The sequence below is a fragment of the Pantherophis guttatus genome, chromosome 7 (assembly GCF_059756535.1).
Source record: "Pantherophis guttatus breed Tessera chromosome 7, ASM5975653v1, whole genome shotgun sequence".
Classification (NCBI taxonomy): domain Eukaryota; kingdom Metazoa; phylum Chordata; class Lepidosauria; order Squamata; family Colubridae; genus Pantherophis; species Pantherophis guttatus.
The window spans coordinates 28,539,198-28,785,478 of NC_142069.1; the positions used below are offsets into that span (position 1 = coordinate 28,539,198).

A 246,281-nucleotide genomic window follows, 5' to 3' on the forward strand; every position below is an offset into this window, starting at 1 on the left:
CCAAATTGATGACATTCATAAGTAACAAACACAGAGCCAAGAAATAATTAGTACAATTAGTACAATTGGACTATTGTAATGCTCTCTACATGGGGCTCCCCTTGAAGAGCACTCGGAGGCTCCAACTGGTCCAGAATGCGGCCGTGCGGGTGGTTATGGGCGCAACTCGTTGTGCCCATGTGACATCCCTCCTGCGCGAGCTGCACTGGCTCCCAGTGGTCTTCCGGGTGCGATTCAAGGTGTTGGTTACCACCTTTAAAGTGCTCCATGGCATAGGACCGGGTACCTCCGAGACCATCTCCTGCCACCAATAGCCTCCCACCGACCAGTTCGCTCCCACAGAGAGGGTCTCCTCAGGGTGCCATCGGCCAAGTTATGTCGGCTGGCAACACCCAGGGGGAGGGCCTTCTCTGTGGGAGCCCCAGCCCTGTGGAACGAACTGCCCACGGAAATACGTAAGATCTCCGACCTCCGGGTGTTTCGCTGCGCACTGAAGACCCTGTTGTTCTGCCAGGCCGGACTATCAACAAAATAGTTTTAAATTGGGGTATTTAAATTTTTTGGGGTTTTAAATCTGAGCCAATTTATTTAATTATTTTAAATTTTAAATTGTTGTTTGTCTGTGTTTTTAAATAGGCTGTACACCGCCCTGAGTCCTTCGGGAGAATGGCGGTATAGAAATAAAATTATTATTATTATTATTATTAATTTCTGCTTGGCGAAGAAAAATAGGTTTATAGAAAGTAGCCTGTAAGTCTTCTTTAACTATGTGCTCTCTATCCCTTCTCTTCTGCTAGCTGTCACTTCTGTTTAGCCATTTTTCCTATCCGTAAGGAATGAAAGCCACACCATGTAGTGTAGTATGAAGATAATGTTAAAGGAGCATTGCAAGAATGATTACATAAACATCACGGGGGGGGGGGAAGGGAAAATAAATAAATTCAAGAATATGTCATTTTGATTCTCTTTGATGCAAGAGGGAGCAATATTCAGTTATTATATGCTAAAAAAACGAAGGGTTAGGGATTACAATTTTAATCTTAAAAATTGTCAGGGTTACCGCTGTATTCTATTCAGGACTAGCCTGAATTTGAGCAGTATCAACTATCAACAGCAGTAGAAGCTGTTGTGGTTCAATTCTTGCCTAAGAAAACTGTTCTTAGATCTTCAACCATGATAATATAGAGAATAGAAAGAGCTTTGTTTAGAGACCAAGCTTTTGCATGTAACTCTCCCACAAAAGCAGAATTTAATTTGCCCCTTTGACACAATCATACATTTGTTTATATTTAAGAGCTATGCATCTCTCTCACAGAGGAAGTCTGTACAATAAAATATTAAAATCAGTATACAAAATTTAAGAGGCAAGAAATGCTAGAAATTAATCAAAAAGTGGGAGGGCTTATTAGCCATAAATGAAATTTGGAATACCAATGTAGATTATTATTGCTGCATCATTTACTTGTTAATTGTCCCTACAAAATACAGACGTTTTAAAGAAAAATATTTTTAAAAGAATGATGGCTAAAAAAATATGTTCACATATTGATGTGAATCTTGGTAAAGAGTCTAGATTACATACAAATGTTATATTTCAAGCTACAAATGTTTGTTTTTCCAATATTAGATTATGGATTTGCTTTTCTTAATGTTAATCCAGAACCAAGTATGAAGTTGGACTGGGCTATCTCCATTATGACTTATGAAATAAGCCATTTCAGGTGTAGATTGCTCTGCCAATCATATTGTGCTATTTCTGCCATCAACTATATGCAATGCTCCATGTGGCCTCTGAGCTCATTATGCAATCACAATCAATGGTTATCAATGGCTTGGATTCAATTCATGTACATTTTACTATACAAGTTGCCATAACAGATCAATTCTAAGAAATGATCTGCTTTTTAAAAAAACTTGCATGGATTTTTAAAAGCACAAATTCATCAAATCCACCCAAGATTCCATGTCTGCCTGCTTGCTTGCTGACCTGAACTTGACTATGTTCAAGTATCGTCAAATGAACCTCACATGTAATCACACCTTTTTTCATTCATGCTGCCATCTGACAAGTACAAATAGGACAATAGCTCAGAAAGGTTAAGAAAACTTCATATCTGAATATCCCAAATATAAATCTTCCTTCAGGATCATGTTAACAAAACCATGAATGGAAAAACTTCAGATGATTCTAACGTCCAGTACAGGACTAGAAATATGGTAGTTGCCAAACTGCCCAACATTCTCAATTTGCAATTTTCTCTACCAATTATTTCATCTTAACAAAGTACACTTAGAACATGAAAGTAAACAATGGTAGTAATAAGAGGAATGCAATATCCTCTTGGACTTACCCAAACATATTTAACTGTATATACTGAAATAATGTATTTACCTGTTGATCTCTTCTAAGTATCCAGCAACATGTAGCAACATTAATATTAATAAGTGTGTGTGGGATATAGCAAGGTACAGCTGGGCTGTGCAAAGCACTTTGTGAAATAACCAAAGCGTGCCATCAAACCTACTGCTCAAGCGTCAAAGCTGTATCTCTCAAAGGTTTTGTGCAGCAATTTCAAGGGTAATTTAAAATTGCTTTGTGTCTAAACATACAGATTCAGGTGGCCAGGAAAGGTGCACAGCCCTAGGGTACAGTTACCAGATTTAAATCTGAAAGATACATTTAATTAAATATTGATACACTCAGAATAGTGTAGCTTGTGACCTAACTATTCAACTCAAACTTGTTGAAAAACATTTGATATGGTCTTTAAATTGCAGATTTTGCTTTCTTAATGAGCCAGATGACCTTTTGCAAAGAGCACTGAGCTCTTTTTCTTTCCACACAAGAAAAAAAGAAAGAAAGAAAGCTAGTCCAAGAAGAGCAACAGTTTCGGAAAGCAACTCAAGTAAATTAGAAGCAAGTAGACTTAGGTAGAACTATCCATTTCTTGCAACAGGAATAAAATGTTTTCTCTTCTGGTAGCATTGAAGGGCTGATAGTTTGAAATCCTACCCTTTTCATATTATTCAAATTTACCCAAGCATTGCACCAACATCATTTTTGGTTCACTCATTTTGTATGTAGTAAGATATACCAGATTCAATATCTGTGGATTTCTATCATTTTTGTTTGAAATTAAATTTATGATGGATTTCTGTCCCATTTCTAGCTGGCAGAATCATTATTGAAAGGCTTTTTAAAAACAACAACAATAGGAACTTTTGGAACTATGTGCAATGACCTGCTCTGAGCCCCCAGCTCATTATGACAAGTCTTTTCAGTATAATTTTTATAATAATTTCAGTTTAAAATAAATTATAAAATAAATTATAAAATAAATAATATAAATATATATAATATAATAAATATATAAAAATTTATATAATTTCAGTTTAAAATAAACACATTCTTTATTATTCCCAGCAGATTCTTTGTATACCATTATAGTGATGTTAAAAAGTCCACCAGTTAGTTTCATGATATGAACAATAATAGTAAGATATGAAAAAACCCTGGAAAATTGATCTACTAACCTGCAATGTTTTTAGAATATAGTACTATAAATGACATTGTACAAAGTGGTGTCTCAACCTTTTTCCTGCATTAAAATAATTGGTACCCCTGCAGTTAGAAAAGGCAACAAAAAGGTTTTAGTTACTAACATTCAAATAGAACTCCACCAAATGACATTTTGAGATGGCAGAAAAAAAGTTAAAGAAAAGCTTTTTAAGGATTAAGAATTTTGACCTTTAGAAAACTAAAGTTGAAATATATCTTTTATATTGATTTCTGAATAACAATTACCTGATATAACTCAACTGTAAGAAACAGATTGTCCGGGTTGTTGAAATGTCCAGAGTAATGGTATGTTTGTTAATTTTTGATAGATTTCTCCTTATGAAATTTGTCAAATATTTCACAGTATTTAAACTCTGAATTCATGCAAAAATGATAACCAAAAACAATGTTTCTTGTAAAAAGGTCCATCACAGGAAAAACAGTAAGCAGATGAGATCTGAAATAATAGTTGAAGAATTATAATTCTCTATGATGGAAAGCAAATGACCATACAACAAAAACCTACTTTCCATGTTCAAATGATTTTGCCTATTAGTGTGTTTTCTTTTTAATTCACCATATTGTACTTAAGGACACCTCATACCAATGAATGAAAAATTTCTATTTTCTCTTTGTACAATTGGTGGAAAGAATTTGCCACAATGTGAAAAGGAGCTTCAAAATTTTCCATCTCTTTCTGTAAAGAAAAAAAGAAACAATTACAAATGGATGTATAGAGTTATTTCATCAAGCTACTGCATAAATCAACCAAAGTAATCCAGCCTTTCTTCAAAATGAAAATAAATGCATTAAGATATATCCAGTAAAGTAAGGCTACTCACTACTGATATTTCACAGTATTCCAAGCCATTTGCTTCTGCCCACTGTTGTGCTTGTTTGCGCTCTACAACTCTCCTATCACTTAAATCAATCTTATTGCCCACCAGGACACCTAAAAAAAAAAGAAAAAGAAAAGGGAATATTGGATTGTTACAGATAAGCAAGCTAACAAGTTAAAAAGAATTGTCTGACATTTATCAAGAGAAAAGGATAACAAAGGAATAAGCTAGAATATAAATTTTACAATTCTGTAATGCATGGTTGAGTAAACTGAAGAAAGCAATTGTTTGGAATTAAGCTTCTGATTTCCAGCATATTTGAGGAGTATGAGATATAGAAACAAAATATATATGCAAAGACATTTAAAATTTCCTACCTGGAGTATGAATGCCTGATGTTTGGATTCTCAGCTTTTCCAGCCATTTAGCAGAGTTATTGAAAGATTGCTCATTGGTGACATCGTACACAAGGCACAGGGCATTGGGCTGTTCCCACTATATAGTAAAAGGAAAACACCATAATTTATGCTGAAATAAATCACCCATATAATCCTACAGCCTCTAAAAGGAAAATGACAACATGTTGTTGTAGAACATAATAAAATACAGTTTAAAATGGTCCCCCCCCCCCAAATCCAGAATCCATTCCATTTGGAAATATCATTTATTTATAAAAGGAGACATGTTTTTTTAATTTTTAAATATATATCTATCCAAAAATGTATGAATGAACAAAACATTTAATAAGAGTATATTTGTTTTGAAGTCTGGAATATCAGCCATATCCAAGGAAACAAAGCGATTTGATTCAAGACAGAAATAAATTAGAGGAAGAAAAAACATTGCCTTTAATTGCAATTAAACTTCCTACTTTTTAAAAAAATTAGAGACATTGTTAAGTAAATGTGGGCTACCTTTACTCTTTGAATTATCAATTAAAAAAGCAAATTAAAAGTTACCACTACTTCTGTGTTTTAAACTTGCAAAACAAGAATACATATTCAAGATCTCTGAACAATTAAGCTATAGAAAATAACACAACTGTACTTTCTAGCACAAGTATCAGACCAGCTACCATTGCATGAAGACATATAGCATGTTTTCTTCTAAACGGGCATATTTGATCTCTGGGACACCTCCTAAATGATAGGTTATGTCAGTGGTGGGTTGCTACAGGTTTGCCCCGGTTCATGCGAACTGGTAGCAGTGGCGGCGGGAGGCTCCTCCCACCCGCCTGGATGTCATCAAATACGATCTGCGCAAGCGCAGAAGCGAACTGGTAGCAAAGGTAAGTGAAACCCACCCCTGGTTATGGTTTTCTTTCACAAAGCTGCACCCCTTAAAACAATCCATCTCTTCACTTTTTTTTTCTATGCAGACACAGGAAAGGAGTGAAATATACTCAGTTAAGAAACTCAGCAAATAAGGCAGTTCTAAACAGCCAATTTCATTCTTTGACATTTTTATACTGGGAAAAGTAACAAATTAACAAAGGCTTGGGGGCTGCCCTAGTGAGGAACTGGTAGTGCTTTCCATTGGGAAAGAGGACTTCAAGGAGGGAATGGCCTTGGTTTCATAGGCCAGCTGGGAGTCCTGTTGGGCCAAAAAACCCTGAGAGACAGAATTTCTTAGAGTTTATCTCATTTCTTTGGTAATGGACTTAAACTTTGGTCATCTTGCATTTGAGCCATTGCAGTGTGCTCTATCTGGGGTTGTTCTTAAAGACCATTTGGAAGCTGCAGCTGATCTAGAATGCAGCAGCAAAGGCAGTTCCTGGCATACTTAATACGGCCATGTAAAACTAATGCTTCATGGCTCCCAGCTGGCTTCCAGGTACAATTGAAGGTGATGGTTATCACCTATAAGGACCTTCATGGCATAGAGGCTAGATATTTTAGGGACTATTTGCTGATCTGGCATACTCAGAGTCTACTAAGCAATTCCACCCTAATGGAACTCTGGAAATAGAGCCTCTTTGTGACAGAAGCTGTGCTCTGAAATGACATTGCCCCTAGAGAGTCGTATGTCTGTTTAACTAACCTTGTTTAGACAAGCCCTTAAGATCTAGCTTTTTCCCCTTGGCCTTGGGGTAGAGTGGGTGCACCTCCTGCTAGATTGTCTGATTTGTGAGATGGTATTTATTTTCTCTGGACATTTTTCTATTTTGTGAAAAAAATTGTTCTACATCTTCTATATTGTACAGTCTTACAAATTAAGACTGTGCAGTCTTAAAAATTAGGCGATATATCCTATAACTGAAATAAAACAAAAACATTTTAAATAAGAATCATAGCAGCCAAACAAACAGCAGATCTTTCAGGAAAAAAGACAGGTGAATGAAGATTTTTACACTTGCCAATTTATCTAGTATTTCAGAAAAGAGTTCTTTGCCTGCTGAATCAAAGAGGAAAAGTTCCTGAAAAGAGAACAAAGGTATTGCTTAATTAAAAAATATTCCATAGTTCAGAACAGCTTTTGAATTTTAGAACTTTCAGACATAGCTGGGGGGGAAACGTCTCTTTCTGCAAGTGGCTAATCAGCTTGCAGAATAAAAGATAAATGTAATTTATTGAGTTAAGATCATAAATTCACACTCCATAGACAGAATAGCTCCAGGCCATGCCTAAGTTGCGAGGATGCCATTCTCTCATGCCCCCTCTTCCCTCAAGAACTAGCCTGTGGTCCTGAGTCACCACAATACACAGTGCAATGGAGTGAGTTCAAGGAATGGTTCATAGATCTTGAACTACTTTTCTTTACATAAACCAATAGGTCCAATTATCATTCCCAGTTAACTTAATGCATACTGTAATGAAACTAGCAATTTAACTAGCAAGTTACATATTTCTGATGCAAAAATGCAAGACTTTCAATGACCATCGGAGCTTAAAATAAATTCGACACAAAAGATGTAAAATAAATTTCACAGAGGTTGTGTTCTCCTCTTACTGGGTTTTCTGATGACACAAATACCTTCAAAACATTTGGCTCAAACAAAAATATACAAAAGCCAAAATACTTCTACGAAAAATACTAATTCCATGCAAATAAGAGATAGCTATAATATTTATTAAGCTTACATAATGCAATTTGTATTTAAAGAAGGCTGGATAAGGCAGATACAGGTAGTCCTTGATTTACGGCCACAAATGAGCCCAAAATTTATGTTAAGTGAGAAATTTGTTAAGTGAGTTTTGCCCCATTTTATGACTTTTCTTGCCACTTTTGTTAAGTGAATCACTACAATTGTTAAATTAACACGGTTGTTAAGTGAATCTGACTTCCCCACTGACTCTGCTTGTCAGAAGGTTGCAAAAGGGAATCACGTGACCTTGGGATACTACAACCATCATAAATATGAGTCAGTTGCTAAGCATCCCTATTTTATTCACGTGACCATGGGGATGCTGTAACGGTCATAAGTGTGAAAAATGGTCATAAACCCCTTTTTTTCAGTGCCATTGTAACTTCAAACGATCATTAAACAAACTGTTGTAAGGCAGGACTACCTGTATAGTATCAAAAAACAAAGTAAGTAATTTGCACACCTGGATTATTGTAATTGTAATAATAATTGTATTGCGCTGTACATGGAGTTGCCCCTGAAGACCATCTGGAAGCTAGAGTTGGTACAAAATCCAGAAGTCCAAGCATTAATGGATACCCACCAGCATTGCTGCTATGGTGATTGGTTGCCAATAGATTTCAGGCGCAATTTAATATGCTGGTTATTACCTATAAAGTCCTTTATAGCTTAGGGCCTGGATACCTTAGGGTCCGCCTATCTCCAATCTTTATGGACCACCAATTCTGGTAGAGTGGGTGTGCTCCAGATCTCTATTAAATGTTGTCATTTTATGGGACTAAGAAGAGGGCCTTCTTTGTTATGGGCTCTACAGCATCTTTCCAGAGGTATGGACAGCTCCCTCTCTCCTGGGGTTATGAAACACCTTTAAGACTTGGCTTTGGCTTTAGGCTTGGGATGATGTGTTTGTGAGCCTGTTTTGGTTTGGTATTGTTACAACTTTATGGTCCCCATGGTGCTATGTATTTTTAACTGATTTTATTGTTTGGTATTTATAAGTCACCCAGAGTTCATGGGAGTAGGTGGCTATAATAAATCTGAAATAATAATAGTGCAACTAATTATAAGTTTCTATTTTTTTAATCTGGGAGAAATTCAGATTAAAAGATTCCCAGACAATGAAGTGCCATCCCTATTTCTACTCAGCCAATATTAAAGTTCCGCACGTAGCTGAACACAAATAGTTAAACTTAACAAAACACAAATAATATTTCTGAGAAAACTGTCTGGTCAAGGAGTTTTTTAAAAATATAAATCTAAATCATAGCCAATCTTACCACGCTATCATTTGTTCCTGGAATAGGTACTGTCTTCACCAATAGTTCCACTCCTACTGTCTATTGATCAGAACATGGAAAAATATATCAAATAATAATAAAATCAGTTTATTTTATAACTTGTTAGGTCTCTCAAATGACCCTTCACAATACCCAGTGCTAGATATTTTTCAGTCAGAGAAACTCAAATTTAATTCTAAGATCTTAGCTGAAAAAACAAAATTAGGCTGAAAAATGATTTATTCATTTACTGTGATTTAAATATCTTTTTTTTACTAAAAGCCTTTAAAGTTTATTCTATATTATTTGAGGATGGGTTCATACATATATTTAGCCAACAATCTAAAATATACAGGTCAGATCGGCATTATATTTGCCAGTTCCAATTGAGCTTCTATATGAACAGGCCACTGTAGGGCTGCCGATTCCCTTTGTGTGTGTGTATGTATATAGTAGAAAATGGAATTTAATAGTTTTCCCACCTGAAAATAACTGGGTATAAACTGACTCTAGTGTTTTTTAAAAAATGTTTTAATATTGATCTTAAGGATCATAATTAATACTTAGTTCCTCAGTATTTCAGTCTATCATAAGGCTCACCAGGGTATAGTTTTTCTGAAAATGAGCCCCATCATTGCAGAACATCTGGACCAAAGCAGTCTTCCCCACAGTTGAATCACCTGCATCACAAATGGATGAAAAAGCTCTTTGATTAAGCCATTTCTACTTAAGAAATCATGAGTTTTCTCCCATTTTATTATTATTGACTATGTTAAACAAGCCTATATTTATACTAGGCTTTCCACAGAAAAGGAAACCCAAGGGTGTTTCAAGGGTGAATCAAGAAATTCAAGGGTGAATCCAGGGTATGCAAATAGTACCCTCCAGGTTTCCTGGCTGATTTGAATTTAATTTAGTTTTTTTTTAAAAAAAAATGCTTGAAGTTAAATAGTTAGCAGGCATGCTACAGAATGAAGCACCAACCTCCAGTATCCTCTTTAATATCAGTATGTGGGACAAATTCCATGCTTGGAATAATTAGGAACAAAATTAAACAATAAAGCTCCCATTAGAATACTATTTTAATCTATGAAGATTTGACAGTAGACATTTCCCATGCAGTTCTAATCATCAAACACCTCAGAACTGATAGCTGAAAATGGGCAAAAAAAGGCCACAAATAATAAAAAAGGTGCTTAGCACGGTGTTTTTTAGGGTGGCAGTTCTTTCCAGTCATGATTTTTTTTTTAAAAAAAATGCCAATGGCCCACCTGGTGGCCTGGATGTGGTACAGACCTTATTTAGAACAGCCCACAATTTGAGGTTGAGGTATTTCTTATACAATTGTCTATGTCATACTACAGGCATTTACCCAGCTACCCTTACCACCTTTCTCCACCATTAACACACCCTACGTCTGTCTTAATTTACTGTTCTAATCCACCCTGATTCTCATCACCCACTGCAGTGCAGACCCTGTGCCAATGCAGTGTAGATCTTGGCAATGTAGATATTTTGATAGGTTTTGAGAGAGACTAATAGAAATCAGGGAAAAAAGTCTTTATTGGGGGTTCTGGGAATTATTTTTCCTCTAACATGTCCTGCAGCCTTAAGTTTGAAAACCCCTGGATTTAGAGACACTAAAAGACACCCAAGTTGACAGACATGTAGGGAAAGAACACTGTCCTACAAAGGTAAGAAAATTATGTGTGCTACCTCAAAATTGCCTTGGAAGTAATCCTCACTGGCTAAAAATTTTAGCACAACAGTAGAACACTGTTGTTGTGGAAGAGCCTTGGTGGCACAGCGGACTAAAGTGCTGTTAAGTAGCACTTAGCTGCCAGCTGCCTGCAATTATTGCGAGTTCAATTCTCACCAGGCTCAAGGTTGACTCAGCCTTCCATCCTTCCGAGGTAGGTAAAATGAGGACCCGGTTTGTGGGGGCAATAAGCTGACTTTGTATAAAATAGAACACTGCTCAGGGGGGCCCAAAAAGCCCTACTAAGCAGGTATATACAAAAGTATGAAGACTATTGCTTAAGGCATTGTAAGCCGCCCTGAGTCTCCGGAGAAGGGCGGCGTATATAAATCGAACTAATAAATAAATAAATAAACACATGATGAAGGGAATCTCAAAAGTTTCAGATTGCTGGCATCCTTAAGGTTTCAGTCAGGAAAAAAACTCCAGCTTGAACTGTTGCAAAAGCAGCAACTAGCAAGTGATTGGGTTCACAATTCCCCTAAAAGCCTAAGCACAGTGTTAATAGTTTACTGAATATACCAGCACTGACCAAGCCAAAGAAGCCACCTTATAGATTTGGCTGTTCAATTTAAGGTTAGGAGGAATCTCTTGCCTACTGGGAATCAAGCAGATTCCTCGTCCTTATTTCCAAATTACCTAACTCATTTTAAGTGCCATTTTTGGATAGGGGACCGCTGGAAGTTTCCTGACCCAAGTCTTGATTTAGGATTATCCAGGCCCTATTTTTTTATTTTTATTTTTTTTAAAAGAAGAAGATACAACTGAAAACCGTGGTGGCCAGTTTAGGGACTCACCCGCCACGATGCATTTGGCAGCCAGTTTCACCATGGCCTGTATTGATCTTCACCATAAAAATGGGCCTTCGGGGAAGCTGGAGGAAGAGACGTGCATTTATGAGGTCTGAAATTTTAAAAATTAAAAGGAGCCCAGAGACATCACGCACTCATGGAAGCCGGGGGTGGGGGGGTTGATGTAGGGAAGACACAGAGAGAGAGAGAGAGAGAAAGAGAGTGAGTGAGTCCCTCTGGAGACCCTGCTAGGAAAAAAAAGGCTGTTATGAGTTCTACTGTGGAGGACACAATAGCCGCCTTTTCTTCTCAGTCGCAGGGAAACACAAGCCGAAGCTCTCTTAGCAACAGTACACGAAGAACCCCGCTACCCTTCCATTCATTCGCCGATGCCTCCATCGGAGGATTCCAAATAGGAAAAGCCGATTGGATAAAGCGCTTCGCCAGACCGTTCCCATTGGCTGTCACTTTCATGTTTTCCCGCCTTTGGGCCCAGGGCACCGCCCATGGCTTCGGTGCATTGGTTTTCAGCATATGCCGCTCAAAAGGAAATCAGTTTGTGATTGATACGGTCGACGGTCAATCTCTTCTCCATCGGCCTGACGCCGTCCTGCCCCCTCCAACTCTCAGGCAAAGGGTGATGTCATTCGAAGCTACAATTTTAGCGTGCGTTGGCCTTAGCGTTTTAGTTCTACCCGGTAATTTATGATACCCCTAAGAGAGTATTTTATGATTGGTTAAAATGCAAATGGATTGTACCATTTGGACAAAAAGAGTCGTTTTGTTTGTTTATCAATCTTCAAAGAAAAGTTTGTTCTGATGGATGAGAGAATCCTTTGCATATTTAGTTGTGCTTTCTCTGGAGTCTCCATGTAGGCCCCAAAGCGATGGAGTATAGAATGAACCGTCGCTTTCATCCCCGCCCCCCGCCGTTCTAAATAATGGACTTTCTCACACCGCTCTTTAACTCTCATGTACTTTCTCGCGTCTGGCTCGCTCCACGCAAGGTTAACTGAGTTTTTGACGCCTGCGTACTCTGCTGCAGCCGCTCCCTTCCCCCCATCCCGCTTTAGGAAAGGGCAGCGAGGGGTTGAGGCTGCTCCGCGTTCGAGGCATTTCTCCAACGACCGTTGGCCTCAACCACTCCTACCTTCCCCCTTTCGTTGTGATTGACTGACAGTCGTATTTAAGGCTTGTGCAAGCCACTGTCCTCAAATCTGTGAGAAGCAGAAACGGCTTCTGGTTGACTTATCTGCTGAGTAGCCTCTGCTATCAGCCCACACAGGGCTCCCTTCATGGCTTCCCAAGCAAAAGCCGAAATGAAATCACCATCCTCACCATTATTATTCGCATTATTTTACCAGAATTTTTTCCTTTCCTTGAAGGAGTTCAAAATGGAATAGCTGATCTTGATTTCACAAAACACACTAAAGGCCAACATATCCGTTTGCAGGAATATTTTCTCCTAACTTCCTTACCCTATTCCAGCTTCTGTAAAGCTGCCCTTATTGTTAAGATCCTTTGTTGGGGCACAGAATGGAAGATGATTTAAGTCTGCCTCAAAGCCTGAATCCAGGGTTGATCTCAATCAGACCATAGCAGCAAGCTGGATCTCTTATGTAAACCAAATGCTGTAAAACGTAATGCATTTTGGATGGTGAAATTAAATCAGAACAGCTGAATTAAGAAAATGAGTCTCTTGAATTGTAAAATGGATGCTTCCCACCCCCCCATCACAGGTTGACAGGTTGTTTATTTTTTTCCAAATTGGAAACAATTCTGCAGTAGCAAAACCTTTTAAGATGCATTGATTCTCTGACTGACAGGGTCAAGGTAGCAGCTCTCAAGGAAGTTTGGGAAAAGCTTGGCATAACAGAAAAGTTGCCTATGATATTCCCTTGGAACCTCCAACAAACAGTTCAATTCCCTCTTGCACTCATTTCTTAAAATTCAATTCACACTATACTTCACCTTCTTTTTTGAAGAAGTTAACAGTTTTGTTTTTATTTTACAAAATGGTGTGGCAGTGTGAGACACAAACCTAGCAAAAAGAAAAGGTATAATTACAGTGCCAATATAACTTATTCTCTGAGTATGCTCTAAAATCAGTGTCTTCAAAAACCTGTCAGTCCATCCTGAGAAGCAGTCAGTCAGTGCTAAAAAATGACACTGGAAAAAAAAAAGAAATTCCAAAAGAAGGACAATAGCCAAACAAAAAAATGAAAATCGTTGATGATGAAACCATTACTCAAGGTTTAGAACTTTTGTTATTACCAAAATTTATATTAAGAATTTTATTTGCAGGGATTATACATCTAAGAAAGGCAAACTTGTGAGTTTGAATATGATACAAGAGAAACTACAAAGGCATATACTTGTGGGTAAATTAATCATAGTTTATTCAGCTATTCAGCTCTGGATTTTGGGTTTACATGACATAATGTCCATAGTGTTGATATTTGATATCCATTTGCTCCATCTCTTTGTTGCCTGAATTGAATTGATCTGAGCAACAGTTCACCTATATTTTTATGGTCATAATATCATTGAGACTCTAAGCCATCTTGTCTTGTATTCTTGCCTTGATTTTTCTATTTTCTATTGCCTTCAATTTTTCCAGGTTCATAATACTTTAGATTAAATGTGGTTAGCAGTTTTCAAATAATTAAAAGGCTGTCATATAAAAAATGAACAGTTTGTAATTAGTAAAAAAGAAAAAGCAGGAGACAAAGCAGCTGCAGAGCAGGGGTAGGTTCTACTTACCTTTACTACCGGTTCGCAATGGGAGCATGCACGCGCGCAAGTGCAGATCGTCAATTATGACATCCGGGTGGGTGGGCGGAGCCTCCCGCCGCTTTTACTACCAGTTCTAAAAAACCGGACAGAACCGGGAGCAACCCACCACTGCTGCAGAGAAGACTTAAACTAAACAGACACTTCAGTCTAAGCCATGGCTTGTTTATCTATGGTTTGTTAAACCACAGTTATACTTTCTTCTGATTTATTCAATTTATATCCTAAATGTACTGTATATTGAGGAATTGGAAAAAGATGACCATCATTTTTAAAACTGGAGGAAGAAACATCAACAAGCTAAGCTGTACTGATGATACTACTCTGATAGCTGAAAATATGAATGATTTCCAATCTTAGTAATGAAAGTCAAGGAGCACATTGAAAAGGGATCTAAGATCTAAGAAGACTGGGAATTCACAGTAAAATTATGTTGAACAGCTCTGCCTTTAGGATTAACAATAAAGGAACAAAAAGTCAAGGGATATACCCTAGACTAGCACTTGATGGTGTAGCAATGAAAGTCTTGAAAAAGATATTCAAATGCTGTGATGTGTCTGCCTACAAAGATGAAAATTGTGTAGGCAATGTTTTTCCCTGTTACTTTATGGAAGAGAAAGCTGGACTAAATAAGCAGAATAGAAAGAGAATTTATCCTTTTAGTATTGGAGAAGACTCCTGAGCATACCACGGATAGCCAAAGAAGCAAAAAAATGAATCATAGAACAAATCATTCAGACTTCTCACTTGATACTCAAATGGCCAGGTTCAAATCATCATATTTCGGATACCTAGATCTCTTGATGGTCGATAATGCTGGGAAAGGTGGAATGAAAGAAAAGAGGGCTCTTTTCAAGATTTTAGAATAGGAAATTTAGTACTATTTTTAAATTAGAGTTAAAATAGATAATCATGACCCACAACCTCTAATATCTATTTCTCCCTGTGAGGGAGATGGGCAGTTTCTAAAGGTGATAAATAAAATATATGCTGGGACTGCAGAAAGCATAGTCTTGATTGCATCTAAGCAACTAAGGAGAACTTAAGCATATTGAATTAAACAATCTACTCGGTACTAGTTTGTAATATCTGCATAAACATTATCAGTATAATATCAGTATAAACATTTTTGTAAGAATAGATAATCATTGCTCTCCTTAATCTCTTACTAATGGCCATATTGGAGCTGATAGAAATTTTACTTCAAGCTATCTGAAGAGCAGATACATTTGAAGGTTGCAAATACATTATCCCTGCATTTGCATATGTAGACTGATGAAGTCTACATCATCATCATCATCATCATCATCATCATCATCATCATCATCATCAATTTAATGATGAATTATATTTTAATAGCATAGAAGCGTTGGGTAGAGGAAGCAAGAGTTAATATCACTGTAACGCTTGGGAGCTGTTTAATAAAATATAAAGAGGATAGCATTTACTAATAATCTTTTCTTGATTATCATTGAAGATTAAAGGGCAAGGGCAGAAGGACAGTTCTGATACAGCAAAAAACACTACGTATCATCTAAACAGCTACATGTCCAGAATTTGAGATGTATTTTCATGAGCCAAAAGAATAAAAACCCTATGTAAATTCTGATCACATTTCTGCCCAGAATGTTCTCTAATGAGAAAGCCATCCAATGTGAATTCTAAAGTTAGTGAGTATGAATTGAAGCTGGAGTAAATCACAAATGTTAAGACAAGCAGCCAAATGTAAAAGTATCAGCAAAGCAAAATACTCGGATGACAATAGCACAAATTTTTCTTTATTTTCATTTACTTGTAATTCATGTTTTGGTTTAGATAGGTACAAGGAAATAGATGTGTTGAAACATATCTTAGCAGCCAAATGAAGTAATGCTATTCAGTGTTTCTCTAAAGTGTCTTCATTCCTTGTTTGAGATATGAAATTTAGAACACAACAATAGGAGAGATTTCTGCAGGGGAGCAGAAACCACCAAGCGTACAAATGTATGGCACAATCTCTTATTTCTGTGGAGTTCATTGGTGCTACAGATCTCTGCAGAGCAGATCTCTGTTCTACTAGTCCACCCCAAATGCCTAATAGGGTTTATTGGATTCCAAAGGGCATTTGGATCTGATTATAAAGATATAAATTTTTATTTAGTTTAACTTTTTAGATTCGTTTTTTCAATGCTACAATCATTCATCTGTATGCCTGGAAAAGGGTATCTGCATCTTGAAAGAATCAAGATGCAGCCAGACTCTGCTTCTTTTTTATGTGCGTTGCACAGTGTTAAGATATGTGTCAATATTATCCGAAAGCTAGTGGGATAGCAATAAATTGCTACCTCAGTAAAATTATGAGGTATCTGATTCACTGGATACATTTTCTTATTCTTTTCCCTCTATGACTCTATTATATTAGATCTGATTCTCACAGCTGGAAAATATTGAAAATAGTATTCAAGGTAAAGTTCCAGGTTCCACACTCCCCATTATTTGCAACTTCTGAGTTTAGGTTGCTAGGCCAAGCGTAACTCTTGTTCTTGCATAATCACACATCAATAGATTATTTCAATAAATACTGTGCCTAATTTATGTGCCTAACAGTCAGAATATAGTTTAGTCCCCGTGTGAGCAAGATTGACCTACATTTATTTTAGAACTGCCTGCATCTTCCAAAGAAATTGATTACCAATTCTACAATAGCAGGTTGTAATTACTGAATATAATACTAAATGATGCCTCCAAATATAATTTCTCCTTTTTTGTAAACATTTCATGAAAATGTATGAGGGCTTGGGAGACCGTTAGCAGGCAGACGATAATTTTGCTACTTATAAAGAAGCAAGCTGATTATCTTGAAAGTGTGGAGATAACCTGGATGTATGATCTAAAGTAGGTGTATAAGGTGGATTTTCTATTTTTTATCTCATAATGAACACTGTGTTGCACCTTTCTGCTTAATCATCTGGACATGTTATTTTTTTCTATTGCTTTTTTTCCACTAGAAGATAAGCATGGTTTTTCTTGACTGTGTTTCAAGGACTATCTGCTTAGCTTTTCAATGTAGTGTGCCAGATGGATCATATACATGACAGGTAAGGCAGGTGTCTTGCTATGTGGGTGGCAGTGGCAAGGGAGCATTTATCTGAAACAATGCTGTCCTTAAATAATCTCATAGACAAGCCATGTGGTATGTGTATGCTCAGTAGGGTCTAGGAAATGCATTGTACCATAGTCCCAGGCTTATACTCTAGTTAATGCTCTCTGTAATGTCTTTTCTATCAGGTTAATTTCAAGAATATTGATTATAAATTGACTTTTAAAAACGACAAATCAACCTGTTATTGACCAGTGTGGAACACATAATAACACCACAATTTAGAGCCATTGAAAAAAAATCAAATGAAAGTTGTATGGAGCTAATTCATACATTTATAGGCATAACTTGATTAATGAATAATTATTATCCCATAAACTTAGCTGCAGGTGTGAATCAATCCTACTTAAGAAGTTTGTGCAAAGTCATGTGGAAGTCAGTCCTGCTATAGTTCTTTATTACTTTCAGTAGAAGTATATGTAGTATCCCTAATCTGCAGAGAAATGGTCTAGGGCAGGGCTGTCAAACTCGCGGCCTGCGGACCGGATGCATCACGCACTGGCCACACCCATGCCCAGTTTAATGAAGGGGAAAAAAATCACGATACGTCATGTGATGCCGCCATGACGCCGCAAATTTGACACCCCTGGTCTAGGGTACTAAGGAAGGATCAGCAGCCAAACAATAGGAGTATATGTTTAAGGCTTCAGACTGCTGTTACTGTATGAAACCAGATTATCCATAAAACAGCAGGACAGCAGAGAAGAACAGTTCTCTCACCACTATTGCATGAGTGCCCTGTCTCACTTCCAGATATGGAGACAGCCTTCAGAAAGGATGAACCTCCTCTCTTAACAATACTTGTGTGCACTATTGTCTCCTGCTATGTGTTGTGGCCCGCCAGCTGCCAGTGGAGCTGGCGGCAGACTTGGAAGATGAGGAGGTTGGGGAAGAACTTGGGCCAGTTCTGGAGCCTGAGGAAGGCTCTGATGGATGCTCAGTGTCGGACACAGAGATATAGCCAGGGCCGTCTGGCATTTCCCAGCCACTGGAGAGGCAGCTGCCTTTGGAGTCAGAGATGAGTGAGGAGGAGGAACAGCTGGGGCCTGTTCCAGATGCGTGTATGTGCAGAGCAGATAGAAGAGGTGAACAACGGGGGACAAGGAATCGGCTTGGGAAGCAAAACAAATGTGGATGCTGAATGGCCCTTCCCTGGCTGGGGAATAAATAGGAGAAAAAGGGAGGGGGGGTTTGTAGCAGACAACCATTTGCATTTCTAGAATGTTTGCTCCTTGTATGTTTGGTGGGACAAAGACTGCCTTGCCAGAACTGAGGTTTGTCTATTTCTTTGACTTAATTTGCAGCCTTCCTGGCTGGGAGCTCACAGCCTTGCATTTATCTTAACGCGCTGATAAGGACTATTGCTTCAGTTAACTCCTTGCAGGACTCTTGCCTGGACTTTCTATTGGTGAATGCAGTTAATTCCCAAGGTGTAAATAAAGAGAAGTTTTTCTTTGCAAGGAATCTATTTCTTGCTTCTGCAAAGGCCGGGTCAGAACACATGTCCTATCAAACAATTAGGCAATATTGCAATTCAGATCGGGCATATGTGCAAAGGAGACTTACTGTAGATTTTCTGCTAGTTTTCCTACCTGCCCCCATTAATGCTGGTAGCTACTGTAAAAAGTAACAATCTGATCCATACTGAATATTAATAAAGAATCCAGTATTGATACAAATTGACACTACCTGATTTCTATAGTATTAGTTTTCTTTTCTCATTATTTTAATCATTATGGTGCATGTAGGATTTTTATATTGTCACTATTGCATTTTGTTTCTGTTGTAGTTGTTATATTTCACCAATAAAATTTGAATAAAAGCTGGTCTTTCTTATATTTTATATATATATATAAAAAATATTTTCTAAAATATAAGAAAGACCAGCTTTTATTCAAATTTTCTCCATCACATTAGGAGGTCTTTAAAGAAACCAGAATGAGCTTGTGAGGGACTGATTTTTCTCCCTTGCATTTGATTACAAAAATGTAAAATCATGCTTTATCACTAACCTATCCCATTGCCATGATTTTAAAGGGAAGGAATACAAATAATGCTGGGTTTGGCATAACACTGCTTCACCTAATTATTACCTTAACATTAATTAACAAGAATTATCTTAAAAAACACTCCACAACTCAATACCCACTCCTACTATATGTTCAACTTTATGCCAGTTCTGATCTCAGATAGCAGGATGGGAAAATGCCTTAACCTCACTGGCTCCCTTGAAATTGCTGCTAGTCATGATTGATGGTGCTGGACTTAGAACAAACATCAGTATGACTCAGGAAAAATCAGCTGTTTTCAATACCTCAGGCAAAGTAAGAAAGATAAAGGTAATCTCTGTGTTTGTTATTATTGCAAATGTTCTATTCAGTTGGACTGCACTCAGGCAGAACCTATTTATTACTATGGGAGAAAGATGACTCTGTATAGAATTGTCCATAGGGAATGGGAATAAAAACGCCAACTGCATTAACAATTTAACCTAGGTATGTTGATTACAAGCATTTTATATTGTACTGTAATTATTGCCAAAGGCCAATAATTTGACTTAAAGATAATGCAATGCCACCTTTTGGCCATGGGAGGTCAGTGGTTGCTGAAAAAAAAGATGCTTTAAGACTCCTTTTTTGAATTCACAATCCTGTATTGAGAAAATGAGATTTGGTTTTCAAAACCTGAGATGTCAGTCTTGATCACAGGAGAGACAAGAAAGCTGCTGGTATGTGTCAGCCTAAAGAACTGAGGGATGATCATCTTGGATTTTGGAGGCAGTGTGTGGATTAGATGTTAAAGTGGCCCAACAGGGCCGCAGCGTTGCACGAACCTGTCCAAGATAGCTGTACGCTGATCTGTGAGAGCATTTGGGCTTATGAGTAGCATCTGCATCTGTGATGTAGATACCCTCTTAGGTAGAAGCCAGCCGAACCAATCCTAAAAAGGGGTGTGTGCGTGCAGCATATACGACTGCTGCACATACTCACTGAAGCGAAGGGTTTCTAATTGCACGAGGAACAATTTGGCTGTGATCTGCATTAGCCCAATGATATATTGGTATTTCCTTTCTTCTAAGGCAAAATATTAGGACATTCAGTGGCTTATACTGCATCAGGAAGACATCGCTTTTTGTAAGCCTTTCTCTGGAGTCGTCTGTTTCTGAACTGAATAAGGCCATAAAAAGGACTTCTCAGAGGAGTTGGACTTGTGGAAGACTGTTTTCATGGAGATTTACCTGACATGGAGTTCTTTCCCCCCCCCCAATCAAATATCTTATTTTTAAAAAAGTCTCCTTTACATTTTCCAAGTGAATTCTTTTGCTTTAGTCTGCTTTTTATGTGCCACAACGAAAAGAAAGTTCAATGCTTTTAATGGTCCCTTTCCTCATGGTTTGAAATTGTGGCAAGAGAACATCTAGGTTTCCATGCCACATCATCTCTCATGTGTCCTATGGTGAACATCTGCAACAGAGAGTCTAGATATTAACCTATATTTCTCTCTCATTTTAGAATTATGCATGGTCACAGAATGAAGTTAGATGTAGACTCTTCAGAAATAGAATAGACTCCAGAAAAGGAGGAGTAGAGCAGACCTCCCTTCCTGGAGAGATCCATCCGAGGTGTCAAGTATCAAACTTCAAAAGGTGTTGCTGTTGCAACTATTATTGCTTCTCAGCTTGCCAATGAACTATGGGGGGAGGGAAAGGGGAGATAGAACTTAGGTTCCAGACATCAAGATGTCAGCCGTGAGAACCAAGGACGTTTCGGCAGGTGTTTACCAAAGCCAAAACTCACAACAATACCAGGGGACTCCATTGGACAATGTGACCTGATTTAATAGTGGGGAGGGAAGACCTGAATTTTAACCTTAATAGGGTTTGTGCAGGAAAAGGTTAGATCTGGTTTTGCCCTCATCTTTACCGATATGATGTACTCAATAAAGTTTTTGCAGAAAGAAATTGGATCGTCTCAGCCATGCTTGCTTTGGTTGGGTTCGTCAGTTGGAACGTTGACATCAAGAACCAATGAACCAATCCAGAGGAGGGTGGAACCAACTAAAATTCTTCCCATCTCCCTTTCCTATGATTCCTATGACATGTAGAACTTGAAATGGCATGAATCCCAGAAAGACTTTGCTTTGTGTTCTGTTGGTTTATTTATAAACTAGAAATACATTTTTAGGAATGATTGATACGTTCATGTTTGTCATAGCCTACTATTCAGTGACAGCCCAATCCTAAATGGAGAAATATAATTTACAGAACATCTTTTAGTGTGCTTTTGATGCCATTGCTTAGATAAGCCATTTCACAAATGACTGTGAAAGTGTTATCATGTTGAATTTTTACCATATTTGTACTTGTTATTCTTTCATGGAGTTCAAGGCAATGTGCATTGATTTGAACTTATTTGATCCCATGGTAATCTACTGAGGTTAGACAGAAGGAAAGTGATCTGGGCTTTTGAATATGTAGCATATAAATCAAAATATTCATCAACTCTGTTTCCATGATAGATTTCATCCTAGTTCAGGGAATGATTTCTGAATAGTATTAGTATTATATATCACTGCTAATATTCAAGTAACTCTTCTATATTGTGCATATACTGCATCGTAGATATGGTGGCAGATAAATGAATTGGCTGGACAATGCAATTAATTCTTGGCAGACAATGCAATGGAATTCTATATGTCTTTTGTCCCCTATTGATTCATGGTAACCCTTTATCCATAGCCATTATTTTAAACTGGAGGATATATTATGGTCCTAGTACTATGTTTATTTGTGCCATGGAGTCCAGAAACTATTTCCTAATACTTTCCCATTCTGTCCCAGAATTACATAGAAGAGAACTGAAATGAAAAATAAAATCCCACTAATTGCTGAAAATTAATGGAAAGTGAACTATAGTATTCAGTAAAATACATGCTAATATGTGCAGTATTTCTCAAAAGTGAGACAGCAGAAAGCATTGAGAAAGAACATTGTGGTGGTAGGTGACATTAATGTTAATATTTACATCTTCCATTTTTGGATGAATGTATTTATATGTAAATACGATGTTATTTAATCTGAAAAAAAACATGAAATTTCTTTCTTAATTTAATTTTTTTCTCCCCCCTTCCCCAAACTGATAGATGGGTATGCAGACAGCAAGAGAGATTCCTTTATTCTTATCCACTCCATTCATCTTAATTTGTTCTGCAAAATTTGCAGTGACCAGCTCTTCTCAATGGCCACTTTCCCAGTTACCTAAACTATTACAAGGTTGTAGCTTGATTTTTTCCCCAGTATCTTGTGATAGAAAAACAGCAATAATTTTCTGAATGTCTAGAACTATTGTAGAAAAGAGTTACAGTGAAAAAATTCTATGTACCCCTGTTAAAATGCCAATTTTTGAGGTGTAAAAAACATCAAGATCAAGAGAAATCACTTCAAATTTTTCCCCACATAAGCTTTCCCTATTCAGACCTCTGCAGAAACCTGCACCATGTCTATCTAGTTGTCCAGCAATCTGATAGCTCCTTGGTTTTGCATACAGCCCCTTAAAACAGCTTTTCTCAATTTTTTTTTGCCATAAAGGAAACTGTGAAATAATGTCCAACTCTCAGGGAACCTCTGCATACAAATTGCAGAAAATACGAAAAGTCTGGAATCATTGGTGCTCTCTGAGCTTAGTTATTTGCTTGCAGATGTTTCATTACCCTATGGTAACTGGAACTGGATATGTCTAGTCTGATGAAAAGAAGGACCAGGGATGACATGATAGCAGTGTTCCAATATCTCAGGGGCTGCCGCAAAGAAGAGGGAGTCAAGCTATTCTCCAAAGCACCTGAGGGCAGGACAAGAAGCAATGGGTGGAAACTAAACAAGGAGAGAAGCAACTTAGAACTAAGGAGAAATTTCCTGACAGACCAATTAATCAGAAGTTGCCTCCAGAAGTTATAAATGCTCCAGCGCTGGAAGTTTTTAAGAAAAGATTGGATAACCATTTGTCTGAAGTGGTGTAGGGTTTCCTGCTTAAGCAGTGAGTTAGACTAGAAGACCTCCAAGGTCCCTTGTGTTATTCTATTTCTATTTCTACTAAGTAACATAAGCAGTGGTACTGATCATCAGATGTTATCTAATTGGCTAATAAAATGTCTGCAAGCAAACAACCAAGCTCAGAGAGCACCAAGGTTTCCCTAGTTCAACCCTGAGCTCATATATTCTCTTCTATTGGAATGTGAAAATGTCACAACACAATTAATTTCTAACCTGGACATTAATAATTCTAACATTATTAAATCCACATTTAATAATGTTTACAGCAATAGAAAAGTGACAGATTGGCAGCTGAATCATGACATGTAAAATTCCCACCACTGCAAGAGATTGCCAGCATTGTGTGGCATGCAAAGTTTGTGCAAAGTGAAAAACGTTTATTTTTTAAAAAAATCAAAGTTTCTTGGTATTCCCAGCAACCTCTTGAAAAACCCAATTAGAAAAGGCTGTAAGAAAATCACAATCACAGCTGTGAAGCTCTGCTATAATTTAAGTAGAAGGACCCAAGTAGTTGCAGACTTCTGTTTTCATTGAGTTGAATGCCCTAGGTCTAATAATGTGCTAAAATGCACAGATGAGGTGCATACAGTTTTGATGGTATCCATAGTATCCATAATTTGCTACATTTAAACTTTGCTTTATTCCATACTCTAACATAGGTGTATCCAACTTGCAATCCATGGGCTGCATCAGGGCCCTGCAGAGCTAATAATGTGGGCCCACACGATAATAAAAAATATAAAAAAATAAAGGAAATGTGTTAATTATATACATTAACTATATTATATATTTGATATGTGACCCAAGACAATTCCTCTTCACTCAATGCAGCCCAGGCAAGCCAAAAGGTTGGACAACCATGCTGTAACACAACCTCAGCTCCATTCTTTTTTAATCAAGATATATGCAAGCTGCCTGGAGCAAAGGTAGAAGGGAAGGACTGAAGTTGTATAGAAGGACTGCAAACAGGCTGCACTACCTAGGAAGCAGGACTTCATTGTACAAGGAGTACAATCCACCCTAACGAAAGAAGCTGTTTTGACAAGGTCCAAAGTTGCTACATTCATGTCCTCTTCCTTGGCAAGAGTTAAAAAAATGGATTGCCTTTTATATTATCTGGGTAAATACAACTTTCATATGTATTCACCCATTTCTGAGTGAGGGTTTGAAGGAAATTTCTTGCTTGCTTGCTTTTTTTATTAATTAGATTTATGTAGCCACCAACCTCATGACTATGACTCTGGGCAGCATACAGTAAAAAAACAAAACAATAAAAATACATCAAAACAATAAAACGTGCATACAGGAGAGTTTTAAAAACTCATATACAAAGTCATCTTGCCAGCTTCCTGTTCTCAAGGCATCACTGGTCCTGGTGATAAAACCAAGGGCCTTCTAGCAGATCAGTAGGCATGAGCCCAATCTCAGGTCAGGGTAAGTGCTACAGCAGAGAAGGCAGAAAAGTCTCACTTCCTGAATCCCATCAGATAAAACTCCTTAGCAGACAGGACCCATAACTTGCCTTTTCTACCTGGCTAATGGAACAGGTAAATGTGATAGGGAAGAGTCAATCCCTCAGATACTCTGGTCCCATGCCATGTAGTGCTTAAAGGTCAGAATCAGTATCATCCTGGAAGCAAACTAACAACCATAGCAGGTCTCATAACGTGCCTTTTGGGGGGGCGGCATTCGTGACTGCACTGTCACATTTTGTACCACATTTTGAAGCTTCAAAATACTTCCCAATATTTTTCAAGGGCAGCCCCATATAGAGTGCATTACAGTAGTCCCAAAAGTGTTTTTTCGAGAGGCAACTGGACTTTCTGGTTTTTCTTTAAAGATATTTCACTTCTCACCGAAAAAGATTTTTCAGCTGAAGAGCTGAAGAAACTTCCTGGATGAGAAGCTAAACGTTTTCAAAGAAAAACCAGGAAGTCCAGTTGCCTCTTGAAAAAACACCTTTGGGACAACCATGTCCTGGATGACTGAGAATCTCCATAGACATTACAGAGTAGTCCATTCAGGAGGTGACCAGGACACAAGCAACTGTGAGCAGAAATATCTAGAGAAAATAACACGTACTTCTCAGTTCCTGATAATAGTTCACAGTGTCAGAAATTTCCTGCAGAGAATAGCAAAGATTCAGGAGGAAGAAAAATGTTTGGTTTCACATGAAAACTTCTCTTGCAATGGATAAAATCGAGAATAAAATTCTGTTGCTTTGGGAGGATAAACTCTGCAGCATTTTTCCCCTAAGGCAGGAATGGTATTAGCTGCACAAAAATCTCAGTAAAGCTATTTCTTTTCTATTCATCTGAATTTTTGGGAAATGGTATGAATCGTTTTGTTTCCCATACAAGCTACTTACTGGCACTGCTGCTATTGTCCATTCTAGAAGTGATCGTCTGACTGCCTTTGGTTGAAATAGTTGCAAAGGCTGTGCATAAGGTATCTTCCAGACATGCATAATTTCCTGAGTATATGACTAGGGAAATAGTCACCTATCATTTTTATAAATAAGCAAAATCCAAGGCAGGTAAGAAATATTGTAAAGTATTGTGACAATTTCACTTAAAGGAATTGGCTGTCAAATGAAGTTTTTTAACTGCTATCACTGTAGATTTGTAAAGTTCCTACGAACACGTGTATGCGTGCATGTGCAGGAACGTTTCTGGAAGAAGAAATCAGTCTTGCCAGAAAGCAATAACAAGATACGATGAGATTAAATTAGGCACACTTGCAATATACCTGTATTGAAATAATGTCTTCCCAATCCTCTCATAGTGTCCCTTCCCCTTCATGCCAAAATAACATAAGAGAAGCAGTGAGAACAGAGTCCAGATTGACGTGACCTTTATTATTTTAAGAGCATTTCCAGCACAATTACAGTGTTACAGGACTGCAGCGGACAGTTGAAGTATAGAACAAGATAGATGAACAGGTGGAGCACAAAAGAGGCCCATACAAACAAGTGGAATCAGGTGGTAAATGATAGATAAGGATTCAGATGATTCCAAACCTTTATGATTGATTCACCAGGATAATAAATTCTGGAGGAACGATAAAAATGAGAAGGTAATAAATGGTTAATATACAGAAGAGATAGCTATGACAGACGCAACTAACTTCGTGGCTATCCCTGTCTTACAGCAATCAAGGGGTAAGACAGGGGTGGGTTCCACTTACCTTTGCTACCGGTTTGCAATGGCAGAGCGCGTGTGCATGCGTTTGCTTTGCTTGCACGTGGCACTTCTGCGCATGCAGAATGGCGTCCGGGTGGGTGGGCAGAACCTCCCACTGCCACTACTACTTGTTCGCAAGATCCAGAGCAAACCGGTAGGAACCCACCACTGGGGTAAGGGATAGATCACACATCTCCTGTGTAGAAGGTTGTCTCATATTCAATTTCTACACTGTCCAGATAGGATTGGGAAAACATCGATCCATCTAGTAACACCAGGTCTGAGTTTGTGTTGACTGTACTAGGTTAGTTGGACCAAGGATGAAATTTACAAAGCAGCTTCTTATGTTCCTATATTTCTAGGTATTATCATTCTCAATCATCTGTGGCTGCCGTTGCTGATTAGGAATTTTGGGAGTTGTAATCCTAACATTTCCGGAGAGCATCAGGTCAGGAAGATTTGTGAGCTGACATGAAGTGCCTCTTTTGAAAGAAATTGTGTTATCTCAGAGGGAATTGCATTGTCTCTGGTACAAAGTGGTTCATCACAAACCAAGCTGTCCTGTCCCTTTGCAGGCCTAATGTTTAGCCTTGAGAAAATGAGATTAGAGCAACACTCTTGACTAAAGTAATTGATAAACTGAACCAGTACATATCTACTGACGCAGAAGCAGCTTGATAGTACAACCATTTCATGGGAGAGGGGTCAAACTTTCACTGCGTCTGTTCAAATACTCTGAAATCTAAATTGTAGTATTTGGGGAATACTATAATTTGGATTTCTGGACTGAGCAAGGGGTAAGACTCGATGGCCTGAACAGCCCCTTCTAGCCTTATGATTTTATCACTGTCTTTGAATGCATAATGATTATTAGTTCAGGTTATTTAATTCTGAACTTTTGGTACAAAAGTTGATTGGTCCAGGACAGCACACTTACCATCAATACCTATTTTGCCATCCTCATCTTTATCTCCAGCACCCATGAATTCCTGGGTTTCTTTATCAGTGAGATGCCTGCTATTGGGGGAAAAAATCTGCAACATCACCCTGTGAATGGAAAGGAAAAGAAGAACTGATTCCAGAGATAATAGTTTTATAAACATTTATATTTGTTATATACATATAGAATTTTATTTTCTTTCAAAAAATGGTAAAAAATAGTTTTGGGGAGAAAACTGAAAAAATATAAAAGTTAATCTCATCTGGATCTTAAGAGTCAGTAACATCCGAATGACTGAACAACAGAAAGAAACAAAATGTATTTTTAAAAAGAAAAATCCACGCAAATTAAAAAGGAACTAAAATGTGTAGTGGAAATTAAATCTTGGCAGAATGAAAAGGATTTTAAATGGACAATGAAAGGGTTCAGTGTAATGTATCTAGTAGACAGGTAGTCTGCTCTAAATGTAGGCTTAGTCATAAAAGGAAATTGATTTTTAAAAGAGATCTTATTTGTATAGTGTAATTTCCAAGAAAAATTATTTCTGTATATCTTAGCTTACTAAGGAGGAAATCATATAAGGAATGAGACAGGTTCTTCAGTGTATGAGACCTAAAGTACAGAGGACTTTAATGATCAATCACCCTGGAACTAATGGTAGCAACTGAACTTCACAGGACAAATGCTTTGTGCTTGCAGAAGTCAGCACTCAATAAAGATCACCCTCCTTCATTTTGGACCACCTCAAATTTCTAAATCATCCTGAAGGTCATCTTCATGAAAAATTGATATTAAAGTGGAATGTCAATGGAGATCATCCAGGTCATGGTTGTCCCAAAAGTGCTTTTCCAAAAGGCAACTGGACTTTTTTGGTTTTTGCTTGAAAATGTTTCACTTCTCATCCATTCAGTTCTTCATGAACTGAAAAAGCTTCTTGGATGAGAAGCAAAACGTCTTCCAGGGAAAAAAAAAAACCAAGGAAGTCCAGTTGTCTTTTAGAAAAGCAACTTCGGTTCTTTAGTGGAATGGATTACAGCAGAATGCAAAGCAGTTTGATGAGAAAGTATACTTCTGATGCATCCACAAACTGAAGAATATTCCTGAACTACTGTATTCTCATGTTTAAGCCATCCACTTACTTCTTAATTCACCCTTAGCATCTTCCTCTCTGACTTGTCTAGATTTATGTGCTTTCTCTTTCGTTTATGTTTGTGCTCTAGTACAAGACTAGAGCAGTGGTGAAATTAAAAAATTTCCCCTACCGGTTCTGTGGGCGTGGCTTGTTGGGGGGAGGTCATGTGACTAGGTGGGCATGGCCAACTCAACATCAGTCACATCGAGGGGCTCCTCACCGGCCCCACCCCTCCCAGCCACTCTTTATTGCGAATGGCAGGAAAATGGGGAGGGGAATATTCCTGCCTACCATCCTTCCCTCAGTCTGTGCTGAGTTTGAGGAATGGATGACAGGCAGGAAAATCCCCTTCCCCATCTTCCTGCCTTTCATGAAAACGGCTCCATTCCAGCTGCTCCCCCATCCCCCTCCCTCCTGGGGACTAAAGGGACAGGCTGCAGCAGCTCCATTCTGAATGGAGGGAGAAAAGTTAGCATTCTCTCTGCTGCATTTAACGTTAAATTCTGCGGAATATCGAGTGGCTGGAAGAGGTGAGCGGCAACTGGCTGGGCGTGGGTGGGGTGATGAGGGGTGATTACTACCGATTCGGTGAACCAATGCCAATAATTCCTAGTGGTTCACCCGATCCGGTCCGAACTGATCAGATTTCACCCCTGGACTAGAGGGGAAAAAAACTTGAATGAATGAATGAATGACCTTAAATTTGTCTGGGAAAGGGCATTGTCACATGTTAGGTACTTAACAAGGAAGAAAATGCAACTAGAAAAAGCACAATTTTCAGATGCTATAGTGGTTATTTCAAGCCATTCTCAGTATCTGTAATTCAAGCTGTGTTGGCTTGAAGCTGTCCTACAGAATTTTTCCACAGAAAAGAGTAGATGGACTCTTAATGGACTTAAAACCAGAATAGATTTAATGGAGTTAAGTTTCAGGAGAACAGATTTTAGTTGAACATCATGAGAAATGTCTGAAAAGTCAACACAAATAAATAATATATTTTACCTGTTTGATGGGCTGGAGGGAAAATTATTATTTTGATTTATTCGATTTTATGTCTGCCCATCTCATGTAAGTAACTAACTCTTGGTGGTTCATAACAGGTAAAAAAAACAAGTTAAAAGCCAATATGCAAACATGTTTAATTAATTTAGTTAATTAGTCTAAGAAATAGAAAATCGTGACCAACAGCAGAATTCATTGTACATCAGTTAGAGTTTGCATTAGGAATAACATTTTCATTCAGTTCAGAATTTTAAATTCAGATTCCGTTCTGATTTTATTTCTTTAATGAGAATATTACATCTGATTTATTAGTATAGATAGCTATACTTTCAGTATGGCTAGAATTGTGGGAGATTATCAACTAGACCTGCGTTTTTCTGCTAGTAGCCAAACAGTGTCAAAAATATCAAACTGTATTCCACATTACTAGCATATAGCACATGTCAATTGGTATATGTTATGAAAGGAATCTTTGCTTACTTTATTTCACCGGTTTCAAGATAGCCATTTTTATCTGTATCCAGAACGCTAAAAAACATTTTCAGTTCTTGGAGGCTTTTATTTTTCAATCCCAACATCTCAAAGAATTTCTTGTAGTCAAAAGAATTGGTAGCTGCAGGAGGATGAACAGAATTCAGTTTGCATGAGCAATTTTTTTTCCTTTTGTAGAAGACATGGTCCATTCATTGTCACAGTGTAGGAGCAATTAATTGATACATGGTTGTTCATTTTGGGAGGGAAGCAAAGTTAGGTGATTTAACTATGCCAATGAGTGCCATCCTAGCTTGAGCAAATAATTGTAAATAGAATACTTCTCAGTGGAGATAGTTCATCCACCAAATGTAAATAACATTGTAACCAAAACTGACCAGCTGTTAGTACCTGCTTATTCTAGTAGGTACTGTCAGCCTTACTTATTCTAGTTTCTTCCAGATATGTTGGGACTGCAGCTTCCCATACAGATTGCAGAAAGCCAATCTATATGCATATATATATATATTTTGCAAGAAGAGATCTCTGTTAATCTATGGTAGCCAAACATTATGTGCTATACCCTTTGCCTTCATTTTGCCCTTGAGCTGTTTGGTTTTCTTTGTTATTGATTGATAGATTGATCTCCTTCTTTTGAGGACATCAATCTTCCGAAAGCAGCTGTCAAACAATGTAAACAGTAGTAAATAAAAATACAGTACACTAAATACTGTTTTAAAACATATTATTTCCACATGACAGATGTTAGTAATGGGCAGTTTAACCAGACTTCTGTGTCACTTGTCTTCCTCCACTTCACTGCATTACTCAAATTATCCCAAGTCTGCAGGCTAGGAGATACCTGCAGAAACCTGGACATCACTATTGCCACGACCGCCAGGTCACCATCAATTCACCATGGCCAACTCACTGCAGGACCACTCACCACCCCCAACTTGTCACAGGGCAATTCAACATTTCAAATTAATTATTTAAAATAATTAAAACATTATTTTAATTTTTGTCATTCACATTTCATTTAATCTCTCCCTTGGCATCCTTTCTTTAATGATTCTATTCCACCATTTTTTATATATTAAGGTAATTGTTGTCCCGTGGCAAGTTGGCCCATGGTGAGTTGGCCATGGTGAGTTGGCTGCGGAGAGTTAGCTGTGGAGAGTTGACGATGGCGATTTGTCCCATTCTGTGACCATAGTGTTTGAAAATGGGATCCAGGCATGTACTTCTTAGGAGAATCAGAAGAGAAACACTGTCTGGCTGATGAGATTTATGTAAATAATAGAGACATTTATATAAATAACATTTATGTAAATAATGTGTTAACTGAGAACAGAACTTTGTGAAGATATGGTATACCTGTACAGGGATCATATAGATCATATACAGCGAACAAGAAATTTAGAATAGAATTAGAATTAGAATTAGGAATAGGATTAGGAATAGGAATAGGAATAGGAATAGGAATAGGAATAGAATAGAATAGAATAGAATAGAATAGAATAGAATAGAATAGAATAGAATAGAATAGCAGAGTTGGAAGGGACCTTGGAGGTCTTCTAGTCCAACCCCCTGCTTAGGCAGGAAACCCTGCACCACTTTAGACAAATGGTTATCCAACATCTTCTTTAAAACTTCCAGTGTTGGAGCATTTACTGGAGGCAAGTTGTTCCACTGATTAATTGTTCTAACTGTCAGGAAATTTCTCCTTAGTTCTAGGTCGCTTCTCTCCTTGATTAGTTTCCACCCATTGTTTCTTGTCCTGCCCTGAGGTGCTTTGGAGAATAGCTTGACTCCCTCTTCTTTGTGGCAGCCCCATTTCTTGCATCTCTGATCTATTGCTTGCACTGCTGAGCGATAGCAACCCTATGGTGCAACATGTATTCAAGAGAAAAGAGAAGGAAGTGATGGCTGATATGACTTTGTTGGTATTGTAAGGATATTACAGCAGAACATAAATCTAGAAAGCCCTATCCGACTGCAAGAAGTGATGATAAGTATATTTGGGGAGTACTGGAAAGTGCAGACTAACCCTCTTCCCTGTAGTCATTATCCAGCATTCTCTCTCTGCTTTTGCCCTACCTCCCTACTTTCGAGGACTGTTTCTCCTTCCTCCCTCCCTCCCTCCCTCCCTGGAAGGTGCCCAACTTGTGCAAAAATGGCAGAAAAGCTAGGCTGGACAAACCTACGCAAAGTCTTGAAGGCAAACTAATCCCATTCCTCTTAGTGTGTCCTGATTGCTGTAACTTTTCCCACTGGCTGAAACAGGAAGCAGGCAAAATAGAGCAAATAACTGTTAACCTTGCCTTTAATGATTGCCATGCTCATAAATAACCAAATAGCATTTGGCAGTGATCTGAAACAGATGCAGTGGAGACAGGATAGGGATTGGCAATGGAAGCAACAAAGTTTATGATTCATGGATGGATGGATGAACGGATGGATGGACAGTACTTTAACTCAATAGTGTGAGACATCACCAAGTCAAGGTCATCTGTTGGCAGGAAGATTGCAAAAATTAGGCCACTGTAATTAGCAAAATTGATGCTGCTGTGTGTAATCTGACACATTAATTAATTAATTAATTAATTAATTAATTAATTAATTCTATTGTTCATTTGTATCCTATTTTTATTATTTTTACAAATATCTCAAGGCAGCAAATACATCCAACACACCTTCCTCCTCCTGTTTCCTCATAACAACAATCCTTTGAGGTAGGGTGGTTGAGAGAGAGTGATTGGCCCAAAGTCACCCAGTTGGCTTTCATGGCTAAGGTGGGACTTGAACTCACCATCTCCTGCTTTCTAGCCTTGTACAAATTCACTTTGTTCCTTGCTTTTCTTCCTTGTTTTATTTTTAGGAGTTCCTAGTACTTTACATAGTGCAAAATGCTTGAATATTTACTTGGAAAGCATCATGGGCTAGATAGATGCCCATATAGATGTGCGTAGATAGATACACACTTGTGACAACTCCAGAAGCAAGACTTCTTATTTAATTGCTTTGAACACAGGCATGGATTGTACCTATTTTATTATGGCAGGACCTTGTCACTTTATATGAAATAAAACTGCTTTTAATTGGGACTGCCAAGGGATGACTGCAAATTGATTACCCTATAAATTAGATGTGGCCAGCATTCTGTGAACAAAAGAGACCATTAGCTTGCAGTTACATCCTCATGCCAATTGAAACTGCAATTGGGAAAATGAACCTATGAATATCAGGGAGTAGTCTTTGGATGTGATTCAAAGAGCTGTATTGGCACAGTGGTTAGAATGCAGTACTGCAGGCTACGACTGCTGGCTGCCTGCAATTTGGCAGTTCGAATCTCACTGGCTCAAGGTTGACTCAGCCTTCCATCCTTCAGAGGTCGGTAAAATGAGGACCCAGATTACAGCCCTCTCTAAGCGGTTTACAGAGTCAGTTTATTGCTCCCAACAATCTGGGTCCTCATTTTACCGACCCTAGAAGGATGGAAGGTTGACTCAACTCTGAGTTGGTGAGAATTGAACTTAGCAAAATTAGCCTGCAATACTACATTCTAACCATTGCACCAACATGGTAATTGTACCATACCATTCGCAGCAAAGATCCCTGCTCCATGGTATTTACAGCCAACATTTTACCTTTTTGTTTTATTTTTTGTTTACTTCTTAAGTACCACAAATGCTTTCCCAGTAGTAATGTTGTTATAAATTTTAATAGATTTATATTCCACCTTTATTTTATAAAACCCAAGGTCTCATAACTAATGCTTTAGTCTCCTATTTTCCCCACTGCAACAATCCTGAGAGTTGGGCTGTGCCAAAAGAGGCTGACTAACCCAAAGTCATCCAGGTTGCCTTATTTGCCTTCAGCTACATTTTAGGACCTGATTAGGAAACCAGCTTAAGATCCTGAAAGATAATCACTTCTCTTCCTCTTTCTCTGTCTCTCATCTCGCTGTCTCTCTCTCTCCTCCCCTTGCACTCTACAGATATGTCCCAGCTGCCTAATAGAGTTATGTGTGAACATTTGCAAATGAGGACTAAACTAGATGTAACACAGGAGATTAATATATTCACAATTGCATGATATTCACACCGTTTCACCCAAAAGATTCAAGACACTTTAGGTTGTAAAGAAAGAAGTACTTTAAACACCAATCCAAGAATTTAAGGTTTTTTTTGGGGGGGGGACGGGACGGATACAGGATCTAGCAGTTCAGTGGCCTGGTTATAGCCCAGAAAACAAGAGAGGGATTTTTCTGAAGTCCACTGGATGTCCAGGGCATTGGCAGAGTTCTACAAGAAAAGAAGTAGTAGTTTCAAGAAAATGAGAAAGTAAGAATATCCTGTTAGATCAGCATATGATGAATCCTAAGAGAAGAGAAGACAAGGCAACAGATATTTTAACCATCATTCTGTAGGAGGGGGGAATCCTGGGAGAATTTCCCATTGTCAATCAAGAGTGCAGAAGACAGTTTCCTTAATTTCCATATTTTAAAATTGCTGTCTACATCCTAAACAGGGTGGAAGGCTAGAATTAAAGGGGCTTGACAAATAGCTATTTGTTTAAGGTTTTCTCCAGTGTATATTTTGTATAAATTATCTCACAGTGTGCATGGAGGAGGTAAGATATTATTTAGGAGACTGCTATAAAACAGGCTTTGTACTATATCACAGCCATGACATGAGCTTCTCTCTGTCTCTCTCTCTCTTACACACACATACCTCACACAACAACAACAGTAAGAACATTAATAATGTTGATGATAATCCTCAAGAGTTTAAATGGTTCAGTTTAAATACTGAAATAATTGTCACCTTGGTTTTTACATCCAGGAGAGGCAATGGGGAAATCTGATATAGTGACTTTAAGAAGTGCTCTGATTGGCAATGTCTTTCATTTGGACAGATTTCTTTTTCTGGCACTGCATGTAAATTTAGAGGAAATCAATGAACAGAAAGAGGAGGAAGATGTGAGTTGGAAATCAGTCCACTCCTGGAGGAATCTGTTCTATGGCACACTTTCCTTGCGCGATTGCTACTGTTTCATTCAGGGCATTTACCCAAGGTCACAGCAAAAAAAAAAAAAAAAAAAATAAAAAATTGCAGTGTTTAACTAAAAAGGGGAAGGACCCAATTTAGCCTATTACTTACATGAAGCAAATATACACAGAGAAGCATATATTAGCCCACGACTGGACAACAGAAGCCCATGTCCCTTTTTTTCTGGTGGAATGATCAGATTTCTGCCTCTCGAAATGAAACAGGCTCCTCTTCCCCAATTTAGGGGATGAAGAAAAACCATCCCATAACTAAAGTGTGAATTCAGCCGTGTTGCTAAAAATAAATTCATGGATTAAGGAATTTTTAAACTGCAAACATCCGTCTAGATGTGAAGCTGCTATGCTTTTATTTGGGGTTGATTCATACATCATTGTTGTTGGGGGGTTTTTTTGACAAAAAAATGAAGTGGATTTTGTAAGTTTGAAGTCTTCTCATTCCTGTCTCAACCATATGATATCAGATGGTTTGAGAGAGTGACAATTCCAGAGAGCTGGTTTGGGACAGTGCTTTAAGGTGCCGGACCAAATCTGTAAGACTCTTAAATTCTAGCCTTGTGGATGGCTTTGGATCAGTCACTCCCTCAACCCAACCTACCTCACAGGATTGTTGTTGTGGGGAAAACAGGAAAAAGGAACATTATGTATACACCCTGATCTGTAAAAAGAAATAAAGGTGGGATATAACTAGAATACAGAGAAAAATAAAATCCCATGGAAGTGAAGAACCCTGAAAACACTTGGGTGAAATAGCAGCGCTTTGCTTGAATGAGACTTCTAATCCAGATTTGTCTTCTAGGGTAAACTAATCCAGATTTTGGAGGAAAAGAAGGCTTTGCCAAACAGACAATGTTGACCATGCAGTCTAATATATTTGGAGGACACCAGACTTCATAATGCTAAACCAAACAGTTCTATGTTCAGCCCAATGACAGGGATACAGCAGCCATCTGCAGTCTGGGCACACTGAAGTTATATGGAATTTCCCAGAGAATTGTGTGACTTAAAAAGTTCATATGACAGAAGCAAACCAAGGAAGAATAATTGTATTACCAAGGTATAGTAAAACGTATAATATCAAAGGAACATATCCACCCAAGGCACGTTCATTAAAGTGAGAAATTGAGAGATTCGTGTGGCCAGATATCGAAGAAGGCAAGCAGACGAGATCTCTTGCATCTTTGATAGAAGGAAATTCAGCAGATCTGGTTTGTATGCTAAGCAACACCTGGAGAAATAATCTTTCTGATGCAGCTGGCAATGTGTGGGAGCTTGCCATTCTTCTTTCTTGCATCAGACCTCTGTGGATTCCTCCCTCCCTCCCCCCCCCGAAAAGTAGAATAAACTGACCCTGGGCCTGGTTGTGTTTTAACCTGACCTTTCTGCCCCTTGAGCTCATGGTCACGATGGAGCATCTATTGTGCCCAGAATCCCCATCTAGGAACAAAAACTAACCACTGGGTGCCAACATCAAATAATTATGGGAAGTTGCAAGGAAATTTGACCATTCATATCTTCCTTCTGCCCTTGTAAGCTTTCAAGAAGAGATGGGACTGCCATTTGTCAGAAATGGTGTAGGGTTTCCTGGTTTTTTAGGGGGTTGGGGTGGGGGGGGTTGGACTAGATGACCTAGGTCCCTTCCAACTCCGTTAATCGACTTAATTGAAAGTAATTGGTTTCCTCCCCCCTCCTTTAAAAAAAAAAAGCTGTCTCCTGGAAAGCAAATAAAAAAAAAACAAACAAACCAACTCTATGACAAGAAACTGAAACTCTTGGAAAGATGGGAAAACAGAGGAGAATATTGCTTAAAATCTGACCAGCTTGCATTCTCCAGGTTTGTGGCAGGGCAACTTTTCTATGCGAGGGGAGGGGGCGTAGAGTCCGGTTTTGCGGAAGCTGCAGTGCAAAAGATCGAGCGTGTCCCTGGCTGAAGGATAAAGCCAGAAACTTCCTTTGGAGTCTCTTCCTCGGGCTCCGCTAGCGCAGCACAGCAGCAGCCTCCCAGCGTCTCCCCTTTGGACAAGCTGTCCTTTCCACTCATCAAGGAAGTTGGCGCAGAGTCTCGTCCCCGGACTCTGCCCGGCTGTGCCTGCTTAGGCTGGGCACCCATCCCTCTCTCCCTTCGCCCCGCGCCTCCGATGCCCTCTTTCGGTGCTTGAGCTCCACTTTTTCAGCAACCCGGACCTTCCCCCTCCCGCCCCGTTGGAAAAAGCTCACCCGCAAAGGCTCTCAACATCTTCTTGATCTCCTCGTCGGCGAACAAGTCAGCCATCGCCATCCTCGCAACTGTTTGGGGGAAAGAGTGGGAGAGAAAGTGCAAGGGAAGACTTCAGGCGGAGGGGGGAGGGGGGAAAGTGCCCTTCTCCTCCGTTTTGCTCATATGACCAGAGCTGCAGTGCTGGGCGGGGATGGCACACCGGGATAAGGCTGGACCCGTGCCAGCCACCACCACTGCCAGCAGCACCACAGCAGCAGCAGCAGAAGCGCGACGAGGCGCGCACCGAGGACAGTCCTGCGGGTCGCTCGGCCAGGCGCGCCACTTTGCAAAGGGACCAAAGACCCGATCAAGAAAAAAGACTTGTTTTGTCTGGGAGGGGGAAAGGGCCATTTAGGGCACGGAGAAACGGGGTGTGTGGGTGAGGTGAGGTGAGGTGGGGGGGGGGAAGCAGTACAGCAGAAAAAAAACCAATCCAATGTCCAATGCCAAAACCAGCGCTATTTTTTTTTAAAAAAATCAGGGGGCAGTTGTAAGATCGCTCCTATCTTTCACCCGAGCCCGGAAGATCCTTGCAAAGAGATAGTGAAGTTCTTCCTTCCTTCCTTCCTACCTTCCTTCCTTCCTTCCTTCCTTCCTTCCTTCCTTCCTTCCTTCCTCCCTCCCTTCCTTCCTCCCTTCCTCCCTCCCTTCCTCCTTCCCTCCTCCCTCCCTCCCTCCCTCCCTCTCTCCTTCTTTCCTTCCTTCCTTCCTTTCCTTCCTTCCTTCCTTCCTCCTTCCCTCCCCCCCTCCCTCCCTCCCTCCCTCCCTCCCTCCCTCCCTCCCTCCCTCCCTCCCTCCCTCCTTCCTTCCTTCCTTCCTTCCTTCCTTCCTTCCTTCCTTCCTTCCTTCCTCGCTACTCTCAGCATTCCTCCGCAAGGCAGATTCCCAAGACAGCCGAAGGAATATGCCCAAGGTCACCCAATGAATGAACTCCCGACACCCGCGCTGTAAATAATAAATCCCGCTCTCTCAGTGGTTAGTTCTAAAGAGATAGGTTTTTTCCCCCCCCATTCCCTCATGCAGAGCTCCCATTCACCTTTTTTTTTTTTTTGCATTGTGAATTAAGTACCGTGGGAGTGGGAGGGGGAGGGAGGGCAGCGGGGGGCGGGGCATGTCTTGCATTTTGGTCTTCTTTGCTGCTCCAGAAAAGACTTGCATTGTGCAGCCATCTGGCATTTTTGGATGGGTCAGAAGAGGTTGCCTTCCATATGTAGTAGTAGCTCTTGCTTAATTTCTCCACCATTCAGGTTTTTAGAGGGCAGGCTCCGCCTAGCTCCCCCAACTCTGTCCAAGATACTTGGCCCCATCCCTTCTTCTCCTCCTTAATGGATTGTTTCTAGTAATGGAAGGAAAGTAGATGGAAGGAACTGTAGAAAAATATAGAATGGTGATTTATGGCAGCAAGACTGTGCAAAAGGCTAACTCTTGAAACAATATTCAGCGACATGACAGGTTCAAAAATCTAGATTTATTTTACTAGATCTTATGCTTTTGCTTCTCATTTAATCAAAACATCTATAACCTGGATACAGCATGTATTTTCCCTTCTGTAGTTAATCCTTCATATTCTAAGGCATCTTCCTCCTGGAATTGCCTTCTTTCACATATATTTTGAATGAGCCACTGTAGTATTTTAAAATAAGTTACAAATATCCCTTTCAATTTCATTTTAAGGACAGCTTGAGTTTGTTCAAATTTCTTCTCCTTGAAATTGCTTATGATCTGATTAAATGCTCTCAGCAATTTATCTTTTACACACTGGCTGAAAAACAGCTCTTTTCTAATTGTTTCCAGTCAGTTTGATTCAGAATTTAGTTTAATGGGTTACCTTCCCTTTAGTGGGCTCTGTTCTAAAACTGCAGCTATAGCCATCTATTTCAAAATAAGGCCTCTGCACTCAATATATCTGAATAAATGTTCCTAGTATTCACTCTAAAACATTTTCCAATATATTCTTTTGGAATATATTGATATATATCCTGAATATATATTTTACTTAAAATCATCAGTATTATTTCCTCCTCCTCCTCTTCCTCCTTCCTCAGTAATAATAATTATAACAACAATTCCTGCTTTAGGGACTGTAAAATCAGGAGAAAACAAAAGCTTTAAAAGACTGCATTAAACACAAAGAAAAGATGGAAATGGAAAGAGCAAGAAATTTCAATAAATGTGCTTAACAATAAAAAGGGGGTAAAAACCAGTCAAAGAAAACCTGAGAAAAACATAGATCTTCCAAAGTCATTTAAACAAGGACAAAGAGTATCAGACCAATTTTCAGTAGGAAGAAAATTACAAAAGTAAGGACTTGAGGAAATGTAATACATTATTCCTGCTGATCATTCTTGGAACAAAAGGGACACACTCCAGAATAAAGAAAAGAGCACAGATAGAAGATAAAAGATAAAGAGATCAAAAGTATAATGCTCTGAAATATAATGCTCAAATAGCAGAAGCCAGTGGGGCTTGCAAAGGGAAACTGTATCCAGTCTAAATAGAAAGAACAAAAAGTAAAGTATGCTGCGCCATTTGCAAAATGCTGATCATTTAGAGATCACTCAGGGAAGACATAATTATACCCTCCTGCTTTGTACCTCAAAATTATTCTCAGAAAGTTTGCCAGATGGCTAAAATCTTTTTAGGATTTGTGTGTGTGTGTGTGTGTGTGTGTGTGTGTGTGTGTGTGTGTGTGCGTGTGCGCAGGGAGTGGGTGGAGCACTAGCATTTCTGACTCCAATCTTTCTAATAAAGGAGAATAGTTGTAGCTCAGGGTGGAAATGGGGGGTCCTTCTTGCTCTCTAAGCTTGGTTGTTTTCTTGCAGGTGTTTCATTATCCAAACTGAATCTTCAGTGCTAGTTGTGCTAGTACAGTGTTTCTGTAAAGGTGCTTGTATAATTTTACTGACTTTTGTTGTTGTAAGTAAGTGTTCCTTTAAGTAAGCACCTTTACTTAAAGGAAACCACCTTTTTTGTGTCCTTTGGGTGTCATTTTCTATAGTGAGAGAGGCACTGTACTGATACTTTTAGGGCCAACAGATTATTGACGGTACCAAGTTTTTGCATGCTCCTACCTTGGATCTGTTGCACATGTATCCATGTATGTCAGGAGCAGCAATATATGATACTCTTCTCCCAAATGCTAGATTATATTTTCCAATATTCTTTTACAGTAGTGAAATTGTTGGGACTCATGGGAATTGCAATTCTATGTAGACGCCATGAATTGGGCATGCCCGGTATGCATACAATAATCTTTTTCATGTGAATTCTGCCCTATAATCCTTGGTTGCTTTTATTTATTTGCCAAAAGGTTATATCCTAATCCAGGCCATAGATATTCTGCTTCCCTCCAGACAGGGGTTATTTCCTCATTTTACCCTATCAATGAACCTAAGAAGGCGTTTGATAGAAAAATAGTGACTATTCTAGATTCATATGCTTTATTGAAGTTTTGTATTATATTTGAGATTGAAACTAAATTTTCTCCATCTTGGTCAAATATTCTAACCATTAAATTACACCAGGATCAAAGATGTCCTTAATCTTTATAATTCATCTGTAGTTCACAATGACATTCCTGTTCACATTTCAAATTTGACCCATCTGGGTATAGCTTTACTCAAAATTAATTCATTAATTAATTTTGTAAATTAATTAATTTACTGTGGGCAGCTAATAAGTAATAAAAAAGATAAATATATGGTGACCAAAAATTCCAGTTTAAATGCATAGAGCCAGTTTGTTGTATTGGTTAAGAGAAACCAAGAGATCGTGAGTTCTAGTTTAAGCTTAGATATGAAAGCTGACTGGATGACCTTGGGCCAGTCACTTTCGCTCAACCCAACCCACCTCACTGGAGTGTTGAGGGGGAGGGGAGGGAGAGAGAAGGAGGGAGAGGGAGAGAGAGAAAAAGGGAGGGAGGAAGGGAGGGAGGGAGAGAGAGAGAGATGTCTATGGAGATTCTCAGTCATCCAGGTCATGGTTGTTCCAAAGGTGCTTTTTCAAGAGGCAACTGGATTTTCTGGTTTTTCTTTGAAGACTTTTACTTCTCATCCAAGAAGCATCTTCAGCTCTTCTTCAGAACTGAAGAAGCTTCTTGGATGAGAAGCAAAATGTTTTAAAAATCCCCTCCAGAAAGTCCAGTTACCTCTTGAAAAAGCACATCTAGAGATGGATGCATTGAATACTACCAGGAGAGACAATGCAATAAGTGAACCAAGAATATCTGAAAACTGCATGAATAAATAGTTCCCAGGTATGCTAATAAATTAAAGAAGATCAAGTAAGAAAAGAGAGCCAATTTGTTGTAGTGGTGAAGGCATCAGGCCAGATCTGGGTAACCTTGGGCCAGTCTCTCTCAGCTCAAGGAAGGCAATGGTAAATTAATTCCAAAATCTTGCCAAAAAAGCTGCAGGGACTTTTCCAGGCAGTTGTCACAAGTAAAAAACTGGTTCAAAGGTATGTGCCTGTGCACACTCACGCGCGCGCGCACACACACACACAGACACACAAGTGTTAAAAGTCGCAAAATGGTTTTCCCTGCAGTGTAGATGCTTAATAGAGAGGCAAGTGACTGATGGGAGCCTTAACCTAGTAGGGCTGAGGGGGGTCTCCTAATAAAATGCAATCCCTGGAGAACTCACCTCATTTTTTTATGGTTTCTGAAAAAAACTGCAGCAAGGACGTTGACATTTATCAAGAGTTCAAAAGATATACGGACAGTTGGAGCTCCCAGAAGCAGATGCTTCATAGAAGAGACAGCCAAGTGACAACTTTTGCAAGTTTTCACCCACTAAAGTCAAATGAGGGTCTTTGAAAAATAGCCTTTGTTTTATTGGATTGGCTGGAATAAATCAGAAGAAAAAGCTGATGAAAGGGTCCGGTTGAAATTGAACTGGTATTGTTAATTGGAGGAGGGGATGATTGCCCCTACAGCTGTCCTGCTGTCTTAGTCCAGATGAGTTTTGTACTCAAGGAGAATAATCAATTCAAAGAGATAATCCCAAGAGTTATGCTAGTCTTTGAGTTTTACACACACCTCCAGATTACTGGCTTCAAAAGACAAACAAAAGAAAGAAAGGGGTGGGAAAAAAGCAGTGTGAGTAGTGGGTGAGAGTTTGTGTGTATATATGAGGAATAAGGATGGGCCATGAAGATCTGGTCCCCACCTTCTTCAGAGGTCTGGATGACAGTTCTGGAGTGCATTAGGTTGAAATCTTGAGTGAGCACAGGAGGGTTGGATGCTCTTATCAGCCAGGGATTGAGTGAGGTCCCAGGAAAACAATGGAAAGGGATGATCTATGGCAGAAGTCTTCAAATTTGGCAGCTTTAAGACTTGTGGACTTCAACTCCCAGAATTCTCCAGCCAGCTATGTCCACAAGTCTAAAAGCTGCCAAGTTTGAAGACCTCTGATCTATGGGAATTATAGACTCCCAAACCAAGGTTCTCAATGCTGCAGATTCCCCTCCCTTCCCCCACTCCACTCCTTCCATTTCTATTATCCAGAAATGTGAGAGAGATGCATAAAAAAGCCCGAGGAGGAACAAAAACGGGAGAAGAAAACTTCTTGCGCCCAAAATAGTTTTTCTACAGTCGCCCCGTTGTAATTGGCGCTCCCCCCCCGCCCATTTGGATTGCACCAAATTCTGATATTATAGGACGGATCTGTGTCGGATCACCCTGCTTGGTTAACATCGAATTATCTGCCCTACTGCTGGCAGAAACGCCGGTCTTTCCAAGAAAGAGTCGCCTGCCGGGACTCTTCTCCTCTTCGGGCGACCCAATTGACGCCTCCCTTCGGGGCAGATTCATTCATTAACCCTTGGGATTCGAGATCTGTTCTGGGGCGAGGGATGTCGCCAGCAACGGAGAAGGGCTGTTTGCTGGTGCTTAGGTTCCTGTCCCGCTCCACTTAGAGGAAAGACTTTGTTGGGGAAAGTTCATCTTGGATGGGACGGGGCGGGGCGGGGCAAAGTCCCTCTAGACAACACGCGTTTGCGGGACAGATGTCATCAAAGAAACCCCCCCCAAAAAAAGCTTTCTCATAAATCTGAGCAAACTGTGCAAGTGTGCATTTAAATTGTGTGCTATCTTAGTTCTGAATAGAGAAAAAGGAAGGAAGGAAGGAAGGAAGGAAGGAAGGAAGGAGGGAGGGAGGGAGGGAGGGAGGAAGGAAGGGAGGAAGGAAGGGAAAAAAGAAAGAAAGAAAAGAAGGAGGGAGGGAGGGAGGAAGGAATGGAAGGAGGAAGGAAGGGAAGAGAAAGAAAGAAAAGAAGGAGGAAGGGAGGGAGGGAGAAAGAAAGGAAGGAAGGGAAAAAAGAAAGAAAGAGAAGGAAAGAAAGAAGGAAAAGAAGGAGGGAGGGAGGAAGAAAGGGAAGGAAAGAAAGAAGAAAGAAAAGAAGGATGAAGGGAGGGAGGGAGGGAGGGAGGGAAGAAAGAAAGAAAGAAAAAAAGAAAGAATGAAAAAAAGAAAGAAAGAAAAAAAAAAGAAAATGGATTTGGGATGTGATATTTTCATACCAAAGCCTAGTAGGGGACAAACATTTGAACGAACTCTCTACTCAAGACTTGGTTCTGAGTTTCTGTTCTCCATATGCAAGGCTTTCGTTAAAGGAGCCTCAAGGCAGCCATTCGGTCTAAAGACTGCATCGCTTTACAGTTAAAATGTACCACTGCAAGTAATCCAAACCTTATCTAAAAGTGACAATGGCGGAAGGCCATCGCTTGTGCGCCCATTTCCCAAGGTTTCAAGGAATGAATGTATAAATCGGGGACATTAGAAATTGGGGATGGGGAAATGGGTACAGATGGCGTCTTCAGAGCGAAATTCCAGCAAGAGCAGAATTGATTGCAAGTTAGCTAGGCCATGTTTGGGCTCCGGTTGCTGGTTAAGTGAAGAACAAAAAGCTTGAGTGTTAAATAGGAATCTTCTTCACGGATGAGAGCTTTCTTCCCTCTCCAAGAAACTGGCGCATTGCAAAAAAAAAAAAAAAAAAAAAAAAGAAAAGAAAAGAAAAGAAAGAAAGAAAGAAAAAAAAAAAAAGTGCCGCACGCAATAAGAAAGCGGAGCCCAACCTATTTCGTCCAACGTAGGGAGGCATACAAGAGAAACAAACTTCTTTGAAGTAGGGGGAATTGACAACGTTAAAGGAGAAGCGTGGTTAGGAGGGGTAACGTAGCATCCGTGTTGCAAATCGATCAGCCGCCTCAGCACACATCGCGCTTCCCCCGGCCTCGTCTTGCACGGTCCTTTGGGCCATTTGGAAAACAGGGTTTTGGTTTTTTTTTTTTTTTACCCCTGTGCGGGGGAAAGAAAATCTACTAGGCGGATTTTAGGGAAGCGCGCTTCCAGTGCTGCTCCTTCTCCTCCTCCGCCAACAGAGCTGAACCAAAGGGTGAATGGAAGAAGAGGGACTGGCTGGCATGTACTATCCTCAGCCCTTTTGGCGCTCGCGATAACCAATAGGAAGGCTCCTGCAGAGATCCTAGGCAGAAGCTTTCAAAGTTAAGCCGGACAAACGCGATAGCAAAAAAATTCTAGAGACCGAAGGGGACCGAGCGGTGGGAGGGTTTGCTGGTCTCGTTTTGCCTTTTCTCTTAGAGATGCTGCCTCCCATGGAGAAGTAAAGCATCCCCACCCCCCACCCCCGTTCGATTATAGCCTTCCTTCTCTTTGTTCTGCTCTTTCCAGCTCTTTTCTTTCTTGCTTTTCCTTTCTTTTGCAGGGTCGATCCCAGGCTGTCCTGGTTTCTGGTTCCTCCTTGCTGTGCCCGCCTGGCCTTCTCTTTCCAAGCGCTTTGCACGCCCTCCTGCTTGGGGGAGGGGAAAGACCTCGAATTCTGCTTTTTTGAAGGGTGATGAAGAGATGGTGAACTTTACCCGAACGCCTGGAGGTCAGCAATGGCTGGGGAAGAACTTCGACCACCAAAACATTGGCTGCCCCCCCTAGGGTTGCCAGGTCTGCTTCCAAAAAATAGGGGACAAGGTGTGTGTGTGTGTGTGTTAAGTAGTAAAAAAATAAATTTCTTTTTACAATTAAATTATATATTTTCTTACAAACATTTTAACACGTATTAAAATAATCACTTCAAAACTTTACTTAAAATTCAAAACATCAAATATATTATAATAATATGTAAAATATTAAATTACATTTTAATTTACATTTGCTGTCGTGTGTATCTTTTATTTGACTGCGCAGCTTTGATCAATTCTTTGTGTTTAAGGAATAATTCTTGAAAAAAAAAGACAAAACGCGATTCTCCTATCCTTATTCTCGACTTAGACTGTACAGCTTTAGATTACGTACCATTTCATCATAAAGCTTTTGAATAAAAAAAAATGTCCACTATTTTGTGAAAAAAAATAGTGAACATAATGTGAAAAAAGCGGACTATCCGCTCAAATAGTGGACACCTGGCAACTGTAGCCCCCCCCTCACAAATCTGGAGGTTGTGGCTGGAGGGCAGCCTCTTTTTCCAGGCAGCCCTGTTTTAGTTCTCCAATGTATGCCCACTAGGAATAGTGGTGGGTTTGGGAGATGCTCTTAGGAAAAGTGACACTTCAGAGGCCTCCTTTTGAGCAGGGGTCTGCAACCTTGGCAATTTTAAGCCTGGAGGACTTCAGCTTTGCTGGCTGGGGAATTCTGGGAGTTGAAGTCCTCCAGGCTTAAAGTTGCCAAGGTTGCAGACCAGTGGTGGGTTGCCCATGGTTCCAACCAGTTCGCAAGAACCAGTAGTAAAACTGGCAGGAGGCTCCGCCCACTAATCCAGACGTCATCATAAGTGATCTGCGCATGCATCACACGGGCACGATGCGAACCAGTAGTAAAGGTAAGTAGAACCCACCCCTGTTGCAGACCCCTGCTTTTGAGGGCTCCTGACATTTCTCATTTGGATAGGCCATGTCCCCCGCCCCCCGTCCCTTTTCTCTACACACTTGTGTCAAATGCCCTGGGTCAGTGGTAGTGATATTACATTTACCTTTTCTAAACTAAATCAGTAGCATTATTAATAATATTTGGCTCTTCTCTGTAACTCACTTCATTATCTTGAAAATGAGACCTGTTGACTTTAAACTGTATTATCCAATTTAGGATAAATCACACAGCATTTGCCACATTTATTTAGTGGTCAGATATGAAATGCCTGTCCCCTTCTTTTTGGTCCAAAACAGGATTTAAAATGGAAAATAGTAATAAATTACAGATCTATTTTTTAAAAAAACCCATATACAATGCCAATTATTTGGTCAAGAGATCTTAAAATTCCATCATATGAAAAGTTTCCTCCTTCAGAACCAAAATAAATAATTTTTGAATACTTTTAAAATACTTTTTCCAACAGTATTACCTGATCACCATGACTTGATTTATCTGGACTGACTTGAGGCTTTGGTATATGAGTTTGCCTGTTCTGCCGCAAGCTTAGTTTTGCATCCGGCAACATATATATTATATTCATAGAATAAATCACTTTTAAAAAAAAAAAAATCACTCTAGTAAGGAAACAGAGGTTGGGAATAAACAATCAACTTTAGTCTTTTCTCTACTAAGAGTTCTTCAAGCTCTAAGTGCAACTTTTAACTTAACTATAGCAATCACAATAACAGTGAACAGAGAGAGAGAGATAAAAGAGAGAGACAGAAAGAATGAATAATACTATTTTATTCAACCTTCTCCAAAGTAAGAGGAATGGAATATGGATGTATTCTTTCATCATAGTTGTCACAGTTTTAACCATATGCAGACATCTGATCACTTCTGATAATGGTAGGATCTTCATGGATAAATGGGTTCCATTCAGGGGTGAAATCCAGCAGGTTCTGACAGGTTCTGGAGAACCGGTAGCAAAAATTTTGAGCAGTTCAGAGAATTGGCAAATCTGGCTGGCCCCAGAGTGGGGTGGGAATGGAGATTTTGCAATATCCTTCCCCCAGAAGTGGGGAGGGAATGGAGATTTTGCAATATCCTCCCCCCAGGATTGGGGAAAGAATGGGGATTTTGCAGTATCCTTCCCATGCCCACCAAGCCACACCATGCCCACCAAACCGGTAGTAAAAAAAAATTGGATTTCACCACTGGTTCCATTTGGTTATTCCTGGTTATTCCTGAAGCTTACATTACAGAGAGGATGTCCCTGCAGTGAGAACCAGTAACTTTAATTGAGAATTCAGAATATTTTGAGATAGAAAAGGCAGGGTTCTTACACTCCTTTTTTTTGCTCCAGTTCTGCAGAACTAATCAGAGGAGTTCAATGTAAACTGGGGATTTATACTCTAGTCATGAGACCTAACAGGATAGGAACATAAAATCAGATATCAGGATATCTTTTGTAATAAGGACTATGTTGAAAGATGTGACGATATGTTTGGGCCTCACAACAGTTGTGCTTGTCTGACTTCAATTACTAAAGTAAATACATCAGGCTTATTTCAAGGTCAGCAGTGATTCAGGCTGGGGATTGTGGATTCAAAGGTAGATTCACTGGTTGACTAAGTCCATACAAGCAGCAAGAGGAAAGAAAATACAAACTAAGTCCGAGTTCCAGACAAGTCTGGGCAGCTAAGAATGTTAAGGCAAGAATCAATGTACTTCATAAATTATTTTTTTTCCTGTTTTATGCAAAAAGTCCATAAAGGGTTTCCAGTCAACAATAAATGTAGATGTTGCTGTTTCTCTGATCAAAAAAGTCAATTTAGCCATCTCAGCAAGTTCCATTGTCTTTACTACCCATCATCCATTGTGGGTAGTGCAGCAGAATCTTTCCATCTTTGGGCATGCAATAATGTATGCAATACATTAATCATGTTGCAGTTGTCATGTATAAAAGCAAAGTTCTATGACTTTTTTCCAACTGTTTGTTCATCAATCCTTCCAAATTTTTTTATAATGTCCATCAAACATGATAAAATATCCTTTTCTCGTTCAAATTTTCAATATAAATTTGAAGTATCTTTATACATTCTTCATAACAGATTATAACATAACATAAATTTCAATCCTTTCAGCCAGGTATTTCCCATTGTTTCATCTGTATATTACAACCTAAACCTTTAGTCTACTTTATTAAACATTCTCTTACTTGTATTTCTTCTGTTTCAAATTTCAGTAGAAGCTTATACATTTTAGAAATTACATGTTCATAATCTGTACACAAGTCTATTTCTTTTTATAAAGTTCTCTCCAAATTTGTATCTTCCAAAATCTGGAACAAGAAAGACAAGTTCAAACTGTTAAAAGTCTTCTCTAGATCTATGAAAATCAGTAGGGCTTGTTTTTCATTATGTTGCTCCAAATATTCCAAAATGTTCAACGCATTTCTAAGATTGTCTTTTAACAATCTTTTAGATAAATATCAACAATGATTCTCTGATGATACTATAGTTACAGTGAGCATTACAGTCTGGCTTATATTACCTTTATCTTTTGTTTTGTAAAATCCATCAACAGCCTGTGCTGTTTAATAGTAATAGTAATAGCAATAGCAATAGCTGTTTAATAGAAGATCTGATTTATTTGTCTAATCCAACTCCAATTAATTCAAAATTGAGTCTTCCTCATTGTCTTTTTAAAATCTCCTTTCTATGATTGAGTAAGCTTGCTGGTGTTTGCAGTTTGATAATGAAGAAGTTTACAGGTGGCTATTTATCAAAGTATCTCCTGAATCCTCATCAGACTGAGATATAATAACTAGGTACGATAACTGCAATACTTACCACACAGTAACTTAACTCTGTTGGACTTTCTCTGTTAAGAAAAAAATTCTGCGCTTCTAGTTTGTACCTTTAGATCTCATTTAAAAGCATTTTTCAGAATTTCAAATAGATAAACATATTAACAAAGTAAGATGATATCTAAATTGGTGGTGGGGTTGGGCCCTTCACTCTAGATTTCTTATTTCAGCTGTAGTATGAATCATAGAATTTAAATGGACATTAAAAGTCATATTGTACAATCCTTTGCGATTGAAGGACCCGGCGAGTGTATGGAGTGGAGAAGATGCCACAATTTCTAAAACCATTGAGAAAGAAGTTCCCTGAGGATGGACATCAGCACGGTCCAAAAGCTTGGAAGACTAAATTTCTGGTCCTGGTGACCGAGTCAATTTGGATCCTGCAACATTATCCCGGGACACTCATAACTCCCTTCATTTGTGATTTAATATGTGATCAAAAAGATCATTAAATCTTTTTTAAAAATTAAGTAAATATTCAATTTGATTTTTCCTTCATCTAATACCTCATTGTGGGTTCATGTGTAGAGATTATTTACTTCCTTCACTAATTTTAAATGTCTATTTTCCTTTTAATCTTTCTGTTCATATTTTATATTTCTTTGATTTCTTAACCTGTTTGTTCATTACAGATATGATTTACGATCACAGTTGAGTCCCAAATTTTTGTTGCTAAGTGAGGCATTTGTTTTGCCTCATTTTACAACCTTTCTGTGCCACAGTTGTTGCAATTAAGTTAGTAATGCTGTTGTTAAGTGACTGTGGCTTCCCCGTTGACTTTGCTTGTCCGAAGGTCACAAAAGGTGATCACATGATCTTGGGACACTATGTCATTAATATCATTAATATGAGCCAGTTGCCAAACATCTGGATTTTGTTCATGTGACCATGGGGGTGCTGCAATGGTTGTAAGTGTCAAAAGTGGTCATAAGTCACTTTTTCCAGTGATGTTGTAACTTTGAATGGTCGCCAGATAAACTATTGTAAGTTGAGGACTACCTATATTAATATTCCTAGGCTTCATCAATTGCCAAGCATCAGGCTAATGATGTGACCTTGCAATTGACAGCTTGGAGAGATATCTTATTTTACTAATATATGACATAGCAGTTAGTCAGTCTCTGACATTGCCGAGGGTGAAAATGGTCTGCATATTCAAAGATAAAGGTAAAGGTTCCCCTCACACATATGTGCTCATCGTTATTTATTTATTTATTTATTTTTGAATTTGTATACCGCCCTTCTCCCTGAGGACTCAGGGCGGTGAACAGCCAGATAAAAACACCAGATACAAATATTAAAACACATTTAAAAATATATATAGATTTGGCCCCGTTAATTAAAAACGATCAGCAAAACAGAACAATTAATAAAACCCTTAAAAAGAAATTAAGCCAGCCCGGCTTGTTGAAAAAAGAAAGTTTTAAGGGCACGGCGGAAGGCACTGAGGTCATGGATTCTCCTTATCTCAGGGGGCAACTGATTCCAGAGGGTAGGTGCCCCCACAGAGAAGGCCCTCCCCCTGGGGGTCACCAGCCTGCATTGTTTGGCTGATGGCACCCCGAGGAGGCCCTCTCTGTGGGAGCGCACGGGTCGGTGGGAGGTCGTCGGTGGCAGTAGGCGGTCTCGAAGATAGCTAGGCCCTATGCCATGGAGCGCTTTAAAGGTGATAACCAACACCTTGAAGCGCACCCGGAAGACCACCGGGAGCCAGTGCAGTTCACGCAGGAGCGGTGTTACATGGGAGCGCCACGCTGCTCCCGTCACTACCCGCGCTGCTGCGTTCTGGACCAGTTGGAGCCTCCGGGTGCTCCTCAAAGGGAGCCCCATGTAGAGAGCATTGCAGTAATCAAGGCGAGAGGTCACGAGGGCATGAGTGACTGTGCACAAGGCATCCCGATCAAGAAAGGGCCGCAACTGGCGGATCAGGCGAACCTGATAAAAGGTCCCCCTGGTTACAGCCGTCAGATGTTCCTCCAAGGACAGCTGTGTATCCAGGAGGACTCCCAGATTGCGAGCCCTCTCTGTGGGGGCCAAAGACTCGCCCCCAATAGTCAGTGATGGAGTCAACTGACTATATCGGGATGCCGGGAACCACAGCCACTCAGTCTTGGAAGGGTTGAGCCTGAGCCTGTTCCTCCCCATCCAGATCCGTACAGCCTCCAGGCACTGGGACATCACTTCAAGGGCATCGTTGGGGTGGCCTGGGGTGGAAATGTACAGCTGAGTATCATCAGCGTACTGATGGTATCTCACCCCAAAGCCACGGATGATCTCGCCCAGCGGCTTCACATAAATGTTGAACAGGAGGGGCGAGAGGACCGACCCCTGAGGCACTCCACATATAAGAGGCCTCGAGGTCGACCTCTGCCCCCCTGCCAACACGAACTGCGACCGGTCGGAGAGAAAGGAGGAGAACCACCGTAACACGGTGCCCCCCATCCCCAACTCTTCCAACCGGTGCAGCATGATACCATGGTCGATGGTATCAAAAGCCGCTGAGAGGTCTAACAGGACCAGAACAGAGGAGCAACCCCTGTCCCGAGCCCTCCAGAGATCATCAACCAACGCGACCAATGCCGTTTCCGTGCTGTGCCCAGGCCTGAAACCAGACTGGAACGGATCCAGATAGGATGTTTCCTCCAGGAATTGCGGGAACTGTCGCGCGACCACACTCTCAACAACCTTCGCCAGGAAGCGAAGGTTGGAGACAGGACGGTAGTTGGCCAATATTGCTGGATCCAGGGACGGCTTCTTGAGGAGAGGCCTCACCACCGCCTCCTTCAAGGCCGCGGGGAAGTAACCCTCACTCAACGAAGCGTTGATAATACCCTGGAGCCAGCCTCGTGTAACCTCCCGGGAGGCCAGTACCAACCAGGAGGGACACGGGTCCAGTAAACATGTGGCCGCACTAAGTCTCCCCAAGATCCTGTCCACATCATCGGGAGTCACAGCATCAAACTCCTCCCAGATAACATTCTCAGGACTATTCCTCGTCACCCTGCCCTGATCTACCCAGTCAGAGTCCAAGTCCCCCCGGATCTGAGCGATTTTGTCATGCAGGTATTGTCCGAAATCCTCCGCCCTGCCTTCCAATGGATCCTCCCGCGCTCCCAGATGGAGCAGGGAGCGGGTTACCCTGAACAGGGCGGCCGGACGATTCCCTGATGACGCAATAGAGGCGGAAAAGTAATTAAACTTTGCCGTCTTTATCGCCACTAGGTAGGTCTTAATATGCGACCTTACCAGTGTTCGGTCAGATTCAGCGCGACTGGCCCTCCAACCGCTCTCTAGGCGTCTTTTCCGGCGTTTCATCTCCCTCAGTTCCTCGGTGAACCAAGGAGCCGCGAGGGATCGACACCGGGTCAGAGGCCGCAAAGGCACGACTCGATCCAAGGCCCCACCAGCCGCCCGGTCCCAGGCAGCTACTAGGTCCTCGGCCGAGTCGTGTGCCAGATCATCAGGAATTGGCCCAAGCTCCGTCTGGAACCTATTAGGATCCATCAGGCGCCTGGGGCGGACCCATCTAATTGGGTCCGCCTCCCTGCGGCGGGGTGTAGCGGTACGAAGGTCCAGACGAAGGAGTGAGTGATCTGACCATGACAAGGGTTCCATATCTATATCCCCTATAACAAGATCACTCAACCACTGGCCAGAGACAAAAATCAAGTCTAGAGTGTGTCCCCCCCCGTGAGTGGGGCCATGAACTAACTGGGTCAGGTCCATGGCCGTCATGGAAGCCATGAACTCCCGAGCCATCCCAGACGTTTCACCAACGGATGGCAAGTTGAAATCACCCATGACCATAAGCCTGGGTGTATCAACTGCCACCGCGGCTATCACGTCGAGTAGCTCAGGCAGGGCTGCTGCCACGCGGCAGGGAGCCAGGTACGCAAGCAGCAAGCCCATCTGAACCCCATGACCCCATCTCACGAAGAGGGACTCACATCCGACAATCTGAGGCACAGTGGTCTCCCTCGAACCAAGACCTTCTTTAATAATAACCGCCACCCCCCCGCCCCTCCCCTGGGCTCTCGGTTGATGGTATGCTCTGAAACCTGGTGGGCACATCTCGACCAGAGGGACACCTCCCTCCGGTCCCAACCAGGTCTCCGTAATACCTGCCAGGTCCGCTCCCCCCTCCTGGATAAGATCGTGAATGAGGGGGGCCTTATTTACCACAGACCTAGCGTTGCACAGCATCAATCGCAGGCCCAGGTCCTGAGTATCTAAGCCACCTAGTATCCGAGGGGAGCCTTGGGGGCCGGGGCGCGCAATTGCTCTCAGACAGCGAGTGCGCGTCCCCAACACATGATGTGGCCCCCTGCTCCCGCCATATCTGCCCCTCCCAGCCACCGTGCAGATGGTATTTCCCTCCGCCCCCTCCTCATTCCCTCGTGCAATGTCCTCCAAACCGTTACCCAGTGCCGGGCTCGGCTCTGACCTTGGTGGATTACCCCCCCCATCCCCTTTGGTCGTCCTCCCGGTTCCCCTTAAAAAATTATTAAAAACCCTAATTAAAAAACCCCTTAATCCCCGCTTTGAAACATGCGTTCCTGACTCTAGGGGGCGGTGCTCATCTCTGTTTCAAAGCCAAAGAGCCAGCACTGTCTGAAGACGTCTCCGTGGTCATGTGGCCGGCATGACTAAACGCCAAAGGTGCACAGAACACTGTTACCTTCCCACCAAAGGTGGTCCCTATTTTTCTACTAGCATTTTTTACGTACTTTCAAACTGCTAGGTTGGCAGAAGCTGGGACAAATAATGGGAGCTCACTCTTTTACGCGGCACTAGGGATTCGAACTGCTGAACTGCCAACCTTTTGATCGATAAGCTCATTGTCTTAGCCATTGAGCCACCGCATCCCTGCTTATTCAAAAGCCAGGAAAAAAATCCTTATTGCCATCCATGGGCAGGAAAGCCAATTCAGATAGAGCCTTCCTTTCTTTTTCCTGGAAGTTCCTCAGAGGGGCTTACTGGCAGAGCAATCATATGCAAAGGAAAGGAAATCTATAACTTTCATCGGCCACTGTGAGAGAATGCAAGGACTCTGTCAAATGGTAATTTACCTGGCAATATTTTATGAGCTAGCAAGCACTTTTTCCACCTGACAAGACTGGGAAAGAAATGCAGAGCTTGATATCTCAGGGTCACCCTTACAAATCCAAATCTAGTTAGGAGTTATTGAAAACTGTCACTGACATCTGTGTCCAATTTAATTGGTGGCTTTGAACAGCAGGATGGACATCCTCTAGTGATGATTGGCAGCCTGGTTTTTCTTACTCTGATAAACCTGGGATTCAGATACACAGGATGCATCTTAAATTAGGGCAGAAGGAGGGTTGTAGCACATGCAAATAAGATAGGATCATATTCCCAACTCCAGAAGGTATCTGATCATTGCCTTGGTAGTCTTTTTTTTTTAACTCCTACCCTTCAAGGCCATTTCCTATAGTCTCTACAGGCCCTTGAATACAATCTTAGTAGTTTATGTGAGTAAGTGAACATTTCTATAAGCTGCATAATATTTGCACGCCAAATTTGCATGCCAAAGTGAGTGCTTTAATAATGGAAGACCCCTACTCTTCCTTTTTATCATCTAGTTATGCCAGCCAAGGCCATAATTTTAATATTAGACAAAGATACTCTGAATGCAATTGATCGGACTAAACCTGCTAGCAATCTTGCTGGATTATTTTGCAGAGGAAGAGAAAAGATCTACATCCATCACATGTGCGGTACAGAGAAAACTTTAACCAATCCTGCCTCTCCCAGAAAGAGTTGCTCTCTGCTGATGAAGGCAGATAGTTGACCAAGAGGAACCTCCAGAAGGATGGAAGAGAAAGGGGAGGTTATAAAACCAGAAGATGTAGGGTAGCGAGCCTACCTATCTAGTCTGTGGCTCAGTTTAAAATCATGAGAGAAGAAGGAAGTTGTGGGCAAAAAAAGGCACAGCACCTACTACTCAGGAAGGAAAGGTGCTCAAAGGTGAAAAAAAATGCTTAAAATGGTTGTCCAACCTTGGCGACTTTAAGATTTGTGGACTTCCAACTGCCAGAATTCCTCAGCCAGCATGACCAATTGGGGAATTCTGAGAGTTGAAGTCCACAAGTCTTAAAGTTCCCAAGATTGGATACCTCTGGCTTAAAAGATCACTACTGCTCTATTTTTTTTGACTCCTGATAAGCCTACATGACTTGCTGGCCAGCACCACTGTCATATTCAACAGCACAATCAGCAGTTATATATTCTGTCATCTCAGGATAGCAATTTTACTAGCTTTGGTTTTGAGACAAGTAGACTGTAGGGGAATAGGCACAGGAGGAAAACACATTAATATGGCTATGTGGATGAGCTTCAAGATAGGGGAAAAAAAGAGAAAAAGATAAAGTAACATGTTAGGGAATGTTTATGACCCAAGTTATTTTGAGACTTAGCTGTGATTCAACAGTTGTGAAAAGCAACAATTCCACGACTTGCCTTTCTTGTTAAAGCTATGGGAAAAGAAAAGTGTTGTTCAGTTATTGGGAACAAACCAAAGCCAAAACTAGAAATGTGTAAATGTGCGTGGATAGAAACTCCTACCGGTAGTAACCTTCTCACTGATGTCAGAGAAGAAGAAAGAAGTGCGGTTTAGATGAGAGGAGAAGCTGTAATGTGGATTGGGGATAATGAGGTGGATTAGTTTTATAAACTGAGAGTTGTGTTCAATCAGGCAGTTGGTGTAATTGCTACTGTGGTTTTATTTACATCAGGATAAGATTGCTCATGCAATTAAAGGTGCATATCAGGCTAGCTCTGTAGAAGCTACCACTTTGCTAACCCCTCTTGAGTGAAATATAAGATTTCAGACTGGAGGAGGGGGAAAGGAACACATTTTTTTGGAACAACTATTGGGCAAGTTATGTTAGACATGAGTATTATGAGAAGTTGGAGTAATGAAAATGTGGTAATTAGGATGAGTAAGGTTCCCTCCCTTGAATACCACGTACTCAGATGGAGTAAAGCCTGTCTTAACTAAAGTCCCATATGGGAGCATATACCTTTGCTTTTTGACATTTCAAGCAAATATACTTCCATGTCCTAATTAAATTATCACTGTTACTAAGGCAGCTAAGAGCTGTCATGAAACTCTCAACTTCATTTCTGCAACCAACAATGTCTCCAATGCAGGATTATACTACTAAAATTGAAAGCACCACTCTTTGAATAAGATTTTAATTTTAAGTATTTTAATTTTTTAAAAAATAGTCTTATGTTTTACATGGTTTTATCTTATTAAAAGCACTAAGAGACCTCGATTGCTTGTGAAATAGGATGGAAGATAGGACTTCTTTCTGATTCTTAGCAGATATTTAGCAGGTGTCATGGTAATGGAAATTTCCCACTGTCACTGTATTGTGACTTGATGAAAGTTTGTCATCTGACAAAAACTCACCCATTTCTATTTTCTGTCCACATAAATAAATTCCCATAACAATAGCCCATCTGTTTGTCTCTCCTTTTATTCTTAACCACCCACAATAATATTTCCATGCTATGATCCATAAACGTCTGGGCGGGCATATGTTCTTTTATGGGTAAAGTTCCACATTCATTGCCTTTCTGTAAAGTTTATGCTTTTGAATAACTTGTAGCCTTCCATAACTATTTTCCAATTGTGTATGTCATCCCACCAAGTTTGAGGAATTATTAGGACATCACATTTTTCATCCTGTGTTGAGATTTAAGTTTGTTTCCCTTACTCTATGCATTAGTGTAGAAATATGAGAACATGAGTGTTATGCTATATCGCAGGTGTCAAACTCACTGCATCACATTGCTGTCATGTGACGTTTCATGACTTTTTTCTCATTTGTGGAGCTGGGGTGGATGTGGCTTGCACGTGATGCATTTGGCCCATGGGACACCAGTTTGACACCCCTGCATAGGGTTTCTCAACCTTAGCCATTTAAAGATGTGTAGACTTCAAGTAGACATGCTGGTTGAGGAATTCTGGGAATTGAAGTCCACACATCTTTAAATGGCTGAGGTTGAGAATGTGTCAGCCCTGGAGGCCATCTTCTCTTTGGAACTTCAGGGCTGCCACATTTAGTGCATAGGCCTGCTGTGGGAAACTGGGAGGGGGATTGCTTGGAGTGGGTAGAGATAGATAGCCATAACAACATTCTTTTCTCTGGGGGTCAAGAACGTTCAGCCTGCACCTGGAGAGGTGTGACGGGGGAACATTTCCAGGTGGGACGGTGGATTGATTGGACCATGTGATGGATATATGGGTGCAGGGAAAGGGACTTTGACTTTCATTTGGGTGGGGAAAACCCAGGGGCTTTCAGATTCGGGTTTTTCCAGATGTGACAATATGACATCGCTAATAAAATGGAGCTTTGAGGAATTGCCTGCCTCGGAGTCTTACTTGGTTGGGGGTGTTACTTGGAACTCTGACAGAACGCTGCTCTAGTAACTTTGACTCTCTCCAATACTCTCAGTCCTATTTCCAGCAAAGCCTAGCAGTCTACTAAAGAGCTGCCTCCTCGCCTTGCATACTAGCTGCCCTTCAGAACTGTTATGAGGACAGATTTATCACAGTCATAACCTGTTTTTTGAACATTTAAAACAGCAATGAATTTTGGCTACATAACAAACTGAAAAAATACATTGTTTAAATGAAGACCTGAAGTAGAAGCACTGCTTGTTCCGTTTTTCTTTGTAATTACACTCCCCAATGCCAGCTCTCATTTCTAAAATATGGCAGTCAGTGTCAGTAAAACTAAAGAAGATTTTTTAAAAAATGGGGGAAGAAAAAAAAACCCCTAACTGCCTTCTCAATCACTGTAAAGACTTAAATGTTCACTGATTAAATCATTAAAAACCAGGAATAAGCCTTTCTTACAAACCAGTTAGAAGAATGACTATGAGACTTGCTTTATAAAGGGCCTCGAGTTATCTCCTGTTTTAAAATAGCTTTACTATAATAAAATTCCACTATAGACAATAAACAGGATGATGAAAAAATTATTCTGTGACCTCCACACTAGAAGGCCTCGGAGAAATAGCAGCAAAATAGACATTAGTTCATCTAAACTCACAATTGTAAATTAGCTTTCTTTGCCTACTTAGCTGTCTTTATTGTAATTGCCCTTGGAACATATGTAGCTGACATGCTTTATCCATTCATTCTTGATTTTCTAAGCGTGTACTGGCTCGTGATAGCAAATTGTTACATTTTCTGGAATTTTGTGAATCAGTTGAGACCAGAATCACTATAGCTGGCCCATCAATCAGCTCTTTGGTGGCTAGTGGTATGGCATCATCAACAAAGTTTGCCTGGTTAAGGCTAGTTCAATGACATTAGGTTATGAGGAAAATACATTATATTTAGCTGTGATATGGCTGTTGAGCAACTTAGCCTTGCCTAACTGTATTCCTGGGTTGACATGATCCCCACCCCAACTGCAACTTGATCAACATAAGTGGTTTTTAAAGGATTTTAGCGACTTCACTCACTAGCAAATTATATATTTAGACCCAAGTAGAAATAGAATAGAATAGAATTTTTTATTGGCCAAGTGTGATTGGGCAGTGGGCACCCAAGAAATTTGTCTTGGTGCATATGCTCTCAGTGTACATAGAAGAAAAGATATGTTCATCAAGAAAACAGAACTTGCACTGAAAGCCAGCACATATCTACCCAGACATACTGTTTATGTGAATTTATTGGACAGTTGGGTTTAAGTGGCAGGCTGCATTCCTGGGCTGGCTTTCTGTCATGCTGAGATCACTAAGTTAGAATCAGTTAAAAGACATGAGAAAACGAATTTGATATAAAGGCAGTCTCCTAGCAAGTCTGTTTCTACTTACTGGTTTTCAGTTCCACCTTCCATTAAGTTAGCTGCATCCGATATATATACAATATGGGATTCCAAAATTTAATTTAGCTTAACTGTTGGTTGCAGCCTGCAAATAATGGTTAGTAGAACGAATTTACTTAGAAGAATGTAATGAACCTAAGAAGAAAAAGATGACCACCAGCAAGTTGGATGGACTCAGTTGCTGCGGCGTTGAGTGCACAGCTGGAAGATTTGAAGTGCCAGGTTAGGACCAGATTGTCATGGAGGAAAATCTATCCATGTGATCACTAAGAGTCGATAATGATTTGATGGCACACAAGCAATCAATCAAAAAAGTAAAACAAAGCAAAGGCTAAAAGCTACTCTTTACTGCCATCTATTGATCATTTAGATTTTTACAGCCCAGATTTTGTAGTCCTACTAATAACCTCATGAAAAGAATCTGACAAGAGAGAGAGAGAGAGAGAGAGAGAGAGAGAGAGAGAGAGAGAGAGAGAGAGAGAGAGAGAGAGAGAGCATCAATGATGAATGACAGGAAAGGTAATGGGAGGAATGTGGTACCAGGGAAAATGAGGCCAAGGCGTTTGCACATCAAAACACAGAGAACATTGGAATGGAACAAGCATGATCTAATAAACTGTGTTTCCCCAATACTTCCAGCCAGAATGGTCGGTGGCAGGACTACAGAGGCAATTACAGGAATTTTGTCCAGCATCACTAGAGAACAGCAGTTATGGAAAGCTATAAACTGCTGCTTCATCTCTTAGTCTTCTTTTTGACACCAGAATTGATTTGTGAAGGGTGGGGTATGATGGTGGTAGTGGTAGGTAAGCAAAATTATTAGATATTCTAGCATTTGCCTTCCCTTGATTTTCCCCCTCTAGTCTGGAATTTGAAGCAGCAACCGAGGATTTGGGAGTCGCTTTCATACAGTGCCTCTGAAATAGCTTAGTCTTGGAGCATTTGAGGAACAAGACAGGAATCAGTTGTCCTCACTGCTAAGAATTGACCCTTCTTTTGTTCCTACTAATCTCAATTAGGCTATACACCTTAGGCAAGCCTTTCAAAATTACAGAATAACCTTCATTTTCAGAAGTCTTCCCTCATGCTGGGTGAATTACACTGGAGATGTTCAGAAACTCTGGGCCTGTAATTAGTTGATCTTAGAAGAAAATAATTCTGTATATTAACACTGGGACATTTCAGCTACTTTGATGGAGAATGTAATTGCTCTGGGGTATCCAGATAATGAAAAAATCTAAGCGGAAAATGTAATACCTCTTTGTGGGCCAATTTCTACTGGAGACCTTGAACAAGCAGTTAAGTAAAGCTTAGTGGATGTCTTCATAAACGATCATCCACTGGCTGATAAAAGCATGAAAAATAAAATGAGATTTTTGTGCCATGTTAGTGTCCTTGGTTTCACTCGGGCCAGAAGAGGCAGTCTGTGTAAAGTTGATCATATACCTTATCAAATATTAATACACACAGGCCCAGTCCTAGGGGATGGAGGTTGATTAAAGAGTGAAGTCTCAAGGAAGTTCACACATTGTGCTAAGCTACACTAGTCTAAGTCTAGTAATTGTAGTCTATAACCCATATCATGGTTTAATTTGTTGTCTGAACCTGGCCATTGTGGCTTATTCAGCAAAAAAGCTGCATGGGAAACCATAGCTCCCTCAGGCCTTGTTATCGCTTTACCTTTTGCCCTCACTGTTTGGGCTGGGGCAATGGTAGATTTGAGATCCTGAATCTGATTGCCCACTCCAAAAGATGACATGAAAAAAACAAAATATGTTTGTGTGTGTCTATGTAAAATAGATGAGCAGGGCTGCAGTGACCTTATTATTAAATAATAATATTATTATTATTCCTATACCTAGGAACGTAATGGCACAGAATGATTCTCTGAATTCATTGCAACTGATATCAGGATCTTGGCAGACTTAGCCAAGAAACCTAAGCACCAGCTCATTCCCTCTGATTCAGAATCCATCTTTTACCACAGCTATATATACCTGTCTTTCTTCGTCTCTCTGTCTCCTTCCTACTTTCTTTGCTGACTGGGTTTCTTAGAGGAGCCTTCATTTCAAAGGTTACCTCATTTTAATGCTGTTCCTTTCTGCAGGACAAAAATGGTCATGGCAAGAATGTAAAAATCAATTTATCTTCCACTTTCTCTCTTTCATTAACATTCATGTGTGACAGAAATAGTACAAAACAGATTCACACACTCCCGTTTAATAGATGCAGCTTTATACAGAGCTTGATGCATGCAAACCAGTGGTGGGTTGCCCTCAGTTTGGACCGGTTCTATAGAACCAGTAGTAAAACCGGAGGGAGACTCCACCCACTGACTCTGGTGTCATCAGAACGCTTCTGCGCATGCGCGTGGCCCCATTGTGAACCAGTAGTAAAGGTAAGTAGAACCCACCCCTAATGCAAACCTCTTCATTTACTCTTTAAACTTTATAGTTGACTGAATTTAAGATTTACTTGATAAAGCTAATCTGACAGATTTCAGAGAACGTATTTCCAAATTAGTAGACATGCCATTTCAGCTTCTAACACAGCTTGTCCTAATCAGTCCACCTACATCATAAGAACAAGAGTTGACTGTCGAGATAGTTTTAAATCCAGAATACAGCATTATTGTAGATGTGAGCTCTGTTAATCTACAGTGGCAAAAAGTCAGGAGCCTGGTAGCAGCTTTCCTTTTCATTAAAAGGCATAAGCTTTCTTGAGCTTATCACTTTTAATAACATGTGTTGAACACAGAAAAGATCCTATCAGACTCCTCCTGATTTAGTTCAACAACATGAAATCTACAAATGCCCAAACATTCTTGAATGACCATCCCAAAATTAAATCATGTTTAAAACCAAAACGTTATCACTGCATGATATTGCTAATCCTAATAAATTGTCACAGGATTTCTGCTGGAGGGCAAAATTAATTTTTGGTTCTCTCACATCAGATAAATTGAGCAATGGTGCCTATTAACTGATAAGGTTGCTGGCCCCTTCTGTATAAGAGACCAAACACACCATAAATGTGCCTACAAAGTAGAGCTATTCTTTATTATACCTCTGTAGATGTAACTCTGTGTATGTAATAATGAGGGACACGGTGGCTCAGTGTCTAAGATGCTGAGCTTGTCGATCGAAAGGTCGGCAGTTCAGCGGTTCGAATCCCTAGTGCCACATAACGGGGTGAGCTCCCGTTACTTGTCCCAGCTTCTGCCAATCTAGCAGTTTGAAAGCATGTAAAAAATGCAAGTAGAAAAATAGGGACCACCTTTGGTGGGAAGGTAACAGTGTTCCGTGTGCCTTTGGTGTTTAATCATACTGGCCACATGACCACGGAGATGTCTTTGGACAGCGCTGGCTCTTTGGCTTAGAAACGGAGATGAGCACCGCCCCCTAGAGTCGGGAACAACTAGTACATACGTGCGAGGGGAACCTTTACCTTTACCTTTTAGGTAATAATGGGCTGGATTCTTATTTCACTCATCTTATATCCTTCCCTCTTAGCCAAGATGAATGATTTATGTTGACTGGTTGACCTTGTTGCTTTTCATAAATTAAAAAGCATGAGATATGGATCAAGTTCTGAAGCCATATTTTATGCTGCTGGAGAAAAGTTGGTCTCCATCTGTTATCTCCTGGGTTCCCTTCTGGTTCCTTTTTTGCTTCTCTCCCTTCTATATAATTTGTAATCTGCTCAGAAATTTTCTTCCTTCACGATTCCATCTTTATCTCTGGAATGTTTGTCCTAAAAGGAAACTTGGTGGTTTTTTAAAAAAAAACATGTCAGAATGTGAAAAATCATATCTAACACAAACAATACAACACATTTCTGTCTCATCGTCCTGGGAGTCATAGAAACAAATCTGTCAAAGTACTGAAAAGCATCAGAAAATCCCTACCAATGGATGCAGAGACAAGTGACTGTTAAATAAGCTGCAGGCTGAAGTGTTAACTGAAGTGATGTTCTCTAGTAACCCCACAATTGTCTGACTAATTTGCTGTTGAGACAATCTGGGTCACAAAGAAAAAAGAGTGAAGGAGAAGGGGCATCCTTTTGGGATAGATTTTGTTGGGTAAGGATAGAAATCATCCAACGATCCTGATGCAATCCTAACCATTTATTTCATGTCTCCCTGTGCTTGTCAAAATGCAAGATGATAGATACTGTATATGTGCAAAAATATGTATTATTTCACAATTCCGGTATCTTTTTGCTGTTTAATTCTGGCAGGCTGTCTGAAAGAATCTCAAATGATTTCCCATTAGAACCTGAACATAAAATCAGCACCATTTTTGGAGTTGGATACAGAGGAAAATCCATAAACAGTGGCAGAATAAAACAGTATAGTGTTACCAGAACTGGATTGCAGAAATCCTGATGCAGAGAGAGTGGGGTGGGGAGGGATCTTGAAGAATTATTTCTGACCAGCCATCTTGTGGCTCCCCCATCTTTTCCTTCCCTAGATTCCCATACAGTCCTGTGGGAGCCCAGAATGTATTAGCTTCTTGACACAAAGTGTTTGAAGCTAGATAATTAGTTGCTGTGGCCTTGAAAGCCCCCTTAAAATTGATTTAAGTGTATATTTTGGTTCTCTCTCCTCCCTTTTCATTCAGCAGTATGTGCTTCCAGAATTTACACGCTTAGTTTAGTGAATCACTTATTTCAGGGGTAGGCAGCATTTATTGTAAGGGTGCCTTTTGACCCTTTTTCTACCAGATTCACCTCCCAGTCTGACTCTTCAGAATTAAAACACTGAAATAAAAAGCTGGTATTTGGCAATGCAAAGTGGCACTCTACTCAATTACTGTCTCCTTGTTGTTTATGTTGCTTGCTAGCTTTGAACACTAAGACTGAATTTCCATGCCAATAATTTTCCTTTCTGATTAGTACACTTCTTTTATATCTTCCTTTAAGAGATGGGGAGAGGGAATGCTTTTCTAAATCTTATTTTCTTTCTACTTTAGTTTCTCCCCTGAAAACTCCTGCAGAAAACTCCCTATCTTCCTGAAAGCTTTTTTTTTCATATAGTCTTCCTACTAAAAGCAACTTGATTCAAATTTTCTCTAGCAACACCCTTCTGAAGGTGTTGCATTGTGTACCATACCAATACATGTTACTTTGTGTTTTCTGTATCTCTTTTCTGCCATCTAGTGATTGTCCAGATGTCTGTGGCCTGGATATGATAGTCCTAATGATGTAATAATTTCCTACATAGTTGATTAACTGGGACAGTTATAGTCTTATTGGGTGACCTTATTAGGTGACCTACCTAAATTAACAGCTTTGTGGATTCCTACTTGAGTGTGCAATATGGCACTGTATAAGTGGCATATCCCCAATGGGAGCAGGTATATTAGGTTTTTTGAGATAAAAGTGATAGAGATTATTAAAGATTTAAAATAGCACACATTAATTTGAATATACTACATGATTTATTCAATGCATTATTCCAAAATCACAATGAAAGCCTTCCTTGCACATGATTCTAATTTGGCAATTTATGTTGGTCTTATGCAAATTAAAAGCAACTAAACAGTTAAGGTAAGAGCTGTGGTGGTGCAGTGGTTAGAATGCAGTATTGCAGGCTAATTCTGCTGACTGCCAGCAATTCGATTCTCACCAGGCTCAAAATGGACTCAGCCTTCCATCCTTCCAAGGTTGGTAAAATGGGGACCCAGGTTGTTGGGGGAAATATACTGACTCTGTAAACAGCTCAGAGAGGGCTGTAAAGCACTGTGAAGTGGTATACAATTCTAAGTGCTATTGCTATTGCTATTAGTCCTTGCTCAAATTGATGGAAGGCTAATGAGATATAGAACCCTCCCCACTTTGGGATGGAAGTAGCAATAGCATAAAGTGATGAGTTGTTTGGCCTGATTCTCTTTTTAGCCTTAGTTTATAATCCATAAAATGGGAATATTGTCAGTGTTCATAGGAATGGAAGGAGAATGAGAGCTGTCCCTGGGTATTTATTGGCAAAATTAATTTATTGGTAAATAAGAGTAATAAGTGAAGAGGCAACTCTGTCTCTTTTCTTTTTATTTTGTTATAAGTCTTAGAACATATAAAATATGTATTATTTCTATACATTGATGTCTATATAATCTGTTTTAAATTATTAGCATTCTATTTATTATCTCCTCAATAAAATAACTTTATTGAGGAGAGAAAAGAGAAAGAAAAAATTATTCCATCAATGTTAATTAATATTTAGGATGGCAATATTACAAGTGTAAAATTATTTAGCTTTTCCATCCATTGAAAAATAACCATTAAACATCCAATTAATTTTATACATTAGAGATTTTGCTCTTAAGCTGATTATTTATTAAAGTTTCCTTTGTATACTTACTTAGTGTGCTTCTGTGTTTCCTATTAATAAAAGGAAAAAATAGATAAACAGAGCAAATTTAACAAGAATTAATTACAAAGAGATTGAACTTTATTTAATTATTTTAAATCTATTTCAACTTTTGTGTACGAATGTTTTATTTTGGCTGTTCACTGCCCTGAGTCCGAAAGGAGAAGGGCGGTATAGAAATCTGAAAAATAAATAAATAAATAAAAATCAAAAGGGAAAGGAAATTATAATATAAGAAGAACTATTGGTTTTTTTAAAATTCCCCTTCTTTTTTTATATATCTGCTAATTTGCAATATAGATCTTTCCGCCCTCTTAAAACCAGATTGTAAGTGATTGCATTTGTATTTGCCTGGTACATGATGTGTTGACATATGGGAATTTCTTAAATTGAGTTAAATTTCTTAGTTAAACCACACCTCTCATCAAGAGGAAACTCCCTTGTCAGTGCAGCCATACCAAGTTAGGACATTTTCCTATCACCAATGAATTAAAATAAAATTGACTCATATTTGAATCAGTGTGATACCACTGCAAATCTGTTGCATCTGTTCTGAGTTGCTGCTAAATGGAGTTGTCCTGATTGCAGGGACATTATAGGCAAGGTGACTGGTTTTCTTATGTCATTCCTCATCCCCTGTGAGCAAATCACCAGCTGGGTGTTAAAAATCTACTTATCCAGGTATTGCAGCAGAAAAGGGGTTTCCCCCAAGTACAGCATTGTGCTTGACTTTTTCATTTTTTATCCTCCTGCCACATTCCATTTGGGCATCTCTCAAGTAAAATTGATAAGAAATGAAGGAAGATGTGAAAACAGAGGAGAAATAGCCAAAGAGAGGAAGAAGGTAGATCCTGCCACGATAATGAAATAAACTTGCTATTGTGCTGCAGGAATCTGAATTTGACAGCGGTAGAGTAACCACATCTGCTGCAGTACTATGTAGGTATGTGGCTCTGTGGGACAGGATGGTGGATTTGTGGAAATTGACAAACACAAGACAACTGGAAATAAGCAACAAACACTACTAACATCTTTATTTTTTCTATACCACAATGAGGAAAATGAAGTTTAACTTCAATGTTAAAGGTATCAGATATCAGAAAAAAGTGTTAAAATGATACAATGCAAAATATACTCTCTCTTCTTTCCCCAAAACAATTTTAGAGATCTGCTCTCATCTTCTTGTTGGAAAGCCAGCATTCAGGTAAGCAAATGAAATAAATTCAGGTAACAGAGAGCCAATAGAGAGAGCAAAAGAATGCTGGCTAGTAAGTATAAAGCAGGGGATTGCTCTGCACTTCCAGGTACTCCCCAAATACACTTCTGATTGCTTCTGACAATGGGACAGTTGACAAAACATTCTAGATTTAATCAGTGGTGGGATTCAAATAATTTAACAACCGGTTCTCTGCCCTAATGATTTCTTCCAACAACCAGTTCACCAAACTGCTCAGAAAGTTAACAACCGGTTCTCCTGAAGTGGTGCAAACCGGTTGAATCCCACCAGTGGATTTAATCTACCTTGTAACTGTGGTGGGGACAGCATTGTATTAAAGAGTATCCTTTATGGCATCCTTCAAGGTGTACAACTAATGACAACTTCAGTGTGTTTCACTCATAGCTTGGGATAAGATGAACAAAATAGAACAGTGATGTTCTCACAGCAATATTATGCTGGGGGCAATATTGAACTCTATAGCTTAGAAGAATGCAACACACCACAAGGATGGTGTGTGGCTTTGTTACATTCACAATTTCCACAAAAGTGAATTCCAGTTTCATTGTTTCTCCTCATGCATACATATAACGCAAGTAGATGTTTAAAACAGCCATTAAATCAGTAGAAGGAGATTTTATGCTGTGATGTAACATTCTTACACTATTACCAAAGTAATATTTCCCATCACTTCCTTCTCTTTTTTCTTGAATATTCATGCTCCAGAGCAAGACTGTTTTTGCTTAGCAGTGAGAGCAGTAGATTCAAGATGGGAAAGGTTGCATCATTTCTAGTTCACCCTCTATGATCACTGTTAATGACACATACCTTCACATGATTCTGTTTCTAGTAAATGCATGAATAAACCGCTGGATTATTATTGATATAGATCTCATCAACTGGATAGTGTTTCTTCTCTCTGATTCGCCTATGAAATGCATCCCCTGATCTCATTTTCAAACACAATAGTCATGCACAGGTTTCTCTGGGCATTTCCTAGTCTGCAGTTGTACAAAATTAAGGTTCCCCATGATCTGCAATGATGCTCTATAAATCATACCATTGAATAACTTGCAGAGAAGAGGAGGAAGACAGATGAGGTGAAAACTTGGCTCAGTTGCAGAGCTACCTACCCCCACCCTCTTACCACCCAATCTGTTTTGTAGAAATAACCACGATAGTTTAAGACAGTATTGTCCATTTTTTATTCAGTACTGCTTACATTGCTTGTCAGTTGCCTTGGGAGACTGCAGTTCTGAAAAGCAAAAGATCAATAAACAAATAAGTAAACAAGGAAAACTAAACACTTCAAGGGTGATGTAAGGATTCAGAATGTGGCACATGAACCGGGGTGGAAAACTCATTTCAGCTGTAATTTGCCCTCCTGGGCTTTCTTTTAAGGGAAAGGTATTTTTTGACACAGGCACGTTTGTCATGCCTTCTATTCTGTTTCAAAAGGTTGCTTTCAGTTGCACTTCCTCAAATGGCCAAGGGTGGAGAGAACAAAGAAAAAGTATATTTCCGGAAAGTTAGAAATAAGCTACTAGGCATAGATTGCTGAAGCCTTGCAGTGTAGTTACAGTGCAGTTAACCAAGGTAGAGAGTTTGGGTGGGGTGTTTGACCCCACTTCTCTTGCCCACCTCCACCCCACAGGTTGCTGCTGAGCTGCTTGAAGTGCAGAGGAAATTCTTTAATTTATTGGCTCTTTTGGGGTCTTGCAAGGCAAAGGCCTGGAGGAATGTCTCATCCAAAGCAGCTACGAGATGAGAGGTAAGTCATTTACATTCTTTCTCCAAAGGGCTTCTTAATGTGCCTTTGCCTCAGGCTCAATACCTTTTCAAAGTTGGCTAAATTGTTCAGATTTTTAAAAAATATGTGATGTGCAGCTTCAGTTGCGGTAAGAGAAGAACGTCTGTGTATTGGTGTTCTCTTTGTTCTGATTGTACCCTATTGCTTCTGCTTCTGCTTTTTTCTTTTTCAAATGCACATATGCCAGTCCATCCCAAGATATTTTCCTGTCTGAGATAGAGTTGCAAATAGAAAGTCTCCTGTAAAGTACTGTAGGAAGAAATATCCTTCTGGGTTCAGCTCCAAGTGGGGAAAAAGACACTGGAAACATGGAGACTGCTTGGAAAGATGGTTTATTTATTTTTTTTAATGAAGTTTTATTGAATGAAGAATATATTACATTTCAAACTCTACGGTTCGGCAACGTGTAGTCATCTTGTATATTTACAAATATGGAATCTAATCGATTATCTAAATATTATACAATTTATACGTGAATTTTGTAAAGTTGAATACAACAATAATATATAGATTAATGTCCTAATAAAGGTTAACTTTTGCATTTATTTTTCAACCACCTATACCACAGATCCCAAATCATGTAGAATTCTGAGTCTTCCTCAGATGGTTTAATGGTGGACAGGATCACATGGTTTGAATTCCTGAACAGAAAAGGGGCGAGGCGCAGCGAGTCCCCGGGTTTTATGCTCTCTCTGGCTTTGAACTTCCTGGGGCCCAGATTCTCTTTCTCCTAGGGGGTGACTCCTAGGGGGTGGGGGTCTTAGCTAGCCTTACGGGTTGATGTAATTTTCCCAGGTGCCATGTGGTGAGTTTCTTTTTTCTTTTTTTAAAAAAAATTGATTTATATGCTGCCCTTCTCTGGAGACTCAGGGCGGCTTACAATGCATTAAGCAATAGCCTTCATACTTTTGTATATTTTTACAAAGTCAGCTTATTGCCCCCACAAACTGGGTCCTCAATTTACCTACCTTAGAAAGGATGGAAGGCTGAATCAACCTTAAGCCTGGCAAGATTCAAACTTACTAATTGCAGACAGCTGGAGTTAAATTACAATGTATTAGTCTGCTGAACTATCCAGGCTTCTGTTGTTAGATGGGCCCTGTTGTGTTAGTTTCTGTTTCTAGATGGGTCCTATTGTGTTGCAGATGATGGTCCATTGACAAAGATTGAGTTTCTGCCTCTGGCCCATTAACAAAGGGTGGGGGCAGGAAGATGGGAGCTGCTTCATCTTTAAAACATGCTTCTCCATTTCTCATCCAGGGAAATATAATATTCTGCCTTTTTAATATTTCCCAAAATATTTCATTCCTCTAGGAAAGGGGTGGGTACTTCTTACAGTACCTTTGGCACCTGTATCAGGAAATCCCACAGCCCTGTCTCTTTGCTGTTAAAAGGATAAAAATAATACATTCATAACTCATCGTTGCTACCTTTGGCTGCTTTCTGGCCTCCTTAAATGATACAACCTATCATGCAGAAATGCACACACACACATCACCCAAGAAAAATATTGGCAGGAAGTTGTAAGCAGTCATCCCAACCTAGTGTCTTCCTGATGTGCTAGGCTCCTTTTCCCATAATTTCCAACCAGAGTGGCCAGAAGAGCAATATAACTGAAGGGCCCCTATATTTCAAGAGGGATGAGTTACCTGGGTTTAAATAAAAAATACGCATTTAGAAATGTATGATCATCAACATAGGTTATCACCTGCTGCAATAATCTCTTTAATGTATATTTTAGTGACTTTGACCAGCTTCCAGATGATGTACCTGTTTCTGCAAATATTGCAGATATTGAAGAGAAGAGAGGTTTCTCCAGTTATTATGTAAGAAAATATTTTTCTTGTGTATGTGATCTATGCTATGCCAGGGATGGGGAGAGTGAAAGTAGAGAAAATCCACTATATCATATAAGAGCTCTTCAGGTGAAGTGACTAATTTCATTGGATTTGTTTCACTTGTTTCGCTGGTTTCAACATCAATTACTGATGTTTAGAAACTTTGATATTAGAAACTTTGGAAGATCCAAAAGGTGCTTTTTCAAAAGGCAACTGGACTTTCTTTGTTTTTGCTTGAAGATGTTTCACTTCTCATTCAAGAGGCTTTTCCAGAACTTCTTCAAAACTTTTGAAAAAGCACCTTTGGGATAACCATGACCTGGATGATTGAGAATCTCCATAGAAACTTTAGAGATGTAGAAAACTCTCTTAAATCTGCAATTGGAGGTAATATTAAACCAAAATTCACTATTGCTTAAACAAGCTCATACGTTTCTTCCTCTCCATTGAGATGGGAAAGTTTAGAAATGTTTTCCTTCATTATCAGGACCCAGATTGTTGGGGGCAATACGTTGACTCTGTAAACCGCTTAGAGATGGCTGTAAAGCACTGTGAAGCAGTATATAAGTCTAAGTGCTATTGCTATCAGCATTTTAACCTGAACATTCTGTGATCAATGTTTGCTAAATATGATATAGGAAAAATGGCCCATTTAAACTATGGTGAAGATTGTTCACTTAAATCAGCCTTCTTCAGTGCTATGTTCCAGATACGTTGGATTTCACTTCATTAACTTTCAGCCAACATGTCCAGAGAACACATCTGAAGGATGCTAAGTTAGGGAAGATTTTCCTTAGTCAGAGTTAACATTAATCATAGTGTATTAAAAATGAAAGCAAAAGCTCTGGGTGGATCCATACATCATACTCAACAAAGTTGACCCTTACTACCAAGGCAATCCTTTCGGACTATAAAGAGAAACATCCCCTGGTAATCTTGTTTTGCTTCCTCTACCCTGGTCTGCAAATTATTTCCCGGAAATCAGGAGACATGGTGAAGGTCCAGATTGTCCAGTCATAGGTCACACGACTCACCACATATGCAGATAAATACTTTTAAAAATATCTAAAGTGGAGGCATATAGCTTTGACTGAACCCTGGTAAGACTGAGTGGTTATGGATGTATGGGATTTGGGACCCAGGACTTTAATGCCTTTAGTTCTGGGTTGCACTGTCCCAGACAGATACTGTGCACAATTTTTACGAGGCTCATGACTCCTGTTCAAAGAACAGGTGGCAGTTGTTGCTAGGAGAACCTTTGCACAACTTCATATTGTGCATCAGTTGTGCCCTTTCCTGGACTGTGAGTCCCTGTGTTCAGTCATTCATGCCTTGGTCATCTTGTATTTGGACTACTGCAATGTGCTTTACATGCGGCTGCTCTTGAGGAATACTCATAAGCTATATTTGCTGTAAAATGCAGCTGCATGGACAGTTCCTTAGGATGTGCATGTAACACCGCTAATGTGTGAGCGTTACTGTTTTGCTGGTCTACTTCCGGGTTCAATTCAAGGTGTTTGTTATGACCTTTAAAGCCTTTTATGGTATGGGTCTAGGCTACTTGAGGAACCATCTCACCCCAATGGAATTGTCCCACTCCATTCATTGTGGTGGAAGGGGCATGCTGCAGACTGCATCCAGTTGGGGGAACGGGACTCCAAGAGAAGAACCTTTTCTGCCATGGCCCCCTGCCCTCTGGAATATAATGCTCCTTTGAGGTGAGATCTGCTCCCATCCTCTCGGCCTCCTATAAGAGCCTACAAAACCTGACTCTGTTGACTGGCCTGGTCCCCAATGTGGATGTTCCATATTGGAGGTGGTTAGTGGACTAGGAAGACTATTTCACCTTCACTCCTTACTATTCTGATATTTTAATGTATTTAATCTTTCTTTCTTTAGTATTTATTGTTTTAATGTTTTGTCCCTTTGTTTTTTATGTTTATAAATTGCCCAGATTTGCTTGGCAGTGACATGGGTGGCATACGACCTTAATAAACAAGCAAGCCAGCCAACATGCAGTATAATGTATTGGGCTACACCTGGGTCCATCCTCAGTTTGAAAACTCACTGATAACTTTGGACCAGTCACTCTCAGCTCATCATAAACTCCTAGGATTGCTGCTGTGGGGATAAAAAAAAGGGTCAAATCCTCATGAAAACTGACACTTTGACTTTGTAGATGGGATATAAATCTAAGGAAGAAATTAATAGAAAATTAAATTTCTGGAATATTTGTCTGCCTGTAGCAAGGTTCCAGCAAGTTCCAAGCAATTCTGTTAAGGTGACATGAGTGTCTTTAGGAGCAGATATGGATAGACAATACATAACATTTGCTTTTTTGTGAGATAGCATGAGGAACTCAACTATTGTGAATTGTAAACCACAGTCTATGGCTTAGAATAGTCAATTCCAACCTGGACATCCATGTTAGGTATACAAGACCCAGACTTCCTAGCCAGGGATTAGTATTTGAGAGTTGTAGTCCTCAAAAATTTGAAATGCAATGATAATTTCTAGCCCAAAATATCTGGAAGACTAGAAATCAGCCCATTATGTTTAAAACAAATAGACTTAGTATGATATGTGATTCCAGTTGCAATCAATCTTGGTTTTTTTTCTATCAAGAAAAGATAGGAGAGGAGATGTATGGACAACTAAGGTTTATTCATTCAATTGAACATTATTCCAAACTAAACCAAGCATTAATGGTCATCGTATATAATTAGTATTGCATGAAAACCATCTTGCATGGTGGGAGGACACATATAGAAAATATATTTACATATTTCTATTTTCCTGAATTCCTTTGCTTGTATTAAGGAGTTAGGAGGTTTAGATGAAGACTAGACCACTTCTTCCGCATGTTAGATAGACATTTATTTGTGTTGACTAAAATTCTTTTAACTGGAGATTTCAGGAATTTTGAATTCTTCTTTTCTAGGTATTTGTGATTGAGGTGAAAACAAAAGGCAAGAACAGATACATGATATTTCGGCGCTACAGCCAGTTCTACAGCTTACATGCCAAACTGGAAGAAAGATATGGTGCAGAAAGTAAAAATAGCAGCTTTACCTGCATACTTCCTACCCTTCCAGGTAAACCACAAAACCTTTCTGGTCCTGCATCTAGATTTTCTTCCTTGATCATCTGATAATGGATCGTTCACTTAATGGTCGCATAGTGAAAGATTTATCAATGCAGATGATTTTAAGATTATGATAATACAGTGATTCAAACCATGGATTCCTTTGCCTTTGCAATTTGTTCTGAACTCCCAAATACCTCTTGCCCTCTGGGATGCTCCCCTAATTTGAATATCACTTTTGAAATCATCATTATGGTGCAACTACTGAATTTTGTAATTCTTTTTGGAGTAATATTTGTTGTATTCTTAGTCATTGTTTTTATGTTCTTTTATACTTTGTGAGCTGCCTACAGTCAGTTGGAGTCTGGGATCAAAAATTAAACAAATAAATGAATTAATTAATAAATATATAAAATTTAGGCTAATCCGGGAATGCTTATGTTTGTCATAGGTTATTAAGTGGCTTTTCCAATAGATGTGTCTTATTATTTTTGGTGGCAATTTCCCCTCTTCAATTCTAAATGAAAAGCCATGTTAAAAAAAATCAGACTCAACCTACAATTTTATTTACAGCAGCCAAATTTGTACATTTCCACAGGAGGTCCTCCTCTAAGTAGCACATCTCCAGTCCCCACATACGAGCCCCAAATTATCTCAATCTGGATTAGGTTAACCTCATATGTTTTTAGAAACATAGTTTCTAAGCTGTTTTAGCTAGTTAAGTCTTTTTTTTTTTTGCATATGGGTGCACTCTAGGTACAATCAATTAAATATTGTAATTTTATGGGATTAAGGAAGCAAGCCTTCTTGGGTTGTAGCCAGGAGTGAAATCCAGCAGGTTCTGACAGGTTCTGGAGAACTGGTAGTGGAAATTTTGAGCAGTTCAGAGAACCGGCAGCGGAAATTTTGAGTAGTTTGGAGAACCGGCAAATACCACCTCTGGCTGGCCCCAGAGTGGAGTGGGAATGGAGATTTTGCAATATCCTTCCCCCAGGAGTGGGGTGGAAATGGAGATTTTGCAGTATCCTTCCCCTGCCATGCCCACCAAGCCACACCACATCCACCAAGCCATGCCCACAGAACCAGTAGTAAAAAAAAATTAGATTTCACCATTGGTTGCAGCCCTTGCCCTCTGGAAAAGCATCTCCTTCCCCTAAAAATGGAGGGCTTCCAGGCTCCTTGCTTTCTAGGAACCCCCTGAAACCCAGAGGTTGTGGCATCCCTGTTGAGATTTTGCACATTAGGGAGTGTGTTCAGGTAGCTTTTAATATGTTTTTATTCTATGTATTGATCCTAGCATACACTATCCTGGAGTTGGGTGGGTTTAACAACTCTGTCTGCCTGCCTGCCTTCCAGGGGTGGGTTCTACCTATCTTTACTACTGGTTCGCAACGGGGCCGTGTGCGTGTGTTTGCTTCGCTTGCACATGTGCACTCTTCTGCGCATGTGCAGAAGTGTTCTGATGACGTCGGGGTCGGTGAACAGAACCTCCCACCAGTTTTACTACCGGTTCTATAGAACCGGTCTGAACCGGGGGCAACCCACCACTGCTGCCTTCCTATCTCTCCAGGACAATATTTATCAATATTATCAATATTATGTTAGCTAAAAAACTCAAGGAAGAATCTAACTCTTCACCTCTCCTGTATACCCCATAGTTTAAAATATCTCTTTCCACCATTTATTCTTCAACTTCTGCCTTTGTCTCTCCTGTTACTAAGAAAAATTCTTTCTGCTGCATGACAGAGCCTGTATTGTATTTCACATCATCAGTTCCTGTTCTTTAAAACAGTCCCTCCCTTGTTTTATAAAACACATACAAAGAAGGCATTCTTATGCCAAATAAAGCCTCCCATTCTTTCAGTTATCTCTGTCAAAGGTAAAGACCCTTTGCTGCTCTCTAACCTTAGCTTCTTTTGTTTATAGAAAATGGGTTTTCCTTCACCATGTGTTCCATTTCAAAATACGTGGGTCTTTGCCGTCCTATTAAATTCGTTGTCAATATTGTGAATTTAAAATGGGCATTTTGTAATCCCAGCACCATAGAAATCATTAGTTCCTTTCACAGAATTATTGACCCCAGGGTTCTCAGAAGGAAGAGATTTTGCATTCTCTGTGAACTGCAGGTTGCACGAGACAGAGCATTTAGTGTTGCATTAGTATACAGAAACAATGGAAGTTTATAATGTGATTTGCAACTGGCAAACATCTCCCAAAGGGAGAAAAACAACAACCTACATAGGTAGTCCTCGACTTATGACTACAATTGAGCCCAAAATTGATGTTGCTAAGTGAAACATTTGTTAAGTAAGTTTTGCCCCATTTTATGACTGTTCTTGCCACTGTTGCTAAATGAATTCCTGCAGTTGTTAATTTAGTAACACAGTTGATAAGTGAATCTGGGTCCCTCATTGACTTTGCTTGTCAGTAGGTCGCAAGAGGGGATTGTCAGAGTTTCTTGCAAAAATCAAATCCAGAAGCACACACAGATAACTGAATCAGCTGCATTCATTAACTTCCTTATATTCATAATAACACATAAAATATATTTACAATACAAACAGTTAATTCTTCAGCTCAGATCAGCAGACATGTTCACACACACAGAGTTCGGTAGAGAGACCTTAACACACACACTGGTTTCAGTTTCTCTGCACAGAATCAGAAGCTGCAGACTAACACACGCCCTGGCTCCAGTCTGTCTCAGCTCCCAATTGGCTGATTTAGTTGCTATGCCTATTCATTGGCTGACCTTGTTACCATGTCTTCCCAGTCATGAATATTCTGACAGGGATCCCATGACCCTGGGACACAGCAACCCTCATAAATACGAACCAGTTGCCATTCCTCTGAATTTTGATCATATGACCATGTTGATGCTGCAATTGTTTTAAGTGTGAAAAACGGTCATAAGTCACTTTTTTCTGTGCCGTTGTAACTTTGAATGGTCACTAAACGAACTGTTGCCAGGGACACCTGAACAATCAAACTTTCTAATGTTTTTTTCTCTACACATCCCTTCCATGTGATCTTTATTTACATTTATGCTTTTCAGGAAAAGTTTATGTTGGTGCAAAGAAGGAGATTGCAGATAGCCGAATCCCGATACTCAACATATATATGAAGGTAAGTGTTAATTTTAGGATAGGTTTGCCGCTTTAATCATGGAGCTACTTAGTGTAAAATATTGTTATAGAAAAACCAATTGTCGCTCCATGGTGAGCTGAGAAGTTACTCACACGTGTAATTTAAACCCATTTGCGGTTATATTTATCTAGAATATGAATGTGAAATGTATCCAGGTAGTAAGATTTGATTTTCCATTCATTTTCTAGTCAACTCAAAAGTACATCTAAATTACTGAACTGTTTCTGTTTTATATTAGCTTTTAATTGTTACGGTTGCCTTCAGAGGTTTGTGGGCCTCATTTGGCACGAATCTTTCAACTTTGGGTCAGAGATTATTGCCTTCTTTCACACAATTGTATATGTTATTATTGAGCTTGTAAACCAGGGTAGTGGAGTTTGCTGTGTGATTAACTTTTGTTGCAGTATTAATTTGCCATGTTTAGCATACACACTAATACATCAGATAAACTTTTGGATTAGAAGCTTTAGGATAGCTCATGAGATACTGTCACTTGTTCTATAGAAATTGGGAAACTTTCCAAATTAATAGACTCAGTTTTATATTTCTTTCCTTCATTTGCATCATTCCACTAAACTCAAAAACATTTGAGTCGTTATGGATTTTTGCATTATTTCCTCTTGTATATAACATTAAGTCATTTGCTGCTGGGTTATCTTGATGACTTTAGTCTACTCGCAACCTATAGCATGGCAGGAGAAGAGAAAAAGGTATAGGAAACATTTATTTTTTGTGCCCTCCATTCCTCTTTGTGGTTGGTTGTTTCTCTGAGCCATTTCACAATTTCTTGCAGGTTACTAATCCAGTTAGAAACCAGTTGACTGAATTCTGCAACCGCTAAGAGCAGAAACCACTAGCTAGAATACTTGTAGATCTGTACATTAAATCAGAAACAGTCACCCAATATTTGTGCAGGAGTTGGCATCATAAAGATTGAGGCTGTTAGAGTATCCATTAGCACTCCAAATGATGTTTAGCATCCTCAACAAATTGAAAGTAGTCATTTTGAAAAAAAAGAGTTGAAATGTATTGGTATTGTTTTAGGAGTTTTGGATGCCTGGGACATTATGCAAGATTACACAATTGTCTAGAAATGGTTACACACATCTAGCATCCTATGCAGCCTTTCACAGTCCAAACTTAATTTAATCATAAGAGATTAGAGACACTTCTAAGTCTCACCCCCCAAGATGTCTGGTGACCTGAGACAGGACATTATAACCAAAGTTATTAATCTCACCTACAATGTCAACATAACTATAGACCAGTGATGGCTAACCTTTTCCAGACTGAGTGTCCAAAGCGTGTGCCTGAACCCCCAAAATACAATGCGCCCACATCCCCTTGCATGCACCCCCGTGCATGTGCATGCAGCTCCCTGCATATGCCCTGCCCCCCCATGCATGCATGGCCCCCACACTTACGCTGTGCCCCTGCATATGCATGGCAGAGACCCAAAGACCAGCTGGCTAGCGGGAGGCATGCATGCATGCACAGCAGAGCTGAACTGGGGTGACAGCTTGCATGCCATCAGAGAGGGTGCTGCATGCCACCTTGGCATGTGTGCCATAGGCTCACTATCATGGCTACAGACCATTCCAAACTCCCTAACAATGCTGCTGGATAACTGGAAGATGATGTAAAAATAATAATAATAAAAAAAGGAATGGGGATTTGTAAAAAAAATAAATAAAAAAGGGATGGGGATTTGATTTGAAGGGACAGGGCTTCAATTGCACAATTATGGTTGTCTTTTCAATTTTTTTAAAACCGTTCCAGCAGATGTTCCAAGCTTCTTACAGTATTGATAATAAAGAGCCCTCAACAATGCTGAGCATGTCTCAGGGCTTAAGGAATAGGGATATTGGGCACTTCCCTCTTGCATGGGGTGTAGATGGAACAGGAGGGGAGTGTCTTGACCCCTTCCCCAGAAAGATTTCCTCTACCTGTAAAATGCCAAGGCATTTCTCAATTTGATTTTTTTATTCATTGACACAGAAGCTGCTTAGCTTGCTACCCTGTGTGTTGCTAGATGAAGATATCCGCTTATTTTTCTGTCAGTCAGAGTTTGACAGTGAACAGATACCTCAAGGACTGAGAAGGCTACGCCCTCGCACTCGCCGTGTGTGAGTATGTAACAGACATAGGAGACAGTTCTTACTAACTTCCTAGTCTAGTTAATAAACATTCAGCTGGTTGAAATGCTAATTCTGTATTGATCCCCAGTGGAGCTGGTGAAATACTCTTTCTCTCTTCTTTATGATAGAAAGAGTGTGAGTCCTCAAGAACCAGGGTTTGACAGATTGGCAGCTCCACGAGTGGAGGTGAGTGTCTCATTCGCTATGTTGTCTGACATTATTGTTACAATATATGGTTTTTATGTATTTTGTGCAACAACTATAGCCAACCAGTAGATGGCAGGGTTTATATGTTTGCATCTATACACTCTATGCACTTTATCTGTATAAAAGTTTCTTGTTTCTTGTCACAGTTAAGCAGTAAAGCACATGGTGACTGTGCAGTTTGTTTGTTTGGTAGGGCTATATAAACAGCATTTCTAACAGCTATAAAGATATTTCTCTGAATGTGTCACTATTCATCTGGCTAGAGGATTCTCTTTCAATAATAGAGGTGGAGTTTATGGGCTAGTAGGAAGAACACACACTTCTTCCTTTCTGCTTAACTTAGAAAGAATGGAGAAGGAGGGAGAGAGGAAGAAATGAACGAATTTAATATTATTGTATTAAATAGCATTGGATTAACATTCCCAAAATATTTGTAACAAAATCCACATATAAATAGTTATGTAAACATATTATTGAACATATTTCATCATAAGATATGGATTTTTATAGATAATTTATCTCAAAATTGCAACTTCCCTGAATTTCCTGGAAGAAAGATAAATATAAAAATGACTGATTTAGCTTTCCCCAATTTACTCTTTTGAGATACCATTGGAATTTCAGTTCCCAAAGTTCTCAAACAAGAGTTGCAATTCCACCATATCTGGAAAATGCCAAATTGGTGTTATGCATAAATAGGTGGATAGAGCAGTGATAGATAAGTACAGGCAGATTCTTTTTTCCTCCATCCCTCCCTCCCTTTCTCTCTCTCTCTTTTTTCATTCTGAAACAGTTGAGTGCATATTTCTGCCTTTCTTATGACAACTGAAATGTATTATATAGAAGGTTAGAGTTCTTAAAAATTACTTTTGCTAAAACTGTAATTTAGTGGTCATTTTCTTTTAGAGCCATGGAATCTATCAATCAGTGTTATCATGGTATGGTATAATTCTGCAGTAGGGAAATATTGGCAGAAGCCTGTAAGAGGGCACAGTTGTTACACATAGTGGTATATAACTGGTATAATCCAGTTATAGGCTTTCTAATACAAGATTTTTGCACAAATATCTTCAAGGTCTTTAAACTATTGTGATGCTATGTTTACTTTCTGAGAATAAAGATTATACCCAATTTTTGTAATTTTGTAATCTGATCTCCTACAATTGGAATCTTTCCCATAGGCACTGTATGATTTTACTGCCTCCAATAAACTGGAATTGAGCTTCAAGAAAGGAGACTTGATCTATTTACTCAGCAGGATCAATAAAGATTGGTTTGAGGTAAATATTGTTGGGTCCTCAACAATGTGGCCATAACTTACTGATCTGAATTGATTGGAACTACAGTATCTCCTAGTGCAGTGATGGCTAACATTTTCCGGACCAAGTGCCCAAAGCCTGTGTACCCAAACCCCCGAAATGCAATGTGTGTGCATCTCCTCTGCACGTGCCCTCCCCCTGCACATGCGCGCACAGCCCCTGCACAAGTGTCCCACCCCTGCACATGTATGTGTGGCCCCCCACATGCCCCCACTCCCCTGTGTATGCGCATGCCTCCCTGTGCATGCACGGCAGAGACCCGAAGACCAGCTGGCCAGCGGGAGGTATGCACACATGCGCAGCAGAGCTGAACTGGGGCAATGGCTCACATGCCATCAGAGAGGGCGCTGCATGCCACCTCTGGCACACGTGCCATAGGTTCACCATCATGGTCCTAGTGTGACCATTGTGGAATTCAAATATGATAGAAATTAAGGACTTGCAACAACTCAGGTTCAGTCAGGGATTCTTTAATCCTTCTCATCCTTGCATGATAAATGGAACACAAGGCATTGTGGATTATCTTCCAGGGATTACACTTCCAAAACTCTTTGAGATGTGGCTGGTGGATTAATATAGCTACATTGTCATGCTTAGAGCTAGAACATTGGCCAATTGGCATCATATATGTAAGGCATGTATACTTACTTGCTATCTTTGGGTTCTTCTATTGCTGTTCATTCTTTTAGTGGCTTGCTGACCCATATCAATGTCTTTTGAGTTTAAGTGGGAAGGCTATCCTGGGCGATATCCATGGGCAATAATAACACTCTCCTCTTCTGGTCTCATGCAGTCAATAGGAGGGAGTCATCTTTTTAAAAACTGTCCTCTTTTATTCCAGGGAAGTCTTCGAGATGCTACTGGAATTTTTCCGTGTGACTTTGTATCAGTCATTAAAGATCTCCCTCAAGAAGAGGATCCAATCAACTGGCTGCGCTGCTATTACCATGATGACAATGTTAGCTCTATCAGGTAATGTGACAAAGCACCTTTCTGGGCATTGTACTTTACATAGCTGTCAGTGCTTTGAGGTTCAACATCAGTCCCACTCTGATAATTGTTCTCCTATTCCCAATAGGGAATAGGAGAGCAGGAGATTGTGGAATGATATTTTTGATTTATATTTATTTATGTAGCACTATGGGCCAGCATTACATCTTATAGACTGCAAGATGACATGTCTCTGATTTATAGTGGTTGTGTCATGAACCAAATTCAAATCTTCCCTCCACTAAAATCAGTTATTTCTTTAGGGTAATCTCCGAATTTTGCCCCTTGCTGCCTAGACTGATGATACTATGCTGTCTTGCAGAATAGTTCTTAAGCAATGTATGTGATATAATTTGAACATTTGAAATTATGAATTATAGTTAATCAATATTATCACTGAAACTTCTCTATGTTAGATTGGTTATACTTCATAGGCCTTGGAAGCTGTTTGGTGTAGAGGTACATTTCAACCTTTCCTGTTGGTAAAGGACATACTACATGTTACAAGCTAATATGTATGCCTAAAAGTAAAGGAAAGATGGTTTTTGTGAGGGGGAAACACACACACATTTCCGCCTTATCATTATTTAACTTTGATCAAATAAATCAACTTTATATTCTTTCTTTTTACTTTTAACAATCTTGGTCTTTATTCCTTCAAATAATATCCTAGAATTTGATTTATTTTCATTTTTTATTTATCCCTTTTCACAAAATCTTCAAAGCTTTAAACTTTTGTAAATCCAATATAGTAAAGTTATCCAGATGATAGTTTTGATTTGTTGTTTGTATATCCCTTATGACATAGGTGTCAAATTTTGGCATCACGTGATGTTTTTTAATGTTTTTTCCCTTCATGGAACTGGGGTGGGCATAGCCTGTGCATGACGCATCCAGCCCACAGGCCGCCAGTTTGACACCCCTGCCTTAAGACATCAGACGTTTTCAGTTCTATGTCCAATGTAGCAGGGATTTTTTCCCCCCCATATCTTTCTTTTAACCTGTAATTTTAAAATCAACTTTCAGATCAATCTTAGCCTTGTCTGGTAAAATTTGTTCCTCTTATATAACATAGCAATAGCACTTACATTTATATACCGCTTCATAGTGCTTTATAGCCTTCTCTAAGTGGTTTATAGAGTCAGCATATTGCCTCCAACAATCTGGGTCCTCATTGTACCAACCTCAGAAGGATGGAAGGCTGAGCCATTCAGAATTGAACTCCTGGAGCGAGCAGTGAGTTAGACTGCAGTTAGCCTGCAGTTGTTTAGGAGAACAAACACACCAGGACTAGATTCAGCAGTCCACCTGCATTTAAAAGACAGAGGCCACTCTTTTGAAGATAACTAAAGTCCACATTTTGGACAGAGAGGACCGCTAGTTTGAAAGAGGGGTCAAAGAGGCCATCTATGTCAAAATTGAACAGCCTTCTCTTAACATAGGGGAAGAGATATGACATCATCTATCTCCAATCTACAACACAGTCCCTTCAACAGTTCCAAGAAGGCTCCACACTCATTTGCACCACTCAGGTGATCCTGATGACACAGATAAACTTCCAGGTGACCTTAATGACTCTCTAAAAGAATGCAAATGACCAGCTGTCTGCAAGGAATATAAATCCTTCCATTCCACACCATCCAGTCAGAACTGAAGGAGCTTCTGAGATGAGAAGTGAAACATTTTCAAAGAAAAACCAGAAAATCCAGTTGCCTCTTAAAAAAGTACCTTTGGGACCTGCAGTACTGCATTCTAACCACTGCACCACTATGACTCTTAAATACATCTTTAAATATAGTCTATTTGTAGAGGTGGACATTCTTAAATAGCAATAGCAATAGCACTTAGACTTATATACTGCTTCATAGTGCTTCACAACCCTCCCTAAGCGGTTTACAGAGTCAGCATATTGCCCCCAACAATCTGGGTCCTCATTTTACCCACCTCCGAGGATGGGAGGCTGAGTCAATCTTGAGCCAGTGAGATTCGATCTGCTGAACTGCAGCTAGCAGTCAGCTGAAGTAGCCTGCAGTACTGCACTCTAACCACTGCGCCACCTCGGTTCTAAATGTAATTTCTGTAATTTCCATTGTTCAAAAATATCTTACAGCATGTCTGATATTAAAGTATTTTGTTTCATTCTATATTATTAAGTCAAATTTAAGTGTACTTCTCCTTTAATTGTATTCTTTAGTTCCTTCTGGTCCTATTTAATGTCCAACTTTCAGTGTCTCATTCTATCACATTTTTTTAAAGGGAATTCAAAACAAAACCATTTTCCCACAGGAAGGATTCTTATAAATAATTCCAAAATCTTATTTCAAATTTACCTAGACCCTTAATCCAATTCTAACTTTTCAAAATCAAAGTTCTAATCACGCTTATGCTATTTATTCCAACAGGACTTTTTTTAAAAAGTCCTTAAACTTGTATTTAAAACTTCTTTTACTAAGGATTGAAGATACCAAATCTGGTGCTGTAAAACTTGCCTATCCAAAAAGTTTCTAATAGCTGAAAAGCAGTTAAGAAGAAACTTCTGAAAAATAATTAGGAAGGGAAGTGTCATGCTCCCTTCGGAGCCTGGATCCACGGAGAAGGACAAGCCAATGCTGGAGGTTGAGGGGGCGGCCTCATCGGCTTTGGAGGAATGCAGGGAGGAGCAGGACAAGGCAACCCCAGGCCCCTTGGGCTTGGGATGGCTTGCCAGCCAGGAGGAACGGGGGCAGGAAGACTGAGGGAGGGCAGGCAGTGGAGATGAGGAGCGACGGAGCTCAGACAATGAGCAAAAACCACCCCCTCCTGATCCCCAAGCATGGAGAGTGGAGAGAAAGTGGGAATAGCGCAAGCTGACCCGACAACTCGGGAGGCGAGTGCCCCTCCCCTCTTCACAAATCACACCTGGGAACTGAGATTTAAGGAGACACTGTGGGGAGGGGCGTTTGTCAGGAACAAATGCTGAATTTGTGAAGTTTTATATGTCATTGCTGACATCTGGAGCTCGCTGGACTTCTTGCCTTGTTCTTTTACTTCATGAACTCATTGCCTTCTTCCTTGCCTTGTCCCTTTGCCTCGCTGGACTTCTTGCCTTGAAGCCATTGTGCTAACAGTGTTTTGCTGAACTACTCGCTGTTCTGTGTGTGTGTGTGTGTGTGTGTGTGTGTGTGTGTGTGTGTGTGTGTGTATTTGCTCTGGGACTTGCCATAAATAGGGGAGAAAGTTGGGGGGAAAGTTGGAGCAATAAAGGGGAGCTTGAACTATCAACTGGCTGTGTTGCCTCCATGCCTTGTACCCGGTCATCACAAGAAGTATATGACTATGAGTAATGTCTTTTTGAAATCAATTTGAAGGAAAAGATGGCTGTTCTGTCAACTTCTAGAACTCTAAACCTATGGGAGACCATTGTCTTGTGTCCTTCTCACAACAGTAACTGCAAGGAGCACTTATGGGAGATCTCAAGTCGTTTCCTTGTCTGGAGAGGAAATTCAAAGAGCTGATTTACTCGCTGGCTCTTCGTTCTGCCATGATTCATTGGCTGCACTTTTAGCAGAGCTGTCTTCAGTTCATTACTTCTTACTGAAAAGTTCCCTATTCTTAATCCTTCTTGAAAATGCATTACTTTAAAAAAAACCTGATTTGTAATTTTGGGTCTACTTTATTAGCTGAAAAGTATTGTAGTGATAGGATTTCAGAGCAAAGGGCAGGGAATGTGGACAAATGTATGGACTTTAATTCCTAGAATTATCATAATGGGGCATGTTGGTTGGGAAATTTGGGGAGTCACTATCCACACTTCTAGAAGGTACCCTAGTTGGGGAAGGCTAGTCCCCTTTTCATCTCTTTTTAAATCTCTTGACACACAGCCAAGAACTTCCTCTTTTAAATGCATGCCGGTAAAATCTTTTCACAATTGCACTTCTGGAAACACTGAGTTACCTAGAACGGAAAGAAAAAAAACTTGGTTGCTATTAAACACTATCAGATTAGGGGTATGATGCTGTGCTGATTGTTACTCCTCTCTTAGTTGTTCCCAAATACAGCTGTTTAAATGGGCATGATAATTTTTCCTTAATGGGCACGAGTACTATGTGTATATATTTCATTTTTTACGTTTTTTGTACTTATATTCTAAATGTTGTATGTTTTTTTTACTCTGTATGAAATTATCTGCAAAAAATTATTCCCTTTTCTCCCCTTTAGAGATATATCAGTGGAAGAGGACTTGAGCAGCATCCCATTGTTCCAAGACCTAATGGAGTTAACCAGGTAAAGATATAAGCCAATCAACTTTCAGTCTGAATATCTCCAAATATTTGCATTCATATATATTAAATTTATATGCTGCCCATCTCGCTGTCCAAAACAACCCCAAAATTAGCCAAGAACTCAGGTTTTTACATGAGCATACCTGCCTTATAGACCAGTGGTTCCCAATCTTACGGCTTGGGACCCTGGGGGTGGGGGGAGAGAGGATGGTTCCCAGAGGAGGTATTCAGCTGGTACAGACCGGTTCACCCAAACTGGTAGTGAAAATCGTGGGTGCCCCCCCCCAGCTTTATGCCATCTTATTTAGGCACATTTTTGCGGCTGGGCGCATGTGTGGACAAGTGTGCTCACATTTGCGAACCAGTAAGTAATACCACCCCTGATGATTCCGTGTGAGCAATTGGCGTGCCCACAAGCACTCACAACTCCATTTGCACAAGCAGCAGCCTGTCTTCACCTAGTTCGGTTGGATAAAGGAAGGGCTAAAACGATTCCTCTTTGGGCTGATTCTTTGACTGAGCAGCAGACTTTTAGCTCTAACTTTTTTTAACAATTAAACAATTGTTTTAACAATTGTTAAAAATTAAAAAGATAAGGAGAATTTTGAGAAATATATTTAATAAATGTAAGAAAAGTCGGGGTTGCCTGGACACCATAGTGGAAAATAGAAAACTGAAAATGAATACAGCAATAGAGAAAGACGAAAGAGGAGTAGAGGGATGGAAGGGAGGGAGAAGGAGAGAGAGGAATGGGAAGAAAGGAAAGAGGGGAGGGAGGAAGGGAGGGGAAATAAGAGTAGGAGAGAGGGTTAGAAAGGGAGAAAGAGAGGAGGAGAGGGAGAAAGAAAGGGGAAGTAGAGAAAGAGTAGGAGAGGAAAGAAGAAGAAAGTAGGAAGGAAAGAAAGGAGGGAGATGGAAGAGATTGAGAAGAAAGATTGCTGTACAATAAAAAAAGTTGAAATGGAAGAAAGGCAACCCCAAACATGTGTAAATGCACTAGGATAAAGAATGAATTATTAAAAAATAAAAGAGAATAAATATGAGTAAAAACAGAGAAATTAGAATTTGAGGGCGAATAAAGATGTTGCTTATACAAATAAGCATAAAAATTTTAAGATATGATCAAAAAATGGAAAAAGAAGATTTTGGCAAAAATTGTAACTGAGTAAATTGTATTTGAATAAGATAAATTGTATAAGTTATTGTATGGCCAATGCTCTGTTCATAAAATATGCAGGTGAATGTGGGGGGTGGGGGTGGGAATCAATAAAACTTGATTTAAAAAAAAAGACTTTTAGCTCTAATGTATTTCTCAGCTCTGGTTTTTGGATCTGAGCTTATTCCTCACATCTACCTTAAAGCAGAAAAGTATGTTGGCAATTGCCAATCTCTATTTTGCCTCAAGACTATTGCCATCCTCCTAGTCTTAATGTTGAACAAATAATAAAAGTAATGGTAAAGCACGCTGCATTCATTTGTTCTCCTGCCAAATGTCATCAGCTGATGGGAAATATCTGCCAACTGCTCTCCTAATTGTGGAAAGAAATGCATTTTGTCAAAGAGAGCTTTGGTTTTGTGCAGATTGTTGGTCTTGTTGCGTTCAGCTGAGAGTCAGGCTCCTTTTGGATATGGGTTTAGTATTATTCCAGTGTAGTGTCATTTCAAAATAATTCTAGTCTGGAATAGTGCTAATTTGGAATAATACTATAAGGGAACAGTGCTAAAATTTGTTTTTTAAACTATCCCATACTGGAGAAGACATTGGCTTCCAGCAAGTGGATTGGTTTCTTGCTCCTTTACAACGGGAAGCTAACCCAGTTGAAGATAGCCTTTATACACACATGCATACATAAGCTTTCCTCATAGTGTATTTGTCTGCAAGCTCTTCCCTGATTTGCCTTTTGAAATTGTGAAGTTCTGTGACAGATCCAAATCAACTCAGCAGCTAAACATTTGAAGAGCGTATCTGATAATGTCATTTTCTTGCCTGTCGAACTTGGCATTTTAACATTAACCAAGAAAGCATCTGCAGACAAAAACAGGTTTCTTGAATGATATTGCAGTGGCTAAGCTGATAATTGTTTATCTGTTGCTAATAACTAACAGAGTCTATCTTTGGCACTGACAACAAAAAAACAGGTGAGAGACTGTGTATATGCCAGCATGGGATGGGACACACTTCCTGACCAGAAAGTGGAAATGTGTTTTGGCACATTCTTCTTGGTGTGATTCTGTTCCTATAATGAAATATCTTGTTTTTTTTCTCAGGCGTGAATTTCAGCGGAATGATATCGCTCTGAATTACCGTGACGCTGTGGGGGATCTGATCCGTCTGCTTTCTGATGAGGATGTTGCGCTTATGGTGATGCAGGGCAGAAGTTGGCCTTTTGAGAAACATATCTTCCCATGGAAATTGCATGTTACCAGAGAAGCTGATTACAGCATTTACCACTCAACAAAACCTGTCGTTTCCACATAAAAACCACTAAAAAGCATTCATAAGGGAACTTGATGTTTTGACAGAAAGCAATAATAAACTGATTAGACCAGTGTGAAATCGACCCATTAAAAAAAATATTCTGTACTACTTCACACAATGCTTCCCCCACCCTTAAAATTATGAAGCATGGCTAGGAGTCCTTACAATTTATAGGCATTACTAGATTTCTTTGTACTGGATTACCAGTTTTAGTAGTTTGCATATTAAATGCTTGATTTAGAAAAAAATGTTTATTTTTATTTAATATTGAGCTGTTATAGAACTAACGTATATTATTAGAAATACAGAAATAAAATACTGAAAGACATTCCCTACTATTGTCTTCTATTACTCCTGTTTTGACAAGCTTCTAATAATTTTGTAATGTTTCATTGTAATTGATGTTGGTTTTGTTGTTGTTATTAATATTCAGACCCCATAAATACATTTTCTTACACAAGTATGTTTTAGAAAAAACAACTACCACATTTTTTAGAGTATAAGACACACCTTTTCCCCCCAAAAGAGGGTAAGAATCTGGGTGCGTCTTATACTCTGAATGTAGCCCCGCCCAGCCTCCCAAATGGAGATTTCAGAGGCTGAAAGAAGCCTCTGAAAGAAGCTTCAGAAAAAAAGCCTCTGAAAGGCTTTTATCTAAAACAGCGGTTCTCAACCTGGGGGTCGCGACCCCTTTGGGGGTCGAACGGCGATTTCACAGGGGTCGCCAAAGCCCTCTCTCGCCCCCCCTCCCCACGCCTTCACTCACCCTCACTCTCTGCTCTGTTGGATCGCTGGCCGTTCGTTTACCCCGCCCACTCCCAATCTATTGCTGCCTCCGATGGCTAGAGGAAAAAAAACCTGTTTAAATTCTTGTCGCGGGGCTTCAAAGGGCCGCCCTATAGCCAGTGGTGCAGCCAAACCATTTGTTAAATTGCTGACTTGCCCCGCCCCTCCGCACCACTATTTATTGCCAATAAATAGTGGTGGGCGAGGGGTGGGGGAGCCAGCAATTTAACAAATGGTTCGGTGTTTTTTTGTAATTTTATTGGCCCGCAGAGCTTCAGCATAGGCTAATTAGCCCTTGATTAGATCGGCTCCCGACCCCCAGCTGATTTGCTCTCAGCTGTTTTGCTCAGGGCTCTGCTGCTTGCTTGCAAAGAGTGCAGATTTTTTTCCCCCTATCTATGCTGAAAAACGAAACTGAAACTGAAACTCCTTTGCTGTTGCTGCAACTTGGAAAATTAGGCAGGCAGATTTCTTTTCTTTTTCCTCACCAAAAAAAGTAGGTGCAAACAATAGGAAATTTAGGGAAAAAGAGGAGATTTTAAAACACAAAAGAAAAAAAGCTCTATTTAACTAGGGAATTGTAATAATTGAGATACTATTAATTGTATATTGTGTTGAAAGCAGAAATGGTTAAGTTGTGGTTTGGAGGAATATATGGGGAAAATTATTTGGTGATTTTTATTAAAATGTTGAATTTATATTAAACAACTGTAATATTACATAATTAACCAATGTGAGGATGGATATAAAAATAGATGACAATGGGAAGGGGTATAATATAGAATAGAAGGGAAAAATTGAATTTGATTAAGATTAGAGATGAGGATGAAGGGTAATATTGGTTTTTTACAAAAATAGATGAGGAATAAATATGGCAAAAAGGAAATATAGAAATTGTAAATTTAATTGAAATGACTAAACACTGTTTAAATTTATGAACCGGCCAAATACTCTGTTCAAAGAAAATACATTGTATGTTTGTATGTGTGTTTCTAATTATTGTTATTTATTCATATTTGTTCTCTTTTATTCTTTAAAGTTTAACAATTCATTCTTTATCTTAATATCTTTATATTTGTTTGGGGTTGGCTTTCTTCCCTTTCATCTTTTTTATTGTACAGCAATCTTTCTCCTCAAACCTACCATCTCTCTCTTTTCTTTCCTTCTTACTTTCTCTTCCTCACCCTCTTCTTCTCCTCCCTACTTCCTCTTCCTTTCTCCTTCTCCTCCTCTCTTCCTCCCTCTCTTACCCTCACTCCTACTCTAATTTCCCTTCCCTTCCTTCATCCCTCTCTATTGCTGTATCCTTTTATGGATATGGACTATTCAGAGGGCTGAAAAAGTTATTTCTGACTGGTCCTCGCACTTTTGACCAGTCTTCGAACTTATGACTATCCTCACATTTTACGTTTTTGCCCTATCTTGTCACCATGGTGAAGAGAAGCAGTTATGAAATGAGTGACACATTGTTAAGAATGCTACAATGGGCATAAATGATGACCAGTCATAAGTGCGAAGACCGGTCAAAAGTGCGAGAACCTGTCAGAAATCACTTTTTTCAGCCCTCTGGGTAGTCCTTTTGTGCATATGGACTACTCAGAGGGCTGAAAAAGTTATTTTTGACTGGTCATCGCACTTTTGACCAGTCCTCGAACTTATGACTGTCCTCACATTTTACGTTTTTGCCCTATCTTGTCACCATGGTGAAGAGAAGCAGTTGTGAAATGAGTGACATGGTTGTTAAGAATGCTGCACGGGCATAAATGTGAGGATGGTCATAAGTGTGAGGACCAGTCAAAAGTGCGAGGACCTGTCAGAAATGACTTTTTTCAGCCCTCTGAGTAGTCCCTATAGACATAGCCATGGCCACCCAGCCACATGACCAGCTAGCCATGCCCACCCAGTCACATGACCTCCAAGCCACGCCCACAAAATAAGCCACGCCCACAGAACCGGTAGTTAAAAAATTTAGAACCCACCCCTGGTTGGGGGTCACCACAACCTGAGGAACCGTATTAAAGGGTCGCGGCATTAGGAAGGTTGAGAACCACTGATCTAAAATAATATGGCAAGCAACAAAAGGAGAATCAGTAAAGGTTCTAACCAAACTATGCTAAGAAATCTGGAGAATGACACAATAACCAACAGATTGGAAGAGGTTAATCTACATACCAATACCAAAGAAAGGAGATTGAACAGAGTACAGATAGTCCTTCAGAATAAAAGCCTCTGAAAGAAGCTTCAGAAAAAAAGCCTCCAAACACTTCAGAAAAAAAGCTTTTTTTTCTGAAGCTCTGCTTCAGAGACAGAAAAAAAGTTTTTTCTGAAACAGAGTTTCAGAGGCAGAAAAAAAAGCAAGACACAGAGCTCACAACCAAGGAACCTGTTGCTAAAATTCACCACTGGGAACAGCTGATTGGGGGTATTCCGGGAGGCCAATCCACCTACCAGTCAGCTTTTTTCTTATTTTCCTCCCCAAAAACTAAGGTGCATCTTATACTCCGGTGCGTCTTATACCCCGAAAAATATGGTATATTGAGGCTGTACCATATCTTCCTGAGTTATCTCCATTTTAAAGAAAAAGGACCCAGAGAATACATGACCTTGGCATTTAGACTCAGAGAAAGAAATTGGGGGGTGAATCACTTTCCTTTCCGTTCTTTTCCCCTCACATCTGCATATACTCAGTCAAAGCACGTATTAGTCTATGTCAAGATTTCTTTTTTTAGAAATATGCAAGTGGATATTTCTACATATTTTTCCAACAAACTATGCATTTTAGTGTACTTTAATATCTGTTAAGAACAACTTGTGCTTTGATTACAGATACGAGACTGAATTTCATCAGCTCATATATTGGAGGAGGGTCTATATGATAGCAAACATCTGCAGAAATTTGCACTTTTTATGGAAGATTTTTTTTTAAAAAAGTAGATGCCTTACAGAAAATATATGTAAAGACATGGTATTCAACGATATACAGGTAGTCCTCCACTTACAACAGTTCATTTAGTGATCTTTCAAAGTTACAACGGCACTGAAAAAAGTGACTTATGTCCATTTTTCAGACTTATGACCATCGTCCTGTGATTTACATTCAGATGCTTGACAACTGGTTCATATATTTGAACTTTGCAGTGTCCTGGGATCATGTGATCATCTTTTGCAAACTTCTGACAAGCAAAGTCAGTGGGGAAATCAGATTCACTTAACAACTGTGTTACTAACAATAACTGCAGTGATTCACTTTACAAATTGGCAAGAAAAATCGTAAAATGAGGCAAAACTCACTAACAAATTTCTCACTTAGCAACATAACAGGACTCCCTGTACAAATATGTATTTTTCTGTGCAAATATGTATGCAGTTTTTCCACTCAGTTGCAAATAGAACTTGTGGTTGGTATGTTGAAAAATCAGGGACAAACAGAATTGGCAAAATCATCCCCTTTTTATACTATAAATATATTTCTGAGGTGATCATAAGGAAGGCATTTTTAATTCTAGTTCCTAAACATTCTGACCTACTGTTTCAGTGGTGGGTTCCTCCCGGTTCCACCCGGTTCCGCCGAGCCGGTAGCGGTGACGATATAACGTCACCGAACCAGTTCTCCCCCCGCCCCCTGCTCCCCCGCGTTATTCTTACCTTTTATTTGGCCCCACCCCCAATCTATTGCTGCCTCCTGAGTCCCAGCTGATCAGCTAGAAGGAAAAAAATGTTTAAACTCTTGCCACGGGGTTTCAAAGGGCCGTCCTACAGCTGATCAGTGTTAAAAGGCAGGTGGTGGTAGACCGGTGCCTCCAAAAACAAATGAGTAGACCGGTGCCTGCAAAAATAAATGAGTAGACCAGTGCCTGCAAAAATAAATGAGTAGACCAGTGCCTGCAAAAATAAATGGGTAGACCAGTGCCTGCAAAAACAAATGAGTAGACCGGTACAGCTCTGCAAGCAGTTAAAAGCCTGGTAGACCAGTACCTCTGCTAAAGCCTAAAGACTTGTCACATGACCATCAAGCCACACCCATAAAATAAGCCACGCCCACAGAACCGGTAGTAAAAAAAATTAGAACCCACCCCTGTACTGGTTTCCTTCGAGCTCCAGTTGGTAGATCTTGAAGTTGTTCTTGAATTTCATTCTTGGACTAGAAGGAATGGTTTAATCCCTGTTAAACCATTACTGTGCATAGTTAACCAGGGACATGGCCAGCGGTAGGTTTCACATATTCTTACCACCAGTTTGCCCTGCGTGTGCATGCTTGCTTTGCGCCTGCGCGCCTTCCGTACATGTGCCTCGCCTTTTGTGCATGCGCTTTGCTCACGTGCGCGCCTTCCACACCTTCCGCACATGCACTCGGCCTCGAAAACATAGCTAAATAGGACAGCATTACCCTGGGGTGGGTGGGCAGGCCCAGCAGCAGTTGCTGCTACCAGTTTGCTCGAACCGGTCTGAACCGTCTGAATACCACCTCTGGACAGGGCTATAACTTTTACCATCCCTGATCCTTGACCATACTGCTAGACCCTCTGCCTCTGAGGGAGTGGAAAAGGCTCTTTTCACCCTTCCCAGATGCATAGAGAGGATCTGGAGCCAGGTAAGAAAGAAAAACGGGCCTACCGGCCATCACGTACCAGGAGCGGGGAGGGGGAGGGGGGGTTGCGTGTGCATGCACAGGGCAGGGTGCATAGAATTATTGGTGTGGGCATGCACGTGCATGAACCTTCTCTGCCCCCACTCTCCTGCCACGCGATGGCAAAAAGGTTAGCCATCACTGGCCTAGATCTATTGGAAACCCTGAACCTCTCTGAGATTTCCCCACTTTGAACCAGAGAAGAGGGAAGTAGAAACTAATTGGAAATACCCCAATACTGTATAAAAATCCCATTTCCAAATTCCTCAAAAGTATATTCCAAACAAAAGGAGCTTCCGTTTTCTAGTTCTTCCTCAAGCTGATTTAGAATTTCTTTACAGTTGGGTGGCGGTGGTTAGTTTCTGTGGAAATGTGGTACGTTTCTTCTCCATTGTTGGGGAGGTGCATGGCACAGGAGTCTAATAATATATCCATGCACATATAAATAAATAAATAAATAAAAGTCCCCCTTGGTTACAGCATTTCCTCTTCTAAAAAATCCCCAATGATAAGAATATCTTCTTGATCTTCAGGGACTCAATTAAAGTGTGGTAAACTAGGGAAGTTGCAGACTGCTGTAGTTGTATAAGGGTGGACAAAACCCTTCAACCTGTCTCTTGGCCATCTTGTAAATAAGATACATGCAAAATGAGGATTTCAACTTTCATTCTTTGCTCTCTTTGGAGTAATCGGGATGAGATGGCAGGAGGCAGCATACAAGGAAAAGGGAGGTCATAATTAGCACATAATTGTGGATGGTACAAAATCTTCCCATGCGGATACAAAGCCTCCCAACCTCCTATTTGCTTTAAGGAATGGGAAACCACACAAATGCTTTAGACTCTGGAAGGATTTCATTTTGTAACTTTCAAGTCTGGAACTCTCTACTCCCTATCAGTTATCACATGCAAGGCACAAATCTAACTATTCCATATTTTTTATGAATAACAAGTTAGCTACCTTGGGTGTTTGTCTAATAAATTAGTGCCCCTTAGGAGCCTTTGGGAAAATTTTACCGGCTGGCATGTCTGAATTCCACATTGCTGCTAAAAGCAAAGGAAACCTGTCAGAAATAAGGTATGTATGAAATAACTGGTAATTTTAATTATGTGCCTTTTTTTTTTTTGCATTGATTTTCTTCTGAGCCCATAATTACTTTAAGGTTTTAACCTGCCTTTCTTAGATAGGTTTCAGTGTCTACTTCCTCTCTCATTTCTTCTGCCATACTTCTTTCAATCTCTTAGAAATAACTCTAGCTGTTTTTCCCCCTTGAATGAATAGGGAATGAGCTTCTGTCTGTTGCCTTGCAAATTTTGCAGCTAATTTCTATTCTCTGCTATTTAATGGGGGGGGGGGGAATAGGACCCAATGGTATAAATTATCTTTCCTTAGAAAATAAATTCTTAACCTGTCATTGCTCCTGGGGCATGTTGAGAACTTGCTCCAAACCAAGAGTATGGGATGAAAGAAGAAATGTGAGTTCAGCTACTCTTGGGGAACATATTTCTCTCAAACCACTGGGCAAAGGAAGACACATCAAGCTGTTTGATTGTCAGAAGCACAGGCACAAACTTCTTGAACTTCTTAAACATAGGGCGACTTTGATACTGGGATTAGATCAGTTGGCATTCAACATTACACTGGAGAAAGAATGATAGAAATAATTAAGTAAGGGAATAGTGAGACAGAGCTATGGTTTCTATGAAGGGAAGCAAGACAGCTCCTTCAGAACTGAGAAGACAGATAAATGCTGTCCAGTTTTGAAAGGACATTTTTTCGGTTGGGAAGGAAGGAAGGAAGGAAGGAAGGAAGGAAGGAAGGAAGGGAGGGAGGGAGGGAGGGAGGGAGGGAGGTTTGATGAAGGGGGAGGGGAGTTCTGGTGCAGGGAGGACTAGGATTGTGTGTCATTAATGCAAGCATTGCCCAAAAAATGCTAAAAGAAATTAAGGGTATGCATTAATATAGTAAGATAGATTATAAGAGCTGTAGTGGCACAGTGGTTAGAATGCAGTACTGCAGACTACTTCTGCTAACTACCAGCTGTTCAGCTCTTTGATTCCCACCAGGCTCAAGGTTGATTCAGCCTTCCATTCTTCCTAGGTGGGTAAAAGGAGGACCCAGATTGTTGGGGGCAATAGGCTGACTCTATAAACTGCTTAGAGAGGGCTATAAAGCACAGTGAAGTGGTATATAAATCTAAGTGCTATTGCTATAACTTAATTAAATGCAATCCATCACACTACAGTAGGAAGACTGAGATCCTGCTCCATCTCTATTCAGATGCTCAGCGTTGATGCGCAACCTCTAAGCAACACCACTTCTTACAATTCTTTACTTTTAAATCTGTTAAGAGAGTCATTTAAAGAGTCAAAAAACAAGGACAACTCCTCCACACCATACATCTTGCACACCCCACATTTGGGATTGCAGGGAGGAAAGATATAATTTCAGATAACTGCATCTTTTAAATGAAGCATTCAGGATTTATTTTCTGAATCACATCATGCTCTGCTCAAATTGCAGTATAAGGAGGATAGAGATGAAAAAAAAATCCCTGTTATTACTTTTTGTGCTGGCCCTTTTAGCAACTAGAAAATTACCAGGAGATGTAAGAGTTTTTGGTGTTTTATTTGTTTTTCTTTTAGTTGCATGAATAATCTTTGGCCAGCAACACTGACATTTTGTATTGGCTGAAACTTTTCTCTCTTAATTGCAAAAGCTCTGGAATTTAATGGAATTAAATCCATGCAAATTTAATTCCCCAACCAATTAGCATTTCTTTCTGGCATGGGGATGGATTAGATTTTCTGTTTTCCATTAAACTCTGAGAAAACAGATGTGTTCTTTTATACAATCTAATGCACACAATAGTATAGAAAGATAGGAAACTGGTAGCAACATGCAACAGCTGAATATCATAATGAAATGTCGAATCCACTGTTGTATAAAATAAATCAGAAAGACAATTTCATATGAAACTTTATTCCTGAATATTTGAAGCTGGCTGCCAGTGAGGCAATTGGTCCATCTTGACTAATGCTATTAAATCATATTAGTGTAATTTTTGCGTGATTGATTTCTCAGCATCACTTAGCCTTTGTTGAAGCTGGTCCACATTACTTGTTGAATGTGGTTGGCTGGTGTGTAGTGTAAACTCAGGCTATATTGATAGTTTATTGTTCCATATGAGTTGTGAGATTAAAACAAAATCACATTAGAAAACCATTGTTAACTTGGGGGTAGTGTGCTGAGTTTAAAACAGCCTCAGGTAGCATCATAATGTGTATCTGTCTGTGTGTGGTTTGTATGTAGGTTTTGACTCTATTCTTTCCATCTTGTTCATTTTGACTATCTGCCTCTCCTCTAGATACCTTTGAGCAGAGGGCTATCTAAATAGCTACCATACAAAAGGCTGAAAGATAACAGTTGATAGAATTGAATTTTCTGCATATGAAAGATGGAATCTGCCAAACAGCTCCTTACATAAGTCAAATGATAATGACCCACAATTTAATTTAAGATGATGTCTTAATTTGGGGATCTTAAATATGGTGCTCATGATCACTAATATGCCTAAGAATCTTTCTTTGGCATCTACCCAACAACATTCTTTCTCAGAACTGTTCAAAAATTTATTTCATTTAAAATAAATGAATGAAAAGCCGGCAAGCTAAGATTCAATGTTGCTCTCCCTCACCCCTGCATGTGGAAGTTTGGTGTGTTTGTTTTCCCTAAGGATGTGGGTATGTTTTTCTGTCAACACTTCGCCTTTTGTGAAACTTGAATTTTGATATACTGTATTTTGTGGAAAAGAAAATGTGATTTGGCATTTAGAGTCCATGTTCTACCTCTGGTTTTTGGTCCCCTAGAATAGATTTGAGAGGGGGCTTTTAGGCCATCTAGCCAAATCCCCTATTTAGGACTGGTATCCAAATTAAAGCGTTTAAAACATCTGATTGTGCTATTCTTTTTGGACACATCTGCCCAAAGGCAACACTCAGTGCAGAATAACAAGATTACAGTATGTGTCTCATGGCCATTGTTGAGTCAGGGCCATTAACAAGAGTGTCAGGCGATGGATTTTTTAAGTGAAACTAGCACAGATAATTACACTATTGTACCCTTAGATTAATAACTTGGTAAAAACTGGCAGATTCTGAATGAATATGGGAATGGCAGCTAGGTATACATCCTCACTCTGAAGAAAAACTGGATATTCTAGGTGGATTTTTGTGTGTGTAAAAAACAATATATTTTGAAATCTCATTTTAATGGACAGTGGTGGGAAAGAGCACTGCCCAAAATATCTCTAACCTAAGAATATTTCATTTTAGTGACTCTAATATTGTAACTTGTGTCACTTGAATGTTGATATCATTAAGAAATGGTATAAACTATATAACCTGTGTTATCTATGTAAGGATATTATTATGTAAATATTGCAAATCACATCGCATTTTTGTCCAATCATTTTGTCCAATAAAATTATAGTTTGATTATAATAGATCAGGGGTGTCAAACTCGATTTCATTGAGTGCTGCATCAGGGTGTGTTTGACCTTGGGAGTGTCGGGGTGGGGGGGCATGGCCAGCTCAATGTCGCTCATTGAGGCTTGGTTTTTGGCCACGACGGCCCTCCTGAGCTCCATTTCTGCCATGATGGCCTCCTGCAGTCCTCTGCCAGTGAAAAGGGAGCTCGGGAGGGTTGCGTGCAGCCTCCATGAGTTCTGTTTTTGCTGGCAGAGGGTGACAGGAAGCCGGCGTGGCCCAAAATGGAGCCCGGGAGGGCCGACACAACCCTCCTGAGCTCCCTTTTCGCTGGCAGAGGTATTGTGGGCTGGTCCTTCGCTGTTTCCAGGGCGGGCCTGCGGCCCAGATCTAAGCACCCCCCAGGCTGGATCCGGCCCCCGGGCCTTGAGTTTGACACCCCTGTAATAGATAGTCTAGATCAGGCATGGCCAACCTTTTCGCTTGCCTGGGCCATTTTGAGCGAAGAGGAATATATGCCACCATATAATCAATGTGTATGAAAAACTAACTTCCTTTATTTTTTGAGGTCTTGAGGGGTCACATTACTAGTTGTCCAGGGCTGCATGTGGCCCATGGCCCATTGGTTGGACACCTTGCTGTAGATTATTCAGTGAAATACAATGCTTTCTTTAAAACGTTATGCAATTATTTTAAACATGAAACATTTAGTTTCTCTTCCGTAAGCAAAAGAGATGTTGAAAGACTACTTTGAAAAAAGGAAACTACCAGAAAAGAAAAACAGAAAGGAACAAATGAAACTTTACCAGAAACTGATCAACATGCAAACTGTATGGTTAAACTATCAACGTTTCATTCATTTTTGGAAGATTGTATTTGAAGATTCCTGTAATTATGAAAAGTTTTAATTGGCAATGGTGGCAACATGAAGTAAAAAGCTTAATCCTTCATTACTAATTGTATAGTTTGAAACTATCAGCAAAAAGAAGAGAAAAATTAAATGAGAAGGTGAGTGCTTATTATTTGTTACTACATATTATTAGGTTTTTAAAGTTTTTTTAATCATTTTCCCTCTCTCGAAAATATCAATAAATGCAAACTGCTTTTGTTGCTGTTTTTATTGCTGTTATTGGGTATGTTGCTATACATGTCTTTGAGTCAGCGTTGATTCCTGGCAACTGCCTGGACAAGTCTATGCAGAATTACAGAAGTGGCTTGCCATTTCCCACTTTCTAGGGCTGAGAATGAATGACTGGTCACCCAGTTGGCTTTGTGTTTAAGGTGGAACCTCAACTTATGGTCTCCTTGGACTTGTCTGAAATGATATAGGGTTTCCTGCTTGAGCAGGGGATTGGACTAAAAGAACCCCAAGGTCCCTTCCAACTCTGTTATTCTGAGAGGTGAATAAAAAGGTCAAATTCAATCTAATCATTTAGCTGACTGTGTGACCAATCTAATAATTTTAAATGTATTCACTGCCCATCTCCAGTGAATTCTGGTCACCATTCAAAAGTAAAAGACATATTTAAAAAAAAATTAAATCAATAGAGAGTTCACTTTATTATTTGCTCTAATAACAAAATCCACAAAATAAGAGTCATTAGACAAATAAATATTAACCCCACTGGTGATGAAGTGAACACAAGTACGTTCCTAATTCAGATCTGACAGCTAATGGAGATTGAGGGTCAGCCTCACAGAATCAGGGCCTTTGGTGTCATGTCTAACTGGCCTGATCTGGAATTCTAAGATACATGTATGGAGAATTTCTCTGGGGAAGAGATGTGGTAAGATTCTGTTTCTTCTATCTTTTCTATCTTCGCTCTATAAAATATGATATTGGTCTACAATATAGAGAGAAACCAGAACAGTTCTCTCTGATGGTAGATAATTAACCTCAGAATTGTGATTCTGTCTTTCAACTGTGATGATCTGGTTGGAGGTTTTAATCTTTGAAGAAACCCTGGGAAGTTGATGGGAACTTGGGAGTCCATAGAAGTTTTGTTTTATTTTTGTTTTCTTGTTTCTTTTAATAAATGGATCTAATTGCAAACTTTCTTGGCAAACAGGTAGCTCAATCTCCCAGTCTTGGTGATATAGTGGCAAAAAATGCAATTTGTTAAGAAGCAGCAAGGGAGTGTGGGCAAGCAAAACGAAAATAATAATAATTTGGGAACTAATCAAGTGGAGCATTAATAATTGCACTGAATGTTTTACTCTCATATTCAGCAGGGGAAAGTACCTGAAAAAATTCTATTTTGCCCACAGGTGAGTTCTTCAAGCAACAAAGAGTATTTAATGAACATGAAGCTCTATGGCATTGCTCTGACTTTAAGTCTTACTGTTGTCATCATTGAAGCTCGAGGTAGGCTTTCTATTCATACATTTTACTCTTCACTTCCATCTTTGCTCCTTCTCATCTTTCTTTTCTTGATAAAGAATCAGGAAGCTCTTTGATCAATAGTCAATTGCAAGCCTCCCCATTATTAGTGAAAAGACTATGCCCTTACCTGATAATGGGAAAGCCATTAGGAAAAAAACCAAAGCCATTATGTACATGGGGTAAATTGATGCTAAATACAGTATAATTCAGTCACTGGAATTCTTACAGCTCCATTCCATTCTTCTTAATAAATCTTGCCATAAAGAACTATGTGAGATTCATGCTTGGAAAGATTCTCATTCCGTTTGAAGTCAGACCAATGATGGCCAATACAAATACCCCTTCTTCAGTAGAGACCAAAACTTGTGTTGAATCACAGTCATGAATCACTGGAAGTTAGAGCTAAAAGACCTTCTGAAATCCTAGGAATGTTGTACTATCCTGATCTCTGAGATATTGTTGTTTCAAAAAAGGTGGCTGAATAGAGAAGACTCACCATCATAGTCCCTAATAGCAACATTCCTGAGAATGTTGGTAACTCCCTTCTGAGGTGGCAATTACAGGGGGATCCCCTGCCTGTCCACTGAGACTATTTTATGCAGCTTTTTACTGATAAATTGTCCAGATTAACAAAAATCTTGACTGTTTGTGCGTGGAGGTCAATGTGGTAACTGAAGTCTTGCCATGTCACTGGAATTCTGATTCTGATGCTGCTCTTTGGTATGTCCTCAGCCATTTATGGGCTGGAACCATGCCCCACCTAGCTCTTATGTGGAGCTGGAGAAAGTGTGACAAGCTGAAGCTGGGAGATTTATTTGTTCAACTTGTATTTGTTCAACTTGTATGCCGCCTTTCTCCAAAGACTCAAGATTATCAAAACTTCACTCCAGCAAGGAATGGGTGACCGCAGATTTCAATAGGATTGTAATGTTCCTTTTCCTTAAAAGGCACTCCTTGAATGCGACTGACTATTGCCTAGTGAGGAGGTTTGGAAAAGAATGGAAAGAGGATAGATGTAAACTATCAAGAGAAAAGCATGAGTTGGTTGATAGCTTATCTCATAAATGGCTATTTAGCCCAGTTAGAAATAAACTTGGGAAAAATCTTTTTAAATAATTCAGAAAAATTCCACCTTAATTATCACACTATAAACAAAAGTGGAAGATTTCTTTTATAATTTACAATATTCTTATCTATCTTAACCTAGTATTAAAGATACCTTACTGAAATCTGTGTAATTCTTGCTTCCCTGATCTTGCCCAGCTGTGACGGGGCTTGACACTATGATTGCCACAATAGATGACTTTAGTTGGGATCTGGATAGGAATAATGTGCAGCCTATACCATGAATATAATATTCTTCTGGACCAAATGCAAAGGCTCGAGCTCCTGCTTTAGTGTGTAGTTTTAAATGGTGGTTGTACGGGTCAGAGATTGGCCTAGGTAATCATTACTTTGTGGATACTGTAGGATTTCTCTCCCCCCCACCAACAATCTTCAACATTAATATGAATGTACTTAGAATGTCATCTGGAAGTTCAAGATATGGTACCATTAGTATACCGTTCATGTGTACACATTTGTCCTTGGAAATTGCCAGAATTGAATGGGACAAAACAGGCTAAATCTGGACCCAAATAGGATAGCATTGTTGCTTTGTGCAGTGGTGTGCTTTGCCAATTCCAGTACTGTCTCTTGACAAGGAAGCTGTACCCTTTAAGAAGCTAGACTGTAACTTGAAGGTTCTCCTAAATTTGTGGCTACTATTGGATGGGCAGGTAGACTCTCACAAATATCTTTGTCGAGTTTTGGCTGGTTTACCAGTTGCAGCCCTGCTTGGAGCAAGAGAGACGTTTGATGACAATTCACTCCATTGCAATTACTTGTATAGACTACTGCAAGATTCTCTACATAGGGCTGCCTTTGAAAACTATCCAGAACATTAAATTAGGGCAGAATTTGATGGCGGATTTGTTAGCTGGCACTCCTCACTATGAGCATATTACATCAGTGTTATGAGCTCTGCATTGGATGTCAATTGGTTTCTGGATATAATTCAATATGTAATTTAATAAAGCTTACAAAGTTTGGCACCTGGATACTTCCAGGGCTGTCTTTTTCGATCAGAATCAAACTGATATAATGTTAGTTCTCCACTTCTGTGAAGTAATGGATAAAACTGCAGTAATGTGCTCGAAACATAGCTTCTCAGTAGGAGCACCTGTGCTTTGGAAGAGTCTCCCAATAGTGACTTGAATTGCCTCTGCTATTATATTTTTGGGAAGTTATTGAAATGGACCTCTTGCAAAGGGTGTATGGAAATTTAGACACTCCTGCCTGTGTTCGGTCATTGGAAATTATATTGGTTCACCATATTATATTACATGGTCATTTTGATTCTTAAAGATTCTTTTAATGTATATACTATGGGTGTTTTAGCTGTGTAACATGGATATTTTAATTATATTATTGTATGTGAATGATAATTATTGGGAGCCTGTCTAGATTACAGTGGTATTCAAATATGATAAGTAAATAAAAACACATGCCTTATTTTTATGGAAATAAAAGAATGAAGCAAGTTCTCAGCTTCAGGGGACAAAATATTTTTGACCAGCCTTACCTTACTGGTTTTTCTCCCAGCAGGGCTCCTACCCAAAACATCATACAAGGTAGAAGGACACCCTCTTCTCCAAAGGGCTGTTTTAATATTTACACTGTCCATGAGAAACCTTTTACTGTAACATCTATGCCTACAGTAATGTGCAATCTGTCCAATTTGTGTCCCTTCTTTTGGACGTCTATGTAAACTTATCATGTCCAGTTACTTGTACTGTTCACATTATTTAAGGTCACACTCAAATAAAAGTGTTAACACACATCTATCCAGATATAGGCATTGGCTTTTCAATTTTTGCAGAAAGAAACTCTTAATAATAATAATAATTTGAAAGATGCAAACTCTACCTCCCTGTTGCATTTGTCAAAAAATTATGGCTACACAAGGCTGGAGACGAACAATGAGTTTTACTTCACTGGTGGCTTTTTTTGTTGTGGTTGTCAAAAGATGTATTTGTATGTTCAGAGCTGGAGAAAAGGTTTGCATTCTAGGCATCTTTTATCAGTTAGGAGATTGGTGTCCTTGCCGGTTCGTACAGAGCCCTTGGTCAACAACTGGAAAATATTAAGCAGATGCGGGATGAATTGGATTCTAAAAGTGAATGCTGCACGAGCACTTAGATCATCCTCTAAGGTGCTGCTCCACATGCTCTCTCATGCTTAAATATGGGCAGGGACAGCTAGGAGCAAGCCTTCTCAGTGATGGCCATCCATCTCCTACTGTGGCGTACATGTTTATTTCCCCCAAGTCTTTTGATACATTCAACTTATTCTTCTTATCAGCCTTTATGGTTATATTACCCTGGGTCTTTCTCATTTTTCTTTCTGTTCCATTTGAATTTTAAAGGGCCATTTTAGAATGGAAAGATTTTGTAGGATGGTATAAAATTAAAAAAAAAATCTGTATATGTGTTTGTGTGTATATCTAGACAAGCCATCTAACTTAATAAAACCTTTCTGTCTTTCTCAAAATGGTGCACTTGAAAAAACACAATTTGTATTCCTTAATAATTTAATTTAATTTAATTAATTAAATTTATATGCCGCCCCTCTCCGAAGACTCTATAGTGCTTTAAATTCCCAAGTAAATAAATAACATTAAAAAAAAAACATTTTATACCCATTTCTTGTCATTGCTGTTTTTGCTCTTGCTGAGAAAAACTGGAGACAGCACTTTAATGTCTTTAGGAATATTCTCTTTTGCTTTTAGAGAGCCGGCTGAAGGAATCCTTGAACTGTTCCAATGACTACGAATCATATATGAACTGCACCTGGTCTGAGCCCCGGGAGGGAAATGCCTTTGTCAAGATGCACCTTTTTCACAAGGATAATGATTCGTGAGTGGCTGAGCATTTATTCATTTACAGGCATTTGGGTGCACAAAAAAGAAAAAGAGGGGCAAAAGAGGACTTCTAGAGGGGGTGTAATGTTAAGAGACAGGAGCTCATGGAGTAGATGCAGCTTGCAAAAGGGAAAGTTAGAACTGTATCTCCACTGGTGCTTCACATGTTCTTAATGTTCCAATGTCATTCTTATTTCAAGGAAATAATTCATTCAAGTAAATAATTAACAATAAAAAATTAAACATTCTGTACTTTGAGAGAAAAAAAATAGAAAATAAATGTTAAGAGAAGTACCATTTAAACATAAATTATGTATTTTTAAAAGAAATGTGCCCTTTCAGATAGCATCAACAGGGAATAGATTTACGAGTGAATGCTTAGAAAATTACCACTGTGTCAACTTGGCTTTCTGAAAGTTATTTTTCCCCTGAGAAAGAGGAAAGAACTCCCCTAGGAAGGTTTTTCTTAGTAGTCTTCCTATAGGGTTTAACTGATGCATAAGAAGACTTGAAGACATCAGACTGCAAGCAAAAGAATTAAAAAAGGAAAGATGGGGCATTTATGGACTCACTGGGACATGCTTGTCACACGTTCCAGTTTATCTCTGGAAACTTTGCTGAAATGTTCTTCTCCCCAAACAAGAAACCTCAATATAATTCCTTTTTAAATATGCTGAATGAGAAATATGGAGGGAGGAGGAGGAAGAATAATAATTTTGGCACAGAATTATCGTAAGCAGAAGTGTCGTAAGCACAAATATGGTGGATTGATTTATCTATTTTAGTTTTTTTCCCCTTATGGCTCAATTAAAGTGCTATATATCTCAATATTAGACAATATATACTTTTCTGCCCTCATTGCTGACTTCTGTCCTGCCATAACTCTAATATTGGCAAGTGATCTGTGCTATTTTTTAAAAAGAATTTCAAAAAAGGATTGTTGGATTTGCTCAGTTTAGTTTTTCTCCCTCTAAATGTCACCAGTTGTTCATAAAATATCTACCACCCAATTGCCTTTACCTGGGATGTGGAGGCGAAGTAGGTGAATTTTCAGAGAAGGTTAAACAAATGTGTTTAAGCCATCTGTTAAAATTTGTTCTGGTTTTGAGCAAATGTTTTGCATGGTGCATTCAAAAGGAGTCCAAATGAAACCTGATACAACTTCTGGATTAGCTCTGTTAAACTCATTTTCAAAAGCAGCCCAAATAATAACTGATAGGCATGGTGAGAATTTTTTTATGAAGAAGCAGAGCTCTCTTGCTCTCACTTCACACGCAGATTTGTCCAGCTTCATTGCTAGTAAGCTGTTCTTCAGGTTGATCCAGGATTCCAGACTGAGGGTGGGCTCAGAAATCTGACAGGTAGAGAAAGAAAACCTGTGGGAAACAACTCGATTTTCCTGCTGCCCAAAGACAATGGCCTTGGAAGATTCCATCTATGGATTAGCGAGAAATAGCATGCTATACCAGTAAAAAATTACTACCATAATAATGGCTGATACTATTTCTTGGGTTCACCTGGCTATGCTATCAACAGCGTGGTGAGGAAGGAGCCCTGGTGGCTCAATGGTTAGAACATAGTATTTTTATCAACTCGTTTTTATGCTGTATTACCCCAATAGTATTTTTTTTTATCACAAACATGCCTTGTGGGGGAAAAAATGCTAATTTGTAAACAAATTGGTAATCCTGTAATTGCAGCAATGACTGGAAAACCAGAGTGAAGCATGTGTTGGTAGCGACCCATTGGGATGATGTTTCATCAACTGTTTTTCTCCATTATGTCCAAACCATTTAATACAAAAGAAATACATACAATGTTTTATTCACTGGAGAAAATTCTATGGGGCTGCTGCATAATACACTGAGTGACAACAATACAGGTCCTATGTAATGAATGCTGGATCATGTTAGAAATAAAAATTTCCCCTTAAAAAAAAAAAAAGAACATAGTATTGCAGGCTAACTCTGCCCACAGCTTGATGGGACTCGAGGTTGACTCAGCCTTCTATCCTTCTGAGGTTGGTAAAATGAGGAGCCAGATTGTTGGGGGCAATATGCTAACATTGTAAACCACTCACAGAGTGTTCCAAAGGTGCTTTTTCAGGAGGCAACTGGACTTTCTTGTGATTCACTGAACAGCTGTGGCAAGAAAGGTTGCAAAATGGGGCAAAGCTCACTTAACAAATGTCTCACTTAACAACAGAAATTTTGGGCTCAATTGGCGTCATAAGTCAAGGAGTACCTGCACTGCAAAATGGCACAGTTCAGGATGACTGAAGGCAAGGGCTGGGAGTCGGTTGAAGAGAACACCATGAGGGAAAAAGATTGTTGGGAAATGTTTGTGCTGCAGTGAGATGAAAGTGAAGAAAGCTCTAAGGCTGATTTCAGACAAAGTGCCTCTTTCTCATTGCTCTCCCCTTAATGGGTAATCTATATTGGGAGATATCTTTGAACTAAGGAGTGCTATTGATTTTGAAGGAGCTGATGGTAGGAGTACTTCTCCTATCCCTCCAGTAGCTACCAAAAAGAAGTATGTAAGAACGTGAAATTGAAGAAAATATGACTTCAGCAACAGAGTGGTCCAGTGCTGGCTAATTTTTTTCCCCTTGGGTGCCGAAAGCACATGCGTGTGCCGACACCCATAATACAATGCCCCCCGCAGGCCCCCCCCCACATGCACGTGCAACCCCCCGTGCTCCCCCTGCCCCCTGTGCATGCGCGCGTGACCCCCACATGCTCCCCTGCATCCACGCGTGCACGTGTGCGTGTCCGACCCCTGTTTTGGTGCTAGCAGGCCTCCCTGAAGCCTCCTGGGACACGCTGCAGCCCCACACCCCGTTTTTGTGCTAGCAGGCATCCCTGAAGCCTCCTGGGACAAAAAAAGGCACAGGGGGTGCATGCATGCACAAGCCCCCCAACCCTGCGCATGCATGCCTCCCAGCAGAGACCCAAAAATCAGCTGGCCAGTGGGAGGCATGTGGACATGCGCAGTGGAGCTGAACTGGGCGTCGGCTTGCGTGTCCGCAGAGATGGCTCCGTGTGCCACCTGTGGCATGCGTGACATAGGTTCGCCATCATGGTAGTGGTCAATGCCTGGAATGCACTACCTGACTATGTGGTTTCATCCCCAAACCCCCATAACTTTAACCTTAGATTGTCTATTGTTGATCTCACCCCATTCCTAAGAGGTTTGTAAGAAGCGTGCATAAGAGCACCAGAGTGCCTACCGTCCCTGTCCTAATGTTTCCTGTATTTGTATTTATTTTATATATCCAATTCATGTTTATATTTATTACCTAATACGTTCTTGACAAATAAATAAATAAAATAAAATAAATAAAATCCAGTTTTGCTGACTTAGGTCAGGGTTCATGAACCCAGCTTTTTCTTTCTCTTAATAGTTACTCAGATGTCTCTGGGGTGTTTTCAAGAAGGAAAGGGAGACATAGCTGTCCCCCAAGACTAAGAGCCCTTGATAGAACTTTCTGTCACAAATTTATTAATACCATTTCAAAGCCATTACTGGCTACCATCTCATTTCGTGGTAATGAATTCCATAATTTTATTTATGTGCTGCATAAAGAATCGTTTTTTCTTATTTATTCGAAATCTCTTCACTGGTTAATCCTAGTCATCCCTATTCACTTTCTCTAAATCATGCATCATTTAATAGAGCCCAATAATTCTCCAGCCTAACCATTTTTCCCCTAAGCTAATGAGTCCCAAATGTTTGAACTGTTTTTTTCTTTTTTTAAAAAAATGTTTTTACTAATGTAAAATACAAATAGAAATAAAGGCAATGGGAAAAATGGAAAGTTGGGAAAGGAAAGAGGAGTGAATAAAGTGAGGAAAGAAAAAGAAAAGAAGGAAACAAAAAGCAATGACTTCCAATTTCTTTTGGTGTATTAAGATACATAATACAGTTATAATATCACGTTTTTACTTATCTAAAATAGTAAACACTAGCCATTTCTATAACCAGGACTACTTAGTCATCAAAACCCAAAATCAAAGTTTCATTTTTTTTCTCTTTCAAACAGAAAGTCCAGAAGCAAGAGGAAACAAAACTATTTACATTCTTATCACTAATGAATGCAATTAATGGTGCCATCTCCGCCAGTTCCCCCATCTTTTCAACCCATTCTTCTGTTGTGGGAATCTATGCCTCTTTTCATTTTTGAGCATATAGAGTTCTTGCCGCCTTCAATATATATAACAAAGTTCCATTTTTCCCCATGCCTTTATCTAATAATCCCAAAAAGAAAAACGTCTAGTTTCCATTGTAAATCCATTTTAAGAATTTTAAATCTTCAACAACTTCGCCCTTTCCAATATTTCCTTGAGAGAGAGAGAGACCTCAGAGGAGAGGTTTTACTGTTCTCAATGACTGGCTTGATCCCTTCTCCCTCACCTGAAGACACGATGGGCTAACTCTAGCATGTGAAGAGAAATAAAAGGCTGCACAAGCCCAGTTGCACAAGGAAGAGATAATGTCTGAATGCTGTACAAAAGTTAAAAATGTTTAAAGTTTGGTGGTGGTCAGTGGTGGGTTGCTACTGGTTCACCCCAGTTCGGGCGAACTGGTAGCGGTGGTGGCGGAGGCTCCACCCACCCACCAGGACATCATCAAAAACACTCTGCACATTTGCAGAAGCTTCTGAGCATGCACAGAAGTGCTGCGCATGTGCGCTCCCAATAGCGAACCAGTAGCAAAGAAAATTGAAACCCACTACTGGTGGTGGTAGTAAAACCAACGGTTGTATTGAATACTGTGTTGAATAGATAGATTGTGGTCCAATCAAAGCATTTACCTAAACTGAAATGTTGTGTTTAGTTCTTTCTGCATGATTAGAAATCTTGTTCATCTAGCTCTCTCTACATCACGGGTGTCAAACTCGATCGTGTCACTGGCCAGATCATGATGTATCGTGATGTTTTTTGCCCTTGTGGAGCTGGGGTGGATGTGGCCTGCACGTGACATATCTGGCCTGCGGCAGAGGTGAAATCCAGCAGGTTCTGACAGGTTCTGGAGAACTGGTAGCGAAAATTTTGAACAGTTCAGAGAACCTGTAGCGGAAATTTTGGGTAGTTCGGAGAACTGGAAAATATCACCTCTGGCTGGCCCCGGAGTGGGGTGGGAATGGAGATTTTGCAATATCCTTCCCCTGGAGTGGGGTAGGAATGAAGATTTTGCAGTATCCCTCCCCTGCCACACCCACCAAGCCACACCCACCAAGCCACACCACGCCTTCCAAGCCACAGCCACAGAACCGGTAGTAAAAAAAATTGGATTTCACCACTGGCATGAGGGCCGCCAGTTTGACAGGCCTGCTCTACATGATTGGAAATCATTTTCAACAGTAGCTTGAGAATTCTATTCGGGTTCAGTTATACATGTGTGGGTTTTCCAATGAATATGTACGTGTGATCATGAGAGTGTATGTAATCATGCTTCCTTCACCACATATTATTTATAGTTTGAGGAAATACAAGCTGAAGTTCCCTATTGTGGAGATGACAAAATATAGTTCATTAGCAATGGAGAAGTGGACACCATCTGCCCTTTTGTTCTTTTTCAGAAAATGAAGAAGTGGAGTTTCAACTATTGTCTTCTGCCTCTGTTACTCTGAAAGAGGAACTGTTTTTCAATCTGCCCGGGAAAGGGAAAAAAGCAGGGTGACAAAGAGGAGTGGGTGGTTATGTAACATTTCACATATGAAAACCAGGAGTATCTATGACAGTTTTCCTAGAAGTTGGTAAAAACTAAACTGTAAGGGGTTGATTGTTCCACATCAGTAATTGTTTTCTTGTATAATTGTTTACTTTATTATTACCCGTGTTTCCCTGAAAATAAGACCCAGTCTTATTTTCTTTTGGGCTCCGAAATAAGCACCGGAGCTTATTTTTGAGGATGTCTTATTTTTTCCCCATGTATGGGAGGCACACTTCTTTTGTTTCCTTGTGGTGGGGCAGGAGGCCGTGTGGCATGCCAGTGCTGCCACTGTGAGGTGGGGGTGGAGCTGTCCCACATGCTATGCACCGGTTTACCTCAGGACCACCACAGATAGCCACCCACACCCCAACACTTGCCTTGTCTTGTGGTGGTGGCTCCAGCAGCCCCATCCAGCAGGACCCCATGTGGCTGCCAGCCCACTTCTTTTGCTTGCTTGCGGCCACAATGGAGCAGGAGGCCAAGCGACATGCCTATGCCGAAGCCATGAAGTAGTTGTAGGGTGTGGATAGCCTGGCTGTGGGGGCCCTGAGGTAAGGCAGTGCGGGGCATCTTGGGCATCTCCACATCCCACTCAATGTTGGTGGCACCGTGAGCAAACAGACAGAATAGGCGGGCAACCGGCTGCACATGTGCTTAAGTAGGGCTGATTTTGGGAGTAGGGCTTATATTAGGCGCATGCGTAAAACATTCTAGGGCTTCTTTTTGGGATAGGTCTTATTTAGGGGGAAACAGATGTATATTGCTTATTCCATGGTCTGAACCCCAACTATTTTATACTGTCTGGCTTGATGGAAGAATTTTGGAGAAGTTGAAAGCATGCACATTTCTTTATTAACTTTGTTAGCATAATAAAAGTATTAACTTAATTTTGAATTATTCATATTGTAAGAAACCATTGCTTTTTTCAATAAAACAAAGTTATGTTGCTTACAGAAACCTCACAAAGATGATCTGCAATAGCCAAAAAGTAGACTCTGAGATACATTGGCACTGTAGGAGGAATGAAACCAATTTCAATTCTGCACGGACTAATATGTTCATTTTCAAACCTGATCGGAAGTTGGAAATCCAACTGAATGTTGACCTCTTCAAGAACAGTATGTATCTGCATATTCATGTGAAAATATTCTGCATCCACCTTCCTCTAATCAAGTAGAGAACATCTGACTCAGTGTTCAAGTTGCCTCAAGCAATTTGAAACAATTTAAAAAGGGTACTATCCTGAACAACTGCTGAAAAGGTAGTTTCTGTGACCACTTTGAAGTACAGCAACTTCAGAATGATCACCAACTAAAACATCACACTCAAGGGACTTTTTCTTGCCAGCTTCGTTGTTAGGCAGCACGATGAAAAAATCACAAATAGAACACAAATCTTATATTCCAAGAATTAGGTACAGATAGTTGACTTATGACCACAATTGAACCCAAAATTTCTGTTGCTAAGTGAAACATTTATTAAGTGAGTTTTGTCCCATTCTGTGATCTTTCTTGCCACAGTTATTAAGTTATCATGCCAGTTGTTAAGTTAGTAATACAGTTAAGAAGTGACTCTGACTTCCCCATTGACTTTGCTTGTCAGCAAGATCACAAAAGGGATCATATGACCCCAGGTAATCCTGCAATCATTAGAAATATGAGTCAGCTGCCAAGTATCTGAATTTTGATCACATGACCACGGAGATGCTGCAATGATTGTAAGTGCAAAAAATGATCATGGCTGTTTTCAGTGCCATTGTAACTTCAAACGGTCACTAAATGAATTGTTGTAAGTTGAGAACTACCTGTGTAGACACTTAAAGCTGACTGCTAAGCAAAATGGTGCTCTATCCAGAAGATGAATTGTAGACCAAAGCTTCTGCACTTTGTTCTCTCAGATCTACCTTGGTGTTGTGCAACAAAGTGTTGGGAAATTCCCAGCTAGGCAAGGAGGAGGGATCAAGTGGGAGTTAGCCTTGAGTCACTGGACAGCTACAAGAGACCTAGGACTGCCCTACTCCCTAAATTCCATGGAACCTTAACAGTTTCTAAGGGAAGGCGAGCAGTCTGGAGAGATTCTTCTACTATAGGTACAACACAATGAAAGTCACCTTGAACCTTTCATGCGTGGATCTGGTTGCTTGGGCCTGACATTAATCTCCCGACTCACATCGTGAGGAAAGGAGAAAGTTTATCAGGATAGTCTTGGACTCACAAGTAGCTGCTGGGTTGGCTCCTAATGTGATGGATGCCCTTGCTACAGCCTCAGAAGAGGATGGAGATGAAGTCAGGAACTTAGTGGCCAAGGTGCTTCAGTTGGTTGAGCACCAAGTCCAGAATGTCCCGCTGGTGGCAGCATTGGCTACTCCTCAGCAGTTCCAGCTGTGTAGCCAGTTTTGCTGGGTTACCAAGGAGGCTTGTCAGAGAGATTTGTGGGAGAAGCAGGCAAGATAAGAACCTTCATTGCTCAGTGTGAGTTGCTTATGGGATCCAACCTGCAGTATTCCCTACAGAGCACACAAGAGTGTCTTTTGTGTTAAGCTAGTTAAAGGAATTGGCAGGTAAGCGAGCCCTGCCAATCATGGAATGAAACAACTAAGTCATGGACAATTACCAGAACTTTATGGACAGATTCAGGAGCCATTTTGGAGACCTGTTAAAGAGTTGTAAGAGCCAGATGCAACATTTGGCAGCTCAGAGAAGGCAAAAAAAGGGTCAAAAAATAGCTTCAATACATAGCCAATTTCAGGTTCTTGGCAGCAGATGCAGATTGGAACGAAGAAGCCTTGATAGACCAGTTCAGGCAGGGTCTGCACAACAACATCTGGATTGAGTTGGTTAGACAAGGAATTCCATGGAATCTGGAATAGTTGTACCATCTTTGCTTGCTTCCATTTGGAGGAAATGCAGGTGGAGCTAGGACAATGAAATGAGCCCAGTCCTAGGTCTTATTTTGTGAGGTTTCTCCCCTCATGCCACTCATGGCTAATTTGAAAGAGGGCTATTGTGGGTGGGGAGGAGGGATCAAGCGGGTAGTTAGCCTTGAGTCAAGAGAACTAGGACTGACCCCCTTCTCTTCCCCCTCCTCCCCAATTTCCATGAAACCTTACTGTTTGTTTCAAGAGAAGGTGAGCAGCCTGGGGAAATTTTTGTACTATAGGTGGATCAGCTTCAATCTTTCACATGCAGATCTGGTTGCTAGGGCCTGGCAGTATTTGTGAGAAGCTTACTATCCTCTTTATTTAACTAGATGCTTTCCTACGATCAAATTGGAAACTGACCCCATTCTTTTCATCACTTGATCCGTGGGATTAGATGGCATTCCGAGCATGCATTGCTAGACTCAAAATATCTCTTTTCTTTCTCCAGATTGCTATATGGAACATGCAGAAAAGTTACCAATGATCTGACAATCAAAGATTTTGACTGTTCCGTCTAGCTTCTTATCTCATTTTTCTGGCTATGACAGTGATACTTTTATTGCATTAAATATGTAGGGTAGCCTTCCCTAAGTAATGCCTTCCAGATATATTTAATTGACGCTCCCATAAATACCAGCAACCATAACTATTGGTCATATTGTAATCAGAACTGAAATCAAACACACCTGAGGGGAATCAAATTAGATAAAATTCTCGATTTGCTGTTGTAAATGTACAGAAATTTGATGACAGCATGCTATATTTACAGATAAAAAGTTTTTCCTACTAACATTTAAGGGCAAAAATATTGGCTTTCTATATTTCTGGACAGTATTACTGTGTTTCCCCCAAAATAAGACCCTGTCTTATATTTTTTTTGAACCCTGAAATAAGCACTTGGCCTTATTGCCATGTGCTCAAAAGCCCAATTGGGCTTATAATCAGGGGATGTCTTATTTTTGGGGAAACAGGGTAGAAAATATGTGACTTTCATATGGGCAAGAATTAACCTATGGCTTTCTCTCATTTTTTTCTTTAGTTCAGCTTCTGCCACCTGAGAAATTAAATGTCACTGTCACAGAAGAATGTGATTTCCTACTGGAATGGAGAGCAGGTGGAGGAACAAACAGAAATCACTTGTTGGAAAGCCTTCCCCTGGATTTTGAAATAAGCTATAAAAGAACTTGGGAACTTTGGGAGGTATCTATAGCAATCATTATAATCACATAGTTACAGTGGATCTGTTTATATTTACAATATATTAGGAAACAAGAAGTAAGCAGTGGATGTCTTCCACATCAAAAACAAATTAAGTTTTGAATGGAGTCTAGAGAATGGATGTATCCATCTGTAGCTCAAAAACACATAAACCCTAATCTTATGACATATTCAGCCTTCCTTCCTTCCTTCCTTCCTTCCTTCCTTCCTTCCTTCCTTCCTTCCTTCCTTCCTTCCTTCCTTCCTTCCTGATAGCCCAAAATCCCTAACCTCTTTGAACATTGATCTTTTAAAAGTTTGCCAAATAAATAATCTAGCTGATAAGGCTATGAACAGGGATGAACCCTAAAACAATCTCAAATGAACTTTCACTCCATAGTAGATTAATCAGAAACTGAAGCTGGCTGTATTTATGAAAGTTTATTTTTAATATAGACAACTCACAATCTGGTGTTTGTAGGTAGTATTTGGTTCTCCAACCACATTCTGTAGATCCCGGACCACTAACACTGAGCTATCAGCATTCAATAACTTCAGAATGAACTATAGTGCATAACAATTTATTTTTTTAAAGAAGCCAACAATAAAATAAGTACAGAAAATCTCCAGTTTACTTAAATGCAAGCATTTTATTTTTAAAATAACAACACTGCCCCCATTAGTCCACATTCCCAGAAATAATGGGAGGAGAAAATTAATTTTGTTCATTTATTAAATGTTTATAATTATCCATGATATTATATGATTTTCGGCAGCACATACCCATAAAAATAGTTAAGAAGAGAAACAAATCTTTTCCCCCAATATTATTACACTTTTCCATCAGATAAATTAGATGTTCTGAAATATATAATACTCTCAATATTTAAACAAAGGAACTCATTGCATTAAATAAATAATAGTTTAGACTGTTTCTTTTCCTAGAACACATAAATGTGTTTATTTTTTTTCCATATTTTCATACCAATCTCTCTCCTTATACTTTCTAGGAATCTTCCTCTATATTGGTCTCAAATAAGTCTCATTACTGTCTCCGACACAGTAACTTTGTGCCTGGCAGCAGGTATGTTGCCAGGGTTAGAAGCAAGCCAAGTCCAGATAGTGGATTTGCTGGCCGTTTTAGTGACTGGAGTCCAGTGGTTACTTGGCAAACACCAGAAAGTAAGTTGAAAAACAAGAGAACTTTGTGCAACTACTGACTGAGAGAAAAAATATATATGAAAGTTTGATGTTTGCAGATGTTTTAAATTTCTGGAAAGGATCCCCACCAGCTGGATAAAATTTAGGCAACCACTGCAATATATGATGTTGCAGTCAGGGGTGAAATCTAAAATTTTTCCCTACCGGTTCTGTGGGCATGGCTTGGTGGGGGGGTATCCTGTGACTGAGTGGCTGTGGCTAACTCGATGTCACTCACAGCCACGTCCACTCAGTCACAAGACCCCCTCCCACCAAGCCACGCCCACAGAACCCGGTAGGAAAACTTTTAAAATTTCTATTCTGCCACCCACTCGCCACCCACTCTCTCTTCACTTTGGGTCAGGGGCCAGGGCCCAGGGATGCACCATTCCCTGGGGCCCTGGAGCTGCCGCCTGCTCGCCGCCTGCCTCAACCAGGTTGGGCAATACACCATTCCCTGATACCAGCCTTGCCCTGGAGCCGCTGCCTGCTCTTTCATCATCAAGCGGGAATGCACCATTCCCCGACTCCGGCCTTGCTGCAGAGCCACTGCCTGCTTGCCCTTCGCCACGCGGTGTATCCTACTGCTCACCTTTCTCCCACGGCTGGCTGTCAGGGAAGGCAAGCGCCCGAAAGTTACTGGAGTCGCTCACTCTCCTTGAATGAGCCACTCTGGTCCATGCGCTGGCTGCGCAAGCGCACACCCAACCTGCCACTGATGAGTAAATTAAATAAACGGTGTATGCTTGCACAGCCGGCGCATGGACCAGAGCAGCAATGGTGGCAGCTCATTCAAGAAGGAGAGTGAGCAACTCTGGTAACTTTAGGGCACTTGCCTTCCCTGACAGCGCATGGACCAGAGCTGCCGCTCTGTTTCATTCGCCAGCTGCGCAAGCACACCTTGGTGCATTCCCCGACTCCGGGGAATGGGGCTGGTGGGCAGGTGGGTGGAGCCTCCAGCTGCCATTGCTACCAGTTCTCCAAACTACCAGCCAACATCGCTACCGGATCAGCCGATCCGGTCCGATCCGGTAGCATTTCACCCTTGGTTGCAGTGATTATGATTTGAAAATCTTACAGCATGAGCATCTTTAGTGACTCTTCTCAAAACTGTTTCTGTGTCAACAATAGAATTCATAGTTTCAGGAAAGGAAGTTGTCTAGAAAAATTGACATACAAGAGAATAAGACTTAAGTAATAACTTAAGCAACATAAAACTTTATGTGAAAAAACATTTAATGCAGGAAACTGATGTCACATACCTTTTGTAACACCGGCAATGAGTTACTCCAGCTACATTGGCAATCAAAGGAAGTGGTTGAATACACTAAATGTTGCTACCACAACCTCCCCACCCCACTTATCCTTTTCAACTGGATATCATTAACAAAGAGACAGCCAGACTTCTCTTCCCATTTTTAAAAATCCAATATGAAAAGTTCACAGAGCAAGAAGGGTGGTTAGTTTATCAAGTTTTTACATTATGGTTTTCAAGAGAGCTTCAAGTCAATTTATTTTAGACAAGGAAAAGAGGTAAACAAAATGGTTGACAATAATTTCCTTATTGTTTTGATTTGTAATAATTAATTCTATTACACTTAGAGCTAATCCAAAATGAACTCTTAAGATTTTCCAAGTGAGTAGTGAATCTTGAAAGGCCATTTCAAGATACCTTTTGGAATTTCAAACCTTTCAGCATAGGAAGAAGAATTTACCAATTTATCAACTATTGTCTTCATACTTTCCCATTCTCTTTCACTCTCTTTTAACTAATTGGTACTTCTAATCAATAAAGCTTTCCCTAGCTAGCTTTTTCTTGAAATAGTACTTATTCATTACATGCAGCTGTTCATTCCATTCTTCTCCAGGGCATGATACACAAAGCATCTGTGGATTCTGTCTCACAAATAGTAGTGATAGTTGTTAGTTTTGTATATGTTCAGATGGCTTTAAAAGTTGATTAGGGAAATTTACCAAGACTAAGTTTAGCAGTGACTTTTAAAACACGATGACTACAGAAAGCCAGCTACAGATGCAATAGGCCATTGGAGAGATCTTCCAAAAAGCTTCATTCCACACCAGCGATGCTATGAGGTCCTTTGTGTTAAAGTGACATTGTTACTGGTGGGTTGTCAGTGTAGAATGTTCCAATAATTTTTTATTTTTAACTAATAGTGAATAGCCATTTCAAGTTTGCCTCTCAAATAGCTCTGATGGGTGTTTTGTCTATCCACAGGGGAGGAATTGGCTCCTTTGTCAAGGGGCACTGAAGCAAAATTGCTATTGCATTAGAATCAGATCAGTTGGCAGAGGAGCTTTGCAACCTGAGAAATACAGAAACAACTACAAAAATATTTTCCTTTCTTTTTGTGAAAGGATGAATATTTGTAGGATAAGAAGAGATGGACAATAGGGTAGTGGAATGAAGTTCCTTGGCAACCAATTATAGATTGGCTGACAAATTTGTGTTCAACTATTAACCAGAAACAGCATCCAAATTAAATAATCAAGTATTCTGAGAATAAGGAGGCAAAACAGAAGCCTCGCATACTGAGGAGACAGCCCATGAGAGAGAAATGTTCATTGCTGGCCACTTGAAACAGGCCCATGCTGAGAGAGCACTGAGTCTCAGTTGAACTTTAAGGTGAAGATGCAAGAACCACAAGAAAAAGATTCTCCACTTTGTATTATTAGGCAGCAAGAGCTACCAGTGTGGTTTTGTTCTTGTGTGTCAATGTTATGTTGAAAGCTTGCCGTTTCTCAAAGGGCTGTTTCCTCTGGGCTTCTGTTTTGCCTCCTTATTCTCAGAGTACTCGATTATTTAGTTTGGGAGCTGTTTTTGAGCTTGATTTATGGTTGAAATTGGCAAACATTTCATTGCTGGTATTGTCCATCTTTTTACACATTTCTCTGAATTTCTTTGCCTGTACTGTAAAAGAGTTCCCTCATAGTATCTTCCCTTGGGTTTTGGTTGTGCTCAGCCAAAAACCCTACAGACTGCCAGAGAAAGAAGCACCATTCATATAGACACAGAAATATATTTTATCCACCTTGTAACTAACTAGATGCAAGAACACCAGATACCTCACCTGTGATCATTTCATTGAAATTTTTCTCTTCTTTGAAAAAAAGAAATCCCCGAAAGCAAATTATCTTCCTTTAATCAAGTGAGAATTGCTACAGGATAATTTTTCAACACAACAGGGATTGTGTTTTATACTATATGTCTTACTTACACCATAATAGTCCATCTTAGTTCGAATATTTGCTAGAACTGAAACATCTACTTGTTCATAGGCTTTAAAACATTAATGAGGACTTGATGTTAGTGGGAGTATTGATGTCTTCTGGGACAAAAACATTCTGTTTTTGTCGAAAAGTAAGGACTTTCTTCATTATATACACTGTATACATTATACTGAATACATTCTTTTAAATGTCCTGACATTAATGGATAGTTATTTTCATGTGCCTCAGTGTATAGTCATGCTGGCCACATGACCACAGAAGCCTCTTTGGACAATGTTGGCTCCCTTGGATAGGAAACCAAGGGAGATGAATGCTGCCCCTTGAGTTGGACACAAGTGGACAGGGAAACCTGTACCTTTTTTTTTTCATTTTCATTTTAGCAATGCTCTTTATCAAATTCTTCCTTCTTATTGTTGTCACATTTTGCACAATTTCAATAAATATATTTCTGATTTCTCTGTCAGATGATGCTGTGCACAAGAATCTTCAATGTTATTTTAATGGAATTGATCGACTCAAATGCAGTTGGGAGGTGAGACAAGAAGTCAGCAATTCTATCTTGTTCACCCTCTTCTACAAAGACAAATCTGGATCAGAGTAAGAAATGATCTTTAAATCAAATATTTTCCCAAATGATTTACTTTAAAAAAATTTTAAATTTAATATACATTTTTTATAAGTTCTCTCTGTTATGTTCGTTTATATGCAGAGAGATGGAATGCTCTGAAGTCCATCAAGTACCCCTTATAAGCAATAATGCCACTTATTATGTATTGCAAAGCTGCGAGATCAATGTCACTAACCCTAACAAGCAAAGCCAATATTTTGTTCGTGTGATACCGAAAGAAGAAGCAAAAAAGATCAAGATGCATCTGAACAGTAAGTCCCTTTAGACCCATGTTCAAGCTACCAAGGTTGAGAAACACTGCTTTAGAGAATGTCTATCTATTTCACAGAAACATGTGCTGACTCCTGTGATTCTTGATTCTCTTATTTGGATTATAACCAATACAGAGTATTAAAAAAAGCAAGCATGCAGATAAAATGGATTGTAATCTTCTCTAGGATATGGCTAGCAGATTAAGGAGGATTTAGGTATGGCCTGAAGACACATGATCTCACAATTTCACTGATATTAAACAACCCTGGATTTTATCAGTGCCTAAATGACTATTCTTTAAAAATTTCACATACTTTGAGTTGAACTCCATAATAAAGACGGGCTTTAACGTAATCAAAACAATAATCATCTAACTGACCACTGTGGCATGTATGAAGTAGAGACTAGATTAAGATTGTGAACAATCCATGGTCAAGTTTGTCCTCAGAAGTTTACCTTCTCATGTCACCGTTGCAATGTTTAACACATTCACTTTGTAGGTTCAACTCTAGCAGCCTTTTATAAACCTTGGCTGTAAGATGTTCATCATTAGTACAAAGTACAAAACAAAACCTTTTGATAAAAATACAATGAATAAAGGAATGCAGGCATCCTGATGTTTTTGCTTTCGTGTTTTAACTTCAAAACAATAATAATTCAATGGGTGCACAAAAGAAAGGGTCTATGTGAGTATTAAAAGAGAGAATGCAGGCAAAAGGATGATAACATATTCATGGATACAAACATCTGGGAAGGAAAAGACGAAGGGAACAATTACGAAAAGAAAAGTGTCCCCCAATGGCATTTGTATGGATAGGAGACTTAACCCTATATGGGTAATGTAGGAAGATAGCACCCACCCCTCTCCTTCGAAAATGAGATATTTTGGGAAATATTAAAAGTGCAGAATATTTCCCCTAAAAGGGAGGCAGAAACTCAGCCCCCCCACCTTTGTTAATGGGTCATTAAGGCCTGGGCCAGTCTATTCTACATAACAAAGATCTACCTCCTTCATGCAGAGCCATAATAGGAATTGCCCAAAGCCCCTTCATTATATCATCACCCAGCAAGGCTCACCAAGCTTGGGACTCAAGACACAACCTATAGAATTACTCCTGCATGGCCCCATGGGAGTCTGACAAGCAATCAGAATACAAGCTCAAATTCAAAGCCCAACAGAGGGTATATATCCCCCCCTTTCTCAACCGTGTGCTTTTTTGCCCGGGATCTCAAGCCATGTGATTCTGTCCACCATTAAATCATCTTTCCAAACAGTCTCCATATTTCCAGTGTCTTTTTCCCCACTTGGAACTGAACCCAGATGGACATTTCTCCCAACAGTAAGCCACTGAGACTTGCTTTCTTTCTCTATCATATGGAATTGTCCAAAACAGAATTTCTCAATCTTGCCAACGTGAAGATGGGTAAACTTCAACTTAGCTTAATAAACTTGTCTAAAACTCAGAATCAGTTTCTTTTGCACATGATAGAGGGCAGCAAAGGATGCTTCATCAGTGATTGTTTTTCCAGCTGACTAAGGCTTTTGCTTGGTTTTCTATTGATATGAATTTACTAGTATTTCCATATTTCTGCTAAAAACACAAAGTTATTGATATATATTTTTTCAAATGAAAGAAACTCTTTCTTCTGAGTTTGAATCCTTATATGTTATCCTTATATTTACAATGCTGAATTAAAGTTGCCAGGTTTTTTTCCTGGCAAGTTTCTCTTCGCGGATAATTAAAATTATATACTGGGATGTTATGAAAAACTAATTCTTTGAATCTGACCTAGGCAGATGTAAAAGCATATCATCTGAATCAGATGGTTTTTTAAAATAAGAGCTTACCAATATTAGGAATATTCCTCTTCAACATGAAATTCAGAAAAAAATCTAATGAGGGAAAGAATTAGAGAGGATGTAATGTATTTAGAGCCTGAAAGAGAGTTAGAATCTTATAATAATTAAATTGATGAATCTCTTGATACATTCTTTTGTTTCTTCTAGTTAAGACAGACCCACCTTATAACCTGTCCATGTCAGTAATTGATGGTCCTAAGTACATCCTCCACTGGGACTCCAAAATCATCAATAGTGTGTTTAAATTGCAAAAGACATATGAGATTTCATACTGGGAAACTGGGAAACCTTTAAAGGTAAGAGGGAATAGATTGCTTCCTACAGCAAACAGATTACGTATGTTTCTGTCTGCCCTCATGTAATTTTATTTTTCCCCTCTTGTCTTTTTTTCCTCCCTCTCAGGCCCAAGTAGAGAATGCTACAAACCAGGAATTTATCTTCACTTCAGAGTTCCTAGAACTGGGCAAAAATTACAAAGCAAAGGTGCGAACAATAGTAAGCGAACCTGATTACAAAGGTTATTGGAGCGAATGGAGTGAGGAATTTGGCTGGCAAACTACCAGTGGTAAGTTAAGAGGGCACACTAATCTTCTTTTGGTCTTTATCAGCAAATAGTTTATGTTATCTTCAGAAGACAAAATATAATATATAATGCGTGCATTTGGCTTTGGTTGTGACCCAGAGTCACTCTGATTGTGATGAACCACATATGTAGCAAATTAATTTATTTTTTCCAAACAATATCACAGTGGGATCTTTTGTCGATGGAGTGGTGTGTGCATGTGCACGCACACATCTTATTCATTCATTCATTCATTCATTCATTCATTCATTCATTCATTCATTTAAAAACATCAATTAGATCCTGCTTTTCATCAAAAGTACTGAAATAATTTAGAAATAAATGCTCTGAATTAAGGAACAGAAATAATGAAAACAGTGAAATAAGCTGCAGTTATGCAACTATTTAAAAAATAAATACAAATCTGTGCAAATTATGTGATTGCATGCAAAAGATCACAGGTTCGGTCCCTGAGCTCTCCAGGTAGAGCTGTGAAAATTCCTGCCGAAATTCTTGAGGTAACTTCTCTTTGCCAGGTTGTAGTAGAAGTGGTACAGTATCTTGGACCACATATAGTTTCCCAGGCATCTTCAAAGGCACCCCACTCGGATATAATTCCACACTATGCCGTGGTCTGATCTGATTGTTTTTGTTCTTTTCTTCCTAAAACTTGCTTTAATAGTTCATTTAATTGATTTTCTTCTTCTTTTTTATCCTCTATTCTGCTTTAGGTTTTCCTCTCTGGGGTATGTTGCTAATAACAGTGGTCTGTATCATTCTGATGATGGGAGGAATCTGCTTTTGTCAAAAATATATTCTCAGGTATGCCTGCTGTACATTTTAACACCTTGGCATAAGAGAGGTGGGAAAGTTAAAAGAAAGTATTGAGTTTGAAATCAGACCAGATCATCCAAAGAACACACAGGATAGGTCAGTTGGAGCAGAGACATACTTGATCCAGGAGCTTACAAGAAGTACAGCAAACAAAGGTTGCAACAGAGTTATAGCTGTCAAGTGATTATCTTTCTATCTTGTCCTTTATTCCTCACAGAAGCAGAGTCCATCCGCTAGAAATCATTGTAAACTATGATTAGCTGGATGACCAAAAGAGAGGCTTGGTGGTTAGGCACCCTGCTGATTTTGTGTGGGTTTTCCACTTATTTACCACATCAGCTGGCTTCTTGCTTAATTAACAGTTGCAGCTGGAGGTGGCAAACACAGAAGAAGGGATCTTTTGTCTATCATGAAAGGAATGTCTATCTCCACCACTTTGTCAAGTTCTTTATCTTTTGTTTCAGTGTAATTTCTTGTGTTTTGCCCTGGAAATAGCTGTGAGGTTAGGATTTTAGGAACAAGGGAAGATTGAATGGGAGATTCCTCTCCACAATAGCAGGCAGCTATGCTAAGAGTGCTCTGTTCACCTCTCTTAACTCAAGTCTTATGGTGATCTTCCCCAATTTGTTACAGTCAGATATGTCAAGATGACAAGTTGCAGAATTCTAGCTCGGTATTCCAGACATTGTAGTCACAATGCATCTAGAAGGTTGGAGTTAGCTGTTTCAAATTTTGAAGGCAATTTCAAACATTATATGAAAGCTGCTTTGCTATGTAGCCAAAGATCTCAGAGCTCCTTGGATTGGTGGTTTCAGAAATTTGCAAAATAAACAATTGACTGAATTTTGGGATCATGGTTTGTAACTAAGTATAAGGTTTCAAATAAAATTACTCTATTGCCGTTATCTCATCACTTTCCCCTTGTGTGAACCCAGCAAATTTTGTTTAGAGAAAACCTAAGAATTTCTGCTAGCTCAACAATGTAATGTCTTTTTTTTTATAGAATTATTTTTTTTGAACATGACATAATTGGGTTAAACTGAGCTTTCTTTGCCTCACTGACTTTATCTACAATTGTCTCAAGATGCTGTGAAGTCTTTGCAGACTTCACTTCCATTATACAGCCTCAGGTCTGAATAGTTCTCTGTAGACTTGTTCCAGTAGCTGTACTCTTTGGGAGTAAATACATGTACACTGCTATCTACATCTTTTCCAATGAAAATTCCAAGCAACATAAAGCAAATCATTTTTCAATGTGCCGTATTCTAATCAGTTAATACCAGGCTGGATTTAAACATTACCTTGATTTGCCTCTTTTTTTTTTTTTGCTGGGAATTATTTTAGCACTGGCTATATAAGACTATTTTGCTTAGATTGTGCAATGTCTCTTGGCTCAGGTAACCTATTTGTATAAGTAGATATGTAACATCTTAGGCAATAAGCTATTACATGACGCCCAGGATCCATTTTCTTCATTCCTTTCATCCTCACAAATATCAGATCCACTAGTATTGCACAATTTCTCTGCATAATTTCTCCTCCCAACAAATGCTGGCTTCATTCAACCTGTCTGTCAAAAGTTGTCAGACTTCTGAGAAACTCAGCCAAAATTTAACTGTGGCTGGGAGGCTGCTTGTAAGATTAATCTTAAAATTCTTTACAAGAATATTTTCATTTCATTTCATTTTCATTTTATTAAATTTGTATACCGCCCTACTCCCGAAGGACTCAGGGCGGTGAACAGGCACAAAATAAAACACACGAATACAAAAGTTAAAAAACATAATTAAAACCAAATTAAATAATTTTTGCCCAAGACAATTAAAATTCCCAATGATTTAAACCAAATTAAAATTTCAATTTAAAATTTAAAAGAAGGGGAGAAAATTAGGCCAGGCCGGCCTGCTGGAATAGGAGTGTCTTCAAAGCACAGCGGAAAGTGCGCAGATCCGGGATCCTCCGTATCTTCGGGGGGAGCTCGTTCCAGATAGTAGGTGCCCCCACAGAGAAGGCCCTCCCCCTAGGGGCCGCCAGTCGGTCAAAATTTGTGGTCAAAGTCTTATTTTTGTTGCTTGTGGCTATTTATTTTATTTTATTTTTTTTAAAAAATCTTAAATTTATGATTAAGGACTGAAGGCAAATTTACATGATGATTTCTGCTGTCTTCCAGACATGCTGATCTGAAAGTCTCTAATGGCTTACAAATTAGTTAATAAGCAATTTCTGAAAGTGGTTAGAAAAGGAACTTTGTGAGCTTAGTAGTCTTTAAAAGGTGGTTGCAAGCAAGATGGCTATTCCCATTGTCTCCCAGTGCTAATCCCCCCAAAACATCTGGAACCAAGAAGAAGCAAATATACAGTACAGAGCACATTGGGCAATCTCCCTTTTCTTCCTTATCTGGAGAGGTTCCAGACCTCTCTTCGTTCTTTGCTATAGTTGTCAACTCCAGGTTTCATGGAACCATCTTCAATCCGGCATTTCTACCTCCAAACCAATTCAATCAGTTCTTTGAGCTGTCCTTACCCATTTTTCGGAGGGAGGTCCTCAAAGGTCATGGGTAACTATAAAATGGAAACGGATACAGTACAGGTGCAATGAACTGGAGCCAGATCCTCATTTGAGATTTTGAAGTGAAACTGTCTGATGGGGTTAAGGATTTTAGAGCCTGGGCAAAATATATTGTCTTTTTCCATTTTGCAACTGGTCCTGCTTCTTTGGCTCATATCACTCTTTTCTGCTGTCCTCAATTCCAGGATTTGGAACAGGTCCTAAATCCTTCAGATTTTATTGGATTCATATTTTAGCAGCTCAGTCAATAAGGTGATTTGAAAAAATGATAGGAGATATCTTGTAACATCCAGATTTAAAGCAAAGGAAATTACCTAAGATAAGTAGAATAGCAGCAAACGCTGGACTGGCTATCAGTGATTATGAAGTGGGGACTTGACTGCCCACTCACTATATCCTTTGTGTGGCAGCTGCCAAAGTAAAGGTGAGACTTTGGTGCTGCTTGAACAGAAGCAAGTATAATCTTGGTGAATTCTCTCAATTAAATATATGCTTTTGCTGCAGCAAGAAAAAGAAATGGGAAGCAAACATTCCAAGTCCTCCGAAGACGTTTCTACTCCCCAATTTTTTTCCGGTAAGAAAAGTTTTTCTTAAAAACATGACTTATTAGCATATAATTCACTTTAAAGCCAAAATAACAGAGTCGTAAAAATAAAAATGAAAATGAAAGAAATGATCTAAAACATATTTTTAGCAAACAAACAGAATCTAGGCTTGATGTTAAATCACACCCTGGCCAAGGGCTAGACCCCTGCTAGAGAATGATGTCTTGGGAGCCAAACTTGGGAAAGGCTGTTCTTAGGGCGCATCCAGATAACTGGTGGAACCTGCTGCCCTTCAGTCTACAAGGCTGTGGAATCCAAATCTAGAAGGACATAAGCATATGGCTCATATGGTGATATAAAAGAAGAAACAAACCCAAACTGACAAAAAGTCACATTGAGTCTCCTAAAGCTGCACAATGGGAGTTTGCTCATCGATGAGAAATTCTACTGTACCACGAAATAGGCTGGGTCTTTGCACCATTGCTAGACCTAATTTTGGCCAATCTTGTGTGTTGCCATATAGCGGCTTATAATTTCACAAACAGCCTTCCCTATGTTTTAGACATTGTAATATTTGGCCAGAGATTTAATCTTTTAAAATCACCTCCCTAAAGATCAACACGGTTAACTACTTAAGTCAATAAGGAGACAATATACTAGCATAGCTAATGTTGCACCATCTCGCTTTCTGCCATCTGTACCCTTTGATTGCCGCCTTCTGCAGAATTTCTAGTATTGTAGACCACATGCAGCAGCAAATAGCTGAGGAGAAGAACCGGTGGCCCATATATCCAAAAAAGATAATCTCTTAATTTAGTTAAAGTTTATTTATTCTGTTTGGTTTTTTGGATTACTAAGGATTTTTTTAGGAATTGGGGGAATCAAATGGCATGTTTTACATCCCTGAATATTTTGTTCCTCCCCAAAACATTCACTTATAAAAAATGTAAAATGGCGGATCAGGGGAATCTGGGTAAGAAGGACAAATCAGCCTAGGAAATAGGCAAAAGCATGCCTAAACCTGCTTAGCTTGAAACTGCTGTTGTAGCCACTTTCTATTCGAAATAGCAAGTCTTAGATTTACCCTGTATACCTAAACAAACTATGCTGTGTAGAAGAGAAGAATTCTGTGTGTGTGAAGTCAGTTGCATATGAATACCAAGTCTTTAGATACAGAACTGCTGTAGGACGCTACTAGATATGAAAAACATGTTGAGATGTTTAGGTTTACAGAATACAAAATAACCGAATTGGAAGGGACCTTGGAGGTCTTCTAGTCCAACCCCCTGCTCAAACATGAGACCCTATACCATTCCAAACAAATGGCTGTCTGATTTCTTCTTAAAAACCTCTTGTGATAGAGCCAAGCCACTGATTAATTGTTCTGTCAGGAAATTTCTCCTTAAGTCTAGGTTGGATCTTGCTTTGATAAATTTCTATCTGTCACTTCTTTTCCTGCCTTCAGGTGCTTCAGAGAATGTTGGCTTTTCCATGTGACAGCCCCTCAAATATTGGAAGATTACAATCATATCACCCCCTAATCCTTTTCTTCATCATACCCAGTTCTTGCAAATGTTTGTCATGTGTTTTAGTCTCTAGCCCCCTAATCATCTTAGTTGCTCTTCTCTGCAACCTTTAAAAAGTCTCAACATCTTTTTCGTACTGTGGTGATCAAAACTGGATGCAGTATTACAAATGTGTTGTGTGTACAGGTCTTTTTGAACTTCTCTTTCTTCTAGCATTTTAATCTAGATTGGGCTGCAATCTATTCTTGTTTCATTTTAGAAAGTGCAATTGGCAAACCATTCAGAAGATACCAGTGCTTTAGCAAAGGAAGGAATCCACCATTCCAGTAAACTGGAGAAGTGAGTATACAAAGCTGAGAAACACGCTACTGGAAGTCCAGTTCAAAACATCTTCAGAAAACTATAAAAGAAGTGAACTATTAACTCTGAAATTCCTAGTATTGTATTTGGTGTGGAGCTAATTAATGTTCCACACTGCATAAATCCAAAGAGAGGAAATTAGAGCTCAGATTAATCTATGAAAGCCTATTCAATTATTTAAAGAGTGATAGTGGTGCAGTGGTTAGAATGACGTATTACAGGCTAACTCTGCCCACTGCCAGCAGTTCGATCCTGACCGGCTCAAGGTTGACTTCTATCCTTCTGAGGTTGGTAAAATGAAGACCCAGATTGTTGAGGGCAATATGCTGATTTTATAAGCTTAGAGAGGGCTGTAAAGCACTATTAAGCAGTATATAAATTTAAATGCTATTGCTATTAACAACTAGGATTTAAGCAGGATCTATGCTAGGATCTATGCTAGGCACAATCTATGCCTTGTATGTGGAAGGAACTACACTCACAGTATTTCCTGAAAATTCAATTACCTTTAGAAGACACAATAAATATACGGTACTTCTAATTATTATTGTATATAAAAATCTGAAACTGAGGCAAAACCCAACATATTAGGAATGTATAAGACAGGCCAAATGCTTTTTAATCATATCAGAGCATATCCTTTGTGGATTCTAATTGCTACCATTTTTAAAAACTCCAGTAATTTTCTTTAGTGTTCAGATTTGTGAAAAAGTGAAATTGAAAATTGAAAAGTATAGACAGGCTTATATATGTTTGTATTTGCACATCTCGAGTAACTTTTCAGTAAAAAGTCAATACTTTCCTGCCTGCTGAGGTTTCTGACCAAGTGAATTTTAAGTACTCTGTTTTGTAGATTCAAAGAGCTAGCAATTAACCCTTTTTTGGTCCTCAATAATTGGTAGCTGGTTTGTACTTTACACTTGCAAGCAGGCAGTTGGACTCTGAAACCAATCTATCAAGGAATACTTTAAGACTGACAGTTTACTTAGCAACCCATAGAAGCTGCAGTCCTCTTGAAAAAAAAATTGTAAATGTTTATGGAGCAGCATAAAATATTAAAAGAAAAATATAACCAGGAGAATGAATTAGGCTGTTTGCTTATGGAGGAGCCAGAGATTACAATGATTGCTTTAAACAAAGCAAAAACACTGTAGATTGGATCTTAAATTCAGTCAATGAGAAAGATTATGAAGTTGTAAAAAAAAAAAAGTATTTTGACCATAAATTCATGAAACTGATAAGAAACACTACACAGTAATGCAATGGTTCCATACAGCACAGCAACTTTGTATTTCTCTATGAACAAGTCCCAGAAATTCATGATAACGGTGCATCAGTTTGAGATTTTGGAAAGGCTGGGCAACATCACAAATTTAGGAAGTTTTGGGAGGAAGTTCTAATCCATGAGAAAGAAGTAAAAATCGACTGTTACTGTAGCAATGAATGTTACATAGTCATATACAGGTAGTCCCTAATTTATGACTGGACACTAAATGTCTGTTAGAAATTATGATGGACCCTCCTCCAAAAGTTAGTTGCGACTTAAGTTTGAAGTTATCCCAGCCACACCTGCCTGCAGTCAGGGGTTACTTTTTGGCCACTTGGCAACCTGCTCAACTTCATGGGCATTTGCAGCATCCCAGGGTAGTGTGATTTTTGATGTTTTTTGCTGGTTTCTCTCATTTGCTTTTGTTTTGTGGCAAAAAAATGCCCACTGGATAACATGGATTTGCTTAACTGTAGAGTTTACTTAATGACCGTTGCAAAAAATGTCATAAAATTGGGTCCAATCACATGGTGACCCAGTTAATGACAACTTATGGCTATAATTCTAGGCTCAATTAGAGGTCTAAGTCAATGATGACCTATAGTGATTGTTTTAATGGTTTTAAACACATGCTGATTTGATCTGTGTAACTATTAAACTAGCAGAGCAGGTATTATTTACAAATCATAAAGGTTGCAATAACATTTTTTGCCTTATATCTGGGACCATGAAAAAGTCTTGGTGCAGAACATTTCTTCTGCCATTTGAGAATACTTTAAAAAAAGGAATGTTATGGCTGTTTGTGTTATTTCATTTGCCTCTATCAGTCTGCACAGGTCTGCCTTCACATACTTTAAATTTGAAAAATATTGCTCTAAAGCAGGGGTCTGCAACCTGCGGTCCTGGAGTCGCATGTAGCTCTTTCACCTCTCTGCTGCAGCTCCCTGTCACTCAAAATATGCGTTACAACTGCCAATGTGCGACACCCGCCAGCACGCAATTTATTGAGCTTTTCAACCTCTGGTAGGCCAACCATGGATAAATCCAAGAAAAGTTTCAGAAGAAAACAGAACATTTCATTCAACTACATATGCTAGTTTTGTGGCCGCTCAAAAAATAGTCAGGCACGGGAAGGGTTTTGTGGCTCCCAGGGTTTCTTTGCTGTGGGAAACAGGTCCAAATGGCTGTTTGAGTGTTTAAGGTTGCAGACCCCTGCTCTAAAGCATCCTGTGAATGAGCTTGAAATATAAAATCCTATTTTGCAAAGAAAAAGCAAACTTTCAGGAAACCGGAAGACTTTGATGTAGTTTTAAACACAGGTACTCCTCGATTTACGAAAATTGAGCCCAAAATTTCTGTTGCTAAGTGAGATGTTTGTTAGTTGAGTTTTGTCTCATTTTACTACCTTTCTTGCCACAGTTGTTAAGTGAATTACTGCAGTTATTAAGTTACCAATACCATTGTTAAGTGAATCTGGCTTCCCCATTGCAAAAGATGATCACATGACCCCGGGACACTGCACCTGTCATAAATATGATTCCATTGTCAAGCATCTGAATTGTAATGACGTGACCATGGAGATGCCTCAACGGTTGTAAATGTGAAAAATAGTCACAAGTCACTTTTTTTTGTTGTAACTTCAAATGGTCATTAAACAGTTGTAAGTCGAGGACTACCTGTACAAAGTATCATTTAGTTCTCTCAAAGACATTTTCTATTGTCCCACCTGCCATTTCTTTCTCATCTAAGCCTTGATGTCTTCTATTTGAGGCTCTCTTTATAAATAATAATTGTCCTTTGGTTACTTTCTTCCCTGTTACAGGGAATTACTGATTGGCAGCCCAGCAGCTATTGAAGATGGGTTAAAGAAAACACCACAGTTGCTTTGGTCTCAGAATACGAAAAAGACAGAGCTTCTCAACAAAGCCAACGATGTCCAGATTTGTCCTAATAACAATACACAAATATTTGATTTTAATGGCCCATACATATATTCCTCTGAGGAGTTGGTTGCACATACCGTTCAGCAGGATTTGAAAATTACTCCTTCAGAACTGAAGGAAACCCCAGTATCTTCACAGTCTATGGGATTATTACAGCCTTCGTTATCTCTTCAGCAACAGCCAGGAAAGGGAAAGGAAAATACTTTATTGTCTAATGTACATCAGGAGGTGAAGGAGAAGCTGTCATTTCCTACAGGACAAGAACCAACTCAAACCCAGGAGGCAAGTGGACAGTTGGAGAATGAGAAAACTACAGGGTGTCTTCCCAGTTCAAATAGCCACTGTCAAAATTTGCCACTAGATTACATTACTACAGTTGATATATCAATAAGCAAAGAAAAGGGGTGTTTATGGCCATTATCTGAGTTGGCCTCAGAGGAAGGGATGCTTCCTTGTGCTAATACAGCTATAGTTTCTACACACATGCCCAAAACTAATGAAAATCTCTCAAATTCAGAGTTATGTCAAAATACATCCAAACCAATCCTCCTAGTTATGGATCAAGATATTGGTGATCGCTCAGCAAAATCCCAGGAAGAATCTAATGACTATCTTATGGGCTTTTCTGCTATCTCGGGTTCTGTGTCAAAGGATGAATTAGTTTTTGCCATGGAGGAATCTAAGCAGGACATTCTTATATTCAGTGTTGGAGGCAGAAGCCCTGTTTTCTTATATCAAGAAGGTGAATACTGTTTCTTTCCTGGCTCTAAAACCAAGGGAGACTGTAAGAGTCAAGAAGCACCTGTGGGTCACCAGCCTCCAGAAATCTTTCAAAAAGTCACCAAATCACCTTTGGAGACAAAATTTGCTGACAGTAAGCTACAGGTCATCTCCCAGATCTGCCAAGACATTTGAAAAATGTTCCTCAATAAAAACTCCCTAGCCCTTAAATACATAATAATCACATTCTCTTTTGTGCTATGGAAGGATTATTTTTTGCACAATCAGAAAAAAACAAATTGATGTCAAATATATACTCTGCCAAAGTCGGAGAGAGAAGGAAACTAGGCCTCCTGCCCCAAAGGCAAGGACATCCAATCTACTGCATAGAAGATACAGGAGAAAGAAGTGCAAATATGAATTTTTAACATAGATACAAATATAATAATATGACTTTGCTTTTGATATATAACAGTCACTGGATTTCTTTCATATAATTCTCAACAACACAAACTCTTATTAGAAGGGAAATGCCTGCTGGGAAGAAATCAATAATTATTGTCTTGTGCAATGAATTTTGTTAATAAAAACTTTACCCTGCAAAAACATGCTTCACTATGGAAAACATCCTCATTGCAGAGGCAATATTTTGGGCACTATTGCATTGTTTTCATACTACATCCACTTCTACCAATAAAGGTTGGACTTCCCTATTCAGATATCAGCCTGCAGTTGGACTGATTATTTAGGATATCAATGACCCAGGGGTGAAATCTAGCAGGTTCTGACAGGTTCTGGAGAACCGGCAGCGGAAATTTTGAGCATTTCAGAGAACCAGTAGCGGAAATTTTTAATAGTTCGGAGAACCGGCAAATACCACATTTGACTGGCCCCAGAGTAGGGTGGGAATGGTGATTTTGCAGTATCCTTCCCATGGAGTGAGGTGGGAATGGAGACTTTTCAATATCCTTCCTCTGCCACACCCACCAAGCCACGCCCACAGAACCGGTAGTAAAAAAAATTGGATTTCACCACTGCAACCACCCCAGAACTATCATCATTTTTATGATTTTTTTTTCATGTGCAATTAAAAAGAAGTCTATACCTTCTGTATAACATTTTTGGAAAGCTTTCATCTGTTACATGACTAATGAAGAGTCACCAACTTTTAAACTGGATCCATGAACAGTAACATTTGGTTGCCTCTTGAAATTAGCAAATAGTGATGTAATTCTGACCTTTGAAAACTTTATATGCTGATTTGTGTGATCAAGTGTCTATAAAGTGTCAGTAGTAAGACAAACAGGCTTTCCCTATTCATCTGAATTGAACTTACTTCTAGTGATATCAATATAGATATGTACATTGAAGGACAGAGACTGCAATGAGATTTATTTCACTGCGAGGGAGAGGCAGATAACTTTCACCAAGGGCTCATATGCCTCTTTAATGCCTTTTTAGGATTTGCTGCCTTTGTTCTTTTCCCCATATTTTTGCTCCAAAGCTTTCTGCAGGTTAAGATTGAGGGCATTTTTCTGGAACCATCTCCCTGATGAGATACAAAACAACAACAGCAACAATCATCCTTTGTCATCAAAAGTTATTGGACAAGCTACAAATTCAAGAATTTTCTACATAATTTTTTGATGCTAGAAAAAAAATCCCCCAATGCTGATTCAGAATCATTGCTGGACTGGGTTTTTTTTTTTTTTTTTAATTGAGTTCTACATCCTTAACTTTTTGGAGAAGCTAGAAAAGAGCCACCAGTGAAAAAGCAACAGCAAAACCGCTTTTGTAAACATTGTAGTGAAATTATGTAAGGATCACTGAAAGGGAATACTGTACCAAAATTCATATAAACTATTTTAAATCTGTTCCTGAGCACATAGTTTGAGGTTCATAAACTAGGAAATGGATGAAATCAAAATATTTAGATTATAGTAATACTGAAGATGTATACATAATCTACTCATAACATTGACAGGAAGAGAAGCTAAGCATGTAGTTCTCAGATTTCCTTACCTAGATCATCAGTCTTCCTTCCATGCCAACGTTTGGGATCCCGTACTGCCCTCTTTATTACATCAGGAGTATAAGAATCTTTCATCAAGCTTTTAGTTTCTAATGGTCCGCCTAAAGAAAGAATATTTGGACATTGTTCACTTCTGCTATAATAATTTTTGCCCTGAATCACTGGAATCGACAGAGATCGAGGACAAACAGGAAAAAGTTAATGATACTGTTTTGAATTTTAAACAGTGACAGATTTTTATATCTGATGCTGACTATAATTTGGAGTTGGGTTCAGATCTTTTCTTGGAAGAAATATTGTACTTTTTGATATGAACATTTGCATATTAAGCAAAACAAACAAACAAACAAAAAACCCAAAAGGCAACTTTAGTGTTTTGAATAACAATGCTTAATGCCCCTTGCCACTGAGATAGTGACTGGCACAAGCAGAAGCCTGCAGTTAATAACTCTCAGATTACATTGAAGATGACATTTTGACCCCACAAGCAGAAAAATTAAAAGCAAAACAACTCTTTATTTGTGAAAATGATTCCTCTGAAGGAAGAAGGGGGTCTCTTAAATTACAAGCACCAAATCATGCTATTATTACAGGTAGTCCCCAACCTGCAACCATTCATTTAATGACTGTTCAAAGTTAAAACAGCCTCAGAAAAGTGACTTATGAACTGTAGTCACACTTATGACTGTTGTATCATCCCCACAGTCAGGTGATTGCAATTTGGGTGCTTGGTGTTTACAACTGGTTGCAATGTGTCTTGCAGTCACATAACCATGAACTGCAACCTTTTTGCCAATTTCCAACAAAAAAACACCCATTGTGAAAGTTGGATTTCCTTAGCAGCCACCTGATTTGCTTAATAACCATGTGGTTTTCTTTACAACTACCATAAAAATTGTCCTAAAGTCGGTTCTGACTCAATTTATGATCAAAATGACTTACAATGGGAATTATGGTCCCAGTTGTGGTCGTAAGTCGAGGACTACTTGTAAGACCAAAACAGAAAGCATGGAGATCTGTCTAGCTCACCTTGGAAAATGTTGGATCTCAGATTATAACCCAGTTCATAATAATCAGCATAAGGTGAAGCTGTCATAGGGTTCTCAAGAGTTTTGAATGGCCAGTCACTGAGTCTTTTCTGTCCTTGGATCAGTCCAGCTTCACAAAGAGCACGCCGTGCCTGGAATATATATATATATATATGTGTGTGTATGTGTGATATGATGAAATTTAATCTCCACTTTGCATCCCAAGTTGCTTGCCATTGTCAAACATGTTTTAGCATACTTAGAGGACTAGTGATAATTTCCACTCCCCAGATGGTTAAGCCAGGGGTGAAATACAACAGGTTCTGACAGGTTCTGGAGAACCGGTAGCAGAAATTTTGAGCAGTTCGGAGAACCGGTAGTGGAAATTTTGAGTAGTTTGGAGAACTGGCAAATACCACCTCTGGCTGGCCCACAGAGTAGTTTGGAGATTTTGCAGTATCCTTCCCATGGAGTGAGATGGGAATGAAGACTTTTCAGTATCCTTCCTCTGCCACGCCCACCAAACCATACCACGCCCACCAAGCCACACCCACAGAACTGGTAATAAAAAAAATTAGATTTCACCACTGGGTTAAGCTCATCAAATTTGGCCAAAAGTAGGCTTTTCTTGTTTTGGATTTATGTCAAAAAGAAAAGAAAAAAGAAAAAAAGAAAAAAGAAAAAAACCCAAAACCCTAACTGGACTGCAGTCAATTTTAATGAATTTTTTTCCTTTAAAAATCAAGATTTATAAAATTCAACTTTTCTTAAATGATAAATCAGAGCTGTATGTTTGTCACTTTACTTGATATAAATGGAAGACTTGGAAGACTTGCTCATTAGTGCAAAATGCTTGCATGTTGGTGGCCGAGAAATGTTTCCGTCCTTTTACACTATATTGTGATCACTTTTTAAAAACTATCAATAGATTTTAGAGTACAAAGGTACAGTATTACTTTTTATTTTAAAGCACTACATGACTTGGCTCTAATAGGACCCTCTTCTCCAGAACCAGCTGGGGTTCTTATCTTCAGTGTGAAAATTTAGATTGCTGGATGCCTAGGGCTGGTACTTCTCTGTCATGGCCCTTTCCCTATTGAATAGTCACCCCATGGAAACTAGACTGCCGCAGAATTAGACATTGCTCCATAAAACTATTAAAGCCAACCTCTTAAAGCTCAATTTGAACGACTCTGAAAGCTTTTGAGAGCAAACGCCACTTCATATGGATGGGATAATATGATTGCTGTGATCTGAAATGGATATGTTTTTATTGAACTGTTTTGCCTAGTTGATTGTTGTATGTATTTATTCTTTCTATTTTATTATGTATTTTGTGCTTTTATTGTTGCAAAGGACTGTGAATTGTAAAAAATTGGTGGTATAGTTTTAATAAATATAAATCAATACTGTAAATATATGTGACATTGGCTTTGTGTCTTTTCAGTTATATAACTGAACATTTTCAAAGCATTTCTTATACATTTCTTTAAACTATATATTGCTCTTGATGTAAATGAGGTCCTGCTTTCCAACTCTCTGGTTAATTATTCAGCTAATATTTAGCATTATACTATAGTTACATAAATTCCTTACAATATAATATCTGTTTCCTCAAAAGACAGGGCTATAAATTCAAGAGGTGTTCTTCAGCTAAGCATCACTAAAGTAACCACAATTTTCCAGGTGAAAATAAAAAAGCCTAACACCATTTTTCTCAGCTTGATACCATTATCTATGCTGGTTGGAGGTGATGGACAACAGTATGGATATCGTATCTGGAAAGCACCTGGAAGGCTGCCCTAACTGAAGAATGCGTTTCTAAAAGTAAATTTCTAAGCTGTAGATTAACAAAAAGCATATGTTTTATCTAATATACAAACTACAGTGATATTATTATAAATAGAATGTAATGCATGTGAATCTCAGAATTAGCTTTGCGAAGAAATATAATGCGTAAAACACAGGAACCTATATTGATTTTTCTACAAATACTTTCTAGCCTAACATAACAAATACCATAGGCTAATTTCGTGTGAGTGATTATTGGACTTGTAAAGCCTCAGGAGTATGAATAGACTTTTCTGCACCATGCAGTTCTATGGGTCAGTCTGGGAGTTTCCATAAGTAAATCCTCCAAAGGAAGGTTTTGAACTGCTTTCTGGATGAAACAAGCCAGGAGGTGGTGGAATGGGCTGGATCATGCTCCAAATCCCTTCCAGTTCAGAGTATTTATTTTTAGAAACCTCAAGACCAGCACCAATGCCATTCCCACACAGCATGGTCCAGATCCAGAAGGAAATGGGATGTTCCACAGTTGTGTCAGATTAACACATTTTACATCAGTGGTATTGTAAAATCTCAATTCCCTCCCCACTCCAGGGGAAGGTTACTGCAAAATCCCCATTTCCTCCTGATCAGCTGGGACTCAGATGGAGGCAGGGCCAGTCAGAGGTGGTATTTACCGGTTCTCCGAATTACTCAAAATTTCCGCTACCAGTTCTCCAGAACTGGTCAGAACCTGCTGAAACTCATCTCTGTTTTACATATATTCTAACCATGTTCAGTTGCAAGAATGTCTGTACCACATTTAACTTTCTTAACTTGCTTTCTTTATATCTGCATGTAACTGATAATAGCTACCATAATTCTGACATTTACCTCTCCTTCCACCATTTTCTCCTCTTTTCTCATCCTTGCCAACAACTGTGTGTAAATATATAATACTCCATTATCTGCACTATACAGTTAGTCCTCAACTTACAACAGTTCATTTAATGACTGTTCGAAGTTACAACAAAAAAAATGACTTATGACCATTTTTCACAATTATAACCATTGTCTCATCCCTGTGATCACATGATTTACATTCGGATTCTTGACAACTGGTTCATGTTTATGACAGTTGCAGTGTCCTGGGGTCATGTGATCATCTTTTGTGACCTGCTGACAGGCAAAGTCAATGGGGAAGCCTGATTCACTTAACAACCGTATTACTAAGTTAACAATTGCAGTCATTCCCTTAACAAAGGTGGCAAGAAAAGTCATAAAATGGGGCAAAACTCACTTAACAAATTTAGCAACATAAATTCTGGGCTCAATTGTGGTCGGAAGTCAAGGATTATCTGTATTCAGTGCATCTGATGGCAGCAATGGGCCACGTAAATTTGTGTGATAGTAGAGTTATTATTCTTAACATGACCCAAGATTTGGTTTCTTCACCTGAAGTTTATGCAAGTTGAAGTTCAAAACATCTAAGGCAGGGATGTCAAACTCAAGGCCCAAGGTCTGAATCTGGCCCATGGGGTGTTTAGATCTGGCCCAGGGAGCTGCCCTGGAAACTGCAAAGAACCAGCCTGCAGTGCCTCTGCCAGCGAAAATAGAGGTCATGAGGGCCACAGGCACACCCCACCCCCCCAAGCTTTTTTTCGCTGGGAGAGTGTTGCAGGAGGCCATTGCAACCGAAAACGGAACATGTAAAGGCCGTGGGCAGCCCTCCCTAGCTCCGTTTTTGCTGGCAGAGGGTTGCAGGAGGCTGTCTCAGCCAAAAACGGAGTTCGGGAGCCTGTTTTCACTGGCAGAGTCCTCGGGCCACCACAAGTGCCCCCAACATGAGTGACGTCGAGCTGGCCATGCCCCCCCCGGCCATGCCCCCCAAGGTCAAACACAACCCTGATGCAGCTTTCAATGAAATTAAGTTTGACACCCCTGATCTAAGGGCACCCACTATGAGTGCTATTAATGATCATGCCCTCAATTGAAATTATTTTGTTTACCTGTTCCTCTGATATCAGCTTCTCCACTACTGTGGTGCCATATTTGGCTTTGATATTGGCAGGCACCAGACTGTTTTTCTTTTCCTGAAGGGACTTCCCTTCCGCTTTAACATTTTGTATACCTGAAGCCAAGGAGTCTTTGGCATTCAAAACAGTCTTGACTTCTTCAGTGTCTTCATAGCTGCTCTTTATGTTTTTTGTGGGGGAGCTGAGCAACTCAGTTCGTACAGAATGATGTAATTTGCCTGTTGATTCAGCTGAATTAAAACTGATGGGTTCTGTTTTTTCTTGGACAGACTTGGCATGGTCTTGGGAACCCACAGCCCTTCCCTTCTGGTGATTTCCAAGACAAATCTTGCTGTCAAAGCTATCCTTTCTTCCAACACATATTTTAGGTGATTCGTGGTGAATATATTGGACAGCAGGAGCTTTGGAATTGTGGTTCTGTTTATTGTGGCTTTTTGCTGGAAAGTGCTGTGTGGAAGGAGGTGTCCGGCAGAGGAATTCGTCTCTTGTTTTATCTCCTTCTAGATTCTTGGAGCTGTCCCAAGAGCTTGCACTGGAGGTCCTTGAGGGAAGTGCTTTGCTGGATGGCACCCCAGCTTTGTTGTATGTGACCTGCTCCTTGTTTTTATAGCCAGGATTTTCTGGAATACAGAGAATAAAATATTAGGTAAAGGTTCCCCTCACACATATGTGCTAGTTGTTCCCGACTCTAGCGGGCGATGCTCATCTCAGTTTCAAAGCTGAAGAGCCAGCGCTGTCCGAAGACGTCTCCGTGGTCATGTGGCTGGCATGACTAAATGCCAAAGGCGCACAGAACGCTGTTACCTTCCCACCTATTTTTCTACTTGCATTTTTTTAAGATGCTTTCAAACTGCTAGGTTGGCAGAAGCTGGGACAAGTAACGGGAGCTCACCCCATTACGCGACACTAGGGATTCGAACCACTGAACTGCTAATGTTAAGATTAACATTTATTGATAAATATATTATACAACTTTGAAAGGTATACACACACACAAGCCTAAAACAAAACTGAACAATTGACTGAAATGATGGAGTGAAAAAAAAGTAAAGTATTTAGACTTCTTAGCTTGAAAAAAATGTGGACAAGGCAAGAAATGATGGAGGAATAGTAAAATCATGCATGATTTTGAAAAAGTCAACCGAGTTTCTTCCCCTTTCATATTAGCACTTGAGTTCATCTAAAATGAAATGTTCCACATTGATGAACATTAAGGTTTCAATTGCTTCTCCTAATTTCTTCTGGGACTATTTCTTCTGCACCCTATGGATCTCTTTGGCAGTGAAGTTGACCAGACCCTCAGCTCCCATAGCTATTTCCCCTGTTCTTTAATGAAAAGAAGATTTATCAGACATTGAACGTGCATTCCAGATTCTACTACACTAACATTTATGGAGGTTGTAGCACCATAGATGAAAGAAAAAAACTCCAAGCCTGCAAGATGGTGATTGGTATCTTCACATGGATGGCCTTATCAGTAGATAGCAGTGCACAGCAAATACACACTTGTACTGTAATATCAAGTTATAAGGAGCAAGATCAAGCCTAAAGCTTATAAAAATGTCACAGTTTAAATTGGACTTGAGTCTCTCTACACATCACCATCTAGTCTTGGTGAAATTATGGATTGCTAGGTTTGAACTAATAATTTGAATTCAGACATCCTCCAGATTTATGGGAACATAACTTTCAGAATTCCCGCCTGGCTAGGGAAGAAATTCTGAAAATGACAATCTAGCATGTCTGGAGGTAATGGTTGGGACAATGGTCACGTATTTTGCTTTTCCTTATAGTTTCACAAAAGATTGATCAGACGTTAGCAAACAGCTCATAGAATCTAGGAATCTAAATCAGTCTTCACTAAACAGTAGAGAAAATAGAAACTTCCCATCAATTATATATTTCCTACCTGCTGGACGATAGGTCACTTTGTTTACATGATATGTGTTGGCAGGCATTGGGAAGGCTGTGTCCATGGGCACCTGTTACGCCCCCCCAAAAGAAATAAAGTATGGATTATTTACATGTGAAATACTTGTAAGTTCCAGCACAAATAAGGATCTGAGAATTTGTATGCCTTGTTTAAGCCCAAATAGTAAAACCATTGTTTTAATATTTAGAATCAATTAAATCTGCAATTCCCTCTGAACATATTACCTGATTTTTCTATAGACATTTGAACATCAGCTTTTATTGGATACAACTATTGTGTTTTATAATTATATGTATTGCATTAAATTATGCAGTATTTTATTATACTTTTAAAAGTAGTACTATGTACTAAATACACTGAGTACATTGTATTTTGGATTAAATAAAAAGAAAAAAAAACCCACTTTAGCATTGAATCTCCTTTTAAATCCCAGGTAAACACAGAATAGAAGGGCAGGTCTTGAAAATACATCCCATAACCGCTATGCTTACTGATGCTGAACTGGAAAAAACATTGTCATAAAGTAAGTCTGACAAGCTTTCTGAAGTTGACTACTTTTTCCAAACCGTTATGCCAAGAGTCTGGGGACAAAGGAGGAAATTACTCCTATTATGCTGCTGCTCATATGACCATTGCCAATTTTTTCAACTTATTATTTTTCAGGGGAGGCTAAGAAGGGCCGAACGTTAAAAGAGGTATAATACAGTGGTGGGATTCAAAATTATTTACTACCAGTTCTGTGGGCATGACTTGGTGGGCGAATCTTGCAAATTTCACAGGTAAGAGGCCAATGGTTGACCTTTCCTCTCCTATAACCATTGATTATGGTTTTAAAAGTAACCACCCTTATTCTTCAGCCTAACCAGTTCTTCCCAAATACATCAAGCCTACGGTATTTATTTGTTCCTTCTCCAATAGTTAAAGAAAATCGATGTCTTCCAATTATGGATTTGTAGACAGGCAGTAACAGAAAACTAATCAATCAATCCTGGACCAAATAAACATTGTTCTCTCTGATGTCATAATCAGTAAGCAGAAATCATCCTATAAGCAGATAATGGACTAGAAAAAACAATGAAGTTTAACAAATTTGATGGAACTGGAAGTAGAAGAGAATGAATAAGAATATAAGATCAAATAATTACAGGAATGTCCTGTAAGAGCTGCAAGTTATTATTAGGGACTAGTGATGCTAAGCATTTCTTCATACATTCATGAAGATTCAAGCAAGATTGTGGAAAAAATGCTAACTAGTTCTGTTGGTTGGGATTTGGAAGTAGAAATAAGCCAATTGTCCTGAAAAAGACTAGGAGTATTATTAGGAAGTCAGAGGAATAATGAGTGAGGAAGACGTAAACGTCTTGCAAAGTATCTGCCAGCACATAACATAATAGGAGTGACAGAAATCTGAAGTTGTTCGGCTATTGACTAAAAAGCTTTTCCATAAACCTCTTTTTCAAAATGATATGTATATAGAACTTGAGCTTGTTATAAGATTTTTGAAAATATGAGTAGGATTTAACTTTTTATTTCTACAAAGTTATATCCATCACACCCAAATCAATTTGTCGTTCCCAGAAAGGATAATGTTGTATACTACATAAAATTGTTTTTTATGTTCTAGGGCCAGGCACTGTATAAAGTTAATCAAGTTCCCATTTACACTAAATAGCAAAAATAATCTAAGCATGATACAAAAGGAATTTAGATTTAAAACAAAATATGAAAAGAGAATAGAGGATATTTTCATCTGGAGCATCTAAGAATAAAGTGGTATAACTGCTTGATAAAAATCTACTCAGAAAGGAAGGATTTTAATTCAGGAATAGAAACAGAAGTAGAATGGTGAGAAAACAGAATAGATTTAAAAAATCTTAACCACATTACAAAGGATAGATCTGCCAAATATTTAGAGTTTCATTTACAGAGGGATATAAGTGAGAAATTATAAAGTTAAGAAGATCAGGCAAGCAAGATTTAATAAGATCAAAAGATACAACAATTCCAAATCTAATATGTATGATTTCTATAATTATATTGGTGATTGAAGTGGCATATAAATTCAAAAAATTTAAAAAAAGGAAGACACTTTAGTTAGCTACACAGGAAATGACTTACCACAATTCCTAGCCTAGGTATTACCTTCATAATTATGACAATAATATTGGCAAATTAACTAAACTCAACATCCTGACCATTTTATAATACAGACATGAATATTACCCTTGAATTTCACTTAATATACGTATTAATGTGTGTATATGTATATATACACACACATACACACTGTATATTTACTTTAGACGAGGGGTATCAAACTCGATTTCATTGAGGGCCACATCAGGATTATGTTTGACCTTGTGGGGCCGGAGTGGGTGTGGCCAGGGTGGTCAGCTCAATGTCACTCGTGTTGGAGGCGCCTGTGGTGGCCCAAGCACTCTGCCAGAGAAAACAGGCTCCCGACAGCCTCCTGTAATCCTCTGCCAGCAAAAATAGAGCTCAGGAGGGCTGCCATTTTTGGCTGTGACGGCCTCCTGCAACCCTCTGCCAGCGAAAATGGAGCAAGCGGCCCTCCCAAGCTCTGTTTTCGCTGGCAGAAGCACTGCGGGCCAGTCCTTCACTGTTTCCAGAGCAGCCCCGCGGACTAGATCTAAACATCCCATGGGCCAGATCCGGCCCTCGGGCCTTGAGATCGACACCTCTGCTTTAGACAATGTTTACTGAACTAATGTAACATATTAAACATGAGGTGAAGAACTGCATCATACACAATGTTGAGAAGGATTTTCAGGACCAACAAACTTATCCTTCATTATTTCAGTGCTGAAATTGGTGAATTTCAATTGCACTTGCTTAGATATATTGGCAAGATAAAACTAAGGCCTTTTAAGATTTAACTCATGGATCTTTGCTGAATATAGATCTTTATCTTCCCTTATTTCCTTGCCTCCAAATCAGCACTATAGGTACAATATTTTGTTTGCTTCCCCCTGAAGACCTGAAAAAGTTGCAAAGATAGACTTGGCCAGTCCCCATGTATTTCACCTGAGTCTCCAGTTTGTTGACAATTCTTGGGCAGGAAGATATGTGGCAGCTGTCCCGTTGAAGCAGGTTGCTGCCAATTTCCTCCAGCTGTTGTAGATACTGGAGCACAGGACTGATTTCCTCTGACTGCTGGATTGCAGTATCAATCTCTGCCTCAGACTTTGGTGGTTGTTGATACAAGACAGTAAATTCTTCAGGATGTTGTAGGTATCGGAGCACAGGGCTAATCTCCTCAGGGTCATGTCCATAATGGAGGAAGGGGCTAGCCATCTCTGGTGTCTGCTGGTACTCAAGTAAGGGACTAATTTCCACAAGCCCCTTCTGACCCTGAAACAAGCCACTGGTCTTTTTAGGCTCATACAGATGCCTGGCCAGGTTTACAAAACCTCTGGCTGGGAAAAGCACAATTATGATGATAAATGAGCTATATACATGCCAGGCATGTCCCAGAGTTGCCAACCAAATGTGGCTCCAAAGCAGTTGCCAGAGGTGGCCAAAGAGAGCCCCACATGCCTGCCACATGTGGCCTGGACTGGCAGCAAGAGCACAGCAAGGCTTATTGTTGTGACCTGGGCCTAAAAACCAAGTGTCTTTGTGTAGGTCATAGGGCATCAACACCTTTGTGTGTAACTGCCTGGCTGGGAGGGGTTACTTTTTCTCTAAGATGCACAAAGTTAAGACTTCCTCACAAACATGTATCTCACCTCTGCTGCCATGGTCTCAACTGAGGTGCCAGTGGAGTTCTCATGAATCAAGCAGGTCCTTGCCAAGTCCAGGGAGACAAAGAAGTGGAACTATGTGTAATTACCAAGGATGGTTGCTAAGAAACACATTCCCATCTGTGAGCTAGAGTTGCTATGGGGACTCAAGTAAACAGAGTACTCTTCTTAGAGAGATATTCAGTAGTGAAGTTTGCCTATCAAAAGGGTTGGAGCTTTGGTTTTCCATTTACTGTCATAATATAAGAATGGTCATTTTCAAAAAATAGTGTTTTGAATATTAAATTTTATACCAATATATTTCTCAGACGGAACATTTCACTTGCATAGTTTTGAGGAGAACTTAACTCAATGACTACACAGACATAATTATTGACAGCAATCTAAAAGTGGCTTTCTGAGTTTTTTCTAGCATGTTTCTTTTTATCTCCTGGTATAGTTTACTGTCCTAAAAAGACTGAGATTGGCTATGGCAACAATTTTGAAAGGATTTTTCACAAAGAGCTTTTTTTCTTTATTCATGGTGCTGACTGCCATCTATAGAGCCCTTCATGGCACAGGACTGGCTTATTTGCAAAACAATCTATTTCTGATTTTTTTTCTGATTACATGAGATCCAATAGGATGTTTTGGATCCTTTCTACGAAACTACCAGTTGGTGGGACAAAGGGCAAGCCTACTATATTATGATAATTGGAACAGCATACTCCCAAGATTCAGATAATCCCAATTCTACCAAAGACCTACCAAACTTGGTTCTTTCCCTGTGCATTGGACCCGGATGTTTCCTAAGCCTCTCTTGCAATGATTTGGGACCATGAATGATTGTGGTTTGACCTCAATTATACTATATTTTTCTTGTTTTTAATCTTATTTGTAATTATTCTCTGCTTTAACGTTCTGTTATAAGTATAAGAATGGAAGGCATATTAATACATTTTAAAAAAAATAACCAAGTGACAGTGAGCAAAATTGGTACATGTAGTACAACTTTATGCAAGGCAGGGGGCATATCTCCATTTTTGATCTTCAGCAGGTTACTGAGATATGGTTGAATAGGATGAAAAAGTGAGCAGCTATCTGATATATATATATGTGTGTGTGTGTGTGTGTGCAATTTCTTTATCAGCAAATATAAATTTGGTATAAAATGGTTTGTTGTGAATGTGACTACTTGAGGGCTCCTGGATTGGAGCTGAAAGGTGAAAGGGAAGCAGTATGCTCCCTCCCATATTGGGGTAGACCAGGTGCTGTTTCCCCGAAAATAAGGCATCCCCTGATAATAAGCCCAATCGGGCTTTTGAGCGCATGCACTAAAATAAGCCTCCCCCCAAAAATAAGCCCACCCTGAAAATATTTAAACGCAGAGCTGGAAATCAGCTAAGATGGCAAGAAGAGCCCCGTCTTGCTCCATGCACCCCAAAATAATAAGACCTTCCCCGAAAATAAGGCCAAGTGCTTATTTCGGGGTTAAAAAAATATAAGACAGGGTCTTATTTTCAGGGAAACACAGTATATACACATACATACATACATACATACATACATACATACATGCATACATACATACATATATATATACAGTGTAAATGATGAAAAATTGGAGGGAGATGAATTTGTGTATCTTGACAAAAAATCTATTATATATGGGGTAATGGATGTAAATGCTGGTTGAAAGAGAGATATGGTATGTGGTTTGTTACAAGGGATTAATGTCTAAGGAAGCCCAAATGGATGCAGATAAGAATATGCATTTGTTGATTTTGTTACAGGGAAGTGAAAATTGGATACATGGTGAGAAACAAAGATATCTCTTAATCTCACTTCCAAGATGAGTGACAATGTATTTGGATTTTATACAACTCAAATTTTCCTGGTGGGACAGGAAAAGGGAAAACTATTTTAAAATTGATGTACCTAATGCTGGCTATGTTATCACACTCATGGACCATAGGCCCAGTGAGGATGTCATGTAAACCAAGAAGAAAATTGGGATTGTCAAATATAATAATTCCATAGCAAACTGAAGTGGAGACAGGGCCTATAAAGGATTATATACAAGCACAGCTAACTAACTAGCATTTCAGTAGCCAGTCCTGCAGGTCTTCTTCTAGGGCGCTCCATTTGCACACACTTTTCCTAGTATATGTACTTTAGTATATGTACTTCAGGGGTGGGTTCTACTTACCTTTACTACCAGTTCGCAATGGGGCCACGCGTGCTCGCTTCACGTGCGGGCGCGCAGAAGTATTCTGATGACATCGGGGTCGGTGGGTGAAGCCTCCTGCCGGTTTTACTACCGGTTCTATAGAACCAGTGTGAATCGGGGGCAACCCACCACTGATGTACTTTCAAAACTCTTGTTGTTTCATCAGGAATGTGAAAAGTGCTATTTTGGTGGCAAAGAAGTCATTCTCAAATATTGAAAACTAAAGGAATGATGAATATATGGGAATAACGGTGGCTTTGATTTACAAATATGAAGATTCACATTATAACATTTGATAGCTTGATACAGATTTCTTGCATTGTATGTACACATGGTAGAATCATCAGTGAACTGGTTTTCCTCGGTTTTGTACATTTGAAGACTGAATGTAACTGCTTACATTGTAATAAGATACATACCTGGAGCCTGGCCTCATCATAATCATTAAGTAGTTAAGGCACAATTATTTCTAAAATAATAACTTCTGTGCCAGAGTGCACGGACAAGCTACCTTAACCTATAACATGCAAAGCAACTTTGAAAATGTCTGCCTCAAAACTCCTGGATATATCTTTAAAGCCTAAATGACAGAGCCTAAAATACATCAAGCATCATAGCCTTCTGCCTGAATGTGTCTCTCAGAAGAGGATTCTTTGCACCTTACCATTGTTGTAAATTCAGTGTGTGAATTCACAGGAAACAGCCTTCTTTGAAACAGTACCAAGGTTACTTGGAATTGGAATCCAATTTCATGAAATCTGCTGGTCCTTTCCCTAATACTTCAGCCCATTAAAATGATTTGTTTCAGTGAGTTAATGGTCTTGATTGAGTTTTATATGCAGTTTCTAAAACTATTAAAACATAACATTGTTGTGTTAGAAGAAATATCCTTCTGGGTTCAGCTCCAAGTGGGGAAAAACACTGGAAACATGGAGACTGCTTGGAAAGATGGTTTAATGGTGGACAGGATCACATGGTTTGAGTTCCTGAACAGAAAAGGGCAGAAATGCTGCGACTCCCCGGGTTTTATGCCCGCTCTGGGCTTTGAATTTCCTGGGGCACAGGAAGAGTATCCTGATTGGTTGTCAGACTCCCAGGGGGTGGGGGTCATAGCTAGCTGATGTAATCTTCCCAGGTGCCATGTGGTGAGGTTCTGTTGCTAGATGGGTCCTATTGTGTTGCAGATGATGGTCCATTGACAAAGGGGAGAGGGAATTGGGTTTACAAAGTGGGGGGGGGAGGCAGGAAGGTGTGAGCTGCTTTGTCTTTAAAACATGTTTCTCTATTTCTCATCCAGGGAAATATATTCTGCCTTTTTAATATTTCCTAAAATATTTCATTCTTCTAGGAGAGGGGTGGGTGCTAACTTCTTACAGTTGTTCTGCTTATGTCAACATAAGGTTCAAGTTAGTCTTTAGTTTTTGCTAGCTTTCTACAACTTGGCAACTTCCAGATATGACTAATTCCTATTATTGACCACTATTATGCTGTTAAATAGATAACTAGGGATTGTAATCTGCATGTATTACATTTCAAGGGCAACATCAGGATGCTGAACACAATGGAAATGATATAAATATTAACACTTATAATAACGCTGGATAGTTTCTCTTCTGTTACTAGTTGTGGACAATAAAAAAGGACACAGAATTGAAAAAAGGTAATTGACCCAAGACTGAATTTTATTTAATTACCAGTTTGCAAAAGCAAGCAGCAACCATGGATTAGAAAGTGATAAAATTATAAAAAATAGGAATTTATTTTCCTATCTTTTCATTATGCTTAGCATTAGGAACTATGCTCCACAGAAAATTGAGTTATTATGCCTTATGGCGATTCCATTCAGACATTTTATACTCAGGTGGGGCACGACGAAACCACTCAGACCAGGATCCATCATAGATGGCCACATCTGGTTTACCACAGAGATATGCTCCCAAGGCAATATGGCAGGCTGTAATCCCCTTGCGGCATGTGGCAATCAATGGCTTTGAAAGATCCACTTTCTTCTCCTGGAACATGCTCCGGATTTCTTCTTGAGGTTTCTCAAAACCTTCTTCAGTCAAGAAGTTGAAGAAAGGCATGTTTATGGTACCTGGAATGTGACCTGGTTCTATCCCTGGAATAAGAGAAAAAGTCATAAAAAGTCATAAAGTCATAAAAAATACTTCCCGTAACTATTATGGTTAAATTCAATTCAATTTTATTATAGCCCTAAGGCCAGATGCAAACAAAATATTGAATAAAAGAAGTATTATACCCTTCTACATATATGTATATACGCATATGAGAAATACAATAAGTATAATAGAGTCTAAAATAATTAAAAACATGATTACTAAAATAAATGCAAATAAAATAGTATTATAAGAAGTTCTAATCCTAAGTAATGGTATGGCATATAAATGGTAGTACATAATTGGGGTACAAATGGTAGAACTGGGATTGTGGTCAAATAATTTGAAATTATCAATTATTTCTAATACAAATAGGTTGAATAAAAGGTAAGAGATAATGTTGGTTATATGGGTGATTGTTAAATGTAAAATCAAACAGCTTTACAAACATCTGTTTCTAATAAATCACAACTCCAGAATTTACTGCATTTAAATATAGATCAAAATAACTGCAGATTTTTGGAAAAGATGGCTGAGAACTGCCTTTAAATATATATATATCCAATATATAAAAAAATCCACAAAAGTTAAAAAAAACAAACCACCAGCTCAGTCTTCTGTTTAAAAATGAAATGAAATGCAATATCCCGATTACAATCTCTCTCTCTCTCTCTCTCTCTCTATATATATATATATAAAAGTGAAAACCACTCACACATTAATCACGAAATCTCCAGAACTGTAAAGCCTACAAACTTGAAATTTGCCAAGTATGTTCCACTTGGTTTCTGGGTGCTCACTAAGAAAGGATTTTTCGAAATGACCATCAGAGCATTAGTATTTCCTATATTATTATAACACGTTCTGATGTTAATTCATTAGACGTTCTACTCCCCCTCCCAACTTGAAAATAACTCTGGAGAGAACAGGATAGCATAGGAGAGGCTTCTGGGGGCAAGCCTGAGGAGAGAAGGGGCTAGAAAGCCTGAGAGAGAGAAGGGGATAGGATAGGGGAGGATTCAATACAGCAATAATCTCGCTGGAATTATCATATTAAAAAAATCAATATTCCATGAGTCTCTTCTAATTGGCTATCCATAAGTTTCAATTAAACAAGGTTCTGGTTTCCGCAATTGTCTTCCTTTTCCAATAAAAGAATTTGTCTTCTTTCCACATTCTAATAGTACTGCTATACCAGGGATTAAACAAAATGGTCAGGTAGACAATGAGCTTGCAGATCATCATTTATTGGGAAGCACTTCAAACATGCTATAAGTCAAAATTAAATGGCCAAAGTCTTATCACATGTATATCATAGGTCATAATATTTGGTTAAAAACAACAAAACATTCAAGGTATCAGTTCCTTCAGCAATTCATTTTCTTTATGCCAACCCAACAACGCAATTTGTGACAATCAGATTTCAGAGACAGTTCAGCAAGGTTGAATCTGATTACATACCATCAACTTGGGGTTGACTCTTAGTGCCCGAAGTCACTAGGATGAAACTGATAGCTTTTTAAACAGCAAAGAAATATGCAATGAATAAATACCGTGTTTTCCCGAAAATAAGACCCTGTTTTATATTTTTTGAACTCCAAAATAAGTGCTTGGCCTTATTTTTGGGGAGGTCTTATTATTTTGGCACGCGTGGAGCAAGATGGGGCTCCTCTTGCCATCTTACCTGATTTCCAGCTCTGCATTTAAATATTTTTGGGGAGGGCTTATTTTCGGGGGTGGGGGAGGTTCATTTTAGCGCATGCACTCAAAAGCCCGACTGGGCTTATTTTTTTATTTTTATTTTTATTTTACTTCAAATTTATATACCACCCTTCTCCCTAGGGACTCAGGGCGGTGTACAGCCAAGTAAAAATACATACATAATACATAATAATACATAATAACACATAAATTAAGAACAGATTAAAAGGAAATATCTCAATTTGGCCCAAAATTTAAAAAGACAAACGAATTTAAAATCATTTAAAAGGATTTGTTAGGGCAGCCCGGTTTGTTGGAAAAGGAAAGTTTTAAGGGCACGGCGGAAGGCACGGAGGTCTTGGATTCTCCTTATCTCTGGGGGCAGCTGATTCCAGAGGGTGGGAGCCCCCACAGAGAAGGCACTCCCCCTGGGGGTCACCAGCCTGCATTGCTTGGCTGATGGCACCCAGAGGAGGCCCTCTCTGTGGGAGCGCACGGGTCGATGGGAGGTTGTCGGTGGCAGAAGGCGGTCTCAAAGATAACTAGGTTCTATGCCATGGAGCGCTTTAAAGGTGGTAACCAACACCTTGAAGTGCACCCGGAAGACCACTGGGAGCCAGTGCAGCTCACGCAGAAGTGGTGTTATGCGGGAGCGCCATGCAGCTCCCATAATTACCCCCGCGGCCGCATTCTGGACCAGTTGGAGCCTCCGGGTGCTCCTCAAGGGGAGCCCCATGTAGAGAGCGTTGCAGTAATCCAGGCGAGAGGTGACGAGGGCATGAGTGACTGTGCACATGGAATCCCGATCAAGAAAGGGGCGCAACTGGCGAATCAGGCGAACCTGACAAAAGGTCCCCCTGGCAACAGCCGTCAGATGTTCCTCCAAGGACAGCTGCATATCCAGGAGGACACCCAGATTGCGTGCCCTCTCCACAGGGACCAAAGACTCGCCCCCAATAGTCAGCGATGGAGTCAGCTGACTATATCGGGATGCCGGGAACGACAGCCACTCGGTCTTGGAAGGGTTGAGCTTGAGCCTGTTCCTCCCCATCCAGATCCTACAGCCTCCAGGCACTGGGCCATCACTTCAAGGGCATCGCTGGGGTGGCCTGGGGTGGAGATGTACAGCTGGGTGTCATCAGCGTACTGGTGGTATCTCACCCCAAAGCCACGGATGATCTTGCCCAGCGGCTTCACATAAATGTTGAACAGAAGGGGCGAGAGGATCGACCCTTGCGGCACTCCACAGATGAGAGGCCTCGAGGTCGACCTCTGCCCCCCTGTCAACACAAACTGCAACCAGTCAAAGAGAAAGGAGGAGAACCACTGTAACACGGTGCCTCCCATCCCCAACTCTTCCAACCGGTGCAGCATGATACCATGGTCAATGGTATCAAAAGCTGCTGAGAGATCTAATAGGACCAGAACAGAGGAGCAACCCCTGTCCCAAGCCCTCCAGAGATCATCAACCAATGCGACCAATGCTGTTTCCGTGCTGTGCCCAGGCCTGAAACCCGACTGGAACGGATCTAGATAGGACGTTTCCTCCAGGAATTGTGGGAGCTGTCGTTATTATTAGGGGATGTCTTACTTTCGGGGAAACAGGGTATGTCACAATCTAGCATTTTATGATAGCAATGAAGGGTTTAGGAAAAAAATTATTCAGATGCTGTGACGTGCCTATACCTATAAAAATCATAATTGTATAGGCAGTGGCTTTTCTCTTTGATATTCTATGGAAACAAACATTGGACTCTGAAGAAACAAGACACTCTTGGTGTAGGGGCAGTTTCTTGAGAACATCATGGATAACCAGGAAAAAAATAAATGGATCATATAACAAATTAATCCAGAGTTCTTACCTAAAGTACAAATGATCAGGCTCAAATTACCATATTTTGAACTTATCTATTTATTTATTTATATTCATTGTTTCTAGACCATCCATCTCCCTCAAGGAAATTATGCAAGCATATTATATAAAAGAGCTGGCTCCTTTGAGAAACCAAAATGATGGGAAAAGTAGAAGTAAACACAAGTGAGCAACCAGCAACATAGCAGATAGATCTGATTATAACAGTAAGAGTATGCCATTGGAAGACATAAAGATTAGGTTGTGGACATGACATCTGGAGATATATTTCTAGGGTCACTAAGAGTCAACCCCAAATTGATGACATGTAATCAGATTCAACAGCCATCACTGACTATTGGGGGCAAATCATTGGCCCCCACAGAGAGGGCTCGCAATTTGGGCGTCCTCCTGGATTCACGGCTGTCTTTAGAAGAGCACTTGACGGCCGTGACCGGGAGGATTTTTCATCAGGTTCGCCTGATTTGCCAGTTGCGTCCCTTTCTGGATCGGGACTCGTTACGCACGGTCACTCATGCCCTTGTCACCTCCCGCCTGGACTATTGCAACGCTCTCTACATGGGGCTCCCCTTGAGGAGCACCCGGAGGCTCCAACTGGCGCAGAGTGCGGCCGCGTGGGTGGTAATGGGAGCGACATGGCGTTCCCATGTAACACCCCTCCTGCGTGAGCTGCACTGGCTCCCGGTGGTCTTCCGGGTGCACTTCAAGGTTCTGGTTACCACCTTTAAAGCGCTCCATGGCTTAGGACCCGGGTACTTGCGGGACCGTCTACTACCACCAATAGCCTCCCACCGGCCGGTACGCTCCCATAGAGAGGGGCTCCTCTGGGTGTCGTCAGCCAAACAATGCCGACTGGCAGCCCCCAGGGGGAGAGCCTTCTCTGTGGGGGCACCTACTATCTGGAACGAGCTCCCCCCAGAGATACGGAGGATCCCGGATCTGCGCACCTTCCGCCACGCCTTAAAGACCTTACTATTTCACCAGGCCGGCCTGGCCTAATTTTTCCCCCTCTTTTATAAAAGATTTTTAAAATTTTAAATATCTTTTAGTATTTTATATATTCAATTTTAAATTGGTTTTAAAAGTTTGGGGTTTTAAATTTGTCGGGGCCAAAATTATTTAATTTGATTTTATTCTATTTTTTAAATTTTGTATTGTATGTGTTTTTATTGTTTGGCTGTGCACCGCCCTGAGTCCTTCGGGAGTAGGGCGGTATAGAAATCTAATAAAATAAATAAATAAATAAATAAACCTTGCTGAACTGTCTCTGAAATCATTATCTGATTGTCACAAATTGCGTTGTTGGGTTGGCATAAAGAAAATGAATTGTTGAAGGAACTGATATCTTGAATGTTTTGTTGTTTTTAACCAAATATTATGACCTATGATATACATGTGATAAGACTTTGGCCATTCAAATTTTGACTTACAGCATGTTTGAAGTGCTTCCCAATAAATGATGAGCTGCAAGCTCATTGTCTACCTGACCATTTTGTTTAATCCCTGGTGTAGCAGTACTATTAGAATGTGGAAAGAAGACAAATTCTTTTATTGGAAAAGGAAGACAATTGCGGAAACCAGAACCTTGTTTAATTGGAACTTATGGATAGCCAATTAGAAGAGACTCATGGAATATTGATTTTTTTTTTAATATGGTAATTCCAGCGAGATTATTATATATACAAAGATGGATATTTCTGAAATTCCCACAATGAGAAGTGGCATGAAAAGATTATTGAATTGGCAGAAATGGCAAAATTGACTTATCTGATCAGCGGATAATGCGACAAATGCTTTGATCCAAGAACCTGCAATTTCTTTTGGACTTTTTGCTAAAAATGGAAAAAAATAAACTCCTGATTTATGGATTTGCAGATTGAAATGGTTCAAATATGGGAAGAAGCAAATTAGGATGCTATTTTAATGAGGCAAGAATGAGGAAAAGATTGTAACTGCTATAAGGAAGACTGAAAATCATTTCTTTATATATCTTTCCTTTTTTCCTATTTGTAGATCTCTTTATACTCCTTACTACATTACTCTCATTATTTCACATTTTCTTTTTTTCTTTTCTTCACTCTTTATATTATTCATGCTTATCTTTTATTTGTGTGAGAAATGTTCAATAAAAATTTAATTTAAAACATTAAAAGAAAGACAACTTCAGTGGGATTTTAAAAATTACTGAGCATATTTGAGAAATAATGTTACTTGCCACCAAACTTAACTAAGCCAGCTGGCTGCAACCAAGCATAGGTGGTCACCTTTGCAGATGAAGTTTTGCTTCTGCTATCACAACATGGCACTGTAGCAACCTTGCTCTATGAGTGCATCCTAGTGTGACCCCACAAAAAACAGAAATGCATGTGGCTCTTAAGTACACAAACACCTTTCTCCCCAGAGTGAAAAGGGTTGAGCTCAGGGGTGAAATCCAGCAGATTCTGACAGGTTCTGGAGAACTGGTAGCGGAAATTTTGAGCAGTTCGGAGAACCGGCAGTGAAAATTTTGAGTAGTTCGGAGAACCGGCAAATAAAACCTCTGGCTGGCCCCAGATTGGGGTGGGAATGGAGATTTTGCACTATCCTTCCCCCAGGAGTGGGGAGGGAATGGAGATTTTGCACTATCCTTCCCCTGCTACACCCACCAAGCCACGCCCACGAAGCCATACCATGCCCACCAAGCCACGCCCACAGAACTGAAAGTAAAAAAAATTGGATTTCACCACCAGTTGAGCTAAATGATAAATATGCATACATTTCTTGTGGAAACACAATACACATCTCAATTGATCTCCTGCCATTCCAGATGGACATTTTCATCTCATTAGATTCTGAATTTGTCTTTCTGTGCCCCATAGGAACTGGCTCAAGACTCATTATTTTTCTTAGATACCATTTCAGGATCACAGTGCTAAAAATATTCAATTGAAAATATTTTTTTATTTTAGCTTCTCCCTTTAAAACATTTTATAAATGTTATATACCGTTGCTTTTTGAAGCAAATAAGCAAACCATTATTTAAAGAATAACCACCTTAATTCATTGCCCTTTGTTGGATGGCTTTCTGTATGTTTTATACTGAGTGACTGGATCCTGTCTTGTTTCGACTTGTGTTTTTATCTTTTTCTTTGCTATATTATGAACTGCCCAGATATTTGGATTGGGCAGTGCCCAAACAGAATAATAATAATAAAAAATGCTGACTCCTCTTTATTCTACCTAGCCATTGTATATGTGAGAGATGGCAGCTGTAGTCAGGGACCTGATGAAAATGTGTTATATTGTGTCACCACACCAGTGATTAAACTAAACCATAGTGTTTTTTTCTACGTATCATCATCTGATAACTCACATCAAATAAGGGGTGATTATTATGTTTCTTTGTTTCCCATAAAATCTTGAAATCCCATCAGAGAACTAATCTGATGAAAGAAGAATTTCAGTTTGGAAATACTGGTAATTCTTGATTTACGACCATAATTGAGCCCAACATTTCGGTTGCTAAGCAAGACATTTGTGAAATGATTTTAGCCCCGTTTCAAGACCTTTCTTGACACAGGTGTTAGTGAATCACTATACATGTTAGTAATATGGTTGTTAAGTGAGTCTGGCTTCCCCATTGTTGCCTGTTAGAAGGTCACAAAAGATCACATGACCCTGGGACCATCATAAATACGAGTCAGTTGCCAAGCATCTGAATTTTTATCATACGGCCATGGGGATGTTGCAACAGTCATAAGTGTGAAAAATGGTGATAAGTCATTTTTTACAGTGCTGTTGTAACTTCGGATGGTCACTAAACGAACTGTTGTAACCTGAGGACTACCTGTAGTGAGAGGTATTTGCGCACATACTTTTAGGCAAATCTCTCTATTTTAATGGAAAGAAAGTATTATTTTCAATTTACAAATGTGGGCATCTTACACCTTCTCTACATTCATTGTAAGAATGGACATAAGGGAAAATAACACTTTTTATTGAGATGCAGGAAATAAAAAAGATTATGCAATGGAATAGTTAGCTAAGGCTCTTCTAAGCTGACTTCTTGGAAAAGTTTCTACAAACAGTTTTAAAACTTCCTTCTGCTATTGTGTACTTTCTGTTGGATCTTTCATGAATACAACAAACTAGTTCACTCAAATAAGTGCTATGCAAAGCTTATTGGATTCTTAGCTACTTCACCAGAACTCTCAAGGGCAATTCCTGCCTAACAACAATATCTTGTTGCACTCCTATCAGGCAGGTGAATACACAATCCTCTCAGAGCTATTTTATAGAATGAGGTGAAATTCCTTTCTGCCAGTTTTATGCTAATACATTCCTGAAGGTTCAGTGTCCGCCACTTGTGTGTGTCAGCACTTGTCTTGCTCTAGAAACCAGTGCTGCCAGACAGAGGTTCCCTGGGAAAATCTCAAACTAGAAACAACATTGTGAAGGTTGTCATATTAGACATCAGGTTTGCTTCAACTCAACCATTCCATAATGAGTCTGACTCTGTGACTTAGAGGCCAGTTACTTTCCAAAGAAACTTTGGATCTAGCTTACATTATGGGGATTGGTCTAATTGTGTAATCTATATCACAGTCTTCTGATATTTGGTGTATCCTTCCCAAACTCTCTTTGTCTGAACTCTCTTAATGTCTCCATTTAGGGATCTAGCCGCCCATTTTCCATATATAGTTTTTACTTAAAATACTTATGAGTCCCTTGATCCTAAATACTGAAACAAGGATAACAGAGCAATAATACTGAAATAAGGCACAGAAGCTATTAAGATATAGTACAATTTGCACTCCTCCCCATTTCTTTACAGAAAAAGACTTATTGGAAAAACAGTCCAACAGATGAAAAAGCAATCAATCGGTGAGATTTTTATGCTGACAGATCCTAGACTCGTTGGGCGTGGTGACCTGGAAAATCATTAACTTGGAGTTGATCAATCAGGGTTTTGCTCCAGAAGGCTATAATTCTTCTCTGACAGATGCACGTGTACATATCTTTCAACAATTTCATGGCTGTGACTCCTGCCCTTTGTCCAGGGGCTCAAAGTTTTTAGCTCAACATTCTCTTATACATTATTGGGATGGGCAAGACCATATAATAAAATGAAAAATGTTTTGGATGTTTTGTGTAATTGTTGGGAGGATTGATTTTTAGGCAAAGACTAATCAAACAGACTCCATTTACTCTTAAAAAAAGCATTTTGGAAAGAGAAACAGACATACCAAGTTACTGGAGATCTATTTTGAACAGGGTCCTCAGTTTCTGGGGCAGTGTGTCTGGAAAATTGGAACACCCACAAGTGTTGATAGCAGATCCTACTGGTATGGAATCCCAAACATAAATGGATCCTCTCTGTGTGTGTGTGTTTGTGTATGCATGTGTAGGTATATTTCTTACCACATGAGAAAAAGGAAAAGGCCAGGAAAATAGTAAGAAGTCTCCCAATGGATGAATTCTTAGATACCCCTATTTTTCTACTTTATCTACATGTACCAGTTTTGGAGACCTATGGATTTCTTCTTAGGCACAACAATATCAAACTGTTATGAAAGTGTATTTAGAAAGTGTTCCACTCTGTTTAGTGGAGGTTGCTCACAAATAAGTAAACTTAAAGTATGCAAGAGGGATGTAAAGACTTAAATATCATTAGCAGGTAAAGAATATGGAAAGTGGGCCAATTATCTCAGGATATACTCCTACCTTCCTTTCCTGGTTCAGGTTCTGTTCCTCGGAATCGCCCTTCAGATCTGGCATCTACTACCTGAAACCGCTTGGATTCCATGTTCTCCACCATCTCTTCATAGGTCTTCAGGAGAGACCTGTTAAGACTGGCTTTAAAGGCAGATGGCTCTGGCCGGGTGATCTCTGATGTTACTGGGTGACCTTCCTTCAGCCAGTTTTTAAATCCCCCATTCAGCACTGAAACAGTACGATGCCCAAAGACCCGGAACATCCACCATGCGCGTGGTGCGTAGAAGGTGCCCAGGTTGTCTCCATCATACACAACTACATGTGTATCATTCCCAATGCCCAAGTGGCCAACGTAATCGGCAAAATGTTTCTCACTGGGCAGCATAAGCTCATAAGGTGATGACTTGTCTTTGCATTCTTCAATATCAAAAAAAGAGGCTCCAGGAACGTGCTGTTCTTGGAATTCTTTCTGGGCATTTCTCGTTCCAGGTTCATACCAGGAAGCATCCAGCACCCTCAAATCAGGACCAACCTTTTTGGTTCGGACAGCTTCTGCTAGCCATTTGGTGGAGACCAAACCTCTGTATAAAGCTTGCTGCACCATGTTAAGGAAAGCTTTCTTGATGTCTGAACTCAAAAGTGAAAAATGGTATGCACAGAAAAGGGAGGTACTCCGTCCAGGCTCCGATGTCTTGTTCCCTACCAATCAACTAAGAAAGGGCGGAGAAAGAAGCCCTAGCCAATTCATTTCTATTCAAGTCTGCACTTTGGACTGGCACAGGCATATCCACAATCAGCTGCAAAATAACTCCCTCCCTCTAGTTACTTCTAGACGAGAAACTGAAGTAATTGTTCAGACAAAACTTTCAGGGCTTTTTGTAAGAATTTCCCTCCTGTTCTTGCACAAGAACTAGAGGGTAAAAACATCAGCCAGCTTTTCGGGACCTGATGTAACAAGAAATGGATTAGTGTTCACAGTCAGTGATGGTGCAAAAGTAAACTGACTCGGTCAGAAGTGGGGTAAAGGGCAAACCTGAAAGAGGAAACCAGCACTGAGACACTCAGTAAGGTCAAGAATGTGGGGTCCCAAAGAGCTAAGTGTAGAAGAGGAAACACTGTAAGAAAAGCTGGTATGCTGACCCCAAGCATCCAGCTACTGATTCCTAATATATCCAGCTTTGCAAGTGCAGCAATGTGATTACATAGAAATGGTAGATATAGCAAGCCTGCATTATTCATTATGTACATTTTTCAACAGTTTGTTTGGTTAAGAGGGGCCCAAATGTTCAGAGGAAGAATTAACAAGATACTGTAGAGTCCTAAAGTTTGCAAGTTCTGAAGTAAAAGCTATAATTCCCCTATCCCGAACATGCTCAGGAAGAGGTAGCCGAAGTAGTGGTCTTTATTTTTAAAGACAAATGAGAGATTCACTTGCAGTATAAATCACTGCATTCTAGTTTTGTGAGGTTGTGGGAATACAGCAGCCTGCAATGATCTGGAGTTGGTATGGGTTGAATCACAGTTCCTATTGTCCGGGCATTGTAACAACCCTCTTTTGGACAAGAGATACACCTTGGATAAAAGGCGATTGGTTGGAAGATACACCTTGGATATATTGGATATAAGGTGAGTTGGAAGTTGTGTGAGTGTGTTTGTGTGTTATTAAATGATTCACTCGGAGTCGTGAGAGAATGAAAATTGTAAAGCAAGTAATAAGTATGAAAGTAATTAGGGTCAAGATTATCTCGCCCATCCACAGTTGTCTGCAACATCTGTTCTCCAGTTTCTTCCTCCTACTGAGAGAACGAAAGACTAAACTTTGCAACTGGGGCTAATGCACCAGTGGTGGGTTCCTCCCGGTTCGGCCGAGCCGATAGCAATGATGATATGACGTCACCAAACCAGTTCTGTTTGTTCGGGAGCTGCCACCCCCCCACCCCGTGCGTTATTCTTACCTTTTATTTGGCCCCGCCCCCAATCTATTGCTGCCTCCTGAGTCCCAGCTGATCGGCTAGAAGGAAAAAAACTGTTTAAATTCTTGCCCTGGGGCTTCAAAGGGCTGCCCTACAGCTGATCAGTGTTAAAAGGCAGTGTGGTGGTAGACCGGTGCCTCCAAAAACAAATGAGTAGACCGGTGCCTCCAAAAACAAATGAGTAGACCGGTGCCTCCAAAAACAAATGAGTAGACCGGTGCCTCCAAAAACAAATGAGTAGACAGGTACAACTCTTTAAGCAGTTAAAAGCCTGGTAGACCAGTACCTCTGCTAAACACTAAAGAATTGTCACATGACCATCAAGCCACGCCCACAAAATAAGCCACGCCCACAGAACCGGTAGTAAAAAAAATTAGAACCCATCCCTGAAATGCACCGTTTGGCTTTTCAAACAATCGCTGCTGGCGGAGAAGACAAGGCGGTCTTTTGCTTTTCTTCCCCACGTAACCCACGTTCTCTAGGAAACTCAGGCAAGGCATCCACTGGAAAGCCTTCGAAGAAACGCGCCTCGCCTCTAAATGACCCGCGGGGACCGCGAAATGCTTCTCCACGCCTTCTTCTTCTGCTGGACTCCGCAATCTGCTATTCCAGGAAGCGGCTGGTAAGGGAGGTGGGGGGGGGAAGCAAATCCAATATTAATTTTCTCTCCAAAAATGAGCGGCTCATGGGGCGAGTAGTCAGTCAGATGTCACGAGGATTAAAGAAAAAAGTCGTGAGCGATCCCAGTTAGATGAGGGACCGAGTTCCATGTGCGAGTTCATGGGTTTTCTGCTAATTTTCTCCCCCCCTTTTTTTTGCCCCAGTTGGTTTCGCCCTGACAAGCCTTCCTTTCACTGGATACCAAAGTGGGACGTGGTCCTTTTCTTCGCCCTGGAGGTAGAACAAGGAAGGGGGAATAAACTGGTGGGCGAGAAGCGGTTTAGGGGCAACGCTTTGAAGATTCAGAAGCCAGGGAGCCATCCGAGGTAAGAGAAGAGGAAGTAGAGAGGTGGAGGTAGATTGGACTTGTTGGGGAAAAAAACCCCATGAGAGGAACGCTCGCCCATGTGTTCAAAGGGCACTAACCCTGCTAGTTTTCCTCTGGTGGAGGCAGCATTTCCCTCTCCTCTCTAGCCAACCCTGGAAACCTTTGGACGTTGGATCATAACTCTCAAATCCTTGCTGGCAGAGATGAGGTGCAATAGTCTTCTCTGTTGTTGTTGTTGTTTTTTTTAATTTGATTTATATGCCGCCCTTCTCCGGAGACTCAGGGCGGCTTACAGTGCGTTAAGCAATAGCCTTCATACTTTTGTATATATTTATACAAAGTCAGTTTATTGCCCCCACAATCTGGGTCCTCAATTTATCTACCTTAGAAAGGATGAAAGGCTGAGTCAACCTTGAGCCTGGCAAGATTCGAACTTACTTTAATTGCAGACAGCTGGTGTTAAATTACAGTGCCTTGTCTGCAGAGCTATCCAGGCTCGATATAGTATATAGTATAAGACTGTATATAGTCTTCTCTTGGCTGAGGCGGATGGGAGCTGCACTGCAACACCTGTTGGGGTTGCCAGATTGGGCCAGCTCAGAAAAACTGCCTGTCTTGGAGAAGGAAATAAATTGTTTATTATACACCAGTTCCGTGCTTGGTGCAGTGTTTCTACTGCAAATCTTCAATTGGGGAATTGGAAGCTTTGGCGTTTTTGTGGATGGAGAACTCTTGGGGGAAGAGAGAGATGAAATCTTTCCCCACCTTTAGGAGACATTTTTTTCCCCCTGTTCCTGTCAAAGAAACTGTCTAATTTGAAGTAGCAAAATCCATTGATATGAACCAATCTGCTCTGAACAAAATGGGAGTGCCTCTGAATATTTGCACAGCATCTTCCTGCTTAGCTTTAACAAAGAGACTCCAGTTCTGTAAAGCTGCAGGTGTGATAAAAAGAAAACCGTTTTTCAGACAGGCTCTTGTCCAGGGCTTGTTCAGGGAAACCTCTGTTTGGCTGATTAATCAAGCAAAACAGGAAACCACTGTTTAGCTGATTAATGAAGCAACAGATATTAAAAACAAACAAGCTTCTTTTTAAACTACAAGAATTTACAAAGAAAATGATGGTTAGAAGAATTGAGCTATCCTTTTTTCTGTTGTGCATGGGATGAGAATTATTTTTATTTCCTTATTTCACCTATGAACTCCATATTTCCATATCAGGGTTCAAGGAGGATTGTGTTAAAAAGCAGTTAAATGCAACACAATCCTATAAACAGCATTTAATCATGACAAAATAAAAATGACATATGAGGTGCATTTTTTAAAAAGAATAGATTATAAAGGAGATAAATAATAAATGTTTCAATACTGAGAAAGCCCAGCCTACTCAGCTGCTGTTATAGAAGTTATGATTTAGATTTTAGATCATCATGGAGAATGTGCAGGACTTGACCTCACTTCAAAGTCTACCTTTGTTTTTGTAAATCCTGACAACTCTTCCTTTTTTCTTATTTGCTATTGAATATAGACTTCATGGATGTTTTGGGTGACATAAAGAAGAGAACTTGGGCATTACTGTGATGAAAGGATGGGTTTTAAATAAAATCCTATGCCAATCTAAATAGCCTTTTCAGAGACAATCCAAAAAATGAGAAAGTCAAGCATCTGTAGGGGCCCTTTTCACTTTGCATGGATCATTTAATTGTTTCACCCATGGTGAGGTGGACTGCTGAAGATTCCTGGAGCTTTTCCTAAGAGGATGGCTATTCTATTAGAATTCATTTAGAATAGAATTTTTTATTGGCCAAGTGTGATTGGACACACAAGGAATTTGTCTTGGTGCATACGCTCTCAGTGTACATAAAAGAAAAGATACATTCATCAAGAATCATAAGGTACAACATTTAATGATAGTCATAGGGTACAAATAAGCAATCAGGAAACAATATCAATATAAATCGTAAGGATACAAGCAACAAAGTTACAGTCATACATGATAAGTGGAAGGAGATGGCTGGTGGGAACGGTGAGAAGATTAATAGTAGTGCAGATTTAGTAAATAATTTGACAGTGTTGAGGGAATTATTTGTTTAGCAGAGTGATGGCGTTCAGGAAAAAACTGTTCTTGTATCTAGTTGTTCTGGTGTGCATTGCTCTATAGCGTCGTTTTGAGGGTAGTTTATGTCTAGGATGCGAGGGGTCTGTAAATATTTTCCCAGCCCTCTTTTTGACTCGTGCAGTATACAGGTCCTCAATGGAAGGCAGGTTGGTAGCAATTGTTTTTTCTGCAGTTCTAATTATCTTCTGAAGTCTGTGTCTGTCTTGTTGGGTTGCGGAACCAAACCAGACAGTTATAGAGGTGCAGATGACAGACTCAATAATTCCTCTGTAGAACTGTAGAACTGTATCAGCAGCTCCTTGGGCTGTGCTGAGTTGGCACAGAAAGAACATTCTTTGTTGTGCTTTTTTGATGATGTTTTTGATGTTAGCTGTCCATTTTAGATCTTGCGATATGGTAGAACCTAGAAATTTGAAGGTCTCTATTGTTCATACTGTGTTGTCTAGTATTGTGAGAGGTAGAAGTATGGAAGGGTTTCTCCTAAAGTCTACCACCATTTCTATGGTTTTGACTGTGTTCAGTTCCAGATTGTTCCAGTCACACCACGAGGTTAGTTATTCAACTTCCCATTTGTATGCGGATTCATCAGTCTTGAATGGGACCAATTTTTATTATACGCAGAAATAAGTAGGTTTTTTAGTGAAGAAATGTATGACGGTGATATTTTACCTTCACTAATTAAACTGTGTTGTTATAACAATTCTAATGTTATCTCTGTGTTTGTGCCCAGAACTTTGTTTACACAATCCTGTTGATGCTTGGATTTATAAATGGTTTTATAGTTTGACGGCATAATAGTGTAGAAGCATTATTAGTCTCTCCCTGGAAGAAAAAGCAAAAATGTTGCCACTGCTATACTTTGTCAAGTGACCTTGTTAGCATTGTTTAACCATAGTGTTCTTTGAAATGTAATAAATCATATCCATTTATTATTTATTTGATAGATCTGTATAGCAATAGCAATAGCACTTAAACTGTTTCACAGTGGTTTACAGCCCTGTCTAAGAAGTTTATAGAGTCAGCATATTATCCCCTACAATCTGGGTTTTCATTTTACCAACCTCGGAAGGATGGAAGGCTGAGTCAACTTTGAGCTGGTGAGGATTGAATTCTTAGTAGTCAGCAGAATTAGCCTGCAATACTGCATTCTAACCACTGCGCCACCACAGCATTCTACTTTTCTTCCAGGAGCTCAAGGTAGTGTGCATTGTTCCCCGTCTTCTGAGTTTTTCCCCACAAAAATTGCTCTGTGAAGTCGGGCTGAGCAAGAATGACCAGGCAAAGAACACAGACATACAGACACACACAGACACAGACACAGACACAGACACACACACACACACACACACACACACACACACACACACACAGGACTTTCACAGTTTGGGAACCATCTCAAGGGAGCAAGGGAATTTAAGCATCTATGGTTTTCTATAATGGCCTCCCCGAATGTCTACTTCAAATTACATCACTTGTGAGATACCACCAATGGGGGTGAGGCTTTTTTCAGCATAGATGTAGATTTCACAGTAGATTCCCATCCTCCTGGCAATTTTTTTTCCTTCGACCAACAAAGCAATTTTGTATTGATTATAGCAAGAACATTACATCTTAACTTAGCCACAGAGTTGGCTAGACTTGCTGTTTCGTTCAGGGGTAACTACCTACTTGTTATAATGCCTGGGTGTTTTTTTTCTCTTGTGAGGATGATCCTAATTTGCTGTATTGTCTTCCTTCACCTTCAGTGCCGGAGGAAATTCCAGGTGACATCCAAACCAAAACAGTCTGTGAGTGCCATGTCTCAGCAGCTTCTCTACCGGGCATTGGTGACTGCTAAATGGGTATCAGAAGTTATCAAGTCTCCTCAAACTGGATCGTCTGTGAAGCTCTTGGATGCCTCTTGGTACCTCCCCAAAATGAAACGTAATCCCCACAGAGAGTTTGAAGATCGCCATATTCCAGGAGCCGCTTTCTTCGACATTGATCATTGCAGTGATCGCACATCACCTTATGATCATATGCTTCCCAGTGCAACAGATTTTGCAGAGTACGTGGGCAAACTAGGAGTGAGCAGTGATTGTCATGTTGTGGTGTATGATGCAAGTGACCAGGGCTTGTTCTCGGCTCCCCGAGTCTGGTGGATGTTCCGAGCTTTTGGCCATGATGCGGTTTCCCTTCTAAATGGTGGGCTGAAGAACTGGATGAAAGAGGGGTATCCTGTCAGCTCTGGAAAGAGTCATCCTGCTGCTGCTGAATTTCGTGCTTCTCTGGATAAATCAATGGTGAAGACCTATGAGCAGGTGAAGGAGAACATTGACTCACGCCGGTTCCAAGTAGTCGATGCACGAGCTGCTGGAAGGTACGCTGGGACGGAACCAGAGCCCCGAGAAGGTAATGGTTTCTTTACGTTTGGAGGGTAGATGTGGTGGAATGTAGTCTGGATTCCCAGGAGGAAGGGGCTGCATTCTAGAGGAGCAAGAGACAGTGAAGTTTAGGTAGTTCGGATAGTTTGAAGAGGTAGAGGAAGAGGCTCAAGAAAATTCCTCCCTTGAAGTTCTCGGAGTATATCTTTATTGGTGCAAATAGCTCCTTTAGTATAGCAAGATTTCTGTCTATTTGAGAAACAATAAAGGAGATTGCTTTGGAGTAACTCAGTGTGTCTTTTGATTTTGGAGCCTGACAGAATTGTTGGGCTGGTTTAGCTCTGAGATTAAAAGCTCTGATTTTAAAACTTTATGTTAAAAAGGGAAGTTTTGCAAATTGCCAGCACTTCAAGATAGAAGAGATTAGGAAACCAATGACACGTAGGTCAATACTACTTTTACTGTTGAGCTATAGTAACAGAATCTTGCAAATCTGATTATGCTTCCCCCTTCCTCCCTTTATCTACCTGTTTCCCCAAAAATAAGACCCTGTCTTATATTTTTTTGAACCCTGAAATAAGCGCTTGGCCTTATTGCCATGCGCTCAAAAGCCCGATTGGGCTTATTATCAAGGGATGTCTGATTTTGGGGGAAACAGAGTATATTTTGATTCAAGGTGCTGGTTATTACCTATAAAGCCCTACATGGCCTAGGCCTGGGGTACCTGATGGACCATCTGCGGCCAGCGACAGCTCCCCATCGCCCGGTGCGTTCCCACAGGGAGGGCCTCCTTGGAGTGCTGTTGGCCAGGCAGTGTCGTCTGGTGACTCCTAGGGAACCGGCTTTCTCTGTGGGCGCACCTACCTTATGGAATCAACTCCCCCTGGAGCTCCGGGTGGCCCCTGACCTGCACTCTTTCCGCCATGACCTTAAGACATGGTTATTTTGCCAGGCCGAATTGGACTGTAGGAGTTTTTAAGGGGAGTTTTAATGGTTTTTAACACTTAATATTGATTTTGTCTGTTTTTATTGCTGTGAGCCACCCTGAGTCCTTTCCGGAGAGAGGGCGGCATATAAGCTTAATTAATAAATGATAAATGTGTGAACTAGGGAGGAAGGGCTTGTCTGAGGTGTTCATTTCAGTTTTTGCCCAGATTTGGGCTCCCTTTCATCTGACTGTTAATTTAGTAGCGGCTCTTCCTGCTGTATTTCAAGGCCATTTCCTCTGACCTCTCAAGTCAAGAAGAAATGTCTATATACCAGTAGTTCCTCCTAATAAGGATGTTGTTGAAAGGAGAGGGTGGGGCATTATTTATTTATACAGTATATCAAACGGCAGTAATTTATGCATTACTACTGTGTATAATAAAATGTGTATGGGATTAACAGAACAGGCAGAGGTTGGGCTGTCATTATTCCTAATATCATACTAGCTACATTTGATTTTCATCTTTGCTGCATCTTTCACTCCTTGTAGGAGAAATATGAAGTACAAGGTGATGGGACTGCCAAAAATTGTCAAAAGCCTTCCCAGATCAGAGAAGGAACAGCATGGCTTCAGATTTTTACAACTTTATTAGGTGTCAAATAAAGTTTTTTTCTGCACACTAGAGAACTAGGAACAGTCAGTTATGAGGAACAGAACATGTTCCTCATGTTCTCCAGCAGATGGGTGATATTAGTTAACCTCACCTTATATTATGGTTTACTGGAGCAAATGGGAAGTGGGAATTCATCCTTTACCATTAGTATAAACCAGTATTTTTCAAACGGACAAGTTTCAGATACATGGACTTCAGCTCCCAGAATTTCCCAGCAATCATGCCTACTTAAAAACTTAGTGCTATGTATAGGATTTCAAGGTTTACTACATACAGAATCCATGTGTGTGTGCACACATTATTTCTAAATTGTGTTTCTCATTTTGCAATTTTGTTGAATGAATTTTAATAGTATTTCATTTTTTTCAAACTTTCTCCAGGAATCGAACCTGGGCACATCCCTGGCTCTGTGAACTTTCCTTTCACAGAATTCCTCACTGAGGCAGGCTTGGAGAAAAGCCCAGAAACTATCCAAAGCTTGTTTCAAGAGAAGAAAGTAGACCTCTCCAAACCTCTTGTGGCTACTTGTGGCTCAGGAGTCACCGCTTGCCACGTGGCATTAGGAGCATATCTGTGTGGGAAGTCCGATGTGGCCATTTATGATGGGGCTTGGGTAGAGTGGTTCATGCGCGCACAGCCTGAAGACATCATCTCAGAGAGGATGGGGAAGAGCCTCTGAAGCACAGCTTTCTGCTAAGACAGAAACATTAGAGAAGGGGCTGTCCTTCAAGATGTTCTACCTGTTGAGTGAAATGTTTTGATAATGAATTGTGGGATTTGCCATTCTTTTGCTTGTCTCCATTGCCATGTATAGATATTGCCCATTTTTCATAGCAAAGAAAGCATTAATTATGGGAAGATCAAATTAGAGGTCCAGGTAGAACACACGAACTCTGGAGATTTGCAACCATAAAAAAGAAGTTTGCTTTTTAAGGGGATTAATTTTGCACTGTAACTATGGCAAATTGTGTCATGCTCCTGGCTATTTAGTATTAATTGTTCCTCCACTGAGTCCTGTAATTTGGTTTCTATTCATTTTCATGAAAATGCCATAGTACAAACATTTTTAAATCAAAAGCATTTTGGTGTCCTTAACGATTCATTACTTTATTTTGTGTTCTTATCCTGAAGTGGGTCAAATTCTGAAAACTTCTGTCCGTGCCAGTTTGTGTAGTAAACTGCAGTTTGAATTCAGCTAGTTCTAGACTAGACCAAATGGAAAATGTTTGTTCAGCTACCTAGTTCCTTTAGCCACTCTTCATAGGATTTAGTCACCAGACTCCTTATCATCTTTGATATTATCTGTTGTTGGCCATTTTTTCTCTCATCTCATCCCATAAAAGCTTTATGCCATCAGGAACCAATACCTGAAGGAATACGATGACATATCTTGACATACCCCACCACAAATTAAATTCTCTAACTCTTTCTTCCAAATCTCTACTCTCTAACAAAAAGCACCATCTCATTCTCTGAAATCCAACCTCACAGAAGCTAAAACATCATTTTACTGGCTCCAGAAAATTGCACCCCAATAACACTAATTCTGCCCCACTTTCAGCTCCATTAAGTCTTAGTCCAGACATTCCTGCCAAATCCTAAACCAGGGGTCTGCAACCTTAAACACTCAAAGAGCCATTTGGACCCGTTTCCCACAGCAAAGAAACACCTTGGTCACTCAGAGAGATGCACGACTTGCTCTCCACCCCGGGACACTGGCTTGGCCTGACTGCGGCCAATGCCGCTGTTGTTGCCACCTCCATAGTCTGCCCACTGCTCTCACAGTGCCTTGCACAGCACAGTTAAATTTAGCACGCTTCACAATGTGGGGAGATGGTGTCCCCTCCTCCTCCTGGAGCCCATTACGATGCAGAGCATTAGTTGCAGCCGGGCTGGGCCAGTGTCTTGGGGAAGAGAGCAAGTCGCGCATCTCCCCGAATGATCGAGGTCTGCATGACACCTACAAGGGCTGGAAGAAGCGCCTGCGAGATATGGCGAGTAGAGGGATACTTTGCTCCTGCTCTGGAATATGGAGCGAGTTTCCATCCCCTGCCATCGCCCTTACCTTCTCAGGCCAGGCGAGGAGTGACTGGGAGGGGAAGGCGAGGGGCGGGGCCAGCCAGTGGTGGGTTAAATGGACAGGGAGTCACAGCAGGGGGACGAAAGAGCCGAATGCGGCTCCAGAGCCGCAGGTTGCAGACACCGGTCCTAAACCATGCTACAGAATAACCCCACCATAGAAGTACTGATCTTTCAATACTAACTGCTAACTCCAGCTTTTATTCAGATAGGTCACCTGGTAGTGAACCAAATATAAGTAAATTGAAGAGATAAGCTGTGTGATGTGGCATTTGCTATGAAGGAAAAATGACATATACTGTACTGGGCTCTGAAAATTACCTTAGTACATAGGAGAAAGATTTCAGTCTAGACAATCTGAAAGAGAAATATGAGTCCAAAGCTGGAACCAGCACTGGAGAAAACATATCAGAATTGACCAACCCCCTCCAAGTCTCTGCAACTAAAGGCAGGAGGGGGACTTTCAGACTTGCAAGATTCTATTACTTTAACTTTACAATAGAGGTAATTGGGTTTTGGTTGTCTGGTCTGCATTTGAAAAGCTGACATATTCTTAATTAAGGTCCATGCTTTTGAAAGGAGAAATTAAAGCAGTGGTTTACAGTACAAATCTAGGGAACGGGTTTTTTTAAGGAAAGAAATTACATGTGTTGGACATCCCTGAACTGTAGAAGTTACTAATTTCCAGTTTACTGAATGGGGTTTAGGAAATTATGACATTCTTGTTTTTAGAAATGACCCAATACAGATATCTCTAGAAAGAAAAGAGATACTGAATCTTACAACCTTCTTGGCAAAATAGAATAGTGATGTAATGATGCTATAAATAAGATTTAGCCCTGGATATGTTTGTCCAGTCGACTATCAAAAGATTATTAAAAAATCAATCCACCAGTTCCCTAAATGGCACTCAAGGAGCCTTAACGATTAACTTAAAAATTTGGAATATCATCCTAAAAATTTGGAATATCATCCAATTCCCAGATCTAGTGAAAATTCATTCACCTTGTAGGAAGGTTCTCAGTTCTCAGCCATTAAAATGTGTTTAAAAAAACATTTTTCAACCTTGGCAACTTTAAAATGGGTGGACTTTTATTGAAACATGCTGACTGGGAAAATCTGGGAGTTGAAATCCACTCATCTTTTAAAAAAAAGTTGCCAAGACCGAGAAACACTGCTTTAAATTGTTTCTGCTCTTTCTGCCTAAAAAGATCGTTGAGTTGTCATCCAAAGGAAACTCGGCAAAGTATCCTGTCACTCAAGTATGACAACATCCCGCGTGCTTGATTTTTGGGTCTCCCGCCCTCGAAAGAAACTACAAGCCCCAGCATCCTCCGGGGCTCAACACCTGCAAGCCGCGTCCCGCCTCTTTGTGAAAGTAGGAGGGGAGGCGCCCAGAGAAAAGAGATGAGAATGGAACGAGGGGAGGACGCACCGGCTGCACAGAAGGCTACTTCGTACGCGTGGGATTGCTCGCAACAGCCGCTTCCCCCCAGCAGCCGAGGCAAATGGGTTCGGCTGAATGTCGGGGGCACCGTTTTCTTAACCACCAAGCAGACCTTGTGCCGCGAGCAGAAATCCTTCCTCTGCCGCCTTTGCCAGGGAGAGGAGCTGCAGTCAGATCGGGTAAGCGCCCGCGCTCCACCGACCCTCCAAGGAAGCGCGGTTGGTTTGCGAACACGCGAGCGGGTCTCCCCCTTCGCTTCAATCGCAGGGCGTGGAGAGCGCCCAGGCTCCCGCGGTGGCCAGCAATGAAGTGTGTGTGTGTGTGGGGGGGGTGTCCCTTTGTTTCGGAAGATCGGAGCCCATTTGGGAATAATTTTGCTAAGTGATCGAGCTTTTCCCCCCTCGCTTCACCCACTTTTCGAGTCTTGCCCCCATAAGCAGAAGTCTTTTTTTTTTGCAAAGTCACACTCGCATGTTTATTTCGGGAACGCAAAGTTGGTCAGGAGGCTCGAGTCTCTTTCTCTCCCTTCCCCACCCCACCCCCATTTTTTCTCAGGGTTTTGGAGCTTTACATAGGAACGAGGGTTTCTTCCCGGTACGCTTCGGCTACCCAAGTCTTTTAAAAAGCGAGGCAAGTCTTTATAGAAGCGTCCGTTTTCTGGCGGGGCGTCTCTGCCTGCCTGATGAGCAACGAAAGCGTAAGCGAGGAAACTTGTTTTTAAATGCCCGCAGGCCAATCGCTCCGCTTCTTGAAAAATGCGGACGCCGAGAAAGTCTCCGAGCTTCTGTTTTTTGCACGCGACGTGTGCTGATTTCAATGGCTCGACGGGAGATAATGTTGATCGCCTCTTATCTCCGAAGCGCGCCGATTTCCGCTAAAAGCATCGGTAAAGATCGCGAAAACTCCACTTGTCCACCCCCAAGGGGCTGCTCCGCCTCGAAGAAATCTTGCCCAGTACTCAAAATAACCGCGAATTTAGGAATCGTTTCCTTCCTCTTCCTCACCGTAACATCCCTTGTGTTAATGTGGGTCTTTTAGTCAATTTATCTTGGCGCTCGAGGCAGCTTTTGCTAAGGCTAATGTAGTCTTGGGCAGCCGTTCAAAAACTTCATCCGCAGGATGTTTTTGGGTTGTTGTTGTTTTAAATGGAGTAAAGCATACCCTCAGTCAGGGCGGTTGACTTCAGTGTTTATTCTCCAAGGATATGCATAAAGAATACAGCCTTAAAATAAATATTATGATAGGATCAAAAAGCTGCTGACTTTGGACAACATGTTAGGTTAAAATGTGGGATGGCTGGATTTACACACAACTAAGCTAGGCTAAGAGGGGCTTTAGCATATTGAAGGAATTCAGCCACTGTGATAATGTAATTTGTGAGCCAGATTAACAACTAAAGCCATAATAACTACAGGAGAGTTCATTTAGATGCAGCATGTTAGAACTTGGCAGATATCTTTTAGTCACTTTGATTTACACTTCCATGACAAACTGAATAGAATTTATATAAAATTTAGTTTGTTGGGTGAACCCGGCCAATTTGATTAACTCAGATCACATCTTAATCTGTTTTATGAATACTGTATAGTCTTCGTGACGACATTGTTTCAAATTGGCCAATATTATCTGGAGGAAGTACACAGTTGTGCCTGCGTACACATGCACAAACACACAAAGTATGCCTGCCTTGCCAAATCCCTCTCTTCCTATATTTCTTGGCAACTTTGCTTTTTCTCCCCCTCTGATCCTGCAGATACATGCAATTGGTTTTGACTTCATTTTGCAAACTTAGCCATTGTGTTTTATGTAAATAATAGTTTATGCCATAGCACAAGGCTTGAACGAACTCAGTATATTGATGTAGTGCATTCATCATTTATCTAAGAAATATTTAAATACTTCACAGCTTAAATACCATTATAATTATTTGCCCTGAATCTCCTGCTATTCAACTACATTTAATGACTTAGGGTTCCCATAAATATGACAGAGACAAAAACCTCTTTTGCTGAGTGTGCATAGTTTAAAACAGACTTCCCTTTTTGCCCATTATTCCCTAGTTCCTTCCACCACCACCCACCTCCACCCCCCCACCCCCCACCCCCAAAAAAACCTCCTATCTCTGCAAGATGTTTTCTCTTTGGAAAGTTTTTCCAGATTGATTTTTTTAAAGCAGTTTTGAGAATCAACCATTTTTGAGATACAGCAGTCATAGGTGAACAGTATATCTGTGTAACACATTTAATGTTGGCAGTACAATTTGTTTTATTTTTTTCCTAATGGATGCTATCTTGGGATGTATGTCTTGTGGGTTAAGGCACCAGGCTAGAGATCAGGACATCAAATTTTCCGGCCTTAGGCATGAAAGCTGGCTGGGTGACCTTGGGCCAGTCCCTCTCTCTTGCCTTCAGAAGTTGTGGGAGCTTCATCACTGGAAGCTTTCAAGAAGAGACTGGACTGCATTTGTCAGAAATGGTGTAGGGTCTCCTGCTTGGGGGGGTTGGGGGTTGGACTAGATTACTTATAAGGTCCCTTCCAACTCTGTTAATCTGTTAAAGGTGGCTGTTGTGGAGAAAATAGGAGCAGGAAGGAGAATTGTAGATGTTCATCACCTTGAGTTATTTATAAAAAAATGATGAAGGCAAGATATAAATAATAAATACCTTCCCCCTTTGTAGAGTTGTCAAGATCTGTTTCTGATCAGTCATTGCCACTTTTTTCCCATCAATATGGTATGTATGAATCTGTCTTATTCTCTCTCTCTCTTTCTCTGTGTGTGTGTGTGTGTAAAACGTTTCAAAAAGTTTTGCCCTGTTTTGTATCATTGTATATATAAACTTATATTAATGCCCATTCAACCTTTTTGAGAAGAGTCCTTGAGCTCATTTTCTTTTACCACTCTTCAGTAATGAAGGGTCAGCAAAATTGGTTACACGACTGCTGATTTCTAAATGATTTCTCACTGGTTTAACTTCAAGGCTTATATAAGAAGCACATGTCCCAATTGGTGTTTATAGCTCCTTTATTATGAAAGCTGACCGTTAATTCTTTCTCTCGGCTCTGTTTTTAAGCAGTTAATGAACCATCATAATATTTCATTTGTTATCCCTGAAAACTAAATTTATTCAGAGGTTTGCGTGAAGGATTGTATTCAAAAATCTTTTGAAGATTCAAGTAAATAAAGAACTCAGAAAACATGGCTTGTTTGTTTCTTTGCTTTTGGTTTAGGATGAGACCGGCGCGTATCTCATAGATCGAGATCCAACTTACTTTGGACCTATTCTGAATTTCCTTCGACATGGGAAACTGGTACTGGATAAAGACATGGCTGAGGAAGGTAAGTCTATAGATCTGTATGTTCCGGAACCCAGGTATATAAATGCCAGTACAGGTATTCCTTGACTTAGAACCATTCATTTGGTGACCATTTGAAGCACTGAAAAAAGTGAATTGCGACCGTTTTCACCCTTAACACCATTCCAGCATCCCCAAGGGTGTATGTGATCATTTATGACCATTGCACTATCCTGGGGTCATGTGATCATCATTGGAAACCTTCCCAGCCAGCTTCTAACAAGCAAAGTCAATGGGAAAAGCCAGATTCACTTAACGACCACACGATCCACTTAATAACTGCAGTGATTCGCATAACTGTGGCAAAAAAGGTCATAAAGTGGGGCAAAACTCAACACTTTGCAATAAAATTTTGGGCCCAATTATGGTCATAAATCAAGGACTAGCTGTATTGTTTATGGTAGGCAATGAACATAATTGATTGCTAAGGGCTATTTATTGAAGTGCCTCTGAAATACACTTGAGAATACTCTTGTCTCTGCATCTATTGTCTAAAATTATATTTCATTTATTTATTTATTTATTGGTTTGATTTATATGCCGCCCTTCTCCGGAGACTCAGGGCGGCTTACAATGCGTTAAGCAATAGCCTTCATACTTTTGTATATACCTGCTTAGCAGGGCTTTTGGCCTCCCCTAAGCGGTGTTCTTTTTTACACAAAGTCAGCTTATTGCCCCCACAATCCGGGTCCTCATTTTACCTACCTCAGCCTGGAAGGCTGAGTCAACCTTGAGCCTGGTGAGATTTGAACTTGCAGTAATTGCAGGCAGCTGGCAGCACTTTAACAGCACTTTAGCCGCTGCGCCACCAAGGCTTCATGACAGTAATATTATAGGAGGACCTTAAGAACATATTAAATATTTTCTGGCAATATGATCTTTTTCATGAGATTGAACGCTTCACATATTTTCTCAGGAGATTCCCCATGTTCTATTACAAGAACATAGAATGATGCATTATACCAAATTAGACTATTCGCCTGACACGGTAATATCGTAAATACATATGCAGTTATAGGGTACCCTCAAGCTTCTTTTTACTGACCAAGGACCCATTTTTTCCACTATTGTTTTCTTCTTAAAAATGGGTAAAATGGTTTTCTAAAGTATTGAACATGGAAAATACAAATGTAACATAAATCTTAAAGATAGTTATAGCATAGTTAAAAGACAAACATCCCCTAAATCAGGGGTCCCTAACCCCCGGGCTGCGGCCCACTATTGAGTCATGGCCCATTTGGAAGCGGCTCGTGTACGTGGGGTGGGGGGAGCGTGTATGCGTGTGCAGCTCCACTCATGCAAACGGCAGGCTCGTGCGCGAAGCTCCGCTTGCACAAATGGAGATGTATGCACTTGCGTGTGCCTACCATTCACACAGAACGATCCCCTCTCTCCCTCCTCCCCTGACGTGTCGGGCCGCCAAGTTGGAAAGGTTGGGGACCACTGTCCTAAATTGTCTCCCAATTTATATGAAAAATTCTCCAATATTTGTTTTGCTCACATCTGAGATACGGCCCTATCTACTTTTTACCCTACCTCTGCCCTTTATGGTCCACAGCCACCCTGCATAAAATATTAACTGTAGCTCCGGTTGCTATGAATTTCTTAGCTCTGGTTTATGATGACTTACAGCAAAGAGTCTCTGGGGTTCAGAATAGAATCTGTCTTAGTCTTGACGGAGAGGCAGATGTTAACCCAGGGGACTTCTGGATGAAAAACAAAAGATTTTACTACTGAGTAAATTGCACCTTTATTTCTTAATTGGTTCTTTCTCTTGCCCTTCTTCTATTATATAGAGATATGTTTATTCAAATTATCATTTATATTGGCTGTGTACCTTTTTCTTTCTATATAATAGCTGCTTTTGTTTGATTCATGCATAATTGTTGTTTTATCTTTATTTTTATAATATAAGTAAAGCCATTTTGGTGAAGAAGTCTGGATAACAAAAATTTTAAAAATAGGTACTGCTTAGTTATTTTATCTATCTAGTGGCTTATAACTTGGTATCTCTTTGCTGGGGTGTACTTTCCAAATAGCTCTGCTAAGATGTACATATCTTCAGAAGCTTTTCTCCAGAGAAAACCTGAATTCTGGCATGCTGCCTGAACTCACAAAGTGCCTTTGTTTAAAACTAATACCTGCAGTTGTGTAGAAGGGTGAGCTTATGTTCAAGAAGAAAGAAATATGGCAGATTTATTGAACGATTCCCGTAGACCCAAACCTGTCTTGTCATAACAATTAGCAATCTTTATAATCAATTTCAACAACTCCATATCTAGGTAGTCCTCAAGTTATGACAATTGAGCCCAATATTTCTCTTGCTGAGTAAGATAGTTGTTAGGTGAGTTTTGCCCCATTTTCCAACCTTATTGCTACTGTTGTTAAGTGATTCACTGCAATTGTTAAATTAATCACATGGTTGTTAAGTGAGTCTGGTTTACCCATTAAGTTTGCTTGTCAAAAGGTCGCAAAAGATGACCACATGACTCCAGGACACTGCAACTGTCACAAATACATGCCAGTTGCCAAGCGTCTGAATTTTGATCACAGGCTCATGAGGATGCTGCAGTAGTTGTAAGTGTGAAAAACGGACATAAGTCACTTTTTTCAGTGCTCTTATAATTTCGAACGATCACTAAACGAATGCTTATAAATTGTACTACATTTCCCTTAAAAAAGTTAAATCAGTAGGACATATAAGTGTACTACACTAAACCTATAACTAACATACTTGTTTTGCTGCTAAGATCCAGTTTGATGTAAGGGATTAAGGCACCAGGCTAGAAAACAGGAAACCTCGAGTTCTAATCTCACTTTAGGCATGAAGTGAGTTGGTTGAGCTTGGTCAGTTGTTTACTTGCAGACTGAGGAAGAGGGAACTAGCATGTCACTTCTGAAAAATGCTGCAGGGGGTAGTTGCTGGGAGACAATACTGACTTGAAGGCACATTTTCCCCTCCCATTGCTGCTGTGCCACATCAACCAGCTGACTACTGCGCACCTGCTGCTAGCTGCCTTCTGATTTTCAGCCTTGTTGCTTGCCCCCAAGGTGGATGCCCTCTCTCCCCACTCTCTTTGGTATGCAACTGGACATTAATCTAGCAGCTGAAGTGAGGAGAAGAAAGGAGAGGCAGCCAGGCTAGTTTCTTACAAAATAAACGGGTGGAATAATAGTTGCATACTTTATCTTAATCTGGGTCAGAGATTGACGTCTTTTTATAATGAAAGTTGGCAATTCCTACTACCCCACTTGGGGATGCCCGCATGGATATTGTCCTCACCCACCACAACCATGCTGAGTGGGGTTGAGACTCTGAACTTGAAAATAAAGAGCAGTTGTATTTATTTATTTCTGTACTGTGGTCCTTCCTTTGCTTGAATCTCGGGTCTATTTTTAATTGCCTGCATTCCCTTAGTGCAGTTCTGTGTTGGGAAAATGAGAAAGAGGCCAAACAGTGCATCACAAGGGTGATGGTTTGTACCCTTGTAAATACACTGATGCTTGGTATTCTAAATATTTAGTTTTCGACTTTGTAAGAAGCAGCGTCTTTCCTTCAAAAAAAATAATAATCGTTCTGTTGAATGCTATTTTTTACTTTGTGTTCAGAAATCCTAACAACCAGCTGCCAATGACATATTTTGGTGGCACTCTTGTTTGTGATAACAAACAGCTAATTAAACAGTAGAGCAAACCATCCAAATAGACACAAGCTGTAATTTCCAGTGGTCAAGGAAAAGAATATAAATTCTTAAGTAGTAGTAAGAGATAGAAGACAATGGGAAGGAAAGAGGAAGTCTGATGTTGAAAGCTACATCTTACGTTGTTTTTATGTGTTTCTTTTACTTTGCTTTTAGTATTTCATTCTCTTGTGTCTTTTCTAATTTTTAACATCAGCTTGAAGAGTGTAAAGTGATTTATGCTTATAATAAAGTTTTTTTTCCAATTTAAAAAGAAAGAAGCTGATGAGCTAATTCACAGCGTTACGCCATTTCAGTTTCTCTGTTCTGACAGTTTCCTTTCCTTGTGGGAGTAGTTGGCAGTGGTGAGAGTACTTGTCTGAATTATTCAAAGCATAATTTTCTTACAGCACAAAAAAGGAGTAAGAATAGGGAGAAGAACTCACTGAGTTCAGACAACAGTCCATGAGATTAAAGGTGCACTATGCGTTATAAGAATTCAGCTACATGTTATGGGAACCCATGTCTGGTTTACTTGGGGACATGTTATGTGCAAACAAAAACCATGTCTTGGTAACCTAAGTTTAGAATTTAGCATGTTACAAGAAGCCAACTGATCACTCTTGAAGAATCTGAAATTACAATATTTTATTCTTTTTCTATTCTGGTTCTGGTTCTGGTTCTGGATACTACTCTAATATGGGAGGCGAAGGAAAAGAAGAACAATATCATTGTCGTAATGATGACAGTAATTCTCTGGTGATTGAAAAAGAAACTGCTTCCTCGTTTCCCTTCCCACAACTTTCAGACTCCGAATGGCTGTATTTTTTGCTTTGTTTATTAATATATTCCCCTAGTTTGCTGAGGAAGGAAAGTGACATATTGTGAGGTTCCTAATAAGGCTTCAGGTCCAAATAGATTCTTCTGGTGAATAACAAAATGCTAGTTCCTAAGTGTAACTTTAGTTCCTCAGTGGTTTCATTAAGTGCCTGGATCCCACATGCCTGCTGCTGAAATGCATCACGTGGGTCCCTCTAGGGAAGCGACGTGAGGATGCAAATGATGACAGATGAACAAAATGGAAGACAACATTTTATTTGCTTATGTAGCAATAATTTCATGCCAATTTCCCTTAGGCTAATATTTCTCAACCTCAGAAACTTTAAAATATATGGACCTCAAAACTTCCAGAATTCCCCAGCCATCAGTTGCAACCTGGTCTCTGATATTTTGGGCTAGAAATTCCCAATTCCTTAATATTCCTCTTCTGTCTGGCTAATAATGCTGTTTAGTGGATATTGATATCCACTGTAATAAAAATAAGAGCAAAATAGATCCAACAAGTTTTTATTTGGCCATCATTGGATTAGAGCTAGATAGTGGATATGGCTGAAGATTAAATCTTGAGTGTTTCCTCATGAATCAAATATCTGTATGCTTGGTGATATAATCTGGTTAATTAGTTAAGGCTAACTAGAGCATGTGGGTTGAATCCAAGCAATGATTCATCCTTGAAAGAGGGGGTGGTCCAACCCATGCTTAAGAAGACATTCCTCTCTCAAGAAATCATGCTGGATCTGACTGTGTTAGTTAATTTCTGGACTGCTTCCTTTTTAGGGAAAGTTGTTAAGAAAGTAAGTTGCAGTTTCAAAGCTCTCTAGATGAGGTGGATTTCTGGATCTCTCCCAGTAAGGTTTCAAACCTGGGTGCAGTGTAGATATAGTATTGATTTGATTTGTTGACTTGTGGCAGGACTACTGTAGAGGTGGTATTTCCACTGGTTTCCTTGACAGTATTGATACCATTGATTATTATATCCTTTTGGACTGACTTAAGTGTTGGAAGTTATGGAATTGTTGTGGTTCTCTTTTCTCTTGAGCCATTTCAAATTGGTGATGATGTGGAGATGAGAAGAGAGGTCTAACTCAAGGCTCTTGCTTTGTAGGATAGCTCGAGGCAGGGTGGATAAAAATCAATGATTTTTTAAAAAAAATTTAAAAAAATCAGATTTTTTTTTATTTAAATCGGATTTTTTTGATTTAAATCGGATTTTTTTTATTTTTATCGAATTTATTTTAATAAAAAACTTGGGGTAAAAATCTATCGTAAGATAGTTTTCTCTTTAAGATACATAAATAATTTAGTTTATTCAGCATGAAATGGAGCTTAGTTATGTAGCATGAGGCTGTATATTCTGCAACACTGGGACTATCAACAGTGGGTCAAAGGAGTAGCAGAGATGACAGTTGCTCTTTAAAAATTATGATTTAAATCGAGTTGATTTAAATCAAGCCTTTTTACTAGTGATTTAAATCATGATTTAAATTGTGATTTAAATCATGATTTAAATTGTGATTTAAATCATGATTTAAATTGTGATTTAAATCAACTTGATTTAAATCAAATCCACCCTGGCTCTAGGCTTGATTCTTTTCTGATTCCTGTTTATATAAGATTGCTGGATGGTGTCATCCATAGGCATGGAGTTGGATGTATATCTCAACACTGGGTCTTCCAAATGATACCATCAATATTCTGTCTTGATGTGTGGAGGCTATACAGACCTGGCTGAGGGGGAACAGGCTCACTTAACCCTTGTAATACAAGTAGCTGTGGGTTTGGGGTGCATCTGATCTAGAGACTTTCTTTCTGGATAGAGTAGCATTGCTCCAAATCTACCCAGTGTGCAGTTTGGGAGACATACAGCTCTTGTTCTAAGAGGAACAACACCAGTTGTGCCTATGTCTGAATCAGGAGGCTCTCCTCCTTGTCATTCATGCCTTAGTCACCTCAGAGTTGGATTACTGCAATGGTTCCATATGGGCTGTCCTCAATGACCTCTCAGAAGCTGCTGCTGGCCCAGAATGCAGGGATGCGAATAGGGTACCTCTTTACTTTATGAGCTACATTGATTACCAAAGCTTCTGAGCGTAGTTCAAGATCCTGGTTCACACTATGAAGTTTTTCATGACACAGGGCTGGGTTGTTTGCAAGGCTGAAAAATAATATTTGAATATTTTTGCTCTTCTGGTTAGATCTGGCAGGGCAAAGTTTGATCGGACACGGTTGACAATGTTGTGTCACTTAGACAGTGTCATGGGGCAAGACACAGGAGTTGTGCCTTCTCTGTTACTTTCCTGCCCTTTGGAACACAATTCCTCCTTGGGATTTGGTTGGCCCAACCTTTTCGGCCTTTCAGAGGGCATAAAAATCTGTACCTTTTCCCAAACAGTAGGAAAATTAAGCCAACAGAATAATTCTGTTGGTTTAATTTTTCCCAGTACTGAATGTCCTTATGTTTTGAATTTTGTTTTTATTTTTAAGTCATTTTATATGGACTTAATTGTTGTTTACAAATGATGTACACTGCCCCGAGTTATGTGCTGAGTGGGAGGCTTTATAAATCAAGCTAACTAAATAGATGAAAATTTATTCTTAAACCATCTGTCGAGTTGGTTGAGTTATTTTTCTGATAGGCACAATTTTGTCACATTTCCATATGGGAAATCAGTTGGTTTTAGTGGCTGAAAAGATTTAACTCACTGGATAGATTTATACATCAAACTAAGATATAATTTTTTTTTTTTTAAAAATTATATATATTGAATAAGCCAAAATAGCTTAGTTAGCATATAATGCTTGGGTCTAAACAAGCCATTGGAATGCTCTATTATGGACGACTTAATGACCAACTAGCATTTACTATATTTACCCAAAAAGAATCTAGCTTTCTTCTTGAAGAATTACTTACGGATGTAGTACATTTTATTGAGAGAATTAGAAACTAACACGGTTCCTGTATAACTGCTGAACATGAGCAAATGAATGGGGGTGTAAAGTGTGAATAGATATGCTAATCAAGTTTAGTCTTGATCACCTCTATCTATTTGCTTATTTAGTTTGTTCATTTGTTAGATTTATTTCCCACCTTTCTATCAGGAGGTCAATACATAGTGAAATACATAGCACTTTGACCTCCCATTTTTCTCCAAAACAACTGTGAGATTGTTTAAGCTAAGAGACATAAATACACATATGTGAGAGTCTTACATGAATACCTTTGTTGAAGGAAAAAATACACTTCAGGATTGGTTTCAAGAAGAGTTGGACATGAAAATGCTACATCAATCCAGGGGATGGCTTAGTAGTTTTCAGAAAGTTGATCTTCTGAAACAATATGTTTATGATACACCTGATCATCTTAAATTCAGGTTCATCTTTCTTTTGTGTAAATATGGAGCTTTCTTTTTGCTGGGGAAAAAAAAAATCAGAGTGAAGCCTCTTCAGGTACCTCAAAATTTGCTCTGAATAAGATAAAAAGGAGCATGCTAGCAGCTTGCCTCAGTTCTATTTACTCAGAAGTTCAGCTCATCACGAAGAGATGATTAACAATGGAATGGGTACCTAAGGATATGTCTAGAATTATTATATTTTGCTGGCTTTCTTAATGGGTTGCTGGAAGTATATTTTAAAGCAAATGAAGATATCTGGAATTTTTTTTAATGCTGTTACAATTTTGTGCTGGAGAACTAGGAGTGTGCAGTTAAACCTCTTACTGTGTAAGAATGTTATGAGTAAGTTATCAAGCATCTTTTGTTTCTCTTTTTATTTTTGTTTTCCCTTTCCCAATTGGAGGAAATTAGGAAGAACAAATCCCTTACCTTCTTGTCCTGTCCCTTTCTCATCTACCCTCTCCCTCGCCTCCCCTGTCTTCACGGAAGTAGAAAACTCAGAGAAGCAAACTTTTTATTTAAGCATGCTATTTCTGTAATAAAAATGTCCTTTTGAATCTGAAGCATCTCTTTCTGGATTGTTTTAACAGGCTTGGTTCTATTCACATGCACATTCTCTACTAAATATAGACTCACTGAGCTGGAGAAACTGAAGACTTTCCCCTACACTTCGTTGCATAACAGTAATCATTTATACACTATTAAGTGCGATGCTACTGAGAATGGTTCTGAAAAGACCATTCCAGCATTCTACTTATATGTTTAGATATATTTTTCTCCATGTTTTTTTTTTTTGTCTTATTTCATGCCAAGCCAATAACAAGTTATTGAGATAACTGATCTACTTTCAAATTAGGTAGAAAGAGATCATATAGAAATGGTGATTAATTCATTTTCTCTTTGCAAAATTCATACTAGCTTCTCTATGGAAGAAAATCACCCCTCTTTTATTCAATTCTTTATTCAGAAATAGGGCATATTTATTATAATGAAATGAATCTATTGCATTAGAAAATGAGAAAATCGGATCTTTCAGAATAAATGTATTGAAATATGAATAATATTTATCCAATTTTGAAACGATGAATTTCAATGCAAGTATTTTTGCTTGTTTCCTTTCATTAAGATTCAGTGTGATCTGCAGTGATTTCATAAGTACTATTTCTTTTTTTCTTTTTTTTTTGCATTTGTATGATAATTCTGTTATCCAGGCTGGTATACTAAATGCAAGTTGTGAGGATTTATGCCACCTTTACTAATATGTACCCTGTCTTCCCCAAAATTATACATCCCCTGATAATAAGCCCAATTGGCAATAAGGCCAAGCGCTTATTTCAGGGTTAAAAAAAAAAAAAAAAAGACAGGGTCTTATTTTCGGGGAAACACGGTATCTATTTAGGATGGCCACTTCTTAGTTGAGTATTGGACTCAGTGCTTCTTCTCTTTTATCCTTCTGAAATCTGTACTCTTTCAAGTCTATTAAACATACTGCTGTTCCATTTCTTTCCCCTCTTTTGAGGTCGATTTTGTTTTTGTTTTTTAGGGGGGGCCCTCCATGTTTTATCTGATTACCTTAAACTTCCTTGTCGGTTTGCATGACCTAGTAGGGGAAAAAAAAGAGAGACTCATATTATGTGAATGATCAGTATATTAATTACAAACTGTTCAGTATTTGTCAGATTATTTCTCTCTTCTTCTGCCTTTTCAGAGTCTTTTTTGTCTTCAGCTTTCGTCGTTTGACCTGTGCTTGGATTTGATATTCCCCTAAAATATAATTTGGTCTAGTCCAGTCAAAGCTTTGTTTCAATCAAAAATTAGCATATGGTAATTTTGCATATGCAAAACATAGCATCTGCAAAAAACAGCAAATGCAAATTTGTAGGGAAATATAAGAATTAAGATATAAATGGACTGTCAAGCTATTTTCCTAAAATACAGAATTTGTCATTTTATGAAGATCTTGGTTTTATCAAGCCTGGGGCTTGGCAAAGAGGATAATCTTATGTAAATGGAAAGGAATATATTTTCCTGATGAATTCAGATAAGAGCCTTATCTATTTTTGAAAAGATTTTTGCTCTAAAAATAAGAACATAAAGGAATAGATTTCCATATGATCCAGACTGACTAATAAGATTGAGGATTGAATTTATTCTTTATTGATGCTAAATGAAAATTATATGGATATTTCTTCTTTTTTTCTGTTACTAGTTCTCCCACATTTTCTTTTTATAGTGTTTAATCACCTCCATGTACATTTTTTTTCATTACAAACCGCTATATTTTTATCAGTATTGTAATTGCTTGTATTCTACTGTTAATAATAATTAAAAAATTAAAACACATGAAAGAAAAATAGCTACATGTGCTTATGTGAAACTATGAGAAAAAATGTAATTGTAATAAATCTGATTGAAGGTGGATTAATCTTATTGAGTGGAATGTGGAAAAGTGAAATTAAGTTTAATTATTAATGAAAGGATTAAAGTGCATGTCAGAAAGTATGAATTGGTATCATTAGGTAGTTGTGAATGCCCATGAAAGTAGGTTCAGTATCTGGAGTAATCTTGAACTGAGCGGTATTAAAAATCTAATATATTTTTGATGTGATTTGATTTGGTTAATGTTACACTCAAATGACAAAGGAAGACCCAGGCTTAATTGAATGTGATTCTGGAGAAAAATGACTTGTCAGGTGACTTGAATGAATGATGGGAATCAGATAAACATTGGGACTGTTCAGAGTTGAATGAAAACGATGATTGTTTATCGCATACTTGGTAAGAAATATGTGTTTGTTATGAATTCAGGATTTATGTTTTAATCACATGTACACATGGAAAAGGAAGGAATACAGGTAGTCCTCAACTTACAACCACAATTGAGCCCAAAATTTATGTTGTTAAGTGAGAAATTTGTTAAGTCAGTTTTGCCCTAGTTTACGACTTTTCTTGCCACATTTGTTAAGTGAATCACTGCAGCTGTTATATTAGTAACTTGGTTGTTACATGAATTTGGTTTCCTCATTGACTTCGCCTGTCAAAAGGTCACAAAAGGTGATCACATGACTCCAGGACACTACAATTGTCATAAATGTGAGTCAGTTGTCAAGCATCTGAATGTAAATCACATGACTATGGGGATGCTACAACGATCATAAGTGAAAAATCGTCATGCCACTTTTTTTGAAGCTGTTGTAACTTTGAATGGTGACTAAATGAACTGCTGTTAAGTCGAAGACTACCTGTATAAATCAAAAGCTTTACTGATTTGTTTGTGATGAGAGATTGAAAGAGTTAGTGAACCATATAATGATGATGAGAGATCCTGAATGTGAACAGAACATTCTTGACAGTTTTTGATTGCTTTTTTTGGGGAAAAATCTAGGCATAGAAAGAAGGAAAAATATGAAGGAAATAGAAGTAGAGGAAGTGGAAGTGGAAGAAGAATCAGACCCATAGAGCTGGAAGGAGCATAAGGATCAAATATGATGATCCTGTATGAAAAGTATAGTGTTGTATAAGTAGTGTTGTAACAGAAAGAATGAGAAGTGTTCATAAATAAATTTGATGTGGAAGCTGCTAGGAATGGAATGAAAATAGATATTAACATAATGTACAGATATATGTGGAAGAATTAAAATGGGAAGTATGAATAAGGCTAGTTATTCCTCATATTACATTACTAATTTTTGTATTGATAGGCTTGGGTTGATCTATTGAGGTCTATTTCAGTTGTATGTTTCTATGATAAACTGATTCTCTTAAATCAAAATCTCTTCCTCATTTTGGAGCAGGCAAGATTATGAAAAAGAGATGCACTTGCAAGTTTACTATAATGTTGGTGGATAAAGTTCTGTTTCTGATGTCATATAGTTTCTTCGTTTAAAAGTCTCGATTGTGTGTCTTTGAACATATTTATTTATTTATTTGTATTCCGCCTTTATTATTTTTACAAATAACTCAAGGCGGCGAATATATCCGATATACCTTCCTCCTATTTTCCTCACAACAACAATACTGTGACGTGAGTTGGGATGTCATAGACATTGAGCTATAATATACAGTATATCACAGAAGTGAGTACACCCCCTCACATTTTGTATGTATTTAAGTATATCTTTTCATGTGACAACACTGAAGAAATGACACTTGGCTACAATGTAGTGAGTATACAGCTTGCATAAGAGTGTAAATGTGCTGTCCCCTCAAAATAATGCAACACACAGCCATTAATGTCTAAACTGCTGGTAACAAAAGTGAGTACACCCCTAAGTGATAATGTCAAAATGGGGCCCAAAGTGTCGATATTTTATGTGGCCAGGCCACCATTATTTTCCAGCACTGCCTTAACGCTCTTGGGCATAGAGTTCACCAGAGCTTCACAGATTGCCACTGGAGTCCTCTTCCACTCCTCCATGACGACGTCATGGAACTGATGGATATTAGAGGCCTTGCGCACCTCCACCTTCCGTTTCAGGATGCCCCACAGATGCTCAATGGGGTTTAGGTATGGAGACATGCTTGGCCAGTCCATCACCTTTACCTTCAGCTTCTTTAGCAAGGCAGTAGTCATTTTGGAGGTGTGTTTGGGGTCGTTATCATGTTGGAATACTGCCCTGCAGCCCAGTCTCTGAAGGGAGGGGATCATGCTTTGCTTTAGTATGTCACAGTACATGTTGGCATTCATGGTTCCCTCAATGAACTGTAGCTCCCCAGTACCGGCAGCACTCATGCAGTCCCAGACCATGACATTCCTACCACCATGCTTGACTGTAGGCAAGACAAACTTGTCTTTGTACTCCTCACCTGGTTGCCGCCACACAGGCTTGACACCATTTGAATCAAATAAGTTTATCTTGGTCTCATCGGACCACAGGTCATGGTTCCAGGAATCCATGTCCTAAGTCTGCTTGTCTGCAGCAAACAGTTTGCGGGCTTTCTTGTGCATCATCTTTAGAAGAGGCTTCCTTCTGGGATGACAGCCCTGCAGACCAATTCGATGTAGTGTGCGGCATATGGTCTGAGCATTGACAGGCTGACTCTCCACTCCCTTCAACCTCTGCAGCAATGCTGGCAGCACTCATGTCTATTTCCCAAAGCCAACTTCTAGATATGACCCTGAGCACGGGCACTCAACTTCTTTGGTGGACCATGGCGAGGCCTGTTCTGAGTAGAACCTGTCCTGTTAAACTGCTGTATGGTCTTGGCCACCATGCTGCAGCACAGTTTCAAGGTCTTGGTAATCTTCTTATAACCTAGGCCATCTTTATGTAGAGCAACAATTCATTTTTTCAGATCCTCAGAGTTCATTGCCCTGAGGTGCCATGTTGAACTTCCAGTGACCAATATGAGAGAGTGAAACACCAAATTTAACACACCTGCTCCCCCTTCACACCTGAGACCTTGTAACACTAATGCATCACATGACACCAAGGAGGGAAAATGGCTACTTGGGCCCCATTTGGACATTATCACTTAGGGGTATACTCACTTTTGTTGCCAGCAGTTTAGACATTAATGGCTGTGTTGAGTTATTTTGAGGGGACAGCACATTTACATTGTTATACAAGCTGTACACTGGCTCGTGAGAACTGGTAGCGCTGGTGGTGGGAAGCTCTGCCCACCCACCGGGACGTCATTACGTCCCATTTTTTACCCTCTGCATATGCACAGAAGGCTCTGCGCATGCGCAGAGGAGGCGCAAGCATGCTCAGATTCCCAAACCGGTAGCGAAGGTAAGTCCATTTCACCACTGCTATACATTGTAGCCAAGTGTTATTTCTTCAGTGTTGTCACATGAAAAGATATACTTAAATATTTACAAAATGTGAGGGGGTGTACTCACTTCTGTGATATACTGTACATTTAGTATTAAATGTTTCCCAGTATTAGAAATATTCCCTTACGTGATTTTTCGCTGTAGTCTTGCCTTCCCGCCATAGATTTTGATTGCCTTTCCAAATTTGATCTCTGTGAAAGACATCACACACGTGTCATATTAGCTTATGATTCTGCTGTGAGTTAAGTTTAAGGATTGCCAAACTTTTCTCTTTAATACCTAAATGTTTATATTTTAATTAATATTACTTGATAGTGAGATTGTTCAGTACTTAGTGTTTTATTGTTATGCTCTCTCCTATTATTATTAGGAGTTCTGGAAGAAGCAGAATTCTACAACATTGGGTCTCTAATCAGACTAATAAAAGACAGATTGGAGGAAAAGGATTACACCATAACCCAGGTTGGTTGGGAAATGTCAGAATTATATTTAAGAGAAATTGCAAACAAACGTGCCCAGAATATTAAGTTTCATTTTACAAAAAAAACTGAACAACGATAAATGTTACAAGACTGGGAATAAACAAGCCAGCATTTAATTGTTAAAGCAGGAGCTGTTTTAATTCAGTTAATTTTGGGGTATTTGTTATTCAGTGTTAATTATGCAATTGGAAAGAATGATTCTTGAAAATTCAGTCAATATTTTTGGGGAAAAAAATCATATGTGGGAGCTGTGAAAAGGCAGTACTCCTGGCACTTGGTCTTTGATTGTTGTTATGAGAGAAGTGAGAAGCTGGAAAATGTCCTAGGAATTTGCATATTAAGCTACTTGTCCATATATCTTCCATTTGGATTGGCAGCAATTCTCATACAGTACTGTAACTTTTCCCAACCAGGGGCCTTCCAGATGTGTTGGCACAATTTCAGTTTCAACCATAAATGATCAAAGCAATATGGGCTGGGAATTCTGGGAAATGAAATCCCAACCCATCTGGAGGTTACTGAAATGAGAAAATCTGTGCTTTTAGATCTCTTTTAATTGGAGATAATGACTAAATCTTTTAAGGCAGATTGCGCTTTTTATTCTCATGTGTGGCCTTGCTCTGAATCTCCATGTGAGAATAGTGCAAAACGTTTCATTTCAAGGCATGAAATTTTCAGATATGAAATTTCATGTCTCTCTCCTCCTTCCAAGTTCAGAACCGCTCACTCCTTTTGCCTTATAATAAATCACATCACTCATAAAGCAGCACTACTTATTTTGATTGCCAGAAAACTCTAACTATCGGTTGCTTCTGTCTTTTCTATAGCATAGAGTTCTCTTCACTATGACCCAGAATTGAGGATGGGAAGCAACTGCCTGGCTTTGTTTATTAATAGAAAATCTGGACAGGTAGACAGGAAAGTCCTTGCTGATATGATCTGTTGTTCCTTGTCCTGTTTCTTCTAGGTGCCACCAAAGCATGTCTACAGAGTACTGCAATGTCAGGAGGAAGAGCTCACACAAATGGTTTCTACAATGTCAGATGGGTGGCGCTTTGAACAGGTATACAAGATTATTTAATTCATTTATTAAATTTATTAAAAGATTATGAATATAGGTTTCCCAGTGTAGAATTGGATAGTGATTTCTCTCTTAGCTTTTACAAGTAATTCACGAACCAGATTCAAAGAAGGAAAAAACATGCTATCGACCTAATAAACTTTATTAGTCATCCCTCCTTCCCCCCCACTTCTGACTGCATTCCTGGGAATAGGTTCCACTAAACTGTATGGTGCTTAACTTTTTAATAAACCTGTGTTGTTCTGTAAGCACAGGTAAGATTGCAGACATAAATTGTGACTTGGCAATACTCCCAATTCTTAGACTATATAAGTTTAAGATTTATAGATTTTTCAGATCCTAGAACATTCCAAACTTAATTGGAGATCGAGGGGAAATATTCCTTAGCTCTTTCTATGGCATGATAAAAATCTTTTGGCAGATTGAATCTTTTCTGGCTCTATTGAAAAACACGGTTACATTTCTTTTGTTTCTTGTCATATGAAGACCACTGTGGAGGATAAATGTGCTCACATTAAGTCTTCTGCACTAATCCTAACATTTGCCCTCTTCAGATCTTATGTTCCTTTTCAGACCAGAAGTGTTCCCAAATTTTGCATCATTTGGCCTAACAAGCGTTCATTCATCTCTTTCTACAGTTGGTGAATATTGGGTCATCCTATAACTATGGGAATGAGGATCAATCAGAATTCCTGTGCGTTGTCTCGAAGGAACTGTGCAGCTCACCCAGTGGCCTCTGTTCTGAGTCCAGCCGGAAACTCAAGGTTAGAGCAGTCCTTAAAATCCAGAAATTTAAATGACTTATGTTCTAAACTCTCTTTTCAGCTATCAAATGGCAAATGTGTTAAGACTTGTTCTTTGATGTTCCCTATCATGTCCAATCTAGTTTTAGAAATGTTTATTTCTAAGCCTTTTCTGCCTTTTAAAAATATTATTTCTGGAAGGATAAAAAGAGTGAAGACTCTTTTTATAAGGAGAGATGGAGCAGAATTACATTTTGATACCTATTTTCTTTCATAGATATGATAATCCTAAATTCAAATAAATTTGTAGTTCTTCAGAATTGCAAGCATTTTGCTCACACCTGCATGGTATTGTCCTGCTTGGTTTTCTGTTACCTGATATTCCAGAGTGAGGTACTTTCTGAAGTGAGGTGATTAGTCCCAAGTTCTTCATTGACAAAATATTAATCATATAATGTGTTTATGTATTTACATCCAGATACATGATCTAGTTCAGCAAAGGTAACATGATACCTTTGAGAGATATTGTGTCCACCAGTCTCCCTATTCCACCTCACTTTTTAAAAGGTTTTTTTTTTTAAAGTAAAACAGGAGGAAGATGAAATATTGCAGAACAAAGCACATATATTTTCAGGAATGGGGAACTCATCAGATTTGTAGACGACATAGCCTGCACTCCAGAAGAAAGGGTTAAGATACAGAAGGATCTTGACTTGAACATTGGGTCGTATCTGACAAAATGAAATTCAGTGGTGAAAAAAGTAAGGTTTTACTTTCTAGGCAAGAAATGCCAAATGCACAGGTACAGTATAGGTGGTACCTACCTCAATAGTAGTTACTGTGAGATGGATCTTGGAGTCGTAGTGGACAATCAGTTAAATATGAGCCAGCAGTGTGCTGCAAGTGCCAAAAAAGTCAACATAGTCCTAGGCTGCATTAACAGAGGGATAGAATCAAGATCACATGAAGTGTTGATACCATTTTACAATGACTTGGTAAGGCCACACTTGGAATACTGCACCCAGTTTTGGTTGACACAATGTAAAAAAAAGTTATTGAGACTCTAGAAAGAATGCAGAGAACAGCAACAAAGATGATTAGGGGACTGGAGGCTAAAACATATAAAGAACAGTTCCTGGAATTGGATGTATCTAGCAGTTTGATGAAAAGAAGGACTAGGGATGACATGATAGCAGTGTTTCAATATCTAGGGAGTTGCCACAAAGAAGAGGGAGTCAACCTATTTCCAAAGCACCTGAAGGCACAAGAAGCAAGGGATGGAAACTAATCAAGGAGAGAAGCAATCTAGAACTAAGAAGAATTTTCCTGACAGTTACAACAATTATTCAGTGGAACAACTTGCCTCCAGAAGTTGTGAAGGCACCAACACTGGAAGTTTTAAAGAAGAGATTGGACAACCATTTGTCTGATATAGTATTGCCTGAGCAGGTGGTTGGACTAGAACACCTCCAAGGTCTCTTCCAACTCTATTATTCTGTTATTTCCTAGTCTTAAAATTATTCTCTCAGCCTTTGGGCTATCCCAGTTAACTAAACCCAAAGCTGAAGCTCTGTTCCAGAATCTTTACAAAAGAGGTTGAATCACCAGGCCCTTACTGGTGATATTCCTATTTCTGTTGTTCCTTCCTTAGGTGCCACCTGCTGTAACACAGAATTCTGAGGAAGACCCAGAAAAAGAACAGCAGAATGACGAGGAGCTGCAGCTGCAAGACGTTGAGAGGCAGGAGGAGGCACCAGTGCAAGCCGATGGTGGAGGAGCTTCAAAAGAGGGTGCATGGAATGCCTGTGTGGGCATCAAGCAATATACAGAAGCTTAAGGCTAGTGAGAGGTGGGCGAAAACTGTGCATTTGGCAGCTGTTGCACTTTGGTCTGAACTGTTTATTTTAATACTAAATTTGTAGCAAGCTCCATCAACCCAAGATTCCACCGATTCTTTTTCTTCTTGTGACCTTTTAGAGGCCTTTTACTTTCTGCTCTTTCCATTTTTCACTCCTTCTGCTTTTTTTGTTATTTTTTTTTTCCTTTGATCCTTCTTCCAAGCCTGTCTTTTTCTCCATGAGCCAAGAATCCTGCGTTGTAGACTAGTTTAGACTTTGGGCCTCTCTTTCCTGTTCTGTTTTGTTAAAGACAACACATCATCGTCACACCTTTTATCCATTATTCACCCGGCACCTTCCTTTTTCTTGGATTTTTTTTTTTTTTTTTTGCGCTGAGATGTAGGTATCTGGACTGAGACCATTTTGAATTTGTCTTCCAGCATAAGCCTCATGATTCTGAGAAATGGAGTATCACAGTAGAAGATTAAAGGCAGGAGAAGATGACTTCTCAACATACAAAGCAGCCTTTAAAAAAAAATGAAATGGAGAGTGAGCTTTCTGACTTGGCTGTATCTTTCTTTATGGGTAATACTTTTCCAGGGTCTCATACAAAAGTCTTTTCTACCTCTGTTCTTTGAGATATCATTAACCGGAGAAGCCAGAGATCAAGTTTGGTTCTTCTGCATGCCAATTGTGTGCTACGCTTTTGGCAGCCACGCATCCTCCCATCACCAACAATATATTGTTACTTATATTGAGATCTAAAAGAAAAACCAAAGTTTCGTGTTGCAAAAAAAAAAGTCTGTCTTTGCTGAGGGCAAATTTTGCCATCTGCATTTTCTTACTATCTTCGTTACTCAGCTGTATCAAGGTACCTCCTGTTTCTTGCCAATCTTCCTCTTACCTGGAAACCAGAATGTTCTGTAATGTGATATCTCCTTTTGTGGACAAGGGAGGGCTTTGATGTTGCTTCTGCTGGGAAGACTGTCTCATTTCCTGCTTGAGTCCTGCCTGCTTCAGAGAGTACATTGCCTGTCAGCTCTGTTATGCACTCCCTCTACATTGGCTGCTTTTCAGCTTCAGGTTCCCCCCCCCTTGGTCCCTTTCCTTCTCTTTGTTCCTATAAACTCAACAGACCTTCTGCCATGGACATCAATAGCAGTATATTGTTTGTGGAAGTATCTCCCCAATGGCTGGGGTCAAACGAGGGCTGGTCTTCAGTGGCATGTCAGTGCATCATTTTGTTTCCTCTCCCCAAGATGTCTCCTGAGTCAGTAACCACAAACTATGCATTCCCATACTTGGTTGGACCCCATACATTAACCACATGCCTTGGGGCAAATTGGGGGACAAAAGAGCGAGATACTGCATTTTTGGGTTTCTTGACTGGATCCAAACATGGAAGTAGGCAAAAGGTGTAGCTCCTCTTCTCTTCCCCTTGTAGATCTCAACAGGGAGAAAAGCCAGACAATTAAATGAAAAAGGGGTGCCCAGTTCCCATCCTCCACTGTACAATGTACTCATGTGTCTCCCCTCAGGATTGGGTAGATGGGGAAAGGGATGAGTTATCTCTGGATGAGGAAGAACAACAGTCATTCCCCAAATCCATCAGGTGCTTCCAAAAAAATCAGATTTTCCTGAGTATTTCAGGAAAGGCTGCAAATCTCTTGGGCCCAGGCAGCCAGAATCTGTCACTCATTTTCCAAGACATGTTCTTGAATTAGAACAGGATTGTGAGGGATGGCTCCTCCATGCTCTTGACACCCCATACCTCCCCTCAGACTAGAATGTCTCATACCTCTACTGTGAATGTCCCTGTGGCAGAAATTGCTTTTCATTTCACAAAGATGTGAAAGATGCACCCACAAATCCCCGAAGACAGGAAAATGGAGATCCCCAACGCTGAGCTTGTCAATCGAAAGGTTGGCAGTTCAGCAGTTTGAATCCCTAGTGCTGCGTAACGGGGTGAGCTCCCGTTACTTGTCCCACTTCTGCCAACCTAGCAGTTCGAAAGCACGTAAAAAATGCAAGTAGAAAAATAGGGACCACCTTTGGTGGGAAGGTAACAGCATTCCGTGCGCCTTTGGCATTTAGTCATGCCAGCCACATGACCACGGAGACGTCTTCGGACAGTGCTGGCTCTTCGGCTTTGAAACGGAGATGAGCACCGCCCCCTAGAGTCAGGAACGACTAGTACATATATGTGAGGGGAACCTTTACTTTTACCTTTATAAGAACCACTCTCTTTGTGAGGGGAGAGACAGAATTTACTTCTTCCCCTCTTAGGATATTTATGGGTACAATCACTCCATAAGTCAACAGTATGCAATACAACAAATATGTTAAGTTTATTGAATAAAAGCTTGAATATAATTGTTCATTTAATATATTTCTCAATTCTAACACAGCTAAATAGAAGTACACATTGCTGTTCAATCCAATTTCCCCAAATAATGGAAGCAGAGATATTATCTAAATAAATTATCAATTACTAAAGTTGTTTTGAAGGTCCTTGACTGGATTTTTTAGAGTGGAAAATACAGTGGGAGAAGTAGAGGCAAAAGTATCAAAAAAAATATAATAAGCTCTTAAACGCTACACACACTCTTTGCATTAACTCTTCACTCAGAGTTCTTCTTCATCTCCTGTTTCATAGCATTTATAGCATTAGACCTTGATCAGCTACTTCTCATCAATCCTATTATAAATATTGTTACAATTTCCAAATTGTAGAAAAATATTTGAGCAGTTCTTAATTGTGGAAGATTTTTTTTTTATCCTGGCTTTTATAATTATTATAAATAACTCAAAGAAGCAAATATATCTAATACTCCTTCCTCATTGTTGTTTCCCAACAATAATCTTGGGCTGAGAGAGAGTGACTGGCCCAAAATCACCCAGTCAGCTTTATGTCTAAGGTAGAACTAGAATTTACAGTTTCCTGGTTTCTAGCCTGGGTGCCTTAGCCACTAGACCAAACTGGCTCTCTTGTACTTTACAAGTGGCACTTCTTGGTACTTTTAATCTTTTCATCATTCTTTCTAATTCATTGCTTTAGTGTACTCAGTCATGCTATTGAAATTCTATGCACCTAGGTTTTGGATGGATTTATTTATTAAACTAAATATTTATCATATAGTTTATTAAGCTTATTATCATTATGATTATTGGAAGAGGTTATTTGCTGGTCATATATTCTACAAAATGTATACATTCAACTGCAATATCAATTGTCTATGGATCAGCTAGCTCAAATCACTTTTCCAGTATACTTTTGCTACCTCAGTCATGGCCAAGGCTTCTACTCTAAGATTCAAAGAGAAAACTGGATCCAAATTATGTCAAGAAATCCGACTGGGAAAAGGAGAAGCTCACACAAGTTATGAACAACTAGCTAAGGCTGCTGTTGCTTTCATGATAGATTCTTAACCAGAGGTAAGGCAGTTAGTGTTGCCTCAAGGAAGTAATGGTGGCTGACAAATAGGAAGGTAACTCTAATTTCAAATTGGGCCTAATATTGGGTGTGTATATATGGTAATTTCGGTCAATCGGAGGTAAGGACACACTCTAGCAAGAAAGGTTCTTCATCATCACTCTGTACCTGGACCCTTTGCTTTATGGCCACTTTTTACTGGAACCAAATTGTAATCCTTTTCTTCTGCCCCAATTCCAGGATTTAGTTAAAAAGGATTGCCGCATACTATACATTGGATGACCAGTCAAGATCTACCTGAGCAGAATAGAGGAATTCAAACTCTTTATTTTTCTTGGGATGATTTCTCAGAACTATAAAAACACACTATCCATACTCACCAGGGGGATCAAAGCTTGCATCAGACATTCCCATGAGACCTAGAACAAGGCAGGCAACTCTACAGGGAACTCTAGCCCACTTGCCTAGAAGAATGGCTTCTTTGAGGGTGCCCTCAATGCTAGTGCCCACTTGGGAGACATCTGTGGGGTTTCCACGTAGAACTCTGTGTCTTCCTTTATAAAACAGTGTAAACCTCACTTGCGCCTCTTGGCCAAAAGCATTTTAAAAATTACAGAAGATAACTGATAACAAGAACTAGGATTCTATCTTCAGAGGCAGCCATCACTGTAGGAAAACTATAATGAACTTACTGTGAAAGTTTTTTTTTTTTTTTACAATGGGGACAGAACATTCAACACATCCTGATACATTAAAAAGGAGAAAATATTTGCTCGCAAAGATTTATAGTCTAATGTATATACTGTTCATGCACTTCTTAGGGTTTCTTTTCTTCCTTTGTGATCTGGAATATCAATCCAAAACGGGGAAGGAGGTATACTCTCACAGAAAGCAATGTCAGATATTTTATAGCTTTGCCTATGGAATGAAGGGGAAGGAAAAACTCCCTTTAGAATGTCATGTCTTTGCTGTAAAAAAAACAACAACCCTTCATTGTAAATCTAATTTCCTGTTCCTATTCTCCCACCTAATAACCTTGAAGATTACAAAGAGGGCCTGGTGGCTCAGCAGACTAAAAGCATTGTGATTAACGCCAGCTGTCTGCAATTACCGTAAGTTCGAATCTCACCAGGCTCAAGGTTGACTCAGCCTTCCATCCTTTCTAAGGTAGGTAAAATGAGGACCCAGTTTGTGGGGGCAATAAGCTGACTTTGTATAAATATACAAAAGTATGAAGGCTATTGCTTAGCACATTGTAAGCCGCCCTGAGTCTCCGGAGAAGGGCGGCATATAAATAAAATAAAAATAAAAATAAAATAAAAATAAAGGTTGAATTTGATATTCCCAAGAAAACCAGGTTTTAGATTAGATTACCAGCAGCAATCCAGGACTGATTTAGGTATTCTTAAAACAGTTGATTTAATCTGTAATCAGAATAGAGATTATGGCAATCAGTTTTACCATTTAAGGTTTTCTAATACTGTCTCTATAGCAGGACTATCAAACTCGCAGCCCGTGGGCCAGATGCGTCACACGTTGGCCAAGCCCACGCCCAGTTTAGCAAAGGGGAAACCAGTCCCGATACATCACGTGACACCGCCGTGACGCCATGGGTTTGACACGCCTGTTCTATAGGAAGAATCCTATTGTTGGTCTTTTGTATAGGGGTACCCATATTTACCCTCTTCTCAGTGTATAAATTCTTTTGCTGTTGAGCAACATTGGCCTTTTCCAAGGATTATGGGCTTGACACATAGATGAGCTTTGTCTTTTGTTGTAAAGGAAGGATCAAGGCATCCCTAAGGCTCAACTTGCAAAGCGCTCCTTTCAGTGATCATCTGCAACGGGAGGTTCTAGCAGAAAAGGTTTCTTAATCTTTTGTCTCTGCAGGAATGTCTTGGCTCTCTGCTGTGGCCTGAAGGTCAGATAGTCTTTGAGACCACTGGTGCTTTGTATTCACCTGATTCCCCCCCCCCCGCCTTCCAGCTGCTTTTCTAGATACTACTTTTAGCTTTTCTCATGCATCCTGTTCATTTGTTTTGTCCTCTCTTCTCCTGTTTCCTGCCCTTGTTCCTCCTTGCCATTTTTTTTAAAGCTGTTACAAACCAGATGTCTCAGGATATGATGCTAATGATGATCAATGTCTCTCTCTCTTTTTAAAGTTAACTTTTAAATCTTTATTTTTGTACTGTTATTTAAAAAAAACAAATCACAATGGGGTGGGTTGTTAGAATAAGATGAAATATTGTATTTTCCAGTTTCTAAGCAGCACCCTCTAATTGCTGTATGTTCTGCTATTCTTCAAAACACTGGGTTACTTTTCTTACCCTTGTGTTATTGTTGGGAGACGTGGCATGCACTTTCAGGAACTAATTTCTTCATGGCCTCCAGAATGGACTTTTCATGCTGTCACAGCTTCCCCTGCTGGGGAGAACAAAGTAAAACAGACAGAACTTCCTTCTAGCCTTGCATGTTTCAGGCTTGCTCAGTGTGGGAATAGACGAGGTTCTGGAAAGGACCTCAGGAGCTTCTAACAATGAATGTCCTGCAATCCCTGTTGCCCTTTGTGGACAGCTATCTCCATTACATGAGTTCTAACATTTTGGCATGCAGGAATACCCTTGCAGTGTGAAAGAGAGGAAGCATGAAGAGATGCAGTAGCTCCATCTTTTGCTCTTTGCATTGCATATAGTGTTTTTCGAGAGTTCCGTTTTTAGCTGCAAAGGGCAGCATAAGAAGTTGTGTAAGAAAATACACCCCTTTTTGTAGAAAGAAACCAGCTGGAGTATTTCTCCTTCGATAGATATGCTTCTAGATGGAGAGCTTGGCTCATGTTCAAATAACAATTCTTCCTTGGAAGCAGATCCAATAATAAACCTTATGCCTTTAGACTGAGAAGGAGAGTGTTGTCCTTCTTGAACAAGATTTTATTATTCCTGAAAGTACATCACTAAGCAGATCACATTGGCTTGGTGTGAGCCGCTTTGAGTCTTCGGAGAAAGGCGGCATACAGTTTTAACAAATAAATAAATAAACTGCACCAGATTTTACCAAAAAACAGCAGTGTCTGAGGGGAAAGTTAAGAGAGACGTTGGAGGGTTGGGCAGTGTGTGTGTGTGTATGTGTGCAATCTTTCGATGCAAGCCCCATCACTTTTGTACACATGTTGTGACATCATCATATGTACCAAAGGGTAGACTTTGCAGTGCAGTTTGACTCCCCCCCCGCCAAATTGGATGAAAACAAGCTACGGTTTGTTGCTGCTGAAACGTGCCCCATGAAGATCTAAAGGCAAGCAAACTGCAACATGACAAATATTTCATTTTCCTTCCAAATTCTCCTGTTGCCGAAGCAATTTTTCCAGCCGCTGGTTTCCCAGGCCTGTATTAATTTGTTAGCTTTTCCAGATTTGCCATCTGGTAAGCAGAGCAAGGGAGTGGGTGGCAGGAACTCCAAGAGAACAGCCTAGAGAAGAGGGGCTGGTGTTGTTTTCTTTATACGTGTACCATTCCATGGAAGACCTGCCCAAAAGAAAGCATGTCCATGCGGGCAGCTTTAAAGATATACAAATGTCCTCTAGCATGCAACTAGCCAGACCACGAGAGAGAAGAAAACGGATTTGATTCAGCAATAACGTTGGTTTGATTTTTACCTGGTCGATCAATTTCACTTCTATTTATCTTGCAGTTGCCATCTCTATGGCTGTTTGGAGATACCTTTTTTTTTTAAAAAAAAATCCCTATGGAATAGACATTAGGAGCAAAAAAATATAGTGGGGAGATGGAGTTATGCATTCTCTAATCCTTCCCCTTCCAACCAATTGTATGATTCTGTTAAATTTCTATGATTTTGGGGATGGTTCACAAATTCAGGTTCCCAGATGCACAACTGTAACTGTAATTAGCCAAATACTTTTCTTACTCACATTTTCTCCATCCCAAAAGGTCAGGCTGAAGGGAAGCACATAAATTCTTCCCTATAGCCTTTCTTTCTTGTGATACTTGAGGAGAGTTAGTAACAATACTCTAATGGATGAGCATCTGCCCTTTGATACACTTGAATGCATGTGTTTCTGCATGCACACGCAGCCACCTAAGTACGTGTTTCATTTCAGTGCTCCAGGAAATATCATAGCCATTTATGTAAATCAACAGGACAAATATTACTTCTAATATAAAGCCACGTGTTTACTACAAAGATATCCATAATTCTGTTAATTGAGACAGCAATTTTTAAATTGTGTCCAAGGATGCTGTGTAAAAACTCTTGAATAAATTTCACTATCTCATTACTATGTCTCATGTTCTTGTGCCCTTAGAAAATATATACTCATCAGAATGTACATAGGAAACACATGCTTCCATAATGGCATTTGACTCCATCAACACATTTATTTTGCTGGACAGATAACAGGATTCTAGAGGAAGGAGGAGGAGAACAGCTAAAAGGTTGAAACCCAAGCAAATGGAGATTTGGCCTGCTTCTCCTTGGTGCCAATCGGGCCTTTTCCCAGCAGGAACTACTGCTAGTTGGGGCTGAGGTTGTGGATCTTGAGACCTATTTTATGTTAAGGTGGTCTCAGATTAGGATGCAGCTTTCAGATCTTAACATTTTATTTTCCAGTGCTATAAAGAGCAAGGAGATCTATTTTTCCAGCTTCTTACATTCAAGAGAAAGTATGAATTCATGAAATTTATTTTCCTTGAATGTAACTGTCCATTCATACAGCTCAGAAACCTTAGGTTGTGTTCAGGAAACATACTAAATGAAATGTGTTTTGCAAATATAGTTAATAACTATCTGGAATTTATTTACTAAACCATATTTCATTTAAGGAAAACATGACTTCGTATGGTATGCAATCTCAGCCATAATTTTATTAAGGACTCTGGAATTTAAACGGTTAGCAAAACACGCACAGTTTTAACCTCTCTGAAGTATTTAAAAGTTGTTTTTTAAAAGCATTGCCATTTAGAAAAAAATGTTCCAAGTATGAATTCAGCCTTTTATGTGCAACTATACACTTTTTTGAAAACATGAATTCAATTTTGTGACTGAAGAAGGAACTAGGAACACTTTCAGTATTAGAGAATGCACTCTAAAAGACTATTGATTCAAACCAGGCATGAATGGTCTTATCAGGTTGAAGTAACAGCTTCAGGAACCAGCTATATGTCATGGAAGAATTACAAAATAGTTATTGGTTTTGAGTTTGTGTGTTCTTTCTGCCCTCTGGTGGAAAGCAGAATTTCTTAAAAGATTTGGCCCCCTTCGGTGCCAAAACAATTTGGACTAGTTTAGAATGCAATGAGCCGTTTCTGGTGGCACCATAATTGTATTTATTTATCAAATGTATATAACCACCCATATCACAAGAAGTGTGTTTTTAATTAGTTCTGAAACCAAGTTCATTGCTTTGGAATTCACAGAATAGCAGAGTGGGAAGGGACCCTGGAGGTCTTCTAGTCCAATCCCCTGCACAAGTAGGAGACCCTATGCCATTTCTGACAAATGGTTCTCCAATATATTTTTTTAAAAAACTCCAGTGGTGGAACATCCACAATTTCTTCTTGTTCCACTGATTTATTGTTCTAACTGTCAGGAAATTTCTCCTTAGTTCTATGTTGCTTCTCTTCTTGATTACTTTCCATCCATTCCTTCTTGTTCTGTCTTCAGGGTGCTTTGGAGAACAGGTTGACCTCCTCTTCATTGATTATGAATAAGCATGGGGCAATTGCTAGCAGCTTATCAGCTTAAATCGGGGGTGTCAAACTCAAGGTCCAGGGGCCGGATCCAGCCCAAGAGTGCTTAGATTTGGCCTGCAGGGCCACCCTAGAAACAGTGAAGGACCGGCCCGCAGTGCCTCTGCCAGCGAAAATGGAGGTCAGGAGAGCTGTGTGCGACTTTCTTGAGCTCCGTTTTTGCTGGCAAAAGGTTGCAGGAGACCGTCATAGCTGAAACATAGCTCGGGAGCCCGTTTTTGCTGGCAGAGCACTCAGGCCACCACAGGCGCCCCTCACATGACTGTCGTCGAGCTGGCCATGCCCAACCTGGCCACACAAGGTCAAACACAACCCGAATGTGACCCTCAATGAAATTGAGTTTGACACACTGGCTTAAACAAAACATGGGGAAGTATCATCCTAGGATGATACTTCTAGAATGAGTAAGTTACCAATTTAATAAGGTCCTCTTGTGTTTACCAGCTCTTCTATTTTTTAGGAGGTGATGGTAATTCTACTTCAGAGTGAGTCCAGTAGCTTCAACCCATATAATGCTAGCCTGCCACAGTCCTGCTACATTTAAAGTCATAATATCATTGTAAGGAGTATGTCCAAGTTGATGGGATGTTAAAATAAAAGCTCTACAGTTTTTGCTAAGAACAAATATATCATGATTGTGCAAGTAAACAAAAAAATGTATGTTGTGCAACAAACATCCTCTTGTTGGCAAGAGGCATACTTCAGGGTGCAGGTATTGGAAATCTCTGAAGCATGTTTATATCATTTTCAGAATAGTTTCATTATAATTTCTGTACAAGATCCCTTGCATTTATTGACAGAATTTCTCTTTTGCTGTCAAACGATGCAAGGTGCCTGAAATCTTATTTAAATTTGCAGTAAACATTTTGACTGCAAAACAGCTCTCCTCTTCAGTCCAGATCGATGAAATGATCTCATGCAAGGCAGAGAATCTTAATTTTGCAAAAGGAGTCAATCTACTTGGATGCCTTAAAGTAGAAGGAGGTTGTTTTGCTCTGGCGGCACACTTCTTTCCTGGAGACCTAAAGAAAATGGCTGTCAGATATCGTGCACTGTCAGGACATAATGATGGATCAGTTTGCCAAGGAAAGAGATCACTAAATCGGCCATTTTGTGCAAGCAGGACCATTATGCAAACACATGGGACAATAGTCTCTGTTTTCTGATTTGGCATTTTAAGGATTTTTATTGCCAGTCTTAAATTAAGAGGTGTCTCCTCCTACCTCATCCACACGGTAGTTTGGGGTGAAGCTGCAGTAGGTGGGTGATTACTGTTGGATAAGGATATCACCTTGAAATACATTTGTATTCTGTTCATTGAGGGTTTCTTTCCAGATACGTCCTTTGAAAACTCCAGTAATCTTAGCAGTAGGAAAATCCATGCATAATTTTTTTCAAATAATCAGCACGTAGATAAGGCATGAGTCATGTAAGTAATAATACAAAATTCACCTGATGTTCTTCTCTTAACATTCCACAAACAGCTCCTCCCATTTCTCAGTGTTTTGGTCACTACCATTTGGGAATTGGTTTTTAAATAATACAAGAAAAACTGGATGGACTTCCAATTTCTACTCCCACATTTAACATTGAAGAGAATCAAATTTCCTAATGACTTGGATTTTCCATCCAAACTAATCTAAGGACCAGTCTACAGTCAATACCTTTTGAAGGAGGACACCATACCTCTCTATTGTTTCATTAGAGCAGCATCTCAAATGTTATATTTATTTTGAACAATCTTTCTTCAATTGCCTTCTTAAGCTTCTCCACACACTAAAACATCCTTAAAGACCAGTACTTGAATATCAGGTGCAACAGGAGCCAGGTGTAAGATGGGATGTCTCCCACAGTTTTGGCTATTTGAAACAGTGGGACAAGGACTAAAAGTGTCTCCTTGATAGTGTTTCCTTGTAACAAAAGGAGGGATTTAGAACGATGCTCAATTTGACATAGTTTGTTTCATCCATTCCTTTACACTAGTAATTCTGGTATACACTCCATAGTTATTGGGACGTGCACAGCCCATTCCCCAGCTCACCACACCAGCTAGAAACCATTTGCCACTGACTTCCTGGCAAACAAGAGGTCCTCCAGAATCTCCCTAGAAAAATGAAACCAAAGACCAGTCAGAGCAAAAATAATTCAAATAGCAAGAAAAGAGAAAGCTCTGAGTAATGAGCTTTGCAACACTCAGTGTGTGACATTGCATGCAACTAAGGCAGTTGTCAGGGTTCCAAGCAGCAGCTTCACAGGAGAGGGAAAAGTTCTTTCTAGATCATGGAAATTAATGCTTAAAGTTACCTGACAGGAGTCCTTTTTGCCCTCGTGGTAGCCAGCACAAAGCATCCTGGGAGAGACCTGATAGTGATAAGCTTCACTGCAAATGTCTTGCTGAACTAATTGCACATCCACTTTTTGCAAAATCTTGCTTGTAGGACCTGTGGGAGAGGAGCTGCAGGTCAGCAGAACTGACCAGAGGAAGAAGATATTCCCTGTTCCTATGAAATTCCAATCTCTACATGTTCTATATAGCAAGATTTCCTAACCTTGGCAACTTAATGATGCATGGACTTCAACTTCCAGAATTCCCCAGCCAGCCATGCTGGCTCGGATATTCTGGGAGTTGAAGTCCACAAGTCTTAAAAATTGCCAAGGCTGAGAAACCTTGCTGTAGAATATGTGGAAATTGGAATGAAACCCTGTTCTATAGGGAGGCAACAGTTCTTTCAGGTCAATGTTTACCTGCTTCATGCTTAAAAGTGTGTGACATTATAGTCATATTTCCCTGTTTTAGGAAATCTCCATTGAATAAGAAATGGAAGGTACCGTTTGGCAAATAAGACACCTTATTGGAGCCTAACAGAATGGGTTGAATCCAATGGTATTATTCCTCTGGCAGCTGCTGTTCTGGAATTAGTAGCTTTCATTCCAGATGCTTGGAAGAACCTCTTGAACAAACCTAATGTAATTATGGAGGGGAAAAAGGAAAGGAACAAACCTTGAAGTCAACTCCCTGGCATTCGCAAGTATGCTGTGATATTTGCATGATTTATGCAAGGATCCACTAGAGGGAGCTTGATAGCATCTTGCTGCAAAGTCCTTGCAATGCTTGGCCTGAGTTTAGCACACATGTAGTATTCCTATGAGGCTGAATTTGCTTCCACCAGCCAACTTTTAGTAAGTTTTGCACACTCCTTTTGGCAAAAGCTTAGGATGCCTTTTTGATCCTATGATTATATCTGATACATCCTTATAAATCTAAAAAAAGAGGGAGCCTTAAGGACACACAAACCAAATACTGTACCTCCTTCCTTGGCTGCACCCCAGCCTGTGACCCAACACAAGAGGCCAGGCTCAAAGAGGTGGGAGCTGGCAGGCAAGCAAACGGGCTGGATGAAAGCAGAATAGATGACTGGATGGTCAAGCTGCAACAGAGCCACATCATAGTCGTGGCTGTCTTCTTCATAGTAGGGATGCTGCAGGATGCGGTTCACTTTGAAGGAAACCTCATTGTGGCTACTGACATTCAGAAAGTGCTTGCCCAGGTATACGGTCCAGACTGTGGGGGAAACGTGACTGCAGAAGAAAAGAGTGGGAAATAGCTTAAGCAACTTTGGTTTTTCTCTTGATAACTTCATTTGTCCAGCTTCCAAGTACAGCTCAAAGGACTCTGTGTTTAGGGAAGAAAGGAAACTGTCTGAAGACCTCATCAAACTCTGCCCAAGACCCAAAATTTGTGGAACTGGCTTTATTAATGGGTAAGATTTCATTAGTCACAGGTCATTGCATCTTCTGTAATGTTCTTCCTAAGGGAAAAACATTGCAAGCACATAATTGCTTGCAGGGAGGAAAGGGAAAAGAGGAAGAGAGAAACTAGGAGCAGTTAAAATTTGCTTAGATAGTGGCTATAAATAAAGGAGTAGACATGTTGGTTTTATGCAAGAGTCCTATGGTATCTCAAAAGACCAACACATCTCTTATCACGTGAACCTATCTTGAAAAAGAAACGGTGAGAGGAAAACAATGGGGTGGGGCAGAATAGCAGACAGGATGTTGTGCAGTATACTCCCAGAAGCAACCCTAGAACACTAAACAAGGAGAAACAAAAAGCTAGCAAAAACATTACCCCAAGATTGTGGATTTGCTATGGGCTAAATGTATATATTTAACTATTTGTTCAGTGTTATTAATTTATCTGATTAAGGAAACCCAGTGCATCTGATAGTGTGACCAAAACCCCCCACCAAATTTAAAAAGATGGGTTTTAAGCCACCCACCCCTTTTATTTACCTGTCTTCCTGGAAACAGTGAGCTGCAGTGATCACCCAGCGATCTGCAATCAACGTTCCCCCACAAAGGTGGTGCCCACGCACTTGCAAACTTGCTTGCCAAGGCCACTCCCCTTCCACAGAATGAGCCCCACCAATAATTCTGTGTGTTCCTGCCTCCTGCACTCCACAGTCTGAGAAAAAAGAGAGAAACTTTAGAAAATAGAAAGTATGACAAGAGTGAAGGAAAGTGGTAGAACAGAGTGTGGGAGAGGAGAGGTGTACTTGCAAGACTCTTTATGATCGATTTTGTTTTCCTGTTTTGAAAAATCATGCCTACAGAAAAATCCAGGTTTTCCTTTGTGATTACCACTCATTCATCCACTGCATTTATGCCTCAGGTTTTCCTCTGGGAGGAAGTTTAAGTTGGTGTACTAGGGCAGTGGCGTCTCCCCTCATTTTATCTTCACAACCATTCTTGTGAGGATATATACAGGTTGCCAATGATTGGCAGATCCAAACTTGAGTTTCTCTGGACTCAGTCCAAATCCTTAATTACATTGAATTGGCTCTCGTACATTAATCACTTGGCATATAATGCTGGTGAACAAATTGTTGGGAGTGTGCAGTTTGATGATTGACTCCATTAGGAGCAGCTGATTGGTTTCAGTTTGAATTCTTGGATTGGCATTCCAATTTGAGCATCAAATTAATTCAAAACATTTTCTGAATTTTGATAAAAACCCAACACAATTTGATTGGAATCATTGGTCCAATTCAAAAAGTCAGATCAGACTTCAGAGCCTTGACAGTATTTCCTTCTAACTGAATCTTGAAACCCAAGTATTTTCATAACCGTTCAAATTATATGAGATTTTTACTTGCATCTCTTTATTTCTTGTGAAATCAGAGCAGATTCTGTGAGAACATAGTCCAAGTTGTACATTGTAAATGTGTTTATAATGATCATGTTTATTTTAAATAAAAAGTGGCCCCTAAGACTCTACTTTGGAATGAGTTTCAAATATCAAAGTTTTCTACCCAATTATCAGCTGAAAAATCTACGCTCAGCAGCTATTTGCCCACCAATGTTGATGTTGACCACAGTATGCAGTAATAATAAAAGAAATTGGACTAAGAACAGACATATCAAGTAACATTGTTCACTATCAGCCACCGAAAAACAACAGTCTGATTTGGAGTCTATTGTTTTAAATTGGGGGAATGGAAGAAAGACTATTGTATCTGTCACTTTGACCTCTAAGAGGAAAAGCAAGGTATAAATCTAACAAAATAATACATATAACACATATGGATTTTTAAATTAATTAAATTAAAATTAATATTTCTGCCTCAGGAAACTGTATACCATTTTCATTCACCATATTTTCTTGCCAAAACAGTCACACTCAGCCTTTGGAGCCTTGCAAATGGAAAAATGGATTAATCCATGTGGAGAAATAGTTATTGGAATAGGAAAGGGTAAAATGCAAGTTTTGATGTCAATGAAAAGGAAAATGTATACCTTGGGTATTATTGTTCTTGTGACAAGAATGATTCGATATATACATGATAACACCCATTCACTGAAACTTTTCTTATATCAGGGTTGAAATCCAGCAGGTTCTGACAGGTTCTGGAGAACCGGTAGCGGAAATTTTGAGCAGTTCGGAGAACTGGTAGCAGAAATTTTGAGTAGTTTGGAGAACCGGTAGCGGAAATTTTGAGTAGTTTGGAGAACTGGCAAATATCACCTCTGACTGGCCCCAGGAGTGGTGAGGGAATGGAGATTTTGCAGTATCCTTCCCCTGGAGTGGGGTGGGAATGGAGATTTTGCAGTATTCTTCCCCTGCCACGTCCACCAAGCCACACCACGCCCACCAAGCCACGCCCACAAGAACCGGTAGTAAAAAAAATTAGATTTCACCACTGGCTTATATTATTCCACTCAGAAGGAACATGTTGATACTCTGCATGATAGCCATTTGATACTGAGTCCCTCCAAACTGGATATGTAATCAATCTGCTATAGCATTTCATACCCACCCAGAATTATGAATTCTATCAACACAAATCAGAAAGCATACTAATATCCTCCAGGTAAGTTATGTGCGATCATGCTTGTTGAAAGTTCTGAGAACTGCAGTCCCAACATTTGGAAAAGACTAGTGCGTAGGACTGAAGCCTAGTGCCAACAGCCCTTGACGGAATGAATAGCAGAATAGCTCTGCTATTAGAATCATTCCAAGCAGAAGAAGCTGAGATGGTTTTAGAATATTCCTCTGACTAGGATGGATCTCTTCCACTGAGTTGCTTAGTTGCTTACCACAATGCATTTCATCCGATTGATCCTTGCAATCAGGGACCGAGTCACATTGAGGGTTGGACTTCTTCACACAGTTCCCATCAGCACATTGGTAAGTGTAAAGTCCACAAGGGATTCCTGCAAAGGTATATTATGTGGTGGAAAGAGAATATGGTTTTATTCTTATCATTTGCAGTACTGCAATTTTCTCACAGGGTGGAGAATTGGTGACCTTCCATATGTGCATGAATTACCATGTCCAGAAATGTTAGTAATTAACCACGTTGGCTGGGAGTTATAACTTGGCAGTATCAGTGGGTCCACAAATTACCTAACAGCTGCACTTGATTACAGTCATGAAGCTCAGTCTCAAAGGTATGATAATGGTGAAAAGAAAGTGACAATCACAACATCAGGGCCCATTGCTTTTATATTAAGGAACAATTTGTACTCTGAAAACAAAGCTACAAACAAGGCAAGCTGGGCTGTTTAAGAATGCAGATGGAATCATATGGAAGGAGTCACTTAGGCCATCAAGTCCAACCTTCAAGAATCCACTTAGGTCATCAAGTCCAACCATCAAGATGGTAGAGCCTCTGCTTGAACTTTCAGTAAAAGATAATTGGCTTCACAGCTGAGCTATTTTAACTGTTAGGAAATTCCCCCCCCCTTAACATTTAACTGAAATTTGACTTCCTATGTCTTAAATCATTAATTTCACATCCTGTGTTCTGGAATAAGAAAGAGCAGGTCTTGACCTTCAATCAAGTGGTTTCCTTTCAGGCATTTCAAGAATGTGGTGCACAAAATAGGAAACAACGGGATCTGATCGGTTCAGAATAAGAGTGGAATGATTCCTTCCCTTGATTTGAAAATTATACTTTCCATTGATATAATCTAAATTTACATTTGCTTTTTTTGCAGCAGCATTACATGTCAGCTCACATTAAATTGACTACTATCCCAAGTTCTTTTTCCCAACTGCCATTACCACTCCAGGAATATATCTCCTGTATATCTATGACATATCAGTGGGCACATGAGCTCAGCTCCGGTGTGTATGCATGCACTGGCCAGCTGATTTTCGGGCCTTCTGGGCCCACTGAAAGTTGGCAAGCAGGCCATTTCTGGCCTCTGGAGGGCCTCCGGGGGGGGGGGCATTTTCGCCCTCCCCAGACTCCTAGAAAGGCTCTGGAGCCAGGTGAGAGAGAAAAACTGGCCTACTGGGCCATCATGTGCCAGAAGCGGGGGGAGGTTGTGCGCGCATGTGCAGGGGGCATAGAATTGTGGATGTGGGTATACGTACGTGTGACCCCCCTGCCCCGCTACTGGCACGCAATGGCAAAAAGGTTAGCCATCACTGTCCTATCCTATATATCCTATTTATATGGATATATTAAATGCAATACATTTACATTTCCCCCCAATCTAGTGTCCTCCAAATGTGTAAAATTTCATGTCTCATACTATAGTAATAGCACTTATACACTGCTTCAGAGTGCTTTACAGCCCTCTCTAATATGTTTACAGAGTCAGCATATTACCTCTAACAATCTGGATCCTCATTTTATCAACCTTGTAAGAATAGAAGTCTGAGCCAACCTTGAGCCTGTCAGGATCAAACTGCTGGCAGTCGGCAGTTAGCCTGCAATACTACTTTCTAGCCAGTGCGGCTCCATGGCTCTATCTCAGTTAATGTGATTTCTGAGGATAGCAGATTCTAGAAAGTTTCTTTAATAGATGTTCTTGATTCTATACCTTCATTGCATTGCTCCTCGTCACTTCCATTGATGCAATCTAGATGTTTATCACAGAGCTTGGAGAACTCGATGCACATGCTGTCTTCCTGACACTGAAATTTTGCAGGGCAGACTAGAAAATTGCAAAGCATAAAGAAAAGAAAGAAGAAAAATCAGGAGGCAGAAGAGCAACAGGGATGAAAAAGGGAGACGATACAAATGGTCCCCAACACCCAATGTATTTTTATGCGTCTTTTTGTGTCTGTGATCATTTGAAAGGCCTTTGCCTTTATGTTATTTTTATAGAATAAGTGAATTTTCACTGGCCATCCAGTATAAATCTGCTTTTGAAAATCAGCCAACTGTACTTTATATGAACGTATACTTTACATTTACATTTGCTGTTTTGCAGCAACTACATGTCAGTTCACATTCAATTAACTACTATCCCAAGATCTTTTTCATATCTATACACACAGATGCACAGAGAGAGAGAGAGAGAGAGAGAGAGAGACAAACACACACAGAGAAAACATATAAGTAATAAATGTTTCCTAGAGCATAGTCTCCTTTTTGGATATGTTTTTTTTTTAAAAAAAGAGAATCATAAAGAAAAAGAGGAAGCTAGAATGTGATTTTTAGAAGGAGTTACAGACTTAAATCAACCAGCAGTGATGTTTATCAATTCACATGGTAAGATAATGTGTTTTTTTGAAATTGTATGTTTGATTGTGCGTGAAAATGTATGTCTACTTTCCCATGTTCAGGTTCTGCCAGTGGGGTTCATAGCTAAATGACAGAACAGTTCATGAATGTGGCATCTATTTCTTCATTATAGATCTCCTTTCCCATAGCAACCAACTGTTTCTCACCAATGGGTGCCTCATAGAAACTTCAAGTGATTCTGAAAGTGTAATGTTCAATATGTTTTGAAGAAGCTGACTCATAGATAGGAGAAAAGCACATGTCACCCGCAGAGATCCTCTTGCTCAAAAAGAACAGTTATTTACTAACAAAAATCACGTACAATGTGAAGACGAGGGAAATGATAAAGCATTGCTCACCACAGTTTCTCTCATCTAGCCCATTGGGACAGTCTTCAATTCCATCACAAGCTGGCACACATAAACCATTTACAAGGCAAAGGAACTCTCTGGGGCATGCTTTTTTTTAAAAAAATGGAAAATAAAGTGGAATATTAGTTGGTTTTTAATGCATTTTCAAAATTCAGTTTAAATATTGAAATATTGTGCTGTGCTTCCAATCTACTTCTAATTCTGTATGAAATTGAATCTATAATATAATTTGAAACCTGAGAATGAAAGATTCCCCTGTCCGCAATAAATGATTATTATCAATATAGTGTTAAATCCATAAAAGTCTTTTAATCCATGTAGTAGTAGACGTCTGAGGTGGCTCAGGAGTCCATGGCTTCCATGACAGCTATGGACCTGACCCAGCTAATTCATGGCCTTACTCACACGGGGGGAAACACGCTGGACCTGGTTTTTGTCTCTGGACAGTGGTTGAGTGATCTCGAGATAGGGGACATAGCAATTGAGCCCTTGTCATGGTCGGATCACTCCCTCCTTCGTCTTGACCTTCGAACCGCCACACCTCGCCGCAGGAAGGTGGAACCTATGAGATGGTTCTGCCCCAGGTGCCTGATGGAGCCTGATAGGTTCCAGACGGAGCTTGGGCCATTCCCTGAGGCTCTGGCTCATGCCTCGACTGGAGACCTAGTGGCCACCTGGGATAGGGCGGCTGCTGGAGCTTTGGATCTGGTCATGCCTTTGCGGCCTCTGACCCGGCGCCAGACTCATCTGGCTCCTTGGTTTACTGAGGAGCTGAGGGAGATGAAGCGCCGGAAAAGATGCCTGGAGAGCAGTTGGAGGGCCAGCCTTTCTGAATCCAACCGAACACTGGTAAGATCTCATATTAAGACTTACCTAGTGGCGATAAAAGTGGCAAAATGTAATTATTTTGCCGCTCTTATTGCGTCATCAGATAATCGCCCGGCCGCCCAGTTTAGGGTGACCCACTCTTTGCTTCACCAGGGAGTGTGGGAGGACCCCTTGGAGGGCAGAGCCGAGGATTTTGTACAGTATCTGCATGACAAAATCACTTAGATTCGGGAAGACCTGGACTCCGACTGGGTAGATTCAGGGGGCATGGTGGAGGCAGGTCTTGAGAACGTTATCTGGGAAGAGTTTGACCCTGTGACTCCCAATGACATGGACAGGATTCTGGGTAGACTGAATGCGACCACATGTTTGTTGGACCCGTGCCCCTCCTGGTTGGTGCTGGCTTCTCGGGAGGTGACACGAGGCTGGCTCCAGGGAATTATAAATGCTTCATTGGGTGAGGGTGACTTTCCCGCCGCCTTGAAAGAGGCGGTGGTGAGGCCTCTCCTCAAGAAGCCTTCCCTGGATCTGGCAAAGTTAGCAAATTATCGTCTGGTCTCCAACCTTCGCTTTGTGGCAAAGGTTGTTGAGAGTGTGGTTGCGCGAGAGCTTCCCCAGCACCTGGATGAAACGGTTTATCTGGATCCGTTCCAGTCGGGCTTCAGGCCTGGGTACAGCACGGAAATGGCATTGGTCACATTGGTTGATGATCTCTGGAGGGCTCAGGACAGGGGTTGCTCCTCTGTCCTGGTCCTGTTAGATCTCTCAGCGGCTTTTGATACCATTGACCATGGTATCATGCTGCACCAGTTGGAAGAGTTGGGGGTGGGGGGCACTGTGTTGCGGTGGTTCTCCTCCTTTCTCTCCGACCGGTCACAGTCTGTGTTGGCAGGGGGGCAGAGGTCAATCCCGAGGCGCCTTATATGTGGGGTGCCACAGGGGTCAGTCCTCTCGCCCCTTCTGTTCAACATTTATGTGAAGCCACTGGGTGAGATCATCCGTGGTTTTGGGGTGAAGTACCATCAGTACGCTGATGATACTCAGCTGTACATCCCCACCCTGGACCACCCCAATGATGCCCTTGAAGTGATGTCCCGATGCCTGGAGGCCATGCAGATCTGGATGGGGAGAAACAGACTCAGGCTCAACCCATCCAAGACCGAGTGGCTGTGGTTTCCGGCGTCCCGATATAGTCAGTTGGTGCCATCACTGACTATTGGGAGCGAGTCATTACCCCCCATGGAGAGGGCTCGCAACTTGGGTGTCCTCCTGGATTTACGGCTGTCTTTAGAAGAGCACTTGACGGCTGTGACTGGGAGGACTTTTCATCAGGTTTGCCTGATTCACCAGTTGCGTCCCTTTCTAGATCGGGACTCCTTACGCATGGTCACTCATGCCCTCGTCACTTCCCGCCTGGACTACTGCAATGCTCTCTACATGGGGCTCCCCTTGAGGAGCACCCGGAGGCTCCAACTGGTGCAGAGTGCGGCCGCACGGGTGGTTATGGGAGCAACATGGTGTTCCCATGTAACACCTCTCCTGCGCGAGCTGCACTGGCTTCCAGTGGTCTTCCGGGTGCGCTTCAAGGTTTTGGTTACCACCTTTAGAGCGCTCCATGGCTTAGGACCTGGATATTTACAGGACCGTCTGCTGCCACCAGTAGCCTCTCACCGGCCAGTACGCTCTCATAGAGAGGGGTTCTTCTGGGTGCCGTCGGCCAAACAGTGTCGACTGGCGGCCCCCAGGGGGAGAGCCTTCTCTGTGGGGGCACCTGCTATCTGGAATGAGCTCTCCCCGGAGATACGGAGGATCCCGGATCTACGCACCTTCCGCCGCGCCCTCAAGACTTTTTTATTTCAACAGGCCGGCCTGGCCTAACTTTTCCCCTTTTAACTTTTTAAATTGTAAATTTTAAATTTGCCTTAAATATTGGGGGTGTTTTAATTTGTCCTGGGCCAAATTATCTAATTGGTTTTACACTGTCTTTTAAATTTTGTAATTTATGTGTTTTATCTTTTGGCTGTTCACCGCCCTGAGTCCTTCGGGAGTAGGGCGGTATATAAATTTGATAAAATAAAAATAAATAATAATAATAAATAGTAGTAGCTGTAAAATTAGGAACGAGGAAAATCATTTTTAGAAGACTGAGTGATGGTGTAAGCATTTGAGTGCGTGCATACATGTGTTTTTTTGTGCGTGTGTGTATGGGCCTTCAACGCAGTCTTGTGCATTTCCTAGTGATTACCAAGACTAGTCCCTGCTATTTTCTTCGCAAGAATCTCAGAAACAGTTCCTAGAGCTGAAGCTAAAAGAGCTAGCCAACAATATCTAGCTGGTTCTGTGCTAAGATGGAACTAAAACTCATTGTCTTCTGACTTCTAGCCTGGCACCAGCCTTAACACTATACCAAAACTGGCGGTCACATTTTAGAAGCTGGAGAACAGTGCACCACTATCTACCATATGACACAGGTGTCAAACTTGCCATGTCATGTTGCTTCACGTGATGTTTCATGATTTATGGAGCTGGGGTGGGTGTGGCCTGCACATGACACATCTGGCCCGCAGGCCACCAGTTTGACACCCCTGACTATGAGTTAAAACCATGGGCACATTTAGAATGTCAATGTTTGGTGTTGCATTTAGTTCTGACATTTTAGTGCCGTGATGGTGAACCTATGGCACGCATGACACTGGTGGCGCGCAGAGCCCTCTCTGCGGGCACACGAGCCATCACCCCAGCTCCACTCTGCCAGCCAGCTGGTTTTTGGGTCTCTGCCATGCATGAGCAGTGGGCAAAGCGCATGCGGGAGATGCGTGCGTATACAGGGGCATACATGTGGGTTCACACGTGATTGTGCAGAGGTCATGCACGTGTGCGTGGGGACATGCACACATGTGCATACATGGGGGGCATGCATGGGGGGCATGCATGGGGGAATCACATGGGGGTCACACGTACGTGGGAGGTGGGGCTTGCAGGGGGGTTCATGTGTGCATTGCATTATGGGTGTGGGCACGCACACACATTTATTCGTGCACACACATGTGCTTTGGGCACTTGGTGCTGAAAAAGTTAGCCATCACTGTTTTAGTGGGATCTAAGATGAAGTCTGCCCATCACAGAAGAGAGCAGAATATTATCTGAATTTTTTTCTAATTTCAAGTACCAATTTATATGGTTAAAGTGCTGTGCTTTTAAGAAGCGGAAATTAGTTTGTGTAGATGGTACACAAACAGCAGAAACTCCCCCCTTCCCCTCGTGATAGATCTGGCAGCAAGTTGAGGCAGGAGTCCAGATCTATGGCAGAATATTGAAAACCTGCAAGTGTAGTGCTGATCATGCAAAAGACTGCATTCTAGGCCATTTAGGGAAATGTCCCCTGCAATTAAATAATATTGATGTTCTGCTGTAAAGCATCCAGTTCCCCATTAGTCTGAATCAAGTTTGGCCCTTGATTCATGTTCAGTCACAGTGGCAACATTCATAACAAGGCATGCGTTGAAATTTCCACAAGTTTCCAGTTAGCTGAACGGTATGTTTTAGAGACTACTATATACTCACGGTCTGACTGATTATATAGACTGTAAGCAGCCCACACTCCAGGCCCTGTTAGGGAGATCTGAGAAGTAAAGTTGATGGTGACACCAGCTTTAGACATCACAGGGATTCTTTCGGCATAGGCTTGCAAAATCCGCAGACCACAGAATCTAGATTTTTTTTAAAAAAAGACTAGGGTCATAAATCACAATCAACCATCTTGCCTCTGAAAATACCAAGGGTATAGGAAGAAAGATGTCATGAAATTTAGGGAGCAAGAGAAGGTCAAAATCATCTTCTGGATCCTTCCAACAGCCAGGCTTGCTGGTAATGAAGACTGTGAGACATCTGCCATTATAAAATTAGCGTATTTTTTGGAGTATAAGACACTTTTTTCCCTTCTAAAAAAGGCTGAAAATTTGGGTGCATCTTATACTCTGAATGTAACTCCGCATGGTGCCCAAAATGGCTATCTGGAACAGCTGCTACCTTCTCTTACCCCTTCAACGCTTTGCCTGCTTTAGTCACTGGAGGTCCCTCCAAGGATCAGCTGTGATTTTGAAGCTGTTTTTCAGCCCCAATGCGAAGGTAGCGATCTTCTGTGCTTTGCCTGCTTTTCTAATTGCTGCTCCCTCCGACGATCAGCTGTGCTTTAAGAAGTTGTTTTTTAGCCCCAACCAGCCCCAATTAATGTGCTGAAGCTGACCAGGCTAAGGACTAGCTAGATGTATACCTGGTAGGCAGAATTTTTTCTGCCTATTTTCCTCCCCAAAAACTAAGGTGCGTCTCATACTCCGGTGTGTCTTACACTCCGAAAAATAGGGGTACCTACAATTCCCCCAGTGGATAAAATAAGTTACTGTCTTCCAGGATCAGCTATACAGTATATGCACCCTAATATTGGCATTAGCTGTGGACACAACTCGGACACTAGAACCCAAGTTGCTAAACACCCCCTCCCCCACCCAAAAATAAATTCTGAGACCATCCAGGCCTTGTTTTTAAAAATGAGGAAGAGAGCTATAAACTGTGACCGCAGGAAGAAGGCTCACCTGATGAAAGTATAATGTTAAAAAAGTGGAGGAAATGAATTACAAACCTGAGACCATATTTAAACTTTGATTTCTTTTTAAAATTGAGCCAGTTTAAGTAATGTAATTATATAGCAAAAAAACTATCCAACTGTTAGGGGAGCAGGGGGAATTGGATGTTGTTTTTCAATATCTTTAAGGTAATCACTTTTTCTTTTTAAAAAATGAATTATTACCAGAAATCTAGCAAGAGCAATTTTCCTTAGCATCGAGAATATAGCAAAAATGGAAAATTGTATATTCTGAATATCTTTCCATCATGCAGTTGTTAACTGCACAGAGTCCCAAGAACTCAATGCACGGAAGATACAAAGCAGCAGAAGCAGATAAAGAAATCATTTCTCAAGAGTCACATCCTTGAGTGATGGATAGCAGAGATGAAGGGAAACTCAGTCTGAAATATAATTCCAAGTCATTTAACAATGAGCTGGAGTATTCAGGAAGAGAGCAATTTCATTATAGAATTTAACTTACAGCTAGCAAGAGTCTGATTTTACAAAAGTTATGAAACCATCCAATTTCTTTGTGGAAAAGATGTTTCATGAACTCAGGTGCATTTTGTAAATTTAAGTCCTGCTGAATCTATTGAAGCTTACTCTGATGAAGCATATCTAGGACTGCATTGTTCGTCTTTAATTGCTTGTCTTCCACTACTAATTCTTCTCTTCCACTTCTAAAATATAGCAAAAGAGACTTTTAAATAAAAAAAATTCTCAAACCTGGTCCTTTTTATAATTCCTAAAAAGCAGCAGGCTGGCTAGGTTGGATAGCTAATATTCAGGTAGGAAAGTCAAGTCTTTTTTTTTTTTTAAAGCCTTCCTATTTGTTTTACAATCATAGGTATGGTTTCTTCTAAGTCATTCCTGTAAGATGAACATACCAAGATGTTTGTAGGTTCCTTACTTTCTGTTCTGGATGGTCCATTGGCCTTGAGTACATGGAAGGTCGTACTTCTGCCTCCTGAGAGTGTAAGCATCAAACCAAAGAACAACTCCATATTCCAGAGATGGAACCTACGAAAAAGGAAATGCAGTGGATGGTATAGGCATTTGTGTGAGTATGTGCCTTTGAATCAGTCTGGAAAGTCACTGCCAGGAGTGGGCTGCTGGGGGTTCGCAGGGGTTCGGGAGAACCTCTAGCTAAGATTCTGTGCAGTTCGGAGAACCCCCAAATCCCATTCCTGGCTGGCCCCGCCCACCTCTCCCCTCCCCTCCCCTCCCCGGAGTCCCCATGTGCCCATTTTGGATGCAAGTAAGTACAGGACGCGCACAGAGGCTCAGGGATAGTGAAAAACGGGCCTACCAGAAATTCGGGAAGGGCTCCAGAGGGCTTCCGGAGCCTGAGGAGGCTGTTTTCACCCTCCCGGAGGCTCAAGGAAAGCCTCTGGAGCCCGGGGAGGGCAAAAACGCACCCCCCATGGTGCAGGAGGCCGATTAGGCCATGGCCACCATGGCGACACCCACCCAGCAGCCGGGCAGAGAACCCCTTGCTAAAATTTTTGAAGCCCACCCCTGGTCACTCCTGTTTTCTTGGCAAGGTTTTTAGGAAACCTTGCTACTGCCGCCTTCCCAGGGTTGAGAGAGACTCACCCAGCTGGCTTTAGGTCTAGGAGAGGATTTAGAGAGGGTTGTAAAGCATTATGAAGTGGTATATAAGTCTAAGTGCCACTGCTAAGGCAGGACTAGAATTCATGGCCTCTCAGTTTTTAGCCTGATGCCTTAATCACTACACATAGTTGGCTCTCTTATGACATTGAAAACTGCTGAGAGTTTTATTTACATACATACAGAAACAGAGCTTTGTCCCTAGTTCTTAAATACAAAAATGAGTGTTACAAAGCATGAGGGCTGAGAAAGAGGGGAAGAGGAAAACAGTTTTCCTAAAATACAAAACAAACCATATCAAAATACATCCTTGGTGAGATCAGTAAGGGCTTATAAAATATGACTTTAAGACTTTTCAATACACAGAAATTCAAATCTCCATTCTTTCAACTGAATGGTCTTAACTATCTGTTTATGTGCAGTGCTCAGTACAAGTTTTGGGGAAGTCAAATATAAAGATAATAAGAATTTACAATAACAAAGTAAAGGTATATTGTCTACAGCATTTGGCTTCTCTTATTTAAGTATAAAAGTACACCCAGCTCGGTTTTGCTTAGGAACAGCCAAAATCATACCATCATGTGCCAAGTGCATTGTGTATTTGGTGCATAGTAACTTGGGTAGTAAGGAGTCTTGATATTCCCTTGCCGTCCCCAGCTTTCTTTCAGTGTTAGATTCATCTGGCAGGCTGAAAAGACAGCAGCATTGTCACACTTACTGGGTCCCACAGAAAATATTGCTCATGTTTATTATTTTGACAAAAAAATGAGGATATTTAATACAAATACTAACATAGTAGACCAGCGATGGCTAACCTTTTTGCCATCGCGTGCCAGGAGCGGAGGTGGTGGTGGTGTCGCAGGTGTGTGTGCCCACACCCATAATTTTATGCACCCTGGCACCAAGCATGTGCACGCGACCCCCCGCTTCTCCCGCTCCTGGCACACGATGGCACGGTAGGCCCGTTTTTTGCTGTCCCCAGCCTCCAGAACCTTTCTAGGAGTCTGGGGAGGGCGAAAACAGCCTCCCTGCCCCAGAGGCCCTCCGGAGGCCCGCCGGAGGCTGAAAACGGCCCATTTGCCAACTCCGGAAGGATTCGGAGTCCTTCCTTAGGGGGCAGTCACCAAGATTCTTCTAATAATGCTATTAGCACTTCATTACTAGCACCGTGGACTGGGATATATTTTATAAAACTTAACTGGCAACTTATTCTTCAATCTTTTCTAACTTCCAGTTATTACTTTACTGTGAGGTCCAGATTAATAGGATAAGGTTCAGGGGTGGGCTGCTGGGGGTTCGCAGGGGTTCGGGAGAACCTGTAGCTAAGATTCTGTGCAGTTTGAAGAACCCCCAAATCCCAGTCCTGGCTGGCCCTGCCCACCCCTCCCTTCCCCTCCCAAGTGTCCCCATGCGGCCTGTTTTAGATGCAGGTAAGTGCAGGGCGCTTGCAGAGCCTCGGGGAGGGCAAAAAACAGGCCTACCAGAAGTTTGGAAAGGCCAGAAACAGGCCTCTGGAGCCTGGGGAGGCTGTTTTCACCCTCCCGGAAAGCCTCCAGAACCTGGAGAAGGCAAACCCTCCCCCCACTGTGGTGCAGGAGGCCGACTAGGCTACGCCCACCATGGCCATGCCCACCCAGCAACTGGGCAGAGAACCCATTGCTAAAATTTTTGAAGCCCATCCCCGATAAGGTTCATCTCCAGTTAACCTATCTTATGTCCAAGCTCTGATGCTTCTCCTTCTCTGCTACAGTGTCCACCTTAAGGAACATTCTTTAAATTAGATTGGCTTCATCTCTTTTGACATTCCAGAAGATCCCCAAGACCTGGTTATGTTATCAGGCCTGAGGCTCCCAGGGAACTGGAGACTTATTTAAATGGCAGGAAATAAATAATGCTGTGCTGGTTATTCTTATCCTCTGTACCTAGAGTTTGTATCTCTGCTTTTTTTAATATTCATTTTTGAAATGATTTTTATATTGTTGGGGTTTTTTTATATGTGATTTTATCTGTTTCTTGTTAGTCACCTTTGGTGAAATGGGCAGCTAGATAAATTTGATTGATTAATAAACAAATAAATTAAAAAAACCAAGGCTCAATAGCAGTGGCCATGATGAAAGTACAGCGGCAGAGGTGATGCTAAATCCTGGAGATTGGTATTTACAAATCTCTAGTTACACAATTCTTAGAAAAAGCTTCAATCTGTAGCTTTTTTCTTGGAGAACTACAGTCAATCAATGTACATCCGAGATGCATAACCCCGACCTATCTAAAACCTGCTAGTTATAAAGACATTTCCCCATAATTGGGGTTTGATTGACCATTCCTTTGGTGTAGCTTTGTCTATGATTGGTGCACATGTGTATACAGATAGTCTTCAACTTACAACAGTTCATTTAGTAACCAAAGTTACAACAGCACTGAAAAAAGTGACTTATGACCATTTTTCACGCTTATGACCGTTGCAGCATCCCATGGTCACGCGATTAAAAGTCAGAAGTCTTGGCAACTGACTCATATTTATGATAGTTGCAGTATCCTGGGATCATGTGATCTGCTTTTGCGACCCGACAAGCAAAGTCAATGGGGAATCCAGATTGACTTAACAACCATGTTACTAACTTAACATATGCAATGATTCACTTAACATCTGTGGCAAGAAAAGTCATAAAATGGGACACTTAGCAACATAAATTTTGGGCTCAATTGTGGCCGTAACTCGTGCACTACCTGTAGCTACCATTTTCACCTACTCATAAGCCAACTATCCACTATTTTGTTTTCTGAAACTGGATTCACGGATTCATTTTAAGCAAACTCCTTCAAGTTATTATGCACCCCGATGCCGATATTGAAAGAGGACTCTGACTAAAAAAAATGAAATAGCTTTACATTGAATCAGACCATAATTTATCCAGCTCAGCATTATTTATTTCCTGCCTTTTCATACCAGGTGACATAAAGAAGTACTAGACAACCCTCTTCCCATAATTCTTGGTTGGCATGTAAACCCAATACACAAAAAAGTTGAGTAGCTGGCCTACTCCAGAAGGCAGCTATGTGAACTCTTCTCATGATCAAGCAAAAGGTTGCATCTCTCAGTTCCACCGCCTAAAACCAGGGGTTAAATTTGAACGTTTTGAAGGCTTTATGAGCTATGCTTATGATCTCAGGTTACAAGAACTCCCTGTCTTCAGCTGTTTCCTACCACAGCTACACTCTGTCCTACCATGCTGCCAGCCACTGCTCCTTCCAGCTAACCAATGAGAAGATGCAAAACAAAAGCAAAAGACTAGGTAGTTTTCTACATTTATATTTACTTATTGTAGCAGGAGCTGGGGACGGGAAAGTTTTGGAAAAAAAAACAAACTAGTCCCTAACCCTTTTGTTGTTATGATAATAACAAAAATGCCCATTTGAGGAAGACAACTGAAGTAGCAAAGTACAATTGCATGAAGAAGACAACCAGGTAGCAAAGTACAATTGCAGCTTAGCTGAGGGAAGAACCACGGTTCTCCAGACTTTTAATATTCCCAATTGGGTCATGTCAAAGTTCCTCAGTATAATTGCACAGTATATTTCAATTACAGTATATACTGAATAGGCCTATAGACAGCCCAGTCCATGCTCTACTGAATCACATCCTTCTGTTCTTACCAGTAGTGGGTTTCAAAAACCAGGGCTACCGGTTTGCTATCGGTAGCGCGCGGGTGAGTGCGCTTGCTTTGCGCTTTGCGAGCACACGGTGCTTCTGCACATGCGCAGATAGTTTTTGATGACATCTGGGCAGGTGGGCGGAGCCTCCCGCCACCACCACTACCGATTCACCCAAACTGGGGCGAACCGGGGGCAACCCACCACTGGTTCTTACCTAGAGTGTACTATGTCTAATCACAGCACAATTTTTCTCTTTTTTACAATAACCTTAAGGTCAGATATCCTTTCCAACTTGATCTGAACTTGCCTTCCAAATGTTTGTGAATCCCTTTGCTTAGCCCTACCCAGTTGCAGATATGTGACATCTTAAAGTTAACAGAAGCAGTAACTGGAAAATATGCAAGAAGACAGATCTTTATAAGAACCCATATGCAATCTACATTTTGTATCTCTTTCTGCCCATATCCTTGTTTACCTTCAAAGGGCACAGCCTGAGCAGAGAGTATGAAAGGATCATAGTAGCTATACATCCCCTTCTTCCATACAATAGACATGACTGGGCCAGAAGATAGAACTTCAACCACAGGTTCCTGCCGGCTACACCCATATAGTCTAAAGAATGAAAACAGATTGTTATCATATTCACAAGTTGAAAAGGATGAAGGGAGTTTTTTTTATTAAAAAAAGAGGTGCAAGAAATGATGAGGAGAGGTAAAGAAAAGTCATTACAAAGTGAAAAAGGCCAGGAAATAAATAAATGTCCCTAGATAAATAAAATATTTTGGCAACAATAAATGATGGTGACTAGATACAGCATCCTTCTTTCAAATATTTAGAATTAGAATAATAGAGATGGAAGGGACTTTGTAGGTCTTCTAATCCAACCCCCTGCTTAGGCAGGAAACCTTATACCATTTCAGACAAAAATTACCTCCCTGCGGGCTAGAAACATATTAGGCATGTAAGAAAATGTAAATATGGTAGTTTCCATATTCTTGTCGTATCTTTCTGGCAAAATGATGCACACCAAGAAATCAACTTGTATTTTTCAGAAGGATAGGCTGATGGTAACTATACCTTTCCTGTCTTGCTATACATTTTGTTTTTGTTTTTTTTAAAAGATCAGATTATAGTGTGTAGAATACATGGCTAAGAGAGGTTAGATGCTAATTTTGATTTTAACGTCAAGCCACAATGCAGGACTAGCTTTGTGAACCAATCGCCACACAAAATTGCACCAGATATTTCTCTTCCTTTCCCTGCCACTAACCAAAACCAAATCTAATTGCCCTGGAGACTGGAAAATCGCCTTACTATATTCTACAGGATTTGTAATCATTAGTAGCTTTTTCCTTAGTTCAATGGGTGCGACTTCCATTGATTATCTGGATCATCCTTTTGCAAAATGAAATTTCTTGTATATCCTGAACCTAAACGGAATTTTTCATGTAAGTGGATTATGGGAGAGATATAGAACCCATGATTACTCTTCTCCTCTTCCCATTGTTGCTGCTACAAAATGAAGGGTACCTACGAAGTGATGAGCTGTTTCTCCAATGGCCCAGCTGCATCATACATTGCCAACCGGTCCCTGCATTCTGAGAGAGTCCATTCCAGGTGAAGCTTGAGCATGTGACCTTTGGGGCCATGGAGATGCCAAAGGCAGCTGGAGGCTAAATAGTCTGGACCTTTCAGCTTTAGAACCACATCCTCTCTGATGTAGCTGTACCTATAGCAGCCTAAACAGACGACACAGACAAAATTGAAGATTGCACCATGCAGTTGAGAAGAGATGACACGGAGGAAACCAAATACAGTTAATCCACCCACAGTTTTAAGCAGGGGGGAAAAAAATAAAGCAGGGCTTTTGATGTGCTTTTTTACTGATATATCCAATTTTTTGTGCTGCTCTTTATTTTTATGTAGAGCCTTGCTAACAAGCTATTCCGATTTATTTCCAAAATCTATATATAATCTACCCCAAATAGATCATTTTGTACCAAGGTAACCAATTTCAATAATTCTTCCATTGGAAATGAGTCTGCTCCATCCGTCCGTCTAATCTCAGGTTTAAAACTAGGAGCATTTGGGTTTAAATAAATTTCATTGTATGGGTATACTGTGTATACACGTACAATGACAATAAAGTTGTTGTTGTTATTATTATTATTATTATTATTATTATTATTATTATTTATTTATTTATTTATTTATTTATTTATTTATAGGGTTTATACCCTTTTATCATGCTGATGCCACCTTCAGCCTTCATGTACACAATAGCTTTCAGCCATGGAGTATATTCACAAAAGCCTTGCTTGCACTAATATATACTGAGAATCATAAACAAATTATTATTTATGGGTAGTCCTCGACTCACAACAGTTTATTTAGTGACCATTTGAAGTTATAACAGCACTGAAAAAAGTGACTTACGATCATTTTTCACACTTATGACCATTGAAACATTCCCACAGTCACATGATTGTCATATGCTTGACAATTGACTCGCATTTATGTCGACTGCAGTGCCCCAGGGTCATGTGATCATCTTTTGCGACCTTCTGACAAGCAAAGTCAATAGGGAAGCCAGATTCACTTAACAACCATGTGACTAACTTAACAATTGCAGTGATTCACTTAACAACTATGGCAAGAATAATAATAAAATGGGGCAAAACTCACTTAACAAATTTTTTACTTAGCAACATAAATTGTAAGTTGAGGACCACCTGTATTTATTTATATATTATTTTTTATTATTTGTTCATTCATTTGTTCATTCATTTATTCCTTCATTCCTTCCTTCCTTCATTCATTCATTGCCCATCTCAAACAAGTAACTCTAGGAATCAAACAATCATAAAATAATCAAAGTGAAGAAGTTACAATATAGTACAAAATTAAATATATATGGCAGCCAAGAAAGAAATGTCACATAGATGTTAATAGAGTCAGGAAATGGGGCCCTTCGCATACTTGAGTTATTGGAAAACAAGCCTATTGCTGGCACTGAGGAGTAAGTGTTGATTTATTGAGACCTACATATTAAAAAGCAGTGGTTCCCACATCCTTGGACTACTTATTCCAACTGGATTTGTCCTATGCAAGGAGGTCTTTCCAGGAGAAGCTGCTTATCATATCCCAGTTACACAAGGCCAGATGAGATAAAGACAGAAAATACTTACAACAGCTTCCCCCTGAACTTACTCTGGTTCCCTTGGTGATCACCTTTCAGAAGTTAATGAAGACTGAATTTTCTGAAAGGTACTTTCAATTTACATTATTTATTTATTATATATTATACCTCTTGCTTTTAGTTAATGAATTGTTTTTGTGTTACTTTCCATCCTTTATTTGGGCATTTTCTTACACTGTTAGATAAGCCTCTGTGAGTCTGGAAAGAGTTGGTGGCATACACATTTAATACCGGTATATACATACACACTCAATTAACATGGCACATACAGAAAATAATTTGTTTTAAGATGGTTAGATATTTTTCATTTAATTTGTGAAAAGTAGCTCCTTGCTGAAACAACTAGTGGAAGAGGTATCAGGAGTAGAATTAGCATCATGCATGCTATTATGATTCATATTTCTTATTAACCATCTTTTTATGTAAGATGGACTTAAAGAGATACTAACAAGCATTAGAAAAGATGGACTTAAAGAGATACTAACAAGCATTAGAAAAAAAGTCAGCCTGTACTAAAAATGCATCAGTAGAAAAATAAAAGCACAACATTAAAGTGGTACATAATGTTACAAAAATATTTCGTTTTGGTCCCTGATGTCATATTAATTGATGGGGCTGTCTGCAACAGTCTTTACTTCTACTTTACAATGCAACAAACATAACCAAATAAATTAAATAAATAAAAGAAGGGGGAAATAAAGAGCCTACCCAAGGTGGATTTCAGCACTATTATGTCTTTGAGACTGGATTCTGTGGAAAAGAAAAAAAGAAAAAAGAAAAAAGGAAGAAAAACATGAGATGCCACAACTAAACTACCTATTGCTCCTTGCTCTGGTTCACGTCCGTCACATTCATGGCCTACTTTACTCTTCTCTGTCTTGCAGTAACACTTCAATTCAGACCTACCGTAATTCTAAGACATAGTTTAAACATTCTGCAAATCCACATTGTAAGCATTGCCCTCTTTCTCCAACAGATGCCAAAAGAGGAGGTGCTAGATAGACATCATCATCCCCTACTTTAAATTATGTGAGGTTTCACTATGACAGCTGGATTGGTAGCTATGATTAGTTTAAGGAAAGTGTGAGAGATGGTTTCACACATTCTGCTAACTGGGTTAGTCACACTATCTTGAAGATACATTTGGTTATTTCACATATCATTCTAAGCTCAAAACCAGAGTCTACAATGATAGGTTCACAAGTTGGGCTACATTAAAGTCAAATCACAATATATTTTAGCGGTAGGACACAAATGTGCTCAGAGACATCTCCCTCAGCACACACAGGCTCCCATTCCCAACTGAGCTTTTGCTTTAAAAATATGAATATAAAAGAAGATGCTGCAGAGCAAAATGCCAGCTTCCATTTTCATCACTATTTCCCCAAACAACTTTGACCTGAAATATGCCCAATGAACTTTGTTAGAAAATAAACATGATATGCAGCTGCAGCCCAGGACTATGGAAGGGTGTCAGTTTGTCCAAATAAAGGACAAAGATAAGCAGGAACGGTAGGAATCACCCTGTTGGTAAAATGGGTATGGTACACGAGACAGGAACTATGTGAGTAAATCAGTGCTTTTAACAAGTTGGTTTAGTACGACAGTCATTTTGTGAATGAGGAAATCTTCATAATAACCACATATATTTATATTGGTTTGTTGTATTTTTTATTATTGATTTTTAAGTTGTTTTTAATATTGAAATGAGTGGATGGCCATGAAAATTAAAGGGATCAAATTGAAATGAATTTCACAACAACACATGCAAATATTCCAAAGGTACTCTCCACCACAAAACACGTGGAATCCATGAGCTATGCAAACCCAACCTGGGGATGAAAATGCTGCACCACTTGAAAACATGCCATACGGTTTGAAAATGATTATAATTATATTACTTACGGCATTGTTGAAATTGCAGAAGTGGCATATTGATACAAAGGACATATCCACATTGCAGTTGTCCCTTGTAGAATATCTGGTGACTGGTAAAGACATGATCCAAAAAGACCACAGCTTGTTGGGGGTTTCTGAGAAACTTTGGGAAAAATTACTGGCAAGTCAAAGGTAATTCTTCCATTGATAAAGGCCATCAAGGATTCAATGTTGCCAGACTCTATATCTACTATTATCTGAACTGTCTGTTTCCCCAAGATTAGTGACAGGCCCATTAGCAGCATGCCGGTCATGCAACTTGTGGCCAGTGATTTAGCCGCCTTGGTGTTGGCCAGTATCTACTGCTGAGTTTATGGGAATAAAGCAAGCAGTCCAGTGGTAGGTTGATCCCGGTTCAGCCCGGTTCGGGTGAGCCAGTAGTGGTGATGATGTGACATCACCAAACCGGTTCTCTTTGACTGGGAGCTGCCCACCCTCCTGCCCACCCCCGCATTATACCTACCTTTATTTGTGTTTTTTTAGTCCAGCTGATAGGCATGGCAGAGTGGATTGCTGCGCCTCAGCTGGCCAGAAATGTAATGCGCTTGCAATCACATGCAAAGCGTGTGCACGAAGAGAACCGGTGGTAACACCGGTTGGAACCCAGCACTGAAGCAGTCATATTGACCCATCACAATACTGGTACATCTCAAGGTAGGTTATTTCTGCAAGCCTGAATAGCCACAGCCAGAGCTAATTATATGACTCCAAAGATTTTAGCACTATTGCCTTATAAAATGTTCCATATGTTGTTTACTCCTTATTTCCCTTTCCATGAGCTTTTCCCCTACCCTTATTAAAACATTCTTTTCTTTTCTTTTTTCCTTCTAATAACCTGGGAAACCTTTGGTGCTTTTTGATCATATCCCCAATTCATTTCTGAAGCCTTTCTGTCCAACGTACAGATTTTGACTTAAGATACGTATTTTCATGAATTTCCAGCAATCCTGTGATTTATACTGTAATGCTGAAACAATATATGGGAAGTACTGCCTGTTAAAATATGGAAGCATTCACTTCTGAATTAAATTCTGCTCCCCTCCTCTCCCAATTTAAATACAAAATCTCTGCCAGGCATGCTAACCAGCCGTAGAGTGCCTGGGGAGGCAGTGTCAGAGAATAAAAGTGGGTAAAGCTGAAACCATTACAAGTTGTAATTAATGCTACCAAATTCCATTTTTTGGAGGGAGGGGGAGGAAAGGAGAATTGAAGGATGTATTGAAAGAGCATCCTGACACTCCCTAAGAAATGTATTGATAAACACATTTATCGAATGCATTGATAAATCAATGTAGGATGCAAAACCTATCTGTAGAACTTGAGAGTATGCAACACTGAATCAAGAGGGTGGAAAAAATAGAAAGAAAATGGTTTAGGTAAGTCAAGTAAAAAATATTTTCTGTTAGTCTTTAATATCAGCTATTTTGACAAGGGAAACTAGGCAAAAGGCAATTAAGGAGGTCCCTGGTTGCTTAGCATGAATAAAAAGGGAGAAAAAAATGCACCACAGCTATAACATTCTAGAAAGGTTAACCATTTGTGCACTTTATCTGAGCTTTGAGATATAATGCTGCTAGATTTCTGTGTTGGTATAAAAAGTGGTTAGAGGAATAATAGAGTTACTTTAATGCAATCGTCAGCCTTGCACAAGCCTCCTTGCAAAATAAATCTGTGACGAACATTGAAAGCAGATCTGGAGATAAGGACCAACTCTCTAGTTCTGAGTAAAAAAGGCAACAGTGCAGGTCATCTGGGAAGTCCAGCATGGAGATCAAGTGCCTCATTTTTAATGACCCTCTCTTTCAACTCTTGCTGTACAACTTCTTTCGGTATGTAAAGCAGCAAGGGAGATGAGAGTGCTGCAGAAATGCCCACTCAGAGTTTGAGGTTCTACTCAGTTGTGAAATGGCCACAGGCTTGTGCAAGCAAGTACCTCGACTTTCAGTGTGCAATCATTTCTCCTGGGCTTTTCATGCTGCAATTCAGTCTAAAGAAAGTGAGGTAAATAACACTTCCATTGACTATTATTATTAAGGGGGAGTTCTTTCTCTACAAAATTATTGGATAATTGTTTCTTCGTCTGAAGACATTCTGAAAAAAAGATCCACCGATTACGTGGGTTGTAAAGATAGCATAGGCTCTTGTGAAGCTATTGGTGTCCAACTCTAATTTGTACAGAGGGGTTAATATCTGAAATATAAAGGTTTTTAGCTGCTCTTTAGGTAAAAAGCAAGAGTCTTTGCACCTCACAAGTGATAAAGATCTTATCGTCACTTCCTGAATGAAAAGACACCTCCATTATCAATGTAGCACTCTAACCAATTTATTGTCCCACAAACCATCCTTGAGTTTCTCAAATTCTCTTCTCTTTTGCAAAATTTCTACTTATTTTTTGAATTAATACAAACAAATTGAAAAGGCCTAGACCCTAGATCAGTGATGGTTAACCTTTTCGCCGTTGTGTGCCAAAAGCGGGGGGAGTGCAGGGGGGTCACGCGTTTGTGTGCCCACACCCATAATTCAATGCCCCCACTCCCCACCCCCCTGTGCATGTGCACGTGACCCCCCGTGCTTCCCCCACTTTTGGCACACGATGGCAAAAAGGTTACCGGTGGGCCTGGTAGGCCCGTTTTTCACCCTCCCCAGGCTCCAGAGGCTTTTTTGGAGCCTGGGGAGGGCAAAAACAGCCTTCCCCAACCCCCTGGAGGCCCTCTGGAGGCTGGAAACAGCCAATTTCCCGACTTCTGGTGGTCCCGGAAGGCCCAAAAATCAGCTGGCCGGTGCACGCATGCATGCTGGAGCTGACCTAGGGCAATGCTCATGTGCCCACAGATACGGCTCCGTGTGCCACCTGCGGCACGCGTGCCATAGGTTCACCATCACGGCCCTAAATGAAGTCATGTAGGTTGGAATTAATTAAGAGCAATTAATCTTATAGAACATGTCTTCTCTAGAATAAATCACATTGAAAAATTATTTTTAAACCAAAATAATTGTTACTAGATGCTAGATTTCACATGCTAAAAGGTATACATAGGAGCTTGATCCAACCGAACACCCCATTGAAGACAGTAGAGAAATCTTCTATGTATTTTATATTTATATGGTAGTCTGATTATTTGAACATGTTGGCCCTTTTTAGCCATTGGAATAAGTGAGAAAGCACTACAAGTTTCCCTTCTTTTATAACAAGGGTTATCGCTTTGAAAATGCATCATTTCCAATTCTTTGAATTTCCTTATATGAATCCCTGCATGGCATCATCAAATGAGTAGCATTGTTGCTTTCTACTAGTACTGTCTGAAGCTGAAGAGAGCTGGATCTCCCCCCCCCTCTCCAGCATCAATCTGAATTTCAAATTTGGAAGCTGCTTTCTTGGAACTATTAAGGGAATATTAAGGGAAGGGAAGATATATAGTTAGTACCTACCCAATAAAATTAAAGATTCTGGATCAATTTTGTATTCATTCTGATAAGACAGGTAACCTGTTCTGTTGAAGCTGATAAGAAGTTCATTATAGAGTGTGTCTTTTATTTCTTCCACTGTCACCTCCACATGCCGATCTTTTGGGACTTGAAGGGCGAGCCAGAAGAAGCATGTCAAAGACCCTTCTCTATTAGAAAAACAATTTTCACATTTACCACCTCTTTTCTAGTTTTCTAGAAACATCATTAAATTATGATAAATTAAGAAGCTAGAACATTTCCAATCATTGCAAGAGATAATCCAATTATCCATAATCCACAAACAAAATATATCCAAAATTGTTTAATGTTTATATTGCAACATCTAAGGCAGATATAGGCAAGTGTCAGACTAGCAAGACCCACTAAGGGTTTCTTTGGGGGGGGGGGGGTTGTTAGAAAATTCACCATTAAAAGGCCAGATGCAAAAGTATAATTCAGATGAGATAGAAGAGATTCCTTTGGGTGGAAATAATACTCTCCTGCATCCCATGAAACACAAACCAGAATAATTTATATATGCAAGTGTAAGCTCACAAATATCCTATTATTATGAAGCAGTAAGTCAATTCAAACTCTAAAACCAGGGTGCATAAATGCACACCAGAGAATCTATAAGCAAGTTAGATCAGGTTCTACTTCTGACCATCCATGTTCTATGATTTCTCAAAAAACTAATAATGCTTCACTCACCCAAAGGCATAGACAGCACTGGAGTTGTAGAAAGAGGCCAGGTTAGTGGCATGAATTAGGTCTTTTAACTGTAAAGGAGATTGTTAAATCATGTCAAGCTGAGATACCAGTATGTTCCCCTTAACAATACATGTCACCTCTCATTTAGTGCATGAAATTAAATCATCTAGCTTTAATGAAGATCACCATATATTTAAATTATTCCTGTTCCAATTATTTTTATCCACAACCAGGTACAAAACACATTAGCAATATCTGGGTAGATGAAAATGATAATTGGGGAGAGAATATGGACATATTTAATTTTGCATGTTATACTACTACAAAACTACCAGGGCAGATCCAGTAAAAAAGCTGTCGAGGTTTATGCTCATATCCATTAAACTACCTAGTTGAATATGCTATTTTACTCAATAAATCCCACCATCTTTTGTATCTTTGATCTCTCTGTCCAGAAAGCTCTGGATTCCATTCTGCCATGATCCTGGGAATACTGCCGATTGATGATCCTCAAGCTGCCAGAGTAGAAATGCAGATGAGCAGAATCCAAATACCGCGGTCTGTAGTCTGCCACAAAGAGATACAGATGCTAATTATTTCTAAGCAATGGAAGGCTATAAACATTGCCATTAGATCATAGGCCTAAAGTAACTACTAATCTGGCAGAAATCTTGTTATGTTTGTAGTGTAATAATTCTTCGCTTGAAGTGTAGTACCTGGCAATTTTAGAAAATGCAAGATCAACTGTATTGGACTTAAATCGAAAATAAAATCTACACACACACACACACAACCAATTTAATAACACATTATGGCAAAATAATCTCTGTACTTTATGTGGGATACACCTTGATCATAGGTCAGGGGTGTCAAACTCGCATTATATATATATATATATTTGTTGGTTTGATTTATATGCCGCCCTTCTCCAGAGACTCAGGGTGGCTTACAATGAGTTAAGCAATAGCCTTCATTCTTTTTTGTAAATACCTGCTTAGTAGGGCTTCCGCCCCCCCACTAAGCGGTGTTCTTTTTATACAAAGTCAGCTTATTGCCCCCACAATCCGGGTCCTCATTTTACCTACCTTGGAAGGATGGAAGGCTGAGTCAACCTTGAGCCTGGTGAGATTTGAACTTGTTCCTTATCACATCATTGTCATGTGACATATTGCGACTTCCCCACCCCCTTCGCTAAACTGGGGATGGGCATGGCCAGCACGTGATGAATCTGGCCCACGGGCTGCAAATTTGACACCCCTGCCATAGGTGAATAGTCACTGGACATGGCCATGACACAGGTCACATGCAGCTATACTGACTCTTCTCCCTGTAATGCTTTCAGGGGTGAAACGCTACCCATTCAGACCAGTTCGGCTAAACCGGTAGCGATGGCGGTGGGTGCTTCGGAGAACTGGTAGCGGCAGCAGTGTGAGGCTCCACCCAGCCACCTGGTCATCGTTACTTCCTGGTTTTAACCAGGAAGTAATCTGTTTTTTACCCTCTGCGCATGCGCAGAAGGGTTTGTGCATGTGCAGAGGGTCCAAGCATGCATGTGAAGCAAGCAAAGTGAGCGCACGTGCACGGAGTGTGCACTTCCGAACCGGTAGGAAAGGTAAGTAGATTTCACCCCTGAATGCTTTCCCTGAGCACTTTTTCTCCTTGACCCCCAATACTGGAATCAGGAATACAAAGAATGATTGCATTTGTTACCTAAGAAATACCAAGTTATTGCTCCAGCTCCGCCCAACAGCACCAAGACTATCAAAACTGGGATGCAGCGTTGGCAAATAATCACTTTATTCTTCTCTCTGTTTCGTGGTGGTAATTCCACTGGATCCTCCTCCTGTTCTTCTCCTTCAGTCATGGTTACCTTACCAAACAGCAAAGCAAGATTAGGATCCACAATTTATATTTAAGGTGTCCAAATATGTTAGATCTCCACCTAAATACTTCTGGGGCACATTTATAGATAAGGAAAAATAGAAGCAAGCACAAATTTGAGAACGTTGAAGTATTACTTTCTTGCATTTAGGGCTACATTGAGTCCACAAGGAATAAAAAGAGTAAGGGAAGACAAGATGCTGTCTTTCTCAATTCAGTAAACAGCAGCTAACTGGCATGTCACTGAATTTTATTTCAGTACTAGATATATGCTAGCATCTGATGCTACATCTGAAGGCTGCAGGCTACTTCAAGGATCAAAACAAGCACCATAAATACCCAGACCAATATCTTAACTGCTTCCCCCTGGAGTGACCTACTGAAATTCAATACTGAAAGGCTGAAATTCATTGTAAATTTATCTGAGAATAAGCCACATTAAACATACGGACATCTTTTAATTAAGTGTACATTGGATCAGATCATATGTCAGCATATAAGCTGTTCCTTTGCATAGTTTTTTGGTCATTTGATTATATACATGTTGACGATAGGATAAGAAATTAAGTATCAAGGCATGGAACTCAATATCAGCACAGTAAGGAGAACAGATTTCACAAAAAAGCTCACTACATTATGACAATGTCTTGGAGGGATATATTCCTAATCAAAGTGATTGCATAAATTTACCATAAATACAGCTAGTCCTCGACTTACAACAGTTCCTTTAGTGACCGTTCAAAGTTACACTAGCACTGAAAAAAATGACTTAGGACCATTTTTCACACTTATGACCATTGAAGCATCCTCATGGTCACATGATTTACATTCAGATGCTTGACAATTGACTCACATTTACGATGATTGCAGTGCCCCGGGTCATGTAATCACCTTTTGCAACTTTCTGACAACGTCAATGGGAAAGCCAGATTCACTTAACAACCATGTGATTAACATAATACCTGCAGTGATTCACTTAATAACTACGGTAAGAAAGGTTGTAAAACTCACTTAACAAATATCTCACTTAGCAACAGAAATTTTGGGCTCAATTGTGACCCCCTGTATATATCAGGTCAATGCTTATACTTGACCTGAAATAAATTAAACAGACTTATCCCTTCCTTTGTTTTCCTTTTACTATGGTGTGTGTATGAAAAAGAGAAAGAGATTAAGTTGTCCTCTAGAAATATTTATTATGTGCCCTCCTTTTGTGCCATTTCCTGTCACAGAAAGTTTACATCGTAGTCCCATTGTGAAAAAAGCAACTGAACAAAAATGTGAACAGTATAAAACTAGTCCAAATCTGCTACATTCCAAAGACTACAACTTCCAGAATTCCCAATCAATACAGCTGATGCTGCAAATTGTAATCTCAACATGTGGAGGGCATCAAGTTGGGGAAAGCTTCTCGAGATGAGGCTGTATCCATTCTTCAAAAGCAGCAAGAGCACTATTCTGGGCAATTAACACTGATCTTGGGATAAGTTACTGCCATATGGTTTGGCCAGTATTGGTGATTCCAGAAGTATAGTTGGGCTTCAAGATTTCTCTTTACCTTAGTTGCGTTCCCTAACAAAATCTAAAATGTTAGGCTCAGTAAAGACATTCTCATGATCCAAAAATTGAAGCCACAGAGTTTCCCGACCATCTCATCTCCAGAATTAAGGCAGGAAAGAGTCTTCTGCTCACTATCTCATCATATAGAGATGCACAAGCATCTACTGTACATTCAGTCATTCATCCACTTATACCCTGCCAAAAACCAGTTTGGGAGAGATTTCCGCTGACATCTCAGTTGCCAATCAGAAAGGTCAATACTAGCCTAGATAAATGAATACTCTGGCCCAATATTTGGTAGCTCCTCATGTTCTTCTATGTTATTAATGCCACGGTTGTTTATGCACCCATCTTTAGGAGCTTTCCTCATCGGTTCCCTTCAAAATTTGAACGTATCTCAGCCTTCCTCTTCTCAACAATGTTGAGGGCCTCTTCCTTCCCTCATCAGGTTTTATTAAATAAGACAGTAATTATCTGGAGAGAAAAGCTGGCATCCTGAGACCCATGAGCCCCACACCCCCTCCCGGTTCCTCCCCAAATTGCCTCAGCAATGTTCTCCCTCTGCGAACGGCCTAGGGAAACAGGATTCCCGCTTGCTCTGTCCTCCACCCCCTTGCTTACACAGTTTACTTCCCACCTTTATAGCCTCTGTAGTCCGGCTCGCAGACCAATAGTTTGCTTTTCCAATTAATGCACAGTAATGCACAAAAATGCAGAGTATTTTCTTTTTGGTAGAATCATAACAAAATATGTAAAAGAAAATAATTTGGGCTTTCCATAATTACTAATTCCTAGCAACAAGTAACAGTTAATCTTTTTTTCCCCTTCCTTCCTTCCTTCCTTCCTTCCTTCCTTCCTTCCTTCCTTCCTTCCTATTGTTACACATAAATACCCACTCATATCCACACTCACATACAACCTCCCTCCCCACTGGTGTAAACCTAAAATTATGGTCTTACCTTATTTGAAGCCTTCTCTGGTATTGTTCACCTGACACAGGCTCATCCAAAATGAGGCACACACAAAGCCATGTGTAAACACCGGTGAGATTTAATATTTACTCAGACCCAAGGTCTTCTCTGAGATGAGTTGTCCAATCCTCTGTCCTGCTTTTTTGGCCTTTGCCCTAGGCTCCATGGAAAGCAGAGCTTGTCCTGGGAATTGTCTATCACATGGCTGCCCAGCCAAAAGTTCTGTGTCACTTAATTCACTTAAGCTGTCACTTAACAGCTATGCTGGTCTAATGGGTTTGTCGAAGACAACAGCACCACCATACCTGTTTGATATAGTAAATTCCTGGGAAAATTACAGTAATTTTCAGTACCAAAGTGACTTGATATCTCTCCAAACAGCAGAACAGAGGACTAAAAAACCTAATGGCCCACAAGAGCTCAGAAGTGGTTAGTGGAAGGTTAAATGGTTGCAACTGAGAGGATAATGCTCCTACCTCTCTCTCCCTCTGGACCCTGCCCTAGAAGCTGTTACCCAGTTGCCCAGCAACTGTTCCCTGTCTTAGTTACACCCCTTGGCTTCCAGCATTGGTGGAAAATAATAAGGCCAACGTTCTTAATTTTAAGGAAATGTGGAGTTGCGTGAAATCAAACACATGCTGTGAACTTCAAAGCAAACAGAGTTTAACAAATTCAGAGAAATGCTAAGTAAGATTCCAAAGCTCGAGACACTGATGGGGAAGTGAGCTTAAAGGTGGTTGAGCGATTCTAAAACAAAGCACAATTACAAATGATTCCTTTGAGGGAAAACCCCCTCAAAGACAGCAGCAACAGAAACCACTATGTCTGCATAAAACTGCTTAGTGAAGTTTCAAAGAATAGGAAGGACACAAACAGGAAATAGAAAAAGGGAGAGATCACCAAGGAAGAGAGTCTGTAGAGAAAAGTGAATGTGTAAGGTGTAATTTTGACAAAAAAAATGTAAGAACAAAGTTGGTTTTTAATTTGTATGCTACTTGCTATAGCAAGATGGATGGACATATGAAAATAATGAAACAAATAAAAAGAACTTTTTTAGATATATTTAAAACAAAAATAAAAATAATCAGTACTCCAGCTGTTCAGTGCAGACAATCAAGTGCTAATAAGAAAAAAAAGACAGAACTCTTAAAACTCCTTTTTGGTGATGGTGATTTTGTAAGCTGGTTTAAGAAGCAGCCAGCCACCAATGTAAGAGAATTGGAACCAACATTTGATTCCTTTCCTTTCCTTTCCTTTCCTTTCCTTTCCTTTCCTTTCCTTTCCTTTCCTCTCCTCTCCTCTCCTCTCCTTTCCTTTCCTTTCCTTTCCTTTCCTTTCCTTTCCTTTCCTTTCCTTTCCTTTCCTTCTTTCCTGTCCTTTCCCTCCCCCCTTCTCTCCTCCCCTCTCTCCTTCCCCCCTTCTCCCTTCCCCCTTTCCTTTCCTTTCCTTCTACTTTACGATTGAAAGCAATCCTGTATTTTTCTTAAGATTTGTTGTTTAGTCACTTAGAAACTTAAGATTTCTCAAGTTTAGTACAAAACTAAAATTGATTCCACATCGCTCTTTAACATTGGATCATCTGAAATATCTGATGACTGATCATTCTAAGCCACTACCAGATGGGCAACACAAATCCTTCCAGTAGTTACTGAATTGCATGCATGCCTTACCAATGGCTAAAACAGTGAGGTAAGTTATAATTCAATAACATATGGATGGCCACAGGATCTGATGCTTATCTTAAAAGACTTAAAAGTCAAGTCAGATATGCAACCTTGTGATTATCTTTGACTCATTTGAAAATTGTGTTAGGATCCTTATTACAGTACTAACATTTTTCCTCAGAGAAATCCAAGGTATGAAGTTTCTCCCATTTCTAAAATCTGCCCTGAGGAGAAATTTCACAAGCAATTATAAAGTTAAAAAAAAAAAAGAGGTAAAGGTTTCCCTGTCCAATTGTGTCTGACAGTGGCTCTGTTTAAGATGGCTCATGCCCTGGTAGATAAGGAAGGGCAGGAAGACCTGTCAACAGACATATCTGCCAAACATTCCACCAATAAAATCACTCATGTTGCTTGGGTTTGGATTCCACCTGGACAGATTTTGCTGACGTCTTACAAAGTCATCTGGATTTTACTTGCAGTCATGAACTTTGAAACAGTGAAACTCTGTAGAATGCAGAATCCATGGTCTGGATCTTGGACCAACTGGATCCTTTGGGTAACTAGAAAGGACATGTGTGGCTTTATTTGGGAAATGTTAAGTGCTTCTTTGAGAGACAAAAATGTACTGTTTGCCTTGAAGGAACAAATAGACCACACTCTACTACAGAATCTGTAAATAAGAAAAGAAAAAGAAAACTGAAAGGCTGTGTGGTCTGCCTCTTTAAATCGTCTCCCTCAAAAACATGTACATATTCTGCCACAGTGTTGGAACTACTATTGTCAGATACCTGCCAAGTCAAGTATCTCTGCTAACACTTTTATTGTGGCCCTGCTGCTCTTCCTAGATTTGTCTGTCCATTTCCTTGTTTTCACATCTTTTCTCTAAGGGAGGCAAGAAACAAAACAGCAGCTCATCCTCTTTTAGTGCTTATTCAACTCATTCAAAAACTGCACTGCTTGGACTTCACTGTAGTCCACACTACTACTTTTATAAAGATTTTATCATACAGAGGTAGAAAACCTGCAGTCCCTTTTTATATCATAATCGCTGAGAATTGATGTTAAAGTTTTCCTTCAATCCAAGTCTTCATGACAACTAAATATAGTCAAATATTCTTTTCTCCTAGACCAAAATTTGGATTTTAGATCACAAATCACAAAGAACTTATCTCATATGCAATATTTATTATTTATTATTTATTATTCAAATTTCTATACCGCCCTTCTCCTTTCGGACTCAGGGCGGTGAACAGCCAAGATAAAAACATCTAATATGCTAGGCATAATGTAGGTGTATTGATAAAAAGCATTTCTTTCATTCTAGTAATCATGTGGCAAATTAAAAATTGCCTGCATATTTAGATTCTTGTTATGTAAAATCCATCAGATGGGAATGTGTTTGAGTGTGAATGTTAATAGGAAAAACAATTACAACAAGCAAGAGAGCTTGCTGTGATTAGAAAACAGGAAACCAGTCATTTCAATGCTGCAACCTCTGTATTGTTGCAATTGGCAAGCAGTTTTCAATTTACTTGTATTGTTTATTTACTTATTTTACTTTATTTTATTGACAATTTACTTGTGCTTGTAATCTTAACCACATTTTTTTCATAGACACTTTGTTCTGAGGAAAGCAGAAAAGATACACAAACAAGTTGTTGATTGACAAAATATGATAAAGGGAAGAAGCCTCTCCCCCCCCCCATCATCCACATAGTATGGTAGCCTTTTTTGTACACTGTGGAAAAAAACCCAGGAATTGCTGATTATATCCTAATGAGAGATTCCTCCAGTTTAAATTAAGAAGTTTTACCCTCAGTTTACCAGGATCTTGGATCAACCATACACTGAGTGGTGTATTGTGGACTCCATCCCAAAATGAATGTTTGGAGGCAGAACAAATGCTCCATTTGAATCTTTTTCAGTTGTCATTAAATTAAACTTAACTATACTTAGCCTGTTTATAATCTAGCCTAGTATTTTTAATTTCCCCTTTAGACACATTCAAAATATCAATTAGGTCAAGTCTCTTAAAGAGGTAGCCAGGACTTGGGGGAGGAGGGCGCATGAAACCTTGAAAACTTCTAATTGTGCACTGTTGATATAGAAGATTAGATAAATGGGCTTGATTCAGCAGGAACTAGAAGAATGGGCACAATAGAAAATATGCTAATGAAGTGTTACAATTTATTCTCTTTCATTGTGTTATTATTAAAAGTACTGCCACACTGCATGACTATGGCAGTTCTATTGTTGCTTGAAAGACGGAAGGAAGTCTGACAAATGTTGACTGAACTTGTATTTGAAATTGGTTTTGGTTTTAGACACAGGTGCAGATCTCTCTGTTTAAATGAGCTGATCCACCCATCTTCCTAGCTAATGACTTGATGTTTTCTTCAAACAAGGGACACAATGAAGATAATTATCAGATTTCTCACATGGGAATTGGGTTATGTTGCTCCACAAGATTTTATTGTTAATCAAATGAAAGATGGATCATTTGTCTGATCAAACAAATATTATTTGTTCCATATCCCAACTGCAAATACTTTTTAAAAAAAAACTGAAACATTTTCCTCTATTCACAAGGAATAAAAAGAACACTTAATATGTTTACAAATATTGAAAATATATCATTAAAGATCCCACTTTTCTCATGTGAAAAAACTCAAGTTAGTTAATGGCACAAAACACAAAATAATCAAAATAGTAATAATAATACGTTTTTGAGATAGTCCTGCAGAAAATAAAAACCAGCTCATTTTTGTCTCTTTTCTCCCCCCCACACTATATCTTTTAATTTTGGAGAACAGATTCATCCTGTAAATAAAGATGGGAAGATGGGAAAGACAGCCAAAGTAATTCCTGGATATTACTATAATAAACATGAATTGTATAATATTTCCAAATAATTATGGTTAGCCATGGGATGAAATTAAGACAGAAATATTAAGGTGGAAGAAATTAAAACAGTGTTGGGGAGAATATTTGCGATAAAAATTAATCTTTTGCCAACAATGTTTTTGTTTCAGATAATACCTGTTTTAATAACTGATGTATCACTTAAACAATGGCAAAAAGATATATCTAAATTTATAGACGAATGGGAAAAACACAAGTTAAATACAAAGTGTTAAAAGACGCATGGAAAAAAGGAAGATTGTATTTATCAGATTTGAAATTGTATTTTGCTGCTTGTTGTTTGGGCCTGGATGAAATAACGGATGTTGCTGAGAAATGGGACTTTTAGAATTAGAAGGTCACAATATTAGATTCAGATGGCATGGATATTTATGGTGCAATAAAATGAAAGTTAATGTGGATTTCAGAAATCATTCCCACATACCTTATTGAAAATATGGAATAAATATAAACCCCCAGTTGTGCCCCAAACACTGTTATGGATTTCATCTCGGGAGAAAATGGAGTAAATGGTGAACTTTCCATGAACTTTCTTTTTTTCATTTTTAATAAAATCTTTATTAAGTTTTAGCAAAACATATCAAAACCCAGAAAAAAAAAATAGTTTATATTTGGACTCAAGCCAAGGGGCTGCTCTGAAGGGAGTCCACAGACAATAAAGCAGCTTATTGTATGAAACAGTATAAAGCAGTTTAACAAAAGGGAGCCTCCACATGCAGCCTTGTGATCCTATAATGCTCCATCTTGACAGCTGAGCCAATGTATCTGAAAGCATTGTGAAGCTCCTTTGTTTTGAGGGGTTGCAGCCCTCTGCAATTTATGTCTGGTTTCTTTCTTCCTTTGCCGAGTCTTCTGCCTTATCCTGCCTATTGGCTTCTATTTATTTTATTTATTTATTAGTTTGTCAAACATGTACAGATAGCAGGTGTAAATATAAACATGGACATGAATAAAAGAAATGAGAACAAGTAAATGGGGACAGTAGGACAGGAACGGTAGGCACACTGGTGCGCTTATGCACGCCCCCTTTACCAACCTCTTAGGAATGGGGTGAGGTCCATGGTAGACAGTTTAAGGTTGAAGCTGTGAGGGTTTGAGGATGTAATAACAGAGTCGGGTAGGACATTCCAGGTGTTGACCACTCTGTTGCTGAAGTCGTATTTTCTACAATTGAGTTTAGAGCGGTTTACCTTGAGTTTGTATCAATTGTTTGCCTGTGTATTATTGAGGTTGAAGCTGAAGAAGCCGTTGACAGATAAGACATTGTAGCAGACAATTTTGTGTACTGTACTTAGATCATGCCGCAGACGGCACAGTTCCAGATTGTCCAAGCCCAAAATTTCAAGCCTGGTGGCATAAGGGATTGTATTATAAGTAGAGGAGTGCAGTACTCTTCTCGTGAAATATCTTTGGACCCGCTCAATCGTATTAATGTTTGATATATAGTGTGGATTCCAAGCAGATGAGCTGTATTCGAGAATTGGTCTGGCAAAGATTTTGTATGCCCTAGTTAGGAATTCAATAAAAATACAATCTGGACTGCAGGAAAAGAGAAAGGTGACTTGATGGCTTTTTAATCCCTTCATGCAGCAAAATGGGTTTTCTGTTTGCTTTTGTTGCTACAGAGACGGTGGCAACTCAGAACAGAGCAGTGTGACCCTTGCTCAGCATTACAAGGTCAACAAATTTGGAAACAATTGCTGAATGTCTTCAAACTTTTTTCAGGGATTGGGGAGTAGAAGCAATGAAAGATATGGAAGTGCTCAAATTCAGAGCAAGGAGCAACGAAAACAGTAACAGAGACTATCAAATAGTTACTCCTCCAAGACTTGCATACAAGAGACTGGAAAGGAATGTACTAAACAGAGAGCAAGGCACCTTTGAGTAATAACCACAATATTGTAAAAAAAAAAACCAACAACAACCCTACCTTGCTTCAGTTAGGTGCTGATTTCAGTTTCTCAGACGGACTTGAATGTCACTGGGCAGAACCCTACTGCAATTACTCATGAGACCGTTTTTATAACAGTTTCATAACTGTTCTGCTACGTTTTCGGCAGAAAAACAGGCCACACTTTACATTGTTCAACCTTTATAGGGTGCAGGGATCATGGTGGTAATATGATAGCATCAAAAAAACCCAAGGATGACCTTTTTTTTAGTTTTGGGGTTTTGGGGGTATCTGCGAACATCACACGTTTCACTAAGGAAAGATGAAAAATAATGCAGCTGAAGTTTGGTGGTTTGCCATCAACATTCAAAGAAATGATTTAAGGATTCTAGTGGGCCAAAAAAAGGGGTGGTGGTGGCTGGAAGCTACATGGTTCATGAGTTGTCTAATTTCCGAGATAGGAAAAGTTCTTCAAGAAATAACGAGGCCTTGATATTTGTAGGATGTTGAAAATGAAACCTTGAGCTGAGGCCACAAACTAACAAGAATCTACCTTTCTATTTGCTCTTTGGATTGTTTCCTGTCTGGTTGAGCATCTAGAAGATTTTGCTAGCATGAGATTACATATGGCGCAGGGGTGGGTTCTACTTACCTTTACTACCGGTTTGCAACGGGGCTGCGTGCATGTGCATAAGCTTCTGCGTATGCACAGAAGCATTCTGATGACGTTGGGCTCAGTGGGCAGAGCCTCACTCCGGTTTTACTACTGGTTCTATAGAACCGGTCTGAATTGGGGGCAACCCACCACTGATATGGCGGTCTAGGACAAAAAGCAGTGTTTTCCTTCTTCCTTCTAAAAACTGTAGACATTTACTTGGAGTAAAACAGCATTGTCAAAGCTACACTCCACTTTTCCATGTAACATAAGAAGCTGATTTCAAGTCAGCTGCATTAAATAACCCCATCCCCACCGAAGGATACACATGCAATGATCAATGAATGCAAAAATAATGGAAATTAGTCATGGTACTAATTAGCAGATTTGTTATACCTAAGACCCAAAACATGAATTGATCCCAAAGCATAAAAAGCAGAATTTGGATCTGGATTTGCAAGGTATATTTTTGATGGAGATGCCTAATGTAGAGGTACTCCTCAATTTACAACCATTTATTTAGTTACCTTTTGAAGATACAACAGCACTGAAAAAAATGATTTACAACCATCGCAGTGTCCCCTGCAGCATCCCCTTGCTTATCAACTGAAATCCTGGCCCCAACTGTGGTTGTAAGTCAAGGGATACTTGTATTACCACATCAATAAAAAGGAAATAAACATTAAAAAAGAACTGATCAAAATCAACACCAGGAGCTTGTATTAAAGCTCTTGTTGGGTGAAATTGTACATTTTTCACTTGGCAGTTCTCCAATTTCAGAGCAAAATTTAGTGATGTGAGATTTTGAATTGTGAAAAAATATCTTTGGAAGCACTTAAACTTGGGTCTAGAACAACTCGCCATGGCAACTCACCATGGTCAACTTGCCAAAGCTGTCTTGCCCTGGCCGACTTACCCTGGTTGATTCACTACAGCTAACTCACTGTGGAAGAACTTGAAGCAGCCAACTCACCAGGGGATAACTCGCTGCAGGACAGTTCAATGTGGGATAATTCAAGAGAGGGGCAAGTAAATTGTGGGGTGGGGTTGTCTTGCTTTAAGGTTGAATCTTCTCAAGTTAGAAGTCCTTGAGACTGGGGTGAGCTGCAATTCTATTTCTCCCTCTCTTGAGTTACTCCACATTGAATGAGTTGTCCCGTGGTGAGTTAGCTGCTGCGAGTTGTGTCATTCCACTTAAACTTTTCTGGTCAGGTTTCTCCCCCCCCCACCAAGTTTTTTTATTTTATATTATTTATACATATCAATGCGTGAATAGTATGATACCTGGGTATCATACATTTTAATAGACATAATATTATTACTCATAGTTATTATATTTCATTTTCATTGTTTCATGTTGTTTATACATATCTAATACTACTGCCCTTCAATTTCTAAACCTTCCTCTTATTTCTATCACTATTTTAACTTTTTTCATGTTACCGTAATATTCAAAGGTGTTTCTTTTCTATCTTTCACCTGCTTTATTATTCATATTTCCCTTATTTAACTCTTCACATCTATTTATATTAAAGTTTCATCCTTCATTCTTTCTTTGTTCAGTGTTTCAATGTACACTTCTAATACCAATCACAATCATTTAAATATATAGAGTAAATCTATTCATGTTCTTTCCAATTATCCAATCCGTGTAATTCTACTATTAATACACATGCTTACATTAAAATATATTCTTTCATTATCTAATCACCCATTGTTTAATTTTATCATTTCACTGCTAATCATAATATTTTTATGCATGTTTAACAATATCAACATTCAATCTCTAATTTTCCAATTAATGCTTAATTCCTATTCATAATTTTCATATTTCACTCTTCATAGCTATTGATATTAAAATATTATCCTAGTGTCTATCACACTACATCCAAAATAATTATCCAGTCTATATAGTTCTAATATTTTTGTTAAAATATGTTCATGTAGAACTTTCTCTCTCTTTTTTCTATCCATCATCTCTTGCTGACATCAGTACTCTAAGTCTTATTTTTTTTACTTGCCTCCCATATTCTTCTCTTAAGTCTTTTACTCCAACTACTTTTAGATCTGCATTCTGACTGTGCAATCTAACTTTTTCTCCCTTCTCTACCCTTTCCCACTGTCTAGTTGGAGGAGCTGCTGACTGTGAGTGGGGGAGACTGAGAGGGAGTACAGAGGACAAAGGTAGAGTGAAACTGCCTCCATTGCATTCTAACTTCCCAGAGGCTGGTGAGAGGAGCTGCTGGTTGTGAGTGGGGGAGACTGACAGGGAGTACAGAAGACAAAGGTAGTGGCCCGCGCACCTAATAGCGCACAAATCATATAACTATAAACCAAAAATAACAATAATACATTCAGGGCTAGTGTGCTTGAGATTGTGATTTTATTTTATTTCAAAATGACTGGCTTAGTTCAGTGCAATACTTGTTTTTGAACCATAAACACAAAGCTTTCACTGTGTCCCAGCATAACAGATACAGTATCCTTGTTAACTTTAATAGGGACACTAAAGTGACAGGTCAAGGTAATTGTGATAATGATAACTCAAATAAGCAGGGGATCGTGATCCGAGATGAAGAACTTACTTTGGAAAGGGGAAAGTGTGAATCAGGTACTACACATCACTCACCACAAAAAGAACAAAATATCTAAAAAGAGAAGCCATCTTCTGGTTGGTGATTCAATTGTAAGGGATGTAAATTTAGGAAAGGATATGGAGGTTTTGAAAGAGGTCAGGTGTCTGCCAGCAGAGACAAGAGGTGTATTCTTAAGATAGTCAAGAATGCCAGTAAGGACTGTGATGTTGATGCTATTATACATCTTGGCACAAATGATCTGTCCCCAAAAGATATAATTTTCTGTGCAGACTGATTTCCAAAACTTGGGGTATGAACTTAGTAGTATAGGTTGTAGGCTTATCTTTTCAGAGGCTTTACCAGTATATAAGGAACAAAAAGGGAAAGGCCAGTGTGTAGCGGAGTTTAATGTGTGGCTAAAGGAGTGGTGTAAATGGGAAGGCTTTTGTTTTATTAGTCATGATGTCTGCAGCTGGTTCAATGAAAAACTGTACAAAAGAGATGGTTTGCCTCCATCAAAGAAAGGGACTGAGTTACTTGGCATTAAATTCATAGATTTTCTGGTAAACATTTAAACTGAACAGCGGGGACAGAGAATTAATTGATACAGAACATTTCTGTCCCCAGCATTCTAAAATTAATAGGGTTATCAGTGCATGTAACATAGATGTTTGTGTGGGTAAGATTATCAACCTTGCTGTCAAGCAAAACCAAGCAGTTAATATTTATTTATTTATTTGTTTGTTTTAATTTGTATACCACCCTTCTCCAGCAGGACTCAGGGCAGTGAACAGCCAGGATAAAAACAGAACATACAAAATTTAAAAACAGTTTAAAATAATTAAATATTTTTGGCCGCAATTTAAAACAAACCCAATTAAAATCAATTAAATTTAACCAAAACTGTGGGATCAAGCCAGCCCGGCTAGGTGAAATAAATAAGTTTTCAGGGCCCGACGAAAAGTCCGGAGGTCTGGTATTGTACGTATCTCTGGGGGGAGGTTGTTCCAGAGGGTGGGTGCCGCCACAGAGAAGGCTCTCCCCCTGGGGGTCACCAGCCGACATTGTCTGGTGGACGGCACCCTGAGGAGGCCCTCTCTGTGCGAGCATACTGGCCGTTGGGAGGCTATTGGTGGCAGAAGGCGGTCTCATAAATACCCCGGCCCTAAGCCATGGAGCGCTTTAAAGGTGGTCACCAACACCTTGAAGCGCACCTGGAAGACCACCGGGAGCCAGTGCAGCTCGCGCAGGAGAGTTGTCACATGGGAGTGCCCCGTCGCTCACATAATCCCCCGTGCGGCCTCATTCTGGACCAGCTGGAGCTTCCGGGTGCACCCCAGGGGAAGCCTCATGTAGAGAGCATTGCAGTAGTCCAGGCAGGAGGTGATGAGTGCCTGAGTGACATGCGTAGGGAGTCCCGATCTAGAAAGGGATGCAACAGGTGTATCAGGCGAACCTGATAAAAAGCCCCCCTGGCCACGGCCGTCATATGCTCTTCTAAAGACAGCCGTGCATCCAGGAGGACGCCCAAGTTGCGAGCCCTCTCTGTGGGGGCCAGTGATTCGCCCCCAATAGCCAGCGATGGCACTAGCTGGCTATATTGGGACGCCGGAAGCCACAGCCACTTAGTCTTGGAAGGGTTGAGTCGGAGCCTGTTTCTCCTCATCCAGGCCCGCACGGCCTCCAGGCACTGGGACATCACTTCAAGGGCATCGTTGGGGTGGCCTGGGGTGGAGATGTACAGCTGGGTGTCGTCAGTGTACTGATAGAACTCCACCCCGAAGCCACGGATGATCTCACCCAGCGGCTTTACATAAATGTTGAACAGAAGGGGTGAGAGGACCGACCCTTGTGGCACCCCACAAGCAAGGTGCCTCGGGGTCGACCGCTGCCCCCCTGTCAACACAGATTGCGACCGGTCAGAGAGGTAGGAGGAGAACCACCGCAGAATGGTGCCCCCCACCCCCAGCCCCTTCAACTGGTGCAACATGATACCATGGTCGATGGTATCAAAAGCCGCTGAGAAATCTAACAGGACCAGGATAGAGGAGCAACCCCTATCCCGAGCCCTCCAGAGATCATCCACCAATGCGACCAATGCCATTTCCGTGCTGTGTCAGGCCGGAAGCCGGACTGGAGCGGGTCTAGATAGACAGCTTCATCCAGGTACTGGGGAAGCTGCCGCGCCACCACACTATCAACAACTTTCGCAACGAAGTGAAGGTTGGAGACTGGACGATAGTTAGCCAA

The 246,281-nt window shown here is 39.9% G+C and overlaps 9 protein-coding genes across 12 annotated transcripts; 4 read left to right on the forward strand and 5 right to left on the reverse strand.

Annotated features, from left to right (window-relative positions):
• Positions 1-3,392: 3,392 nt before the first annotated feature.
• IFT27 (intraflagellar transport 27) lies at positions 3,393-12,024 on the reverse strand. The gene is made up of 7 exons (XM_034402906.3): positions 11,317-12,024; positions 9,361-9,440; positions 8,761-8,820; positions 6,755-6,814; positions 4,776-4,893; positions 4,402-4,511; positions 3,393-4,256 (listed from the first exon to the last, which is right to left on the reverse strand). Exons 1-7 carry the CDS (start codon positions 11,348-11,350, stop codon positions 4,158-4,160), a joined length of 561 nt encoding a protein of 186 aa, XP_034258797.1. The 5' UTR covers positions 11,351-12,024; the 3' UTR covers positions 3,393-4,157.
• Positions 12,025-26,127: 14,103 nt separating this feature from the next.
• Positions 26,128-37,531, reverse strand: PVALB (parvalbumin). 2 transcript variants are annotated; one of them, XM_034402990.3, is made up of 5 exons: positions 37,307-37,531; positions 30,602-30,699; positions 30,028-30,160; positions 27,411-27,520; positions 26,128-26,341 (listed from the first exon to the last, which is right to left on the reverse strand). In XM_034402990.3, exons 2-5 carry the CDS (start codon positions 30,612-30,614, stop codon positions 26,313-26,315), a joined length of 285 nt encoding a protein of 94 aa, XP_034258881.1. In that variant the 5' UTR covers positions 30,615-30,699; positions 37,307-37,531; the 3' UTR covers positions 26,128-26,312. The 2 variants fall into 2 exon arrangements, with proteins under 2 accessions (XP_034258881.1, XP_034258880.1); XM_034402989.3 differs by lacking the exon at positions 30,602-30,699 and having other exon boundaries at positions 37,307-37,527.
• A 30,521-nt stretch (positions 37,532-68,052) lies between these two features.
• NCF4 (neutrophil cytosolic factor 4) lies at positions 68,053-88,137 on the forward strand. The gene is made up of 10 exons (XM_034402798.2): positions 68,053-68,305; positions 70,086-70,170; positions 73,124-73,277; positions 76,323-76,393; positions 78,413-78,540; positions 78,681-78,738; positions 79,941-80,039; positions 80,920-81,050; positions 85,266-85,331; positions 87,599-88,137. Exons 1-10 carry the CDS (start codon positions 68,274-68,276, stop codon positions 87,807-87,809), a joined length of 1,035 nt encoding a protein of 344 aa, XP_034258689.1. The 5' UTR covers positions 68,053-68,273; the 3' UTR covers positions 87,810-88,137.
• A 10,375-nt stretch (positions 88,138-98,512) lies between these two features.
• On the forward strand, positions 98,513-132,006 carry CSF2RB (colony stimulating factor 2 receptor subunit beta). The gene is made up of 14 exons (XM_034403172.2): positions 98,513-98,717; positions 99,978-100,074; positions 103,922-104,048; positions 110,723-110,886; positions 113,728-113,888; positions 114,896-115,067; positions 118,799-118,931; positions 119,044-119,213; positions 121,223-121,371; positions 121,478-121,640; positions 122,369-122,459; positions 125,544-125,613; positions 127,370-127,449; positions 130,560-132,006. Exons 2-14 carry the CDS (start codon positions 100,008-100,010, stop codon positions 131,593-131,595), a joined length of 2,583 nt encoding a protein of 860 aa, XP_034259063.2. The 5' UTR covers positions 98,513-98,717; positions 99,978-100,007; the 3' UTR covers positions 131,596-132,006.
• Positions 132,007-132,771: 765 nt separating this feature from the next.
• On the reverse strand, positions 132,772-144,064 carry CIMIP4 (ciliary microtubule inner protein 4). 2 transcript variants are annotated; one of them, XM_034403099.3, is made up of 6 exons: positions 143,946-144,064; positions 140,173-140,245; positions 138,237-138,883; positions 134,462-134,612; positions 133,423-133,533; positions 132,772-132,949 (listed from the first exon to the last, which is right to left on the reverse strand). In XM_034403099.3, exons 1-6 carry the CDS (start codon positions 143,955-143,957, stop codon positions 132,858-132,860), a joined length of 1,086 nt encoding a protein of 361 aa, XP_034258990.1. In that variant the 5' UTR covers positions 143,958-144,064; the 3' UTR covers positions 132,772-132,857. The 2 variants fall into 2 exon arrangements, with proteins under 2 accessions (XP_034258990.1, XP_034258989.2); XM_034403098.3 differs by lacking the exon at positions 143,946-144,064 and adding an exon at positions 143,242-143,775.
• A 3,766-nt stretch (positions 144,065-147,830) lies between these two features.
• TST (thiosulfate sulfurtransferase) lies at positions 147,831-160,129 on the reverse strand. Its single transcript, XM_034403781.3, has 2 exons — positions 157,564-160,129; positions 147,831-148,288 (listed from the first exon to the last, which is right to left on the reverse strand). Exons 1-2 carry the CDS (start codon positions 158,156-158,158, stop codon positions 147,990-147,992), a joined length of 894 nt encoding a protein of 297 aa, XP_034259672.1. The 5' UTR covers positions 158,159-160,129; the 3' UTR covers positions 147,831-147,989.
• On the forward strand, positions 159,887-167,675 carry MPST (mercaptopyruvate sulfurtransferase). The gene is made up of 4 exons (XM_034403778.3): positions 159,887-160,149; positions 160,352-160,513; positions 164,380-165,025; positions 166,979-167,675. Exons 3-4 carry the CDS (start codon positions 164,431-164,433, stop codon positions 167,275-167,277), a joined length of 894 nt encoding a protein of 297 aa, XP_034259669.1. The 5' UTR covers positions 159,887-160,149; positions 160,352-160,513; positions 164,380-164,430; the 3' UTR covers positions 167,278-167,675.
• A 134-nt stretch (positions 167,676-167,809) lies between these two features.
• KCTD17 (potassium channel tetramerization domain containing 17) lies at positions 167,810-199,037 on the forward strand. 2 transcript variants are annotated; one of them, XM_034402739.3, is made up of 7 exons: positions 167,810-170,303; positions 173,353-173,461; positions 187,540-187,631; positions 188,619-188,714; positions 189,371-189,496; positions 191,127-191,324; positions 191,754-199,037. In XM_034402739.3, exons 1-6 carry the CDS (start codon positions 170,085-170,087, stop codon positions 191,310-191,312), a joined length of 828 nt encoding a protein of 275 aa, XP_034258630.1. In that variant the 5' UTR covers positions 167,810-170,084; the 3' UTR covers positions 191,313-191,324; positions 191,754-199,037. The 2 variants fall into 2 exon arrangements, with proteins under 2 accessions (XP_034258630.1, XP_034258629.1); XM_034402738.3 differs by having other exon boundaries at positions 191,127-199,037.
• A 566-nt stretch (positions 199,038-199,603) lies between these two features.
• Positions 199,604-234,744, reverse strand: TMPRSS6 (transmembrane serine protease 6). Its single transcript, XM_034403589.3, has 18 exons — positions 234,312-234,744; positions 231,622-231,781; positions 230,336-230,478; positions 229,912-229,979; positions 229,183-229,367; positions 224,524-224,565; positions 222,151-222,355; positions 221,092-221,228; positions 217,538-217,650; positions 216,262-216,371; positions 214,292-214,437; positions 209,888-209,986; positions 208,843-208,956; positions 207,106-207,222; positions 204,802-204,973; positions 203,816-204,087; positions 202,813-202,949; positions 199,604-202,612 (listed from the first exon to the last, which is right to left on the reverse strand). The coding sequence occupies exons 2-18, from the start codon at positions 231,773-231,775 to the stop codon at positions 202,451-202,453; spliced, it is 2,376 nt and encodes a 791-aa protein (XP_034259480.2). The 5' UTR covers positions 231,776-231,781; positions 234,312-234,744; the 3' UTR covers positions 199,604-202,450.
• Between the last annotated feature and the right edge of the window lie 11,537 nt (positions 234,745-246,281).

Coding starts and splice junctions, on each gene's coding strand:
- IFT27 (XM_034402906.3), bottom strand. CDS start 11,350: ATGGTGAAACTGGCTGCCAAATGCATCGTGGCGG. Junction 9,441..11,316: donor TGCCAAATGCATCGTGGCGG/GTGAGTCCCTAA, acceptor TTTGTGATGCAG/GTGATTCAACTGTGGGGAAG. Junction 4,894..6,754: donor CTGAAATACTAGATAAATTG/GCAAGTGTAAAA, acceptor TTTACTATATAG/TGGGAACAGCCCAATGCCCT.
- PVALB (XM_034402989.3), bottom strand. CDS start 37,367: ATGGCGATGGCTGACTTGTTCGCCGACGAGGAGATCAAGAAGATGTTG. Junction 27,521..30,027: donor CTTGAAACCGGTGAAATAAA/GTAAGCAAAGAT, acceptor TTCCATTCACAG/GGTGATGTTGCAGATTTTTT. Junction 26,342..27,410: donor TGGCAAAATAGGTATTGATG/GTAAGTGTGCTG, acceptor TCGTTCCTCCAG/AATTTATTATCCTGGTGAAT.
- NCF4 (XM_034402798.2), top strand. CDS start 68,274: ATGTCTCATCCAAAGCAGCTACGAGATGAGAG. Junction 70,171..73,123: donor GAGGTTTCTCCAGTTATTAT/GTAAGAAAATAT, acceptor CTTCTTTTCTAG/GTATTTGTGATTGAGGTGAA. Junction 78,541..78,680: donor CGCCCTCGCACTCGCCGTGT/GTGAGTATGTAA, acceptor TCTTTATGATAG/AAAGAGTGTGAGTCCTCAAG.
- CSF2RB (XM_034403172.2), top strand. CDS start 100,008: ATGAACATGAAGCTCTATGGCATTGCTCTGACTTTAAGTCTTACTGTT. Junction 121,372..121,477: donor AAACTGGGAAACCTTTAAAG/GTAAGAGGGAAT, acceptor CCTCCCTCTCAG/GCCCAAGTAGAGAATGCTAC. Junction 121,641..122,368: donor TGGCTGGCAAACTACCAGTG/GTAAGTTAAGAG, acceptor ATTCTGCTTTAG/GTTTTCCTCTCTGGGGTATG.
- CIMIP4 (XM_034403098.3), bottom strand. CDS start 143,763: ATGTGGCAGGCATGTGGGGCTCTCTTTGGCCACCTCTGGCAACTGCTT. Junction 138,884..140,172: donor AGTGACCTATCGTCCAGCAG/GTAGGAAATATA, acceptor TCTGTATTCCAG/AAAATCCTGGCTATAAAAAC. Junction 133,534..134,461: donor GAGATCCAACATTTTCCAAG/GTGAGCTAGACA, acceptor TTCTTTCTTTAG/GCGGACCATTAGAAACTAAA.
- TST (XM_034403781.3), bottom strand. CDS start 158,158: ATGGTGCAGCAAGCTTTATACAGAGGTTTGGTCTCCACCAAATGGCTA. Junction 148,289..157,563: donor ACCTGAACCAGGAAAGGAAG/GTAGGAGTATAT, acceptor CTCTTATTCCAG/GGATAGAACCAGGTCACATT.
- MPST (XM_034403778.3), top strand. CDS start 164,431: ATGTCTCAGCAGCTTCTCTACCGGGCATTGGTGACTGCTAAATGGGTA. Junction 165,026..166,978: donor GGAACCAGAGCCCCGAGAAG/GTAATGGTTTCT, acceptor AACTTTCTCCAG/GAATCGAACCTGGGCACATC.
- KCTD17 (XM_034402738.3), top strand. CDS start 170,085: ATGAGAATGGAACGAGGGGAGGACGCACCGGCTGCACAGAAGGCTACT. Junction 188,715..189,370: donor ATGGGTGGCGCTTTGAACAG/GTATACAAGATT, acceptor CTCTTTCTACAG/TTGGTGAATATTGGGTCATC. Junction 189,497..191,126: donor AGTCCAGCCGGAAACTCAAG/GTTAGAGCAGTC, acceptor TTCCTTCCTTAG/GTGCCACCTGCTGTAACACA.
- TMPRSS6 (XM_034403589.3), bottom strand. CDS start 231,775: ATGACTGAAGGAGAAGAACAGGAGGAGGATCCAGTGGAATTACCACCA. Junction 208,957..209,887: donor GCTAGATGAGAGAAACTGTG/GTGAGCAATGCT, acceptor GCAATTTTCTAG/TCTGCCCTGCAAAATTTCAG. Junction 207,223..208,842: donor CGAGGAGCAATGCAATGAAG/GTATAGAATCAA, acceptor ATACCTTTGCAG/GAATCCCTTGTGGACTTTAC.